This window comes from Balaenoptera borealis, assembly GCF_965194805.1.
Source record: "Balaenoptera borealis genome assembly, chromosome: X".
Lineage (NCBI taxonomy): Eukaryota > Metazoa > Chordata > Mammalia > Artiodactyla > Balaenopteridae > Balaenoptera > Balaenoptera borealis.
In genome coordinates, this window is record NC_138881.1 from 108,615,068 (window position 1) to 108,872,321 (window position 257,254).

At 48.5% G+C, this 257,254-nt stretch overlaps 5 protein-coding genes and 2 long non-coding RNA genes across 27 annotated transcripts; 5 read left to right on the top strand and 2 right to left on the bottom strand.

Moving 5' to 3' along the window:
• Nucleotides 1–19,953: 19,953 nt before the first annotated feature.
• On the top strand, nucleotides 19,954–38,110 carry UTP14A (UTP14A small subunit processome component). Of its 2 annotated transcripts, none has more exons than XM_082377158.1 (15): nucleotides 19,954–20,100; nucleotides 21,150–21,228; nucleotides 22,390–22,460; nucleotides 22,952–23,016; nucleotides 24,908–25,050; nucleotides 25,354–25,509; nucleotides 30,248–30,367; nucleotides 30,466–30,560; nucleotides 31,163–31,286; nucleotides 31,369–31,446; nucleotides 31,930–32,320; nucleotides 34,108–34,511; nucleotides 35,265–35,458; nucleotides 35,588–35,687; nucleotides 37,676–38,110. In XM_082377158.1, the coding sequence occupies exons 1-15, from the start codon at nucleotides 20,075–20,077 to the stop codon at nucleotides 37,946–37,948; spliced, it is 2,319 nt and encodes a 772-aa protein (XP_082233284.1). In that variant the 5' UTR covers nucleotides 19,954–20,074; the 3' UTR covers nucleotides 37,949–38,110. The 2 variants fall into 2 exon arrangements, with proteins under 2 accessions (XP_082233284.1, XP_082233285.1); XM_082377159.1 differs by having other exon boundaries at nucleotides 20,023–20,100; nucleotides 21,153–21,228.
• A 37,334-nt stretch (nucleotides 38,111–75,444) lies between these two features.
• On the top strand, nucleotides 75,445–136,328 carry BCORL1 (BCL6 corepressor like 1). Of its 11 annotated transcripts, none has more exons than XM_082377737.1 (16): nucleotides 76,149–76,322; nucleotides 76,892–77,003; nucleotides 95,625–95,754; nucleotides 98,809–98,965; nucleotides 100,400–100,487; nucleotides 100,766–104,038; nucleotides 108,976–109,141; nucleotides 110,411–110,491; nucleotides 112,597–112,986; nucleotides 116,344–116,567; nucleotides 120,689–120,910; nucleotides 123,022–123,188; nucleotides 123,998–124,143; nucleotides 130,971–131,048; nucleotides 132,123–132,276; nucleotides 135,591–136,328. In XM_082377737.1, the coding sequence occupies exons 6-16, from the start codon at nucleotides 100,883–100,885 to the stop codon at nucleotides 135,871–135,873; spliced, it is 5,067 nt and encodes a 1,688-aa protein (XP_082233863.1). In that variant the 5' UTR covers nucleotides 76,149–76,322; nucleotides 76,892–77,003; nucleotides 95,625–95,754; nucleotides 98,809–98,965; nucleotides 100,400–100,487; nucleotides 100,766–100,882; the 3' UTR covers nucleotides 135,874–136,328. The 11 variants fall into 11 exon arrangements, with proteins under 11 accessions (XP_082233857.1, XP_082233856.1, XP_082233863.1 ...); XM_082377729.1 differs by having other exon boundaries at nucleotides 98,809–98,885; XM_082377738.1 differs by having other exon boundaries at nucleotides 98,812–98,965.
• A 5,093-nt stretch (nucleotides 136,329–141,421) lies between these two features.
• ELF4 (E74 like ETS transcription factor 4) lies at nucleotides 141,422–189,275 on the bottom strand. Of its 8 annotated transcripts, none has more exons than XM_082377778.1 (11): nucleotides 181,658–181,796; nucleotides 155,854–155,975; nucleotides 155,701–155,754; nucleotides 151,266–151,437; nucleotides 150,759–150,851; nucleotides 149,171–149,362; nucleotides 148,216–148,299; nucleotides 147,947–148,139; nucleotides 146,882–147,259; nucleotides 145,463–146,021; nucleotides 141,422–144,845 (listed from the first exon to the last, which is right to left on the bottom strand). In XM_082377778.1, exons 3-11 carry the CDS (start codon nucleotides 155,716–155,718, stop codon nucleotides 144,351–144,353), a joined length of 2,184 nt encoding a protein of 727 aa, XP_082233904.1. In that variant the 5' UTR covers nucleotides 155,719–155,754; nucleotides 155,854–155,975; nucleotides 181,658–181,796; the 3' UTR covers nucleotides 141,422–144,350. The 8 variants fall into 8 exon arrangements, with proteins under 8 accessions (XP_082233904.1, XP_082233901.1, XP_082233903.1 ...); XM_082377775.1 differs by adding an exon at nucleotides 176,195–176,260 and having other exon boundaries at nucleotides 155,701–155,975; nucleotides 181,658–181,742; XM_082377777.1 differs by lacking the exon at nucleotides 181,658–181,796 and adding an exon at nucleotides 181,370–181,507.
• LOC309620919 lies at nucleotides 181,618–218,574 on the top strand. Its single transcript, XR_014239733.1, has 4 exons — nucleotides 181,618–181,756; nucleotides 190,920–191,085; nucleotides 191,254–191,769; nucleotides 218,218–218,574. It is a non-coding gene; the product is annotated as an uncharacterized lncRNA (long non-coding RNA).
• Nucleotides 195,625–224,251, bottom strand: AIFM1 (apoptosis inducing factor mitochondria associated 1). The gene is made up of 16 exons (XM_082377781.1): nucleotides 223,999–224,251; nucleotides 216,173–216,318; nucleotides 211,868–211,967; nucleotides 210,753–210,877; nucleotides 210,498–210,628; nucleotides 209,155–209,245; nucleotides 204,947–205,031; nucleotides 204,205–204,281; nucleotides 203,179–203,287; nucleotides 202,318–202,425; nucleotides 201,905–201,993; nucleotides 201,296–201,436; nucleotides 199,528–199,670; nucleotides 197,945–198,069; nucleotides 196,207–196,403; nucleotides 195,625–195,890 (listed from the first exon to the last, which is right to left on the bottom strand). The coding sequence occupies exons 1-16, from the start codon at nucleotides 224,102–224,104 to the stop codon at nucleotides 195,819–195,821; spliced, it is 1,845 nt and encodes a 614-aa protein (XP_082233907.1). The 5' UTR covers nucleotides 224,105–224,251; the 3' UTR covers nucleotides 195,625–195,818.
• Nucleotides 224,252–224,376: 125 nt separating this feature from the next.
• LOC309620920 lies at nucleotides 224,377–225,064 on the top strand. The gene is made up of 2 exons (XR_014239734.1): nucleotides 224,377–224,623; nucleotides 224,833–225,064. It is a non-coding gene; the product is annotated as an uncharacterized lncRNA (long non-coding RNA).
• Nucleotides 225,065–229,025: 3,961 nt separating this feature from the next.
• On the top strand, nucleotides 229,026–239,888 carry RAB33A (RAB33A, member RAS oncogene family). Of its 3 annotated transcripts, none has more exons than XM_082377784.1 (2): nucleotides 229,026–230,149; nucleotides 239,301–239,533. In XM_082377784.1, exons 1-2 carry the CDS (start codon nucleotides 229,875–229,877, stop codon nucleotides 239,407–239,409), a joined length of 384 nt encoding a protein of 127 aa, XP_082233910.1. In that variant the 5' UTR covers nucleotides 229,026–229,874; the 3' UTR covers nucleotides 239,410–239,533. The 3 variants fall into 3 exon arrangements, with proteins under 3 accessions (XP_082233910.1, XP_082233908.1, XP_082233909.1); XM_082377782.1 differs by having other exon boundaries at nucleotides 229,032–230,144; nucleotides 239,301–239,888; XM_082377783.1 differs by having other exon boundaries at nucleotides 229,037–230,132; nucleotides 239,301–239,888.
• The last annotated feature ends 17,366 nt before the right edge of the window (nucleotides 239,889–257,254 follow it).

The window sequence follows — 257,254 nt, forward strand, 5'->3', positions numbered from 1 at the left end:
CAAATAAGTTGAAAGGATAAAAAATGATATACTATGCAATCAGCAACCATAAGAGAGCTGGAGTGGCTGTACCAATGCATTAGTTTTCTACTGCTTTGTAACAAATGACCACAAATTTAGCACCTTAAAACAGTACGATGCAAGAGGGAAGAGATATGGGGATATATGTATATGTATAGCTGATTCACTTTGTTATAAAGCAGAAACTAACACACCATTGTAAAGCAATTATACTCCAATAAAGATGTTAAAAAAAAGGAAAAAATAAATAAATAAGTAAAATTATATTAAAAAAAATTAAATGCAAATACTTTTGAAGTTTACTGTATAAGTATCTTAAAGTCCCTGAGATCAGGTTATGTTGTGGGTGGATCAATATAATACATTTTGTTTTTAGTCATCTCTAGTTGTTCCAATTTATTTATTATGTATCTTGAGTTTTAAAAACTTTTATTTTTGTCTTCCTCAAATTTTACAACCTTTCATTAAACACATGAAGTAACAGAGAGATGTTAACATCTGGGAATATGTAACCCATTGTGGATTATTTTATCTACTTGTTATTAAGGAAATTTATACTATCTAATAAAAATGTAGATTCTTTGTTATTTTTCTTTAACAAAAAAAAAAACAGACAAAAAAAATACCAATTTATTAGCCCACAGTTCAGTAGGTCATAAGACAAGGCACGTTCTCTGCTTTGTCTCAAGAAGCCAAAATCAAGGTGTGGACAGGCTGGCCTCTTATATGGAAGCTCTAGGAAAAAGTCTGCTTCCAACAAAAAAAGCATCTGCTTCCAACAAAAAAAGCATCTGCTTCCAAGTTTGGGTCGTTGGCAGCAATTCAACAGCTGTTCCTTGTAGCTGTGAAACTGAGTTCCCCATTTCCTTGATACATGGTCCCAACTACCTTCAAGCAAACAATAGAGCATCAAATGCTTCTTGTGCTTTGAATTTCTGATCACCTCTTCTAGCACCAGCTGATGAAAACTCTCTGTATTTAAAGGACTCACCTGATTGGGTCAGGCCCACCAGATAATCTTTGTATAGTAAGGTTAACTGTCTTGGGACTTTATATCTGGAATATTAATCACTTTGTGTTAATCACATAGTATTTGATTGAATAAGAAGGAAACAGGAATCTTGTGGAGCCATCTTTAGAATTCTGCCTACCACAACTAATATCAGATAAAACACACTTTAACACAAAAAAAGTGTTATTAGAGGGAAAAAAGACATTTTATAGTGATAAAGGTTCAATTCATCAGGAAGACATAACAACTATAAAAACACACCTAACAAAGGGGCCCCAAAAAAGCGATACAAAACCTGACAGAAGTGAAGGGAAAATAGTCTCCAATATCTTACTCTCAACAATTAATAGAACAACTAGAGAAGAAAATCAGCAAGGATAAAGAAGACCTGGACAACACTATCATACAATTTGACCTAAATTATTTCTATAGGACATTCCATCCAACAACAGCAGAATACACAGTCTTTTCAAGTGCACATGGAACATTCTATATTGTTCATGGTTATGGTTTATGCTAGGCCATAAAACAAGCCACAATAAATTTAAAAGGATAGAAATTATACAATGTATATATCTGACCACAATGGTATTAAATTAGAAATCAGCAACAGGAAGAAATTTAGAAAATCCAGAAATATTTGCAAATTAAACAATCTATTTCTAATAACCTATAGGTAAAAGAAATCACAAGGGGAGTTGGAAAGAAATTTGAACTGGATGAAAACTAAAACACAACATGTTAAAATGTATAGGATTCAACTAAAGCAGTGCTTAAAGGAAAAAATTATAGCTTGAAATGACTATGTGAGAAAAGAAGAAAGATCACAAATAAATAATCTAATTTTTCACATTAAGAATCTAGAGAAAGTAGAGCAAACTAAACACAAGGCAAGCATAAGATAGAAATAATAAAATTACAGCAGAAATTAATAAAATAGAAAACAGAAAAACAATAGAGAAAAATTAATGAAAACAAAAGTTAGTTCTTTGAAAAGATCAACAAAATTGACAAACCTTTAGCTAGACTGACAATGAAATAAAAAGACTTAAATTACTAAAATCAAGAGTACAAAAGGGGGGCTTCCCTGGTGGCGCAGTGGTTAAGAATCCGCCTGCCAATGCAGGGGACACGGGTTCGATCCCGGGTCCGGGAAGATTCCACATGCCACGGAGCAACTAAGCCCGTGCGCCACAGCTACTGAGTCTGCACTCTAGAGCCCGTGGGCCACAACTACTGAGCCCACACGCCTAGAGCCTGTGCTCCACAACAAGAGAAGCCACCGCAATGAGAAGCCCACACACCGCAATGAAGAGTAACCCCCACTCGCCGCAACTAGAGAAAGCCCGTGTGCAGCAACGAAGACCCAACACAGCCAAAAATAAATAAATAAATAAATAAATTTATAAAGAAAAAAGAATGAAAAAGGGGACAACACAACTGACTCTACAGTAATTAAACTGTTTATAAGAGAATGTTATTAACTACTTTATACCAGCAAATTAGATAACTTAGATGAAATGGACAAATTTCTGGAAAGATATAATTGACCAAAACTGACTCAAGAAGAAATAGACAATCTGAAAGATTATAACAGGTAAAGGAATTCAATTCATAATTTAAATTCTTTCCACACACAAAAAAACCCAGACCCAGATGAGTTCACTAGTGAATTCTATCAAACATTTAAAGAATAAATGATAACAATGTTCCAGAAAGTAAAGAAGGAAAGAACACTTCCCAACTCTCTCTACAAGGTCAATATTACGTGACACCAAAGCCAGACAAAGGCATCATCAGAAAAGAAAACTACACATCAATATCACTCATGAATGGAGATGAAAACTCCTTTTAAAATTAATCAAACCAAATCTAGCAACATATAAGGACTATTTTACACCATGACTAAATGGGATTTTTTCCCAGGAATGCCCAGTTGGTTTAACATTCAAATATCTTAAGGGTGGTCTTTAGTTGCCTGGTATGTGGCCCAGGGATGACTAAGGCAGAGAAATATTGCCTCTTGGGGTACTGGCCAGATGGAGGAGGTATGGCTCTGGATTGGTTAGTTTGCATATCAAAGGCTGAGTCCTTTGCTACTCTAAGAATTGGTTAGCTCTGGGAGGGGTAGTCTCTCCCCAGCCAGGAAGATTTTTTTCGAATGTCGAAGCATCATAATATACAAAAAATAATTGAAAACATGATTAATACAATTAGTCCTTTGATTTTTTGACATCTTATTAGGAAACTTCGGGGTGGTGATAATAAAGACCTTCAGTAGTAGGGCTTAAGTTAATCCAAACAGCATAGAAACCTTTTATTATGAGAATATGAAAGGTTTTAGCGTCTGGGAGAAAGTTGTCTCCAGCACAGGGAATGAAGTCATCTCCAATGGTGAGGTCTTGGGCTGGGGTGATGTCATCTGAGGTGATGCCATCTCCAGCGGTAAGCTTCTGAGTCAAGATGATGTAATCTAGGATGTGGGACTAGGAGTATCATTTCTAAGGGGATACCCACTCGAGTTGATGTGGGTCTTAGCATTTGCCATGTTTGGTTGAAACAGTGGCTTACTTGAAGGGTTGGGCCTCCAGATTGTAAACAATGAAAGCATCCAGACCAGTGGTAGTAAGACCATGGTCACCAGAATAGTGTGCAGTTGCACTTGACAGGTTTTTGGTGGAAGTTTAGTTTCACATGGGTCCTGTATCAGATGAGCAGCTGCCTGGCCTATGGGACAATCTATGGTTAAGAGGTCCCAGGAGAATATGCACCATCGATCTGGCCTCCAGCCTTATGGAATGGGACAAGATCGAAAATGTATAAAGATAGGTTAAGACCTGGGGCAAGATAGAGAGTCATTTAGGGATTTGTTTAGACTGGAACTTGAAAAGGAATTGTTTAAGGAGATCATTGTGTCTCTTAGTTAAAAGGGCTATTTGAGACCTATTAGCGACATGAAAGTTCTATTGAGTGTTTTTTCCAAGAGCCCAGCATTGTGTATTTTGAGTAATGAAATGTGTGCCTTGGTTACTATTAATAATGTTTACAATGAGTAATGAGCTCTTGGCAAGGCCTTATATTGTGACCTTAATGTATAGAAAGACGTGTAATTTTATATTTTGGGTATCTGTGAGGCAAGAGTTTCCAGAGTTCTCTAACCTGGCAGAGATGATTTTTAGGCAATGCCCACCAGTTTATAATAAACGTGAAGATGTGACCATTTGTTGGCCAGGGCATCCAGTGTTAAGATAACTGCCTGAAGTTTGGCCAAGTGTGTGGTTTTTGGTGTCCTGTCGTTCATTAGGGACATCCTAGCTAAGGGATGCAAAACAGCAACATTCCACTGAGCTCCATCATGTATGATATTTAGCAGGGCCATTTGCATAATCTATTGCTGTTAGCACAGTTAATCCCAGGGGGTTTCCCAGGTACCAAGGGTCTGGGGGAGCGGTAACTTCCTCCAGCACCCTGGAATCTGGCAAGGGACTAAGGACAGGGGAAGCCATCCCCTCCTGCAAGTAGAACATGTCAGAGGGCCCAGGTTTGGTTGCGTGCTGATTAAGAAGGCCTCAGTAGCTGTGCTAAGTTGGTGGGGTGCTGTTTCCATGACTCAAAGCATAATGGGCAGCTGGCTATGAAGGGTCACAGGCTCAAGATCTGTGAGAACCTCTATCTTTAGGAAGGTCAAGTAGGTAGCCAGGCATTTTTTGTAGGGGCAGTTTATTGCACCAGAAACCCTTGGGCAACCTACGGCCATCAGGAGTGGTCCAGAGACGCTGGGAGGTATGAGAAGAGGTTGCCAAAGTCTCTTTAGTGAAGGAGTTTGGAGCGGGTATTAACAAGAGTGCCTGTTGATTTTCATTTGGGAGTAAAATTGGTAAATGAGAAATATGTTGTCATTAGAACCCAAGAAGAGCTAAATTTGTGTTTGGATTTGTATGTCCTTAATGAGTGTGTCTAATGAATTTCCTTGGAGGAGGATGTTATCAATGGAATGTCATACCTGTGCTCCTGGAGGAAGGTGGATGTAGTTAAGATCTTGTCTGTAAGGACTGAGTGCGATGGCAAAGCTGCTGAGGTGCCCCATGGGTAGGCTGGAGAAGATGTATTGTGTCCCTTCAGGGGTAAAGGCAAATTGCAGCTGAGAGGCTGTTGAAATGGGCACTGGACAGAAAATGGTAGCCAGATCTATAAAAGAAAAATACTTCCCAGTTGTTGACTGAATAGAATCATTGATTTTGATAATATTGGATATCTGGTATGGGGGCCTTGGTGGATGGGACCACAGCATAAAGGTAGTAATAATCCATCATGAGGAGTACCCTCACACACACCATTTTTCTTTTCATTCTTTTTTTTTTTTTTTTTAGATTTAAGAACAGGCAAAATTGGGCTATCAATGGAGAAGAAATGCAGATAATCACTCCTTTATTAATTAGGTTTTCTGTAATAAGTTTTAATCCTTGAGCTCCATGTTTTAACTTATACTGAACCAGGTTATTTTAACTGCAGGTCCATGGGGTTCCATTTTATTAAGCCAATTTGTAAGTCTCAAAGACTTACTTTAGTCTTAATTTATTATATTGTGTCAGAGCACCGATGCCCAATATAGAATATTTTAGGGCAATAGGTATTGTGCCTTTGGATATTTAGGCAAGGCTACAATTAGAGTGAGGCATACCCATTTTTTCTTCATTTTATATTTAGTTACCTTCTTTAGATTTTAGGGGACACGATGTTTAAATTTACTGGGATCACCAGGCACAACTGCAATTTAAGCCCCATCTTGATTAAGTCCATAAAGTTCTTGTCAACTGATGTATTTTAGCAAGTATTAAAGTTAATTTAGAACCAAGCCTGTAGAGGCACAAAAGCCAATCAGCATTTTTTTTATCATTTTGTTATATAAATTCTTTAATATATAAAATCCAAATTTCCAATTGGATCAAATTGGGGGATTTTGTTTTAATTTAGCTATATATTTTATATATACTCACAATTCACCTATTATATATTTATATGAAAATAATATACATGTTTACATAATTTAATTACCTTCTATTTTCTCCTCTTGTATCTAGCTAGGAGTTTGTTTCAAAATCAATAAGTAGGGCTTCCCTGGTGGCGCAGTGGTTGAGAATCTGCCTGCCAATGCAGGGGACACGGGTTCGAGCCCTGGTCTGGGAAGATCCCACATGCCGCGGAGCAATTAGGCCCGTGAGCCACAACTACTGAGCCTGCGCGTCTGGAGCCTGTGCTCCGCAACAAGAGAGGTCGTGATAGTGAGAGGCCCGCGCACCGCGATGAAGAGTGGCCCCCGCTTGCCGCAACTAGAGAAAGCCCTCGCACAGAAGCGAAGACCCAACACAGCCATAAATAAATAAATAAATAAATAAATAAAATAAAATATGTATGTTATCTCTTTAAAAAAATCAATAAGTAATCTAGGGCTAGCATTATGCTTGTTAGAACTGGCATTTGCTCAGTACATATGGTTTAAAGTTCCTCTTTATTTTCCCTTGGGCTTGTAGCCACCAAAAGTGGCAGTCTTTTATCTTTATCTTTTTTTCCTTTTTCTTCTGTTTTTGGCTTGTAGCTACCCAACCAAAGCCACAGTCTAGTTTTTGTCTCCAGCTGAGAAGAGGGAAAAAGGGGAGAAAAAAGAGACCTCTTGCCTCTAAGCAACCTCTCCCTGGGACCAACACCGTCCCTATTAAACATGTTTCTAGAATGGTCTGTAGTATTTATAGGCGGCTAAACTTCTCCCCCTCATTTTTTTTTCTTTTGGGTGTTTACCTGATAAGCTCCTGGTGATCCCCAGTAGCCTCTGCTCTGAGCAGTGGCCTCTATTTCTAGGGTACCCCAATCAACCTCAGAGGGGTAACATCTAGGAGAGCAATGGTGGCCTCAGCTTCATCTTTTACATTTTTTGTTTTGTGATAATTTTGTTTTAAACATGAGACCTTAGCATATGCATAGGCAGCAGCATTTGAGAGTGCTCAAGCACAGGGACCTGGAGATTTATAATCTCAAGTGAGCTGAGAGACCTACTCAGGTGTTTTAGGGGGAGTGAGATTAAAGTTCCCCTTCCTCTCCACATCCTCTTTTTTATTTAAACATTGAGCCACGGGTCTCCAAGGATGGATTCCTTACATCCCGCTTGGTCAAAGGACAAATGTGACAGCAGTAAAGCAAGCAACAAAAGGATTTGCCTTTGAAACAAACTTTAGTGTTTGGGTGCCATGGTTTGCTGTGAAAAGGCACCCTGAGCTGCATCACCAGCAGATCTATAGAGCTCACCAGGGACCAACGCCAAGACTCTTCCCCAGGGACTCCTTCTAGAAGAGCAGGCCATGCCTTAATTGCTTATTGGGAGGGGAGACTCCAGCGGGAGCCCGAGTGTCCACTGCTAACTTCAGCCCTGTTGGGTCGATGGATCAGACTCACACTCAACATGGTCTCATCAGAGGAAGCCTCTCTTCACTCCTTTGGGCAGGGAGCTTGATCTTGTAAATTAGCCAGTGATCCTAATCACCCCCAGTGTCACTGCCCAGGATCTAGAGGTCACTACCCAGAACCTAGGTGCATCAAACCAGGAAAATCAGGTTTGGCCCAGTTGACCCAGCTGTCCAAGGTAAGATGCCAACTATGGAATTATGGCAACCATGAATGGAGACTTTAGCACCTGAAACTAAATGAGGAGTACCATAGATGCGAGTATCTTTGAGGTCCTCTTAGATTTAATTGGAGGACCATGGCAGTGTATAGCAGTTACAGCATGAAGCAGTTCAGGCAGAGTGCCAGTGTGCCAACAGTCAGCCATGTCTTCCTGGGCAGTACTCGCTGTTTGGTAAGTCCAGTTAGTAGGCCAAGAGCAGTCTAGAGGCAAGCTCCCTCCATCAAAAGCTGGGTCACCTTGCACACTGCACCTATTGTTCTATGCCCAGGTCTTAATTTATAAAGGTGACTGAGTGATGAGTGAGGGATAGACTCAGGCCAGAGACTTTAGTGGGATTTCCAATGGAAAGGCAAGACAGGGCAGGGTAAACATTTTCTGATTGGTTAGTTTGAATAATTTCGGCAGGTTCTAAACTATAGGGGTGGTCTCTAGTTGCCTGGTACCTGTCCCTGACATGATTAAGGCAGAGGAATATTGCCTCTTGTTTCTAGGGGAACTGTAAGTAATATTAAACTTTTCCTTCAATGGCATTGTTCTCTCTGTGTTGCCATTCAGTCACCTTTATAAATTAAGACCCAGGCACAGAACAATGTGATACTGATTGGGATGGCAAAAGGAAAGAAAGAAAGAAAGAAAAGAAAGAAAGAAAGAAAGAAAGAAAGGAGGGAAGGAAGGAAGGAAGGAAGGAAGGAAGGAAGGAAGGAAGGAAGGAAGGAAGAAAGAGAAAGAAAGGAAGAAAGAGAAAGGAAGGAAGGAAGGAGAGAAGAAGGAGGAGGAGAAGGAGGAGGAGGAGAAGAAGGGGAAGAAGGGGAGGAAGAAGAAGAGGAGGAAGAAGAAGAAGAAAAAGGAGAAGAAGAAGAAGAAGGAGAAGGAGAAGAAGGAGGAGGAGGAGGAGGAGAAGAAGAAGAAGAGGAAGAAGAAGGAGAAGAAGGGGAGGGAGAAGAAGGGAAGAAAGGAAAGAAGGAAGGAAGGGAGGGAGGGAGGAAAAGAAAATAGAGTGTTGGCAAGGATGTGGAGAAATTGGAACCTGTGTGCATTGCTGCTGGGAATGTAAACTGGTGCAGCTGCTGTGGAAAATGATGGCAGTTCCTCAAAAAATTAGACATAGAATTACCATATAATCCAGCAATTCCACCTCTGTGTATATACCCAAATGAACTGAAAGCAAGGACTCCAGCAGATATTTGTACACCCATGTTCATAGCTGCATTATTCACAATAGCCAAAAGGTGGTGCTATGGTCTGAATGTCTGTGTTGTTCCCCCCCAGCCCCCACCAATCACATTCATATGTTGAAATCCTAATTCCCAAAGGTGATGGGTCCCACCAATTTATTAGTAGGTGGGTCTTTGGGAGATGATTAGTCCATGAGGGTGGAGCCCTCATAAATGGCATCAGTGCTTTTATAAAAGAGATCCAACAGTGCTCCTTAGCCCCTTCCACCATGTGAGGACCCAGAGAAAAGGTGTCGGCTATCAACCAGGAAGAGGGCCTTCACCTGAACATACTGGTCCCTTGATCTTGGCCCTCTAGCCAGAAATAATTTTAGAGAATTTATGAGAAATAAATTTCTGTCGTTTATAAGCTACCTAGTCTGTGGTATATTCTTATAGCAGCCTGAACGGACTGGCAGGGGGCAAGCAAACCAAGTGTACATCAACAGATGAATGGATAAACAAAATGTGGTATATACACACAATGGAATATGATTCAACCTTATAAAGGAAGGAAATCCTGACACATGCTACAATACGGAGTAACCTTGAAGACATTATGCTAAGTGAAATAAGCCAGTCACAAAAGGACAAATATATGATTCCACTTATATGAGGGACCTAGAGTAGTCAAAGTCATAGAGACAGAAACTAGAAGGGTGGTTGTCAGGGGCTGGGGGAGGGGAAGTGGGGAGTTATTGTTTAAGGGGTACAGAGTTTCAGTTTGGGGAGAGGAAAAAGTCCTAGAGATAGGTGGTGGTGATGATTGTACAACAATGCGAAGGTACTTAATGCCAGTGAACTATACACTTAAAAATGGTTAAAATGGTAAATTCTATCTTATGTATATTTTACCACAATTCTTTAAAATTCTCAAAAAGTCAGAATAGAAGGTAAATTTCTCAAACTGATAAAAGGCATAAGAAAAGTCTATAGCTCACATCATGACATCATCACAGCATCAATGGTGAAAGAGTGAATGGTCTCCCCCTAAGATTAGAAACAAGTCAAGGAATCCACTCTTGTCACTTGTATTAAACACTGTACTGGAGATTCTAAGCCAGTGCAATCAATAAAGGAAAAAGAAATAAAAAGCATTTAGATTGGGAAGGAGGAAGTAAAAGTGGTTTTTTTGGCAGATGACAATCATTAATATAAAAAGTCAAATGAAACCCACAAAAAACCTACTAGACTAATAAGTGAGTTTAGTAAGAATGTGAGATAAAAGATGAATATAAAAATAAATTTTATTTCTATATACAAGCAATGAAAAATGTGAAAATAAAATTAGAAAGACAATTCTATTCACAACAGCATCAAAAAGAATAAAATACTTACAAATAAATTCAGCCAGAAAGTGTAAGACATACATAAAAAACTATAAAAATATTGCTGAGGGAAATTAAAGATGTACATAAATGAAGATGTACATATCATGAATTGAAAGATTCGATATTGTTTAGATGGCAATTCTTACCGAGTTGATCTATAAATGAAAGAAAATCCCTGTAAAATTTCCAGCAGTATTTTTTTTTGCAGAAATTAACAAGCTAATCCTGAAATGTATATGGAAATGCAAAGGATCTAGAATAGCCAAAACAACTTTGAAAAAGAGTCAATGGGAGAGTTTTCACTTCTATATTTCAAAACTTACTATAAAGTCACAGTTATCAAGACAGTGTGATAGGGGACTTCCCTGGTGGTGCAGTGGTTAAGAATCCGCCTGCCAATGCAGGGGACACGGGTTAGAGCCCTGGTCCAGGAAGATCCCACATGCTGTGGAGCAACTAAGCCCGTGTGCCACAACTACTGAGCCCACGTGCCACAACTGCTGAAGCCCGTGCGCCTAGAGCCTGTGCTCCTCAACAAGAGAAGCCACCACAATGAGAAGCCCGCGCACCACAGGGAAGAGTAACCCCCACTCGCCACAACCAGAGAAAGCCAGCGTGCAGCAACGAAGACCCAACACAGCCAGAAATTAATTAATTAATTTATTTATTTATTTTTTAAAAGTGTGATAATACTACAAAGATAGAACTATAGATCAATAGAATAGAAGGAAGAGTCCATAAACGACCCCTTATATAATGGTCAATTTATTTCTGAGAAAGGTGCCAAGGCAATTCAATGTGGAAATAACAGTCTTTTCAACAAATGGTGCTAGGACTATTAGATATCCACAAGCAAAAAGATAAATATAGACCCTTATCTCACACCATACATTTAAAAAAATGAAGTCAAAATGGATCAGAGCTAAAGTAAAAGCTAAAACTATAAAACTTTTATCATTTTTATTGAGGTATAATTGATGTGCAAGATGATATGTTTCAGGTGTACAACATACTGTTTCACAATTTTTAAAAGTTATATTCCAACTATAGTTATTATAAAATATTGGCTATATTCCCTGTGTTGTACAATATATCCTTGTAGCTTATTTATTTTATACATAGTAGTTTGTACCTCTTAATCCCCTCTCTATCTTGCCCCTCCCCCCTTCCCTCTCCCCACTGGTAACCACTAGTTTGATTTCTATATCTGTGAGTTTATTTCTTTTTTGTTATATTCACTCATTTCTTTTATTTTTTAGATTCCACATATAAGTGATATCATACAGTATTTGTCTTTCTGAATTATTTCGCTTAGCATAATGCCCTCCAAGTCCATCCATGTTGTTGTAAATGGCAAAATTTCATTCTCTTTAACGGCTGAGTAGTATTCCATTGTCTATATATACCACATCTTCTTTATCCATCCTTCTTCTGATGGACACTTAGGTTGCTTCCATATCTTTGCAATTGTAAATAATGCTGCTATGAACATTGGGGTGCATATATCTTTTTGAATTAGTGTTTTCATTTTTTTTCTGATAAATACCCAGGAATGGAATTGCTGGGTCATATGGTAGTTCTATTTTTAGTTTTTTGAGAAACCTCCATACTGTTTCCACGGTGGCTACACCAATTGACATTCATGCCGACAGTGTACTAGGGTTCCCTTTTCTCTGCATCCTAGCCAACATTTGTTATTTGTGGTCTTTCTGATGAGAGCCATTCTGACAGGTATGAGATGATATCTCATTGTGGTTTTAATTTGCATTTCTCTGATGATTAACGATATTGAACATCTTTTCATGTGCCTGTTGGTCATCTGTATGTCTTCTTTGGAAAAATATCTATTCAGGTCTTCTGCCCATTTTTAAGTCAGGTTGTTTGGTTTTTTGCTGTTGAGTTCTATGAGCTGTAAAACTATAAAACTTTTAGAAGTAAACATAGAAAAAAGTCTTTATGATCTTGGGATTTATTTCCTGTGGCTGTATGACTGAGGGCCATACCGATTTGACCTATTGACCAACTTAACCAAACTGACATTTATATTGTAGAACACTCCAACCAACACAGCAGAATACACATATATTTAAAATGCACATAGAACATTTACTAACATATACCATATTTGGGGCCATAAAACAAGTCTCAACGTATTTTAAAGGATTCAAGTCATAACAAGTATGTTCTCTGATTACAATTGAATTAAATTAGAAGTCAATAAAAGAAATATTTCTAGGGGCTTCCCTGGTGGCGCAGCGGTTGAGAATCTGCCTGCCAATGCAGGGGACACGGGTTCGAGCCCTGGTCTGGGAAGATCCCACATGCCGCGGAGCAACTAGGCCCGTGAGCCACAATTACTGAGCCTGTGCGTCTGGAGCCTGTGCTCCGCAACAAGAGAGGCCGTGATAGTGAGAGGCCCATGCACCGCGATGAAGAATGGCCCCCGCCTGCCACAACTAGAGAAAGCCCTCGCACAGAAACGAAGACCCAACACAGCCATAAATAAATAAATTAATTAATTTTTTAAAAAAAGAAATATTTCTAGAAAATCCCAAAATATTTGGAAACCAAATGACACATTGCTAGATAATCCATGAAATCAAAAAAGAAGTCAAATGGAAAATTACAAAGAATTTTGAACTGAAAAAATTTAAAGCAGTATATGAAAATTTGTGAAAGGTCGAGAAAGCAATACTTGAAGGGGGATATATAGTACTGAAAATTACAAAGAATTTTGAACTGAAAAGATTTAAAGCAGTATATGAAAATTTGTGAAAGGTCGAGAAAGCAATACTTGAAGGGGGATATATAGTACTAAATGCCTATATTAGAAAAGAAGAAAATTTGCCAATCAATGACCTTAGCTTCAACTTAAAGAAACTAGAAAAGTAAGAGAAAATTAAACCCAAAATAAGCACAAGAAATGAAATAAATCAGAAATCAACAAAATTGATAAAACTCTAACCAGTCTTATTAGGAAAAAAAGGAGAGAAGACACAAATAACAATATTACCAATGAGATAGTTTACATCATTTCAGATTTTACAGATATTAAAAGAATAATAAGTAACTTTTATGAATAACATCATGCCAATAAAAATGAAATTTTATATTAAATGGACAAATCCCTTAAAAGACACAAACTACCAAAGCTCACTCAAGAAAAAAAAATAACCTGAATAGCCCTGTATCTATTAAAGAAAATTGAATTTGTAGTTAAAAATCATCCCACAAAGAAAACTCAGATGGCTTCACTGATAAATTCTACTAAATATTTAATGAAGAACTAATTCCAATTCTGCACAATCTCTTCCAGAAAAACTGAAGAGGAAGGAATCCTTCCCAACTCATTCTATGAGGCATTATCCTGATATCAAAACCAGACAAAGAAATTACAAGATAAGGAAACCACAGACCAATATCCCTCATGATTAGATGCAAAAAGATAAACAATCGACAAATGGTGCTGAGACAACTGGATATTCACATGCAGAATGTATTTGGACCCCTTCTCATGCCCTATGCAAATTAAACTCAGAATGGATCATAGAACTAAACGCAAGCACTGTAAAACTCCTAGAATAAAACAGAGAGGTAATTTGTGGCCTTGGTTAAGCAAGGTTTCTTAAATACAACACCAAAAACACAAGTGACAAAAAAAAAGATAAATTAGATTACATTAAAGTTTAAAACTTTTGTGCTTCAAAGGACACCACCAAAAAAAATGAAAAGAGAACCCACAGAATGGGAGAAAATATTTGCAAATCATGTATCTGATAAGGGATTTGTATCCAGAATATATAAAGAAATTTACAACTTAATAATAAAAAGACAATTAACCCAACTGAAAATTAGACAAAGGATCTGAATAGACATTTCTCCAAAGAAGATAGGCAAGTGACCAATAAGCATGTGAAAAGATGCTCAACATCATTATTCATTTGGGAAATGCAAATCAAAACTACATTGAGATACTACTACCCCACACTCACCAGAATAGCTATAATCAAAAAGACAAACAACAACAAAGTTTTGACAAGGATGTGGAAAATCTGGAAGCCTCATACATTGCTGGTGGGAATGTAGAATTGTGCAGTCACATTGTAAAACAAGTTGGCAGTTCATTACTGCATGACCTAGGAATCTTACTCCTAGGTATATACCCAAGAGAAACGAAAATACCACACAAAAACCTGTACACAAATGTTCACCATGTATATAATATAAAAAATAATACCATCATGATACATCATAATAGTCAAAAGTGGAAACAATCCAAATATCCATCAACTGATTGATAATAGATAAGTAAAAAATAAACAAATAAAAAGAAACAAAAAAAGAAGAAAGTAAAAAACAAAGAAAAAGAAAAAAATAATAGATAAGTAAAATGTGGTATATCTATACAATGGAACATTATTCTAAAATTAAAAAGGAAAGAGGTACTGAGACATGTTGTACCAGGGATGAGCATTGAAAAATTATTCGAAGAAGCCAGTCACAAAATACCACATGTTGTATGGTTCCATTCATATGAAATGTCCAGAATAGACAAATCTATAGAGACAGAAAATAGATTAAGTGGATGCCTACTGTTGGGAGGGATTGGGATGGGGCTCCAAAATGTGTGTTCTTTTCCACACCACCAAGCAATTTTCCACTTCTCAGTGGATACTGACAGGGTGTCCCACAAATTTAACTCAATTCTGACACTATCTACATGGAGAGAGCGTCAGATCCCACAGGTTAAGGGCTCAGTCCCATAGGACTGTTCCCACCCCACTTCAGATGCCAATCCCAAGTCCAGATTGTTACCTGTGCTTCTGACAACTGACTATAAAGCGAAGGTTCCCACAACCCCCTCCTCAGGTTCGAATCATTTGCTAGAGTGACTCACAGAACTAAGAAAACCGGCTTACTTACTAGATTACTGGTTTATTATAAAAGGATGTAACTCAGGAATAGCCAGATTGGAAGAGATGCAAAGGGCCAGGTATGTGAGAAGATGCACAGAGCTTCCATGCTCTCTGGGTGTGCCCCTCTACCCACATCTCCATGTGTTCACCAACCCAGGAACTCTCTGAAACCCGACCTTTTGGGGTTTTATGGAGACTTCATTACATAGGTATAATTGATTAAATCATTGGCAAAAGGCACTCAGAAAATTCCAAGGAGTTTGGGAGCTTTGTGCCAGGATCCAGGGACAAAGATCAAATATAGTTCCTATTATACAACCAGGGGATGATGGCTAAAGGGTACAAGGTTTGTTTTGGGGGTGATGAACATGTTCTAAAATGTATTGTCGTGGTGGCTGCACAACTGTGTAAATATACTAAAAACCATTGAATTATACACTTTAAAAACAACAACAACAAAAAGAAGAAATGAATTACTGATATACAGAATAATCTGAGTGAATCTGCAGTGAAAAAATATAATCCCAAGAAGTTGCATCCTGTATGATTCTATTTATATAACATCCTTGAAATGACAAAAGGATACCAATGGGGAGCAGATTAGTGATTGACAGGAGTTAAGGAGGAGGCAGGGGTGGGAGGAAGGTGGGTATGCTGTAAAAGGGCAACATGACTGATCCTTGTGGTGATGAAATTTTTCTGTACCTTGACTATATCAATATCAATATCCTGGCTGTAATATTGTATTAGAGTTTTGCAAGATGTTACCATTAGGGTAAACTGGGTAAAGGATACACAGGATCTCTGTATTATTTCTTACAATTGTATGTGAATCTATAGTTATCTCAAAATTAAAAGCTTAATAAAAAAAGGACAAAATGGCATAATGGATATAAAAGCACCGTCTTAGTTTGTTCAGGCTGCTATAACAAAAGATCACAGACTAGGTGGCTTATTAACAACTGAAATCTTTTTCTGGCAGTTCTGGAAGCTGGTAGTCCAAGATCAAGGTACCATTATGGTTAGGTGAGAGCCCTCTTCCTGGTTCATGGCCAGCACTTTATTGCTATGTCTTCACATTGTGAAAGGGGGCAAGGGATCTCTCTGGGGTGTCTTTTATAAGGGCACTAATCCCATTCATGAGGGCTCCACCCTCATGACCTAATCACCTCCCAAAGGTCCCATCTCCAAATACCATCATATCGGGGATTAGGATTTCAACATGTGAATTTGGGGGGACACAAGCATTCAGACCATAGCAAGCACTCTGTAAATTCTAAAGTTATGTAAAATAATTATAATTATGCAGTTTTATGAGAATGAATAGCATGGACTATCATGACTTCATTCACTAATTCAAAAAACACTTATTGAGCCCCTATTATATTCAAGGAGTAGGTTAGATGCTGCAGGGCATACATCATGAATTTATCATAAAATCACAATTGTTGCCATGTTGCAAGTTTTGGCTGAGCCCAGGTCCTTTTTGTGAAATGTAAGTCAGTTGAAATATAAACATACTTGTGTGGGGGGAGGATATATTTTTATTTTACTGATAATCACTAATAGCTCTAATCAAGATCAAGGGTTCTTATGGGAGCTCCCTGGTGGTCTAGTGGTTGGGGTTCAGCATTTTCACTGCCATGGCCTAGGTTAAATCCCTGGTTGGGGAACTGAGATCCCACAAGCTGCATGGTGGTCCTTTGCCCAGAACACTCATCCCCAGTTCCCCCCAGTGCTGGCTACTTCTCCTCCTTTAGGTCTCAGCTGTTCCATAATTCTGCATAAGAGGGAAATGGGGCAGCAATCTGGTTAGAGCTAGGAAGGGGGAGTACCTAGGGGACTTGTCTTAAAGCTGCATTTGCATAGCATACACACTGTCTTTACTTAGATTAAGTATAAATCAATAAAACATGTCAATGTTTTCTTAAAATGCTTTTATTCATACTTTATATAAGATTAAGAGAGCATCATCTGCCCATAAAAATATACTTAGAATTGCCGTGGGGGAAGAGGCAAGCAATTCCAACAGGTTGAAAAAGTAGACAGGACAAAAGAGTTTTTTCATTTTTTCGTGAAAGTGATTAGGGTCTATTTGCTTCATTTAAGTAGGGGAATGACATGGTCCAACTTATGTGATTGGATGAAGAGAGACTAAAGACTGAAAAGCCCTAAAAAATAATTAGTAGACCTAATATCTATTGAGCATTTTAATGTGACAGGTATTATACTAAGGGCTTGCCCTTTATTCTAGTGCTTTATGTATAGTAATTCATTTAGCCCTCACAACTATCCAGTGTATTATTATAATTCCATTTTCAAGATGAGGAAACAAAGGCATAGAGAGGTTAAGTAAAGAATTACAAAGCTAGGGACTTTCCTGGTGGCACAGTGGTTAAGAATCCGCCTGCCAGTGCAGGGGACACGGGCTTGAGCCCTGGTCCAGGCAGATCCCACATGCCGCGGAGGAACTAAGTGTATGCACCACAACTACTGAGCCTACGCTCTGGAGCCCGTGAGCCACAACTACTGAAGCCCGCGTGCCTAGAGCCCGTGCTCTGCAGCAAGAGAAGCCACCCGATGAGAAGCTCGGGAACTGCAACGAAGAGTAGACCCCGCTCGCCGCAATTAGTGAAAAGCCCGCGGGCAGCAATAAAGACCCAAGGCAGCCAAAAATAAAAATAAATAAATAAAAAATAAAAATAAAAAAAAAGAATTACAAAGCTAGTAAGCAGCAGAGATAAGATTCAAACCCAGAGAGTCCAGTTCAAAACCCATGCTCTTCATCAATATGCTTTTTTTAAAAAAAAATGTATTTTATTTATGGCTGCATTGGGTCTTCATTGCTGCACGCGGGCTTTCTCTAGTTGCTACTCTTCATTGCAGTGCGTTGGCTTCTCATTGCGGTGGCTTCTCTTTGTTGCAGAGCACAGGCTCTAGGCGCCTGGGCTTCAGTAGTTGTGGCACGAGGGCTCAGTAGTTGTGGCTCGTGGGCTCTAGAGCGCAGGCTCAGTAGTTGTGGCACACGGGCTTTGTTGCTCTGCGGCATGTGGGATCTTCCTGGACCAGGGCTCGAACCCATGTCCCCTGCATTGGCAGGCAGATTCTTAACCACTGCACCACCAGGGAAGCCCCATCAATATGCTTTAATGCTCCCCTTTTCTATAATAGATTACAGCAATGCCACGGGCTTGAAATTGTTAAGGGTCTGATACCACAGCAATAATGACAGAAAGGTAGGGAGATACGTGAGAGAGATTTAGGAAGTAGAACCGACAATGTGAGGGAATCACTGTAAAGCATAAAGGAGAGAGGAATCTAAGATGACTCAGACTTCTGACTTGACTAACTGGGTAGTCGATGGTGCCAGTCACAGAAATGGGAAATACAGAATTCTGACAGAAAAGATAGAAATCACTGACCACTTCACAGTTGACGTGCCAGTGGGATAAAAAGGAACACCGGAAGGCAACCTGAGATACTAGTCCGGAGTTCAAGAAAGAGATCTGGGCTAGAGATATAGATTTTTGGAATCCTGATACAAGTGTTAAAGGCTTAGGAAGAGCACATGGGATAAACAAAGAGCACTGAGCACAGAACCTAGAGAACATCATCATTTAGGGAGTAAGCACAGAAGTCTCCAGCAGTGAAGACGTTGGAAGATGGTCATAAAGCTAAGATACCAGGAGAGTGGTGTCATGGAAGCCCAGGATGGAGTTTCAACCACGACAAAATTGTCTTTAATCGCACTAGAAAGTAGACTCTATAAAGCCATGGAACATGTTTGTTTCATTCACCAATGTATCCCCGCTGCCGAGAGGCCTGGCACATAATAGATGGTCAAAGACATTCCCTGAATATGACTAAGAAGACAAACCAACAGTACCGAATACCACAGAGTTCTGAGAAGACAAAGACTGAGAAGTGTCCGTTTTATTTAGCAACCTTGGGTGTCACTGATGATCTTGTCCAGAGTAGTCTCAGTGGAATGGTGGGGTGAAAGCAAAATGGGAGTGGCTTCGAAGAATAAATGCCAAGAATGTTTTCGTGTATTACTTTTCTACATTTTTTTTAATTAAAGAAAAATTCTATTTTTTAAGCAGGAAAATAAAACATGGTTTATTGTTGCAGAATTTGAAAAATCAATGCTATGACTTTTAAATTGTCCAGTAATTTCCTTTGCAACTAGTAATTTTTCAAATATAGCTATAAAATAGTTTTGCTATTACCACCAAATGTTTAAATGGAGGCTGGCAAATCATTTTCTTACCTCAACAGTTAAAGGGCATTTGTGTAAAAAATTCTTAAAAGTTGATGGGAGATGAGGAAGTTGCAGCCACTGCCACAGCCCATTCTTGGATGAAACTTTGTTACGTAGGGAAGTAGGAACCCAGAGCTGCAATTACAAAGGGGCGCGGGGTGTAAGGGGATTTTGTCCATGGGCGGATCGCAAGGGCCTAGCACGATGCTGGCCACTTCCCAGGCGGCCAATAAAGCCTCGAGCTGGCTGGCAGCAGGCTCGCAGGACGCTGTCGATCACGGACAGACACAGGAAGCTCTGCCCGGTTCCCAACAGCGCAGCACCCTCCCGCTAAGCTCACCCACCTGGGCCGCGAGGGAACCCGGGGGGCCGGGAGGACGGACGCTGGCGCGCCAGAGAGCTGAGGGGTGGGTGGGGTAAGCAAAGCGCCGTCCGCTGACAAGCTTTTATCTCCAGTCTCCCGGTTCCCAGCGGAACCCTCCCGAAGCTGCTCCAGTTTCTCGCACGCCTCAGGGCGAGCCGGAAGTGACGCACCTTGTCGCGCGTGATTGGCGGAAGCAGAAATTGCTTTGCGGCCGGCACGGAAATTGCTTTCCTTTCGGCTTCCGCTCCTGGCCCATGTGAGATACAGGCTGGTGAGATGAGCTCGAGTCGGGCTGCGGAGAGGTGAGGGGTAGCGGCCGGGAAGAGGGGTCTGGGTTTCATTGCGGGTCGGGTTCCCGGGCTTTTGAGAAATGGAGGCCGCCTTTTAGCTGGCGTCGGTTGTTCCCCTCCCACGACTTCGCCATTCGTTACTATTTCCTTGATCCATTCTTTAAAGCCCTTTTAATTTAATTCGCTCCCTCCACTCCCCGGCTTTTTAGTCTCATCCCTGTTGGTCCTGATGCGGCCTGTCCCTCTCCAGCTAAGTTAACGTGTTGCACTTTTCTCATCACGTGACTCCTTTTTCTGCCGCTGCTGGGGAGCATTTCGACCCTCCGCGCAGACAGTGGCTGCGTTATAAACTCCTCTTATCTTGGAAACCTTTGCTCATTGGAGTCATCCACGACATTTTCTGTGACGTTTCATGCCTCCCGCCGGGGGAACTAAATATAATCTGTTTAGTAATGGGTACCTAGCAGAGTTTGACATATACCGTTAGATAATGGTAGACTCTATAATTTGTTTCTGGGTACCAGTCTCCTAAGTTAAGCACCTACTTTGCCGATCAAGCTCCAGCTGCTTTCTTCCAATTCCCCATTTCCCTATTCCTGAGAACAAATGATCAAGATGTCACTTTTAAGTAAGCTTGCACTTATACAGGTATCTTCCATGTGGCGGATTTAGAAATGTTAATTGCGATATTGCCTTGCCTCAAGGGCTAGCAACAGCGTCTTCTGCCACCTTACCTAGGGTCTGACATTTTTACAGCCTACCAGAGGTCAGTGGGAAATGGAGTGCCAATCAGTCAGTGAAGAGTGTTAGATCTTTTTCATTTTCATGCAGTTCTGTATGGGTATTACTAACCAGTGCTCACCTCTTGCAGGTGATGCCTGCCTTATGCAGTCTAAATTTTATGTCTTGACAAATTTCCAAAGATGCTCACACTGCTTGGTTTGCAGCTCTCCCAGGGGATAGGACTATTCTGTACTAAGAACTGAAGTTATGTTTTAGAGATCATTTCAATATAAGAAAAATTGTTTCAAGTGATAATATTTCTCTTTTATCTCCTTTAGCAGCCTTCTGGCTTTAAACCAACAGGAAGAACTAGAGGATTTGCCAAGAGAGTACCCCTTGAGCACCAGTGAAGATGAGGTGGGTGACACCCACTAAACCGCCTTCTCCAGTTTCCCTTCTGCCTCAAAATTAGGGTAGATGCCACATTTCCTGGAAAGAAAAGGGGTGATAACATTGTTTATACTTGCTCAGGTCTCACAAATAAATTAGTTACAGGTTTCCACCACTACCCAAATTAGAGTGTTCCTACGAAACCTTTCATAAGCTAAAATGGCATAAAGCAAAGAAGCTATTACCTTAGGACACATCTTGCTAATGGAAACACAAAATAAATCAAGATAAAGCATAGATGCTCATAGACAGTTCAAAGCTATGGCAGCTTGATGCTGAGTTGCTAAGTGTAGTTTCCAGGGAAGGGGCTTGGTGGTGCCACTCTGAGTATGTGCTGCCTCTATAACAACTCACTGCAAAACAAATGCTAGACGCTATTTTCATTTTAAGGCTTTTTGTTTGTTTTTGTAAAAGCAAAAATCCTCTTCGGATTTTGTTCAGTTAGCAAAAGCAGGTACTAATGTAGGTCTTTTGTGAAAACGAAGCGGCATAAAGCAAAGCAAACTTTCAAAAAGCAGAGGATACCTGTATTTAGTGTTTCATGTATATGATATTGTATTAAGTGCTATGGGAATTCCAAGATCGTATATAAGATACACTGTCCTCAGGTTGCTTAAGTTGAGTATATAAGACCAAAACACATGGTATTATATGATTTCCCTATTTCCCAAGTTTGGATTTCCATAGAGGGTTATTTGATTATCCGACTGAAATATACATATGCATAATTAAGCTGGGTCTCCAACAGCTGCTATAGGAATTCCAGCTCTTTATTCTCTTGACAAAACTACTTAAATTGGTTTTTTTATGTCAGTTTCTGTGTCAGATCACACTACATATTCTATACAGAAACATTATTCTCATGGCACTTTTCTTCTCAAAACAAGTTAAGACAGAGGCATGGCATTAGCTCCTGGTTACTAAGGCTCTATGTTCCTTACAACGAGGGAGTTTGGCTTATTGAAGCATTTCTTTCCATTTGAGCTGGAATGCCTGCACGCCAGACCTCATCTGATTCACCAGTTCTCCACTGACCAAAAGAATGAGAGATTTTACATGGGCCTCAGTTGCCATACTGTCTTTTCCCTCCCCTCATCATTCTGATGGTTTTTCCTTTTCTGTTTCCAGGGGGACAGTGATGGAGAAAGAAAGCATCAAAAGCTTCTGGAAGCAATCAGTTCACTTGATGGAAAGAATAGGTAACATTCCCTTCAATTTGGACAGGTTATAACTAGCTGATTCCATGAGACTTATCTGCAGCTAACATTTATTGAGTGCCTAAGACAATGAAGATACAATTGTCAGGGCATGTACTTTGGAGACTGTAGGCAAGTTTTTTATCATCTCTGCATGTCAGTTTCTTCAACTAGAAAATAAGATTGACATGTCCCAAAGTCACTCAGCTCATAAGTGACAGATCTAGTATTCAAATCCAGATATGTTTGAATTCAAGTCCAATACCTTTTTCACTATGCCTACCTTGCATTGCCTTGTGTTTTTGAGGGGCTGAGCCTACATTAAGAGATGGTTAGACTACCATGTCCAGCTTAGGAACAGATTTCCTGGTTGCTTTGTGACAAAACCTGATTCTAGAATAGAAATGAAACCGAAGCATTGTTTGAAGAGAGAAGTGGTTGTTCCCCAGCAAAATGTATCCATTCTTTCTGTATTCTGTTTTGCTTAATTTCAGGCGGAAATTGGCTGAGAGATCTGAGGCTAGTCTGAAGGTGTCAGAGTTCAATGTCAGTTCTGAAGGTAAGTTAACCAAAGGAAACTATCTGCATCGAACTTTTGGAGTTCCAAAAGCATAATGGTCACTTCCCAGCTGTTTTTGATGTGGTTAATGAATCATACCATAAATACTACCGTGCGAGGGGGTGAAGAAGGGTAGTCAGATGCTCTTGAATTTCTTCCATTTCTAGAAGAAAGCCAAAAGGCCACAGTCAAGGTCTCCCACTGAGCTTGATGAGCTACTTCTAGGATAGAGGGACGTGAATGAAGACAGCTGCCTCTCACTAGCTTAGTCATGTCCCTGGTTTCATTTTTATTTCAGTTCTCACAGTGCATTGAGTTCGGACAGGCAGATAATCTCTCCTCTCCTGCTGGAGCTCAGAGAAGTCAAGTTACCTACTCAAGGACCTTCACCTAGTACAGTGTTTCTCAAACTTTTTTCTTTATTGCTCCCCTGAGGAGCCTTTTTAGACATTTCTTTTCCTCACTTCCTCCCTCCCTCCTCGCCTACTCTGCCACCAGGAATAAGATTTTCTTAGATAAGGCTGAGGTTTGGAGGGACACAAAACTAATACAGTCAGCCCTCTGTAACTGTGGGTTCTACATCTGTGGGTTCAACCAATGTGGATTGAAATTTTAAATTTCAAAATATTCCAAAACGCAAAACTTGAGTTTATCCCGCATACCAGCAACTATTTATATCGAATTTACTTTGTATTAGGTATTATAAGTAATCTAGAGATGATTTAAAATATATGGGAAGATGTGTATGGGTTATGTGCAAATATCAATGCTGTGCCATTTTATACAAAGGACTTGAGCATCCTTGGATTTCTGTATTCTTGGTGGGTCCTGGAACCAGTCCCCTGTGCATGGATGCCAAGGGATGGCTGTATCTAAGTGTTTTGTTTTGTTTTTTTTACCCCTGCCCACCGAAGAACCAGTTTTTACCCCTGGGTGGGGGAATGATATCACCCCGATTGAGAATATATGATCTAGTAAATGGCAGTGTTTTAACTTGATTTTAACTTGATAACAAGTCTAGATGCCAAATCTTTTCCACCATATTCACAACTTACGCAGCTTGAATGAGTTATGTGCTTCTAGTAACCATTGACATAACCTCCCAGAACTGGTAACAATATATTCTTGCAAGCTTATCCATTCAGCAAATACTTACTGTGCCTCTACCATATATCAGTTTCTGGGACTACAATTAGGAATAAGTCGCAACTTCATGGAGCTTACATTCTAGTGCAGGGAGACAATAAGCGAATTACAACAGGATGATGCAGTCAAGTGACTAAGTGGCTGCTTTCGGTTGGCTGGGCATGAAAAGCCTCTGAAGAGGCGAAATTTAAGCTGAGATCTGAATAACAAGAAAAGTCACCCATGCAAAGATAGGGAGCAGTATTCCAGGCGAGGGAGCAGCTAGTGCAAAGGCGCTAAGGAAGATACACGCTCAGCATGTTTGAAGAAGAGGAAGAAGGCCAGTGCGGCTGGTGCGTCCTCCATCTGTGGATGACACGAGGTTGCAGAGACAGACAGGGACCAGAGTATAATGGGGAGCCATTGGAGGCTTTTCAGCAGGATCATGACATGCTATGATTTACATTTTCAAAACACTCTGGCTGCTGTGTGAAGAATGAATTGAAGTGGGGCAAGACTGGAAGCAGAAAGACCAGGAGAAAAGCAAATGACTGTTTTAAATAGTTTTCTGTCTTCCACCTTCCAACACATTTGGGAATGTAGGAAGGCAGTGGCGTCACTGGCTAGTGACTGAAGTAAGAGGACTACTCCTGCTTCCCTGCACACCTGCCTGTCTGCCAGCATTTCCTACTGAGGTCTCTCCCTATGTGATGTTGAGGTTTTGCCTCACTTCTCAGTCTGACCAGAAAGTTTGTCCTTTCTACAGGATCAGGAGAAAAGCTGGTCCTTTCAGATCTGCTTGAGCCTGTTAAAACTTCATCCTCATTGGCTGCTGTGAAAAAGCAGCTGAATAGAGTCAAATCGAAGAAGACTGTGGAGTTACCCCTTCACAGAGAAGAGATTGAGCGGGTGAGTCAAAGAAAATGTGGTCCATTAAGGGGGAGAAATTGAACTGACAAGGAAAAATAGCATAAGAAGAGAAGGGGGATGGCCTGAAAAATGGGAGGAAGGAAAGTTGTGGTTGCCTCACCCTGGAAAAGATTAAAACTGATCTCAGGGGAAGCGTAGTCCTGAGAAGTAAGCAAGAGCTAATCTCTAGCATCCTGATTCTTTCTTGAACTAAGAAACATGGCCTCTTAGTTTCCTGCTGGTCCTTTGAGTTTGATGCTTAATTTCGTGGCTCTTTCTTTCTGTGTGCTTTGCCTGTTTCAGATCCACAGAGAAGTGGCATTCAATAAAACCTCACAAGTCCTCTCCAAATGGGATCCCGTCGTTCAGAAGAACCGGCAAGCAGAGCAGCTGGTTTTTCCCCTGAGCAAGCAGCAGTCCGTCTTTGCTCCCATCGAACATGTGGTCAGTGGCTGGAAGGTAAGTGCAACATGAGGATAGCGCACCTTGGAAGGTGAGATTGCGCCGCGTGGACATTGCAGAGCCTGCAGTTGGTCTTGTTGGACACGTTAAGCCAAAATGGCAGCTGCAGTCATTTTAGTTGAGCGGTCAGAAAGGGAGGGGCCGGGGGAGCAAGATTCGTAGCCAGTTGCCATAGCTCTGTCATCGCCCTTCCTCAGCTTGGATTGTCCACTACATGGTTATTTGCATGTTTTTGTGTGACCACATCTGATTGCCAATAGAGAAGGAACATAATGATGTTTTCTTTTTCACACAGTGGATTTTTTAAAAAAGCTTTTAAAGCCAACATTCTGACCTTGGGACAATCAGGAACCTGGCAGCATTAATGATGCCTTAGGAGGGATATATGAGCAGCAGAACCAAAGTTTGCCTGAAAAGGAATACCATAGTAAAATATAGCAGATTGCTGATAATGACTAGAAGTTTAGCAGGTAACTCATTATGACTGAGCTGCAGAAAATAAAAAAGATACTTTAGAGCTGGGTTTCCCAAACAGTGATCTCTGGCAGATGTTTCATCCGTCTGAAGTAAAAGGACAATTGTGAGTATGGTGGTGTAAGGTTGCCAGCTCTTTTTTATTATGAGGTTATTCTTTCCACTTTAATGGTGTTGAAATAGCTTTTCTTTTACGAAATGATGGTGGTAGTAAATGATGGGGTTGGGAGTGGAACGGTAGTTATGCCACTGGCAGAATTAAAAGTTAGTAATCCTGTGTCGGTCCCTAAAGTTTCAATTTTTAGTCTGAACAACTTCAGAACAGCTAGCCTTTCTTTTCCAATACACCATTGGTTAGGCAGTCTATAATGTGGTGTTCTGTTTTTAGTAGAAAAATAGTCCAAAACAGCAGTGCCCAAACCATGGATAGATGGCTTCTCCTCTGCTTTCTATAAATCCAAAAATGGTGTCCTATGTGTCAGGAAGTTGAGATAATTAAAGATCATCAAAGTAGACATGGCTTGCCGCCCTAGCTAGAAATTGAGCAAGTCATTGCTTATTACGGGGATAAGCTCTGTTTCGGATACTGTTGTTGAAGTCACCACCATTCTCTTTCTAGGATGCTTCCTTTTCCACATGAAAAAGAGATCAGGTTTAAAGTGTGGCTGCAGGATGGAAGGGAGACTTTAGGGGGAAAAATTTAAGAGGTAATACAATTTGCAGGATTCAAAAATAAGTATAGAAAATACATAGAGAAAAGTCTGACCCCACCCTTGTCCCCCATCTGCTCATTTTTACCTCCATGCTCACCCAGAGGTCACCACTTTTTTATACGTTTTTTGTTGTCATTAACTTAAGAGTTTTATGGATATATTTATGTTTACCTCATTTTTTTAATCAAAAAAGTAGTAGTACTACTACACACTGTTCTGCACCTTGCTTTTTCCAAATGCTGGTATGATCTTAGAGATGGCAGGTCAGTGCGGAGTTGGTCATTAAAGATGAGATGGGGTGGGGTGGGGGGCGGGTTGCACTGAGAACGGCGCAGCCTCTGATCTCCAGGAACTCCCTGTGCGAGACAGAGTGGGGCCCAGATGCTGTGCACAAACCTGCCGTACCATTCATTCTAAGGTTCATCTTTGAGAAATTATACCAACATGGCACAGAGAAGTCAGGGGGTCCTTTGTGGCTGGCAGTGCCTTAGAGGGCAAAGCCCAAGGACTAGCAATATACTAGTATTTCTGGAGATTAAGAATTCAAAATGTCTGCACTTGTAGTTTTGGTCCAGCTTCCTAAAATTCCGTTTGACTCTAGCTGAGAAGAATTAAAGGGGATAATGTGTGAGAAAGCATTTGTGAACTGTAAAGTGCTAGAAATGATGTAAGGTAACTTCCCACCACTCCCTCCTTCCCTCCACTGGCAGCCGACACTAGCATTTCCCAAAGTGTTCTCCTCAAAACCTTCCTTTCTCAGTATGCCCTGGGAATGGGACTGGGTGGGGGGTTTGGTAGGGTTTCATTGCTAGAAAATGCCACATGCCCCTGCTGGAGATTGGCGGTCCACAGTGTATGCTAGACTTTTTTTTTTTTAATAAATTTATTTATTTTTATTTTTGGCTGTGTTGTGTCTTCGTTGCTGCGCACGAGCTTTCTCTAGTTGTGGCAGGCGGGGGCTACTCTTCGTTGCAGTGCACGGGCTTCTCATTGTGGTGACCTCTCATGGAGCACGGGCTCTAGGCACACAGGCTTCAGTAGTTGTGGCATGCAGGCTCGGTAGTTGTGGTTCGCGGACTCTAGAGCACGTGCTCAGTAGTTGTGGTGAGCAGGCTTAGTTGCTCTGCGGCATGTGGGATCTTCCTGGGCCAGGGCTCGAAACCGTGTCCCCTGCACGGGCAGGCAGATTCTTAACCACTGCGCCACCAGGGAAGCCCCTACGCTAGCCTTTTAAAGGCTATGAAAAGATAGTAAAGAAACCCCTATGACTTACTCTAACCCAGGTAGGACAGACTGATTTTATTAAAAATCGAACGCATTGAATTTTAAACTTTTAAAAAATGAAGTAAATCTTGTCAGCTGCTGAGGAACATGCTTTGGGAAGAGCTGGTCTCCATTCTCTCGCCTTCTTCCCCTACTGCCTTCCTGAAACTTCTCTCAGAAGGTGTTAGCAAGGGGCCTCCCAATAGCCAGATCCCAAGTCCTCTGCGTCTTCAGCCTATTTGACACTGTTAACACATCTTGTGGTTAAAACTTCTCCCTTGGCTTCTATGACGTAGTCCTGCTGTTGTTTTCTTGTCTGTTTGTTTTGGTTTTTATCTGACTCTTCTTAGTCCTTTTTATTCTTGCTCTGTAAACATGGTACAGATCACTCTCAACTCCTTCTGAGTTCCAGGCCCATGTTCCATATGACTAGCAGGCCTCACCTGGCTCTCCCCTGTGCACCTAAACTTCTCAACAACAAAGAAAGCCTGGCATTTTCCTTCCCCAGACCCTGAAACTCTGTACCACGACCTTCATGCTATAACTCAGTCAATGGCATAACTCCTCCCTTCAACTACCAGCATCCCCAGCCCATGCAGGGGGTCTAGTCCTGTAATTCTGTCTCTGTAATAACTCTCACATCCCTGGTTCCTCTCCTCATTTTCATTTGACACCTTCCATAGAAGCCCTTACACAATCACCAGGATTCTCTCTCCAAAACACAAAACCGATTATCACTTTCCTGCTTAAAATCCTTCAAAAGGCTCTCCACTTACAGAATAAGACAGAAGCGCCTGGCATCTTAGCTACACTGGACAGTGCATTGTTCCCTGACATACCTTTGCTTGCCCTAGGTCTTGTGTTTTTGCTTATACTCATCTCTCCATTTGGCTTTTTCCCCCTCCTTGTAGAATTGTGCTTATGCCTCAAAGCCTAATTCAAAAAATCTCTTCCTTCCCCAAGCCCACCCCACCTCCTAATCAGAATTAATTGTTCCTTCCTCTGTGATTACTCCTATGGACTAATATTTAACCCATTATGTTGTTAGTGGTGCATATGTCTCTTTCCTCTGAAAGGCTATGAGCTCTATGAGGACAGGAACTATCTTAATTGTGTATTCCTAGCACCCTGCACAAGTGCCTGGAATGTAGCTGCAGCCAATAAGTGTTTGTAAATTGAATTGAATCGGAGGGAGATTACAACATTGTAATATAAATCACTTTGTAGCCTGTGATTGATTACTACTGCAAATACTAAAAATGGAAGAACATGCACCTTTACTATTCAGTAGAATAGGTTTATGGTTAGATCAATAGTGCCGTGTAACGTGTGATGATGTGTGTTTATGCATTTGTCCAGATACTTGTAAGTTTTAACACTGACCGTGATGTATATGGCCGTTGAAGAAAACCACATAAAATACGTGCATGAGGTTTGAAACTGGCTCTTGCCCCGGGCTGTCTTTGTGCCTTGCCAAAGTGGACCATGACATGAACAGCCTGATTATTTTAGCCATCCTCACAATATCAGTCAAGCAGCAAATGGGGTCTTTTGTTGACATGTAAAGTCACTGGTTCACAGTCCATTCGTTTCATCCGCATAGGCACCACCTAGTATGCAAAGTTAACTGGCAACTGAGGAGTTGGAGCCAAAGTTAGAAACTGATGAGAGTTAAATTTGAACTGTCAGGAAGCAGGCTAATTACCTGAAGGTCTTATTGTTAAAGGCAGTTTATTTTTTTGTGCTCATCTTAAGACTTAACCTCCCCTTTTCTCTAGAAATATTCTTAAAAGGAGGCTGATATGGATCTGAGGTCCCTAACTTTATGTTAAGAGTATTGTGCTTCAAGTATACATAACAATACAGGGACCGTTTTGTTTTGCAACTCTTAAGACTGACAATTTGGTACTGCTGTTCCTCTGTCCTGCCAGCATTGACCTTAAGGGCATCCTGCTTTGATTCTTAAGAGAATGGTATTGTTTTACATATATTGGTAATCTGAACACAGAGTGATCCCCCCCCCCCCCCCCCCCCGCCCACCGGTAATATTAGAGAGTAGCCTCAGAGTCCCCTTGCTGAAGTTGTCTTAAATCAGAATAAAAGTTAAGGCTTTATCTACACAGCTGAACAGCGAGCCTGGAACCCCCTTCTCTTGCTGTAACAGTCAATCCTATCCAGTTCGTGATTCCAATTATAGTGTCATAGAGTAGATGGCCATAGGATTGTAAAGAGGGAGACTCTAGGAGCATGATTTAAGACTTAGAGTGTTCTGTTACCTCCTTAAGGCAAGAACTCCCCTGGAGCAGGAGATTTTTAATCTCCTCCATAAGAACAAGCAGCCAGTGACAGACCCTTTACTGACTCCCATGGAAAAGGCCTCTCTCAAAGCCATGAGCCTGGAAGAGGTAAGTGTGCTAGGCCCTTTGATCCACCCAGGCATGCTCTGTTTCTCCCAGCATTTGCCATCAAGCCCAGGGGTCACTGTAAATGTCATTCGTTATAGGTGAAGATGCGCCGAGCAGAGCTTCAAAGGGCCCGGGCCCTGCAGTCCTACTATGAGGCCAGGGCTCGAAGAGAGAAGAAAATCAAAAGCAAAAAGTAAGGAGGCCCCTGTGTACCGGCCTTGGGTTCCATGGAAGAAAGTGACGAAGAATCGCAAGTCCTTAGGAGAGAACCTTGCCCATGGCGGCTGGGGTCATGTAGGAGAGGTCCCAAAGAGTAGTGACTAGCCTCTTTCTCTCTCAAACCAACCTCAGAGAGTTTTGCCTCCTTCAGTAGTACCTGCTCCTGTGGCTTTGGCTTTCCATCTTGGTTTTGCTAAAAAGAGGACTGTTCAATTACTTTCTCTCCCTTCCAGGGCATCAGAGTGGTTCTGCCGAATGAGCTCTTGAGTTCTACAGCTGTGGAGGCCAGTAAGGGCTTCCTTCCTGCCTTTTTGCCTCTTTAGATCCTATTCTGCTCTTCCCTTGCATTCTAGAAGCAGAGGGGACTCTTTGCTCTGCAGAGGTCTGCCCCTGGGGTCTGCAGGGACTGAGTCCCGCAGGGCCTCGCAGGTCTCGAGCCAGCTCCGTGCAGTCAGCTAGCTCTGTGATGTCTGTTCCATTCCCCCACATAGGGAAACCCCTTGTGTGGCGGGGCACTCGTGTGCGGCACCAGTGGTTCAGCTAAATCTCTTCCCCCGCACCTCTCTCATCCTATAGGTATCACAAACTTCTGAAGAAAGGAAAGGCCAAGCAAGCCCTAAAAGAGTTCGAGAAGCTGCGGAAGGTCAATCCTGCTGCAGCATTGGAAGAACTGGAAAAACTCGAAAAGGCCAGAATGATGGTGAGGCTGCCTCTGGCCCCCAACCCTTGAACCAGCTTTCCCCGGAAAGCAATAAGGATCTCACTCTGCCCTTTCTTTCCAGGAGCGAATGAGCCTTAAGCACCAGAACAGTGGGAAATGGGCAAAGTCAAAGGCAATTATGGCCAAATATGACCTGGAGGTAAGAGACCATCAGGGTGAGAGAAGAGATGGAATTGGAGGAAAGAAAGGAAAATCCATAAGGATGCTAGCAGAAGCAGAGTTGGGAAAGAGCCATGAGGATGCTTGGAAAACCAGGAATCTAAAAAGGCATCAGAAAATCTCTAAGGCAGAGAGGAAAATGACCAGGAACAAGGTGGAAAGGGAGAGATGAAAGGGAAACAGCATTGAAGGCAAGTCCAGTTAAAGGGGAGAGGAGTTGTGGGGGTTTTTTTGTTTTTTTTTTTAAACCTTGTTTCACATGTTGGTTTCTTGAGGACAAAGAATTTGTCTTCGTTTTATTCCATAACTGTTAACACAGTGGTGTATGTGCAGTTTGAACAGTAGGTGCCAGTAAGAAATACTTAAGTCAAATTGAGAGGAGGCAGCTCTAAGAAATGGACCGGGAAAGGTGTGACTGTGGTCACTAATGACAAGGTGCTCGTGCCGTGACCCTCTCCTCCAGGCTCGCCAGGCTATGCAGGAACAATTGGCCAGGAACAAAGAGCTGATGCAGAAGATCCAGGTGGCCTCCGAGAGTGCGGAAGAGGAGGGAGTTGCAGAGGAAGAGGGTGAACCCTTTGTCCCTGACGTGGTGAATGAGGTGCAGGTGAAGGCAAGCGGACCGAACCCCTGGATGTTCAGGAATCACTCCAGTGACACAAAAGAGGCTGAGGTCCAGGGGGACCCTGAAGAACTTGCCGAGCCTGCAGCCCAGGAGGCTCCTGAAAGTGAGGAAGAAGGACCAGTGGTGGCGGAAGAAATTCTTTTGAAAGAATTTGAGGAAAGGCGATCACTTAGACAAAAGTCTGGGCTCAAGCAGATCGCCAAGCCGGTGGGCAGTCAAGAAACAAAAGGTGAGCAGTGCCTAGTGCTGGTGCTCTTGACCGACTGAGAGGAAAACTGGGTCCACCCACCTGTGTCACACAGTGATTAGGCTCCAGGTACTTTCAAGAGAGCGCCCTGGGTCCCTGAAGAGAAAATAGGTTTGTAATGACCATTTTCCTTCAAAGGCATTTAATAAGCAGGCATCTGCATGGCTCCAGAGTGTGTGTCCAGTGTTCAGAAAGACAGAAGTACACCATCCTTGAAGGAAGGGCAGGAGTTAACGTCACTGGTGCCCACAAGCCAGCGAGAAATGCATGTGGTGGGCTGGCAAATCTGAAAGTCGTTCACACCCACAGACACAGAGGTGTATTTTGAGACATTATGAAATGTCTTCAAATCATCACTGCAGTTTTCTGTCCGTAATGCTGGTTGATATGTTGATATGGGGTGTGATTTTCTTGATAGGAATGAATGACTCCACAAGGTACCGGGTAAATTAGAATTGTTACGCCATGCTCAGACTCGATTTGCATGTTATATATTAATTAGCAGCCTTAGCACCCTTGAGGCAGGTCAGAGTTCCCATTCTGGGGACAAAGCAGGGCGTTATAAAGCCTGCTTAGGAAACTAACTGCCTTCAGAAATCACCTGAATCTGGACAGATTCTTGGGTCCGATTATATTTCCTAGAGGAATAATGAATGCATTTACACGACAGCAAGAATCTTTTTCAGTGGCCAAAAAAAAAGTTTTTTTTTAGAGCTGTCATTTAGAATGTATTGGAGGACCTTTACTTAGGGTTTTCAGCTAAAGACTTCTGGGATTAATAATTGCAAGCATTTGCTTCCGAGAGGATTGTAGAAAGCAGCGCCTCAGGCCGAGATGGTTCCTCCCAAGCCCCCTCAAAAGCTGCCCATCTAGTGAAATGTGTAGAACAGTTGGTTGTGGAATGAAAGGTGGATTTGGATTTCCTTGGATGATAAATAGAATGATCCCAAACCTTTGGGGAAATAGTATCCTAAAATAGTGGGAAGGCATGGACCGCAAACAAAATGAGCAAGGAAAGTTGGTCCTTGAAAATAAACATGCATGTCCTCAGGCCAGATCTAAGTAGCTTCTTCCAGTGGCTTCAAGCCAGAGCTAGAGAGCAGGATGAACTTGGGAATGGAGGCAACTTGAGTCAATGCAAAGGACAGTTTAGAAGCATGTCACGGCTGTGTTTCCCTCGGGGCTCTCAGAGACTAGCAGTATTTGCTCAGATGATGCTCGTGGCGGGAAAGTGCGAGCTACTTGACTCTGCCACAGAAGACTGTGAAATGCTGCTTTAAGATAAAACAATGCTGGCTACAGATTTTACAAGTAGGAAATTACAGTGTAAATTACAAATTGGAAATCACAATTTTTTAGCAATTACAAATAATAAATGACAGTGAAGTTGAATTTAGAGGCCACTTGCTAAAACAGCTCTTTTAATACAAATTTGGAATTTGGGGCGATCTTCCCAAGCAGAGTTTACTCTATGGGAAATTAAGCCACAGCTCCAGTTATACAGTGAGTCATTGGCAAAGCTGGGAATAGGACCCGGACATCTGCTTCCCAACATGCTGCTTTTAACTCCTAAACTCCATTGTCCGCGACTTGACAGGTAATGATTAGTGAACTCGCCGGGAGATCCAGCGAATGGCATCTTCTCTTACCCATTTGTCCTCGTTAGCATGTCTCCTATGGTGCCCAGCGCCCAGCGAGAGGTCAGTAGACGCTTGTTGACAAGGCAGCTCCCACCCTACTTTTCTGACAGCTTTCATTTCTTCCCCCAGATCCTAGCAGCCAGGGGGTGCTGTCTGAATTGAGGGCACTGTCTCAGAAACTCAACAGGGAGAACCATCAGTCCAGGAAGCAAGAACTGAGTTCAACGAGGACAGTCCTGGCGGTCCAGAGAGAGGAACCTGCCGGGGAGGAAGAGGAGCCTCTGTTGCTGCAGAGGCCGGAGAGAGCACGGACTCTGGACGAACTGGAGGAGCTGGGCAAAGAAGGATGTTTTCAAAACAAGGAGCTTCCCAGAGCTGCGGTAGAAGGGCAGCAGTGGGAGAGGAACCCAAGTAATCATCTTGGTGTCCCCAAGGAGAAGAAAAGGAAGGAGCAAATGATTGATCTCCAGAACCTCCTGACCACAAAATCTCCTTCCATGAAGTCCTTGGCAGTTCCCACGACAGAGGAGTTGGTGAGCAGAGCCAGGGTCGTGGGCCATTGCGGGAGATCAGAGCTGGTGTGGAAAGTGTCCTTCCTGCGCGAGGAATAGAATCAGTGAAGTTTTGTGCTGGGGGCACATGGCGGCAGTTAAGAGGTCTGGAATAGTATGGGCCCAGCTGGTCCCAGTGACAGTTTAGTAGATGGAAATTTGTGAGTGCCGCTGAGACTCCCTCACCTTAAATTCTGAGCCACCGAATCCTTCCTGGGGTGACTCTAAAGCCCTCAGAGGAAAGAGGGAGTCACTCAAAGCTCTGACCAGATGCCAGGCAGGACAACTCAAAGGTGAGTCAGTGAGCTGTTGACAATGTTTTGCTCTACTCAGTGGGATCTCGAATGATCCGGGGGGCTCCCCGATTAAGTCACTGAAACTGCTCAAGTGAGGAGCCCTGGTGCCTGTCTTTTCAGAGATATAAGCTGGAGGACTCCCACATTCTGGCCAGGCCCACTTGGAGCTCCTCCTCCTAACACAGGCCGTTCCTTCCTCTACCCTGCAGTTTCTTTATTGAAAGTTTAAAATTGTGTCATATGATAATGAGCTAGGGATATTTACCCTAGAGAGAAGATTGGAGCTTGCTTGGCTGCCGATGGGTTTGTAGTGCAAGACCATCATTGTTCTGCACTTCCCCCTAGGGGGCGCTAAAATGTCACGACCCAGCAGTCGAGCGGTCTTGCCACGAACCTCGGCTCAGGAGGCAAGCTGTAGCTGTTGTTCGTTTCTTCCCAGGAAGATGAAGAAGAGAGAGATCAAAGGCAGATGATAAAGGAAGCTTTTGCTGGGGATGATGTCATCAGAGACTTCTTGAAAGAGAAGAGGGAAGCTGTGGAGGCCAGTAAGCCGAAGGACGTGGACCTGACTCTGCCTGGCTGGGGCGAGTGGGGTGGTGTGGGCCTGAAGCCCAGTGCCAAGAAGAGACGCCGGTAAGAACAGGGGAGAAAGCCTGTCAGAAGGGCACCAGGTTCTCCCACTTCACCCTCATGCGTCCTCTCTGCCCTTTTGACTAAGTCCTTAATGCTCTTAGTCAGACATCCTGCTGTTCTGCTTTCCAGGTTTCTCATTAAAGCCCCTGAGGGTCCTCCAAGGAAAGATGAGAATTTGCCAAATGTGATTCTCAGTGAGAAGCGGAACATCCATGCAGCGGCTCATCAGGTGAGGGATAGAGAGCTCTTTAGCAGCGTCCTGCTTGGGAGGCGTGTTCTGGTGCCCTGTGCTCAAGAGGGATGTGTGATCTTGGCCACAGAATCGGATCTATTTTTGTTTTCACTGGCTCTGAGATGAATAATTCCAAATTGACTCTGCTGTTTTAATTACTGGCTGGGAAAGTTAAAACTTAAAGGATAATCTTTGCAGCAATGGTGAGGCCCCCAAATCTGCATTTTCAGCTAGTACCCCCAGATAATGCTGATGCAAATGGGCCTCACCAAACTAAGAATTGCTGTTCTGCAGGCTTGTGTCTATAGTACAGGTAATGTTCAGAGGCTATAGGTTTAAGCTGCATCTTAAGAAAAATGAGGACCAACCGGTACTTGTTCAGGACAGTGAAAAGGTTTAAAATTGTGTCATGTGATAATGAGCTAGGGATGTTTACCCAAGAGAGGAGCAGATTTGAGCATGATCATGGTCTTCAAGTATATTGAAGGCTGTCGTGTGGAAGTCACATAAAGTAGAAGTTAGAGGAAAGGCAGAGTTCAAGGAAAAACTTTCTGCCAGTCAAAAGAGAGAAGGGGTTGCTCTGGGGTTGTGAGCATGTGTAAAAGGGACTTGGGAATGAGATTGGACTCGGTGACTTTTATGTTCCCTTCAGTTCTGAAAGTCTGTGGCCCTGTGATCTGTCCCCAGCCGGTTTAATATTGAAATGAGTTGTATTTTTCCTTCTGAAGTGGGGGAGGGCTATTTAATAGGTACAGAAGAGAGGAGAAAATATCGTTTCAGTAATACTCTGTTGATCTTATTTTGCTGCATAAATTGAATTGTAATCCCAATTGAGGATATATAACCAGAAAAATAGGCAATGAACAAGCAGTTATGGGATAAGAGGGAGAGAAAAGGGGTGCTTCACCGGGCCCGGATTCTAGGTGAAGGGCAGAGTACAGACCTCAGTAAAGATCACCCTTCCCTTCCAGGAATCTTAACTATTTGTTTTTTAATACAGTCACAGTAAATTGACAAATAACTTTCCAAGAAGCTCCCTTGATTTTCCTCATCTTTTTAATAAGCTATATACACTTCAGGTCCCAGCATGCAATAGAATAAAGCACTTTGAGCCAAAGGGGGAAAAACCTCCCAAGATTGAATATTTTGTGCAGGTGTTTTTTTCTGTTCTTTTGCTCTGGGTGACATGCACAGATCTAGCTATCAACCCCACTAAGACCCTCCCTTAACCTAAAGAATCTGTGTCCTTCACCACCACCAGGACTGCCCGGCGGTACTCAGCTTCTCTTGAGTGTTCCATTGAGTATCTCTAGAGACTACTGATTGTAACTTACCTGTTTTTCTGCTTACATCTTTTTGCTCCTCTTTGGCCGTCGGGGAGGTGTTTAAAGATTATTTATATGTCTGAAGGTAGCGCTTTGGTGGAGTGGAGAAGAATCCTGGGCAAGGAAATGAGACTTGGGAAGAGCATGAAGCTAAGTGTAATAGCCTGGTAGAGTTCAGGATTCAGGAGTAAATCTTTGGGTTCCGTAAAACATCAATCCTGTGAATCAGGGGGAGGAAAGGAAGGGATTAAGAGCATGAAGAAGGTAGGAGAGTCACAGAGATACACCAATACTCAGATGTGTCTTGCAGTCACAATGTTGTATAGGGAGACCCACTGGGGGCCAGCAACCCGCAGCTCCTGTAGTGTTCCTATAGCTGCAGGGGCCTTGTTGGGATGGTTTTTCAATCCCTAGATTGTTGTGTAAGCCTGGGGGAAGGGAGGTTCTAATCCAAATTAGGCCCCTCTACTCCCATATGCCATCAAGCAGATTGGCACTCCTAAGGTTGGATGGGGGCATGGGGATACCTTAGCCTCTCAGAAGCTTCACTCACTGCAGCCATTGTGTAGAACTGTGGCCTATGTGCTAAAACTACCTGACCAGGTGCCATTAGAGTTTACAGGCCTGGCTCACACCACGTCTCTCTGCCTTCCTTTCTAGGTGCGGATGCTTCCATATCCATTCACACACCATCAGCAATTTGAAAGGACCATTCAGACCCCTATAGGATCTACATGGAACACCCAGAGGGCCTTCCAAAAGCTGACTATGCCCAAGGTTGTCACCAAGCCAGGCCATATCATTAAGCCTATAAAAGCAGAGGATGTGGGCTACCGGTCTTCCTCAAGGTCGGACCTCTCTGTCGTACAGAGAAATCCAAAACGACTCTCCATACGTCACAAAAAACAGCTGAAGAAAAACTCTGTAGACTGAGTTGCTGGAGTAGTGACACCTTGGTGCCCGGAACTGGGAGCCCTGACTGCTCCTCCATTGGCCCGGTTTTACTCCGAGCTGCAGGATCAGTTCCAAAACTGGCTTAGCACACCGCGGGTGTAGTTAAGCCACATTTTAGAAATAAAGGCGTTTTTTAAATCTGTTTAACTGGAGTGTGTTCTGTGTTGTTTCCCATTTCCTTCAAGTCAGACAAGACACCTTTGGATGCTCCCCATTGCATTTCTCCAGTCGCACTTGTCAGGGGACCGTATTTTCTTACCAAGGACTATGTTGTCCTAAATTGGACTGGAGGGAAGTTACCCTAGCCTATGACCTTAAATCCATCACATCGGATATAACCATAAACAACCAGTTTAAAGAGTCAGGGATAGTAATTAAATACTGTATATTCTTAACCTCTGAACCTAGCAGCAATATGCACAAATCATTCAATTGGATTCTGCTCGGGGCTGGTCCTAGGATGGTGCTGAAGCTGGGTTCAGCTTTAAGTCTAACCACTATGGTTTTCTTTTCATGTGTGAGCCTCCCGGCTTACACAGGTTGCTGTCTAGAGTAGTTAGCACTTTTACCCTTACTTTACAGATGAGGTAGATGAGCTTTCAGAAGTAAAGCTCTATTCCCTTTACTTCCTAATGCAGGGCCAACTCCTCACCATTGTTTATAGTTTATTCAAGCATTACTTTGCTATATGGCAGTTTACGTCAGCTTCTCGGCTCTGAGGAACCTGCCTTTCTCTGGATGACAATATGTATCGAAAGGGGCCCTGCAGCCAAGATTCCTCACAAGGAATTGGAGAAACCCCTCCATTGATTCCGAAAGGACATAGCCACTACTGCACTTCACCTCCTGCCTTGGAGATGGGTCCCCCCATCCTTTTTAGACCAAGATGGGGGTTAATTTTTGTGTGTCACAGAACCCTCTGAGAATTTGAAGTTATGAACCCTCCCCAGAAAAATGCACAAACGCCTACACCATTTTACATACAGTTTCAGGAGCTTTGCAGACATTTGGAATCCCTGGGCCAAAAGTTCTGCCACTCCACGAATATTCTTTTGCAATGCCCCCCACCAATATGGCCCTCTTTTCTGAGCCCATCACTCTCCAGATCGGTTCCCAAGTGTTTCCACCTCAAAGGTAACTAGTCCCAATGCCTTTATTTTAGAGGCTTAAGATTTCAGTTAGTGACTATGCAGTGGGACCCCAGACTAACTCCGAAGCCAAAAGCCACGCCATAAATGTCTATAAAATTCCCAGTGGCAGCTGTGGGCCCAGACTACCATTGCTCATCCTCTCAAGAACCTGCCCTGTGCTGGGAAGGGAACTGAATATGTTGATAGTGTTCAGAGCTCAAGGGGTATTTTTAAGTTATCCATTGGTTTGAGATTATCCGCGATCCACTTGCTGGTTGTCACTTTAAGTCAGTAGCCAGTGAGGGGGAATGGTGGACCTCTGCCCACTCCTGCCTCCCTTGAAGAGACCATAACCTTCTCTTTCACTCTTTTGAGCACAAAGCTGCCACCTCCGTCCCACCCCCCCCCCCAAATCGAAGCACCCAATCAAGTGCCCCCTGTAAACGGCCAATCCCCGTCTACTTTCTCGGGACCCTCTTCAGCTCCGTGTGCTCCCCGCGGCCCAGGAGTGATGCAAACGACCCCATCCTTCAAAGGGGAGGGCAGGCGCTGGAACGTTCTATAAACGGCGCCCACTCCCAGCCTTTCAAGCCCCCAAACGGATTCGATTGTTGTTTCGTGGGGCTTTTTTTTTTTCTTTTCTTCCTCCGAACCTCCGAAGTGTTCTCCCTTCCCATTGGCCGGAGCTGCCCCTTGACGCCACCCTGGCCTTGCTCGCTGATTGGTCCATTCTGGATGTGCCCAAGCCTTTTTCCCAGGGTGTGGCCCCCCCCGCCCCCATCAGGGTTCTGACCCCTGGCTCCTCCCTTCCCCCCCAGCCCCCCTCTCTGTTCCGAATGGTACCGCCCTGGCTCGGCTCCCCCTCGGCCCAGGCCCCTGCCCTTAGGGCCCCCGGACGGGGCGGGGCACGCTGGGGACGGGCAGAGGGCGGTGGTGGCGCCTTCCTGCCGAGCCCGAGGCCGCCCCCGCCACCCTTCTGCAGCCCTCGTAGGTCCCACTTTCCCCTGGGCAGTCTTCGTCCTGCCTTGGTAGCCCCGTCCCGTCTGTGCGGCCCCCACCGTGGTCTTTCGGTCATCCCGAACGGCAGCGTTAAATCCCTGCCCTCAGCGCTCCACACACGCCCATCCGCCTCCACCCTCGGGTTCTTGCAGTACTCCCTCTCCCCGCGTCTGCTCACCCTTCCCCTCCCGAGCCCGCCGAAGCCCCGGCCCGCCTTCCTCGCGGACTGTCCATCCCCAGGATCCCCCTCCCTGTGTGTGGCCCTTCCTCCCAGCGGCCTCCCCTTCGCGGCTTCCCCTCCCCTTCGTGGCCAGCGTGGTGGAGCACTCCCGGCCCACCCCCCCCCCTTTCTCCGTACCCCCCGCGCTCCCTTCTTATGTTGTCCCTTCACGTCCCTCTCTAAGTCCCTCCCACACCAGCCCCCCCACGCCGTACACACATACCCCTCCCTCCGAGGCGTCCCCCGGCGCCCCTCCCCTACCCCCGCTTGTCTACGCCCCTCCCACCCACCCCGTCCTTTTGTCTCCTCTTTGGTCTCTAAGTCCCCCGCCCCTCCCTCACTCCCGCCCTCGCTCCCCGCGAGCACGCTCTTATCTTCCCCAGGTCCTGGCGCCCCGCCCCCTGGCCGCGCCCCGCTGGCCCCCTCCCTCCCGCGGCCCCATCTCCGCCCTCGGCGCTCCGCCCTCCCCCCCCGCGGCTCCGGGCCCGCCAGCCCGGCCGACCTCCCTGGTTCCCGGCTCGCTCCTCCCGCCGCCGCCGCCGCCGCCGCCGCCGCCGCCGCCGCCGCCGCCGCCGCCGCCGCCGCCGCCGCCGCCGCCGCCGCTGCTCCCCGACCCACCCTTCCCGGGTCGGCGGCTCGCTCTCCCGCGCAGTACCCCCGCACAGACACACACGCACTCCCACCCGCCTCGCCCGCTCGCCCGCTCAGGCCCTGCGGCGGCCCGGCCCCGCGAGGCGCGCAGCCTGCCCTCGGGGGAGCCTCGGCGTCCCCCGGCCACCGGCACCTCGTGGGCGGGCGCACGGCCCGGGAGCGCGAACCCGGGCCGGGTCGCCCCCTCCCCCAGCCTGGCCCTCGGCGGCCGCCCGGGACTCAGGCGCCCGTCGGAAGTGATTGGGGGACGAGCGGGCCACGGCGCCTCCCGCAACCCGGGCCTGGCCGGCGCGTCCTGGGGACATGCTGCGACCCTACCGTACGGGATGACTTTACCCAGAGCTTCCTCCCGGCTCCCGCCCCAAACCTGTGCCACCAGCGCGCAGTGCGCAGCAGGGACTAGCGGCTAGCGGGATGGGGTGGGAGGGGGACTGTCCCGAAAATACCCTGAGGGACCTTAGCTGCGGACCGTGAGGCCCAGAAAGGTGAGGGCCAGTGACACGCCCCGGCCACCCAAGGAGAAAGGGCGATCCCACGCGGATCGCCTCGGCCCCCGCCTCCCAGTCCCGGGCTGCCCACCTCCAGGGCGCAGAGCTACGTTGCCTCTAGCCCTTTGTATCCACCCCACGCCCGTGGAGGACTGGAATTAAACCTCAATCCGGGGTGGCAGGCGCGGCTCAGGTGAACAGAAAACCCAGCCACAGGTCAATGGGCACTTTTTTTTAAAACAAAGTCTGTTCGGTGATGCCCAAATTGACCGCGTTTCCTCGCCTGAACCTCTTCCCCCAAGCCCTCACTCAGTCTTACCTATTTACCCACCAGACTGGAAGCTCTTTGAAGGGGGCCCTGTTTGTCTCTGTGGCTCCCTCAATGGATCCCTTGTGATTGGCGGACAAGTGGATTTATTTGTTAACTGCCCGCCTTTGGGATCTGTGTCATTATTGTGTGACTTAAGGTTGTAAACTCGGGAGGGCCAGGACCGGGTCGGGATTACTAGCTCGTGCCAGGCACAGCATGATGCCCAAAGGGATGGGCCGTCAATGTTTTTTGAGTCTGATGTAGCTAATTATGCAGGAGGCAGATGCCTACCTCCTCCTGGTCCTCAGAACTCCCAGTTCCAGAGCTGGATGTCCTGAGTAAGGAAGAAAATAAGGAGCTGCCTTAGTTCATTCCCAGTCCCAGGCCGACTTCATAGGGCCAGATCCGGCTGCACTCATCAGAACACACTGGGTGATGTGACTTTCCAGTACTGGGAATGGGTTTGCAGGGAGCCATAAACTCCCCACTTTAACTCCCATCAGTTTGCAACTGGAGCTGGGAGGAAGGAAGTAGCCAGTTATTTTCTCCCTGTAAAGCAAACTGTCCCATATAAGGATCAAACCTGAAGCTCCTCATCCATTTACCCCAAGGTCAAGCTGAACCCCACTGTGTCAGAGTAAGGAGGCTACAAACAAACTGGACCCGATCAACAGCAATCAACCCCAGGGAAAGAGGGACAGTGGAAGTGCTCCTTCCTCCCATTTATGGATGCAAGATTGATACTGTACTTTGCAGCGGTTTATTTGTAACCTGGTCACTTTAGAGTCAGTCCAGCTCCCTGCCCAACTCACACCCCCACCCCCAGTCGGACAGGTCCTCTCTGTCCTTCCTCAGCCCTACACTGTCTTTACCCAAGCCAGCCTGCTCTAAATGGACACGGTCAGTGATCCAAGCAGAAACTGAAACAGTAACAATCGGACAGTGTCAAGAGACTCGGGCAGAGATGCCTCGGAGCGCCCGGCCTCCTCCTCTGCCTTGGCACAGATGTTCTTATTGTCCTGGAAAGAAATACGAAATTCCCTCCCCAAGTGTGGAGGGGGGATGCTCCAGGGCTTAGCCTCCAAGGACAGAGTTGCTAGCCCAGCCCCAGTCTCTCTGCCCCCTAATTATTCAGAATGGGACAGTCACCATCCCTCTTCCCCAACCTAGCCAAGGCTGGTCCCCGAGCCATTTGTCCCCCTCACTAAGGAGATTAAGGCGAGTGGGGCTGGAGCTGCATTAGGAGATTACTAAACTGTTACGACGTTCTCTTTAGGGACCGTTAGCACATCAAAATACATATTTGGAAAATACAATTAACACTGGGAGAAAAACAGTAAACACAGTGTCACTATGCCAGGCTCAACAGTTTTGTTTTGTTTTGTTTAAATGCTAATGGCCTCAAATGGGGAGCAGCATCCATCAGTTAAATAAACAAGCCATTAGACTGAGACTAGAAGTGTCAACACATGACTAATCTACTAATAGGGAGAAGGCATCGCTAGTTAGGAGCAAGGCAGCAAAGCATGCTGGAGATTGTGGAGCGGGCTGCTGAAGCACATAGTATGTGGGTTTTGGAGCCGATGAGACCTGAGTTTGAATCCTACCTCTACCAGTTGTTCGCTATGTGGCCTTCAATGAGTCAAGTTGTTTCATTTCTCTGAACTTCTGTTTTCCATTCTGTAAAATGGGGACCAGCACAGTACCTCCATCACAGGGCTGTTGTGGGGATGAACTGAGATAATACAAGTCAAGTTCTGAGCCTGCCACGCTGTAAGTGTTCCACGCCTTTTAGCTATTACTGATAATAATAAAGTACCTAGCACATGGTATACACTCCCAAAATGGCAGCAATGAAGATGAAAAATAAATGACTTTTGGTTGCTAGATATTAGCCACAAAAGGTGAACATGGACCCCTGGTGTCCCCAGAGCCTCCCAAATATAGCTGGCAAAGGGATGCTGTTGGTTGCTTAATTCCAACTTCTTAAGGCCATACCTTTAACCCGGGATTAGCTCTAGCCCATAAGGATCACTGTCCTGTTCCAGGGTTGCTGGATTCTAGGGCCTTCTGTCCTGGCACCTGCCTAAGAAGCCTGAGTTAAGCTGACTCTCCCAGGTGGAGACCAGCCTGGTAGTGGCCTGGGCGTCCTTCCCCAGCTAACCAGACCCATCCTATAGAGAGTATGCTGGGCTGTTCTCAGTTGCCTTCTTCCTGTTGTGTGTGAAGACAGGTGGGGACCACAGTACTGAGAGGGGCCAAAGTGAGGAGGAAGGGGGCAGGGAGGGGCCCACAGGACGCTCAGGAGAAATAACTGTGACCTAGACAAAGTTGTTGGCCTTTCTTCTTGACCCACCCTCTCCTTTTGAAGCCCGCTCTCCTCCCTGTCACCTGCCAAGGAGGTCTGTCCTCAGCCAAATGGAGTGTCCCTCTTCACTTGCCAGCTCCACTGATACCCCCTCTCCCTTTGTCCCTTCCTGTTTCAAGAGAGTCTTGCTCTCAGTCTGGAAGGTTGGTAAGTACTGGTTTAGAAAATTCTCTCTGCACAGGTAAGGAGTTAAGCTAGTACTGGCTTAACATGCCACCCCCTCCCCAGGTCTTGTGGTTGCATAGGAGCCTCTTTAACTTGGGAAAAAAAATCCTCAAGGTGCCTAGAAAAGAATGCAAACAGATGGCAGGGGATTTCTGGGCCTTCAACAGGCTGAGGTGGCATGGGCAGGAGAGAACTTTTACCCTTCGTTGTCCGTGACGCTGCTCTGTTTTGCCTCCTTGAAAATTCTGCCTTGTATTCTGGGCCCTGAGCAGACCCAGCCAACACCCCCCCCCCCAGGCACTCACCCTCTCCTCTCCAGTTCTACACCCGGAGTAACCCCACACCCCAGGAACCAGTTCAGTCCTCAAGCTCCATGCTCCTTCATCCACATCTCCCAGCTGAGCCCTGAAATAGGCCCCCTCCTGGCTCTGCCCTTCACTAGCAAAGAACAGATTAACCTGATCAATTCAGCCTTCTCCACAACTGTTTATTGAGCACTCAAGGGTTAATGTGTTCTCCCTCCTGCCACACCCAACTGGACTGCAGTTCTCAAAGCACACCAGTCAGGTCTGTGCTAGAGTCTATGCAGTTGGCAACTGTTCTCTGAGCCTGGACCACTGTAACCAGGCCCCCAACCCTGTTCTCTGCAAATCAAAGTCTCTTGTTCAAAGGACCAGCTGAACTGCCCCTGCCTCTGGGAAGCTGCCCACAGTGCCCCAGGTGAAGTCATCTTCCCGCCCACCCGCCTGGGTTTACAGCACTCAGTAGTCCCTCTTTGAGGGCCTCCTTGCACATTCTGCCTGGCATAAAAATTAGTTGCTGGCTTGCTGCTCTCCTATGGGATAGATGTAACCTTTTTGTAGCTGAGGAGGGCTTCTGCTTCACTTTATGCTTTGGGTTTCAAACCCACACAAAGGACTAGATAGTACAATGCACCCCCATCACCTAGATTCCACAATTATCAAGATTTTGCCACATTTGTTTCTGCTTCATGTTTGTATCCGGCATCCCACACAAACAGTGCCTAGCACTGCCTTGAACAGCTCTTTCAACAAAGGAGCTGAGGCTTGGTGGGAAACGGTGGGAATTCAGGCTTGCAGAGCAGGTTCCTGGGGGTGATGTGGGCTGGGGGAGTGGGTAATTAATATAAAAAGTTGCCCATGCTTGAGTATCTATTATGAGCCAGGTGTTTTCCAGTTGATCTCATTTCACCTTCACCTTATTGGGGTAGGTTCTGTTATCCTGATTTTGCAGATGAGGAAACAAGACTCAGAGAGGTGAAGGGACTTACCTAGGTCCCCCAGATGGACAGTGGCAGAGCTGAGATTCAAATCCAAGTCCTCTGCCCTTCTGCTGTGCTGCGCAGCCTGCCTCGAAGAGTGCCAAGCAGGCTGCCACCTGCTCTGCTTCAGTTTGACAAAATGCAAGACACGCTTTGTGTGTGTCCTTGCACTGTAGCATGCATACACACGTGCACACACAGATGCATGCACACCCACACAGCAACCTGCATGTTCACAGTAGGATTGTAAAATAATTACACTGATCTTTGTCTGTGGGGTCAGTATTCTCATCTTATAAATCACCCCTTAGCCCTGTAAGCATGGAAGGAAGAGGGGGTACGAGGGGGCAGAGGGCTGAGCAGTGTGTGTGTGTGTGTGTGTGTGTGTGTGTGTCCCACGGGTTGAGGGAATTGTGGAAGCCTCTCCCAGATCGCCTGGGGCCAGTGTTCTCAAAAGGGAAACAAAGTCTCTTTCCCTGATCCCAGTGTTCTCAAAAGGGAAACAATGTCTCTTTCCTTGGTCCCCCCAGTACAGTACATTCTCTTCAGATCTGCACAGTGACCTTGCAACACGCACCCTCCTCTTCAGCCATGCTGCCTCCCTGAACAAACCTTGCTCTCTGCAGCCTTTGTTCTTTTGCACCACCCCCCACCGCACGGGGATTCAGATTCGTGGTGTCCCTCTAGTCTGATACCCTCCCCACCTCTTTCCATACCTGAATTTTCCAAGTCAAGGTTCAAGACTCACCTCCTCCCAGAAGCCTTCCCTGATTCTGACCACCTCTCAACTTTTTCATCCTGTCTGATTTTTTTTTTTAACCTGAATCTTGATGCTCTGCTCTCTTGCCTTGTTCTCTAGTTTCTTATAATCTGTTTCCTTGCCCACACTGTAAGCCCCTTGAGCTCACAGTTTTGGCTATAGAGAAATAAAGGAAAGTTTTTCAAGAAAGACACGTGGTCAGCTTCCTTTTTCTTCCCATGGTCCTTGCTTCCTCCATGTTGTCACCTGGGTTTGTAGCTTTGCTGCCACTGACATCTTTTCTATGAAGATCATGAGGTAAAAAGGAGATTCACATGTTTACCTTGATCTCTTCTTTTTACTTTTTCATCCTTGTCTTTCATTTGCTCAGGTGGGCAGAGGGCTAACTGGGGTCTGAAAAGCCTTAAACCACAGAAGATTCACCCTGAAGCTACTCTCTGGCTTTGCGGGTCTTTTTTTTTTTTTTTCTAAGCATTTGTGGGAGGGGAAACAAAATCTATTGGGCAGGTTAATACCTGCAATACTACTTCCCATTTCCCTCCCCTTTACCTACTTCACCTCCCTCTCCCCCCTCTCTCCCCCACAAACCGCCCCAACACACACACACACACACACACACACACACACACACACACACACAATTACAGCTAGAAAAAGACAGCTCATTTTCCAGATTTCAGGAACTCCAAACAGCAAAGTTTTGGACGACAGTGTTCCACAGACTCAGAGATGGGGCCACCTTATGCCACCAAAGGAATTCTTTCCACTTGGCAAGATGCTGAACATTGAGGGGTCGCCTTAATCTTTGAGCAGTGATGTTGGAATAGGTTTCCCCTGCCGGGCCAGGGAGGATGGAGAGGCGAGGGTTGAGCCCCCTCCCTTCCTCCCAATACCACCCCTGGAAATTTAAGGGGGGGCGAGGAGCAGTGTCGTAGCCCTTAAAAAGGCCTATGCTAAATGCCCAGTCTTCCAGTGCCTGTCAGTAAAGGCACCAAAATGAATTATAACTCTCTTAGTGTGACGTGTACCTCCCTCCCAGCTGAGCCTGAAACTAGAGATGCTTCAACAACGTGTACCCGATTCTTATGCATTTTCACTTATCTCCCCAAGGAGGCGGGGCCAGGAAGGCTATTGCTGCCCCATTGTACAGGTAGGGGGAACTGAGGCACTGGTCCAATTATCTCGCAGGAAGAGAAATTCCTTTTCAACTTTGGGGAACTCCTTATCCCTCAGGGAGTCCCAGTCCCCTCCGCTGGAGTTCCCAGCACGGCGGAGTTCTGACAGAGCTTCCGGGAATGAAGGTGAAGAGAGGATGGTCCATTCCTTCCTGTAACTCCAATTCCTTTAACCAGGCGTCACGGGTCGCATCTTTTCCCTCGATCTTTTCTGGCGCCCCTCCAGCAGCTCTCAACACTCCCCGCCCCTGCGCCCCGCCCCTGTTTCCCAAAGGCCTTTCAAGAACCGCCCTACGCTGGGCTGCTCCCTTCCCTCAGCTAACTCGGGGACCCCGGGAAAGGCCTCCGGGCCTGACCCTTCTGATCCAGCAGGCTGAGGGCCCCAGAGAGCCACATGGACGGATAGGAGAGATGTTCTCAAGAGGAGCCAGACTCTCCCCAAGTTAGAACGCTGGCTCTGAGTATCCTCCGTTGGAGCCCTGGACTTGCCTTTGTCTTTCTAGTTAAAAGGTGCCTGCCTGCCTGCCTGCCTGCCTATAGGAAAGTGCTGCCCTTGACCCTTGAAGGGAGGAGGTTGTATCGATTCACCCATATTCTGCCCCTGTCAGCCTTTCCATCATACGGATTTGTATGATGGAGGGTGAGGGTGGAGAAAAGGCTCCCTGTGCAACACAGATCTGAATTCAGCCTCTGGCCAGGGCTGGGGAGATTGGTCTGTGTGTGGAGTTGAGGGGTCCATTGAGGCCTGGATTAATGGGGTTGGGTTCAGTCTGCAGCCAGGGTTAGGGCCAGGATTAGAAGTCAGGGCAGGTGTCTTATCTTTGGGGCCTCCTATTCAAGAATGTCTAATCATGCTCCCTGTCAGGAGCTGGGTTTAACTGGGATCCCTTCCAGAAGGCAGTGAAAAGTCCCTAGAGTTGGCCTCAGGGGGCTTGACTTCTAGTCTTGGCTCTGACACCCATTTTCTGTGTGGCTGGCCTTAAACAAGTCACTTCCCTTCTTTGATCTTCAGTTTCTTCATCTGAAAAATGGGATCAGTCTTAGTCTCTAAGGTTCCATCTAGTTCTGAGAATGTATTACTTTGGGTCTGTGGGAATGTAGAAAAAGCTGTTCTACTGATCTTGTAGAGTTAAAAATAAGACAACGTAAGGGAAAAGAGTTCAAAAGAATGCAAAAGACCAGAGGAAAATGAAATGCTATTTTTCTTTCATTAGAAACATTATAAAAGTATCACATGCTCATTGTAGAAATTTTAAAAATACAGGAAACTGTGAAGATCATAAAAAACATTTGTAATCCTACCACATAGCTTACCATCGTTAACATTCCAGTCTTTGTATTTTACTATATATTTTAAATAAAGTGGAATCATGCTGTATATAATTGGTCTGTAACCTACATTTTTTATATAAAATGTATATTGTAATTTTCAATGTCATTAAATATTTTTTGAAAACATGATTTTTAAAGACTTCATACTATTCCATTCAATGAATGTGCCATAATTTATTTACCCACTCTTTTGTTGGGTATTTAGATTGTTTAGCTTTTTCCATTATTATAAATATAGTTTATTATGAACATCTTTTGTGCATATGTGATTTTACGAAAAACTGGATCAAGAGGTATGAGTATTAAAATGTTATGATTGGAACATACGCAAAGGTAAAATAGTTTAACAGACTCCCATGTACCCATCTCCTAGTTTCAATAATAATCAACTGATGGCCGATCTTTTTTCGCCTACACCTTCACCTATTTCTTCCTGCCAATGGATTATTTTGAAGCAAACCTTGTACATCATGTAATTTTGATAGGTGTATATCATGTAATTTTGATAGGTGTATTTTTAATATTTTGACACACAGAACTAAATTGACCTATTAAAATATTTTACTAGTTTACACTCCTACCAGAATGTTCATACCAGCTTTATTCACAATAACCCAGTCAGTGCAACCTGGAAACAACCCAAATAACTATCACCGGGTAAATAATTTTTTAATGGTATATTTATTACAGTGAAATACCACTCAGAAATGCAAAGGAATAAACTCCAATACAGGTAACAACGTGGATGAACCTCAAAAACATTTATGCTGAGTGAGAGAAACTAGACCAAAATACTATATACTGTATAATCTCATTATATGAAATTCTAGAAAATACAAACAAAACTATAGTGACAGAAAGCAGGTCCATGGTTACCTGGGGAGAGAGGTGGGGGAAGATATGGACTATTAAAAGCAAAGTTTTGGGGAAGATGGATATGTTCTGTATCTTGATTGTGGCCGTGGTTTTATGGGTAGATATATATACCAAAACTCATTAAATTGCACAATTTCAATGGACATTAATTGTAGCTAAAGTATCCCTCAATCAAGCTGATTTTTTAAACATGCTTCCCTAAACTCTTACCAACAGAGTATTATTTAAATAACTACTATTAAAATAAATTTAAATGTATACATATATATTTGTGAACTTGATGGGTAAAAAATTCTATGTCAATATCTCAGTATTTGACTTTGCACTTCTTGAGCAATATTGAATATTTTTCCTACTTTATTGGCCATTAGTATTTCTTGTTTTGCAAATTGCCAATTCATGTCCTTTGCCTAGTTTTCTAATGAGATGTTTGTCTTTTTCATGTGGATTTGTAAGACTTCTTTATATATCAGAGATACTTAAACTTTGTCATATATTGTAAATACTCCTTGCCGTCTAATTTTGCTTGTGGTGTTATTATTTTTTAAATATAGAAGTTTTACATTTTTACATAGCCAAATCTATATTTTCATGTCCTTTATTGTTTCTTCGTTTACCTTTACGTCTAGAAAGACTTTCCCTATTCTCAGGACCAGAGGAATATTCCCCTATTTTCTTCTAGGTTGCTTATGGTCTTATTGTTCGCTGTTCTTTTCCACTCTGGAGCAGAGTGTATAAGTGCAAGCATTAGCTCTGGAGTCAGATGGAGCTGGGACCAAAATCAGCTCCACCCCTTACTTACTAGCCCTGTGACCAAGGGCATATTCATCTTCCTCCACTATAAAGTGGGGATAATAATAGTTTCCAACTTACAGGGTGGTTTTCAGGATTAAATGAAATAATATATGTAAAGAATTTGTAGAGCAATGAGGGTGCCATCTCTGGCTGGAAGGGTGGAAACGAGACTGGCATGCAGAGAGTCCTTAAGGAACCCCCATCCCAGGCTTAGGGGGCAGGGTAGGGAGTGGGGAGAGACAAAGATGGCAAGGGGAACATGTATAGCAAATTGATAGTGCTCAGGAAACATCAGCAACTGTATTTGGACATTTTTTATTTTGAGTTGCTCAGTATTCAAGCACTCTGATGATTTGAAGCAAATCCCAAGACACACGAAGGCAGATATTCCCTTTCTCTATCCACCAGCAGCTTGGTAGCAGAGATGTGGCCCAGGGTCTGCCAGTCAGATGTTCTCTCTCCCTCTGGACTTTGGAACTTGAGTGGTACAGCACTGCAGGGGAGAAAAGCAATTATTCCTGGAGATCTCAGCAGCCAGACATCCAGAAGAGCAGCAGTTAAGTCTCTGGAGGGGACCATGCAGTCACAGCGTCCTGAGCAAGCCCGTCCTGTGGCATGATCCTGACTGTGCCTGCCTCCCCTGCTTCCTACCGTTTTCCTGAGGCTGGTTCTTTAACATAGTCACGGTCACAGTGAGATCCCCAATAGCCTTCCAACAAACTCCTTTCCTGCTTCAGTTAGTTCGAATTAGATTCTGTGGTTTGCAACCAAGAACCTGACTCATCAGGCTACTATGATTTAACTATGGAATTTACATTGGCAGATGGCATGAGGTGCTAACTTTTTCCCCCAAATAATCAGATATCCACAAACCATTTGTTAAATAATCCATTCTCTTCCAACCTATTTGAAATGCGTGACATTTTCCACCGAATGAGCTCTTGCTCTTGGGACTGTCCCATTGACTAGAATTCCTTGTCTCTCCTAGAACACCAAAGGGTTTTTCATTCTCTTCTCCACAAGGGAAGTCTCCTGTTCTAGAACCCCAGACTGCCTGCTTCATAATGAGCACTCTGGATATCTAAGGGCTTCTCTCTCTTTAAGCTGGAGGACTGCATTAAGAAACATGTCTGCTGACTTTAGGTCTCCCCATAGCAAGACATCTATTTGACGATTCCAGTCCCCATTTGGAGAAACTCAGAGGGGTTAGAAGTGCTTACCTAATGAAAAAAGAAATGCCCCAAGATAAGCACCCACTCCCACTCCACCCACCTCACTGGTTCCTTATTCTGTATAATTCTCATTGTCATCTGTGGCAACACCCAGGAGAGAAGAGGACCTACTAAGCTTCCTCCAGACACAGGAGCTTGATCTATAGCCCCCCTGAGACCTGCCAGTGGCTACAGTGCTTGCCTCCTGGTCTATTTTCTTGTTGACATCAAAACTGAGGTTGTTGGGAGTTCCCTGGTTGCCTAGTGGTTGGGACTCTGGGCTTTCACTGCTGTGGCTCAGGTTCGATCCCTGGTCAGGGAACTGAGGTCCCGCAAGCCGTGAGGTGTGGCCACAAAAAACATAAACAAAAACAAAAAAACTGAAACGGAGGTTGTAGAGCAGTGGAGGTGCCATCTCTGGCTGGAAGGGTGGAAATGGAGTTGGCATTCAGAGAGTTCTTAAGGAACTCACAGCCCAAGCTTAAGGGGCAGGCTAGGGAGTGGGGAGAGGCAAAGGTGGTGAGGGGGAGGAGGAGAGGGTCCTCTGAGGCAGGGACTGTGTTGAGTTACAACATGGTACCACAAGGCCTGAGAATGTCTGGCTGCCAATGAGTGTATGGAAGGGCAGACACTTGTGGAAATGCCCAAGTGAAAGGACCAATGCATGTCGCAGAAGATAACTAGATCTGAACGTGGGGGGTGGGAAACAGGTGGTTCTATAATTGTCTTCAGCAAAGATATGGTATTGCTGGGCTGGTCATGGGTAAAGGATAAAGGAGACGGTAGAACTGGGAGCTTTCATTTATTTTATTTGTTTATTTTCTATTTCCCAGCTTTATTGAGAAATAATTGACATATAACCTGGGAGCTTTTAAAAAGCAACAGGAATCGACACAATGGGCTATTACATGGCCACTAAAATGATGTTTACAAGGACCTTTTTAATAACATGAGGAAATTCTTTTTATAATTTTAAGTAAAAATAAAAAAGGCAAGCTATAAAACGGTATATTGAGTTGAATCACAAACTGTATGGAAAAACTATGCCCTTTTAAAAAGACTGGAAGGAAACGCACTAAAATATTAACCGCAGTTGATTGTCTTTGGATGGTAGTTATTTAACAATACTAGGTACAGGCAAACTATCAAAGACCTATTAAGTATCAGGTCTGTGCTTGGCATTTTACTTAGATAAATTATCACATGTCTTTGTACAACAACCCTGTGAGGCAATTACTCCCACTTTACAGGTGAGAAAATTGAGTCTCCCAGAGGCTAACTAGCTGAAATCCACACAGCTCACAAGTGGCATAATTAAAAATTATTGATTAAAAATTATGTTTCTGCTTTTTTCTATTTTCCAAATTTTTGACAATGAACATGTGCTTTCTACCTTTTCCCAACTGTCCCTTTCTTCAACTAATTAATCCTTCTTGGATTAGGAACAAAGGGAAGCATTCTCTCCCATTCCTCAGAATTTGTGATCTCTTTCTCAGTAGAGCAGTAGTTCCTGGTGGGGAGGGACTCAGTCCCCAGTCCTGAACACAGAGGGGCACACAGTGATGCTGAATAGATGTTTGTGGAATAAAGGACTGAATGAAGGAATAAATGAGTAACAGTCATAAAAAGTTCATTGTGGTGATGTTAATACTGTGTGTTACAAGGTGTTTGGGGAAGAGACAGCCCTTTCACCAGAATGTTGAGAAGGGTACCTTTAGGACTATACACCTTCCTATGAGACTTGGGTCCCCTTGCCCCGAGCAACCCAGCCAGTCATATCTCAAGTGATATCCCTAATCTTGGGGACTCCATGTACTGGGCCTGCCACCCAAGGCTTGTAGCTACCATGTCCTTCCTTCCACTAAAATACCCTTGTGTTTGTCAGGCCCCAGCTCCTGGCGGGCTGGAGCTGGGAGGGGGTCTAACTAAGGTCAGGGAGATGCTGGAATTTCAGAGCATCCTGGAAGGCCCTGAGGATAACAGGGAGTTGACTGTATTTTGCAAACTAAAAAAGATGAAAGATAAAGGAATTCACACGATTAATATGCCAATATGAAAGGCCTGGGATAGCCAAGGAACACCTGACCTGCTCACAGGGACCTGGAATCTGGATTTGGAATCCCTGCCCAGTGACCCCAATGGTGAGGCCAAGCAGGCAGTGAGAGGGGAGGGCAGGACCAAGGCAAACCTCTCTGTGCCCCTGGCCCAGACTCATCAGTGGGTGGTCACCTCCTAGCCCTGTGGGGCAGGGGGACAGGGGACAGGATACTGACTTCATTTCCTCCTATCCCGTGCTTCCCCAATGGAAAAAGTGGAAAAAGCGGGCTGAGGAAAGTTTTCACTGAACTGGTAGCACTTTGTAAAATTATAGCCAATTCCCAGTAATCAGCATGAACAAGGGGCCAGCAGTAGGGCCTGCAATTAGATCAAGAAAAATAGCAATGTTTACAATCCAATTTGTTTTAAAACAGCAGATTTACCTTTATAATTATGAACCAGTGCAGGTTCCTGCTAGAAGGAGCTAGCCTGTGCTCCAGCCCTTCTAATGCTCAGATTAATCCCTCCACCTGCACCTACATCCCCCAGACTCCAGAGCTCTCCTCAGCCTTCAGGGCCATGTTCCTCCAAGAAGCCTTGCAGCTCCTCGGTTATTTCTCCTTCTTCCATACTCCCTCTAGCTCTTTCCTAGTGCTGGGTAGAGTCCTTTCACAGTCAACTCTGACTGTCCGACTGTTACCGCCTCTCTTAGAGCGGAAGCTCCCAGAAGGGAGGTCACAGCCTTTCAGCTGTGCTGTCCGTCTCAGCAGCCCCCGGACCCAGCACAGTGCCTGGCACAGTGGACTCCTCACCCAAACCTCGTTTCTTGTTGCCCAATGGGCAACAGTGTCTACTCCGCGGGGTCCCAATTCCCAGTGGACTTGCGGGGACGGGGGTAGCTCTAAGGTCTGGAAGATTCCGGATTCCCAGGGCCCTGGGGAAGCCCCCATGCGGATAACAGGGAGTTGCCCTTATTCTGCAAGCTAGAAAGGAGTATTTACCAGGCCCAATTACAGCTGATTTTGTCGTTCCAGGAATGGGGAAGCGTCAAGCCTAGCTGCATGGGCAGAGTGAGACAGCGAGGGGAATAAAGGGCTCCTTCCGCGGGAGGACCGGGTCTCCGGCCCTCATTGGATCACTGGTCTCCCCAAGTGGGGGACCTGAGAGTTGAGGCTGGGGAGGAGAGGGAAAGGGAGGGGGAGACCCGGGGCCGCGCTGCCCTCCCTCCGGCTCCTCCTTCTCTCGCGGTCCCCGCCGGCCTCCCTCTTGGGCTCTTTGTCTGTCGGTCGGTCTGTCTGTCGGCTCTCTCGCGCACTGGCTCTCCTGCTCTCGCTCTCGCTCTCCCCCCCAACCCTCGGTTCACGTGACCGACTGCTCTCAACGGCTCCGATCACCTCTTCCTGAGGCAGCACCTTTCGGTTGGTAACAGGAGACACTCGGGTGTTGGGGGCAGGATGGGTTTCCTTCCTCCGTTTTTTCCTCCTCGCCTTCTCGGGCAGCTCCGGCCGCTCCTCTCGGCTCGGCCTCCGGCCCCTCCACCCCTCCAGCCTCTCCCAGCCCCCATAGTGCTCGCTCCCTCTCCTCTCCCCTCCCCTCTCCCCCTCACCCCTCGCCCGGGCCTCCCTCCTTCCCTGATGCCAGCCCTCTTTGGGGAGGGGGCTTCTGCGCGGGGGACAGACAAAAGGGCTCGGACGGACTCCGGGGGCACCCCTCTGCAGCTCCCCACCACGTGGCCCCTCCCTCCGCGGGCGGCGTGCAGCTCCCCCGTCCCCTCCCCAGCCAGAGGTCTGGGGAGTTAGGGCCCCCGAGGCACCATCCTTTCCCCGTTCGCGCCAATCGCTCTGCCGCGGGTGCTGAGCCTCCGGGCGCCTCGAACATCAAGGAATGCACCGGGCGCCGGTGGGGGGAGACGCTCCGAGGACCGAGGCAACGCTCTCGGTTCCCAGGCTGGGGAACCGCCAGCCTCACTGGGGAGACTAGGACCCCGCCGTCGGAAGGCTCCTGGTCCTGTGGGGGTGGATGACAAGGTCTCCAACCTCAGGGAGCCAGAGTCTGACGAGAGAGACTCAGTCTCCCTCTCTTTTGCAGTACAAACTCAATGAAAAAAAGGATGAATCCGAAAGTGCCCTGCAAAAGCAGAGCTGGACCTACATATTCGTGAACTTCTGGCAGAACCAGATTGTGTTTGCCTGCCCATCTTGGCCAGCACTTAGCGAACTGCCGCTCCCTGGCCTACCAACCCCCGCCTCCAAAATTTGGAATTAAAAGTGAACTCTCTCTCATTCCATACCAGGGTAAATTTTTAAACAAAGGCCATTTAGAGATGGAAGTTATCAAGTAAATCAGGCAAACCATTTTCAAAGCTGCCTCACTGTAAATGCACACTTAGCTGGTGCCTAGAGCCATGGTACTAGCCTGGCCCTAGATACCATGGGCATGTGTTTTAGAGCTTACGGAGGGACAGTTTCCCTGAGCCCCGCCCCCCCCTACTGACCACAACTTAAAACCATTTTAGTCAATAAAGCTAAATTCCCTCAAGGGATACTGCCTGTGGCCAAAGTCACCCTTGCCGCACCTTAGGCATATCCCGAGCCAATCCTGATAACAATTACCCAAATGCTGGGAGGGGAGGGGTGCCGGAAGGAATTCCATCTCTCCAGGATCTTAGGGAGGGACTTGAGCTGAGAAATGCCCCAGGTTTGATAGGTAACAGGTAACACAATACTTAACTTGCAATTGTGAAGCAATTATACTCCAATAAAGATGTATAAAACTTATTAAGAATGGTCACCACAGCTACAACGTATTGAGCACGTAAGAAAGTGCCAAGTACACAGTACACATCATATTTAATCCAATAACAGTCTCATGTGGTAGGTACTATTATTATCCCGGTTTAACAGATAAGGAAACTATGGCTCAGAGAAGGTAACTTGAAGAGGTCACACAGCTGGTTAGTGGCAGAGCTGGGTTTGGAATCCAGGTCTGGCCAACGCCCAAGTCCAGGCCCTCAACCACTCACTATACTATCTCGCCTCTTTCCCACAGCGAGTGATTCTAAAACTCTCCCAGAAGGAACAGGGACAATCATGGGCCAGGGCACAATCTTGCTGGAAATTGGCTGGCTACCAAAACCTGGGGGGTCAACAGCGGCCCTGGGTTACCCCACTGGCATTGTAAATGCCACAGACTCCCAAATGAAAGTCCAGACTCCTAGATTCCGAACCTAGAATCCAAAGAACACGTCCTGTCTGCCCATCCCCACAGAAATCATCCCACTTCCGGTTTCTGCTTTTCTGGTAGTGGGGAGATTTGCAGGCTACCAGGCCTTCAGTGAGCTTCTTGGAGGCAGTGTTATGGGGGGTGGGGGTGGGCATGATAATGGACCCCCACTGCCCTACCCCCAGTCCTCCCTGGAGGGAGGACAAATAGGCCCATTGATTTGAAACTCTCCCAGAGGGCATTAGAGTAATGACTCTGGACTGTGTGATGCCTACACCCCCTTTGACCTCCCTACTGACCCCTGCCCTGGGAGGTTCCAAAGGCCACAAATCTCGGTTGCTTGTGGGCCATGTGGTTTGTGGCTGTTTGTAGTTTTGGAAGGGAGGGGGAAACTATGGGGGTAGGGGACACTGCTTCTCACTGTGCCTGGCTTCCCGAGAGAACTAGCAAGGGGCGGGCAGGGCCCCTTCCAAACCCTGCCAAGACACACTGCAACTACTGATACGGGCTCCATCATTTATTTTTGAAAGCAGCAGGGCTCTTGGCTCATTTGCATAAATGTTTGCACTGCCTGCTATATTTTGGTTCGGGAGAAGGGCACCAGAGTACAGAACATACATAACAGATTTGTAACTGGGCAGCTTGAGCCTGCCCCTGGCTAGGTGAGCTAGCCAGCCAGCCCAAGACGGCCCCCCCCCCGTGTCTACTTTTGAAAGCCCCTCTAACTGCAGAGTCCAGCACCAGGGATATGTGGCAACAGAAAGATCTTGCTCCTAAAGGGGTACTTCTAAGCCGGGTGTGTAGGTAGATGGGTAGATAAGAGAGCATTTAAAAGAAAAATATTTATTTATTTATTTATTTGGTTGCGTCGGGTCTTAGTTATGGGATAAGAGAGCATTTTGACTTGAAAAGGGTTGGGAGTCTGGACTCCTGATTTCCATTGTTCAAAAAAGAAACATTTATTGAGTGACTCCTATGTGCCAAGCATTTTATTAGGCACTGAGATCACATAATAAATATCAAGACCCTGTCTCCATCATTGAGGCACTCACAGTCCAGCAGTGCATGGGTGACAGAAACGCGATTTAAAAAAAAACCAGAAAACAAAAACCCTAAGTGCGTTGTGCCATCAGAGAGAGGATAAGAGAGGATTGCTAAGGTAGCACCCAGCTAGTGGGAGGCATGGAGTCTGGAGAGACTTGATGGGGGATGTGATTGCTTAATCTGAGTCTTAAACATCAACCCCTGCCCCCCATCTCCAAGGTGTGTTTTAACCTCTATTACTAATTCCCTGTGTGAGCTCAGCAAACGTCCAAGCTCTCTGGGCTGCCTCGGTTTCTTCATCTTCAAAATGGGAGCAATAATCTGTGAAGTGGGCCCCTGTGTGCCCTACCTCCCACCCTGCTTGGTCCTATATCCAACCTCGACCCCAGGTCGAGAGCATAACTACCAGTTTCATCGAGATGCCACGCAAACATGTGGCGAAGCCGGAGAGTGGGGACTATTGAGAGGTGATGGGAGTGGGTGATGCGGTGGCGTTCAGGGGGTGTGGCCCCAAAGGAAGGTGCAGGGGGGGGGGTAATCTCCTCGTTTCGCAGTTAACTATCTTTCCCCGGCGACTTCTCTCCCCCGGCATCTTGAAGCGGGAACTAAGTAGCAGCATCGGGGAGGAGAGTGGGGCTGCTGGGGAGAAGGCACCTCAGGATAGCAGTCGAGCGTCGTCTGCTTCAGGCCCCCCACTCCATGCCGTCTATCTTGAGGACGGAAGCAGAGGGAAGGGTTGTCCTTTCCTACCTTCACCCCTCCGCGATTGGGATCACCTTAGTTTCTCTCTGGAGTCGGGTATTTGCCCACACTTTTTTTTTTTAATCCTAAATCTGGCCCACCTTTGGGGAGGGGGGGTCACTCGTTCCGTTAAGTTTCCTCCTCGCAGAGTAAAGAAGGACTTCCTTTTACCCGTCCTAAACGACCCCCCTAGGGCTTCGGGGAGGCGCGAGAGCCGTGGGCCGGGCCGGGGCCGAGCCGGCTGCGCTGCCCCTCCAGGATTTCCTGCACTCGGCGCGGCGAGGTCGGCTCGAACTTCGGCCTCCGAAGCAGGCGACTCGGCTTCCCTTTAAAATGCAGAAACTCCCGGCCCACACCCCCGCCCCTCCGGCCACCTCCTCCCCTTCCCCCTCCGCCCCCGCCCCGGCTTAAGCTCCTCCCAGAGCCCTGGGCGCGGGGGCCTCCCTGCCACCTGCCCGCTGCCCATCCCACATGCAAAGCGTGACCGCCGGGGAAGGAAGGCGAGCGCGCGCCCACACCGGCCCTGCGCCGCGGCGACAGCGACAGCGAGCAGCTCGCCTACTCCGTCCGTCTGCGCTTACCCAGCATGCACTTCCAGGCCCCGAGCTATCTCGGAGCTGCAGCCCCAGGGTCAGAGCGGCCGGAAGAAACAGGAAGTTTGGGACGGTCCTAGTCGTGGGGCCGGGAGTCCTAAACGGCAGGCCCTTCGCTCGGCTCTGCCGCTCCCTTCCCCCGCCCCCTCCCTCTGGCGGACTTCCCTGGGGTCCGTTTCGGGGGCTGGCCCGAACTCCAAAAATCCAGATGTGTTTGGGGGTCATTCAAGGCGCACTCCCAGGGTTCCCTTCGCCGTAGCATCTCCGGGCTTTAGGGATCGAGGGGTGGGAGGGGGAGGGAGTGCTCCCGCCCTGCGGGTGGGTGGGTGGTGGTAGGCCCCGAGGGTGGTTTGTCTTCTGCCCGCGGAGAGGGAGAAGGACGCTAGGTGGGGTGGAGGTTGAGGGTTGCAGGTTAGCCTCCCACAGCTACCTCTTGGGCAGGTAGGGCAGAGGTTGGAACCTGGTGTCGAGTCCAGAGTTACTGTCTTCCCTCCCCTCCGCCAGTTAGCATCGCTCTAATCTGCCCTCCGCGCCGACTACGGCTACCCCATCAGCAACCATCTCACTAACGTGCATTGCTGTTAACCAGGGCCGCCGGGGCAAGGGAGACAGGATGCCTAACGCAGCCACGTTCCTCGGGCAGAAAACTCAAAGGGCACGCCCTGTTGAAGGCGCTCTCCATCCACACACCCCTTTGGCCAGGCAAGAAGGACTGGAGTCTCAGTTCCCTTGGCCTCCCTCTCAGTCTCCATCCCTCCAACACCAGGCAACCTCACTCAACTATCTGCAACTATGGCTCTCCCTGGCCTAGAGCTGAGAGGGGTAGGGGTCACGGTGGATCCCAGTGGGTGGTGCTGATCCTAGCATGCCACTTGGCCAATCCTTTTACGGTTGTGCAGACAGGCCCTTTGTGTGGAGGCGCTGGTTCTCTTCTCATAGCCTTATACTCCCAGCTGGGAACTTCTCACTCCCAGCTCGCTAGGAGTTTCTAGGTTCTCCTGGTTACCTAGACCTAGTGTGCATCTTCCTAGATTTCCTGAGAAGAAGGCTGGCTAGGAGAACAAGGATGAATATTTTGGAAGTAGGAAAGTGAAGGTGAAAGCTCATTGGCTGTAGAATGATTGTGAGACTGTCACTGTAGTTTCTGTCCCAGACACCTCCAGGCGGAATTAATTGGCCTTTCCTCTGGGCTCCCATAGCATAGGATTTATACCTCTATTATCACATTGTATTGTAATTATTTGTTTACATGTTTCTCCCCCCTGCTAGAGGTGAGTTCCTGGAGGGCAGAAACTAAGTCTTATTTATCTCTGCAGCTCCCCCGCACAGATCCCGGCTCACAAAAGGGCTGTTGAATAAATGAATCAGAAATGGAAGGGATTCAATTAGATGACCTCCAGGATCTCGTCCAGCTCTAATATTCTGTGATGCAATTTAAACACGCACCCATAGTTGCACTCACACACATGTAAACACACAACAAATAGACAAACACCATCATGCCACAGTCCGGGTGGAAAGCGAACAGACGTTACATGATGCCAAGTAACTGGCCTTTTGAAAGTTGAATCTTCAAACCTAAACATCTGAAGTGTCGACAACCAACGTCACAACTGGTTTGGCTGATTTTGTTTTAAATAAATTTATTTATTTTATTTATTTATTTTTGGCTGCGTTGGGTCTTCGTTGCTGCACGTGGGCTTTCTCTAGTTGCGGTGAGCGGGGGCTACTCTTCGTTGCGGCGCGTGGGCTTCTCATTGCGGTGGCTTCTCTTGTTGCGGAGCACGGGCTCTAGGCATGCAGGCTTCAGTAGTTGTGGCACCTGGGCTCAGTAGTTGTGGCTCACAGGCTCTAGAGCGCAGGCTCAGTGGTTGTGGCGCACGGGCTTAGTTGCTCCGCGGCATGTGGGATCTTCCTGGACCAGGGCTCAAACCGGTGTCCCCTGCATTGGCAGGCGGATTCTTAACCACTGTGCCACCAGGGAAGCCCTGGCTGATTTTTTTTTTTTTCCGCTGCTCTGACTTTTTAAGTAGCCATAGCCTTACATGTGGAAACAGTGAACATTTGAGCTGAAAGGGCCCTCTGAGATGCTCTGGTACAAGTCTCTTCATTTTACAGAGGAGAAGGTCCAAAGTCAGACAGGAGCAGAAACGTCAATCCCGCATTCGTGCCACTTGGAGCGTGCACATGTATGACACGTTTGTATGCAGACACGGCTGCTGACATGCACAGACGTGGGTGCATCCCTGAAACATGTGCCACCACTACACCTGGGTACACCCTCCCCCCAACACCCACCTAGCAAACAAGGACGCCCCCGCCCCCGTGTGGCTGCTGAGCAAGGAAGGGAGGGCAGGGGTCAGCCGGGCCTAGGCAGCCCTTGCCAGAGTTCGAAGGGGACCTAGAAGCCTACAGGTTTGCAGCTGCCATTAACGTGCTTGGCTCGCCCAGCTCCCCTCGGCTCTCCTCGGTCTGCAGAGGGCGAGGAGAGGAGACATTCCGGGCTCATTCCAGCGAGCCGTGTGCACGCTGCAGGCGTGGTATGTGAGCAAGCGGCGGGCTTCCAGCTGCTGCCTTCGAGGGCTGACAGGCAACCCCCTCCCCCCAGACAAAACTCCTCACCCACCGCTGGCCTCTCTTCACATGGGCATGATTAAGGCAACCAGGACCACTGCAAGCCCTTCTCAAAAGGAGAGAAATTACGGCTTTTTCTCCACCTCGCCTGCTCACCTTTTCCTAGGGGAATCTCCTCTCTCAGACCCACCTCCAAGTGGGAGTCCAGGCGGACTTAAGCCCCCCGACCCCCGCCTGCCCCACTAGCCCTCTTACAACATGCTCCTTTAACACTCCCGTGGATAGCTTGCACCCTAATCATTGGTGCCCACTCATTTCCCGCCATCAGGGTCCTCTCTCCCACCTTTACCCCACTTATCGTGAGCATCCCTTCCCCGCCTTTGAAGGGTGCTTTATAGCTTTCAAAGCGTGTTTTATTTTACCTTTGCCACAACCCTGTAAGGCAAGTATTAGTAGCTTCATCCGACACACCAGGAGACTGAAGCTGAGAAGATAAGCAAGCTGCCCAAAGTCACACAGCTAATACGTGAGGATGGGGCAGGGCCACAACCTCCATTTTTGACTATCAAGGGCATGTTTTGCCCACTCTGCCACCCTAATGCCCAGTTGATGTCCAGCTCCCCAAAGTGAGGGAGGCGCCTTTCTGCTTCTTTTGTACCTCCAGGGTACCTGATGTAGCACGGGCTCTGCACACAATGGGCATTCCGAGGCCTGGGTAGACAACAGACCGATGATGCCACCAGCCAGAGAATCCTGGAAGCTCCAGGAAGGGAGAGGCACTTGCAGACCAAGGGTGTTGTGTACCACCAGAGTCTTTTCAGCAGCCCCCCGCCTTGTCTCTTCTCAGTTCTAACTTGCTCAGGGAGAGCAGTGCCAAGGCCAGAGAGGAGAGCATCTCTAGGGTCTCCCCTCCCCCTCTCTACTGGGGCTTCGGAGTGTTCAGAGCTCATGAATAAAGCTAATATTGGAACTAGTCGTCTACTAGTTCGAGAGGGACCGTTGTCTGGATCCTTCTTTGCAGGGACAGATTGTGCCAATAGAATGCCCCAGGCCCCAGCCCTTTCTTGCGGCTGGCTCAAACCGAGGGCGTCCCCCCTCCTCGCCCCACACCGCCTTTTTATGAGTCTCAGCTGATTTCCCTTGAGGGCCGCCCTCCTCGGCAGCCCCGCCCCTCACCAATCGGACTCCCTCACTGTACCTGGGCCCCGCCCCGACTGTCCTCAGGGGTGGGGCCAGCCCTAGGGCAAGCTGGGGCAGGAAGTGGTTGCAATTACACACTCCCGCCCCGCACTGGCTGCCACTGCTGGAGCGACAGTGCTAACTCGGCCGGCCCCAAACGTCAGGGTAGGAGCTGGAAGAGGGCTCGGCCGGGGGCTCCTGCGCTGGAACGAAGCTCCTTTCCTGAAGGAAGGGAGTTTCCAAGGCTGGGCAACGCTGGAAGCCTCAGTTGGCTGCTGGTCACATCCAGGGATGAAGGGAGGAGATCGTGGGTCTCCGTCCCCATCCCAGCATGGCAGCCACTAGGCACAATCGTCCCTTTTAAACCTGGCCACTAGCTAAAAGCAGCTTTTCCCTGCTGTTTGGGCCCCCTGCTTGCGACTGCCAGGACTGCCGGCCCTGACCCCTCCTACCAGGGGAGGACAAGCTTTGATCCTCTACTGCTGCAAATCACCAGAGCACAGTGGCTTTATACCCCCTATTCCTCCTTAGTTCCTTGGGCATTCCCATCTGGGGCCAGCTCTGGGCCAGGTGGAGGGTGTGGCTGGTGTGGCCCGAGCCATGTGCTAAATACCACGTAGAGAGAGGGATGGGGGAGTTTGAGAATGTTTGGCTGGGATGGCTTCAGAACGATCTGGGGTGGACTTTCACTGAGAGCATTTTTAGCTCAGCAAATTGGGGCTGTATTAGAGGAATGGCGGGAGAAGAGGGCTCAGTGAAGAGACTGGAGAAATGAAGGGGATATGGGAGTACGGGAGGGAATGGGGATGAGTGAACTAGTCAGGGTTAAAAACAAAAAAGCCTAAAAACCCAGTGGATGCAATGGGGGCTCCTCTTTGCCCTTCACTAACATCTTCTCCTGCAAGACCCAGGCTCCTTCAGTATGTCTGCATCCTGCAAAGCCCGCACTCAGCGGTTGCCTCCTCAGCTTCAAAGCCCCATTTCACATCCTACTAAAAGCTTCATCACACCCTCCTTTCCTTGTTCAATTGAAAGTGCTCCTCTTCTCCCAGCCCAGGCCTGCCCAATCCGCTGAGGTGGTTTAGGGCTCATTTGGGGGCTACCCAAAGAGGAGGGTCTCCCCTGCCCACCCCACCCATCCTGGCAGGAGCCAAAGGCTTTGTGGCCCAGTTTGAGGGGCTACTGATCAGCAGCCTTTTCCCATGGGCTTCCAGGCTCCCAAGAGACTGGGAAGCTGAGTCATAGGCAACTCCAGGCTCCACAGACAGCACAGCAAGAGAAAGAGGGAAGAAAAAAAAGAAAAAGGTGCAAAAACAAACGGGGGGGGCAGGTTCATTACCTGGGGAGCGGAGTGGTGGAGCAGGAGGGACTCTTAGCCCTGCCTTAGTCTTGCTTCACTCATAGATGGAGATCACAATCAGAAGATTGTCTCTGAATATGAAAGATGACGACAGGACACAGGATCAAATAAAGAAATAAGGATGGAGGTGTTTTGTAAACTAGTAAGTTCTATACAGATGTGAGGGATTACTATTATTATTGCTATGCATTATGAATTTTCATTTTGCTCCCATGGATCTGGTTTATTCAATACTCTCCTTAATAGAGGAGCATGACATAGCCAGGTTAGCCTTGAGGCTTTTGAGGCCCTGAGTGAAGCAGTGTGTGTGTGTGTGTGTGTGTGTGTGTGTGTGTGTGTGAGTGTGTGAGAGAGAAAGAGATCCAGAGACACAGAGGGAGGGAAATGGGAGGGAGCCACTGGGTGGAACCCCTTCCCTCAACATTTGTCCCTGGAAAGATAGGGTTATAATGAACAAGGAGCCATTTGAAGGGGAGAAGACCTCACAGATTACATGGCCAGGGAGAACTAGGAGACAAGTCTTGTTCGTCTCTGCACCCTCAACACCCAGAACAAGCTCCTTCTGAGCTCAAGTGCTCAATGTCTGCCCATTGAATGACTGATGGAAAGGCTGCTGGAAGGAAAGAGCGATGGGTGTGCCCACCCTTCTGTCTCCTCTGCTGCCCTAGTGCTGACTGTGTGCAGATGAGTCTCAGCTCCTTTCAGCTGTAGGAGTCACGTCCACCAGCCCAGTCCCCCGAGAGCTGATATGTCCCTGCAAGTCTGTGACAGTCACTGTACCCCTGATGTCTCTGCCACAACTAGGTGCCTGGTGTTCGGAGGCCCTGCACACAGCCAAGGCCACTTGCGCCACACGTCATTGCTCTTTGAAGCTTCACAAGACCCTCCAGGCTCTTGCAAAGCCTCGGGACCATTCTGAACATCAATCAAAAAACAAATGGGGTCATGGATGGGGAAGCACTTTGTGACCAGCAAAGCCCCATACAAATGTAAGGGATTATTGCATTGTATCTCAAAAAGAGCATTCCGACTCTTTGAGGGTTGTAGTTATTTGGATTTTGGCAAACAGGAGTTTACCACATTATAAAATGTGTGTGTGTGTGTGTGTGTGTGTGTGTGTGTGTCGGGGGGGTGTCTGCACAAGTGCATGTTCAGTGATAAGACCCACAGATAGAAACCTACTTGGCCAAGTAACACAAAGAGTCGTTTAGACCATGCAGAGCCATACTGGTAAGTTAACAAGAATTCGAATTCCCTGGCCTTCTGTCTTTTTCAATATGCTTCTATATAGGTGCTCTCATCAGATTCTCCCACAACACTGTGCCACTGTTAAGTCTCTGTGACTTGAGTTCAGTAGAATAAAGCACACAGTGAGCTCCGAGGAATCTACTTTTGAGACTTGCAGGCTCTGAGAACTTTGCCTGGGAGAAATTTTCAGGCAGAGAAAAACATGGTCTGTGTAGGTCCTGGCAGGGCACTCCAGACCCATGCCAACTTCCCTCCATTCTCTGTCCCCACAGAGCAGCTCTACAATGCCTCCATAACGACCTCCAGACCAAGAAGAAGGCTCTCTTTCAGTCAGTCATTCAATCAACAAACCTGTTTTGAGTGCTTTCCCATCAGTTCCAGGCCTTCTGCTAGACCCTGGGGCTACAAAAATGAAGAAGCTTTCATTGCTCACTATTCACCTCTCGCCTCTCAAGCGACATGTTTTGTAGCATCTTTTCCCCTTCAAGGCTCTCCTTGATGTTCATTTTATTCTGCTGAGTGAAGCCAGGGCTAATGATTTTGAATCCAGCCCTGGTTGTTCGGTCTCTGATTGGGCAACAAGGGGCCCCTTTGGAGAGGGCAGTGCGCAGAACATCAAATGGGGCTCTCAGACATGGGGCGCAAGTATCACAAACCTCCAGAGGAGATGCAAGCCTGACTCTTTTTTTTTTTTTTTTTTTTTTTTGTCCACACCCTTGAAGAATCAGGAGAAAAATCATGCGATTAGCATTGTGTTGGAATAGCATTCTCACCTTAGGTTTTGTCAGAGCAGATGCTCTGGGTCTGGAAAGCCTCTCTGGTAAGTCCAGCTTAGGCTGTCACCTTTTGGTGGGGGCGGTTAAAGGGCTGTCTTATTGGTCCCCAGTACATGGCCATGTGCATCCTTGGTGGGGAAACTCTAATTAGTTAACTAGAACATTCAAACAGAATGCCTTCCTGGATTTTGGAATTTTCCAATTTAGTAAAGGTTAACTTCCACCTCCTTTCTTGTTTAGCTTCTTGGTGTGGAAAACCTTTCTCACGTGCATGAGACCACTTTCTAGATTGCCAGTAGACTTTAATGAGCAACTCAACAGAACCTCTCTGTTGACTGGGTGTCTTGCAGGGATTTGCAACCAGTGGATCCCAAACTGGGGTCCCTGAACCCATGAAAGCCTGGGAGAGAATCAATGAATTGCACTGGTATTTCATAAAGTCTAGTGAAACGTACCAGCATGAGGTTGCAGAGGTTAACTACAAGGGCAAGTGTTTTTGGCTTTGGCTGGAATTAAATGACCTCAGTGTGACTATCTTGGGCTGATCTGAAGTTCTGGCCCAATTTTGTATGTATCTGATACGTTATTCAATGGAAAATTATTACTTTAAAATATATCCTGTTTAAGTAGATAAATATTTTGAATACAGAGGGTTAAGAACACAGACTCTGGAACCAGACTGCCTGGATTCAGATCCCGACTTCAAAACTTAGTAGTTGGGGGACTTCCTTGGTGGTGGAGTGGTTGGGAATCCACCTGCCAATGCAGGGGACACGGGTTCGAGCCCTGGTCCGGGAAGATCCCACATGCCGCGGAGCAACTAAGCCCGTGAGCCACAACTACTGAGCCTGCGCTCTAGAGCCCGCGTGCTGCAACTACTGAAGCCCATGCGCCTAGAGCCTGTGCTCTGCAACAAGAGAAGCCACTGCAATGAGAAGCCCGCGCACCGCAAAGAAGAGTAGCCCCTGCTCGCCACAACTAGAGAAAGCTCGCGCGCAGCAACGAAGACCCAGTGCAGACCCCCCCCCCAAAAAAAAACAAAACAAAAACAAAACTTAGTAGCTGGGAATGGATAAACAAATTACTGCACATCCATACAACGGAATATTATTCGGCCATAAAAAGGAATGAAGATACATGCTACAATGCAGAGGAACCTTGAAAACTTGATACTGACCAGAAACGAAAAGCCACATATTATATGGTTTCACTTAAATGAAATATTCAGAATAGTTAAATCTGTAGAAACAGAAAGCAGACAGGAGGTTGCCAGAGTCTGGAGAGTGAAAGGGGAGCAACTGTTTAACAGGTACGGAGTTTCATTTTGGGGTGATGAAAACATTTTGGAACTAGTTAGAGGTGGTGGTTGCACAATGTTGTGAATGTACTAAATGCCAGTGAATTGCACACTTTATTTTTTTTTCAGTGTTGAATTTATTTTTAATGAAAACATTGATAAATATTTTCTGGATTTCTAATTTTTGAAATGGAATGTTTTTATAGAACATTTTGTTAGCTCAAAACACTTTAAAAATTTTTTAATTGAAGTATAGTTGATGTAGCATATTATATAAGTTACAGGTGTACAATATAGTGATTCACCATTTTTAAAGGTTATACTACATTTATAGTTATAATAAAATATTGGCTATTTTCTCTGTATTGTACAATATATCCTTGTAGCTTATTTTATACATAATAGTTTGTACATAGTAGTTTTATAGAACATTTGTTTATTCTTTTTTACTGAAGTATAGTTAACTTACAATGTTTTGACAGTTTCAAGTGTACAGCAAGTGTATCCGCTATACACACACATATATATTCTTTTTCAGATTCTTTTCCATTATAGGTTATTACAAGATAGTGAGTATATAGTTCCCTGTGCTATACAGTAGGTCCTTGCCGTTTACCTATTTTACATATAGTAGTGTGTATGTGTTAATCCCAAACTCTTAATTTATCTCTCCCCCCACCCCAAATTGTGCACTTTAAAATTGTTAATTTAGGGACTTCCCTAGTGGTCCAGTGGTTAAGACTCCGTGCTTCCACTGCAGGGGGCGCGGGTTCCATCCCTGGTTGGGGAACTAAGATCCCGCATGCTGTGTGGTGCGGACAAAAAGTAAAATAAAATAAAATTATTACTTTATTTTATGTGAATTTGACCTCAGTTAAAAAAACCTACTAGCTGGGCAACTTTGGGCAAGTCACCGAACCTTTGTGGGCTTCAATTTCTTCATCTGTAAAAGGGGAAAATAATAGTATTTACCTTATGGAGTTGTTAGGAGTATTTAAAGAGAAACTATTTGTAAAATCCTTTTAAAAAATATTTATTTATTTATTTTTATTTATTTGGCTGCATTTGGTCTTGGTTGCGGCACACAGGATCTTCCGTTGCAGCACGTGGGCTTCTTTCTAGCTGTGGCACACAGGCTCAGTAGTTGTGGCACGCAGGCTTAGCTGTCCCACGGCATGTGGGATCTTAATTCCCCAACCAGGGATCAAACCCGCATCCCCTGCATTGGAAGGCGGATTCTTAACCACTGGACCACCAGGGAAGTCCCTGTAAAATCCTAAAACAGTGTTTAGCACACACTAAGTGACATATAACTGTGTGTTTAAAATGGGGTCTATGAGGGGCAAAATAATAAAACCTTTGGTAGTGAAAAGTTTGGGGGTCCCTGGTGAAGATGAAAATAGAAAAAGTGCTCAATGTCTTTCAGAGGGTCATCTAAAAATCCTCTGGTTCCAACTTCCCTGTAGCGCTTGTTAGAAATTCAGAGTATGAGGCACCACCCCAGACCTATTCAATAAGACCCTGGGTGGGAGGGTGCCTTGGAATCTGAATTCTGACAAGCTCCCCACTCCCCCCAAGTGATTATTGTGTATATTAAATTTGAGAAATTTTGGTGTGAGCATTTAAAGTGAGTATGTACTGAAGGCAGAATGCTGGCTTCCTGGATTTTTAAAAAATCTAAATCCCAGGTCTCAACTTGTTTTTTTAATCATCTTGTGACGACTGTCTTCCCAAAATGGACAGTTCTTCCTCTGGAGCCCCTTGAAGTTTAATGAGCAAGAACAGACACACAAGAACACATATAAACACACAGGCCCGAAATAAGCATGGTATCTTTACCAAGTTATCTACAGCAGCAAAACCATGTGCTTACTCTAGTCTGTAATGTTGGAAGTACTATGCTGGGCTGTGTGGAGGACACAGTAAAACATGGCCCTTGCCCTCCGGATACTTGCAAATTCTAAGAGAGAAGATGGCTACTGAAAAGGCTGGGTGGGGTGTCCTGGGAGTGGTTGATTTGAGGAGTGTGGTACGTGGGGGGGGGTCGGGGGGTTGGGAGACAATAGTGTGGCCCCGACTTGAAGGGTCCCATGCCCCCACTGAACACCTACTGTCAAACAATCCCAAAGTATTCCTGGAGCTCTGCCTCCTTGAATGCTCCCAGAAACTGTGGGCGATGCACCTTCTATGACTATGACAAGTCCCTCAGATGGGGAGGTAGAACTAAGGCACAGAGCACAGAAAAGAACCAAGTGCTAAGTAGTACTTGCCATGGGGCCAAGAGTTCAGAGGCAGAAGCATTCAGAGAAAGCTTCATGGCAGCGGGGCTTGAAGGATTTGGCCAGGTGAAGGGGCGCTCAAGTGTAGGCACACAGATAGGGGTGAGAATAGTATGTGTAGCTTCAGCAGGGCACGTCAATCCTGTGCCGGCATCCTGAAGCCGACACAGAATCACCACCACAGCCAGAGGAATGCACCGCTCCAGGAACAGGAATTTGGTGAGCTCCCACTGAATGTGGGCCACTGGACTGAGTGCTATTCTCAATCTTCTTTAGCCTCTTTGGAGGAAGAGGTAATAGTTCGACTGACTCAAAGGTCTTGCTAAATTTTATTCCATTCTCCTCTTCAAAAATACACCTCTCTTTTTCTTTATGTTCAGGTTGTAGCTTTTATTCCCAGGCTTGAATTAAGCAGGTGCTCCCAAGTTCTGAACTCTTTAAAAACTCCTCACATTAAAAAAAACAAAAAAAACAAACTACTATGGGGTGTCTACTAGGGGCCAGGCCCTTTTCTAAGTGCTTAACATACAAGAACTCATCTGATCCTTGGAACATTTTCAGGAGGTATTTATTAGGCCTCATTTTATAAATGAGGAAACTGAGGCTCAGGAGGAAGTCGAGTGTCCAAGGTAATATTGCTAGGAAGTGGCGGAGCCAGGATTCAATCATGTCTGTCTAACTTCAGAGACTGTGTGAATTAAATGGGAAGAGAAAGACTAAAAAGGACCAAGATTTAAAACTGAGTCTTTGGGAATTCCCTGGTGGCACAGCAGTTAAGAATCTGCCTGCCAATGCAGGGGACACAGGTTCGGGCCCTGGTCCAGGAAGATCCCACATGCCACGGAGCAACTAAGCCCGTGCACCACAACTACTGAGCCTGCGCTCTAGAGCCCACGAGCCACAACTACTGAGCCCACATGCCACAACTACTGAAGCCCGCGTGCCTAGAGCCCGTGCTCCGCAACAAGAGAAGCCACCGCAATGAGAAGCCCGCGCACCGCAACGAAGAGTAGCCCCTGCTCGCCGCAAGCCACAACTAGAGAAAGCGCGCACACAGCAACGAAGGCCCAACGCAGCCAAAAATAAATTTAAAATAATAATAATAATAAATTTAAAAAAAACCCCGAGTCTTTAATAACTGGCTAGAAGGGAAGCCAGGTCTGGGCCTCAGTTTCTTCACTATAAAATAAGAGGGTTGGATTAGATGATCCATTCATTCATTCACTTAACAAACACTCATAGAGGGCCTACTCCATGCCAGGGTGGGGGATGTTTGGAGGAGAGGACGGAGGCTGTGACACACGGATGAGAAATACTGGGTTCCTTCATCCAACAAAGGGAAAATCTGGTTGGAGAGCTAACTAGGCAGAGCATAGAAGTGCTAACTAAAGGGACAAGCTCAGTACTGTGGGGTACCACTAAGGAGGGAGTGAGGAGGTCTTGGGGGTCAGGGAGTGGGGAATCAGGGAAGGTGGCAGGAAAGAGCTGGCTTAAGTAATGGTTGAGTGGCATTTCAACATGCTGAGAAGGGCATAGAAAAAGCTGAGGGAGCAGTCAAGGAAGCGCTCCTCTTGTCCAAGGAATGGCAAGAGGGCCAGTTTGGTGAGAACAGAGGCCCTGTGAGCGACATGGGAGGAAAGGAGGCTGGAATCGGATCGGGGAAGGCCCTGAAAGCTAGGTGAAGGCTCATGGACTTGATTTTGTTGGCAGCTTGCAGCCACAGCCAGTTTTTCAGGAGGGCAGATGATTTCTTAGAGTTCCTTCCACCTCTAACACTGTCTGTTTGATTAAGAACCTTGTTAAGTGCCTAGGAGTCTTAGGGAAGGGGGGAGGCTTGACCCAGAGAGACCTCTGGGGTGATTTTAGTCCCCTTCCTCATTTCCCCCCCTTTGGCTATAAAATCCAGAAAGGTTGTTGGTTGTTTACAGAGTTAAGTTTAACCAGACATACTGTCTCCCCATCTAGACCCGGGGCTCTGAGAGGGCAGAGACCAGGCCTTCCTTAGCTGCAGTGAGCCACTGGAATGCTTCTCCAGCAGCAACCTGCTGCAATAGGGTTTGTGCATTTGAGATTTACGTGAATAGGGGGCAATGAATTTTCCCCTGTGGCCCCTCCTAGAGCATAAAGTGAAACACTTGAGAGCACATAGTGTTTGTAACTCATGGTCAGTCTTACTGACCTAGTACCAGCCCCACTCTTTTCCCACATTTGCAAGGTTCTTTCTGTACCCCAATCTCCCCTGGTCTGCTTTCAACTGGGGTGACTTAGAATGAGCCCTTCAGCAGTCTTGAGACCCTGGGTTCCAAACGTGACTTCACCTTCAACTGACTGGGGTGCAGGGGATGAAGGGATGACCAGAAGCTGCAAATGTGCTTCATTCTGACACTCTAAAGATCTAAACCACTGGGATTTTATTGTTGTTATTGTTGTCATAGGGCTGGGCTGTTTTACCAGAGAGACAAGGCCTGTGATTGCAGAATAAAGCAGAGAATTGAAGCAATTATCCTATGAATTTAGCCAGAGGTTGGTTTGGAGCTTAAATTACCCTGGGACCCCCCCCACCCCCAAGTGCCCTGTTTTGTCTGGTAAGCTTCAGGAAGGTAGGGCCCAGGCCAGTGTCACCCCTAGGTCTCTGAGCTACACCTAGGGAGGCTGGTGGTGCCAATGCTGATAATAATAACTCTTGCATGAGCCCAGTGGTTTACAGTGTACAAAATTCTTTCCCATCCATTATCTCATCTGATGCTCAGGGGTGTCCCTGTAAGGGAGGTATGACAGGTGCATTGATTTCCATATTTTAGAGCAGGGGGAAGACCCAAAATACAGTACCGGGCATCAGGCTGGCACTACTTAAATGTTAGGGCTTGCTTGAGGTCACACTGCTAGCTATCGACAAGACAGGACTGGGATCTGATTCTTAGAACTCTCCAAACAATCCTCTTTCCATTACACCAAGCTGCCTCTCTGAGTCCAGCTGTTATCGATGGGAGAAACAATTAGAAAAACAATCCTGCCTGAAAAGGAACATTTTGACATGAAATGGAGGCGCTATTCCATATTAAAAAGAGCTCCGGATGTGGAAACAGGACTACTGGGGTTGAATCCTGGCTCAGGCACTCACTAGCCATATGACCTTGAGCAAGCCACTCACAGCTGCTCATGGACTCAGTTTCCTCAATTACAACATCAAGAGTTGTAGTGAGAAACAAATGAAATAACACAAGTGAAAGGGCTTTGTAAACACTCTGATGTTGTACAAAGGTAAGGTATTATTATGATGATGTTGTGGTTCTAGCCTCAAATAAAAGAATCATTAAACTCTACATTCTTTACAAGGTTTCCCACAGCTCTCCCCACCCTGCTCCTTGGTTTCCCATCATCTCCTGTAGGGCAGGAAGTGTGGCCCCCCAACAGGAAAAGGCTCAGAAATGCTAGGGCTTCAGCCAGGAAATAACCATCTTGCCCCAACCTATATTTCGCCAGATAAATGATGCAGCCAAATGGTGAGACACAGACGAGTGGGAACGGAGGTGTCCAGAATCTGTTTCAGCCTCAAACCAAGGAGCAAAGTAGCCCTAAGGCCCTAAAGGCCTTAAGAGACGTGGAGATTTAGTAATTACCAGATTAATTAAAATCAGTGAAGACAGCCAATTTAAATCAAAGCAGAAGTGGTGGGGCCTGCATTATCAGGCCCGATAGAGGCAATTTCCCCCCTTAATAATGCATTTCGAGTTCATATGTTGATTAGCTTAAACAAATCATTTCCCAATCTTCACTTTCCCTTGGTGCAACTTAGGCCACTTTTTAAGGTGTGTGTGGGGTGCATGGCAGGGCAGGAGTGGTCAAGTAAAACAGCTAGTGAAGAGGTTCCCAAAGCAAAGCAAAATGGCAAGCGGTATGTCCACACTGCTGGCAACAGATTTTGACGTTGGTGAGGACAAGCAAGAGGGGTCATAGAACACCAGGCCTCATCCAGCAGCAAAGCCACTGCAGCCTTAGTGGCTTGCCCTCCTCCGCAATACTCACACACATCCTTCAAACCAGGTGGGGGAGACATACCAGGCAAGTCTCAACTGCCATCTCTAAAGTCCTTCCAAAGGAGAGAAGGAGAGAAGACACCCCACAGCTTAGAGATGGAACCTCTGGGCCTAGGACAAAGGAGGGGGGCGGGGAGGAGGGGAGGAGGAAGACATTAATCCTGCAGGGCTTCCTTCCAGTCCACATCACCCTCTGGCTTCCTTAGTATAGATAAATATATAATAAATAATATCAATATATCTGCACATTAAAGATTGTTTTTTCAAATTCCTGCTATTCATTTCACATTCCGTTTACAAAGCCCTGAACCCTCCAGGAACTGCAGGGCACCTCCCCTAATACCCTCTAGGTTGAGGCGATGCCTTTGAAGTCCCCACCACCGACTCAAGGTTGGAGCTGCTAAGATAAGAAACACCCTAAGACTGAAAGTAAGTCCGCCCGGCAGCTTCAGCTCCATCGCAAGCTGCTCTCCTCAGAGTTAATGTAAAGTCATCAGAGTTCCAATGTGGACCGCAGGCTTCTCAGCCCTTCAGTGCCGGGGATAGCCTGGGATGTAAACACATACGAGGATTTATTCCTTTGGCCAGGAGAGGAGTCGTTAGGGTAAAGGGTAAGGGTCAAGGGGTTCAGTTTGGTGACTGAGGAGCCCGGGGAAAGAGAGCCAGGTTTTCGGCCCGAGTCGTGCAGGCTCCCCCCTTTACAGACCTTTCGTCCCCCTCCTCCTTCCTCCCTCGGGCCTCTCACTCCTACCCGCCCCCCCACCCAGATGCCTCCACGCCCAGGCCGGGGGCTGCCCTTTGAGTTCTGCCCAGGGGGGCTGCAGCCCCGGCCGTTGCCACGAAGGGTGGGCCGCCCCGGAGACGCGAGGCGAGGCAGCGAGCCCCGGCATTTTCCCTTCCCCAGCACCTGTCCCACTTCGGCGCCGGGGCTGGGGCTGCACCCGCGGGCGGCCTCGGTGCCCGTGCCGGAGCCACGCACCGAGGTCGCCCGGGTTAGGGAAGTGGGGGGCCGGGAGAGGGGCGGGGCGTCCGGCGGGGCGTCCGTCCCCCCCGCAGGCAAGACCCTAACCCCCCCCATACACAGAGGCTGAACGGAGAAAGAGAGAGCCACACATAAAGCTCGAGCGAAAACGCTTGCTCTCCGACCCCGAGCGGCGTTGCTCGCCCCCCCTCCTTCCTGGAGCCAGGGGCTGGCCGGGGAAGGTGGCTCCGTTCTTCCCCCGTGGCCAGTGCGGGGTCTGCGGCTGCCCGGCGAGGTTCCGGCTTCCCCGGGGCTGGCAGGGGGAGCCCCGAGAACTGCAGGCCCGCCCCCCCTTCCTCCTCCTCCTTCCCCTCCTCCCCCACGTGTCCTCCCGGAGCCCAGCGGCCTGATCCCAGCACCCCCCTCCACCTCCCTCCTCCTCCCGCTTCGCCCGCTTCCCCGGCAGCGTGGAGAAGAGCAAAGTTGCGACAGCGGCCGAGGGGCTCTGCCCAGGTGAAGGGGGCTCCGTGGGAGCGGGGAAGGGGGGGGACGGCGCGGCCCTGCGGCGGGGGCGGAGAGAAGATAAAGAAACTTGCTTTCCTCGGCCCCCACCCCGCGCGGGTTCGGATCTTGCGTGGACCCAGCCCTCGTGGCGAGACGCGGCAACGCCGCCGGGACCGAGGCCGGCACCGGGACCGGGACCAGGACCGCGCGCCTGAGTCGGCTCGGCGGGCGCAGGCAGCGGGCCAGGCCGGCACCCAGGCAAGGGCGGGGTGGGTGGCCGTACACCGGACCGAACCGGGGACTCCGGTGGCCTGGGCGCGGGCCGAACCCGGATCGGGCCGAGTTGGGTGGCGAAGTAGGACGTGGATTCGGGGGCGGGGCGCGGCGGGAGGGGGAAACCAGGCCCGGCCGGACTGGCCTGGGCGTGGGGGCGGGGGGCGAGTTCGGGGCACTTGCTGGGCTCGGGACCGAGCAGTAGGGCGGGGCGGCGCTAGGGGCTGGGCCGGACCAGCGGGGAGAGGGCGAGGGGAGGGGGAGCCGGGGGTGGAGTAGGGGCGTGGAGTTGCGAGCGGGGTCTGGCCTCGGCCGGGGGCGAAGGTAGATCGGCGGGGCCGCCAGCGGAGGGAGGGAGGCCCGCGGCAGCGCGGCGGCGGCGAAGGCCAGCTTCCGCGGAGTTTGTGCCCGGGCTTCCCGGGCTCCGGCAGCCTCAAGCGCACAAATGGGGCTAGGGGATTGACTGGTAAGCAACTACGAGTGTTAGACGGTGTTCGGTGGCGATTCCGGGAAAAGCTAGGAGAGACACTGTCTGCAATTATGCCGCACCCCCCCCCACCCACCTCTTTAGCATCTGGATTCTGCTCTCAGGGGGCCGCGGACCCTCCCCGCCGCAACCCTTTCACTCTCCAGCACTCCCACCGCCTCCCCCCGCCCCTTACTCGGCCATCTGACTCTCCTAGGGTTGTGTGTTTGGGGGTGGACGACGGCGGGGGGGGGGTGTAATACTTTTCCTCTCGCGGCGGCAGCCTAGTTCCTATCTTATTCCTACATGTAGCGTCGCTTCGAGTAGCATGGACATTGGGGTTTAGATAATCTACCCCCAACTAACGCCCCCCCGCAAGCGATTTGATGGCTTTTAAGGAAGGGGACGAATCCCTGGATTTCCACGCCTGGGATGAGGTTTGAGGATTGGGATTCACCCCCAGCTCACTTCCACTACCAACCCCTCTTTCCTTGTGAGCCATTTCCACGGGGATCCGAACTTGAGGGGGGGGAACGGGAGAATTAATGTGCTTCTCTGTCTCTACACAGGGTCGGCGTGGCCAAGGACGGCTAGTCTCGGAGGGAAAGTAGCCACCAGTCCAACTCGGGTCGCCCCCACTATTACTTCGGTGAGGGGGGCAACGCTAAGAAGGGGATACTGGTGGGTAAGGGCCCAGTATAAGGGAGGGGGCTGGGTAGTCGCCCCCGAGGGACTCCCTTTCTTGGCTGGGAGGGAGACGCGAGCCCCGGCTTCAAGGGAGGGGTTCCGGGGAGGGAGATGGGGGGTGGCGATGAGGGGGGGCGGGAAGAAGGGGGGAGTCACGCCCTGCCAGCAAGGGGAGCCTCCCTCAGGCCCCTGGGAGAAGGGGACTGAATGTGTCTGCTCTGTGCTGCCGGGCAGGGGAGATCTGGGGTCTCCGGATTTGCACACTGGATCCAGCACCAGTGGCCTGAGAAAGTCAGGTCGGGGCATAAGGTGGAGAGCGTTGGAAGAAAGAGAGAAACCCCTGGCCGTGGTGCACTGATCATTTCCCTTCCTCAACCTCCCCCTTCGTGGGGCGTACGGGGGGGGGGCGTGGAGCTCCTGCAGCCTCTCGAATTGAGCGCCTCCGCCTCTCCTGGGAGTCTAGCTTTTTGCCCGGCTTGCTGCAGCCACCGCTGCCTCCCTCTCCGGAATCCGCTCGGTCCTCGCAGCGATCCCCTCCTCCTCCCCTCCCCTCCCAGTGTCACCGGGGCTGCTTGGCTCTGCCCCCTTCGCCGCCGCTTGCTCCCTGCTTTCGTCCCTCCCTCTCTTGCTCTCTCCCTCCCTTCGCCTCCTCCTCCCCATTCCTCCCCCCGGACAGGCGGCATTCTGGGAGTTGTAGTCCCGCGGAGCGGTGGCTGGCGCCGCCCGCGAACCCGACCGGACTCCACTTCCCGTCGAGCCTTGCGACCGGCACCCACTCCACCAGGCTTCGCTCGCACACACAGACACACACACACACACACCGCTCTCCCCCTCACTCTTTCGCTCGCCGCGGCTGCTGCCAGTGTGTGGCTCTGTCTCTCCTCCGCTTTGCTGAGCCCTCCCTTCTTCCTCTCAGTTCCTAGAGTCCGACCGCCGCCGCCGCCGAGAGAGAGGAGAAGGAGGTCGGTGGCAATAAGGGGCGGAGGGCGCATCAGATCGGGGCAGTATTAGGCGGGTGGTGGCTCAGAGGGGGTAAGAGGGAGTCCGGGTGGCGGCCTGAGCCTCCCCGCGGAGCCGACTCGGGAACAGGTGCGTCTTTTTTTTCTCTCCTCCAACCCCTCCACCCCTTTTGACTCCCCGGCTTTCTCGTATCCTCCACCCGCTCCTTTCTACCTCAAGCCTTTCCCCAACCCTGTCCCTTCTTCGCCCCGCGGCCGCTCTGCTTGCCCCCCGGGGGCGCCGTCCTCTTCGTGTCCCCGGACGTAGCGCTCCCTGGAGCTCGCTCTGTCCTCGCCCCTCCCTTCGGGACAGCTCCCCTCCACTTCCCACCTTCGTACCCCATTCTTGCCCTACCCTACCCCCTCCTCACCCCTTCTCCCTTAGCCAGGTGAGACTTGTTCGCCACGATCTGAGAGTCTTCATCCCGGCTGGGCGGGGGTCTCCATGGAAACGGGGGTCGGGTTGATCCTGGGGGGGGGAACCACTGGAATTACCCCACTCCTCGGAAAGGGAGGTGAAGGCTACGGTCTTGTTAACTACCTGGCCCCAACCCCCTGATACAAGGATCCGACGATCCGAAGGGAGGCTGGCCAGCAGGGCAGGGCGAGAAAGGGCTTGTTTTTTTTGGGGGGGGGGCTGTCCGTGATGAAGTCTTGAAGAGACCAGGAGAAAATACCCTCCAACCTCAGAGGGGAGGTGCGACGGGTGCTCTTAAGGGCTGCTTTCTCCCTGGTGTCGGGGTGCAGGAACCGTAGGGTAAGGGGTACCCCTAGGTGGCGGCGGGGCCTGGGTTCGGGAGTGGGAGTGCTGTGATGGGGGCAGGGGCAATTATCCGAGTCCCTGGAAAAAAGGCGGGGGATGACTTCGGAGCGCCCTGGCTCCGCTGCCCTCGCTCTAGGGGCGGGGGCCGCCGGGCCGGGCGCGGCGGGGAGGGGGCTTAAATTGAAGGAGGATGAGATCGGGGGCAATTCATACTAGCCCCGGCAAGCCAGGGGGGAGATCCGGCGTGCAAGCTCTCCACCCGCTTCGCGCCAGGCCTGGAAGCAAGGGGTCTGAGAGCGAAGCTGAGGGCTGCAAGGAGGGAGGCTCCGGTTACTGGGCCGGGTTTCGGGATCGGGGGCAATCCCCCAGCCCTTGGAGAAGGAGGGAGAGGGATGGCCGCGAACCCCAGGGCTCCCCCACCCCGGGTCCTAAGGGGCGTGAGGAACGGACAGCAGGCCTGGCGGAGCTGGATTCGAACGGATCGCGGCTGGGGACTGGGGTGGGGGGGTGCTTAGTGGTGGGCTTTGGGGGGAGCAGTCCCGCGGCGGGGCGGGCGGGCGGGGCGTGGGGCTCCGGCGGGCGGCGGGGCGGGGCCGGGGCGGCGCTGCTGCCGCCGCCGCCGCTGCCGCCGCCGCCGCTGCTGCTCCTGCTGGGGCCGCCGCAGCCGTTGCCGTCGCCGCCGCCGCCGCTTCTGGGCGGGGAACGGAGGCCAAAGGGAGTCCCGTGCCGGGGCAGAGGGCGCAGGCGGCGCGCGGTGGGGAGGGGACCGTCCTGGGGGCGGGTGCAGGCGGGGGGTGGAGCCCCCGACGGGGGGCGGTACGAGCCGGGACGACGACGACGAAGAGCCCCGGGGGCCGGGTGCATGGAGGACGAGGTGCTGGGAGAAGGAAGCGGGGGGTGGGTCCCGCGACGGGCCTCGTGGGCTTGGCTTCTCGAGGTTCTGCTTCGGGACAGAGCCCTGCGGGGGTGCCCAGAGGCCCGGGAAGGGACCGGGAGGTGAGCTGGGCGATGGAGGGGGCCCTTCTTGCTGGGGTCCCGCCGAGAGGAAGGCTGGGCCAGAGGGACGTCCGGGGCAAGGCTGGGAGGAGCCGGCCGCACCTCAGCTGGGGATTTCGAGTTATGGAGGTGTGAGAGATTGTTGTAGGGAAAGACGTGGTCGAGGGGAAAGGCGGGAGGGAACCACACTGCAAACCTGGGAGACCGGTGGGGGTGCCCTTCTATTCCGCCCGCCCCCCCCCCCCCCAGTGGAAGCACTCTGGTTTTGTTTTATTGTTTTGAAAAATTTAAGTGTTGGCTGTACGAAGCTGTCGATGCGGTGATACTTATTTATTCTTGGTGTCTCCTAGAGTAGACAGTAAGGACAGGCGTACCTTGGTGAGGACGCATCTAGCCCAGGGTTTAGGGGCTCTTTATGCGAGTGTGGGAAGGGGGCCCTGTAACTTCTGCGGCAGCGGAATACTCTCAAGGCAGTTTGGAGGCAGTCCCCGTGGCACAGAGGTGGAGTACAATTGCAGAAATGTTTGGTGAGACTTCTGGGGGTGCAACTGTAGGTTTGCATTACCCTGGTTAGCCCGTGGTTCTTTCAACTTAGAAGGCTATTTCTCAAAGTCACACTGCTGAAACGTTTTTCGGGGGAAATGAATGGGGTATGTATTCGGGGTTGGGAGTAGATTAGGTTGATAATAAAATTACAAGGTTGGAAGGGACTTTAAAGGTCATCTAATTTTCTGTTTACCTGTCCTGTCCTTGAATGTTGGGAGAGAGGAAGCTTTATTTGGGGAGAGATGGTAGGCAGCACAATGGAGCAGAGTTTAGGGGTACTTAAATTGGATGGTGATGTCACCATGTAGTACTGAAGAGGACAGTATGTAGGAAAGAAATTTGGAGGATTCCACTGGAGGATTAAATGGGGTAACCTAATCCCAAGAATCATCCAGAGGCTCCAAATAGAAGCAAAATGCAGGGGGAGGAACCTGTAAATTTTTGATGGAGAAGCGAAGTTAGTAGGAAAGACTGGGGGAGCTAGGAGGAGCAGGAGGCTTGGTGATGCAAGTTAAGAGAATCTGAAGGCTGATGGAGTTGAGGAGGGACGTGGCCATCTGACTAAGCTACGTGGACATTGCTAGGCAGTCTCATCTTTTGATACGGCAACTGAGGCAGCTGCCCTTGGGGTGGATATAGGGGACAAGAGTCACAGGCCATGGGGCACAGAGACTTACTCAAATTGATGTTAAGAGGGTTGACGCCGTTGCTAGCTTTACAGCAAAGGTAGGTAGGTTTCTTTTTGTTTTGGCCCTGAGAAGTTGCTGATGAAGGAAGGGGAGAGGACTCTGATGTCTCGGTTAAGGAGGACTAGTTCTTGAGGCCACAAGGAAGAGATGGCAAATTGTTGGGACAGGGCAGAGGAAAGCTAAGTCCCTGGGAAGTTCTGCAGTTGGAGTCTGGATTGGGCAGAGTGGAGGGGATTTCCACAAGAAATGGTGGCTGTACCAAGGGCACTTGCAGAGCTGATTGTTTTGATTTGCCAGGAGAGGATAGGGAGGGAAGGAGGATCCCTTTCTTTCTCAGTGATGTAAACTTTCTTGGGAAGCAAAGGGGGTTCCTCCAGAGGTCTCTTTGCTTCACTCATGCTACAGTTCACTACATAGGAAAAAAAAGGTTAGTACAGGGGGCAGAGGATCTCAACATGATGAGTCTGGATTATGGGTTTTAGAGAGGGTATTCTTTTAGGGGAACAGAATTATGGGAGAAAAGGACTTGAATACTAGAAAGAAGGAAGGCGGAAAGAGAAGTCAGAAGTGGGTTGGTTGGACAGTGAAGAGGGAAGAAAGGTGATGACACTGGTTCCATGTTAGGGCTAAGTAGGAAAAAGTGGAACCTTGAAATCTCCAGGATAATGTTTTCCGAAGTAAAGTTTGAAGAATCTTTAAGGCTCTTTACACTTCCATGCTAGAATCAGTAAGGTTTGGGCAAGAGAGAAGGATGATCTTTTTTTTTTTTAATTTTATTTATTTATTTTTATTTTTGGCTGCGTTGGGTCTTCGTTGCTGCGCGCGGGCTTTCTCTAGTTGCGGCGAGCGGGGGCTACTCTTTGTTGCAGTGGGTGCTCATTGTGGTGGCTTCTCTTATTGCGGAGCAAAGGATCTAGGTGCGCAGGCTTCAGTAGTTGCAGCACGCGGGCTCAGTAGTTGTGGCTCACGGGCTTAGTTACTCTGCGGCATGTGGGATCTTCCCGGACCAGGGCACGAACCTGTGTACCCTGCATTGGCAGACGGATTCTTAACCACTGTGCCACCAGGGAAGCCCGAGAAGGATGATCTTGGGTAAAAATAGGGCTACAGAGAAACTGATATGTAGGAAGAAATAGAAATATATTTACACATAAGGAAATAGGGAGTTTAGAGATACTATACAGGCTGAAAAATGCAGAATAGAGAAAGAGGGTGGGATAACAAGCCAAAGGAGGAAGGTGTTTATTCAGATGTCATTGGGAGCTGGTGTGGGGAAGGTAAAAACTTGCCTTTGATAGCCGCTGCCCTGGGAGGGCCCAGGAAGCAGAGGTTAGCTGGGATCCAGGGCTTATAAGTCTAAGCATGAATTAGAAAATCTAGACTAAAGTAAGGATATTGAATGGGGGAAGGAGTTAACCGTCATAAATAGAATGGCCTTGAAAGAATGAGAAAGTGGGAATACACCAGTTTTTCCAGTCTGCAAGTGGGAGGAATCCTAGATATATGGAGATGGATGATGGAAATTCCAGAATGAAACAGGATAAAGAACAGTGGCCTGAGAGCCTTGGGCCAGAATTGGAGGGTGGAGTGGGGGCATGGAGGAGAGGCGCTAATCAGGGGTTGGACAGCTGGAGTGGTTCATTGCTTCTAGGCTGAGCTAAGTTTGAGATGGACTAGAATGGCCTCAGAGGGTAGAGAGCTGTTTTCCAGTGTCAACCAGCATCTGGGATTGAGAGAGGAGGAGTTCATGGTTGAGTTGGGTGGGAAAGTGAACACTAGAGTGGAACGGAGAGAGTGCTGGGGAAAGTGGAAATTGTTGGGATAAAATAGACAGGGAAAAGGAGAAGCCACTGATGATTACATGAGGGGGGAAGGAAGGCCCTAGACCTTTGAGTTTTCCAAAAGAAAGGAAATTTCTTAATGTTGGAGTTCCAGTTGGGTGTGAGTCTCTGCTTGCCAGAAGATTTAGCGTCTGACCGGCCAAAGAGGGAGGTAATAAGAAGTAATCTACCTTTCGGCCACTAGGATGCTATACAGTATTTTATATAATCTCACATACAAACTAGGCTTTATTAACGCCAGTTTTTGAATGGTCATCCTTAAAATAACGTAGAAACTGTTCTCCTTCTAAATCATACGCTTTCCTACTGTTCATAACTTAAAAGCACTCTTTTATGATGAAAACTTTCTTTGGTGAACTAAAGTTGAATTCTAGTCAAGAGTAAAATTTAACTCTGTTTCTATCCCCATCATTCCAATATGCTGTTCTGGTTCCCTCTTTTTTTTTTTTTTTTTTAAAGCAGAAGCCACCCTTTCCCCATGAAACATTAAAAAGTGAATCATTGTTTAAAAAGTGGCTGCAGGCTGCATGTCAAGGTCATATTCTCCCTGCCCAATGGATTGTGATGAATTTGAAGAGAGATGATTTATTATTTGTAAAATGGGGTAATTTTTAGCTTATTCATGAGAGTATGTGACGCAGGATACATCTTCATTTGGATTTTAAGAAGACCTTAAGCTAAGTATCCATGAAGAATTGAGAGTACTGAGGGGCAGGCAAAGTTTTGTGTTATAGGCTTCTTTGACCGTCTGCTAAGAAACAAAATTTGGTTACCTCATTGCTAAGGTATGCCTAGAAATCTTAGTGTTAGTGCCATTTAAGGGTACAGTCGAGTTTTGTTATAATGCTGGTGTCCGGGGACAAGGAGAGCAAGCAGGTTTTCATTTTTCCAAGTTCTATAGAGAAGTGCACTACATGTGGCTCTGAGCCCAGGAGTGAGTGGATGCACTCTATACCTGGACCTGAGAGGTGATTAGGTGTCTTACTATGATGAGGCTTTACTCAGCGTGACTTGGTGGTACCACGCACGGGTTAGTGTGGTCCAGTGGTTCTCAGACTTTAGCCCGCATCAGAATTACCTGGAGGCCTTTGGAGACATACAGCCCTCAGTTACAGTCCACATTCTTCTACTTCCTAGTCGTGTGGAACTTTCTTGGGCCTCAGTTTTCTCATCTATAAAATGGAGATGATAATCCTAGTCTCACAGGGCTGTGAGGATTACACAAGATGATGCATCTATAGTGCCAGGTCCATAGCAGGTGCCCAATAAATGGCATCTATTATTATAGTATAATCTAGTTTTTCTTATTCAATTGTGTCCTATGACATTACCTTTTTATATCACACGATGGTAAACATGGTGGCAGAAAGAAAACTATCAATAGCTCCTGAGTGCTCCCCTTATATCTTGATTCTCTGTGCTCTTTCTCCATATTCCTGTTGTATTAGTACACATTTAGCATTTACGACGTGGTAGGAGGAAAGAGCTTGGCTCATCACTGCATTATTGCATCCACCTTTGAGGTGGAAGTGGCAGCTTCTTTAACAGCTCTGCTGTAACCCTGCTTAGTATTTCAGAGCAGGAACTGAAGGGTGTATATCCAGTCGAAACTTCAGGGCACATTTTGGTCCGTGCTTTAGAAATGACCCAAACGTAGTTTACCAGGGTGACATTTTAAAAAGCCATTGCTTTCTGAAAAGGGCTGCTGTGTTTAATTATGACTGGTTGGGCTTTCCAGCTGTCTCTGACATCTGGAAGTTCTACAAGAGCTGGTAGATAGAGCCCAGGTCTGGTATGGCTCTATGGCAAGGATGTTCATCAGTGATTGGATGGGAGAGATTAACATCTCAAATAGCTCAGGTATCCCCAAACCAAACTTTTGGGCAGAGAAAAATGATGGGCTGTAAAATATAGTCCCTCTCTGCAGCCAGAGTGAAGTTTGATGCCAACAATCAGCTATGCCAGTATAGGGAGAGTGTGATACCAGGCCAATTTAAAACTAGATCAGTAAACAGATTAATAATTTCTGTTTGACTTCAGAAATGCATTATTATTCTCTACCTGTCCCCCTCCCCAGCAGATCTACCTTCCTATTTATATTATGCTTAGGCAAATATTAAAATGAGTTGTTCCCTGAGCACACATCTACTGTAAGTGGCAGAAGGCAGTCCATAAGTCGGCTGGGTTTAAAAATTAGCTGTGGCTAAGCTACAGATAATTGGAAGTTGACTTTATTGTTTTGCCCCAGCCCAATTTTATTTTATTTCTGTGGTTTCTTTATCATGGAAGTAAGGAGAAGAAAGAAGAGAAAGTTTATGAGAGAGCACGGGAAGTAAAAGGAATTAAAAAACCCAATGCTTTTTTAAAAAAATTAACTAATTAATTAATTAATTAATTTTTGGTTGCGTTGGGTCTTCGTTGCTGCACATGGGCTTTCTCTAGTTGGGGCGAGCGGGGGCTACTCTTCGTTGTGGTGCGTAGGCTTCTCATTGTGGTGGCTTCTCTTGTTGCGGAGCACGGGCCCTAGGTGCGGGTGCTCAGTAGTTGTGGCTCGCGGGCTCTAGAACACAGGCTCAGTAGTTGTGGCGCACGGGCTTAGTTGCTCTGTGGCATGTGGGATCTTCCCAGACCAGGGCTCGAACCTGTGTCCCCTGCATTGGCAGGTGGATTCTTAACCACTGCGCCACCAGGGAAGCCTGACCCAATGCTTTTTACATGGGGTTGTTCTTGGTTTCTGTATGGGGTAGAGGGAATTTTAGTTTTTCCCCGTAGTTTAGCAAGTAATTATCGAGCGCATATTGTGTGCTTTGTGTCATGCTAGACACTATTGGGAAGAACTATTAAAAGAAGTAGAAAATATTTTTTCTAGCCTTGAGAAACCTATAGACTGGTAGCAGGTTGAGCCAATATTGAGAGTTTGAAATTCTGTGAGCTAATTGTGTGTGTGTGTGTGTGTGTGTGTGTGTGTGTGTGTACCTTTGAATGAGTAAATATATAAAATGAGTTAAGCCCATATTCTGGGGTGAGAGAATAGAAAAAAAAAAATAGGCTGATATGGCCTCTCCAAATATTTGTGTAAGAGGTCCAGGAGAGCTTTTTTAAAAAAGGCCAAAGTTTGGTGAGGAGGAATCCTCTTTAGGTGAAAAATTCCATATCATGAATGCTGTATACTGAAATGGAGGACCTGAGAGCCACTGTCACAGTTTATGGCAGGGAGGACACAGAAGCATCACAAAAGGGACTGAAGTCTCAGATTACAATGATTCAACTTTGGAGTGTGAAAGATACACCAAATATTCACATGGTCCTGCTGAAGACCAAATTGAGGAAAGCCAACTCATTTTTTTGATCTAGTAGAAATGAGAAGTGCTCAAAGGATGACCCTACTTACCTAGGGTGACATTTTGAGGTGGCTTTGGAAAAGGACTGATTAATTTCATGATGTTTAGGTTTTCTAGATATCTATGACATCTAGAAGTTGTACAAAATCTTGTTCCTAGAGCCTAGGTCCAGTTTAAAGCTATGATGAGGTATTTTCCTTAAATGGAGTAAAATAATTTCCTTGCAGCAGGAAATGGAAGTGAGTACTATTTGAATAATAGGAAAAAAGTATCTTGGCAGTGGGTGGAAAAGCTAAAATGATCTGGTGGTATGAAAATATACGTGAGAGATTAAAACTTTTGTTTTTGCCTACTTCACTGCTGAAATCGATTACCTTTGGTCCGTTCAAGTGCTTTTGTGTTATTCTCAGTTTTTGCAGATGACATAGTAACTGCACATAGTGAGATGTCTCAGATGGTTGAGAAGTGGGGGCTGAAAATACCCTCCAAGTTTTGCCCCCCCACAGTTTAGGCTTTGGGTACTAGCGTACAGCCGTCCCTTGGTATCTGCGGGGTATTGGTTACACGAACCCCCGTGGATATCAAAATGGAGACGAAAATCCGTGGACACTCAAGTCCCTGACGAAAAATGGCGGAGTAGAAAGAACACAGTCGGCCTTCCGCATCCTCGCGGGAGGTTCGCATCCTTGCGCGAGGTTCGCATCCTCGCGCGAGGTTCGCATCCTCGCGCGAGGTTCGCATCCGCGCGCTAGGTTCGCATCCGCGCACGAGGTTCGCATCCGCGCACGAGGTTCGAATCCTCGCGCGAGCTTCACATCCTCGCGCTAGGTTCGCATCCTCGCGCTAGGTTCGCATCCGCGCACGAGGTTCGCATCCGCGCACGAGGTTCGAATCCTCGCGTGAGCTTCACATCCTCGCGCTAGGTTCGCATCCTCGCGCTAGGTTCGCATCCGCGCACGAGGTTCGCATCCGCGCACGAGGTTCGCATCCGCGCACGAGGTTCGCATCTGCGCACGAGGTTCACATCCGCGCACGAGGTTTGCGTCCCCGGATTCAGCCGACTGCGGATGTGAAACCCACGGTTACCGCCGGTAAACTGTATATCATTCTTCAAGGGTATTGCCGCTGTGTGATTAGATGATTCTGAATGGGTTTTGGCAGTTTTAAAACATCAAAATGACTCTGAATGGATGGATTCAGCGCTCGTGAGGAGACTGAAAAGGCTGTGAGTTGGATTGAGAAAGGTTTGGATGGTAATGCGCACCGGGAGAGCTCCAAAGAGATCGCAAGCCTTGGTCACTGCTTCGAGATGAATGTCTAGCTTTCCAAAGTGACTACTTTGTCGGTAACGACATTTATTCATTTGAATGAGTAAGCTCTCATGCGTTTAGCAGGTAGTTAACATTCCTTTGTATCTAAGTCTCATAAATGTTTATAACTCAGGGTTTTCAAACATGGAGGTACCCAAGGAGTCTGTGAAGGTGTCTGTGCTAGAGCCGTGTGCAGACAACTCCTTAGCCTTCTCGGTAAATACAGGAATGAATGCATCTGGGAACAGGGTGCAGTGTCCCTTATAAGACTTATCCCTTGGAGTAGAACTCGTGGAACTATTTGGATAGAAAAAAAAACCTCAGGGTAACCAGGAAGTGCTAGAATAGAAGGTGGGGATGAACAGTGCAAAGGGCCCCTTCTTCTTTCAATTGCCCAGCAGATTATTTTCAGTTGATTTTGTGTGTGTGTATGTTTGTGTGTGGTGGTGTATAGTGGTAGAGGAACCTGTTTTGCATAAAGGGAAGCAAAGTGATTGGGGCATGTATACGGGACTCTTCAGTTTCAAGGAATGGTATTTGGTTAATGGTAGGGAAAGAAGAGGGGATAGTGATACTGAGTGGAAAGCTGGAGGAGAATATTAGAATATCATATGGGAAATCATTAAATTAGAACAATTTAAGTTGGAAGAACTTCCTCATTGGGGGGTGAGGTTTAGGATACGTAATTAAGTAGGAGAAATAGGAATGTTAGTCCTACACGTGGAAGAAGGCAGAGGGACAAGGAGGGTAAGACCTGTGGTGAGGGTTCTATATCTAAAGTCAGGTAAAGTTATCCTTGTTGGGTATGTGTAAACTTTCCTGTTGAAAACAATGATTTTGAGACATTTTGACGTCCCTCTAAAGGTACTCCAGTGACTGGGTGGAAGCCGAGGCCTTTTCATGTTCCCTAGGATCTCAATGCCAGTGATCACTTGGATCTCCTTGGGGGTGTCTTAGATGCTGCTTTTCCCAAAGTGGGGTAGTAGGGTGGCCTTTCCTTTGCTTCTGTGAAATCAGAATGTGAATACCTCTGTCTTACGGGAGCTTTCCCCAGGGCTCTGGATTTCTATTGGAGCAGTAGGTCCCAAAGTTGGTTTTCTTTACTTATTAGTCATCACTGACCCAGCCCTCCTTCTTTAACTATCTACTGGCCACGCCTATCCTCTTGAGGACAGATTCAGGGCCAGGCTTCAAGAGGAATATTTTCCGGCTCTTTCATTTTTTTAAAGTCATAATTGCTTCCAGGTCACAAGACAGTGTGAACCAAAAGAGTCCTGGGGGAGTACTACCAGATTTAGTTTAACTGAGGCCTTCTTAATCGAGTTTCTAATTTACTGTCTGGATGGTAGAGTCCAAGCAGGAGTAAATGGGCAGGCTTCATGCTATGTGTAGGGGTCCTAGTTGTATGCCATGCGTTGCCAGCACCAGTTGTTCTGCATGTAAGGGGTCTTTGGCCACAAAAGGAGCTATGTGATTCTGGGGAACTGGTCCACTAGACTAACAAACACCCTGTTTGGTCATTTTCTTTTCTTTCCTTTTATTTTTTAATATATTTATTTATTTATTTTTGGCTGCATTGGGTCTTCGTTCTTGCGTGTGGGCTTTCTCTAGCCCCGCGGTGAGCGGGGGCTACTCTCCGTTGCAGTGCACGGGCTTCTCATTGAGGTGGCTTCTCTTGTTGCGGAGCTCAGGCTCTAGGCACGCAGGCTTTGTAGTTGTGGCTCACAGACTCTAGAGCACAGGCTCAGTAGTTGTGGCGCATGGGCTTAGTTGATCCGCGGCATGTGGGATCTTCCCGGGCCAGGGATCGAACCTGTGTCCCCTGCATTGGCAGGCGGATTCTTTTTTTTTTTTTTATAAATTTATTTTATTATTTTATTTTATTTATTTATTGTTTCTGGCTGCATTGGGTCTTCGTTGCTGCGCGTGGTCTTTTCTCTGGTTGTGGCAAGTGGGAGCTACTCTTTGTTGCGGTTCACGGGCTTCTCATTGCGGTGGCTTCTCTTGTTGCGGAGCACGGGCTCTAGGTGCATGGGCTTCAGTAGTTGCAGCACGTGGGCTCAGTAGTTGTGGCTCATGGGCTCTAGAGCGGAGGCTCAGTAGTTGTGGCCCATGGGCTTAGCTGCTCCGCGGCATGCGGGATCTTCCCAGACCAAGGATCGAACCCATGTCCCCTGCACTGGCAGGTGGATTCTCAACCACTGCATGGCAGGCGGATTCTTAACCACCGTGCCACCAGGGAAGTCCCCTGTCTGGTCATTTTCGGGGGTAAAAACTAAAAGTTTTCAATAATGTCTACTTTCGTAAAAAAAAAAAAAAAAAGTCAGATAGATGCTCTGTTACCTCCTGTCATGTCCTCCTCTTCCTCACATGCAGGATGAGCATGCTTTTGCTTGTCCTTGTTGTGAAATCTGCTTGTTTTGGCATCTTCCTTTCAAAACAGAACCAAAGAAGTCTACCCAATCTGTACAATCTCCTTTGAGATTTTAGTGCTGACTGTCCCTTATTACCAACTCCCCCAACCCTAACTTGGGCTACAATTCGATGTTCTTCCCCTTTTGAGAACATATTCTCTCTAAACTTTTCTAAAATGTCTGCCTTCAGTGCTTCCCCCCAGTGTTTCAGTTTGGCCCACTATGGTGAAATATTTCAGGTTCCCCTATTTCATTTTTTTCCTTTTTGGTTGTTATATGCTATGGGCTTCTCTTTTATGCCTTTCACACCTGCACTTGTCTTCGAGCATTTTTTTTTTTCCGTTTGGATTTTTGGGGGAAAGAGTTCTGCCTCATCATGGCTTTTCTCCTACTACCTGCTCGCCCTCAGCTTAGCTGCTCTTTTCACCATTTTAAGGTTATTGCTCTCCTGTTAGTCCATTTCTCTTTGGTTTCCCCTGTTTCATAGTGCGGTGATTGTGCCTGGCTACCTGCTTTTTGCCGCCCGCTTCTTGGATTCATTCCCTTGTATCTTAGTCAGTCCTTTTACTTATGTGTACATGTGCCTTCTAAATCAAAAAGTTTTCTTTATTTATATTTTCAGCCACACTTATCACTTTGGATTGGTGGAGCATGTGTTCTCCTTTGTTCTCACCACAAGTTGGATGTGTCTTTTGAGTTTTTCCCCCCAAAGTGGGGACAGCTCACAGTGGTCCTGCTGCCTTCCAGGCAGTGACCAGCATTTGATTCTGGGGCCGTGCAGCTGTTCATTTCTTAGCAATTACATGGTTGTGACATCTGGGAAAATCCTTTGCGGTATTTCGTATCCCTGTGCCTGTGCTTCCTGGGTCACTTGAGATTACCAGGTTTCTTCCAAGTTCCTTTTAGGAACTTCGCCTTTTGCCTTTGATGTGATGGTTCCCATCAGAGAGGGAGTGAGAGAGAGATTGAGAATTGTACACCACACATGAGTGCAGGCACTACGAGCAAAAGCAAGCTGGGCCCCAAGTGTGTACACCAGTGAAACCTACCAAGTGTGGCGCGTCTGTAGGATTTTTCCTTTCTGCTCACCTCTCCTGAGGCGTAGTGTATAGCTGAGTGGCTATTAATTTGATCGGATATGATAATAACAAAACAAAACCCTGGGCCTACTGGATCAGAAATTCCAGGGCTGGGACCTATGAATCTGTATTTTGAACCAGCACCTCGGTGATTCTGACTTGGGAAATATTGGTGTGCATTGTCCATCTTGACTCCTCCTGTCCTATGTGGGCATTGACGCCACTGGTGCCTCTTTAGAAGTTCCCTTTGCCTACTCTCTGGCTCAGGAGAACCGATCTTTGCTTCTTGTGTAGACCACTTAGCTCTGTGCTCTCCTGACTGCGCTTTCTACCCCTCCCCTCCCCTCCGTGACTCCGCAAAGGCTACTATTAATTAGCAGCAGAGGACTTCACGTAAGAAGAGGTGTTGGTCTGACAAAATCATAGTGGAAGAGTGGGAGGCTGAGATTTAAGCAGATGCTCTATCTTCAGGATTTTGTGAAAGTGGGGCTGCCTAGGATCAGGTTTGCTCTCTAGGTAGTCATAAAATGCACATTGTATGGTAATTATTTTGGTTTTTACTTGCTTTTCTTGTTGTTGTTATTGTTATTTGGGGATTTGGGGGGTCTAAAAACTCCCTTATCTAGGTAATGATATTTTATACGTTATTCTGTTTCCAAATGCCAGGATACCCCCTCTGATTTCTGTCCCAGGCTGGTCAGCCAACAGGCTGAGCTATTGTTTCCTAAACTGGGATATTCCAAGATACTCTAAGAAACAGTCAAAACTTGATCAATCGGGATGTTTAGGGAGTGGGATCCCGGTGACCTGATGTGACGCAGACAGTCAACCCATTTGTCTTACCCCTTGTGGAAATCTCTAAAATTATGTGTGAGCCCACATAACTGTTTTAGGAATGTTAAAGATAACTTTCAGAAAAAGATAAAATCATCAGTCTCTTACAGATGTAAAAATGAACACGTATTAAAGATTTTATTTTACTCGTTAATCAGCAAGAGAACCAGACAGATGTTATAGCCGGTTCAAAGAAAAAGTCCAAAAAGCACAAATTTATATGGAGTAAAGGAATTGAATTGCAAATGGAGGCAAAACTGGTTTTTCCACAGTGGGGAGGAAAGTCAATCCAAACTGCATGGGACAAGACAGAGTTTGCATATCCATCAGTTACCTGCAATTTACAAAGGTGCAAAATAACTCAAAGACAATGAACTGGGCTAGAATCAGGCAGCTTGGAAGGGTGTGCTATAGATAATGCATAGCGTTTTCATTGAAATACGTTTTTTTAAAATAGTAAGCATGGTGAATACTTTTTAGGGAGGTTTCTTTTGCTTCATGTAATTTCTCAGGGTCACCACCTCAATTCTCATCCAGGTTTCACTTCCATATAGCACGTATATACTGAGTACTTACTATACGTAAGATATTGCAGAAGAACCAGAGACAGAAAAGACAGTATTTCTTACCGTAAGTAAGATTGTCTGGGGGTGGGGGCAAGACAGACGTGCCACATCCCCAACTAACCACACAGCAGAGGGACTAATACTGTGCTGTGGTAGGGGTGGGAATGAAATGTTTGAGGAGAACCAGAGAGGGAGGAGTTAACTGACCAGGGGCTGGGGCTGGGGAGATGACATGATGACATTTAAGCTAGGCTTTGAGAGAGGACAGAAAGGAAGAGGGGACACAGGAGAGGCCACTTCAGGGAAGGGCCAGGAGTCGGGGTGGCAAGGGCGCAGGGAAATAGCAGGATGTGGCTGAAGAGGAGGCTAGAGGGGAGGTTTGAGAGCAGGTTGTGGAAGGCCCTGAATGCTGTGCTAAGAAATGTGGGCTTGATTCTGAAGACAGAGGAAAGCTATTGAAAGCTTTGGAGGAGGGAGGGGGTGATGTGATCGAACTGGTCCTTTAGAAGATGAATTGATTGTAGAATCAAGAGATTGGAGGCAGAGGGACTAGTTAAGAGGCTAGTGTAATATTCTGGTCGAGAAATGATGAGGGTCTGCATCAGGGCAGTGGCGAGAGGGGTAGAAGGAGAGGATGGAGATGGCATTATTAAGGCTTGACTCCTGATAGCCTGTGGGTGGTGGGGGAGAGAAGGAGTTGAATGCTGAAATTTCCAGGCTAGGGGATAGTGGTGCTATTAACTAAGATAGGAAACACGCTGGGCGTGGGGGTGGGGAGCAGGTTTATGGTAACATAATGAGTTCGGTTTGAGACACATTGAGTTTGAGGGGCTCGGTGGACAGCCAATTAACAGCAAGTTGCTGGCAGCTGGAAATTCTGGTCTGGGTCTAAGGAGAGAGGTCAGGGCTAGAGATACAGATTTGGGAGTCATCAGCGCACGAAGGGGTGAGTTGAAACTGAGAGCTCTTGAGCTAAGCGAAAAGGAGGGGCAGGACACACACACACACACACACACACACACACACACACACACACACACACAAGGGGAGGGGGTTTAGGGCAGAGGGAGGGGGGCGGAGGGGTTGGGGAGAGCCAGTGAGAGCCAGACTTGAGCTAGAGAGACAGGAAGAGGAGAGACAGAGGAAGACAGAAGGACAAGAGAGGGAGACTGAAGGCTGAGGCCCGAGGACTAAGAGTAGAGGGGGGGGGCAGCGGGGAGGGAGGAGAGAGTGGAGCCTGAGGGGAAATAAGAAAAGTGAGATAAAGGAGGGAAAGGACAGGGGCAGGAGGGTGGGAAAGGGGAGAACGTTGGAGGAGAGGGGACCGTGGCAGGGGAGGAGAGAGAAGGAGAAGAGAAGCAGAGGAGAGGGGAAGAGAGAGAGAGCTGGGAGAATAATAGGGGGAAGGGGAATGATGAGGAGGAATAGAGAGAAATGGGAGAGAGAGATTGAGAGAGGAGGGGGAAGGGAAAGAGAGAGATGAGTGGGGTAGGAAGAGAAAGAAGGAGGGAAGGGGAAGGGGGGATAGGAGAGGGTGGCAGAGGTGAGGAGAGATGGAGGGCCAGGTTTCTGGGGTGGCAGGAGAGAAGGGCCCCAGATAGGCCAGCAGGCACTGGGTCTGCAAAGCCAGGAAAGGGGCAAGTACAAAGGAAGGGGCGAAGGCAACGGTATCCTATGCGACAGGGACAGGAGTAGGATGAGGACTGAGGAGAGAATGGGGGATGTGGCCCTGCTCTCCTCTCACTGACTCTCTCCCTTGTCTGCTCCCTCTGTGCCAGCCACACTGGCCTCCTGGCTCTTTTCTGATCTTAGCAGGCACCTCGTGCCTTAAGGACCTTTGCAAGGTTGTTCCTTCTGCCTGGAATGCTCTTCCCCAGATATCCACATGGCTCACCTCTTTGCTTCCTTCAGGATGTTTAAATGTCTCCTTCTCAGCAAAGCCTACTCTGATCACCCACTTACACATTGTAGCCCATTCCACTCCCCGCCCCCCACCATCGCCCTTGCCCCTTAGCCTGTGTTATACCACCTTCTAACATACTGTAACACAGACTCATTTAACGTGTTTATTGTCCATCTCATCCCACTAGAATATAAACTCCATGAAGGCAGAGATTTCTGGTCTTTTTTGTTAATTGTTGAATCCCCAGTACCTAGGACAGTGCCAGCACATAGTAGGTGCTCAATACATATTTGTTGAATGAGTAAGTGATGTTGTGTTGAATATGAATGATCTCTGAAAATTGTATAAAGGATAAATGAAACAAATTCCTGAGGTGACTGTATTTTACTGTGGTTTACTTCTTTGGAAAGTGGAGAACAGCATAAAATTCTGATCACTGTAGGGTTTTTGTTCAGTTGAGCTTTGATGAATAAGGCTTTTAGCTAATGAGTTAATTTGAGTTTGAGGGTCTCAAGACAAGCTCATTGGATAAACCTCTTTCTCTTGATGCCTCATTTTCTCTGGAAGGTGAATTGGCTGTGCAGTGGTTGTCAACAGCGAGAACCCGACATTGGCTGGTGAAGGGGGCGGTAGGTCATGGGGATGACAGACCGATAGGAAGGGACAAGGGCAGACATGTGCGGTTCTTGCTGGAGCATTGTTTTCTGTTTGTGGTCAGAGCGCAAGGAGTATGGCATCTGATCTGAAGGGCAATTTAAACCAGGTTAGGTATATGCATTATATCTGTATAACTCCTAACTTGAAATTAGAATGAGTATTTTTGAAGGGCTTATAAAGAAAGCATGTGCTTCCTCTGGAGAGCTTAAATTGGTTATGTCACTCAAATACTTCAGTACTCATGGATTGGAGAGTTGACAAGAAAAAGATTCCCCAGTAGTCTTTCGATGCCCTGTTCATATATGGGAATGACCCCCTAATTGTAGTTGGTTAGACTAAATGTGTGTAGAACAATATACTGGCATCTCACTTGTCTGAAATAGATTGAATTTCCTCGAACACTCATGCATATCTCTCTTTCAGATAATTTAAAAATCACTCTAGGTGATTAACAGCATCCTCGTCTCCATCCTGAAACCTATGGATTCCTGGAAAGCTGGTGCTCCCTCATCCCCATTTGGACCTTAATTTTCCATAGCAGGCTGGCTTGTGAGAGAGACTGCTTTAACATTTTGGTGCTCTAATTACCTTTATTTATTTAAATGTTTCCGCATAAAAGGTGGTTAAAGCAGCTGTCCATGTTACAAGTTTTGATTTTTGGGAGTTCTTTTTCCCCAGGGGGAGTGGCCACAGCAGGTCCTAGCTGGTGGTGAGTGGCTGTCATGATCTCTACAGCACCGCTCTACAGCAGCGTGCACAACTGGACCAGTTCTGACCGGATTCGCATGTGTGGCATCAACGAGGAGAGGTGAGGAGGCTGGGAAGGTGGCCGTCGCCGGCTTCCAGTGAGCGGTGCCTGCTCCCTGGCGAGGTAGCTGCAGCAGCGCCTGAGGGGGGACCTTGGGGAGGGGGCTGCTGGTTGTTTCTAATTTTCCTGAGATGGGCTGGGGCTGGGGCTGTGTGAGTGGCCTGCTCTGCCATGCCGTCCCTGTTCAGATGAAAGTGAGGAGGCCAACAGATGACCTTTTGCCAACTAGTATTTGTCTACTCATTAAGAACTGTCAGACTGTGGATTAAAGGGAAGCTCAGGCAATTGCAAGTTTTATTTGCTGCATCCATGTTCTGTGCTCAAGGATACGTGTAAGATATTTTTGGTCCTCGATCTAAGCCTGGAAGAAAGGCGATTTTGTTATTCAGCTTTATACTGGAAACTGTTAGTGGGTATTCTGGTGATCAGCACTTTCCTGCCTCACGAGCTAATGATGATTCGCAGTGAGATCCTTATGAAGTATCAAAGGAGGATCAAACTGCTTAACGTAGTTTTTGTATGAAATTGAGAGTTGGTGATGCTTGCCTGATCTGCGTGTGTTTTCAGTTTTCTGTTCACCAAAATACTGGGTTGACCAGGCTGTTCCATTTCCTGATCATGCCCCGTATGAAGAGCACTCAAAATGGCCTTCAGATTCTACATTTGATTTTCATAACCCTTGGCCAAAGAGCTGTGTGTGATGGTTGCAATGCCTCTCCCATTTTTAGAGAAGGTATGGCTCCCCCATGCTTGCTGGTTTCAATATATCGACTGTTGAAATCCAAATACATCAAATCAGTCACCTAGAACACAGAACGGTATGGCTTTCCCTGGGATTCAAGATCTGGCATTTCCTTGGGGAAATCTTGGAAGTGTGTGCATGGGTGTGTGTGCATGTGGGGGAGTGTTGGTAATATTGAAGGGAAAAGGAATGGACGTCTTTGTGTGTATCTATTTTCTTCTTCTGTTCTTAACTGGAGAAGTATGTACTTGTGTGAGGTTCAGGTTAGGAGAATAGACCTTTTTATTATTTTTTTAAAGCCATTAGCTCCTGATGGTTTAATGCTGTCTATACTAAGGAACAAGTTAGAGATGGACTTAAAAGGAATTTAATTTTAGAATATAAAAATCAAGATCAAGGAAAATAAGACAAAATTCTTCGCAGATCTGCACGAGAAAGGTATTTTCCTTTGCATATGAGGTATGTCCTTAGATAATAACTAAGAGATGATCTGGGGAAGGCAGAGCGCTGGTATTGATTTGCGTGAGTATTCATTGGCAACTAGTTATAAGTAGTTGAGGCTTTGATGTAGAGATCTGGACTAGAGCCTTCAAAAAATCAATGAACAAGTTACCTTAGTTTACTGTCTATTCTAAATCCCCTCTGAAAAAGGACCAGGAAGTGGGCCCGAACCTGATTTTCCCTCCTTATGGACTTTTCTTGGGATGTTAGACTACCAAATATGCCAAGTGGTTAAGATGACCTTTTTTAAGTGTTGTCACTTCTGATCTCATCTACCCATTGCTGTCACCTTCCCACTACAGCCCAGGCCATGCTATAGCTGATTTCCAAAATGTGATCTCACCTTATTTAAAAACCATCTTCCTTAGCCCTTGACCACCTGTAGAACTTCGACATTTCGGGTGTAAAGCTGCATCTGGGGGTTAACTCTTGAAGTTATGTTTGAGAAGCCTGCCCAGTGCCATCAGATGTAGCTGAGGACTGTAGAAACTGGGGACAGGGGCTTTATGCTGGCCTCAGGTGGCCGACTCTAGACAAGCCTCCAGCTAAATCCCTCTGTTTGCTTGCTTGCTGCTTCCTTTCTTGTACCCATTCATGCCATCATTCACCAAACATTTATTAAACTCAATCAGAGCAAACCAGTAGTCATGGGATATTGGTGGTAAGTGCTGTCGAGTGGCATGTACAGGTCCCGTGGGAGTCTACAGGCCAGAATGAAAAACTTCCTGGGGGAATAAGGGAAGGCTTCCCAGAGGCAGTGACCTTTGTGCCGGGGCTTGGGGGATGAGTAGGAGTTTCAGGTGAGGGCTGGTATTTCTCACATGGTGTGTTTGCGGGAGACCTTGGCTGGAATGAAGGCAGTCTTGGGGTGCTATGGGAAGTCTGCCGGGGCTGGGATCTAAGCGAGATGTGTGCCATGTAGTTAGGGCCCAACAGGAACTGAAAAAGGTCTGGTTTGACAGTGGTGCTAGCCCTTAATAATTAGGGAAACAGCCCTGAAAGGTTATGGCTGTTTCTGGTTTAGGTTCAACAAAGCCTTGAGTATAATGGCCCAGGGTCATCTCTGTTGGGAAGAAAAGGTGGGATTGATTTTCAGGCCTGACTGAAGCCTGCTTTGACCCCTGCTCCCTTCTCCCTGCCACCCACACCCTCCTAATCTTGCCCATTTGACCCTCCTCTCCCCATGCACCCCTGCCCTGCAAGCTGTCTTTGTCCCAGGTTCTTCTCTCAATGGAGCAATTTAACGTTTGCTTGGCTTTACACACCTCTCTCCTCAGAGGGTTTGAAACGTGGCCGCAGGACATTTTCCCAGAGCCTTGGGGGCTGGCACTCAGGTGTGGGTATGGCTGGAGTAGCCAGGACTGCTGTTGGCCGCTGCCACCTCCAGAGTCTCTGGGCCGGTGGCTCTGCCGTTCTCTGGTGGCTGCCTTCGAAGGCAGGGTTTCTACTTTCAAGGTGACTTTATGCAGGGTGGGAGCTGAGCAAGGAGGACCAAATATGCAGCTGAACTCCCCCTGTGTATGGTGAGGACGGGGGAAATGGAAATAGTGTCTCCCCTCTGCGGTCCCTCATGTGGGGTTGGTGAAGGGGGGGTTCCCTGCCGCTCCTTTTTCCTCGTCACCATCCTCCCCACAAAACCATCCCTGGCCTGGCCTAAGGCTGGGTATTGGTCTTGCTTTTCTGGGCTCTCAGGGGTTGATGTCGAAGTATGTTTTCCCTTTCCCTCAGGCTCCCCTTCCTCCCCTTCCTTGAGACCCCGACTGCATCTCCAGCCCGCCTCTCTCCTTACGATCATTTCTGTTTGTCACCAGCAGTCATTGCCAGCAGTGGAACCCTCCCACTTCTGCCAGCCTAGATGCCTTTTAAAGGGAACAAGCCTTTCCCCCCGGTTAGTCCCTTCTGGAGCCCTGAAAAGATGGGGAGAGGCCCGCGGTGATCCCCTTGCCTTTTTTGCTTCTCTTGCCCCAGGTACAATTTTGGGGTCCGTCAATGGTGCCCTGTTCCAGTGGGAGGGAAGGAGTTAGTTCTTGTGGGGGTTGGTTGTGGGCGCCCTGACTGCCCTTTGGTTGGGATGGCTGGTGAGGCAGGTGCTGGCTTCTTCCCTGGCTGTTGCAGAGCTCAGGGCGAGGCTCTGAAGAAGGGGGGCAAACCCCAAGGCAGTCTAGCTCCCCAGAGGTGCACAGAGCATTCCTGTGCTTTGCACCCTAGGAACCACATCTCAGGGCTTCTTCTGGAGCTTTATTCTTGCACCTCAGCTTTCCACTTGGCCACTCACACCATGGCTCCTGCCCCACTGGTGTCTTCCCTAGGGCAGCAGTGGCACGTTCTTGCTATAACTCAAAATACCAAACTTCCAGTGGGTGTTTGTTTTCTCTTCAACTTCACCCTCCCAGTCTGACCTTTTTTTTTTTTTTTTTTTTGGTCAGGATATACCATTTCCTAAGATTCTTGCCCAAATTTTAGAGAAGACATTTTGAGGAGGTGAGGGTACAGTTGAGTTTTCCTCCTTTGGGAACCAACTCTCTGGCCTTGAGCATTTCCCTCTGCAATATACCAACTTGAATTCGGGGTCTGTAGCTTTGAAGGCTTCCTTCCCTTTGCGATGGGAGAAAATGCAGTGGTGCTGGGAGGCCAAGCGGAGAGTAGGGGAGCTGGCAGGGGATAGGATGCAAGCAAGAGCAGAAAGGTAGGAGGGAGGGTGCTGGCTTGAGCTCTCTGGTACCCTAGAAAAGGGGAAGAGATACCCTAGAGGGAAAGAAGTCGTGCCCTTGAAATGCCCCTTGATGCTCAGTGACCTGCCTCAAATCAGTATCATTATGTGCGCTAATAAACGTGTATCTGCTCTAGCCAAGCTCATCAGGTGACTAGGTGATGATTTGGATTTAGAACATGAACCACAATGGAGGTGGTTATTTGTTTTAGGAAAGGGTTACCCTTATGGTACCTGTAGCCAGCTTTCCTTGTAGACTTAAAATAAGATCATATTTACGAGGAAAGCAGTTTTCATGCTTTTGGGATCTTCTGTGAATTACCTCTCCCCTTCTGGCCATGCCCAGTACCTCCTGGACGGTCACCTTGATGGATAAGCTCTAGGGACAAGGCAAAGGTGCTGGGGTCCTCCACACTCCTGGTGAGAGCCCTAGAATACACAGCCCAAAGAGGGGAGTCTAGTCAGATCAGGCTCCTTTGCAGGAACTTGAAAAGCTGGGCACGGAGGCTCCGGTTTGCAGCCTGGACCTCCCCTACCCCTAGTTCCTTGTGATTTCCCCCAAGCCACCAAAGGAAGCGAGACAGGAGGGTTTTATGGGAACCCAGGCAGGCAGGGGGGGCGTTCTGGGGAAGGTGGTGGTGGCCTGAAGACTAGGCCTCATGTCCCTTTTCTGGTTGTGTCTCCCATGCTAGAAGAGCACCTCTTTCTGATGAGGAGTCCACGACAGGTGACTGCCAGCGCTTTGGATCTCAGGAGTTTTGTGTCAGCAGTTTTTCCAAGGTAAGGGGCCATGCAGAACCACATGCCACCTGCCAACGGGTAGAGCTGAACTGCTCAGGCAACGTGCCCAGCCTGCCATCCCAAGAAGGGGGCCAGGAAAGGACAGGGTGTTTCCCAGGAGTTGCTGTATGTGAGACAGAAATTGGCCAGCTTCTCTTTGCTTCTGCCTGGTTGGTCGAGTTGCAAAGAGGACCAGCAGTCACCTCTCCTGGGCCTCGGGACACTTGCACGATCTACAGAGAGCTCGCTAAGATGGGCACGCTGCTCTGTCGTTGCAGGTGGAGCTCACGGCAGTTGGAAGTGGCAGCAATGCCCGGGGGGCAGACCCAGATGGCAGTGCAACAGAAAAACTTGGGCACAAGTCAGAAGACAGGCCTGACGACGCCCAGCCGAAAATGGACTATGCTGGGAATGTGGCAGAGGCAGGGGGCCCCTTGGTGTCACTGAGCAGCCCGGGAGAGGGGCTCAAGCTTCCCACTTCCGACGGCCTGGAGGCCAGCAACGGCACGGCAGACTGCTCCTGGACGCCCCTCAGCACCCAAATGAGCAAACAGGTGGACTGCTCGCCAGCTGGGGCGAAGGCTTTGGACTCTCGGCAGGGTGTCGGGGAGAAGAATACTTTCATTTTGGCAACTCTAGGAACTGGCGTCCCCGTGGAGGGCACCTTGCCTCTGGTTACCACTAACTTCAGTCCGCTGCCAGCCCCCATCTGCCCCCCGGCTCCCAGTTCAGCCTCTGTCCCCCCATCTGTTCCAGATCCATTCCAGGTCCCCCTCTCCATCCCCGCCCCAGTGCCCCATTCCGGGCTCGTTCCCGTCCAGGTTGCCACTTCAGTTCCGGCCCCTTCCCCTCCCTTAGCACCAGTCCCGGCTCTGGCTCCAGCGCCACCATCAGTGCCCACACTCATCTCCGATTCGAGCCCTCTTTCGGTTTCGGCCTCAGTCTTGGTGCCCGTGCCAGCTTCTGCTCCCCCGTCGGGCCCCGTCCCCCTGTCGGCTCCGGCCCCTACCCCCATCTCAGTCCCAGTTTCAGCTCCTCCCTTGGCTCTGATCCAGGCTCCCGTGCCCCCTTCGGCTCCGACCCTGGTCCTCGCACCTGTCCCCACTCCAGTTCTGGCTCCGATGCCGGCGTCCACGCCTCCGGCAGCTCCCGCCCCTCCGTCGGTGCCGATGCCCACCCCGACCCCGTCCTCTGGCCCGCCTTCTACCCCCACCCTCATCCCTGCCTTTGCTCCCACGCCGGTGCCTGCACCCACCCCAGCCCCAATCTTCACTCCAGCCCCCACGCCCATGCCGGCTGCCACGCCCACTGCCATTCCCACCTCTGCACCCATCCCGGCGTCCTTTAGTTTGAGTCGAGTGTGTTTTCCTGCAGCTCAGGCACCAGCTATGCAAAAAGTCCCCCTGTCCTTTCAGCCAGGGACAGTGCTGACCCCGAGCCAGCCACTGGTCTATATCCCGCCTCCAAGCTGTGGGCAGCCACTCAGCGTGGCCACACTGCCAACCACCCTGGGAGTCTCCTCCACCCTTACACTCCCTGTCCTGCCATCCTACCTGCAGGACAGGTGTCTCCCTGGGGTGCTGGCCTCCCCAGAGCTGCGGTCTTACCCATACGCATTTTCTGTGGCCCGGCCTCTGACTTCGGAGTCCAAGCTGGTGTCTCTGGAGGTGAACAGGCTCCCCTGCGCTTCCCCGTCCAGCAGCACCAGCACCCAGCCGGCACCCGATGGGGTCCCCGGGCCTTTGGCAGATACTTCCCTCTCCACTGCTTCTGCCAAGGTGCTTCCACCACCACAGCCTCTGCTGCCAGCCCCCAGCGTGAGCTCAGCCCCACCGCATCCTGCCAAGATGCCAGGTGGCAACGAGCAACAAACAGAAGGGACTTCCGTCACTTTCTCTCCCCTCAAGTCACCTCCACAGCTGGAGCGAGAGATGGCCTCTCCGTCCGAGTGCAGCGAGATGCCCCTGGACCTCTCCTCCAAGTCCAACCGGCAGAAGCTCCCGTTGCCGAACCAACGCAAGACGCCTCCCATGCCCGTGTTGACCCCCGTGCACACCAGCAGCAAGGCCCTCCTCTCCACGGTCCTGTCTAGGTCCCAGCGCACAACCCAGGCTGCCGGCAGCAATGTCACCTCATGCCTGGGCTCCACTTCCTCGCCCTTCGTCATCTTTCCTGAGATCGTGAGGAACGGGGACCCAAGCACCTGGGTGAAGAACTCCACTGCGCTGATCAGCACCATTCCCGGCACCTACGTGGGAGTGGCCAACCCAGTGCCTGCATCCCTCCTGCTGAACAAAGACCCCAACCTGGGCCTCAGCCGAGACCCCCGCCATCTCCCCAAGCAGGAGCCCATCTCCATCATCGATCAAGGAGAGCCCAAGAGCACTGGTGCCCCCTGTGGCAAGAAGGGCAGCCAGGCTGGGACTGAGGGACAGCCAAGCACAGTCAAGCGTTACACCCCAGCCCGCATCGCCCCTGGGCTGCCGGGCTGCCAAACCAAGGAGCTCTCCCTCTGGAAGCCCACGGGGCCAGCAAATATTTACCCACGGTGTTCAGTCAACGGGAAACCCACCAGCACCCAGGTCCTGCCTGTTGGCTGGTCACCATACCACCAGGCGTCTCTGCTTTCCATCGGCATTTCTAGTGCCGGGCAGCTGACCCCCAGCCAGGGGGTGCCCATCAGGCCCACCAGCGTCGTTTCTGAGTTTTCTGGTGTGCCGTCCCTTGGCCCTGGTGAGGCTGTGCATGGACTTCCCGAGGGGCAGCCACGGCCCGGGGGCCCCTTTGCTCCAGAGCAGGACACGGGCACAAAGAACAAAACTTGCCGGATTGCTGCCAAGCCTTACGAGGAACAAGTGAACCCTGTCCTCCTGACGCTCAGCCCTCAGACAGGGACCCTGGCACTGTCTGTGCAGCCTAGCAGTGGGGACCTGAGAGTGAATCAGGGGCCTGAGGAATCAGAGAGCCACCTCTGCCCCGACAGCACTCCTAAGCTGGAAGGCCCCCAGGGGGCTTGCGGCCTGAAGCTGGCAGGAGACACGAAGCCTAAGAACCAAGTGCTGGCCACCTATATGTCCCATGAGCTGGTCCTGGCCACCCCCCAGAACCTGCACAAGATGCCCGAGCTGCCTTTGCTACCTCATGACAGCCACCCCAAGGAACTCATCTTGGACGTGGTACCGAGCGGCAAGAGGGCCTCCAGCACAGACCTTTCACAGCTCGGAAGCCAGGTGGACCTGGGGCGGGTGAAAATGGAGAAGGTGGATGGTGATGTGGTCTTCAATTTAGCCACCTGCTTCCGGGCCGATGGCCTCCCAGCAGCTACCCAGAGGGGCCAAGCTGAAGTGCGGAGTAAGGCCGGGCAGGCTCGAGTGAAACAGGAAAGTGTAGGTGTCTTTCCTTGCAAGAACAAGTGGCAGCCAGACTCGGTGGTGACCGATGGGGTGACCGAATCTCTGCCGCCCAAGAAAATGAAGTGTGGCAAAGAGAAGGATGGTGAGGAGCAGCAGCCACAAGCCAAGGTTATGGTCCGGAGTTCCCATGGACCCAAGGTGAGTGCTGGGCTGAGGTTGAGGGCCGGGCCGAGACACCAGGGGTCTGCTTTGTCCTGCAGACGTCAACCTCGTGCAGCGTTCTTTAATTTTATTTATTTATTTATCTATCTATCTATTTATTTATTTAGTTATGGCTCCATTGGGTCTTCGTTGCTGTGCGTGGGCTTTCTCTAGTTGCAGCAAGCGGGGGCTACTCTTCGTCGCAGTGCGCAGGCTTCTCATTGCGGGGGCTTCTCTTGTTGTGAAGCACAGGCTCTAGGTGCGTGGGCTTCAGTAGTTGTGGCACGTGGGCTTCAGTAGTTGTGGCTCGCGAGCTCTAGAGCGCAGGCTCAGTAGTTGTGGCGCACGGGCTTAGTTGCTCCGCGGCATGTGGGATCTTCCCGGACCAGGGCTCGAACCCGTGTGCCCTGCATTGGCAGGCAGATTCTTAACCACTGTGCCATCAGGGAAGCCCTCGTGCAGTGTTCTTGAGTAGCTCTGTGAACTGAGCTGATTGGAAGGCTTGTGTAAAGTGAATCATGACCCTTACCAAGTAACATTCTCCATATATGGTGTTTTAGCGTGGGGAGGGGTGGGCTTCTATTTTGTAGATGTGGGAAATGATTCGGTCCCTGAGGCTAGGAAAGCCATTGTCCCAGATGAGGTTGGAAAGTGGAAGAATACCGTACGATACGGGGAGGGAAATCAATTAATAACAGGCCCTTCCTTGCATGGCCATTCTTCCTTTTCCTTTTCTAAGATGACTGCTGGCCTTGAGAGCTTAGGGTCCAGGGAGGCAAGGGGCCTTTGACAAGGTTGTTCTCTGCACCACCGGGGTAAGCCTGCTCAGGATTTGCTTGGAGTTTTGTGGGGCTTGAGCCAATTCAGCTTCTGGGCAAATCCACCAGTTTCCTATCCCCCTAATGCTTGGGGTCGCAGCTGTGGGTTTCAGCCCATTGGGAATTTGGTGTCCAAGGCAGATGGGCATCTGGGTCTGGGTTCTTAATAGGCTAAGGATGATGGCAGGGTTCTAGGCCAAAAGGCGGGCTAAGAGGACTTGGCCTGAATCCAGTGTTCCTCCAAAGAGGATCTGAAGGCCACTAGTGATCAAGGAGATTCTTGAAGCAGTTGAGGATAGGGCTTATTCAAAATATGGAGCAATTTGAGGTTATGTTAACAAGCCTTCAAATTGGATGTTGAATAGATCTCTAGCCAGAGCACTGTGAATTTGTTTGTGGCAGAAGCTCTTAGTCTTTTTTGGACCATAGAGCACTTTGGGGAGCTGATGAGAGCTGTGAACCCTGCTCCCTGAAACATGGCCTCAGAATTTTGCCCATAATTTCAAGGGGCTCATGGACCCAACCCGCTCCCCAAAGCCCACCCATGGACTCCAGGTTAAGAACCCTGGGAGTAGAGTTTGGGTGGGTTTTTCTCAGTGACCCCATGACCACCTCAGTACGGCAGAGACATGCCAAGTAGGAACATAGGTCATTACACAGTAGAGCATATGTCTAGCATTTGCTCAGGTAACTGCAATCTGCTCTTGGTGGTAATAATAATAGCTCATGTCGTTAGAGTTGTTACCGTTTGTTGAATTCCTACTATATACCAAGTGCTTTCTACATATGTTATCTAACTTAATCCTTCAAATAACCCTATGAGGTGAACACTACACCCAATTCACAGATAAGAAAATGAGTAAGTTGTTACCCAAAGTTACACAGCTACTAAATGACAGAAGTGGAACTCAAGCTCCAGTCTCATTGGTTCTGAAGTTCACATTCTAAAACAACTATACCCCAATTTAAAAAAATTAAAAGAAAAAAAGAAAGATAAAGTTCATGTTCATCTTGAGCTATGCCACACTGTCTTCCACTCTGCTTATGTATAGCTGTTTCACTGACCATTTAGCAAGTGTTTGTTGAGCGTCTACTATGTGCCAGGCCTTGCCAGGCAGTGGGAATACATCTTCAGGAGGGCAGTACAGCATTTTGGTGAGGAGTATGCTCTCTGGAGCCAGGCACAGCGCCTGAGTGTGAGTCCTGGTTCTGCTTCTTCCTAGCTGTGTGATATCAGTCAAGTTACTTCATCTCTCTCGCCCTCGGTTTCCTCATCTATACAATGAGACAGTGATAGTACCTACTCATAGGGCTGTGTAAAGATTAAATGAAATGATGATGTGAAATGTCCAGAATGGGCAAATTGATAGAGACAGAAAGTAGATTAGTAGTTGCCTAAGGCTGGCGGGGATGAGGAATTGGAGAGTGACGGCTTAATGGGTACAGGGTTTCTATTTGGGGTGATGAAAAAGTTCTAGAACTAGATAGTGATGATCCTTGCACATTTCCGTGGTTGTATTAAAAACAGTTGAATAATAAACATAAATCAGTGTATGATATATCTCAGTAAATTATATGTCAACAAAGCTATTGTTAAAAAAAGATAAAATGAAGTGATATGTGTAAATGCTTAGAACAGTGCCTGCCACATAGTAAGTGCTCAGAAAGTGTTAGTGGCTGCTGTTGATATCATTAGTATTACAAATAGGATAGACCCTCATGGAGCTTATGTCTTGCAGGTGACTCGCTGACAGGCAGGCACTGCCCCTTCCTATATTAGATGAACAGTTCACTGGGCCCACTGACAGATGCAGAGGGCAGAGAATAAAGTCACAGCATCAGGAGCCTTGAAGCAGCCCTTGGCAACTGCCTGTAATGATTTAGTAAATGTCCGTTTTTCCGGAAAGCAAATAACTTAGATCTTTCTTTTCTTATGTTCCATTTTCCTGAGAAAGAAACCATTGATAAGCAAAACTAAGATCAGGGGTCGATTCAAAGCAGCCCCTTTCAGGGTATGGCCAAGAATCAGAATACTCTCTGTAGTGTATACAGCAGTAGGAATATAATGTTATGTACATGAAACTTATATAATGTTATAAACCAATGTTACCTCAATAAAAAAATTAAATAAAAAAATTTTTTAAAAAAGAATCAGTCTCCTGTCTCCTACACCACCTGCCCCAAGGCTGCACGGAATCCTGAAGGACCTTCTGAATCATCAGCAAAGAAAGTTCTGCTTCATCTGGTGCTGGTTGTCTTCTCATCTTTTGGAAAATTCTTTGGAAAACCCTTCAAAACTCTGTTAACCAGAACATTCATCTTACATGGTCTGTTCATCATCGCAACTTTTTGCCTAAGTTGGAGTGTGCGATATATTTTTACTCTGAGTGTTGCCCTTGCAGAACATACAGACACAGATCCCTTCTAGATGTTCTGTTTTCCTTGTTTTTGTCTCTCTTAGGAAGTAAAAGTTAATGATCTGTACTTGAAAGAGCCAGCTAAAAATGATATTCAGAAATAAATACGACATGTTCAAATTGACATGCACTGAACTTTATTCCGCCTGACTTGAGGTAGTTGTTCTGTGGCCATACCTGAAGGTCACACTTCAAGCAGCAGTTGCCCATATTCCTCTTTCCTTCCCATTTCTTTCTTTCTCCTAACACTTTGGTTTGTAGGAACTGGCAGCAAGTAAAGGGAGAAACTGAATTTTCAACTCAGCCCTCTGCTGAATAAGGAGCAGGAGGAGTTCGTGGGATAGCAGGAGTCCCTGGAATTTGATGGGGAATGGTGACTCTATGGAGACATGTTCCCCCCACCCCCCCGCCGGAAAAATGTTCCATCAGTACGACATCTGCCATCCCCTTAGCTGGAGCTGGACCATGATAACTTTTTAGAATGTGGCGTGCGGGTCTGCTTAGGGGGAAAACAACTCTTCCTTTCTTCCTAGGGCCCGCTGTCATTGTTAAAATGTTTTGCTTACTCTGCACTCCCTGGATCCTACAATACTAGAAATCCCTACCTTGCCCTATTTCTTGTTGGGTGGCATGGAGAGATCTCAAAGCTTGTGAGAATCTGTGACTGCTAGGCTCAGAGTGTCCTTGCAATGTGTAAGCACAACCATTGTGCCTACCCCATGCGCCGGGCAGTAGGTATGAGTGCGGATGACCAAAACCAGTGGAGGACACAAGTAAGGAAGAAGAGGAGTGAGAGCTGAGGCGAAGAGGCCCGGGCTGGGTGCCAGGAGCCCTGGGTCTTAGTCCTAGCTCAGCCGTTTTCTCACTGCAGGCACAGAGCAGCTAACTTGCAGGTTTGCCTAGTCCCTGACGGCCCCTGAGCAAGTGGACGCCTTGGGCTGTGTTGCCCTGGACAAGTCATTTAACCTCTTATCTTGGAGGCTCAGTTTCCTCGTCTGTTCAAGGGTGTGATACTAGCTTTTTCTCTCTGGGTTGTTGGGAAGAACAAATCGAATATTAGAGAGACTCTTTGGAAAAGGTGAAAGGGCCTCAGAATGTAAAGGGTCGTTATTGAAAATGCCTGGGCCTTTTCGGTGTCTTTCCTAAGTACGGGGAGATTGGAATTGCTGCCGTGCTAGACTTTTCTTCTTGCCTTAGTTGAATCTTTTTTCTGGTATTAATCTACACGTGAAAATAGATAATTTTTCTTGAGTTGGCCCATATGAGAATTAGTTTCAGTTGTTGGTGTCAATACTATTCACAGTGAAGTTATTTGAACAATGTAGTCATCCAACTTGCAGAAGAGGCATTTTTGTTTTCTGTCCATCTCTCTATTGCTGTTCGGATATAGAGAGTATGGGGCCTGACTTTGCACCTTTTCAAATGACTTTGGGTGTTTATTCGGCTTGTGAATGCAGACTCTGTGGACGTGTTTCAAATGATGGGGTATGGATGTCTATGGGGATTAGCTAGGGCACTGGATTCAGTCCAAAAAGCCTCTGTAGCCCACTGTGGAAGGCAGCGGGCGGCCCCTTTCCCCAGCCTCCACCTGGGCAGCTCGTGTCCGTGTGTCAGTATCAGGGCACAGGGCTCAACATTAAGAGGGCTTTCTTAAGAAGTGAAACTGACCTCAGGCCTGACTCTCTCCACCTCTCCACAGTGCCGGAAGCCACCTAGTGACCCCCAGGAACCCACCAAGAAAAGCCCCAGGGGGGCTTCAGATTCAGGAAAAGAGCACAATGGAGTCAGGGTAAAGCACAAGCACCGGAAGCCAACAAAGCCAGAGTCCCAGTCTCCAGGAAAACGAGCCGATGGCCACGAGGAAGGTAGGCCCCGTGGGTCCTGGCCCTCTTGATGGGCTGCAGAGGGATCCCTATGGCGGGTGGGGGGGGGAGGGGCTCTGAAACTGACCAGGAAAGTGAGACTTCCTCACTGTGGGAGAAAGATATAATTTGAAAAAAGTATTTATTTATTTATTTGTTTGTTTGGCTGTGCCGGGTCTTAGTTGCGGCACACGGGATCTTCGTTGCAGCATGCGGGATCTAGTTCCCTGACCAGGGATTGAACCCGGGCCCCCTGCATTGGGAGCACAGAGTCTTAGCCACTGCACCAGCAGGGAAGTCCCAGGAGGAGGATATAATTGACACCTCTGAAATCTAAGCGGAGGGAGAAGGGAGCCGGGAGTGGGGGCTTACGCTGCTCACCCTGGTTGCTAGAATAAGGCACACTCTGAAGTGGTGCTTTTCAGACAGACAAGAGTCAGTCCTACAGCAGAGTAGCCAACCTGTTACCCTGCAGTGGGTCTAGGCTCAGAGAAGAAATGGGTTTAATGAGGATTAAGACCAAATGGGGGTTATTTACACTGTTTTCTCTACCTTTGGTATATTTGGAAGCTCCCATTATAAAAGTTAAAAATTAATAGCTAGCTAGCTAGAAGGGTTAGAGGAATCCTAAACCCTTATTATTTAGGGACACACAGGATGTTTGGGTTGGGGAGGTGTGTATGTAACCCGTATGCTCTGCCACTAATAGTGCCTTGGCGCCCTCAGCAGAGAGAAGCCCGCGTATTCCTGCCCATAGTAGCCAGTGTTCATAGCCTTGCCTGTCTGAAGTGACCTGCCTCTTTCTAGTCTGTTCTTATATAGCAGTTTTCCGCTGTCCGCCGCTCCCTGCTCCCATCCTCCTGCCTTGCTCCATCCTCTGCGGTTCATGGAGGTTGCCCTTCTCTGGGACCTGCTCCAGCTCAGTTATAACGCTGTGGAGGCGCAGCAGCCTCACAGTCGTCCAGGCAACCGGGCCTTCCACTTTGTGGCGTGCCGGCGAATCGATGCCGTGCACTGCCTTTTTTGGTGTCAGCAAAAATGACCCAACTCCCAGTTTTCAAAAACCACCGGGAAAAGCTCCTTCTCTAAAAGAGATACGTAGGTGATAGCAGCATAAGGGGAATTAATAAATGTAATGCAGGGAGAACACAAACCCTCCCTTGAGTTTTCCATTTGAGCCTCTTGGGTTGGGAGGGTGGGGGAGGCTTTCCTGTCCTGAGACTCTGATTGTGATATTCCTGCCTTCTGCCCTGAAACCACACACCACTCCAGGTTCCTTGGAGAAGAAGGCAAAGAGCAGTTTCCGTGACTTCATCCCCGTGGTCCTGAGCACCCGGACGCGCAGTCAGTCTGGTGAGTGACCCTGAGGCTGAGGCCCATCTTGGCACTTCTCTGCAGAGAGGTAGAAGTCTGGTCGAGCGATTTTGCCATTGGCCCAGGTGGAGAGTTGGAAATTTGATTCACCGTGCCAAGATGCCCAGCTCATTGAAGAGACGAGAGAGCCCAGGGTAGGAGCTGGGTCGTTGCCCACGATTTTAGGATGATTTACTTAGCTTTTCATAACAGAGATTTGACATCTCTTGTTGGCAGCCAGTGGTGGAAAGAGGAAAGGCCTGTGCCACTCAGGAAAACTGGTTCTACTCCAGGCTTTGGCATCTCGTGATTTTTGGGGCCAGTCTCTGGCACAGACGTTTAACCTTTGGGCCTCTGTCCTCTTGCCCCGTGTGCCAGGCATCATCCAAATTGGAAATGGTCACTGAGTCGTCAGGGCCAGCAGAATCACCTCTGGTCCCCTGCACTTGTATTGGTCAACCCCCAGTGTCCAGAAAGAGATAGCCCTTTATAGCTACTACTGTTGTCTGCTAGCCTCCAAGTTGGTATTTAGTGCTAGAAATGGTTGCCCCAGTTCACCCAGATTTCCATGCAAAGTGGATGGAATGGGGAAGCAGGGCACAGTGTAAACTCAGTTATCTGACATTCTATTAATGGGCACCTCAGCACATGGAGAGCGCGGTGGTAATTGGGGCTCGTAATGACAGCCTGGAGGCCTCGAAAAATCCTGAAGTGTCCTCTGAATCATCAAAGAACGATTACATTACGGCCGTTCCCATTTTAGTGTTAAACACATTGTAGTGTATTTGATTCTTTGGAAATTGGTGATCCCTGTGTGATCTCTATGGTGATTCGTGTTAACCAGAATATTAGATTAACTAGAACACTTCATTCCCTGCCTAGTCTGTATAATGGAAAGTTTGCTGGATATTTGCTGTCTTTAAGCGGTCTGACTGACTTGAAGCTTTGGTCAAGAGCCACTGCCACTCTGTTGGCCTCGAACCTTTTCTTTGTTTTTTTGGCTGCACCGCGCGGCTTGTGGAATCTTAGTTCCCCAACCAGGGGTTGAACCTGGGCCCTTGGCGGTGAAAGCACGGAGTCCTAACCGCTGGACCACTAGGGAATTCCCTCGAACCATTTCTTTCTTCTGCTGACCTCACTTGGGTTTGGGGATTGTCGAGTTAATAGCCGGGCCTCGAGAGAAAGATGGTGGTATCTCAGAGCTGCTTCTGAGAAAGATGTCAGATCTCCTGGATCACTAAACCGGGCCAATTTAGGACTGTGCTTGTTGTTAGCAGAATTGAAGGCAGGCGTGGGGAGGAAAATGGCCTCTTGGCCGGGTGGCAGAGGAGGGTAGTAAAGGTCCCATCATCCTGGGCTGGTGGGGAGAGGAGGGGGAAGTGCCTGCCTAACGGTGAGGAACAGCTGCAGCGGGGCGGGGGGGTGGAGCTGGGGAGAAAGCTCCACCCCTGGACTCTTGGCTGCTCAATAGGAGGTGGGGTCAAGGAAGGGAAGAGGGCCTGGCTGAGGAGCATTTGGGCGGGACTAACGCAGGCTATGTCACAGGAAAGGGGCTCCTTCTTGCTTCACTTTTCCTGAGACTCTTTGGTGACAACTCTGCTTGCCCAGGGTGGCTCTGTCAGCAAGATTGGGGGGGTCACATAGTGAGCATGGGCGGGGGTGCCATGTCAGTCTGCCCTCCCTCACCCTCTACTAAACCCTGTGGCCCTTTCCTGCCCCTCAGACAAGTCTCGGCACCTTATAAGCACAAAGTAAGAGTTTGTGGAATGAATGAAAGTGGCAGGGCAGCGTGGATGAGGAAGGGTGTGAGGTTTGGATACTTGATAGCTGTGTAACATATTGGACTCTGTAAAGCGCTTAAGGGTGAATTATCTCATTTGAGCCTCAGAACAGTCCTGTGAAGTCAGTAAGGCAGAGAACAGTATTCTCATTTTATAGACGAGGAGACAGAAGTGAAGGAACTTTCTGAGAGCATACAGCCAATAACTGGCAGAGCCTGAACTCGAACCCACCTTCAAACTCCTAATCCAGGGCACTTGCTTCGACACCATACTCTTGGTCCTTTGAAGAGGTACCTGACCGTCCTCTGTACATCCCGTCCACAGGAAGCATCTGTAGCTCCTTTGCTGGTATGGCAGACAGTGACATGGGAAGCCAGGAAGTCTTCCCCACCGAGGAGGAAGAGGAGGTGACCCCCACCCCGGCCAAGCGTCGCAAGGTGAGAAAGACCCAACGGGACACCCAGTATCGCAGCCACCATGCCCAGGACAAGACCCTGCTGAGCCAGGGCCGCAGGCACCTGTGGCGAGCCCGAGAGATGCCCTGGAGGACAGAGGCTGCCCGGCAAATGTGGGACACCAACGAGGAGGAGGAGGAAGACGAGGAGGAGGGCCTGGTGAAGAGGAAGAAACGGAGACGGCAGAAGAGCCGAAAATATCAGACTGGGGAGTACCTGACTGAACAAGAAGAAGAGCAGCGGCGGAAAGGGAGAGCAGGTAAGGCCGGCCAGGGGCTGCTGCCCCAGGGAGCTGCTGTCCCCCGTCCCCAAACCACAGTGACTCTGGCTTCTGGGGACCCTCGGGCATCTTGGGTGTTCCCACCTCTGCCTCCTCTACGCCAGCCAAAGGCCTCTGCACCCAGAGAAACATGGTGCTATGAGCTCCAGCTGCCAGAGGGGGTCACTCAACTCCATTCCCGAGGTCTTGGCTTGGGGTTGAGATTGAATGACATTGGACTGACCTACAGGTGAGCTGAGGACATGCAGCCCCGAGCTCTCCAATTTTTTATAAAAGTCTGAACCTGTGGGCAAGGCCACAGTGACGTCCTTGGTGTAGGACAACTCAGTACCAGGGAGTTCTCTGGTTGGCTTGAGGGAGTTGGGTCTTTTGGGAGGTTGGGTTTTCTCTCCTAGAATCCTGGCTTCAAGAAGAAAGAGGGTATTGGCTGCCTTTCGTGGGATGCCTCCAGCCCCTAAACTAAAAAGAAGCACAATGGTTTCCTCAACCCAACAGAAGAACTTCAAGTAGAAGCGGGCACAACTTGGCTTTCTTGGTTAAAGCCACAAAGGTTATTAAGAGGCAGAGTGAAGCTTTCAGATGACATCATTTTTGTTGGACCTGCAGGCATCATTTTTGTTGGAAAATCAGGCAGCCCAAGGAGAGAACACCAGGCTTTGTTTGGCCACGTTAGACGCTATAATATGTAATCATGGAGGCACAGACTGTCACCAAGGCTAATATATCAGTTTGTTCTGCTAAGTGCTCTTCGGGCCCATTCCTATAGTGGATTTCTAGATGAGCAAAAAGCACATCTCTGGGCTCAATGAGAACACCTCTGTCTCTCACTCTCTTTCTCTGACCTCTGCCCTTGAAACAACAATTGATTGGCTCCTATAATGTATTCATCCTGAGCTGCTGGTAAATATCTGCAGTCTCCATATTAGTGAAAACTGAATAACCACATCTGAGTGGGTAGTAGATTCTGGGTTTGCTATAATGCAAAGAAGGCTAAACCTCATTTCCAGCGCTGTTTAAGTAGAGATATATACAATACCTATTCCTACACTTAAGAGAGTGATCGAGCCAATTTTCATCAAACGTGTGAGAGAGTGGGGATGATTTTCCCAGTTTTCTGCCATAGCCATATGGATTGGTCAGGAATGAGTTGTCAAGCAGTTGGCCTCAGCCACTTGTGTTAGGATGAAGAGGAGCTTTTGTATCACCCAGTCTTCTCTAATGAGATCTGGTTTCCTAGAAGCTTGGAAGCTTCTTATGGAACTTACCGGCTTTTGGAACCAGAAGGACCTTCGAGATTACCTGGCCCAGTTTTCCACCCAATGCGGAGATCTCCACAGCACTCTTGACAGGTAGCCTCAACTTAACCACCTCCAGGAGCATGGGAACGCCATTCAGCAAGGCATCCTGCTTGTTGTGGAGGCAGCTCCAGCTGTTGGAAAGTAGATCATTCTCCCTTTGAGTTGAGTTTGTTGGCTTTGGCCTGTGGTCTGGTCACCTTCCTCTAGATCTGATGGTGACTCTTCATGAAGGAATTGCCTGGCAAACATCTCTTTTCTCCGAAAGCTCTGATCCCTCCTATTGCTACCCTCTTTCAGGTTGACATCAGAGAGTCAGGCAGAGACCAAACTAGACAGGTCACTTTACTCCTGTCTGGGCCTCATGATCTTTCCTTTCGTCCTTGGCTTGGGTCTCTCTTTTCTTGATTTGCAGAAGGGGATAGGAAGAGCCATTGCCACTCATACACCTGCTACCTTCACTCTCTGTTCCTTTCTGTGCTACTGTGAGGCTGCTCCACTACAGTTGAATAAACTCCACAGCCTGCCCTGCCCTGAGTACATAGGGAAGGGGCTGCTGCTTTTTCTGTGGCATTGAACGCTGTAATATGGCTTCCCTGTGTTTCCTGAGGTCCTCACAAGGCATGGTTCTGTTCCTTCCTCTTTTGCCTCAGCCCAAACTTGTTGCATCAAAAGGCCTGGTTGAGAACGTGCTGGCTGGAAGTGCCATTAGAAGCCATCCAGCACAGCAGTTCTTAGACAGATGTGGGGACCCACTAGTGGGTTGGAGCTAGTTGGGAGGAAGGGGTGGTATGGCAGCTGGCCTTCTAAGAGCTGTGCATAACCTGCAGACAATTCCTCATGCTGTAATGATGGTTCCTACATCCGGATCTGCCCTTGGCGATTTCACACGTAAGAGCGCGTGCAAAGGTCAGGGGAGGCGAGTTGAGAACTCTTGGATCTTGCTCAACCCCCTCGTTTCACAACCTGGAGAAACTGAGGCTGCAGTCACTCACTTCACAGACATACTGATCTTTTGCCGTGTACTGGGCACGGTGGCCAGTCCTGTGGGGGAGATACAGAACACATGGGCATGGCCCTACCTAAAGAGCTTACGCTTAAATAATACGATAATGATACCTTATTCTTTATAACACTTTATAAAGGGGTGATGTGGGTTATATGCTCCCATTTTACAGACATGGAAACTGAGGCTCAGGGAGATTATGACCTGCCCTCAGCAGTCACACAGCTAGTGGCCAAGTCATGTAACACTAATGCTAAGAGATAAGGATAAACTCAATCTGTCCCCCTACCTCTGGAGTTTAGGACTGACCCTGTGGGATGAGGCTCTTGGTAATGGAGTTCCCAGCAGGCCTGTTTGAAACTGGAATGTGCTCTGTTCAGTGAGCTATGGCTAGAATTAGAGATGTTGCCCAGTGTGTCCCAGTGACTTGATTTCCAGCCACGGAGGGCAGCAGGTTTCTGTGATTGCCCACCAGTTAAGTCGGCCCATGGCAGCTTCTGGTTTCAGGGAGTTTCTGTGGCTTTGATCTTTGTGTGCTTGGAGAGAGACCAACAGGGCAGTCAGGCGGGTAGAGCTGAGGCTATGAAGGAAGCCTTCTACCATTTACTCCCCACCCCAGTATACTTCATATTATTTCACTTCAGCAGAGCTGCTAAATTTGTTTTCATATTAGAGTGGAAAAAAAGACAAAGTGGGGAAAAGCTGAAAAGAAAGTTCTCATTTGCTCTGGGCTATGGGGAAATCCTTTTAAAATTACCCTCATCTTGGGGACAGCCAGATGGGCCACCCCCTGCTAGCAGGGCTGGGAGTTGTCTCCTGCGTGTAGAAGAGGGACTTTGACGCGGAAGCACAGTGTCCATTCGAGAAGCATTTAGTGGAATAGTCAGCACCGTGCCAGATATGGGTAGCGAATAGTTACACAACTTTGTACTGAGGTTCTAATCCCCAAAGTCCTCTGATTCAGCTTAGAGGAAGGCGTTGCTTTTCTGTGTTCCATTTCCCTGACATCCATTCTTTCCTGTTTCTTGCCTTCAGATTTAAAGGCCCGTAAGCAGAAGACTTCCTCCCAAAGTTCGGAGCACCACCTCAGGAACAGGAACCTTCTCTTGCCCAACAAAGCCCAGGGGATTTCAGATTCACCAAATGGTTTCCTCCCAAATAACCTAGAGGAGCCAGCCTGCCTTGAAAATTCAGAAAAGCCATCAGGAAAACGAAAGTGCAAGACCAAGCACATGACGACGGTCTCAGAAGAGGCAAAGGTACATTACCAGCCAGGGGAGCTGTAGAGGAGGGGCATTGTGGCGGCCGGGGCCAGGCTAGGTTGGCACATTTTCCAGGCAGGCTCCTCAGTCAACAGTCTTCTGAGTGAGTGAGTACACGGGGTTGGGGGGGGGGTGGAGATCAAATTAACCCATATTTATTAAAATATTTTAAACTAGTTCTAGAAGGGTTGGGGTGTGGATTTGAAGAATGGGAACTAAAGTTAGAGCTAACAAGAAGCATCTGCAAACTCTGGGGTTTGGCCCATGATGGGTTTTCCTTGACAATCCTTGAATCTCCTTTGAGTTAGGGAAGAGCTAAAGAATATGGCAGGATGTTACCCTGAATAGCTTGTTAACATCCAATCAAGAAGCTTTTGTATGGGCTTAACTCACTGGAAACCAATCAGGGAGCTTTCTGAGTCAATCAAGGTAGAAAACAACTTACAGAAGCAAGGATGTTGATGTCCAGGCCAAGGTTGCCTAAGGGTGGGGCTGAAGGAATTCTTCCACTTGGGCCGGTCATAGCTGTACTTCCCCAACCCCACTCCTCAGTTCCTTTGCTTCTCATGGAAGCAGAGGAGCAGGTAAGTGGGCACTCACCAATCAATAGCCAGGCAAGCGTTCTAGAACCCCTGTTCAAAATTGACGTCTCTTTTGGGTCTGATGTTCATGGCACTGGTGTTGAGTTCCGCATTGCACAATTCAAAAAAAATTACACCATCCTTATCCTGGGTGAGCTGTACATTTGAGAGAAGTGAGGTTCAGGTTCAAATGTTTACCTGTAATACGTGTTTGTCTTGACAACCAAAAAAAAGGTCATATTGGGCTTGTTTTGGTGGTTGTGATCCTTACGGTTCTTTCCAGCTCCAGAGCAGGGATCCCTGTGTGGCACTGGCAAAAGGTAGGAGACCCAAGTGCTTGAGTCCCCCCTCCTTTCCCCTTCCTCGTTCTGGAATCTGGTTCCAGCTCAAACAAAGTACTCAAGCCTATTTCTTCTTCTTTAAAAATGGAGATGATACTTCATGTCCTTTCCATCTCAAGAGGGTGCTTGGGGGAAGAAAGGAGGCAACGGATGTGAAGGGCTTTGAGAACAGTAAAGTGCTCTCTCTGAGGCTGGTGTACATCCTTGAGTTTCAGGCCGAGGTAAGAATGAGGAGACAGAGGCTCGGAGAGGCAAGGTAGCAGTGCCAGTTCCCTGCGACCCCCAGAGGAGGCCTAGGCAGGAGAGGGGAAGTCTGGTCTGTGCCAGGTGCTCTGCTTGCGTGATCGCTCTTAATTCCCACAGTAGCCGTCCTCATTCTGTGGTGAGGAAACTGAGGCTTGGGGAGGTTAGTGGACTTGTTCGAGGTTACTCGGTGACCCGAGTGAGAGACTTGGGGTGTGAGGCCGGCCTGGCTGCCCTTGGCGCACGCCCCCCACTCTTTGCCTATGTCTCCACCCTGTGAATGGGTGGCTTCTGTCTATCCGGGAGACACTGGGGGAGGGGGCAGCTGGGCAGGGAGACACTGCAACCCTGAGCAGCTCTGGGGAAAGGTGGGCGTCCCCCTCCCCTGCTCTTCCCCACACACTCAGATGGCCCCGTCCCACACAAAGGTGGCCAGCCGCCTGACGTTCAGCAGCACACGCTGATGCTTCTGTCTGGTTATTCTGCCTGGCGGTGTGTCCACTGACATGTTCTCCCAGAGAGGTTTTCTCCCTTCACAGGGCCTCCCTTTCTCCCTCCCGCCTTTCTTTCTCTCCTAGTCACCACCACCTGCTCCAGTTGCCCCCATGGCACGGTGCTTTGTAGTGGGAAGCAAGGTGGTGGGAGGGCGGGGGACGCACGTGCAACACTAAAGCTGGGGCATCGGCCAAAGGCTTCTTCCCACAGGGGTTCCGAGCCAGGGAGGAAGGGGGGAGGGGGAGGTGGTCCCCATTTGCTCTTGCTCCTCCCTCAGGCAGCCTCCCTTGTCTCTGGCAGCTCTGGCCCCTAGAAAGAGAGTCACCCTTTGGCTCCCGGCTTGGCTTAGCAAAAACCTGGGTACTTTACCCAGCGTCCTCCAGTATCACCGTAATACACCTCTATCCTCCCGGCAATAAAGCAGCATTCTACACTCGTAGCCGGTGCCTTCCTGCTAGCTATCGTACCTCTCTGCCCTTTTGGGATGTGGACATGTAGCAGCTCTTGTCTTGGGATTTACCAGAGGAAACAAATGCCCTGGGACCTTGTCTTTTCCCTGCTGCCATTCCTTTCCTGGCTTCGTGTCTTTCTAGGCAACTCTTCTGGCTGCCCAGGGCTCTCCCTATAGCTGCCTTGGATCAAGTCAACAAATGCTTGTTGCAGTGATGTGCCCAACCCCGAGTTAAGTGTTGTAAGGAACAAAAGAGAAGATGACAATGTGAACCCTGACCCCGGGGAGCTTCAAACGTAGCAGGAGAGGCCAGACTTGTCCGTGAAACAACGGGAGGAAATTGACAGTCAGACATAAGGCATTGGATTATGTGATTCAGACTAGGTGTTCTGGGTGTTGCAGAGAAAGAGGGCAGTGGGGACCAGAGTGTTGTAGAATGTTGTAGAAGACACAGGATTTAAGTGAGACCTTGATGCTCTAAGGGACTTGGGTAAGTGGGATGTATTAGTTATCTATTGCAGTGCAACAAACTACCAAGAGTTAGCAGCTTAACCCAACAATAAACATGTATTATCTCGTACACTTTCTGGGGGTCGGGAATTCAGGAGCAGCTTCGCTGTGTCTGGCTTGGGGTCTCCCGTGCGTGAAGTTGCAGTCATGGTGTCAGCCAGGGCTCCATTCATCGGAAGGCTTGACTGGGGCTGGAGGATCTGCTTCTAGAGTGGCTCCCTCACATGGTGGCAAGTTGATGCTTGTTGTTGGCAGGAGGCCTCCTTTACTTGCCCTGTGGGCCTCTCTAAAGGGATGCTTGAGTGTCCTCATGACCTGGCAGCAGGCTTCCTCCAGAACGAGTGATCCAAAAGAGAGCAAAGCAGAAGCAACATTGTCTTTTAGGACCTAGCCTTGGAAGTCACACACCGTCATCTCTGCCTTCTCCTGTTGGCTACACAGATCAGTCCTCTCCAGTGCAGAAGGGGGCTACACAAGAGCATGAATATCAGGAGGTGGGGATCATCAGGGGCCATCTTAAAGTCTGATGAGGGCACATTCTTGTCCTCGGGCCCCCCAGTGATTCATACCCTTCCACATGCAAGTCATACCCTCCTCTCCCAAGGCCCCCCCAAAGTCTTGTCCACTTACGGTATCAACTCCAGGTTTCGAATCTCATCATCTAACTTAGGTCCAGGTGCAGATGAAGCGCCTTGGGTCTGGTTCCTCGAGTACAGCTCCTCGAACACAGTTCCTCCCCATCTGAAGTCCCCTCCCTTCATCTGAAAGAGACAAGTTACCTGCCCCTATAGACTCACTAAACCGTGCTGGGCCAGGCATGGGAACTTGCTCTAGACATTCCAGTTCAAGATGGGAGGATAAAGGAGACATGCAGGGGTCATTTCATGAGGAAAGGACACTAACGTTTTGTGAGCACCCACCTTGTGCATTGTTCTGGAGCTGCTCTAGTTCATTATCTCAAAGACCCCGCAAGGGAAAAAGCGAGGCTCCTAGAGGTTGGGTCTTGCCCCAGGTCTTATAGCTAGCGGCTGGCAGAGGCAGGATTCAAAACCCGGTCTGTCTGCTTCGTGAGCTTGATCGCTTTCCACCAGCCCAGGTGGGCATGAGTGTGATCGGGGACACAGTGTGGTGAGAGGTGGGAAAAACCTGGTGAGGGTTGGATGTGGGGGGAAGGTTTTTGCAACAAGAGTGAAGGCTTCCACAGCCGTGCCTCTTTAGTCAAAGCTAGCTGTCTCCACTGCTCTTTACTCTGAGAGTTTGCTCCCGCTTATTTATCGAGATGACTTGTAAAAACCACAATAAACGGGGACTGAGGCAGGTAAAGAAGGCATGCAGAGTGCTTGAGAGAGGCTGGGATGTCTCCTCAACCTGCGCTTTCCAATCCTGTCGTTATTCCTTGGTTTCTGGGGTTGAGGACTTGAGCCCCTTAGCGTCTGCTCACCAGGTAGAAATGAGCGGGGACCTGTGCTGATCTAGGACTGCGTCTCTGCTTTCCAGGGTAAAGGGCGTTGGAGCCAGCAGAAGACACGCTCTCCCAAATCTCCCACCCCAGCGAGACCCACAGAACCATGCACGCCCTCAAAGTCCCGAAGTGCTGGCCTAGAGGAGGCCTCCGAGTCACCTGCAGCCCGGCAGATCCCCCCAGAGGCTCGTCGGCTCATAGTGAACAAAAATGCTGGCGAGACCCTCCTGCAGCGGGCGGCCCGTCTTGGCTATAAGGTAAGGAGCCGCCCCAGCCACAGGATGCCATTGCCCGAGCATCTGTGGAGAAGCTTCTCGCCACTGGCTCTTCTGTGGCCTGGGCAGGGCTTGGTTTGGGGCTTGAGCCCAGGCTGGCCTCCTCCTACTGCGCAGACGGCCTCTGAGGCCGCCTTGACCCTGGCGTGGTGTGTGGGAATGCAAACCCTTTTGAAAGGCAATTTAGGATGAACAGAATTGAAATGGTAACACAATATCATCCAGTACATTCCTAGGCCAGAAATGGGATTTGGGGGTTTTTATGTCGTCTTGAATTTCCCTGTGCCGTGGCTCCCCCACTCAGGGACGGGGGTGATCATTGCTCACTCTTTACATCCCTCTCCAGCTTCCCCTCGTTTCGGCTTCTGGTAGTGAGGGGGTCAGGAGTACATTGGAGGGGCAGAGATGAGCTCACCCGACCTTATGCTACTTCCCTATGGATCGAAAAGAAATTAGGAAAGGAAGCTGGTGTTTATTTTGTCGTGTTGAGTTCTCATTACGTCGTGTCCTTTCATCTTCACTGTAAGCCTATGGCAGTAGGTTTTATTAACCCCATTTTATAGGTGAGAAAATCAGGGGTTAGCAATGTTAAGTGATACATCCACAATCACTCAGCTACTACGTACATGTGAGTCTGAATTCACACCAAAGTCTTTTTGATTCCCAAATGCCAAGGTAGGGGCAGAAGCCTGACTCATTTGCCATCATTCAGTTACCTTGTTGGACATTTTTGTTGATATGAGCTCCTTGACCATGCGCCTTTGCCCGCCACACCACTTATTTCCCCAGGATTTGCTCTGAAGGGTGGAGCTGCTGGGCTTTAGAGTAGGCCCTCTTTTTTTTTAAGGCTTCCGACACCCATAACTGACTCATTTAAAGACAGCTGCACTCCCAGCCAGCCTGGTTGGCACGGGAGAGCCGCTTTGACAGTGTCTTACTGGCAAGCCACGTATCTGTCTCGAGCACCTTGTGTGGGGGCCTGGGTAGCTGCCAAGGGAGATCGAAAGAAAAAATGATGACCAACACTTGCCCTTTAAGTGAACTTCTTTTACCTGGGGCCAAAGCAGCCAACAGGAAACCACAGGCCAACCAATCAGGACAGGGCAAGAGCAGGTTGGACAGCCTGTCATGGGAGGGAGGGAGGGAGGGAGGGAGGAGTAGTCTGAGGCCTGGAGGAAGAGGCAACATCTGCACTGATGAGGAGGGTAGGGGGCCTTGTGGTCCCCTGGGTAGAGGCAGTGGGCACACACAGGCTCGTGCGCTCGCTAGCTCTAGCCAGCCAGCCAGTGAGCTAGCTGTCAGTCAGGACGACTGAGTCCCATCTCACCAGGGCCTGGGGGAGTTGATGAGAGGCCCCTGGTAGCTGCTGTCAGCCTCTTTCCCTCAGAAGAGGGGCTGCCTCTCCCCTCCCCGTCAGCGTATTCACCAGCTTCATCCTAGACTAGCTAGGCTGCTTCTCGGCCTGGAGTCCCACTTCTGGTCCTGTCGTCTCAGCCCAGGGAAGCTAATCATTACTATGGATGAGTGACCATACTGGCTTATCCTTGGAACAGTCTTGATTTGAGGGGAGGGCTGGAATTGACTGCCCAGGGATAAACATCCAGCGATAGTACTTAAAACAATTAAAACCAGCATCCAGGGATAGTACTTAAACCAATTCTTTCTTCCTTGTTCTCGAATTACTGCCAGGGGCTGTGCTTGCCAGCACATGTCTCATTTCTCTGGTCTGGGGCTGTCTCGAAAAGCCCCAGACTACAGAAAGGGTGCTCAGACACTTGAGGCCTGAGGGTGTAAGCTCTGGGTGGGCAGGTGAGCCTCTCTGAGGGCCTCACGCCAGCAAACCACACCCAGATGAGTATTCTCGGTCACTGGAATTGCCTCCCCACGGCTGAGGACACGGCCCAAAGTTGAGCCCCTGGCGATGGCACCTCAGGACTGATTTTGTTGGCAAAAGATTTTGAGATTTGCCTGTCAGTCTCTGGACTAAAGAGCAGGTTCTGAGACTCTGGACATTTGGAGAGCTTCACACCTAACTCGGGTGATTTCCGGAGTTCGGCCTCTGTTTGCTCACGGTGCTCTCCCTGTTCCCACAGGACGTTGTTCTCTACTGCCTCCAGAAAGACAGTGAAGATGTGAATCACCGTGACAACGCTGGCTACACGGCCCTGCACGAGGCCTGCTCCCGGGGCTGGACTGACATCCTGAACATCCTGCTGGAGCACGGTGCCAACGTAAACTGCAGCGCGCAGGACGGCACGAGGCAAGAAGGCTGCTCCCCTTACCCCCCGCCAGCCCCCCCCCCCCGCGCAGCCCCTCCCTCAAGAGAACCTGCCCCGGTTCGGACAGGTTGAGGGCAAGGCTGGATGAGTTCCTGCTGGCCAGTGCACACTGCTCACTGAGGGGAGGCTGGTGTTGTCTAGCGATCATCCTGTGCACCTGTCTCAGGCAGAATCTCGGGCTTTACGAATTGGGAGGTTGACCTTAGGGTAACATCCCAGATGTGATTCTTGAATTGATGTCTATATACTTAAGAAAAAAAAAAAAAGACACCTGCCATTGTCTTAAAGAAATTACACCCGTTCTCCTGTGCTCTATTCGAGGGACTACTTCCTGGGTGAAACTGACACAAGTTGCATACCGCGTGGGGGGACTTGGGTCAAAGGATGTAGGCTCTGCTTGGCCACCGGCCTGGTGTGTGGAGCAGCTCTGCTCATCCCTGCTCTGGGGCAGTCGTCTGGGTTTTTCCGTTCCTATCCCCCAGCATCTGCTCTAAGTTTATCCTCAGTCAGGGGCCCGTTCTCTCCTGAGCTCCAGAGCTAACAGCGGAGCTCCATTGTGCCACAGGGACTGTCCCGTCATGGTGGGGGAAAGATAAGAGAGAGAAATGGGAGGGAGGAGAAAGGTAGGGCTAGAGGGCAGTGCAGGCCAGCAAGTGGTTCCCCTGCCCTAAGTCTTACCCACGTTACACTGGGGTCATCTCAGTTTGCTTTCCCTGATGAGGTGGCGTGAGGCCTAGACACCCAGCTTCCCACTTGGGCCCTGCTGTTCTCACCCTGTATCACCTCGCAGGCCAGTTCACGATGCGGTGGTCAACGACAACCTGGAAACCATCTGGCTCTTGCTGTCCTACGGGGCTGACCCCACGCTGGCCACCTACTCGGGACAGACGGCCATGAAGCTGGCCAGCAGCGACACCATGAAGCGCTTTCTGAGCGGTGAGTACGGCCCAGACTCAAAACCTCGTCCCTAGGTCTGGCCTCTGATCCCTGAGCTCCCGAGATGCCCTTCATCTCCCTCTATCTCAAGCACCTCCCGTGAGGGGCGTCAGCCCTCTGCACGGGCTTTCCTTCTGGCGGCTCAGAAATCTCTGTGAACTTTAAAAAGTCAGAAGGTCGCTTCCTCTTGTCCCTGTGCTTTGAGTGTCCACATCACACGCATCCTCTTCAGGGCCCTGGTAGCCCGCGGGGACCCATTTCCCCGCTCGGTATGTGGGGAGGCCTCCCTGTGGGACAGCAGCCCCACTAGTAGATTTAGTTGGGGGCAAAATGTGTGGACTTGTGCTTTGAATGGTATGTCGGTTGCAAAGAAGTGACACTTAACATTTTGCTTTTGTTTTTGCACTTTGTACTTTCTCCCTGTCGGTGATCAAAGTCCAACCCTTGGGACCCCTCCAATGCTTTCTTCCTCACACTCTGTGGCGACTGTGATGTTCCCTCTGCATCCTCCTGCTTCTTTTTCCTCCTCCCTCACCTGCCCCCTCTGGAAAAGTAGTGTTAAGGCCCATGGCAAGGGCCACAAGCCAACTTGCATTTATTTTCTTATTAGCGGATGACAGCTGTTTGTCTGCAGTTAGATAGCTCTGCCGAGTTGGGCAGCGGGGAGGAGGGAAGGAGGGAAGTCTAGCTTGGGCATGCTCAGTGGGAATCTCCTCAGACTTGACCTCCGAATGAAGGAACCCCGCCTCCTTCGTGACATCACAGCTTGGCCCTTGCACTAGCGGTGACTTCTTCAGGCTGCCTGAGCGGCAGTTGGTCAGATGGAGCAGCTGGGAGTTGTGTCGCTGATCCTCCGCGGAGGCTTCAGTGTTTGTGGTACAGCCCCTCTCGCCTGGAAGCCCACAGGGCCAAGGATTCGCCCTAGGCCGCTCCCTCTCTCCCAGGCTGTGGCCTCAGTCCCCAACTCTCCCCACCCCCTGCCTCCCCCAATACAGTCCTGGGCTCCCAATCAGGGGCTTACTTGTTTATTGAACAAAGGTTAACTAGGTAGCTGATGATGGAGGAAGAAACAAAGGAACCTGAGCTAAAGGTCCCCATGGAAGGAGGACTAGGTGGGAATTGCCTTCTAGGTACTAATAAAAGCTGGAGGGGGAGTGACAGGAGGCCGCTGAGGGAGCCCTTGACTCCTGCTCGGCCAGCCCCCATCCAGTCCGCAGCCAAACCAACACATCCCTGCTGGCCACCCGCTGTGTGCAGGCCTCCCGCCCCCGGCAGGACCCAGCCTCTCTGGCTGCAGCAGGAGGACCGCCTCTTCCCTCTGCCAGCTCGGGGGTCCCAGGCCCCTGTCTGTGAGGGGTGGAGCCGCTTGGGGATGCTCCTTCAGGCCTTTGTTCTGGGGCAGTGAGGACTCTTGTTCACTTTAGCTGGACCATCACCGGGGCGCGGGGCTCGGGGCAAGCCACCCTCTGTGGCCTCTTCGTGCATGCCGTGCACCGCACGCACTCTCCTCCACGCGCACACATGTTGTCTGCACTCCACACAATTCCCAGGAAAAGCTGGCACACAGGGACATCTCAACATGATAATAGCACTGCACGAAGCTCTCCTTTGATCAGCAGGTCTCATCTAGGGGTCTCTTTGGGCTAGAGACTGCCCTCCTGAGGGCTTGGGGCCCTCTGGGTCCAAATAAAGCTGTCTCTGACCACCATTGCACGCAAAGTCTTTTCTTCCCCGACCCCTTCTCCAAAATCCCCAAGGAGTTTGAATGGTGAAACCATTTTAAGTAGTTAAAGAATTAGAAATAAACATGTTTTTCTCTCTTCTTCTCATGTCTGTTAACTAATCCCAACTACTAGAAAGCCTTTTGATGCCTCCTTAAACTAACTTGAATGCTAGTCTGTGTTGCAGACGCAGGAGAAGACTTTTCTTAATTCTGGCACTTCCTAGCCTGTCCAGGCTGAACACCCTCATTCAAATCTTGACATTGTTTCTCAACTTTATGGGCATGGAGCTATAACTTCATAGTGGGAGCCGGGAGCTGAAAGGAGTGTTAAAACTGGGCCACCTCTTTTCCATGCAAATACTGAGTGCCGATTGAAGACAGAGCTCTGACTGGCTGTTAGGGAAAGTGCTCAGTCTGGCTAGGACCTTGGCAGCTGGGAGATGCAGGCACTGGGAGGAGGGACTTGAGCCCAAAGGCTGTTTTGGGGGGATGAGAAGTATTACTCAGGGCCTTTTTTAAAAAAATAAATGTATTTAGTATTTATTTATTTATTTATTTCTGGCCGCATTGGGTCTTTGTTGTTGTGTGCGGGCTTTCTCTAGTTGCGGCGAGCGGGGGCTACTCTTGCTGTGGTGCGCGGGATTCTCATTGCGGTGGCTTCTCTTGTTGCAGAGCACAGGCTCTAGGCTGCACGGGCTTAGCCCGCTCTGCAGCAGGTGGGATCTTCCCGGACCAGAGCTCAAACTCGTGTCCCCTGCATTGGCAGGTGGATTCTTAACCACTGCGCCACCAGGGAAGTCCCCCCCCCCCCCACCACCTTTTTTTTTTAATTGAGGAGAAGCTCACCCAACAGGACCATTTTGAAGTGAACAATTCAGTGGCATTTTGTACATTCACGATGTTGTACAACCATCACCAGGAGCTTTTTCGATTCCTTGAACCGGGTATTTCTCTTTTTTCATCTCCATAGCGCTCCCCTGCCCCAAATCTCAAGGAACCACTGGGTAGAGTGGCTGCAGGAAGCACCATGAGGTTGAGGGTTGGGGAGGCCCCTACACCTAGATGCGTCCGTGTGGACTTCCGGATTTCTTTTTACCTTGCCTGTCTGGCCGAGGTAGTTAAAAAGCTTTTTGCTTTTCATCCCCAAGCATTTGCCTGACCAAATTCTCCATAGATTAATTGTCTTCTTCCTCCCCTAGTGGAGATCCCACTGGGCAGCAAATGAAGGCGAGTCCCTGTAGGGTGTAAAGGGCAGAAATGGCGAGCCAGAGAGATTATCAGGGTTGTGCCTCATGTAGAGCATCCCTCGTTTTGTGCAAGTCCCCTGCTCTGGAAAAGTCTGGGAATCAAATCCTCTTTTAAATACAAGGGGATGGTATCCGGTAGTGAATTCTTCTGTAAAGCAGAAGATGCTGGTAATTTGTGTGGGTTGAAAATGTGGATTTTCCTACATTGGCTTGGCTTAACACGAGGCCCATTTCTCCTGAGATCCTGAAGGGTATAGCGGTGCTCCTTCATGCGTTTGTTCATTCGTGAGTTTATAGAGCACCTGTTAGGTTTCAGGTACAGTTCTGGGTACTGGAGGTCAGACAGTGAACCTTTTCTCTCTCGTCCTTGGGCTCGGAACACCAAGCCATCCAAACCCTCCGAGAGGCCTTTGGAAGACCTCCTCCTTGGGCCAGATTACAGGCAGGCATGTGACCGATTTCCCTTTGACCCTTTGAAGAAAAGAATAATATCCAACCTACCCAAGGGAAAACAGATTCGTTTTTCGTCCTCTGTCAGAAAGAATGTGGGAGCTGGGGGGAATTGTTGCAGTTTGGGTTGGGGCATTGGAGGAAGTATCAGGACTGCTTTTCCTTCCACTGATGAAAGGGCTAGCAATTTACCACTTGAGGTCACTGAATCACAGGTTTTTGTTTTTCCTGCCAGAGACCTCAGCCATATGACCCCATGTCGAAGACCGCTTGTTTTTTGTTTTTCTCTCCTTTCATGTCCCTCAGCTGGTGACTTGGTTGGAGGAGATGGGGAGGGGTACGACGGGACCCTGGGACATAGAGAAACTCTGATTGCCAGGGTCACGGCTCACATTGAGTACTTTAAAAAAATGTTTTTTTATCAAGGCAAAATTCACATAACATAAAATTAACTATTTAAAAGTGAACAATTCAGTGGCGTTTAGTGTGTTCACAGTGTTGTACAACCACTACCTCTATCAAGCTCCAAAATATTTTCATCCCCCCAAAATGAAACCCCATACGCATTAAGCAGTTGCTCTCTACCACCATGCCCCGCCCCCTCAGCCCCCTGGCAACCACCTGTCTACTTTATCTCTATGGATTTGCCCATTCTGGACATTTCATATAAATGGGATCATACAATATGGGGTCTTTTGAGTCTCACTTCTTTCACGTAGCATCATGTTTTCAAGGTCTGTCCACGTAGTGGCATGTTTTTAAGGCTGAATAATATCCACTCGTATGGATAGATCACATTGTCTCTTATCCATTCATCAGCTGATGGACATTTAGGTTGTGTCCACCTTTTGGCAGTTGTGCCTAGTGCTGCTGTGAACACGCGTGAACAAATATTTGTTTGATTCAATATTTGTTTTCAATTATTTGGGGTATATACCTAGGAGCAGGATTGCTGGGCTGAGGGTTCTTTTTGAAGGCAAGGTAAGAGAAAAGAACTGAAAGTTAAGGGGACGGCAAGGGAGAATCAAGGAAAAGGAGTCACTCCTCATCCTGATTGTACGAGAAGACGTGAGGAAACGTGCCTCAAAGCTGCCCCGTCAAGCAGACCTTGATGGTTCCTCTTGTAAGCCACTCGTGGGCCTGTTCCGACTTTGGCATCTTTGCCTGTGCCAGTTAACTTTGGGCTGTCTCAAAAAGGCAAATTCACCTGCAAATGACAAAGATCTGTTGCCAGCGAGGAAAATTAGAGGAATGTGCTGGGGGCTCTGAAGGCAGCTCCAAGAGAAGCTTGGAGCCCCAGGAATGTGGTGAGCAAGGGCTGCTCTGATGGAGTCCTCGTGTGACCTGTGCGGGGGACAGCAGTCACTTGAATGCATATGTTCCGGACCCAGGCTGAGTAAGCACATGACTTTATAGTCTCGCCTTACAGTAATTTCTGCCCCGCCGCCCACTTTTTTCCCCATGTGTTTATTATGCTCTTACTGTGTGCCAGGCACCTGGGCTTCGGTACCAGGGAGGCAGTGATGAACAGGACAGACGTGGGCGCTGCCTTTAGGGAACTTACGATCTCATTCCTTTATCTTCCGGGACACCTAGCACAGGGCTAGGCACAGAATAGACACCTACCTGACAGATGCCTTTGGAAGGAATTACTTCCAACTCCCAAATGGCACAGGGTACAGAAGAGGAAATAAGCTGGCAGCCGTGACCTCAGAGTTTTTTCACGTAGAATGCACAAAAGATCTAATGTACATGATGAAAGGTTTTCCGCTCTGGCTGCTCGGCCATTACTTGAATGCTTCTCTCTGACTGCCTTTTCCTCTCGGAAGAAACCCTTCATCTCCTAGAAGGTTGCTAAAAAACGACTGCTTTCAGTAGCTCACAACAGCTGATGGGCATTTTTGCTGATAGAATGTGTGACCCAAAGGGAAGGTATATTGGACCATGGCGGTGCCTTCCATCCAGGAAGCTTAGCTCTGCTCCTTTAAGAGTAGCTGCCAACTTCCTCCTGGGATTTGGTTTTCAGGGGGCACCCTCACCTCACCTGTGCCCTTTGGACTCTCTCCTGTCCTGTTGCCCAGGTGTCACAGCTAAATCAGCTTGCCAACTGTACTACGTGGCATATTGGCAACCACTGGGCCATGTGCCCACAGATGACACAGTTGAATTTGTCATGGAAACCTGCCTTTTGTCCACGTGGGGCTGAGAGGTGAAACAATTCACCTAGATGATGCTTAGCTAGGGAACAAGGAGGCTAAGGGGTGACCTGATGTCTGTTCTCAGATCAAGTAAGCAAAAGGTTTAAAATGGGGTTTTTTTGGAGAATTTGGTGGTCCAGTGGTTAGGACTTGGTGCTTTCACTGCCAGGACCTGAGTTCAATCCCTGGTAGGGAACTAAGATCCCACAAGCCATGTGGTGCAGCCAAAAAAAAAAAAAAAAAAAAAAAAAAACAAACCACTGAGTCCTAACCCCTTAGCCTCCTTTTTTCCTAGTTTCATCCATGTTATATAGTGTGTAACAGTACTTCATTCCTCCTAATGGAGGATTGGATAATATTCCATTGTGTTTATCCACATTTTTTTTAATCCCTTCATCAGCTGAATGACATTTGGGTTGTTTCCACTTTTTGGAGATTGTGAATAGAGCTGTTGTGGAACATTCATGTATGAGTTTTTATTTGAATACCTGTTTTTAATTCTTTTGGGTATATACCTAGGAGTGGAAGCAATAGGTTTTCATGAGGATAAACTTGGCCATTCCCCTCCCCACCATGTTTTCAAAGATGAAACAGAAGGAATTATGCTTCCTTATCTTACTTTGAATTGGCAAGATCGCGATTGGATATATGAACATTGTGACCAACAGGGAATTGAAATCCTGGGATAGGTCTAGGATTCTGCTTGCAGAGTAATTCCCTACATCATTTGAAGCAGGGGTCGCAGGCCTAAATGCCTTCAGGCTGATTGTGTTAGAGAGCAGAGCAGGCTGGGTGGGGCCTGCTGAATTGGAGAACGCACATGTCGCCTCTCCCTCCAGCCAACTGTTGACATGTAGGAATGTGGATGCAGTGTTGCCAGATCTCCTGATTTTTTTTCAAGAAAAGTTGGAAATCCGAATTTTTAAGTGAAATTTCCCGATTTTAAAATGTTAGAAGTTAATTAAATTATAGGGGTTTAAAACACTGGACCAAAACCTAGACAGTAAGCGGGCTAGATTTGGCTGTTGGCTGCTGGTTTGTAACCTCTGATGGATAGCAGGAAGCGGATTTCTCTTGGGTCGCTCCCAGCCCCTCTTATGGTCCTTCCTTTCCATCTTCCATTCTCCTAACCCCATATGGATATACTTTGCTTCTAGATTCCTTCTCTAACCTACCTCCTTTTCTCACTTCCCTCTCTTCTTTCATCAGATCACCTCTTGGATCTTCAGGGCCGGGAAGAGGGTGATCCTGGCGTTTCCTGGGACTTTTACAGCAGTTCTGTGTTGGGTAAGCTTTAAGTGGGATTCTTCCCACCCTTGTCTATGGCTCAGAGGTTTGGGATCTGCTTTGGGTTTCACTGATTCTTCTCAAAGCTAGGAGTGACCTAATGGAGGTAGCCCTTCTTCACCCATTAGTAGCTTACAGACCCTTTCAGCCCACACTCTAGCCCATGCCTCCCCCAGACTCAGAACTTGTTGGCCAAAACCAGGAGATGCCATTGATTTGGAGAAAGCCATCCGTCATTAGCCCTCTACCACTCCCCACCCTGGGTACTTTAAAAATTCTCTCTTTTCCAAGTCCCTTTCTCCTCCGTGGCTTTGTCCTAACCCTGCCAGAAGCGCCTGTGTGCGTTGTCACCTCTTCTGGTATTGCTCACACTCCAGAGGGACCCAGCCCCTCATCTGGCAGCTACCATTCCCTCCCTGCCCTGCCCCCAAGATGCACACAGAGTTTCTGAGATAGCTGCTGTCTCCCGAGCCCTTAGCCTTCTTGCCCGAGCTTTCCTTTGTTGGAAGAGCAGTGAGCCTTTATCTGTGGCCGTCATCCGGCATTCACGCATTGGACCAGGGGCTGCAGATCGAGGGAGGCACCCACTACTAAGCTTGGGGGGAAGCTGGAGCAGGAGAAACAGGCCACACTCGAACACACGGCTGGGGAAGGGAACAGGCTGAGCCCCCTCCGGGCTTCTGGGGACGCCAGCAGGCAGTCTGGTGGCTTGGGAAAGCTGCGGTTTGAAGGGCAAGTGTTTTCCCTTGCCTTCGACTGCTGATGACATCTTCAGGCTTCTGTCTCCAACAGTTGGGCAGCGTATCCTTCACACCACCTTGCTTTTTTCCGGTTGAAAGGTGGAGGAGTATAAGGAATCTCTGGCCACAAAGTACTACCTCCCAGGGCTAGAACTTTCACGTGCCCTCCCAAGGATGTGAGCCACGAGATGAGAGACATTTGGCCCTGACCGGGGATCTGGTTGTTGGTCTCCTGATCACCCACCGCCGCACCTCTTTGTCTTGTTGGAACATTTCTTTTCTTTGGTTTTATGCATGTAGCTAAGTCCTAATTCCCTGTATGATGTCTTTACAGAGGAAAAAGAAGGGTTTGCCTGTGACCTCCTACATAATCCTCCTGGGAGCTCCGATCAAGAAGGAGATGATGTGGAAGAGGATGATTTTATGTTCGAGCTCTCAGACAAGCCTCTTCTCCCTTGCTACAACCTCCAGGTGTCAGTGTCCCGCGGGTGAGTGTTTGAGAGATCTATGAGGACCAAGCACTAGCAGCCTGGCAACCCTGGCCCGCCTCCCTGCGAATGCTGGAGTTCTCCAGAAGGAAGCTGAGACCTGGAGAACAAGTGCTAGAGCATAGGAAAGATAATATATGACCAAGTCCAGCCTGACTTTCCAGCCCAGATTAGATATGTTCAGAATAGCTCTAGGTACATTGACTATGTGTGTTTTCCAAAACCAAAATCTAGATTCACTCTCTGAAGGATTTTTGCCCTGTTCCTGGGTGTAAGAGATGATCTGGGAGATATTTGGGCTGGTGAACTATTAGAATCTCTGGAACATTTTTGTGGTTTCTGGGGACAGCCAGACAGAATATTTGAAATTGAGATTCTTGGAAAAGCCGGGACATATGGTTGCCATAGCTATGGGGCCACCGGGGTCCTTAAGTAATCCACAGGCTGGTTTCTCATTGCCTTAATGTTGGCGAGATGATGGCGTGGCCGCTGTCCTCTCAGATTACCGTGCACATTATAACGAGGATCACCCGTTTGCGGAGGCTAGGATATACTTGATGCTTAGCATTAGACTGAACCCAATTTAACCTTTATTTGATGATTCAGAAGGGAGTTCAGCAGCCTGCAGGGCCGTGGCTGTACTGGTTAGGAGGATGCAGGATACACTGTCCTTTTGTTCTTGGCCTCCATCATTAAGTGTCCTCTTCTTGGTATCTTCACATATTTCAAATACCTTTGCAGACACTTTTAAGGATACTTTTTCTTTGATATCTATTTTTAAAATATCAGACCCTATTTTTTTTAAACGAAAGCACATGAAGTGCACTTGATAGAGAGACGGGGAGGAGGGGGCAATGGATTAGGAACCCTGTGAGGGAGCCCCTCAGTTGACGACTCTAACCACTAGACCACAGTTTCTTTGCATCCCTTCCCCCCTGGCCTGATAAGAATAAAAATAGCCTCTATGATGACACTAGTAGGGATCAAGTTTCACGGGGTTTTGGTCCTTATTCTTCTGGGCATAAGCTGATCCCTGAGGGCGGGGCTGGGCCTCTGGGATATAGTATTGCACAGTTAATTAATTCCTCCAAAGTATTCAGCACCTCCTTCTCTGAAACAGGATCTTGGGCCCCAGGCAGTAAAAGGACCGGGGTAGTGTGCTTTAGGTGCAGACAGAACACGGGGCAACCGAGGGCCGCGCACCACTCAGCAAGCTGGGCGGCAGGCAGGTTTTCCGTTGAGAGCTTGGTACCAGCAGAGCTGGTTTTCCTGATGTTACATCCTCCAGCGCCACTTCTGAATCTGCCCTTCCACACGGCTACAGCACGATGTGAACGTTTATGTTCTTAAAGAAGTGTGTGTGTGTGTGTGTGTGTGTGTGTGTGTGTGTGTGTGTGTGTGTAGAATGATGACTCCGAGGCCCTGTGGCTTTCAGAAGTGGCTTCTGACTCATCAAAGCAAGACTGAATTGTGATCACCAGTGTTAATGTTCTGAGGGGGTTTTTCCTCCATTCTTTGAAAGCGATGTCCAAGTGTCTGGCATCTGTAGTCCCTTTCCCTTAACCCAGAACACCCCATTCCCTGATTGTGTGAGATGACAGAGGTTATTGTCATTTGGAAGAAATGCTGCATTTTAGGGATGAGGACTGTGGGTCTGGGTAGAAGTTTTAGGTGCTGTACAGAACATTCAATTCCAGAAACATGTCTTAAGCAGTTGTACCAGGTCAAACCCTGAGGGCTAGAATATAGCTCTGGCCTTCAAAGAATCTCCAGTCTGATAGAAGACACAGACAAGTATACCATTAACTCTAATAAAAGACCAAGTTCCTAAGCAGATTTATTATTGTAAAACACTCAAACAGTTCAGAAGGATGTCAAGTGAGAAGTAAAAGTTCCGGTCCACCCCAAGTCCCCATTCCTGTGCCACAGAGAGAACCACAGTTTACATTTCTTTTATATTCTTTCTGAAATGGGCTCTGTTACAGGTATTATAATAGGGGTACAAGCCAAGTGCCATGAGACTGTGGAAGATGGGATGAGCAACCGGTTACATCGGGGGAAGGCTTCACTGGTGACAGGGAGTCTGCACTGCGCCAGTGAGGAGAGGAGGATGGAGGGTGTGGCACGAGCAAAGGCACTGAGACATTCAAGTTCAGAAAACAGGGCTAGTCCTTCATCAAATGGCTGGCACTTGGTGGGATGGGGATACAGTGCGTGTGTGTGTGTGTGTGTGTGTGTGTGTGTGTGTGTGTGTGTGTGTGTGAAAGAGAGAGAGAGGGAGATTGGGTGGAGACAGGGCTGAAGGGGTTGAATGGGGTTGTGTTTGGGGTCTTGCATGATAATCATGCTAAAGAGTTTGAAGGGTTTTTTGCTGGAGATACTGGGGATCCATTGAAAGTGGTTTAGGGAGCGAGTGAAAAGGTCCGATATTCTTTTTAGAAAACGAAGAATAACAGAGGACCCAGTGAGGGTGGGTGGGGGGTGGCTCTTGGCAGAGGGAAACCAGTTAGGAGGCTGATGCAATATAGTCCAGGCTAAAAGTGGTAAAGGCTGGAAGTGGGACAGTGGAATGGCGAATGGCGAGGAGGGACAGCCCTGGAAACAGGGACCACTGACATGGGGATGCAGCATTTCCTCGTGGTTTAGTCAAAGCAAGCGTTTGGCCCGGGCCAGGCTAGCAGCCCCCCTCCCAGCTGCCCCCAGGCTGTCGCCCAGTCGGGTGTGCTCAGCAAAGTCAGACTGGCTGTAGCTGTAACGTGAGCTCTGGCCCTGCAGAAATGATGGTGCTCCGCTGGAGAAAAAACTTGTCTAATGCATTCCAGAGCCAAAGAGAAATGCCTTTTGGATTACCCGCAGTTTAGGCCTTTCTCCACGGCTCCCCCTCTGCCGGGGAAGGTCTTGGAGAACAAGGAGGCAGGGGAAGCAGGAGTGAGAACAGGAAAGGGAAGCCAGACAGGCTGGCAGGGATCGCTCGGGGCAGAACTGGTCCCAGCAGATGGTAAATTCCAGGTCACGGGTGCGGGTAAGGCCTGGGGAAGCCTGCTCAGAGTTTTAGGTTCTGGAAGGCCCATTTCCCTCCTGCTCCCAGTTTTTGGAAGAGGTCACTCATGGGTTGAGTGCTCGCCATTTAGCTGAAAGCTGGGCCTGCCAATGTGGGGGACAGGAGAAAATATGCACCTCCGCTACACCCATGGGGTCTGTGGCTTAGTGGAGGGTGGCCAGACCGGCAGCCCTCCCACCTGCTCCCAGCACCCCACCCCCGCCGCCCCGTCCCCTTGGCCCCCTCCCCTAACTCCCATTCTTGCCTTTTCTAGGCCCTGCAACTGGTTTCTCTTTACCGACGTCCTGAAGAGGCTGAAGCTTTCCTCGAGGATCTTTCAGGCTCGGTTCCCGCACTTTGAAATCGCCACCTTGCCCAAGGCCGAGTTCTACCGGCAGGTGGCCTCCAGTCAGCTGCTGACCCCCGCCGAGTGGCCTGGAGGCATGGACGCCACCTCCGCCCCGGGCTCCTCTGAGACTGTGGAGCTGGTGCGGTACGAGGCGGAGCTGCTTCGGCTCCTAGGGTCTGAGGTGGAGTTCCAGCCTTGGAACAGTTGACCGGGAAAACAGCCCCTCCCTTTTCTTCTTTCTCCTCCCAAGTTCACCCTTCCCCCACCTCCCATGTCTTTCCCCCACCGAGCACCAGACTGCAGAAAGAGGCAATAATACGGACCAACAAGAAGCCGCCTTATCAATGCCAGCATTAGTGACTGGATTGTTTTTTGTTTTTTGTTTGGTTACAGTTAGTTCTCATCTCCCTGTCATCATTGTTGTCGTGGTTGGTGACGGGGGTGGAAAGTTGAACTCCACGTCTGAGGACAAGAGGTCCCAGGGGTGGTGGGAGGTGGCGCCAGGGTCCCTTGGACTGGCCTCCTTGTGTGTGACCAAGACCAAACCTGGGCCCTGGGTGGCCACGGCCTGTCCGGAGGAGAAATGAGAAAAGCCCAAATCTCTGAGCGCCCCCTCTGTTCCCCTGTGTTCTTTTGTCTTCCATAGTATTTATTTTATTAGTATTTAATTTGTATTGTTTCATTGGTTTCTGATAAGTCTGTATCACTGTGACGATTTGAGACAACTTGTTGTATTGAGGGACTTTCTTCACCTCCTTTCTTTGTCTTTCTCGATTAAGCTCTGAAGCTGTTCCCTCCCTCTGAAAAAGTTACTCCCAGGTTTTTTTCCACCACTAGGGAGGGGGTGGGGAGGGGTGGGGGGCCATTGGCTTGTGACTAATGATGGTGGCTGGTGCTGGCCCAGGTCTGGGGGGTGGGGGGTGAATCCTGAGTCTTTGGTGCTCACCCCTCCCCCAGTTTTTCCCCGTTTCACCCTCCTGCCCTTTGCAGCAGCCCTGCTGTCTCGAGATTAGTGTTTACTGGGGAGGGGAGGATTATGGGAGTAAGGGGTTAATGAGTTACTCTTACGGAGGAGAGTTGAGAATGGGTCTGAAGGATAAGGTAGCCCCCTCCTTGCTGTCCTCACTGCCCTCCTCAGAGTGCACAATATGGGTTTGTTCCTGCAGCTTTTCCCCCTGAGCCCCCGGCCGCCCTGGATACTGAGCCTCTCAGCTCCCCACCCTTGTCCCCATCTCTCCCCCTTGCCTGACTCAGGGCACCCCTTTCCTCTCTCTTCTCTCTCTCCTCCCTTCCTTCTCCCTCTGCCCCCCACCCCTGTTCTCCTTTGGAATCTGCAGAGGGCTCTGGGATTGCCTGCCAGATGTTGAACCCAGGCCTCAGCTATTTCCTAGGTTGAGGGCAGGAGTCTGGTCTCTGGCCAGCCTCCACTCCTGCCTGGGGACCTGGGGCTGAGTGTGCGGCCCTACCAGGCTTCCCTTCCAGCGCTGGGTTTGTTCATGGAGAGAGAGGGAGGGGCTTGGGCTGCTTCCCTGTCCTGGCTCCCTCTGTGGCGTTGTCTTTCCCACTCTTGTTCTTATTTTTCTACCAATTGCTATTTTTCCGAACAATCCTTGTAGAGAGTATGTGCCATCCAAAGGCGGGAGGGCCTCCCTATGGCCAGCTCTGGTTGGAGATGGTACAGTTTTATTGTACAGGTGCTAAAACAACAACAACAAAAGAAGAAAATGGAAAAAAAAAGGACAAAAAAAAAGGCAAAAAAAAAAAGAGCCAGTTTGAGGATGGGACAATCTGTTCTCTGGAGACTCCTGACCCTTGCAGGAGCATTGGTGGTTATTTTCTTTGTATTGTGTTTGTTCTTTGTTCCCAGGGGGAAGTTCTAGGCCCCCTTCTGTAGGACTGCTCCCCACCCCCACCATACTGCCCAGTTGGTTTTGAACAGTTGTTCTCCCTTTCTAAAAAAAAAAATATATATATATATATATATATATATATGTATGTATGTATATATATATATATATATATATATATGAAATTGAGGGGTTTTGGGGGTTTTAATTTTTTGGTTTTGTTGGGGTTCATGGTATTGTGTGGTTTATTTTATGTTTGCCTTTACTTTTTTGCATTTGGGTGTGTATTCTGGCTGCCCTTTATGTTTAATTTTAAGCAACTGGCTGTGGAGTCAAAAACACTTGCATACTGAAAAACCTGTGTCAGGGCTTCTGTCTCCTGTCTTCTCTCCTCCCCGTATTGGCTCTTCCGTGGTTACAGAAGGTGGGCATCCCCATGAAGTCAGTGGGGAAAGCCCTGATCCTGCTTTGCAGTTTTGGGTCCTGATGGGCACAGCAAATGAGGACAAGGTGGAGTGGCCAGTGAGCATTTGGGTCACTGGGGCAAGATCTGGAAAGGAAAGGAAAGGCAGGGGCAAATCCTGGGGGTGGGCCAGTGGGGAGAGTTGAGCACCTGCGTTGATTGGGCGCGGGGGGGCGGGGGTTGGTGGGGTCCCCCCGCACGTGTGCACACGTTCCTCGTTCTGCACAGGAGGAGCATGATCGGAGGGAGGGACCCTCTTTAGGTGGCTGTGAGGGATGATCCTCTTTAACTCAAGGAAATCACCTGCCTGCCAGCTCTCTTTCCTGCCCTGGGCCACCTGTGTCAGCAGCTGACTTCATGGTCTTGTCACTGCCCTCACTGTCATGCCGGTGTCCCCCCTGCCCCCCTACCCAGTGCAGTCATTCTGTGGTTCTGCTTTCCCAAGACCCAGCTACTATGGAGGCAAGATGCCCATCCTGGATTTTACAACTTTTCTCCCTACTTCTGAAAACCAGTGGTAGAAGCTATGATTCCTTCTGACTGCTGGCTCCAGAATGAGCCCGTTATTGTTTGAGGGGAACGGGATGCCTTCAGGCCTGGGATGAGGCCCTTTTAAGCTATGTTCTTAGGACCTCTCACTGTGGCTGCAGTCTCTGGAGAGCCGTATCAGCGTACAGGCCAAGGGTCTGTGTGTCTGGCCGACGGGAGTCCAGCCAGCTCCCCAGTGATCTGTGAGCTGCCCAGATGGAGGAGCAGCAGCAGTCCTCCCCATTGGCCTCCACTTACCCACTTTCTGATCCTGAGGCCTCGGGTTCCCAAACAACACCTGAGGCCATGTGGCGAGTGCAAGGATCCAGCTAGGCCAAGGATGCTATGGGAGCTCAGAGGGATGGGCAGGGGCACAGGGTTGTTCAGAAGTGATGCCTAGTTGACAAGTAGGAAAACGGGAATTAGAGGTGGCAGGGAAGAATCTTTGAACTAAGGAGACATCTGAGCACAGGCTTGGAGACAGACAAGGGTAGTATGTGCAGGAAACTACAACCCACTTCAGTGTCACTGGAGCTAGAAGGTACAGGTGGGGGAGGAGGGTGTAGGAGCCCTGCCAGCCATGCCAGGGAGTATGGCTTTGACTTTTGCCTGAGGTGATGGGGAACCATGGGAACTCTTTAAACCAGGTATGACAGAGTATTTTTTTTGTTTTTCTTTTAATACATTGGTAAAAATGTGCTGGAGGTAGGACAGGCAGAGGGAGGGGAAAAGGTGATTCCTTGAGATTCAGAAGAAAGGATGAAGGGAGAGTCGTGGGGATGCTACAAGGATTTCCATTTAGGGCAGGAGGGAGATGCTGTGGGCAAAGTCCGAATGACCCCAAAGGAATAGGTGATGGTCCTTTGGGGACCCGTGGACAGCCATGGGCGTTTGGGGTGTGTGGGTGTGCACACCCCTTTATTTCTCTGGAGAAAGGGGATGAGTTAAAAGCGGGACCAAACAGCAGTTTCTTTTCTTGCTTTTGGGTTCCCTTCCCCACACCTTTTCTGGAGTCCTCTCACTGCCCTTCTGCCAGAGTGGGAAGATCAAAGCAGGAGGTACAGATTGTGAATCCCATAAAGCAGGAGGTAAATCTGCATCCCTGGTCCGGACTAGGGTGAGGACGATGGCCTCTTATTAAATGATCTAATCCTTTCAGTGCGGCCTAGGGGAAAGAGCCAGCCCACCACTTAGCATCTAGGCTGACTTCGGGTGAGAGAGAACCTAATCTTTCGAGCCTTCATTGCTCCATCTGCCAAATGGGGCTCAATTTACTGCCGAGGGAAGAAAATCATACTGAGTAAACATGGCTGTTTAGCTGAAGTTAGTTCCTCCTACATGCTGAGGTCGCGAGCTTACAGTTAATGATGGTCTTACCAGAATGTTCATTTTGGGGGTGCAGTGTTGAGAGGGAGGCCCTGTTCAACTCTCCGTGCTCCGAGGAAGGATGACCCGCGATCCGTTTGGGTTGGGGGGGGCGGAATTGGGCGGTAAGCTCCTGCCCCTTCCATATTTTACCCTATGACGGGGAAGCTTCTTGGGCGCTTTACTGTGTCCCGTCCCTGCTAAGACAAGTGCGTGTGTGGTTCGCGGAGGATGAGGTCCGCCCCAAGGGCGGCCTGCTTAGCTCCCAGGGGGAGGGGCCAAGTGCTGGAGCCTTCTGGACCCCGCAACGGGGCGGGCCAGGCTCCACGTGTTCCCCGAAACCACGGGTTTCCATGGCGAGGCGGGCTGCTAAGCTGCAGCGTTGGGCAAACGGACTCGGACGCCTCCCAGGAGCCCGGGCTCACGCCGCGGGCGGTCGGGGCCCTCCGCGCGCAGACGGCTGTCGCGGGTGCCTCGATCACTCTCCGATTTCAAGGTTGAAAGCGGCGGTGCGTGCAAATGTAGCTAAAGGCAGGCCGCGGTGGGGAGGTGGCCAGGCCGGGCGCCCCGCGGCTGGGGGCGGCGGCCCGGTCTCACTCCCGCCGCCCGTGCGAGAGTGGCGGCCGGCGCAGGAGGCCAGGCCCGCCGCGTGCTCACCTGCTAGTCCCGGAGGCTGGGGGTGGGGGGCGACGGGGCGGGGCCAGGGCGCGACCGGCCAATGGGGAGAGGGCATTCATTCGACTGCTGAATTCCCTCTGGAAAGGGGAAGGGGAGGGGGAGGGGGAGGGGGCCGGGGGGAAAGTTCCAAGCTACGGAGCGATGGAAGGCCTTGGTGGGGGCCGGAGCCGCCCAGGGACAGTTTGGGGCGCAGGGGCAGGACTGAGGGAGAGGAAGATGCCGGCCGCGGCCGCCTCCGCCAAGAGCGGCGCGCCCCGCCCTGGCCGCCTCTCCCTTCCCGGGCTCCGCTGGGTCACCCGCCCGCCTGCGCCGGCTCCATAGCGCCACCTGCTGGACGCCGGCCGCACGCCTGGAGTGCCAAGGCGGAGGCTCTCACAGGCTGCGACCGCCTTGGCCTCCCAGGCCTGGGAGCGGCCGGAGGGCAATGAGCTCACCTCGGATCCAGCGGCTTTGGAGCCGGAGGCAACCGCCTCTTTAAAAATACATGATGGGGTCAGAAAGACTGCGACCGTGAGAATAACTTCTTGTTCCGCCCCTCCCACAGGGCCTGACACTTCTACCACTCAGTCCCACCCAGGGATGAGGAAATAGTGGTGAGTCTGTCCCAGGAAGGGGGCAGCAGAAAAGGGCAGGAGTTCAGAGTCTTCGGGGCACCCGGTGGCAGCAAGGCACTGCTGGAAGCAGCCTTGGTCTCCTTGTGGACCCTGCTGTCCTGGGGTGGCCGCAGACGTGGGCAAGGGAGGCAGCTGCCTGCAGTGCTGTATGAGGGGAAAAAAGCCGTGGTAGCCCCCAAGTATGGGTTGTCCTTTTCTCGCCCCTCTTGCCTGCCTTAGTATAGGGCTGAAATCCCCATGATTAGAAACAGGACTCATTCATTCTTTCAATAAACATTTATTGAGCACCTACTGTGTGCCAGGCACTGTGCTAGGCGCTGGGGATACATCAGTGACTAACACACAGTCCCTGTCCTTGAGGAGCTCACAGTCTATCGGAGGGGAAACATACATAAACACATAGCTAAGGAGCTACCATGTGCTAAGTGCTACAATAAGAGGTATATACAAAGTGCTGTGGGAGCTCAGAGGAGGGAGTAATGCATCAGCTGCTGGGGGTGAGGAGCAAGTCTCTTGACTCTATTAAACCATTGCAAAGGCAGGGATGTTGTTGCCACGTGACCCTGGTTGAAATGAACCTGTCTCCTGAGGCTCTCCTCTAGCCCTCTCCCATAACTATATCAGCACAGGTTAGTTTATCAGATTAGCTAATTTAACACTTCGAGTAGGAAAGAAACTGGACAGGGAAGTTTCTTTAGGGGCAGGAGATGTTCAAAGTAGTAACAACTCTTGGGTGCTAAGGCTGGGGGGTGGGGTGGGGGTACCATGAGGGCACTGAGCCAGGGAGGGCAGGCCCTGGGCAGTGGAGCACCTGGGGTGAGTGCCTGTGCAGAGGGGAGGTCGGAGGTCACCTACCTCAAACTTTGGTCCCCCATCTCTCACCAGCTCAATCAGTAACCGTCCGCTGATGCTCACTAGTTGCTTCGTAGTGTGCCCTGCTCCTTGGGTGATACAGTCCCCTGCCCCTCAGAAGGTAACACACTAATTGGGGAGACTAAATAGGTTCAGGTCACTGAAGATCTGAGTAACAGTTTGTGATTATTATAGAGGAGATGTCACAGGCTGCTCACAATCAGTTGCCAAAAGAGTGGCAACTGCAGCAAGTTTAAATGAACTCACTTAAGGATAGGCTGGTCTGGGGAGGCAGCTTCCATGAACCAAGACTTGAAGGATGGATACAACTTAATTGGTACTAGCGGGGTGGGAAGACCATTCCGGTTGAGCAGAAGCAAGTAAAGCAAAAGCACAGAGGTGGGAAACTCCAACAGAGGCACATTCAAAGTCCAGCCAATCCATCCCTTTGACTGGAGCAGTACACAGGTCAGGGGAGCAACGTTGAGCCGATTGGGGAAGTCAGGCCCTGATGGTGAAGGGCCTTGCCAGAAGGTCAAAGACTTGGGAACCTGTCTGAAGACAGAGCTGATGCTAAGCGCAAAGTACTTCTGGAACGGCTGCCCTGAGCCCTCAAGTGCTCCCCCACACCTCCTCCAGGACCCCTGGACTGCCTCACGATTCAGAAAATAAAGGGTTAATGCCCAGCTGCTCAGAACAGGTTGGAGGTGAAGTATTTTGAGTGTCACCCCGACCTGGAGGCATCCTGGCAGAGGAATAACAGAGGTGGTGCCCTGGCAGATTGGACGGGCTGAGTCGGATCACCCCGGGGGGCTGCCAATATGTCTGGGGAGGGGGTTAAGCTCTGAGTGAGTTTCAGCTAGGCTGGGACTGTGGAAGAACGGCCAGATTTGAGACACAGTGGGGAACTGCGCTGGAGTTCAGGAAATGGGGAGGGGACAGGGTCAAGTGAACGCAGCCATCAGCTGGCTCTGAAATGTCAAGCTTAGAAGGTCAGGAAAATGGTGGCACCATTAACAGAAACAGGCAAGTCATGACGGCCGTTTTGTTTCGAAAGGTTTTGTGTGTGTGGAGGACTTTCAAAAATCCATTGTTGACAGAGGGGCACTCTTTGAGGGACTGACAGGCATCCAGGTAGAACTATCCAGCAGACCGCTAGAAATGTGAGCCAGAAGCTGAGGAGAAGAGTGAGGGCTGGAGCTCTAGATTTCAGACCCAACCCAAAGAGCCCTCCTGGAGCCAGGAGGATGGATGAGGCCCTTGGGGGCACCCACATGTAAAGTGGTAGATGTGGAGCCAGCACGGGCACAGAGGGAGAGGGTGACGGAGGGCTCGGATGAGCCCAGCTGGTGCCGAAGGGGATGGGAAGTAGTGTCATGTGCCGTGAGGGCTCACAGGGGCCAAGAACTGTGAAGAAGACCTTCGTATGATGAGTTCTATGGGGTTGGGGTGAGGGGGGCAGGGCCACTCTTAACCCATGTGGCACCTTTGTGCCAAAATTACTTTTAAAGGTGACCCTTTTCAAGATGCTTTACTTTCCGCCACCAGGAAATGGTCATAATAAACTGATTTTATTAGAAAAAGTCACGTTAACGCCAAGCGCTGGAGACGTGTAAGAAATACACCTGCACAACCATATATGCTTCCCTCCTGGGGGGAGAAGAGGGAGAACAAGAGGACGGGCTTGGCAGTGACCAGGAGAGAAGGGCAACCAGGGGAGGTAGTTAGGTCACGTGGCTGGTTTTGTGCCAAGGACATAGCAAAGGTCCTGAGGCACTGATTCACATTAACCAAATTCATCAGATAATATCACTGTTTCCAAGGCTGACACATTAGAGCTCTTAGCCTGGCTCTGAAACTTGGCGGAGAGAGGAAAGCGAATTCACAGAAGAGAAAGGGGACGGGATGGAGGCCCCAGGTCGAGGGGTTGACTTCACGAGAAAATTGGCTGAGCCCTTCTCAGAAAGAGGAAAGACGGAAGGAAGGCACGTGGAGAGACAGGAGGGACGGGAAGCTCACAGCTGCTGGCTCCCATCTTCGTGGAGGAGGAATCAGGGTGAGGTGAGAAAGCTGGAGATCAGGGGCCGAGGCCCACTGGAGGTGGTCTGCTGCAGCCGTCGCGGGAGTGGCTGGGTGGACCGACCTGTGAGGGGAGTAGAAAGTAGGCTGAGCAGCAAGTAGGCACGAGCGGGGACGGAGGCGGGCCCAAAGCACATGGCTACTGGATTATCCGACTGTCCCCGGCACCACCTGCCAGCAGGGAAGCGGCAGGGGCAAAATTAATCAGGAGGGAAGCCAGGATCCGGGGTGTAGGGCAGGGCGCCCGTGAAGGCTGGTGTTACAGCCCGAGCCCTTGGCGCAAATATCCAGCTAATTTAGCCCCCCTCCCCCTGGGGACTTTGTGGCTGGGTCTGCCCCCGGAGGGGCGCTTCAGCAAAGCACTCCGGGGAGCTGACGTTTCCGGCCTGCTGGCTGATGACTGGTGGGCAAAGAGGCTGAGCCCAGGAAGAAAGCGTCTTCCCCAACACACATGCCCATTGAAGGTCTCCTCCCCTGGACCTGCTCCAGCTCTGTGACATCTCTCCAGATTTGGGGGCTCCAACCTGTACCCCATAGGCTCAGAACAACCGAATCTTGGTTTGTACAAAGGGAACCGGAGAAGGCTTTCCCTTAAAACAGAAAATTCCCCATCTCTGTGGCTGACCCACAGAGAGACACACACCCTTGAAGACCTCACAGCTACACCCCCGTCCTCACCAAAGAAATGGAGATACAGACCCACGAGTACACACAAATACGTACAGAGATATTCACATACGGGATAGTAAATACTCTGTGGAGGGAAAGAAGATGGTGAAATACAGCCAGGTGAAAAGACTCTTTTCACGAAGCCCCTACCCCAGCCCTGGCTACAAACGTCTCAGGAGGTCTGCCCTCCATCACCAAGTCAGCCTATTACCCCGACAAGAACATATCCCCTAGTGCTCTTGAAAGCCGTGGTCTGACACCAGGGATGCTCCGACTGGGCCTGTCTTGGCCATGGTGACGCCAGGCAGGGGTGGGGCACGGGGGTGTGGTGTACTGACACCCCACTGAAATATAAGGGCAGGTGCACTACTTAAGTCAGTCTCTCTTAGAGGAAGTCCGTATACAAATGCTGCTCAACTTTGCCTGGTGGGTCACACTTCCCCCCAAGCCCTCCGTTTATATGTCATGGGGCTCCATCTTAATGAGGGAAGTGGGGTTGAATGGGGAGAAGGGGGCTGGGGTTGGGGATCTGGTCAGCAGGCTCCCAGATGTGGTCACACTAGGCTCAGCCGTAAACAGGGACCCTGAGCCCGAGGAGAGCTCAAGTTCAGCCACCGGGGTCAGCCCAACAGTGGGGCGGCTGGGAGGAGAGAAAGTCTGGTTTCCCAGAAGGCTCGGATTGTGGGAACCCCTTGAAACTACCTGGGTTGGAAGTGGCTGAAGGTGAGCCTGATCCCTCAGGAGCTCCCTCAGGGTCTCTTCAGGAACCAGCAGCCCCTCCATGGGGGCCCCAGTCATCATGCCCTGTACATAGGAGGAGGGCCTCAGCGGCCCCTCCTTGACCCCAGGGGCTGCTGTGGCACCGGAAGTCCTGATGAAGGCCGCAATCACAGTCCCGGGGGGCTGAGAGCTGGGCCCGGCTGGGCCAGCCCCTGTGACCGAGGGTGGTGCTGGATTGGTCGCACAGTTGCCCCCAGCCAGAATTTGGGGGAGGCTACTGAGAATCAGCGGAGCCCCTGGTGCGGCCACCTGGTTCTCTTGGAAACTGGTGTTCAGGGGGAAGGAGGCCTGCAAAGTGAAGGTGTCCTTGAAGGTCGAAGCAGGCGGAACACTCTGGAGAACGAGCTGGGTTGAAGCAGTAGTACTGGCAGGAGGCCCGTTGGTCAGCACGGTGGTCAGCGGGATGGTCTGCAGGGTCAAGGCCGAGCCTGACCCGACAGGGGCCACTCCTAGGTGGATGTTGCTGGGCACTGAAGACGTACTGAGGAGAAACAGAAAACAGATTTGGTTCAGGTAGGAGGCTCAGAAGGAGGGCACAGGAGGAACGGAGCCGAAGGCGTTTTCTTTCTTTGTCGTCACTTTGGCTACCGTTTGTTGAGCACTTAGTAAAGGTCAGGGATCATTCTAACTGGCTGGCATGCAGGATTTCACTCAATCTTCCGATCAGCCCATGAGTTGAATAAGATTAACAATCTGATTTTACTGTGTGAGGAAGCAGGAACAGAGAGGTTATGTAACTTGCCCTAGACCACACAGCCAGTAGCAGGGACACATCAAGGCTTTCTGACTCCAGAGCTCGTGTTTGTCACCGCTCCACTCTACTGCCGGCCCTCTTCAGAAGAGCATCCCTGTGGCCCACACCAGCATAGTAACAGGTACATACATATAAGCCAGGCAAGGCCCAAAGTTTTCATGGAAAATTGGAGGCACCTTAGTGTGGACAAGAAGTAGCAAGAGCTTTCCTGGTGGGCTTGGAGGGCCTGAGGAAGGCAGGATGTAACATTCTCTGTTGCCTCTTTTCTGGAGTGGAGGAGGCTTGGGGGGATGGGCCCAGGAGTGGAGGCTCCCGGTGGCTGCTTGGGGAGCACTCTGGGGTAACAGAAACAGCCCCAGCTGGCAAGAGAAGCCCCCCAGGTCAACAGCTGGCTCGGCCGTTACATTGGCGTGTGACCTCAGGCAAGTCACTTTTCCTCTTTTAACCAACAAGTGTCCCACTGGCTTCCCAGGGATGCCACAAGGGTCCCAGGAGACCCGAGAGAGTGCGGAGCTTTGCAAGAAGCTGAAAACGCCCCCCATCACGAGGTACTATGGGAAGACTTGGAACGACCTGGGTGCACTTACCTCACAGCTTTGGTGCGTTTGGCCTGGCTCTCTGGTGGAGAGACAAGCACCGTGGAGGTAGTGGGGATCTCCTCGTCTAGAGACAGTCCCGATTCCAGACTCGCAGATGGCTGTAGACCAACGCGCTGAACCTTTGGCTTTTCGCAGGAAGTGGCGCCCCTGCCATGCGGGGCAGCTCTGGATGGTACCCTGGAGCTGGCTCGCCGGGTAGTGCTGCTGGACGAGGTGGAGGGAGCGGAGGCCTGAGGGGGTGTGGCTGTGACCTCACTTCTCTCATCCTCGTCTTCAATCACCACCAGGTCCTTGGGCATCTCCTTAAACTGGTACACCAGCCTCTGTCCTTCCACTTTGGCAAGGATGCCTCTTTGGTAGTAATATCTGTGGGACACGGGGCAGAAAGTGGGGGGTGAGCCAGGGACACACCACCCTCCCGGGCAGGGCGCGCACGAGGTGGAGGCTGGTCGGGGAGCCAGACGGGAGCCCAGGGGCAAGGGAAGGGGTAGGGCCAACTCTCGGACTTGGAAGGCTTTTATGAAATTTCTGATCTCTCCCCCTGATGACTCAAAGGGTCCACAAGAAGGGATTGCAAACGCTGATCCCCATCCTGCTTTGGGGCAGAGGACGGGGGTGAGTGAAGGATGGGAGGGGGTGGACGATGGGGATTCAGCGGTCCCCCAACCTGAGAGACCGACCGTGGGTAAGTCAGGCCCATCTTCCTGGGCCCCTAGCTTGCAGAATGTGAAGGAAGCCCTTCTTGGGGATGGGGGGCCCTAAAGTTCTCTTTCTGCTCTAAAAAGAAAAAAGGCTAGGACAGAAATGCAAGAGGAAGGGGACTGTCCCTCCCAGGCGGGACCTGGGAAATGGGCTGGGGGGCAAGCAAACGGGAGGGTCACAGGAATTCCCTCCTCCGAAGAGTGTCCCGGTGACCCAGGCCACAGGAGCGAGGCACTTACACATCACCCAGACAGAGCCCAGTCTCTTCAGGGAAAATTGGAGACCCCTTAGCGACGGGACTCCTCGGACAGAAGGAAGAGCTTGGTGGCCCCTCAGGGCAGGGGCTCCTACCTTAGTGCCCGCCCCATCGTCTCATAGTTCATGTCAGGCTTGTTCTTCTGCTTCCCCCACAGCTTGGACACCGCTTTGGAATCCACCAGCTTGAAGATGCCTTTCTCTCGCTGGGTCCACTTGATGTACTTGGGGCAGGTGTTCCGGTCTTGCAGAAGTGCGAGGAGGAACTCCCACAGGTAGATGGTGCTGCCTGCAGAGCGGCGGGCGGTGAGGGGGCACCCAGGCCCCCCGGCTCCCTACCCGCCTCACCTGCCTCCCCGCCGTACCTTTGCCATCCTTCGATTTCTTCCGAATGGGTATGCTGGGGTCAGTGACGGGTGAGGTACTGCGGTTGCCCTTGGTCTTCCGGACTGTGGGGGGATGGTGGGAGCAGGATGAGGCTGAGCCCAGCCAGCGTGAGCGCTGAAGGGCAGGCTCCTGAGAGGGAGGGCCCAAGTGCTCGCCGAGTTAGGGGTGGTGAGGCAGACAAGGAAGAGGCAGGTTGGGAGGCCCAGGGTCACTCTCCACAGGCATAGCCTTCAGGTGCCCGCACCTGCCCAATGGCCCGCCCTCGTTTTCAGGCCCCAAAGGTAGAGCAGAACACCGCTCCTGTGTGGGGCAATGCAGTGCTTGCCGATGAGCCACCTTTAGAAGATCAGAATCTGCCTCGCCTCATTTTTGAAACAAAAAGGCAGCCTAAAGGCGTGACTGTGGTGCGGATAAGTGTGGCACCAGGGTTTGCTTGCCGCACGGACACGGCAGTATCGACCAGCCATCGCCTGAGTAAATCAATAACACTGGCGCTTGGGAAAGCCCAAAGTCCTCTCCCATACGTGGTCTCGGCTCCGTAAGCTCCGAGAGGGAAGATAAGAGCACGGGTTGAGGCAGAGGCCCCCAGAGGGCCAGGGACTGGCCAGGGGGCCAAGCCCGGTGTCTGAACACTCAGTACAGGATGCAACCCATGGGGATCACTGGGTTTTTAAAAGTTTACATATCTGCTGGGCAGATGGGGGTGGCCTGGGCAATGTCAGGCTTTGGGCAGGCCACCTGATGAGGCCCGTCTTTCCAGAATGGAGGACTTTCTGTCCACCCCGCCACACCAGAGAGCTGTTCTCTTAATGTGTCTGTGAGCCTCACCCCGACACTCACCCCTACTTATGGTCTCCCTGAGCCCCTCCTACTGCCCACCACCCTGAAGGAACACTCTCCCTCCCCCCCCCCCTCCCCCTTTCTCTCTCTTACTTCTCTTCTTCGATTTTCCAGTCTTCTTGGCACTTTCTTCTCTGGGGACCTTCTCCTCCAGACAGTGTTCCTCCTGGTCACCAGTGTCACCAGCCCTGTTCAGGGCGTCGGGCTCAGAGACAGGAAACAGGTAGTTGGGCAGAGTGACGGCTGGAGCAGGGTCCGGGTCTGGAAGCATTTCGGAGGTGCTGACTGCAAGAAGAAAGGCCTGAGGTGGCTGGGGCCCAGGGCACGGCCTCCCAGTGCCAGTGCGCAAGAGAGCGGCGGGCTCCTGGGGGGGCGGGGCGAGGCGCCATTCCCCACGGTCCCAGACACAGGATACACCTGAAAACGCCTCCCGTGTCTCACAACACTAGGAGAGGAAACATCTGCAGAGCTGTGGGCACGAGCTGGCCCCAATCACGGCGGCCACGTTTATAGCCCACTGCTGGTGGTGGGGAAGTTCCAGGTGACACCCAAGGAAAAGGGCCACCTTGATTTAGTCATCTACTCATTTCACAACCGGAAGGGGCCTTAGACATCATTTAGCCCAATTCCTCTGCTTTTCTGGTGAGGAAACTGAGACCCAGAGATGGCAGAGCATGTGCCCAAGGTCACACAGCAAGCTGGTCACACATGCCTGGTACATGCAGGCACTCAGAAAATATTTGTTGAATCCTGAATGAATATTAGTGACAGAGTCGGGGTTAGGAACGCTAGGATTCAGAATTTGCAGCTTCAGGGCTTTCTTTCCCCCACTGTATCCCAGCGCCTCCTTGGGAAGGGGCAGTTGGGGCCAGGAATCCTCCTGTGGCGTCACGGCAAGTGCCTGGGGGGTGCCGAGGGAGAAGCCTGCCTCGGGGGCCATCGGAGGAGGTAGGGGCCAACCTCCCAGAACAGTGAAGGGATGAGAAAGCTCCCAGCCTGGTCCATTTCTAAATAAGCCACACCCTGCACGCTCTTCCTGGGAGCTCAGCAAGACAGCAGAGGGGCCTGAAGTTACCCTGGCCAATAGTATTCAGCCTTAAAAAGGAAGGAAATTCTGACACATGCTATACATGGACGGACCTTGAGGACATTACATAAGTGAAATAAGCCAGTCCCTCCAAAACAAGTACTGTAAGCTTCTACTTATCTGAGGTCCCTAGAGGAGTCGAATTCATTGACACAGAAAGTAGAATGGTGGTGGCCAGGGGCTGAGGGGAAGGGGAAATGGGGAGTTAGTGTTTCATGGGGACAGACTTTCAGTTTTACAAGATGGCAAGAGTTCTGGAGAGGATGGTGGTGGCCGCACAACATAACAAATGTACTTAATACCACGGACCTGCACACTGAAAAATGGTTCAGGTGGTCCATTTTATGTTATGTGTATTTTACCATAATTGAAAAACTAGGAAAAAAAACCCCCAAAGAGTCACCCTGGCCATCTTTGCTTGTCTCCAGTGCCGTCCTGCCCTTCCCATTCCAGCCAGAGCCAAACAGCACGTACACGTGTATATGGGTGGGTGTGGGTGCGCACACATGTCCCTGAGAATCTAATACACGGATGTGATATTTTTAAATGGAATTTTGTATTGCTTCAACTTAAGGCGCCAGGGTTCAAACTTACAGATCTGCTTCTCATCCAGGATGTCATTGGGAGACTCGACGTTGAGCAAGACTTCAGTGGTTGACATGGTTTGCGAGGTTGCTTCATTGTCATCTGGTGCCGGGTTCCATGATGTGGGGGAGAAGAAAAGTTCCCTCAGGGCATAAGGCAGTGGATGCAGCTACAACCAGGGCCAGCTCAGAGAATGGAGCTAAGGAGCCCAGGGGCAGCCGGGAGGGGACCAGAGCGCCTCCCACCCTGATTCTCCACCTTTCTCTACACCCATCCCAGCTGGTCTCCCCTCACTGTCCCGCTCCATCTCAGGAGATCATGAATCCATTTAGGTGGTTTCCTCCTCTCTGAAGTGGTACTACCTCCTGCTTATCCTAATCACCCCATCTAATTTCCACCTGTTGGGGGCCTTGACCTTGGCTGCGTGGGGTCACTAGAAGCCATTGTGGACTACTGTTCCCTGAAGACAGAACCCCTTTCTCCTCCACACCTTCTCTGCCCAGGAAGGAAACAGACCTGCCAGCAAAAAACTGCCCTCCAGGATCTGATCCTGAGTCATGCACAAGGTCCCGTCTGTTATGATGCCATTGTGAACGTCGTCCAGCTCCAGGCCTGAGTACAGATGCAGTAATTCGGGGTAGGGGACCTGCTCCACGATCACAGCTGGGAACACTGAGGGGTCTTCCAGCTACGGAGAAGAGAGGGATCTGGTTCAGGGCTCACCCGCCTCTCCCAGGAAGCCCTCCGTACCAGAATCTGGCCCTTCTTGCAATTCCTAATTCTTGGATCCCTCAGGGGCTGTCCTTTGTAGGGCATGACATTGCTCTGGGTCCAACCTCACTAGGTGATGCTTTGAGTGGGTTCTTAATTAATAGAGATGGGTTAACTCTGTACCAGCTGCACTCAACCAAGGGCAGACAGTTCTAACTGGTCGTAGTTATGGGTTAATCAGTGACCAGGGTTAGTGCTCAGTCTATGAGGATAAGGCTCATTCTGAAGCCAGTAGGAAAGGATTCGTCAATGGCAAGGGCGAGGGACTCAGCCTACCCTCAGGGTTGGGTACCAGGGTTAGGGGCTCAGATTGTGAACATCTTAGGGCTCAGTCTGTGGTGATGAGAGTAGGAATGAAGACAGAAGAACAGAGGCATTATAGAGGTAGGAAGGTGAGGGCCTAGTCCCTGCCTGGATGGGGGGAGGGTTCTGATTTCCAGCTTGGTTCAGTGGGTGCATGGGGATACTCTTCTTGTTAAGGGGGACCCCAGAAGGACGTGGAGCAGGTTTTTGGAGAAAGATAGGGAGAAAGTGTCTGAATATGGTGAGTTGGAGGTACCACTGAGGTATTTAAAATGGAGATACCTCAGGGAGACAAAAATATGTATCCAAGAGCTCATCCCTGGGAGTGGATAAAATTATTGGCATGAGAATTTGACCCCCAGAGGACATAGTTGTTCTAAAATCAAACAAAGCTAAACTTAAAAAATGAGTGCAATCACCACTGTTTTTTAAAAATGACGAATAGGGGCTTCCCTGGCGCAGTGGTTAAGAATCTGCCTGCCAATGCAGGGGACACGGGTTCGAGCCCTGATCCGGGAAGATCCCACATGCTGCAGAGCAACTAAACCCATGAGCCACAACTACTGAGCCTGCGCTCTAGAGCCCACAAGCCACAACTACTGAAGCCCATGCGCCTAGAGCCCGTGCTGCGCAACAGAAGCTACCACACCACAACAAAGAGTAGCCCCCACTCGCTGCAACTAGAGAAAGCCCGGGCACAGCAACGAAGACCCAATGCAGCCAAAAATAAATAAATTAAACAAATTTTAAAAAAAATGACGTATAGAAGGAAATATACCAGGATGTTCATAATAATTATATTTTGGTTGTGGGACTTTGGGTGATTTTTTTTCTTGTCTACTTGTCTGTATTTTCCAAATTTTCTTTCATGAGTCTGTTAATTCTTTCTTCATGAAAAAAAGAATGAGAATGCTCAGTTCTGCCTAATGTTCCTGAAGGATCCAGAAGAATAAAATCGATGAAACTGGCTTTGGGTTTGGCCGCTGGGCAGTCACCCGGCTAGAGCAGTTTCAGGGGAGTGCTGGGGTCCCAAAACACATTACAACAGATCTCAGAGAGGACGGACAGAGGGAGGCAGGCAGGTGGGCGTAGTGATTAAGGCCACAGAGTCTAGAGCTACCTGTCCAGTACGATAGCCACTAGCCACCGGTGACTGTGTAAATTTTTTCAAGATTAAAATTTCAGTTCTTCAGTTGCACCAGCCATAGTTCAAGTGCTCCATAGCCACACGGCCCCACATTGGACAGCGCAAATCTAGAGCATTTCTAGCATCTCAGATAATTCTATTGCACTGTGCTGATCTAGAGCCAGACTACCTGGGTTTGAAACCAAACTCTGCTATTTACGAGCAGTGTGATCTTGGGCAAGTTACCTAACCTTTCTGTGCATCGGTTTCCTCCTTTATAAAACTGGGGCGATCATATTATTGACCCCATAGGGTTTTTTAAACAGATCAATGTAGATAAAGCACTTAGAACAGGGTCTGGCATAGAGTAGGTTCTCATTAGGTGCTTTAGGCATCAGGGGCTTCTAGGAGACTAGTAACGTTTTATTTCTTAACCTGGGTGGTGAGTTAATGCGTATTCACTTTATAGTTATTCTTTAAATATATATATATATATATATATATATATATATAATTTATGCACTCTTTTGTATTCATTTTTTAAATTGAAGTATAGTTAATTTACAATGTTGTGTTAGTTTCAAGTGTACAGGAAAGTGATGCAGTTATACATACATACACACACATATACACACACATATATATGTTCTTTTACAGATTCTTTTCCATTATACGTTACCTCTTTTGTATTCACAGTATATTTTGCAACAAAAATTGTTTCCTAAAAAGAGTGAGAGAAGGGAGGTGAAAAAGTAAACCCGGAGGGTGGAGGCTACACTGGGGAGAAGAACAGAGCTAAGAAGGTGGTATGTTGGAGGAGGCGGGCAGAAGGGAGGAAAGGGTTTCTTTTAGGGTTGGGGAGACATGAAAATGTTCTAGGTTGAGGAGAAAGGTGTGGGAGGTCTGAAAGGTACAGGAGAGAGAGGAGGTGATGGATGGTGTGAGGTCTTGAAGGCGGCAGGAGAGAAGAGATTAAGCACTGGGGTATGTGTTACCCTTGGAAGGAAGAGGGACACTTCTTTGTCCCAGGCCGGCGGAAAGGAAATAGGAACAGGTGATGTTATTGCTAAGAGGGAGAAGGGAGGGAAAGTGAGGGCGTCCTTGGGTTTGAGCTTCTCTGTGGATTGGAGGAGCGGCTGTCTGCTGAGGGTGGAGGGGCAGGCGTGGGGTCGGGAGGGAAGAACAGCTTCGGTGAAGAGCAGCCTTTATGAAGAACAGAAATAATTGCTGAGTGGACTAGAAACAAGTCAAAAAGTGACTAGCGGAGTTGAGAACCCAGGTAAAGTTAGATTGTTCTTCCCTTCGTCCAGGAGGCTAGGCACGCCAGAGATGCTGGATAAAACTGAGCAACTTTAGGTTAAGACCTAGCTGGACAGAAAGTACCATGTACTCCAAGCCCACTAGGGGGCAGCCTTTGGTAGGTCACTAGAGATTGGACAAAGTTTCCCATCCTCACAGGGATCTGGGATAGACAGCATCAGAATTAGGCTGGGGTGCCCTTGGAGATAATCCAGCTGGACCTCCTCTTGGTGAAGATGGGGAGATGGCAGCCAGATAGGGTCGGGGACAGGACTTGCCCAGGTGACACTGTGGCCACACTGGGATCAGAGCCCAGGACTTTGGACTTCTAATCTTCCATTCCTTCTACCGGACCTGGCTGCCTCTTCTTCTCCAGTGTGTGGAAGGAGGGTAGTGGAGGGTAGGGATGAGTGTGCCAGGACACCATCCAATGGGTACATATAAGTACCCTAGTGCCAGGCAAGGTATGGAGCAGTGGGGGCCTGAGTGCCAGAATTCTGTCCTATTTTCCAATTTCCTCCCACTAGAGGAACCTATCTCCAGTTTATCCTGAATCCTTAGATCGAGGCTGAAAAGACGGTTATGGAAGGGCTCATCCACCGGGCTAGAGACATGAGTCTGAAGGTGCTGGGGGTTGGACTGTACCCTGCGGTGCCAGCTGGCAGTTCTCAGTCCCGCTATGTGGTTGTCCCAGCACCTTACTCACTGTGACACTGGAGGTGAAGCAAAGTGGCCAAAAATGCACATGGAGGTCAGTGTACACCTGTGCATTCAGCCCCTGTTGCTGACTGACAGCTCAGCTAGTGTACTTAGCAGCTGCTTGGCTGGCTTGGGAACTATACGTGCCCTGTAGTTGCACGTGGGCAAAACCAGCTCACTAAATGACCACCCGATGACTACTGCCTGGCCGCATGGGACTCGTTGGTGCACAGTCTGGCTGGCAAGCAGCCCCTATGTCCTGAACCTAGTAGGTGCTTGATCAATATTTGCTGACTGGGACTTCCCTGGTGGTCCAGTTGTAAAGAATCTGCCTTCCAATGCAGGGGATGCGGGTTCGATCCCTGGTCGGGGAACTAAGATCCCACATGCTGCGGGGCAACTAAGACCGCGTGCCACAACAACTGAGCCCGCATGCCTCATCTAGAGAGAGAAAACCCGCATGCCACAACTAGAGAGAAGTCCAAGTGCTGCCACGAAGAACCCGCGCACCACAACAAAAGATCCTGCATGCCGCAACGAATATCCCGTGTGCCGCAACTAAGACCCGACGCAGCCAAAAATACACATACATAAATAAATAAATAAAATATACATTAAAACAACAACAACAACAACAATATTTGCTTTCTGGCTAGCTGGCTGGTCGGCCGGCTCACTGGCTGTCCGCCTGCCTGTCTGTGTCTATCTGATCGTCTGTGCCGGCTGACCAGGCTCTGTTCTCTGGGGCCATACCTGGTGGATGTCATCCATTCCGTTGCTTGCAAACTCAAAGATCAGGTCACTGGGCTGCAGAGTAATAGCCATGCTGTCTTCTCAGAGGGCCGACTGCGGGATCCGCAGGGCCCTCTGGAGGCGTGGGGTTTCCTAAATGAAGAGATGCTGTACCTTGGAGCCTAGAGCCTACACCACGAGCCACGGTAAAATAGGGGTTGTAGAGAGCTGGAGTAGGTGGTGGCCTAAGCCAGGTTCAAGGCTGCATGCTGGGCTGGGCCAAGCGCAGGAGCGACCTACAGAGAAGGGAGAGATGGGGGCAGTGAGTAAGTCCCCTTCCTTGAGGTCTGTTCCTAGGACAGACTGCCAGAAGAGGGATAGCCAAAAGTGGAGGACAGTGGGAGCAGAAGGGGGAGGGAAAAGAAAAGGAGGCAGGTAAGGAAAGAAGGAAGAAGAGAAAGTTAATTGAGTCACCTTGAGGGGGAAGAGGCTGAGCCTCGATGCCAGTCTGGGTCACCAGCATCTGCACCTGAGCTGGCCTCCCTCCCTTCCCACGCCCTCTGGAGAAGGTGAGAGATAGCGGGAATTTGGGCTCTCCCCACTCTGAAGATTAATCCCCAGGGTGTGCCACAGGGGAAGCCAGGGGCAGCCCATCTGGCCTCATGGATGGAGCATGAAGAATCCCTACAGAACCCTTGGCTGGGGAAAGAATCTGTGTGCGAGACTTGGGGTGGGGACATTTGGGTGCACGGGATGGTCTTCTAGGCTCTGCCTGGCTCAGTTTGCCTTGGGAGTAGGGGCCACTTAGTTCTGAAGGGCAGAGTCCACAGTGGAAGTAATGTCTCACTGTAGGGGTTGAGCTGTCAGGGCCAGTGACAGCCTGACCCTGCTTGAGGGGATGGGACTCTCAGACTCAGCCACGCCTCCAGAGAGCCTGGAGACAGAGGGACAGGTGGGCCGCATGTCCTGCGCTCTCGTCAGCACCCAGCCAACGCCGCCGCCCGCCAGAGACGATGGCCTCTGTGCCGTATGTGGCTTGTGCTCTTGGTTTAGCTTTGCTTTCAGTTTCAAGACTGAACTGTCACCCTGGGAACCGGCGAGGAGAGCCGCAGCTGGGGGAGGGGCGCAGGGAACCTTCCCCATCGTCCAGGGCCAGCTCAGGGCCCCCCTCTTCCAGGAGATCTGTCTGCTGCAGTCCACACGTCTGTCCTCTGTGGCACTCACAGTCTGTACCTCAGGTGCTCACGTGGCACCCGGGCCTCTGATTGTTTCCTGTGCTCGCTGCCCTTCTCGAGTCATCTGCGCAGCACCCAGGCCTGCCTCCCAAAGCCCTGGCTCCCCTCCCACGCCCCTCCCTCCACCGCGGTCAGCATCTCCAGCCCGAACACTCAGGTAGCACAGCTTTGGCCCCGAGGGTTCTGCTCTGCGTGGTACCCGCGTGTGTGTAGGTGTGGCAGGTCTACGAACAGCCTGGTTCAACCATAAGCGTCTGAAGAACTGGCTCCACGCACCATAGGAGGAGCGACACACTTGACCCCCAGCTCCTCGACACTCCTTTGGCTGTGTCAGGGTGGCAAAACCTTCTCCTGGCCCGTAAAGAAAGGAGGAACTTAAGAGAGGGACAAAGGGGAGGAAAGGGAGGGGGATCACGGGTGACCTCCCTGATGACCGCTCTCCCCCACAGGAGACACCCAGGCCTCTCCCACTTCCTTTCCGTTAGCCCACAGGGCTGGCTCCGCCCTCCCCCCCCCCACACCTTTCCACCCACCCCCAAGCAAAAACTTTGAGAAGTCGCTCAAGTCAACGTGGCAGGTCTTAGTTTCCCTTTGGGTGAATGAGAGGCTGAGCCCCGCTAGCACGGCTTTCCACCACAAACCCCCCCCACCCCCCCCACCTGCACGTGACCCGGGCGCCTGTGGCCTCCTGGAGAAGCCTCCCAGGGCCATTTATGCTTGGAAGGTCTGTCTCCCCCAGCCAAAGTGCCCCAAGGCCCGCATTCCGCAGCTCCCGCCCTCCCACAGGCCGCCGTCTGCCCCCAGGAAGCATTCTCATACTAATCAAATGAAAGGCGATCACTTTCACCTAATCCCACTTTGTCTAAACATGAAACTCCTGTGTCTGCCCCCCTCTCCTCCGAGGTCATTCCGCCATGGCCTTTCCCTCCAGGTTTGCTCATCAATTTGGCTTCTCTTCACAGTTCTGTGCACCTCCCTTACCTCCCCCATTGGAACGTGGCTTCACTGAGGGCATGGATGAAACTTTAGCACCTTGCACCGTGCTGGGCATGTAGCAGGCGCTCAGTGTATGTTTGTGGAACGAACACATGAATGAATGGTACTGGTCAGCTAGTACCAGTGAGGTGTGTTTCCTGGGCAATAAGTATACCCATGCGTACACTGGGTGTGGGGTGGGTGTTACATGCTCTAGCTTACAGGAGAGAGAGAAACGTGTGCACTCTGTGTGTGTTACATCTGTGTATTTCTGCACTGTAATTTACAACGAGGGGAGCTCGGGAGGGAGTTTGCTGTGGGTGTGCAAACACACTGTAGATATACATATGTGCAGGGTGTGGGGATATGTGCGTGAGAGCCTCTGTGTGTCAAAGGGCTCTGGTCCTGGCTGGGCCAGCACAACCACAAGCTCAGTCGTCGGTTCCTCCTCCGCCAGGCCTGCCTTTGTGAGAATGACAAGCCCGAGCTAATACTGGCTACACACCAAGCTGATGCCGGCTGGCAGAAGCTGGCTGTGGTGAAGTAGGCCGGGGCGGGGCCCAGGGTTCTGCTGGCGAGAGGGCAGCCACGGCCACCCAGCCCCCCCCCCCCCCACGGAAAACTCAAAGTCCTCTTGCTTCCCAGGAGGAGAATGCCAGTAGCAGAATGTGTACGTGGCCCACGGGTCCTTGGTGTGAGCCCCCGCCAGGCCCGCTCTCCTAGGGGGGTGGTGGGAGAGGGAAGGCAGCTCCGCACTGGATTGGATGGAACCCTTGGCCATCAAGGCAAAAAGGAGAGGTTTGAAATACAATATAGAGACGAATCCAATTGCCTTCTTTAGGTATCAGCATGTCTAAATATCCAAATTCAGGACTTGGTTGGTGCAGGTCCCGACGGCCCAGAATTGTGACTACTGTGAGGCTGCACCCAGCACCCAAGGCTGATCCTGGTTTCTCGCTCTGCCCGAGCTCGAGCCTGAAGCTAAGGTGAAGAGGTGTGTGCGGTGGGGGTGGGGAGCTAAGAAAAGTCTCCCCTCACCCCCATGGAACCTTCCAGTCCAGAAGGTTTCACCCTTCCCCCTTCAGATGTTTGAGGATTTGAAAGTGAGAGGTGGGGAGAGGCTCATTTGCATGTTCACTCACTCTCCCCCAAGTCCCTCAAAATAACCTCCCTCTCCCAGGAACCTGAAACCAAAGAAGCCACCAGCACAAGAAGGCCCGCCCTGCTGGAGGCCGGGGAGGCCCGCACAGGGGCTCCCCTCCCTGGCGTCCTTACAGACGCCCTGGGACACACATTCACTGGCCTAGAGCCCTGGACACCGCCTCATGGGTGAGTGGGGGGCTAGGAAGGTCCACAAGGACACTCGGCTCAAGGAATCGGGCACCTGGTTACCCTTAGTAACCGGTGCTGAGTTCCTCCCACCCCGCCCCATCATTGCAAAGCTCACAGCTGGCTCCAGTCAAAGTCCACTCCCAGGGTGGCAAGAGCTCCACTCCCTTTGAGGCCACTGCAGTATCCCTGGCTCCCAGGGCCTGTCCTACTTGGGCTGAAAGCAAAGCCTTTGTGAGAGCATATGGCCCCGGCCTGTGCGTGTGCGCGCACATGTGCGCATGCGCCACAGGAGGGAGCAAGAAAGCGAGGGCGCCCACACCCCCGGCCTGCAAACGCACACCTCTGGTTCTCTGTGGTTGTGATTGCATTTCAAAACCAAAATAGCAAAATAGAAGTGGTTTGGGCTGTTCCTGCGTCATCACAGCTGGGCCCCCTTCAGACGTACAGACCCTTTCTGGGGCTGTCACTGGAACACGTCAAGCGGTGTCCAGCACCCACCCATCTGGGCCTCCCCTACAGGAAACAGCCCCTATGTGAAAGCCACGTCCACAGTCTCCGTGGAGCAAGTTTAAATCTACACCCGTTCGGCTGAGCCAATGGCTCTCACAGAATCACTAATAACACCCGTGGCATTTTCACACACGCCGGCAAACATGGGGGCCAGATGGTCAGCTCGGCCCACAGAGCAGAGCTCTCCAGTTCCTCGCCCTCTCGCAGCCAGCTCTCACTCCTGAAATACCCCGTCCTCCCTGAAACCTTTCTGGAATTCTCTGGAAAGGAAGTGACAATTTCCTTCATGCCATTTCCCACTCCCTCAACACCCCTCCCCCACAACCACAAACAAAATGGAAACTACCCCAGGAACAGCTGTACCCTCTACTTAAAAACAGCCCCTCCTCCGACTAATAGTCATCAAGCAGCACATTTGCACACTGCACCACATGACCAGTGGCGTGTATTTAAGAGGCAGAGGGCCAGACTCGGGGGTCCAGTCTGTAGCCGTGGACATAGCAGAAGTAAGCCAAGTGTGGGACTCCTGCACAACCTTGGTCCAACTAGAGCTGGACTCCAAGCAGCCAGCTAAACCCCCCTCCTTGAACAGATGCCCAGCGAAGGGGCCCTGGCCACAGCTATTTTGTCAGCTTCTTCTCCTCTATTCCTGCCTTCTTACCACTCCCTCCATTTGAGATGAAATCAGGAAGAGGGAGGGAAAAAAATAAAGGTTTTGCAAGCTCTGTTGGTTGGGGTTTCTCTGTGCTTATTTACAAGAAACCCAGTTTCCTTCCTTGGCCCTCGGTCACTGCCTGATTCTCGTGTAGGGTTTGTCACAGCTCTGATGGTAAGGCAGGCCCAGAGCTCTTCTCCAACTGCCCCTGCCCTTTCTCAGCTCCAGGCCTGCCCCTACTTTCCCGGGCCGGAGCTGGCGCAGTGGAGGGGGGGTTAGGGCTGCAGGTCGCAGGCACAGGGATGTCTGCTCCTCTTTCTCCAGGAGACCCAACAGCCCTCTCCTGGCTGCATCCCAACAAGAGGTGTGACCCCGGAAAAGTCAGCCATCTTTCTGGGCTGTGGTTTCTGTCATCCTTAAGATGGGTGAGGGCTGAGGGGAATCCAGGCCTAGCAGCTGCTCACCAGGGAGTCTCGGGTGAATGAAGATGGTGGTGGGAAAGTGCTTTGAAAATTAAAACACACTCATTCAGATGATGAGTTCCAGGTGACCTCCCAGAGAGCAAGGGCGGCTGGGGACCCCATTAAGCTCCTGGATGCCCCCCCCCATGGCTCTAGAACATAGACAGGGTGGGCTGCAGGCTTCCAGTTGTCAGCTTGGAAGGGGCTGGCTCCTCTCCTGGGATGGGGGCCCTGTAGGGAGGGACAGGCTGCTGTGGTTGAAGGAGTGCTCCCAGTCCCGTCCTCACCACCTCCACCCAGCCCCAGCCCTCTGGGTTGTGGTTATGTGGCAAGAAGAGCACTACAGAAGCCCCAGTGGGGGTGGGGGGTGGGGGGGGGAGGGCTATGACAAAGGGAACCTATTTCCCCAGCTGCCCTGACTCCCAGGGGCTTGGCCTGAGAAAGCCAAAAGAGCGCCCCCTGGAGGTGCCTGCAGCCACCACACCCTCATCTCCAGAGCTCCAGGGACCAGGAGGAGGCAGAGGGGCACCAAGCGCTCCTGGGAAGCTAAGAACAAGTCAGTGATGGGGAGAACATGCTGCGGGAAGGCGGGCAAAGCCAAATCCAGGGCAGCTACTGAACCCCAGCGGGGTGCGCTACCAGCCACAGCCTAGAAGACCCCAGAAGTCCCTGCAGACTGTAAGGGCATGGGCTTCCCAGCGAGAGGACCCAGCTTTGCCTTGGGGCTTAGGCAGGTCACCCTCTTCCTCTGGGGAACGAGGCCATCCTCCCTAGCTCACGGGATTGTTGTGGAAGGCCAGCAGGTCAATGTAGGTGAGAGCCCTCTGTTACTCCCTAAGTGTGTTTTTAGATTTCCTGGTCAGATCCGTGTCTCTCTGGCTGAGGTCATGCATTAAGCATTCAGGATATCTTTACCTGGATGGACAGGAAGAAAGAAAGGGAAATGGAGTGGTGGGATGAAATGGAGGCTGAGGGGGGACATAACCAACAATTATCAAACATGGTAGAGAGCGGAAACCAGTTTGACTATGGGGAGGAGGTGGGGCTGGCTGGGGGTGGGCAGGGAAATCAGGGGGATAAGTGCATAGGCCTCGATTCACCAGGTGGTGGAATTTGAACTTGATATGGAAAGCAACTGGGAGTTACTGTTGATTCTTGAGCAAGGGAGGGGCATAAGGCAAGCAGTTCTCAAGGAAGATCAGTTTGGTCTGAGTGCATGAGTGGAGGAGATGGAAGGGGACCAGGTGGGGCACCTGGAGCCAAGGAGGTGAATCCCAGGGCCACCCTGAAGGAATAAAATGACAGAGTACAGGGCCATACAGTAATTGCAGAGACCCCAAGATTGCAGCCTGTTCTTGCTGTGAGAATTGTAAAAGATAGAGAGTGACTGGGGCAGGAAATATGGCAAGAACATGAGCTCAGTTTGGACATTTTGAAGTTGGGATTATCTTGAAAAATCCAGGATTAATGGTGGAAAAAAGAGGGCCCAGACAGTCATTTTGCTAAACACACACACACACGCGCGCGCGCACACACACCCGGGCAGGGGGGCCTCGACAGGCCTTCAGTGGCCAGAGGAGCAGGCCTGGCCTGGCGAGGCTGGCATTCTGGACACTGTAGCAGAAAGCTGCATGTGCTGAATGAAAATGCTTCGAACGGCACACGCTCCACCCCCACCCCTGCCCCCAGTAAGGCCTGCCTGCTTCCACGGGGGGGGGGGGGGGTGGATGGGCGGGGGACAGACACACTGACCAGAGACTAATTAAATTTATTAGTGGGTTTTTTAGAAGCTGGGGCAATCTCTGGCTGGGCACCAACAGGATATTAAGTCAGATAACTTTTATTGAAGGGACAGTGTTCTTTGTCGAGGCCCCTATCAGCACGTGTCCTAGAAACGAATGCAGAGGCTCCCTGCTGGGATCTGGGGCTCCCCCAGGTGGGAGGGGCGGCGCGGGGTTTGAGACCTGCTTGGCTCTTGGTGCCCCTTCCAAACACCCCCTTCCCCTACTGGCTACTTTCCAGGCAAGGAAAAGCAAGGGGCAGTCCAGCGTCCCCTGTACAGAGGGGCGGGCTCGAGAAAGGATGAGGTGGAAAGAGCCAATGGGCTGGGGTGGGCAGACAGGGAGGGCACCTTCAGCCCTGAAGTCACCGTGAGCTCGCGGGGGCTCCTCCCTCCCCCTCCCCCACATGGCTGAACGCCTCTCCTTGACGCAGTCTCAGGATGCCAAAGTTAAAAGAAGGGACCTGAAAGATCATGGCATCCATCCTTCCTGTCATCCAGCTGCAGACACCGAGTTCTCGAGGAAGGAGAAGTGACTTGCTCAAGGTCACACAGCTAGTTGCCGTGACTCCCAGGTGACCTTTCTTTCTCCCCTCCTCTTTGTCTCTCTGGCATCCTCAAAAAAGCCAACCCTTTCCTTTGGTGAGAACAGACAGCAGCCAAAGACCCAGGGCTGGCAAACAACAATGAAGCCACACATGTGCAGAACACATTTAACTTTCGCAATGACTTCCCCACCTCCGTGCCTTTGTTCACACTGTCCCCTAGGCCTGATATGCCCTTCCCCAATTTCTGTGGCTCCAATTCCCACACGGTGTTCAAGATCTGAAGCAAATGTCACCTCCTTTACAAAGCCTTACCTGCTTCCTCCTCACCTGATATATCTCCTCCTCCTCCTCTTCTTAACACCTTAGCTTGACTTACATTAAAGCAGGAGGTCTTCAAACTATGGCCCATGTGCCAAATCCAGCCCACCGTCTTTTTGTGTGGCCAGTGAGCTAAGGACGGTTTTTGTATTTTTTTAAGGATTGGGGGAAAAAATCAAAAGAAGAACAATATTTCATGCCACAGGAGAATTATACAAAGTCCAAATTTCAGTGTCCACAAAGAAAGTTTTATTGGAATGCAGCTACGTGCATTCGTTTACATATTGTCTGTGGTGGTTGTGCATCATAAGTTGAGTTGCTGTGACAACAGTTCACATGGGCCGCAAAGGCTAAACTATTTACTATGTGGTCCTTTGCAGGAAAAGTTTGCTGACTCCTGGACCAAAGGCTTCACTCCCCTTCAGAGTGAATAAATTCATCAAGTTCCTTTCGTAGAAGAATGTCACAGAGACTCAGAGGTGCCTGGAGGGAGGCGTGGAACATCAAGTACAAACTCCTAATTTTCATCAGAAAGTTCTGGCCCTAGCTCTGCCCATACTGTGACCTTGAGGAAGTCACTTTTGCTTTGTGGGCCTCAGTTTCCTCAGCTGCACAGCGAGGGGGGTTGGCCTGGATGGCCTCAGGCCCTTTCCAGCCCTACAATTTAGAGACTCAGCAATCTGCTGCATTTCCAACTCACACAGTTTTGAGCAGGCACCATTCTGATCATTTTCTCTCCGAACAAGACCTTACAGAAGGTTCCCCTGCCCAGCTGTGGCTTTCCCTACCATTGTGGGCCCCCTCACTTATACTCACCTGCCCCGCCCAACCCTTCTCTTCTGCTGACCTGTCTGCCCTTCTCTCCGAACTCCTCTTCCGGCAAAATGAACATGGCCTCCTCTGAGGAAGCACCGCCCCCCCTCACCCGGTGGTCCAGGAGCCTCCATTTTGCAGGGTGGGGCGGAGGCAGGGAAAGAAGGGCTCTCGGCCCTCCTCGGCCTCCCAGGGCCCACAGCAGACAGGCAGTGGAGCAGGAGATAGGGCCAGCCCTCCCCGCACCCCTGCTCTGCCAGAGGAAACAGCCCCTCTCTGCCACTTCCTGTCCCAGGGGTTTCAGCAGTTTCCCCTTCAGGGCCTGCGGGCCCTCCCAGCCCCGCCCCTGCCCCACACAGGTCAGAGAGTGCAGAGAGGGGAGGGGCCCTGTGGGTGAGTGGGGAGGATCCCTCACAGGAAGGCTGAGGAGACAGCTGTCTACACAAGGGGACGCCCCAGCAGCTCCTCTGCCGGCCTGCTCGGGCCGGGGGAGCCGGGACCTGGGAGGGAGGTGGGACTGCCTCCACAACCCGCTCCTGTTAGCAGATGGGCACACGTGAGCTCATCACCTCACCTAGCGATCACCTTGGAGAGCACAGGGAGCCTGCTGGGTGAAAGAGTGGGCTGTAAGTGCTGAGGTCAATTCCGCCTGGGCTGAGGACCAGCCCTGGGTGGCTTCAGATGGAGAGGCGGGTTGAAGCGAGAGAGCCTGGGGAAACCAGGCCAACCATGGTGGTTAATTCGGAGTAGCAGGTGACACTGAAATCAATGGCACGTCAAAACTTTGCATGATTTTGTCCGTAGCGCCGATGGACAGAGGCAACCATGGAGAGCAAAGTATTCTATTACATGCGGGTCAAGGGTAGTGGCGTTTTCTGGGTGATGGAACAGGAAGCTGTCACGTTCCACAGCCGCTGCTGATTTGGTGTGGTGACTTCTACTTGTAAATACCTCCCAGTTGCCTTTGCAAGGTAGGTGGGGCTCCTAGCAGTGGGGCTGTGTGCCCGTGAGGGATCCGGGCAGGTGACCAGCTCTGCCAGGCCTTCCCAAGGCAATGGGTCAGAGGCGCAGTAGCAGCCTGAGGCTCTGCACCCCTGCCCAGTTGTCAGTCCCCCTGAAGACATGTTAGAAGTACATGATGATGGTTCTAGAAGCCTTGGTGCCTGGGATGGGGGCCTAATAGTGGATAGACACAACCACCTTGGCCCCCTGTGGTAATATTGTTCCATGAGGTTCAAGTAGCAGTGAGCGAAGCTAAGGGTAAGGGGACCCCTCGAAATGATGGTTCTGAATGGGCCAACGAAAATGGATGGGAAGATGGTCTTGATACCTCTCCCGGCTCTGAGAGGTCATCTTCTTGGGCTTTTGGCCAAGAGCCCTGACCAGCCAGGCCTCCTGTCAAGAGAACAGTCCGGCTTCGCCCTCTCCCCTCTCCCTCCATGCCTCCAGAGCCAAAAAGACCCAGTGTCCCTGCGATAGAGCCCCATCGCCCCTGAGGGGAGTGCCCGCTCCACCCCGCAAGTTGGAGTAAATACTGCTTCACAGCTGGTATGGAGGATGCCACGGAAGCCTCAGAGACAACATCTGGATGTGCACCTGGGCTGCTGCCAGCCCCTCCCTACATCTGCAGTGCAAACCCAGGGCCAGGGTTTGGTTACAAGCCCAACTCAAAGCTGGTGGCACGTGTTTGGAAAGCACACCTGACTGGGCGGAGCGGGTGGAAGCACTTGAGACCGGTGCCAGCTCAGGGCAAGCGCTTGCGGGGTTGGCACCGATCTGAGCTAGTGCTGGACCCGGGATGGCGGGTGTAGCCACTGTGGCCTCAGCCGTGGGCCTGTTGCAGGATGGGCAGAGTGGCGTGGGTACTCGTTTAAAGTGGGCAAGATTTTCTTTTGTGCCCTCTGATATCACGCCAGGCTGTTCCCTCTGCTTCTGGGGAAGGGGACCGAACAGTAAGCATTACAGGGTGACAGGGCGGAGCATAGGGAAGATGGCACGGATTTACATTTATTGGGTTACAAGCTGCGGGGGTGGTGTCGCGCCAGTCACTTGCCGTAGGGCTATCTCCTTTCATTCTTACAGCATCCCAAACAAAGTAGCTCGTCAGTGGCAGAGCCCGGGTTTGAACCCAGGTTTATTTCCAACTAGTACGCTCTCTGAACTTTGTTTTCAGTTACATCTCTTTTGGTAATAATCCTGTTTTAATAGTTCCATTTTACAAACAGGAGAAGTGAGGCTTAGAAAAGATTAGGTAACAGGACCAAGGTCACACTGCCTGTCAAGAATGGAGGCAGAACTCAAACCCAGGCCTGTGTGACCTCAAAGTCTGTGCTTTTTCCCACTGCTCCATGCTGCCGACCATCTGCTCAGAGTCCTAGCTCAGAGCTTGCTCGCAACAACCAACGTTGAAGGCTCGGAGCCCCTATGATGTCCTTCAACGAAAGCTGCCCAAGCCTGTGTCCCAGACGCCTCCAAGCTCCATCTGATAGGTGAAACCTAACTTTCTGGGCAAAGATGCACCAAAATGGTGATGAGTTGAGCCCCCGTGGCCAGCTGTGGAGGAAAGGTATTGTAGAGCACAAGGCTTCCGGCTCTGTTGATGAAGGAGGCTGACTCTATTCCTGTACCTCAGGAGACTACTGTCTCCAGAGTGTTGCTGGCTCCAGACCTGGAGTGGCTTAGGCATGGTCCCTGCCCCATAAATATACACTTGCTCTCGGCTTACACATAATTTAAGTCTGGGTTCTTATCTCAGGGTGTTGGTTCACATGTTTTTTCAAATATTTATGGGAAGTCAGCCCTGAACACCTCATAGGTGCCAGGTCTGTGGCCAGGGGCCTATCGCTGGGCCCACCCCATTCTTCTCTGTGGTAGCGTCTATTCGTATCTAAGTTCCCGGTAAGCTGGGTTAGCCCATCTGCCTAAACAACATTGCTGGGGTTTTTTCCCCTCAAAACACTCCCATAGCAAGTGTCTCTTCAAAATTGAGGCTCGGAGGTTGGGGGAAAACGGGGAGTGACTGCTAATGGGTATAGAGTTTCTTTATGGGGCGATAAAAATATTCTAAAATGGGTTGTGGTGAAGTACATACAACTCTGTGAGTATACAAAAAGGCATTGAATTGTATACTTTAATTGGGTGAATTGTAGCTAATAAAGCTGCTATTAAAAAAAAAAAAAAAAGTGGCCCAGAGAGGGCTCACTCAAGGCCACACGAAAGTTCATAGAACAGCTCAGGCCAGACTCCAGGTCTTCGGATTTCTGATTCTGAAGCTCCCTCCTCCCATCAGCCTCCCCATAACCCTGAACAAGCATAACTGCTGAGGTTCAGTGAGTGTGCAAGGCAGCCCTATGCATGAGGGTTGGCGGCTGGATCTAGAGCAACAGGGTAGGAGTAGAAAATGCTCTAGAGCTGGGGCTTCAACTTAGGTCTCCATGAGCGTGGCCAAGTCCCTGCCCATCTCTGAGACCCAGTGGCCCCATCTGTTAAGTGAAGTGGATGAGTCTGGTGATCCTTTGCAAAAGGCTCCACCAGCTCTGACCATCTGCAGTTCTAATTATAAAGCCCTGCAGGATGGAAGAGACTGGCATGTCGGATATGGGGTTCTTCTTGGAGTGCTGCAGGGGGCCTGGACACGATTAGGTGTTCCAACTGATGCTCCTCACGCAGAGTGACGAACAGGACTTTCCCGTGAGAGTCAGATGCTCTCAGAGGATTCCACTGCTGAGTTTCTCTATGGGGGGATAGCTGGTCCTGATTTCGCTCCCCCCCCCCACCGCCCCTGCCCACCAGCAGTGCTAGGTGGTAGAATAACCCATAATAGAGACCCGTTGATCATGTCCTTTGGAGATGTCAGGAACCAGGTTCTTGGCCTGGCCCCTAGGCAGCCCCACCGCGTGCTGAGCTTGCCTCTGTGGTGGAGGGAATGATTGCTGATGGCCACGAGTCTAGTCCCCACTGGACAGGATGTTTCCACATCAAGCCCCACTTCCTGCAGCTAGGCCTGGGCTCCGGTTTCCCCCTTCTCCTGCCATCTGGTTGCCTGCCCTCTGCCCCCTCCCCTTGCTGGGTGTTTACAGGCTGCCTTATCAGCCTGGGGAATCTGGGCCTCACCCAGTCGGCTGCCCTGCCCCGCCCGGCGCAGCCAGCCTGCCCAGGGCCCTACCTGCTGTGGTTTCGTCACTCCAGGCAGGCACCCCTACACCCCCGGCAGGCAGGGGGTGTGGATGAGGGCTTGCTGCCTGCCGGAGTGAGAGCTGAATATTCATAGCGCGTCGTCCACCTTGTCCAAGCTGGGGGAGGGTATGCCCTCTTTCTACATTGTCATTGTCTCTACCTGCAGGCTCTGGGGACAGAAATGAGGCGCTCGGGTTGCTGAGGAGGCTAACTCCGGCCTGGAGAGCCTCGACGGCTCTTCTGTTCTCAGCCACCAAGAGGTGAGCGGGGGGCTGGGGGCGCAGCCGTAGGCTGGAAGGCTCTGAGTGTATAGACAGTTGGTTGTTTTTTTTTTTTAACTGCAGAGTATTGTAAACACTTCACACTACAGGTGGGGCAGAATGAGGGGCTGCAGACTGAGTGTGGTGGAGTAGGGAAGGCTGGGGAATCCGTGGGCACAGCCTTCAGAGCCCAGACCTCAGAGCTTCCTGGGTCCCACGCTGTCTCCATCTCACCTTGGGATCTGGTCACCCATCCAAAGGCTAGGATGAGGCCAGAGCCAACCACTGAGCAAGTCCGATGACTTCCCCTCAGAGCACAACAGCTTAGATTTTTCCATCAAATGAGTTTGAACTAAGGAAGGGGACAGGAATGGGGACAGTGGGCAAATAAACATGCAGGAGGTGATGGATTTCCCTTCCAGCACTTTGGGCTAAAACCTTGAAAGTTCACGTCCTGACCTGTTCCTAGGCGGGTCCCACAGGGACAGGGCTTGCTTGCTAAAGCTGACCAGTCCCCAGAGCAGGGATCAAAGCCACAGTCCGAAACTGCTCCTCTTCCAGGGGCTTCCATTTTGTTCACTGAGAAATCAATTAAAATATGCTCAGGCAGTACATTGCGGCATTCACACTACAGATAAAATGCCACACTTCAAAGAAATTTTATGCAGCTGTGTCTTTCTAGGTCTCTAAGATACAATTCAGTAGTTTGGGGCGCTTGGGTGGGAAAGTTTGGAAAAACTCTGCTCAGGCAATTTTGCCATTAATGGGCTATGTAACCACAGGCATGCCATGTCACATGGCTCTCACAGCCTCGGGCTTCCCCCGCCCCCCTCCACCAGAGATTTCATGCTACTCAGAGCTTCTCACAAGCTTACTGACCCTAGTAGCAGTCAGGGCTCCGCAGGCCACCCCACCTCCCCAGGAATAACTTCCCACCACTCAGAAAAATCATAAACCATTTAGTGTTAATGTGTTAATGGGTGATACTGGGTTAATGTGTCACCTCTCTCCTCAGCACATTTTCATTTTAAAAGGCCATGCGGAGCTACCCTGCTTTAACCTAAGGAGTGGCTCCGGGGTTAATAGGGGTGCCAGTGAGCCAGGGAGTGTTTCTTGCTGACACCATTAGCCCTGGAGCGAGCCGAGCCGGCCTTCCCCATCTACTCCCCATGCCTGTGGTCTCTGTTGGGAAGCTGTATAGAGGGGATGTGAAAGTCTTTGAAAAGCTAACCAGGCCTGGTGCAGCAGAAAGCCCACTTGACTGGGCATGAGGAAGAGTGAGTTCCAGTCATGGCCCTGCCCTTGCCTAGCTCCTCCCCAGCCTCCGGGCTGGCGCCTGCTGCTACTCCAGGGCACACATGTACATCTACGGCTGTGGCCGCACCAGCCGTACTCGGCAGAGCTTTACAGTCCAAACTCATCTGCTTGCTTTCCAAAGGTCTTTCACAGTCTGACCCCACCCTACCTACTCAGCCTTGTTTCCCATGATTTCCCAACTCAAGCCTGGGCTTCAAGCCCAGTGGTCTCCTCATGGTCCCCTGAGGGAACATTCCAGGCTCATTCACGGAGTTTCTCAGGCCTGCCAGGCCCTTGCTGCTCTGTTTTGGTTAATCAAATAGTGCCCATCCAGCAAGGTCCCAACCAAGTCCCCCAGATCCACGGAGCTGGTTGTGCCCTGATAACGAGAGTCCACACCAATGGAGCCCCCTTCGAAACTCCCATAGCCCTTAAATTTGACCACAAGATCTCTTAATCCCATGCAATCTTGAATTGCTCTTTATTTCATGTGTATGTCTTATTTCCCCAACAGGTGGTAAAATCCATGGGATCAAGGTCTATTTAATCTTCTCCTGACTCTAACACAGGTCTGGGCATTCATGAACTAAGTCCATGTAAATTCTCAGCCCAAGTGAGATCTCTAGAAAAGAGACCCCGAAACCTGATAGATCTGAGGGCTACAGTCTACGGGTGGGGATAGGGATAGAATTAGGGGGCAAAGGTCTCCAGGCTCAAACATTACTCGTCTTCTCTTGCTCCAGGCCTCTACTAAGGGAAACACATACCAGCTAGAGTCATTTATTCCAAACGGCATCAAGAAGGCGGTTGATGATCAATCAGGTCATCATCAGAGCATTCTCTCTTCGTACAAAACCACAGTGTTTCTACCTGGTGAATATTGGGTGCTGGTCGGATCACTGGACCCTTGGGAAAGACTTCATGATGCTGGATCAGTTCTAAGAGCTAAAGTGGTTCAAGAGAATGCGGTGTGAGGATAACTTTTTTTTTTTAAAGAGGTCTTTTGTTGGCTAGATAGACAAGGTTGAAAAGGGATATGACTGTCATCTAGAAAATGATGTATGGAGCAGATAATCATAGAACCCTGCACCAAAAATAGGTTATAAACGAAGGGCAAATAATAAATAGTTCTCTTTTGCAAACGCATAGTAAAGTTAAGAAACTCTTTACTGAAGAATATCAATGAGGGACTTCCCTGGTGGTCCAGTGGTTAAGAATCCGCCTTCCAATGCAGGGGACATGGGTTTGATTCCTGGTCAGGGAACTAAGATCCCACATGTCGCAGGGCAACTAAGCCCACTTGCCGAAACTATTGAGCCCACGTGCCTCAACTAGAGAGCCGGTGTGCCACAAACTACAGAGCCCACGTGCTCTGGAGCCCGTGAGCCACAGCTAGAGAGAAGCCAGCATGCCACAACGAAGATCCCGTATGCTGCAACTAAGACCCGACACGGCCAAAAATAAATAAATAAATAAATAAATAATTTTAAAAAAAGAATGAGTTAAAAAAAAAGAATATCGGACTTCCCTGGTGGCACAGTGGTTAAGAATCCATCTGCCAATGCAGGGAACAGGGGTTCAACCCTTGGTCCGGGAAGATCCCACATGCCGCGGAGCAGCTAAGCCCATGGGCCACAACTACTGGGCCTGCGCTCTAGAGCCCATGCACCACAACTACTGAGCCCATGCGCCTAGAGCCTGTGCTCCACAACAAGAGAAGCCACTGCAATGAGGAGCCTGCATACTGCAATGAAGAGTAGCCCCCGCTCGCCACAACTAGAGAAAGCCCCTGAGCAGAAACGAAGACCCAACACGGCCAAAAATAAATAAAAATTAAAAAAAAAAGAATATCAATGAAGAAATTAAGCATCTTCTAAAATGACAGTAACATTAGGGTCATCCATGATTATAAAATAAGATCACAAAAGCGCAGCCAAACATATCTGCTATAACAGTTAACGTAAATAGAATAAATTCAAGTATTAAAAAAAGATGATATTATAAATAAGCCATAAGGATATATTGTACAGCACAGGGAATATAGCCAACATTTTATAATAACTCTAAATAGAGTATAACCTTTAAAAATTGTGAATCACTGTGTTGTACACCTGAAACTTATGATATTGTAAATCAACTATATGTCAATTAAAAACTGATACTGACAATCTGATTCTAAAATTTACATGGAATTGCAAACGACTTAAAATAGGCAAGAACAACTTTGATAAAGAACAAAGTTGGAGGGCTAATACTACCTGATTTTAAGAATGATTATAAAGCTGCAGTAATCAAAACAATTGGCATTAGCATAAAGATAAACAAATAGATCAATCAACAGAGCAGAATATAGAGTCCAGAAATAAACCTATATATAAGGACAACTGTAACAGACTAACGATAACTTTTTCAACAAGTGGTGCTGGAATAACTGGATATCCATATGTAAAAAGAAAAAAATGAATTTGGATTTGTACCACTCATCATAGAGAAAAATTAACTCGAAATTGATCGAAGACCAAAATGTAAAACCTGAAACTACAAAACTTCTAAAAGAAACCCTAAGACAAAATATCTGTGACCTGAGGCTAGGTGAAGCATTCTAAGATACAACACCAAAAGCATGATCCATAAAAGTAAAAACCGATTGGTTAGAATTCAACAAAATTGAAAACTTCTGCTCTTCAAAAGACACTATGGGACTTCCCTGGTGGCGCAGTGGTTAAGAATCCACCTGCCAATGCAGGGGACACGGGTTTGAGCCCTGGTCTGGGAAGATCCCACATGCCGCGGAGCAACTAAGCCCGTGCGCCACAACTACTGAGCCTGTGCTCTAGAGCCCATGTGCCACAACTACTGAGCCCACGTGCCACAACTACTGAAGCCTGTGCGCCTAGAGCCCATGCTCCGCAACAAGGGAAGCTACCACAATGAGAAGCCCGTGCACCGCAACGGAGGGTAGCCCCCGCTCATTGCAACTAGAGAAAGCCCGCAGCAACGAACACCCAATGCAGCCAAAAACAAACAAACAAACAAACAAACAAACAAATAAATAAATGTAGTAGTCATATTCTGAAAAAAAAAAGACACTATGACTCTGAAGGCATGTCTACATTAATAAAATAATAACTTAAAAATAATTCTTCTAGCTCATTGTAATCACTAAATGGCAAGGATTTTATGTGGCTATATTTTGTCTTCAATAAAAAATTTAAACCCCTCCCCCCAAAAAAAAGACACTATGAAGAGAATGAAAAGACAAGGCACATACTCAGACAAAATCTTTGCAAAGCATGTATCTGATAAAGGTCTTATATCTAGAATATATAAAGAATTCTCAAAACTCAACTACAAGAAAACAAACAAGTCAATTTAAAAATGGGCCAAAGATTTGAACAGACACCCTCACCAAAGTAGATGTATGAGTGACAAATAAGTACATGAAAAGATGTTCAACTCCTCAGTCATTAGAGCAATACAAATTAAAACTACAGTGAGATACCACTGCACACCTATTAGAATGGCTAAAATTTTAAGACTACCCACACCAAGTGTTGACAAGGATGTGGAGCAACTGAAACTCTAATACACAGCTGGTGGGAATGTAAAATGGTACAATGACTTTGGAAAACAGATTGATAGTTTCTTAAAAAGTTGAACCTACAACTACTGAATGATCCAGCCATTCCACTCCTAGGTATTTGACCAATAGAAAAAGACACATATAGCTATAGAAAGATTTGTACAAAGATGCTCACTGCAGCCTTTTTGGTAACAGGCAAAAAGTAGAAAAAATCAAAACCACCAAATGTCCACCAAGTGATGAACAGATCAACAATATATGGTATATCCATTCAACGGAATTCTACTTAGCAATAAAAAGGAATGAAATACTGATATAGAAAACAACATGGATGGATCTTAAAATAAATATGCTGAATGAAAGAAGCCATACAAGGAGAGAGTACATCCTATATGATTCCACGTATATAAAACTCTAGAAAATGCAAACTATTACAATGAGTAGTGAATAAGCCCTAGAACTCTACTGCACAGTGTAGGGAATGTAGACAGCAATATTGTATTAACAACCATCAAACTTGCTAAGAGCCTAGAACTTAATTATTCCAATCACTAAATAGAAAGGATAATTATGCAACATGATAGAGGTGCTAATTATCACTACAATGGCAACCACATTACAATATATAAACATATCAAATTACCATGGTGTACACCTTAACTTTACACAATGTTATATGTCAAATACAGACGGTCCCCAACTTAATGATGGTTCAACTTATGATTTTTCAACTTTACGACGGTGCGAAAACGATACACATTCAGTAGAAATTGTACTTCAAATTTTGAACTTTGATCTTTTCCCGGGCTAGCGATATGTGATGCTGGGCAGCGGCAGCCACCACATCGCCCAGTCAGCCACGCGATCACGAGGGTAAACAACCGATAGACTTACAACCATTCTGTATGCAGACAACCATTCTGTTTTTCACTTTCAGTACATTATTCAATAAATTACATGAGATATTCAACACTGTATCATAAAATAGGCTTTGTGTTTGTTAGATGATTTTGCCCAACTGTATGCTAATGTAAGTGTTCTGAGCATGTTTAAGGTAGGCTAGGCTAAGCTATGGTGCTCAGTAGGTTAGGTGTAATTGATGTATTTTCAACTTAGGATGGTTTCAACTTCCGATGGGTTTATCAGGATGTAACCTCATCATAAGTCAAAGGAGATTTGTATATTTCAATTAAAAAATGAATACTAACTGATAGTCACAGAAAGCAGATAAGTGGTTGCTCGGGATGAGAAGGAGGGATTGCCAAGGGGCACAAGGAAACTTTCGGGGGTGACTAGTTTCGCGAGTATATACATATGTCAAATATTATCAAATTGTATACTTTAAATATGTGCAGTTTATTGTATGTCAATATTGCCTCAATAAAACTGTTAAATAAAAAGAAAGAAAAAGGTCCCCAGATTGGGTAAAATAACAACAGCAGCATTTACTATGTAATTTTAGCAAGTAATATTACTGCATAATTTAACTATGCAATAGTATCACTATATGAGAGCAGTGAAGACAAAAGAGGCAAGAACACGCACGCTCTCCTAGAAAACACATTCCTTGATGCCACCAGTGGAGACAAATTCTGAACCCTGGAACTTACTGAGTGTGCTGATTCGAATGTGTTTTGTTGTTTTATCTTTTGCTCACGCTCCTGCCGATGTTATTGTCCCACCGAGCCTGGAAGGCCCCTAGAGCACAGCCAATGCGCTCTCTTTCCTCTTTTGAAAGGCCATCTGCCCTCTCACTTCCAGGAGACCTTCCCCAATTAAGTTAAGGAGGGAGAAGAATGATCTTCCTCTAGGTAAGCCCTCCTCGAACCCACCATCACCTAATCTACAAACCTTAAGTGCCACAGGCTGGTTGGCACTTCAGCTCCCGCCCGCTGTGAGGCTAAGTGCATGTGTATTACTAGAGCTCCAGAATTGGGTTTAGATTCTTCAGAGCAGCGGCCTGGGCCTGCTGTGTTTTTTTTTTTAGGATCAGGGTGGCGCCAAGAAAGTGGTCACCTAATGAGACAGGTGTTTTCTGTGCATGGATTCCCACAGAAGCAGCAGAGCTGAACTAGCCTCTCTTATCCTCTGGGGGAATTATGGGAAAAAGACAGATTATCTCCTAAATCTATGTCTTAAGTACCTCCTTGTTATCAGGTCATCAGGAATTTGGGGAGGTTAAGACTAATTGCCCACTCTCCCATCCCCCATCCCATCCCATCCCCCAAGGCCTACGGGTGGGGACCAAGGGACTGAGTGAAGTGGCTCAGGGGTGGTCCAAGGGTGGTCCAGGGCCTCCTGCCCTTGTGTGTGGTCACAGGCTTCTCAAGCAAACAAAATCCATTTGCTAGCAGATGGAACCTCCAAGTTACTTTCTGGGAGGCCTTTGGAATGGGAGTGGCCCCCAGCCCCCCAGGAACTCTTCTGGGCAAAGGTAGTGTCCCAGCCCCAACCCAAGGCCTCTGGGCATGAGCGAAAGGAGGCAGAAAGTGAGCAGTGGTTGGCCAGTCGGCTCCCAGAATTCTACACTCAGTAGGGTAATAACAACAAACTGATGATTGCTAAATACTTGCCAGGGATGGAACATGAGGCCTTCTCTCAAAGGAACGAACTCACTCGTATTCCTGCAGAGAACGAACCTTGAGATGAAGTGGTGAAGAGATAAAGATGGCAATGTTAATAAAAATGTTAAAGACTTGATTTTTACTCTTCACTACAGCACTGCCTGCCACTCAGAAAGATTTTAACACACACACACACACACACACACACACACACACACACACACAATCTTCTTCCACATCCCTTCCTTATCCTGTGTGACAGCAGAGTTAACAAAAAGTTAGCAGAAAGATGTGGAAAATCTCCCTGTTGGTTTTATGAATGGGCATCGCGTGCCCTGCCAGCACTGCCAGAGAAGCAGTTGATCCCTGGAGCCTGGCAAAGTCAAGGGTGTGGGAGGAGGAAATGATAAGAACAACAACAACAATAATAATAAGAGCCACAGAATAATAGCAGCTAACACTTACTGGGTGGTTACCATGTGCCAGGCACCATGCTGAGTGCTTTACAGGCATTATCTCATTTAATCCTCACTCAAACCCTGGGAAGTGGGCTCTGAGACTCAGAGTGGTTATGTGACTAGTCCATAGTCACACAGCCAGTAAGTGATAGGTCTGGGATATGAACACAGAGAGCCTGTGCTCTTCCTCCTCCGGACAATATCGGTCTCGAGAAGAATATTGGGTTAGATTGGAAGAGGAAGGGAGCTTCGGGAAGGGCAGGTGGAGTGAGAAGTGGGAAGTGCCAGCACTGGGACAAGAAAATGGTCCCTCGAGAAGATGGGAACCTAGGGCAAAGCTTCCTCAATCTGGGCAAGTTGTTTAACCTCTTGCTTCTTGTTGGTCTGGCTGAGAAATGTTCTGGCACTTTCCCTCGCAGATCCTCCTGCATGAAACACCCCTCCCTGCTCTGCCTGACCCTCGTCATCACCCTGGGAGAAGGCTGGGTGGGGTCTCTTTGCCAAGAAACTCACGTTAGGACACAATTTCCCAGGCCGAGAAGTCAGGGCACTCTGGTGTGCCTCTGTAGTTTTGCAATGTGCTGGGGAGGGTGCAGGGCAAGAGGGCAGTGAGAGAGGAAAACTGATGCATGGCGGGGGCGGTATGTGTGTGTCCAGGTGTTTTTATCCAATTAAATCCAACAAGGACCAAGTCCCCCTCCACATCCAGGCATGGGAGATGCAAAAGTCGCAGAACAAATACATGGCTAGTCCTCGCCCTTCCCCAGGGGGTCTGGACAGAAACATGTGGGACATTTTAGTTCTCGGCTGGCTGAGAAAATGAAACTCTCTATCCTCTACCCGAACCTCTGGGCTTCCAGAGCAATCCGAGGACCCTGGGGAAAGATGGGACTCAACCAGCCCGTGCCTGCAGTGAACACCTGTGGCGGGGCAGTTTTCCTGTCCCTTTGGTGCCCTCTGCCTCTCTTTTTCCCCTCTCTCCCCTCCAGGGCCTGTGCATGGGCGGTGGAGGGGACAGAGGAGGCAGGAGATCAACATGAAATCCCCTCAGCTTGTGGGGCGGGAAAGCCTGGCCAACCTTTGTGTCTTATCAATCCGTCCTGGGGGCGCTGGGTTCCCCACCTGGGCCATCCACTTTGCATCTCCCGGGATGGAGACTGGGGCTTGCACCGAGCCACCCACACTGGCTGACCTAGTCTTTTATGTGACATGCATTCGCCAAACAATTATCGAGGCTTTGAAGGTCAGCCTGTGGCCAGGGAAGAGAGAGAAAGGCGTCTTCTCGCCCTTTTCTGCCTAGCCCAATCTCCCCCGCGCCACCCTGCCCCCTTCAAGGTCTAGCTCAGAGCCGAGGCCCTCACAAAGCCTTCCCTCCCTCCCCCAACTGCTGCTGACCTCAGAGCCCCGGCCGCCTCTGGCCCCTGCTCCAAGGAGCACAATTAGCACCTGACCAGCCGCTGGCCTGGCTGCTTGTCCTCGCCTCTGATTGTCTCAGTGTCTTAGTCATCTCTCCCACCCCGCCCCCTTCGCTCGTCTCCCCTACAGCACCTAGCACAGGTTGGGCACACAGTAGGTGTTAATAAATGTCCGTTGAATTGAAACTCAGCGGCCCCTATGAGGTCAGAACCGTCATAAGCACCCCGACCAGCAGTTCCTTGGCAACCAGCGCTGGGGTCCGAGCTATAGGGCATTAGCGGTGCGGCCGCTATTACAGGCCACGCAAGACTCAGCGGCCAGAGATTTGCAGGCAGGTTGGTGTTGATGAGAAAAGCCCCTGACCCCTAGGAAAGCGCCCATGGGATTCTGGGTACCTCGGATGAGTTTCCTCTCTCCCCTGCAGAACTAGTTTTCAGTCTGAGAACCACAAAGGGAATATATTGGCGGTGAAGCCAGAAACCTCTTTGCAGCTTAGAAATCCTGGAGAGAGAACCAAGCCTGCGCTGGGGTCAGGCCCAAGCCTGAGGGGAGAAGGCTGCCCAAGGCCCTTCCAAGGTTGGTGGGGGACCTCCGGGAGGTGCTGGGGGCGTGGCAGGCAGAGGGGCTAGAGGGGCGTCTGGGGGTGGCCCTAAGTAACGCCGTCCTGTCCTGCAAACCAACAAATCACACCACTGAATGCTTGCCACCTGCAGCCCACACAGGAATTGGGTCTCCCCCTCCCTCTCATTCACCCAAATCCCAGGGCAGGCCTCTGTCCAGGGGTGGCGTCCTGACCAGAGCCCAGCCAGTGTCCCCAGACAAGGAGAAGCCTCCAAGTCTGGGGTACCTGGCTCCCCACACTGGCTTTGAATTAGGCATTCGAGCCCGGCTTCGAATTATGGTTATTTATATAGATGACTTAGCCACCCTCTCTGGCCCCCTCCCACATTCCCCACCCTGACTCTGGCCCATGCCAGAAGGTACACACAGCCCCGGAAGACAGGCGGTGTCTTCTTCACCTCTGTATTTCCCTCACTGCCCCTTCGCTGATGCCTAGTACGGGGACTGGTTCTCAGCAAATGTTCGCTGAGTTCAATCTGAGTTTCAGGCACCGTGTAAGACAATACCGTAAGGCTCGCTTGTGCTTACCATGTGCCGTGCACTGTTCTAAGAAGCAGCTTATGTGTATTGATGTATTTGATCCTTGGCAAAACTTTATGAGGTGGGTCTGATTTGACAAATGAGGAAACTGAGGCATACAATTGACTGGAATCACACAGTTAGTAAATAACAGAGCTGGGATATAGACCCAGACAGTCTGGCTCTAGGGATGGGAGGGAAAATGAAAAAGCTGAGGGGTGAGGGGTGAGGCTCGCAAGAACCAAGGCCAAACTTCGGCGCAGGGCTTTCCCTGGGAAAGCAATCCCCTCAGCCTGCGTCTGGCTGGGCCTCTCAGGGAGGCCCTGAATTTTGCAGGCTAGGGATATTTTGGACATCCTATTAATCAGGCCCCTGAATGACAGACCACAGCACCCTCATTTTTAGATTCCCATATAGGACAGAGGAGACAGAAGCTGCTGTCCCATCACTTAGCTCAAGGCAGGGGGAGGGCTGCTTTCAGGCCTCCAGTTTGTCCAGGGGTGGGCGCCAGTTCCTGAGCAACCACCGAGCAAACAGTGCAGCAGTGGGAGGAATGCCAGACATAGTTGCAAACAAGCCACTCCTTCGGCTCACAGCTAGAGGCTGGGTGAGGGTGGCAACGTGGAGCCTGCTCCACGACCCCCACCCCTGCAACTCACACCACCCGGGCTTTGAACCCAGAGACAACCACTTGCAAGGCAGCCTCTTCCCCACACTGGCCAGGATAGGAAGTCCTCCAGGATAGTTAATTCCTGCACTTAACTCAAGATAGCTCCCCGTTATCTGTTACTGCTGTGGGTCTACTGAATTAATGGTTGAGAAAGTGCCTTATAACCGGTAAAACCCTACATAACTAACTGCGAGGAGGAATTTGCATTCTTGCCGTGCAAACGTGACCCTGAGCATTTTCAGTGCCAAAGTGTCCTGTCTCCCCAGAGGAGAGAGTTAGATCTGATCCCTTCACCTCCCCCCTCCAACCTGGCACTCAGGCCAGGGGTCAGCTCGCAGTGGGTGAGTCCCTGATGGGTGTGCCCACCAGCTGTTGGGGCCAAGCAGTGGTGGCTCTGGCCCTGGGGTGGTGACCTCACTTCCGCTCCTACCTCCCCAGCACTCCTCCCATATGAGGCCCCACCAGGCCAAAATCGAGAAGTTCAAGGTTAACTGATCCTCCCCACTTTAAGAGCTAATTAAAATGATTAGCCACAATGAACCGCCAAACATTAACCAGAAGAAGCTGCAGGACCAGACAGGCCTCTATCTCGGGCAGAAGGATGAGGGGCAGGAATCCAACGGCCATCAAATCCCATTGCTGGCGTGTGGGGGGTGGGCAGCCGGGGAGAACCTGGCCGAGGCGCGGAGCCAATGGGGTCAGGAGGTGACTCTGGTCAGGAAGGCCGTGTAGTGAGGGAAGGGCGGCAGACCTCGGGTGCGACGGAGGGGCCGGGAATCCATAAAGCCGCCGCCTCAGCAGTCTCCAAAAGCAAGGCGCTGTCGGCAGGGGACCCCGCGCTGCGCGGCCGCTGAGTCCCCGTGCCGGCAGCAGAGGAGGGAACAGAGAGGCGGGAGAGCCCGGGAGAGCGGGAACGCGGGAGCGGGAAGGCTGGCGGCCGGCTCACACGGAAACTCCGGCCCCTCACGACAGAGGTCTCTATTTTGGCGACCCAATTATCCAAGTCATAGGTTCATAGGTGTGTGTGTGCGCGCGCGCGTGTGCGTGTGCGTGTGTGTGGAGAGAGGGAGAGAAAGAGAGAGTGTGTGTGTGAGTGTGTGTTACCCTAAGGCGCCTGGTCCCAGAAGCCCTAGAGGCCGCCAGATCAATCTAGCAGCCCCGCCAGTGAGGCCCAACCTCCTGCCCTCGGGCACCGAGCTTTTGGGGCGGGCTGTCACGATAGGCCCAGTCACGGACCCCGGGCTGCCTGGGGAGAGGGCAAACCGGCCTCCACCCCGACTCGGGAAATCGACTCAGCTTCTAACCCAGGATCCGTAGTCCGGGTTCCACAACGCACACGCGGTGGGGCGAGGCAAGGGCGGGACGCAACACGCCGCCGCTCTCCCACCCTGCCCTGGGCCCCCAGCCCCTACGCTCCGGGGCCCAGGCGTCCCCTATCCCGCCCTCCGGCAAACTTTCCGAGGTCCCCGAAGGCTCCGAAAACCGGCGCCATCGACGTACCTGCCGCCGAAGGGGCTCGGTAGCGGGGCCGGGGTCGATCGCCGCGGTCCCCTCCCCGCTCCGAGGGCCGAGACGCGGGTCCCCAGCCCGGCCAGCCCGCTTTCTCCCCTCGGAAGCCGGGCCGGGCGAGTGGCGCCGATACCTCGGCGCCGGCGAAAGGAGAAGTGGAAGTTGAGCGCGGCGCCCGGTCGGTCCCCGCGCCCGCCGGGGCCACCGTCCCCCTCCCTCCTTCCCTCCCTCCTCTCCTCCCTGCCCGCCTGCCCCCGCGGCCCCGCGCCCGTGACTCACCTCGGCGCCGGGGCAGGCTGGTCCGGGCGGGCGAGGCGCAGGGCTCTCCCACACGTCGCGCCGCCAATGGCAAGTTGGAGGGCGAGATGCAAATACCAGGTGAGACGGCGGCGCCCCTGATAAAGCGACTCCGGGGGGTGGGGTGGAGTGCGGGGGGAGCCGGGTGGACGCCGGGGAGGGTCAGGCCGAGGGAGGGGGCGGCGGGGGCGCCCGGGGGGGGGGCGCGAGCCAGCGGAGACCTGCACTCAGACAACCGAGCGAAAGGGGAAATTGCACTAGAGACACACACGTCCCCGCAGGCGGCGGCTGGGGCGGGCGCGAAGGAGGCAGGGCGGGAGGGAGGGAAGAGCCGGAGGGAGGGACCGACGGGAGGGACCACGGGCGGGCGGGGTGGGGGAGGGCGCGAGGGAGGGACGAGGCGTCTTGGTGGAAACAGCGCCCCTCCACCCCCGGCCCGCCGCGGTCGCCAGCACGGCAGGGGGAGCCGTGCCAGGGGCCCGCGCGGCCTCTCCTTCCCCTCCCGGCTCGCTCGCCCCCGGGGAACCGCGAGAGCAGGACTCCCGCGGAGCCCACTTCGCGCTCCCAGCGCCCCAGCCCCCACCTGGCGCGTTCCGGGGCCCGCAGCTCCGGCCGGGAAGCCCCTACACAATGCCTCGCAGAGAAAGCCGCTCCATTCCCGGGGGACTCTGGATGGCTATGTCCGGCCCCCTTGGCCTGCGCGCTCCACTCGCTTGACGCCTTTGGCTCCAGCCCTGCGCTCCAGATTATTACTGAGCGCCTGCTGTGTGGAGGACCTGGCGTGAGGGCGGGCCGAGCGGGTGGGTGAGGCCAGGAGATGCCCAGAGGATACAATTCGGGAACGATATGCCAGATGCCGCGGAATCCCTGGCCAAATGCTCGTGCACTTGGCGCGACTGGAGAGTTTTGGGGATTTCTTAGGGAAGTCGAGCTTAGGGCTCCGGGTGGGGGAGGCCGGGAGGATATGAATCCGGGGAAGGATTGGGGGGAGAGGGGCTGGTGCAGCAGGTGCAAAGGTAGCCAGAGTTGGGGTGCTGGGAAAAAGCTCATGCCCCTTTCTGTCCAGAGCCAGGCTGCTCTGCTTGAGGCATCTACTTGAACCCCAGTCTCCCATTCTGCCTCCCCTTTACCCTCTACTCTGACCTGCCCCAGCATCCATACCAGCCCGCACCCTCCTCCGTCCCACAGCTAGGAGGTTCTAGGAGGGAGTTGGCTGGGAATTCTCACTTCTTATGGCTCTGTATGGTCTGGAGGAGGCATCTACCTCCCGGGCAGAAAGCAGCAAAGCGGAAAGGGCCCCGGGGAGGAGGGCTCTCTGGGGGGTGGGGGTGGACCAAGGGCCTGAGGTTCAGGGACCTGCTCAGCCACCAGCATCTGTCTGCTTCCCCAGCCTTGGGAAAGGAGAGGCCCTGGCACAGGACTGGGGAGCAGGAGTGGTGGTGGATGATGGTGGCGAAGGCAGCTGCAGATTACAGGTTTCCGGGGGAAGACCTAGGGGCTGGACTGGGGCACCGGGGCACCTTGAGACCTCTTGGCCACCTAAAGTTAAGTCCCTGAAATAAGTGCCGAGAGCAAATTTCCAGTTTTTTTCTCTTGTAAATGGGCACACTTTCCCCAGGGGATTCTGGATCAGGAGACACAACAATTTTCTGTTGTTCTCTTGCCAGGGAGGCTCCCCTCTCAAAATTGTGGTAGGTCCCAGTCATCCTTAAACCCCCTTTACTTGACCTTCACACACACACACACACACACACACACACACACACACACACACACACTTTCCCATTTTGCTGAGAGTTCAGTGGTCTCTAACATCAGACAGACCTGGGTTCCTATTCCAGCTGCACCATTTAGCGGCTGTGTATCTTTGGGCAAGTCGCTTAAACTCTCGGAGCCTTACTGTCCTTATTTTTAAATTGAAGATAATAAGAATCTACCTCCCAAGGCTGTGGTGAGGCTTGAATGAGATAGCCTGTGTCTGTGGCAGTGCCTGGTGCTTAGTAAGCCCTCAATAAACGTTAGCTGCCTTCAGCACCATCTCTGTCTCATCTCGTTTTTCCTCAACCCAGCTATCGGGAGAAAGTCTGCCAGGGCCGGAAGCTGCTGAGGACGAATGGTGGATGCCTCCTATGAATGTTTGTGGTTTAAACCAAGGTTGAAGCCTCAAGGCATGGAAGTGCCAGAGGAGAGGCCTTCCTCTTGGGATGGGCAGGGAGAGAGGACAGCATCGGGCCCACCAGCTTATGGTGACAGGCCCTGATGCCTGCCAGTGACCTGGAGCCTATGGCTTGTGGGAATCCCATAAGTTCCCACCTTCCGCAGCCACTCGGAACTAACCGCAGCCCCATGATCTGGGAGTTGCAGCCAAAGCAAACCCCACCCCCTTGATGAAAACCTGGTGCTGCCCTCGCCTTAGGGAGCCCTAGGCCACCGGAATGACCTTCCTGACTCCACGGCTCCAGGTCAGCCAGGCTGCCCTTCCCGATGACCTTGCTGCTGCCCAGCCCTTCCCCACCTGGCTCCCCGCTCTTCCACTTACCCGTTGGGTGAGCCCCAGCCAGGTGGGGCCAGCCGGCTGAGATCACCACTCCTGACGACAGGCATGATGTCTCTGCCAATGGCTCATTCCCTGACTTGGCAGGAATTCCCCTTCTCGAGTTGCCCGTGAATGCCCAGGCTGCGCCATCCAGCTCTCAGCCTCTCTCCTTCCAGCCCTGTTTCCCCCCCACTCTCCAACCCCAACTCTGTCCTCTCGACCCTCAGAACTGGGGTCCTCCTGGAAGAGGAGGGGCCTCCTGGCTGCCCAGAGCCTGTGTAGGGCCACCTCCCCGCTTCTGCACTCAACTTGCCTTTCCACCTTGGCCACTTTCTCAGCCCCTCTTTTCAGCGGTGCCTGCTAGCCTATGTTCTCCTGCAAATCACCCCAGGTTCTCTGGAAACAAGGTGGCTGGTTGCTTCCTCCCTCCCTTAACCCCTTAGCCTCAACAAATTCTATTCAAACCTGTGGCCAGAACAAAATACCACAGTGCCACAGCCTCTGTGGCCATGGCCCTTACTTTCCACCACAGACACATGCTAGAAAGGTCGCCTATCAATCAGACTTTCAGAATGAGAAGCATATTCAAAAGTCAGGAGAGAAGTTATGGTTTAAAAGGAATCCTCCCACCTGTAAAGCTGAGATGTCCCCTCTAATCCTTTCTATACAGCCCGCAATCATTCCTCTGTTGATATGTTCAGTAACTCCAGATTTGCCTCTGTTGGGTTGACACGACGAGGCCCTAGATAGATGCAAATGATGGACAGAAATCTCTAAGTCCCAGGCTGTGGCTGGGCATCATAAGGAGTTTTTGTCCTAAAAAGATTGTTGAGTAGCTGCAAGAGAGAAGAATTCCTTTGGATAGGTTATAGCAGAGTGCTCCTTCCCGGGAGACGAGCTGATCTACTGTCTGGCACATACTGGGGGGTGACGGAGGTGGGGTGCCCAGGTCAAAGCACAGGCATGCCGGTGGGAGAATGTAGTTGGGAGCAACTTCCCAGATTATGACTTTCATCTGGCCAGCCACCTTCCTTGGCTGGGGCTCTTGGAAAGCCGCTTGGTCCCCACCCCTCACCCACCCCTTCTCTCATTAAAATGGAGAGCTTTCCATTTCCCCTCCAGGCCTTTACTGGGACAGGACCTGGCATCCTCAGAGCCCCTACAAAATTTCAGAGGAGCGCTGGGTTTCACTTTTTGGAGGGGCCAGACAGCAGCTCAGGGGCCTGCCTGGAGGGAGATGACAGCCAGATATAGGAGGTGCCACGGGCCCTGAGTGAGTGCTCTGCGTGTCCACCCTGGGCTCAGCGGCTGCGGGGAGGCGCTGTCCCCACTGCACGCACTGCCAGGGGAGCCGGCCTAATACTGTATTTGGGAAACAGATTCAGTGCCTCTGGGCTGGCGGGAGATTTGGAGGGTGGGTGTAGGGGGAGGGACCCGACCCTGTGGTTCATTTGCAAAAAATAAGGAAGAATTGGCTCAGGCAGAGTTCAGTAAATGAGGGCAAGCCCTCTGGAGTCTCTAATCCCACTGGTCCCTAGCCCCGATCTTGGGGCCTAGGCTCAGCCTGGAAAAGTCCCTTGGAGAAGAGCCGAGAGCAGGCGCCTGCTCTGGGGCACCTATCAGAGGCAGCACAGCATCCAGAGTTTTTGGGCCACTGTCCAGTGGAACTAGAGTTAACCCCTCAACCCCCGACATCTGCTGGCTCAGCACCCATCTTGTGTGGTGGGCAGCCTCGCTGTGCCCCTCAGCCCTGCGGGGATTCCAAATGACACTCCAGAGGTGCCTCTCCTCAAGGCTGCAGGAAACACGAGTGGACCTAGGGAGGCCTTGGCCCAAGGAGCTTCTGCTAGGGGGCAGGGCTCGAGACGGGGGTGCAGAGGGATGCCAGCACATGGAGGCCCTGCCAGAGGAAGGAGAGCAGCGAGTGATTTCCCTGGCGCTTGAGTGTGCTGGGGGACAGGGACACAAGTAGCCATTGGGCTGGGCGGTACCTCCTCAGATGGAGAAGAGGCTCAGGAGAGAGGAGGGGGCTGCAGTCACGTTATATGGGGCGCTCATGTTCTATACGGCGAGTGGCGCCTCCTGGAGTTGTGCGGGAGAGGGCAGTAAGGACAAACCCAGGAGAGCTGGGGAGGGGCGCTTGAATGGATGGAGAGAAGACGAAGGGCTCATTTTGGAACACCAAGTGGGGGCACTGGGCCTGACTGCAGGTCCTCGGGACTGGGGATGTGGTGGGATAATGGGGAGGGGCTGTGAGGGGGACTTGGTTCCCGACTTCACCCACTTCACCTCCTGCCAAGGGGCGGTTCCAGGCTGCGCTTTGTACCAGGAGGTAAAGGACTCTGCCCTTTCAGGATTGCCCCATCCCACAGGGAGGCGAGGACAAGCCTGAGGCAGGCGCTAGACAGAGGCCCGAGAGGAGTGCAGGCACGCCTCACTTCCCCTACCGTGCCCCCATGACGGGGCATGTTGTTGTTGTTGTTGTCGAATCCAGAAAAATACAACATTTAATGTCTATAAAGGTGCAGTATGAGTCATTTCACGGAATGTCTAGGCCCCTTCACTGGCAGCAAACAAACTTTCCAGCCCTCTTTTGAGGAAGCCATCCAACTGGGCTGCCGCTGCTGGTGTGTGTGTGACAGTGTGTGAGTGTGTGTGTGGGTCTGTGTGTGGGATGGGTCTCTGGAGGGCCTAGCCTGCCTATGTGTGACTCCGTGTGTGTCCCTCAGATGTGAGCGAGGGCGTAACCGTGGCCAGTGTGTGCATACACACACACACACACACACACACACGGGCTCGACTCTTGGATGTGAGTGTCAAGTCCCCTCGTGCATGCGTGTGTGTTTGTGGAGGGCGTGTGCATGTGTGTGTCTGCAAGGCAGTGTGGTATGTGAGCCTGTGCGTCTGAGGGTGTCTACGTGTACATTTTTTCCTCATCGCTGCCAAATTATCTTCCCATCTCTCCCCTCACGAAGTGAAGGGCTGGCTGAGGGAAGCTAGCAGTCTAAAGGGGGGGGGGGCAGCCGCGGAGGGGAGAGGGGTTGGAGGAAAACCAAAGCAATTCCACTCGTCAGAGGAAAGTGTCAGCCAAGGATGAAACTGAAACCGAGGCAGCAGCTCGAAGGCACCAGCACCCTGGGATTGTCCCGAGGCTTGGGTTCCTCCCACTCCCCGCCCCCCCCCCCCAGCCGGCTGTGGAGATTAGTCAGCCTGCAACCTCCGACTTGGGGTTGAGGCAGTGAGGCAGTGGTTAGCACGTGACCCCATTAGTGCCCATTATCACATTAACACAAATTAGTATATCAGATCCTCTCCCAGTCACCTAGTGGGGCGCAGGGCCAGGCTGGAGGGAGAGGCCACAGCTCAGGCCCTGCTCCGGGAGGAGAAACCAGCACGTGGGCATCAAGGGAGGGGGCAGGCTGAGGACTGCGGCAGGTCAGGTTGGGGACAGAAAGTGGGGACGGGGGACATCAAACTCTGACAATACGATCCTTTTCCTAGGTCGTGCTCTGGGAGGAGACACTTTGGGGAAGGGGTTGGTAGAAAGGAGGGGGTTTCCAGGAATAGCTGGGCACCGCCCTGTAGGAAGGAGGCCCGGGCTCTGAGGTCTGGGCGGGAGACAGACGGTATTTCTCCTGGCACACAGTGAAACCTGGGAACGTTTAGGATCCTTTGGGTTTTTTTTTCCCCCTTTCCTCTCCTTTATGGAAAATCCTTAGATAACTTTCTCAGATGGCTTTGGACATCCTGAAAGCAGAGGAGCTGGACTGATTGACGGAGGAGAAGAGGCACCCAGAACCCTAGTACAGGGCATAGCTTTTATATCTTGGCACCGATAAGGGAGACACACTCTATCCATATATTTATACGTAAAGTTCTATCATGGAAAGAGCCAGCCACTGGAGCTTCTGGAAAGGGTGAGGCTGGAGCCCCTAACAACTTTTTTCTTTCAGCTTAAAGGTGTCTGGCCACAGGTTATTTTTGTGCCCTGATACTCTCAATATGTTAACTAACCAGCCACCACATAACCATGAACCAACATGGGAAGGTCAGCTGCATCATGACTACTAGAGCTCAGGGCCTGCACGGAGGTAGGGCACAAAGCTCTATCAACCGAGGCCAAGGTTGCAAGTTTGAGCCCCAGATGGGCCTCTTCGCTTTTTTTTTTTTACATAGTTGCTGAAGACCGGGTTGACAAGCATGGAATCCCTAACCATCGCCCTACATCTAGCCCAAAGCTGAGCCCCTACCCCTCACCTAGCACGAGCCCTGGTCCCAGACTGCACCCCAACGCCGGCCACAACCTGTCCCTTTGCAAAAGATGCACCCTTGGTCTCAAGGGAGCCAGGCTGGAGAGTGGCTGCTCAGGGAAACCCACCCCTAACGCTGGAGAAGCGATTCAAAATTTCCATTCTACTGCCCGCGGGTCAAGAGCGCCATCCCTGGAGAGGAAACGCTGTCCCTAAACCGCGGTCCCTTAGCTGGAGGCGAGCTTCCCCGAGCTCTGCGGGACCCGGTAGGTGCCCCGAGGGACCCTGAAGAAGCGCGCACCAGGCGGCCCCACGCCTGGACGCTAACGTAGCAGGTCGGCTCTCCGAACTCTGCCGCCACTCGGGTGGGAGCGCCGGGCCCGAAGGACAGTGGGGGTTATGGCGGCCCCTTGCGCCTTCCCCTCGCCATCCCTTTGCATGCGCCGCCCACCCTGCACCCCCGGGATTCCCCGCGGGGGCAGAGCTCCCCACCCAGACCCCCAGCAGCGCGCCCACGGCGCCTCAGCAGCGCCACCTACAGGCGGAACGCGCGCCACGTCTCGGGCCGAGGCGGGAACTGGCCGCGGCGGAGGAGGAGAGGGGGAGAGGTCGGCGCCGCTGCCCCGAGCGGTCCCCGCTCGCCAGCGGCCTCCTAGCGCCGCCCCGGCCCCGAGCGACCTGGCCAGCCCCGAACCCCGTCCCGCAGCCCCGCCCAGCGCTCCGACCTTCCACTCCAGCGGCTGCACTCCGAGCGGCCTCTTGCCCCGGGCGCCTCTTCTCGGGAAGCAGTGAAGTCACACTGAGCCCGATCCGCTGACTCATGAGAATCCTGCCCCCTCCCCGGCACACCCCTTGAAACTTCCCCTCAATCCCTTCTTTCCTGCCCACCCCCCTTCCTCGCTCCCCGTCGGGCGCGAAGGGGCGGGTCCGGACTCCTGGAGAAGGACTCGGTGGGGCAGCTGGGAGAGGAGCGGCGGGAGGGCGGGAGTCCTCGTGGAGACCACCAAGCTCGGTCTCCGCCCCATCCACGCCGCTCTATTCTGGGGAACAACAGGTGATGCCTGGGAGGGCAGTGTACGTTTGCAACTTTGGGCAAAACTCCCATCAAGGTATTCTTTTGCAATTATCCATCTCACGCAGTGAGCCTCGCTGCTTCAGGACTGGCTGGGGAGTTCACTTGGAAGCTGAGGTCTCTTTGGAACCTCCTGTTCTAGTGAAGAGGCCAGCACAAGGGCTGGCGCCACCAAGGGGACAAAGGCGGAGTGCTCTGAGCTTTGAGCTGCCCTCCACCCCCTGCATTAAGTCAAGCTGATCAATTGCCTGAGAGGTCGATGTGGCCTTTCTCCCTTTGGAGAGAATACCTCCCAACTTGGTATTGGCCCAGGCCAGGTTGAGGTGGGGGTGACTTTGAGGCCAAGGATTCCCTGTTTTCACCACCAGTCTCTGCCCCCCCCCCACCCCGCACTGTGCCACTAGTTTGAGGACTCCCACTGTAGTGGGAGACCCGAATCTCACTCAGGCTGCTTGGGATATTAGTCTCAATAAAGGTGGCCGAGGACCTCAGGCCTGGGCCAAGGAAGGCTTCACGCTGGCGGGGCTCTGCAGGCCTGCTCTGAAACACCTAAAGCTCCCCTTTCCCTCTGGAGGCACAGAGATCCTTAAGCATCCTTTTCCACCTAGCAAATCACAGTGCTGGATTTTCGTTCTTTCCCTGTATGCAGTTTCCTTTTGTCTCTATGGTAAGAATCGGGTGGTGAAGCTTGCCAGCTTCCTGGCTCACTTGTCCCTGCACTTCAGGGCAGGGCTCTGCCAGGACCATGGCCAACGTGGAAATGGCCATGGACTTAAGAGCAAAGGGGGTGTACAAGCTAGTCTCAGGACTTGGGGCTTATGTGGTATGAGGGGGGTTTTCTGAGCTAATTATCTCAGCATCAAGTTGAAAGCTGCTTGGGTTAAGGTGGCTGTTCACCGGCCAGCTCTGCAGGGTGTGTTTGTTGGGGATTGGGAGCCACTGAATGCTTGTGTAGGAATATATGTGCTAGGATCATGGCTGAGCATTGTCTCACCATAAAGCCTTCCTGGGGAAATTCTGGGCTTTCATGGAGCGTAGTTTTAAGGCTGTCAAACTCTCCATGGAGAGCAAATCTGGCAAGCAGCGATTTCTAGGGGCCTAGGTCTAAATGTTGCTTGCTGAGTCAAAGAAGAATCATAAGCCTCAAACTAAAACAAACAAACAAAAAATCTGTTGAGCCAAAGGGACAGCAGAGGCAATGTGGGGAGACATCTGCCAAAGGCTTTGGGTCCCATTAGCATCTGCTCTAGACTTAGAGATGAAAGGCAACTGAGTCCATGGAGAGATGAAGAAAGTCCTGGGCAAGCACCTGAGAGACTTTTCCATACACAGGATGTTAGAGCTGAGGGTGGAGGGATGATCTAGTCTGTTCTCTTCATTTTACAGATGAGGCTGCCGAGACCTAGGAAATTAGCTGCTCTGGGTCATCCAGGAGTGAGTGGCAAAGCTGAGACGCAAATCCCAAAGAGCGCTTTTTCCGCTGTGCTCCCCAGCTTCGGGAGGAAGAAACACGGGCAGGGAGCACTTACTGGAACCTGAAGAAGAAACACAGGTAGAAGGAAAACAAGTGGGCGAGGAAGGAGGGAAAATGAAGGGGCTGAGGAAAAGTGAAGAGGAAGAGGGGTGATCTCTTTGGGCAAGGAGGCTGGCAGCTCCATCCTCTGTATTCAGGATATTATACATATTTATTTAAGAAAACATATTCATGTTCTGCTCCTAGAGATGAGAGAAGTTACAAGCAGAGAATGGAGGAAGAAACACGATTTGGTCAGTGGAAGAAAAGCCTGGAGTAGATGGAAGCAGAACAGTAAAGCCATCTGAGGAGTGACGAAGTTCCGATGTGAACTCACACATCATACTCCCAGCACTTCTGTTGCACTGATGGGTCCTGTTGACCCGTCTGTGTCCGCCACTAGGTTCTAAAGCCATTGAGGGCAGGGACTGTATGTTACTCATCTTCTTATCTCTGGGGCCTATTGGCCCACGGCATGCAGCAAGTTCCGCAGTATGTTTGCTAGCTGACCAATAAATCCATTTACGAACGTATGTATGTATTCATAAATTCAACACCCATGTTGGGTGTTCCTCCAGAAGCATCTCTGTGTTGTGCTGCAAATGCCAAGAGAGCACAGGCGGGAACCTGCTTGGGAAGCCAGACACCTCTGTCCAGGCACCAGATGCGACTCCTGGCCTTCTCCAACTGAGACACAGACCTTGGAGGCTCCACTGGGACCAGGTAAGGTCTTCAAGAAGGTACGAGACTAGGCAAAACTCACAGGTGGGCCTCCCGAAGGTATTTTGGCTCTTTGTCTCCAAATTGTCAATGCCCACCAGCCAAAGACCACCAGGGCACTCTTGCAGTCGAACCAGTTGAGTTCATTGCTCACTGCAGCGAGGGAGGATGCATGCCCTGGGGAACCATGGGGTGTCTCAGGAAGAGGGTGCTGGGAAGGACTTATTATAGGATTCAGGCCAGGCTGGGTGATTTGGGGGAGGGTTTAAGGAAGCTGGGCTTTGCTCTGGATTGGATGCTGTCAGGGAGTGTCTTACTGAATCAATCATATCCAATAGGAGGGCAGACTGGAGCGAGGCTCAATATGTAATTGGTAAGGAAGCAGCAGTCACTTAGATTAGCCAGGACGGAGGGCGGTATTTGGTCATTTCTGTGGCTTGGGCAGTGTTCATATTTTTGCCTGTGTTCACACGTGATTCTGGAGTAGTCTTGCTTTTGTCTCCATCCACCATGATCAGGGTGGCCTTGTACGGTTCTAATGTCCCGTGAACCTGTTTACGTTCAACAGAACACCCAGGCCTAGTGGGGCGTGTTAAGCCAGTCTTTAGTGACACCAAGGCCTTGCTGACAGTCCCAGACCAGCTTCCAGATGTCAGGGGCTGCGTTTCTCTTTCCCAAAATGTTCATTTTGAGACGATCCCTGTCTTCCAACCAGGGCTTAGCAGTCCAGAATTTAAATATTCAGACCCTCCCTATACTCTGACCCAGTTCACACCCATCTGTAGAACCAGCCAGGCGGGGGACGTCATCACTGGCCTGAGCTGTGTGTCTCTGTGTGTGGTTCTGTGTACATTTGTCTGTGCCCGCCAGAAATTCCCTGATAAGATGGGAAAGAGGCCAGAGGCGGTCTTACTTCACCTCTGCGCCCGGCAGGACTTTCCCTCTGCCCAGAGAGCAAGGCACTGGAATTGAGTCCCAATGGCCTCTAGGGCAGCAAGGGTGCCCAGCTTTAGGTGGAGTCAGGGAAGGACAGAAGGGATATTGCAGCAGCCAAACTTGAGAGGAGCGGGAAAGGGAAGGGGTAGTGGTGGAAGGGAGGGGAGAGTTCCTTTGTATAAATGGGTCTCTAGAGGGGCTGCTGATTTTCCTTCAAGGAAGCAGCCTGCAGTAGGTCACTGTGGATTCCCCACCCCGCCTCCCTTTCACTTTAAGCCTCTTGTCTCCAAAACAGGCCCTGTTGATTAGAACAACAAAAAAGTCACACATGTTGACCTCATCCTCCACTAAGAGGCTTACTCTGACCCCTTTCCAATCAAACACACTTCCTTCCCTCAGGTCCATTTCTCCAGCTAAAGTACGAGGACATCCCTCGCCGTGCCTTACAGGTGGCCAGGCAAATGTTAGTACCATCGTGAAGCGGTGCCAAGGTACCACCAGATGTCAGTTGTAAAATGGCAAAGAAAAGCGAGGTTGAAGTCAAGTGGGTGAGCCCTGAAAGCTGGATACTTTGGCAGAGCCCCAACTCTGCAGGGTGTGGCTAGCCCTGTACTGCGCTGTGCTGTGGCCCGGCTAATCACAGGCCAGCTCTCAAGGGCCAAACCTCAGCTGGCATTGGTCGTCTGTACGGTCAGAAATTGGTCCTTGCGATCCTTGGGGGCCTCAACAGGTTAAATGCATCCTGGGTAAAGTGGCAAGTCGTGGCAGTGGGTGAAGTAATGGGGGTCTGATAACCTGGATTAGAGAGAACTGAGGCTACAAGGCAGAGGCTCACTCTTACAATAAGCCCTGTTATCTAGCATCATCCAACCAAGCAACCAAGGACTTGGTCAGCACTTTGCCAGGGTTTTGGGGGATGGCGCATGTTGTCCCCATCCTGAGAAAAAAGTCTCTGCTCTGGGGTAGCTTGCAATCAATTTAGGGAGTGAACACTAATAATGCAGAGAACGACTTAAAGAACAAAATCAAGTTCAAAGGCAGTAGGTGCAATCGAAGTTCAGAGATGAAATCATGCGCGGTCACTAGTCCAACTGGTACTACATCACCACGGTGGGACTTCATCTGGGCCTTGAAAGATGAGCGGGATTTGGATACGTAGAAGGGAATAGGGACGGCGTTCCAGATGTGAAGAGCACAAACGGAAGTTTAAAGGTGGCAATAAACCAGATGTATATGTGCGTGTGCACATGCACGTGAAGTTGTGGCAGAGGAGGCCCGCAGGGCAGAGTGGGCTGAGGTCAAGAGCGCCATGGAAGGCTTCAGACTTGATGTGATTGGTGACAGGGAGTCAATGTCACCAGGAGGTAGGGTGGGGGGATATGGACCAAGTGATGCTTTAGGAAGTGATCTAGCAGCAGTAGTTGACAAAGGACAGATGCTCTGGCTGATGTCCATTCTTGGTGTGTATCTTCCTGTGGACACAACTGACTATATTATACTTCTGCGTTCACATGTCTGCTTTCCTCACTGACACCAGGAGCTCCTTAAGAGAAGTGGCCATGTTTTCTCCATCTTCCTCTTCTGCCATCTACCTGGCTCATGGTAGGCACTCAATGAACACTGAATAGAAGAATACATCCTTTCATTTTAATTAACTGAATTATTATGACATTCCATACAAGGATGACAACTGTCAAAGAATTAGACTAAATTGTACCTGATACTAAAACAAGGCAAATCACAATTCGATCCGTTTAAAAAATGATTTGTGAAACACTTCAGGATCTTACAGTTGTAAGATCTTTGTAAGCAGCAATTACTGTATAATAAGTCCCGTTTCACAGGATACTAGATGAGTTTTCTACCTACATTATGGACTTAGATATGTCATGCCTCAGATCATATTTCACTAAACCTGTATACATATAGTAAGAACCTGTTCTAGTACAGCTAATTCTTAAAGTGGACATTTGTCCTGTTCTAGTGTTCAGAAGGGATTTCATTGTAGCTGCAACTCCCTTTAAACAAACCCAATATCGAAAAAATCCAGCCTGGTAATAATTTTCTCTTTAGAAGAAGATTCACAATAGGACTCTTGAAAGTAGTAAAAATTTCCTCTTAATTGAAATAAGATTTGATTTTTAAAAGTTAAGTAATTTGAAATGCAAAAAATGAGTTGATTTATGAAACTTTGACTTCTCTTCCCAGGAAATCATTTGTAAAGTGAGGCATGCCTATAAGCCTATTTGAGATAAAAGGGGTTAGGAGAGGGCAGATTTCTAGTTTGGGGGACAGTGGGCGGAGGAGTTGAGAGGCCACAATCCCTCAGAGTCAGGCTCCAGGCTTAGCCATGAGGCGGCAGGTCTCCGAACCTTCGTTTCTGTCTGCAGTAAATGTCTTTTCTGCCCTCCCCTCCCAAGACCAGTTCAGTTCTGGGCTGGGGGGGTACACAGGGGAGCTGTCCCAGGTAGAGCAGAGTCTAGTCCACATGTTTATGTGTACACTCATTCAACGATTCACTAAGCACCCACTGTGAGCCAGACCCTGTGCTCAGCTCTGGAGAGAGAACCATGAGCAAGACAGGAGAGCCATGGTTCTGGCTTCCAGGAAGCTGCAGAGCAGCAGGGAGACATGTAAACAAGGAACAGGCTTGGAAGGATCAGGAAAGTCTTCAGAGACCGGGATGTTCCCCAGAGGAGGGGAGAGGGGTCAAGTGCTGCGGGCAGAGGTCACAGCAGGTCCGTACAGGATGTCTGGAGGGGCGAGGGAGAAGTTCAGTGAATGAGAGAAGCTGAGAGTGTGTAGCAGGGATTACAAGGCTGAGGAAGGTGATGCACTTGGGAGTGGCTCCAATTGACTTGCTCTCTAATATGCACAGCTTTCCTCCCTTCACACACTTGCTCCCTTTCAAAGAGAAGAGAATTTAATTTAGAAGAATCGGGTTTTATTTAGTGATGTGAACATTAAGAATTTGCCTACATGGTTGAAATATTCACAAAGGACTTGATTATTCACACTCATACATACAGAGGAAGTCTGCTGAATAAAAAACGCTCCTTTACCCATCCAAGCTGCTGTCGGGGACAGCAAAGGGCCTGCCTGTTCCACAGCAGTCTTCAGTCTTCATGAATGTTGAAAAGCTTCGCTACTTCGTTGAGATCTTCATGTTCCTCACCGTCCTTAATGATCTGAGGGACAGAGGAACAAGGAGTGTGTGCGCTGGGCCGCACACCAGGGCAGCCTGGGCCAGTCGCCACTTCACACTGGGAGGGAGTTGTGGGAATGGCTTTCTACGAAGCCCGAGTGAGCATGTGCCAACGCCCGTGCTACCCAGCCATGTCCCGAGTGAAAAAGAAACATACCCGAGCCAAGGCGATACCTTTGTTCTGCTCAGGCACAGTCTGACCCGGGTGGACAGTGCGTGGCAGGACATCCGACGAAGTCACAGAGACGGCTTCCGCCCACACCTCCCATCTTCCTCTCAGAGCCCTGACGGGCACCTACCTTCCTTGCTATTGGCATTCGGTTGAAGATGTTCCACAGCACGATTCCCACCACCACTTTGTCCCTGAGGTAGAAGATGATGCCTTTGCCGTAGTCCTCCCCTTGGGCGGGGGCCTGGGGGACTACAGGGTTGCTGGGAGGAAGAGTGATTTCTGAGGCCTCAGACTCTGTCTCACTCTCTGATCGGATACCAGTCCCTGTAGCCAATCCCCAAAACAAACAAGCAAAGTCAAAACAAAACAAAGTCAGTTCTTACGAGCTTGGAAATTTTAGAAGGCAAGTATCTTTCAACACCTGCTTCAAGCTGCTTCTAAATGATTTGTTTTTCTATGCCGCCTCAGTAAACACTGGCCTATTCTAGCCCCTCTCCATTGACAAAGCCAACAAAAGCTCTTCCTTGCCAGCTCCTGGGCACTGGGTCAGTCTGACCCCAAACTATCTCATTTTAAATTTACACTATGGATATTCCCTGGTATCTTTTTTCAAACTACAGAAGACTTGCTCTTGTCCCCTGAGAAACATTCTAGTGCTACATGGTCAGTACAATAGCCACTAGTCACATATAGCTTTTCTAATTAAAATTAATTCAGAATTGAAGTTTATTTCAGTTAAAATTAAATAAAATGTAAAATTCAGTTCCTCATTTGCACTAGCCACATTTCAAATACTAAAGAGCCACATGTGGCTAGTGGCCAATGTATTGGGCAGAGTAGAGATAGAACACCGCCATGATAGCAGAAAGTTCACTTGGATGGCACTGCTAGAGACACTCTGGCCAAAGCAGAAGGCACTTCCATATGGAAAAACCATAGTGCAAGTGCTTCCTCCTGTGCAGGGTGGTGGCAACAGCCTGGGGAGAGGGCATTTTGTCTTCTGGGAACAACCAGGCTTCAAGTAATACTGCCCAGTGGACAGAGTAGTGACCTGGAGTTTATAAACACCTACTGTATAAGTCCCTGGGTCCCCCTCCTGGATCCACTTCCCAGGAGAGGTCCGAATTAAGGAGTGGGTATATGTAATCCACTTAGATTACACAGGAAAAGGACCTCATATCCATATAATGTCTTGCTTCCTCCTTCCTAAAGAGCAACTTGTCCTTGAAACGCCTCTAACAAGAGGACACAGAGGTTAAATAACTTCAGCCAAGGTCACGAAGGGAGAGAGAAGAGACCTGGGAGTTAATGAAAGAGATGTGTGTCGGAGAGAAGTTCATTCCGAGAGGTGCCTCCCGTCTAAAGAAAACCCGCTATTAAGATCTGACAAATGGAATTAGAGGCAGCTCAAGAACTACTCAGCCCAGTTCTTCACTGTTCAGGGCCCAAGGAGGGGAGCAGGTCCCAAACTAAGGTTCTCAGGCCTAGCTCTTGGGATCAGCAGGAAGCAAAAAAAAAAAAAAGCCATTGAAAAAGTTCAGGTTTTCTTAATCACGCAGGTCTTCCTAGTCCCTTGGGACAAACTAGACTTACAGAGTCGTCGAGTTAGCCACCGTCCAAGAGTCCAAGAGTCTGGGACGACACCCACAATCCACAATATCTATGCTTTGACCAGGATACCTGATTTCGCCAGCTCTCAGACCACTAAAGAGCGAGGACTTCGGGTTTGGTTTATTTTAAAGCACAACATGAAGAGAGGCTTTCACTGACAGTTCCCTCTGGCCAATACAGATACCCCTTGTTCAGGAGGATTTGGACCATGGTTTCTCAACACTCTTCCAAGAGAAGTGGTTGGGCTTCCTTACCTGACTGCTCTGTGGCAGATTTGGGGTTGTCTTGTGCGGTTGCTTTTGCAAAAACGCCGACTGTGGGCAAACTACTGTCCACAAGACCAATAGCTTCATAGCCAACATCGGGGCCCAAGTCACTCCTAAGGAAGGAGAGAGAAGAGGGTGTTCTGTCAAAGGACTGTAAAGGATGGTGCGGTAGAACGCTTCCTCTAAGGCACCACACTTTTATGCCAACCAAAGAAACTGGTATGTGCCACAGCAAGAGAAACGCCAAACTGATCTGTCGCCTGCTAGGACATCTGGGGACGATTGTGAGAAAGCACGATTATTCCAAACAGGTTTTATTTTCCTAACAAGCCACTATGCATATCACAGATCCATACAATGATCTATACTTTCTTAAATTTAATCATTTAATTTTTACCATATCACATTTGGTGGGGGTGGGTTCCCCACATTTACTATTCACTACCTTCCTTTACTCTTTTTAAAACTGCCTTTTTGAAACTTTAAAGAGTGCTCCATATTTATGGAATCCAGAATCTGGGATATTTTGTGGTTCTATTAACTGACAGTACTCCCTCTTAGCTTTCAATTTTCAAGGCTGAAGTGCTTTCTATAAAGTGGCACCTTCACTCACTTGGTCATTTTATTTTCATTGTTCTTCTTGGAAACTTTTCCTATCATCATCATGCTGTTTTTAATATGCTAGGAACTTCACAGAATACTTGTGGCACAGACACACTATGGTTTTGTAATCATCCAAGCTACTTGAGCTGTTTTGTTTCTGGTGCTCTACATTTTGTTATCTTCTTGGCCACAGAAGCTCACTGGACTGGTGTCTTCAGGGAACAGTCTACAATGACTTCTTGGATTCTGTTCCTGGAACCTAACTGATAATTGTATAGCTACAAACTACTTTTTTTCCTAACTGCATTATCTTACACGTGTTGACCCTGAAACCCATCTGTTACATGTTTTTTGCTGCCCACTCATGAAACTGTGTGTGATCGTCTTAAAATGTACTCCCATCAGCTGAGAATTTCCCCAACAGAAACTGCTTAGAGGCTTCTGAAACCTTGAAGTTTTATGTACCCCATCTTTCAAATCAACAAGATGACAGTGGGCCAAACAGGGGCAGCTCCAGTATTCAAGAATGTCCATTGTTAACTTTCTACTATCCAGAGAGCCGCCTATATACGTCTGACTCTGAGTTGCTGATCTTAAGGGTTACATATGAGTGAGCTGCCTTTTCTGTCAGTAGGTTGGGCTCAGTAGAATTAGCAGCAAAGAGCAAATAAAATATACTGCTGCCTGTATCTAAGAGCACACTTCTGTACTACCTATTGTAGCTCGAACTCTGAGGTATTTTAGCAGAAGTGCTGATGCCATTTCCATTCATTCACCTAGTCTAACTTATGTCAGATGGAACCCTTTTACCAGAAGATGGCTCGGGGGTAGGCTGCGTGGACACGAGACGGAATTTTTTCACCCTCTGTATGAAGCTAACTGGCCCACCAGGAAACCAAAGCATATAACTCTGGTTCCATTAATTCTGTGTTCTAACCAATTGAGTCCTCAAGGCACAAAACTATTACCAGAACATTGACTGATGCCAGTACGGCTTAGCAGCTCCAGTCATATTTTCTCCAGCCAATCTTCCGCTCACAACAGCGTGATCATGGTGCTCCACCCGCCTCCTACCCAACTTTATATCGTAGAAACATGCAGCATCTCCTGCCTTTGGAGACAAATACATTACATGAGCACATGATAAAAAAGCAAGTTAAGGACAGAACATACACTTTTGGGGCTCAAAAAATGCTTGTGATGTTAACTAATGATTTCCAACCACAGGCCAGAATCATACCTACACTATCAAAAACAGTTGAGCTTCCATTTTCACAAAAACCATTCTATGCTTCCACAAAGCTAACCTTAATCTTCCATGCTCCAGCTTACACCTATTTCTTCTCATTCTGCCCTCAGCAGAAACAGGATATTTAATAACCATGATTTGCAGAATATTCTTTCCTGTGTGGAATCCAGTTTTTAGATGTGACTGCCTCTTACCTAGACACCTTTTCCAAGATAAAAGTTTTTTGGTCATTCACTATTCATTCATTCATTCAGCAAGTATTTACAGAATACTTACTCTGTACAAAGCATTATACTGTCTGCGCTGCAGAGACACGCCTGACACAGACCTCGCCCACGAGGAGTGTATAAGTGAGTTGAGGAAGGCGCGGCACTCTTCCTCACTATGGTGTACCATGCCAGAGGTGTGCAGTGAGCGAGCTCAGTGTTTCAAGCAGAGAGAGAACCCCCGGCTGGAGGTGAACAAGGCCAGCTTCACAAAGGATGTGGTATGGGAGCTCTCTCACCCTTTGTTCATCTTTGTGGCTATTCAGACACCCCCAAAGCAACCTAAAAATCCAACATGTGAGCAATGGCGAGATAAACTCTGAAATCCACCTAATGGAATATTATACAGTCGTTACACTGTTTATGGAATCTGAAGCAATGTGGAAAAAACTTACATTCGAATGTTAAGTGAAAAAGAAAATACAAATGTTTATACGTAGTATGCTCGCCATGACTGTCTACAACAAAGAAAAAAACTATGCGCGAGAAAATGAAGGGAAGAAACTACACCTAAACATCAGTGGTTGCTGCAGGGGAATGTCCCTTTCTCCTTTTTGCCTGTGTTTTTCATACTGAGCGTGTATTGCTTTTATAACAATTTTTTAAAATCCAGTACACTGTAACTTTAAAAAAAAAAATCTTTACGGGAAAAACACCCTGCAAAGTTCCTATGTCCTCAGTTGCAGAGTCCATAATCAAACACAATACACTTGTAATGATCTAACAATAGGGAAATTACCTCATGGTTCCTACATACTATAGTCTTGTTTGTGTCATAACAGATTTTTAAAAACAGCTAAAAATAGTACTCAAGGAAAATGAAAATGGAGTAATTTTCCTTTCCAGAGAATGTTATAAAACTGCCTCATCCTCCATTCCCTGGACTCGTGTTCAGGCAAGGGAATAGCAGATCAGTGTGAAAGCTGCGCACACGCCCGCCAGGGTCATGCTGATGGCTGCTGCCAACAGTGGAACCAGGAGAGACCTACTCCTGTGGGCACGCACACTGTTCATTTCCTTTTCCATGAGCCTGCAGCGTGAGGCCAGACCTGATCTCGTAAACCAAGCAGTTCACAAGTTTCTGCTCTCCACCCTCAGCTCCCAAACACGCTGACCCTATTTGGGTGGGCTGCTGCTGAGCCTTCGCACACCACCGGGCAGACCTGCTCCCAGGCCGGGACCAAGGCACCGTGCCTGGTCAGGCTGTCATCGCATACTTACCACCCAGATGTTAGAGCGGGCCTGGAGCTCTGCATTTACCCGGAAGCCACCAAAATCAGAGTCTATCTCCAGTCCGCCAGTCTTGGCCAACTCAACATTGGGCTCCAGGCCCACGGCTGCCACTATGTGGTCAGTTTCTACCTGAGGACAAAAAGAATTCAGTCAATTATTACAGTTTCCTCGTATGCCTATGAACCCAGCGACTATAAATCACAGTCACAAAAAATCACAAAAAATCACAAAAAATCGGGGCTTTACAAAAAAAATCATCCGGTAACTCTGGTCAAAAGACTTTAAGTTCCATTTCATAAAGTGCCACCCCTCCACATATACATACCCCCTACCATCTGAACAGAAATCTGCCACCCTAGGAAGGTCTCAAAAATCTGTGATACACATAGGAAGAGGCTATGGGAAATGGTTCCCAGGCGGCTACTCCGGCTCTCATCATTCTTCTTTTAGCAAAAGACAGTTCATTAAGAAAATTATGACAGGTTAATGGTGACTGCCAAGACAACTAATCTACTGGTATCAAATGAAGGAGTAAGAATGAGGAAAGGGCAGAGCAGGCTTGGAAGGTGTTCTGGCAGCCTGTCTTCCCCTCCTTACCTTCCGGCCATCTTTCAGCTTGATGAGTAACCTGCCACCGCTGACTCCAACTGATTGCACAATAGCACTGGGCAGCACCTTAACCCCCTCTGTAAAGGCAAACGAGACCTGAGGCTGAGCCTGTGAGCCTACCACCTTCATGACAACCAGAGAAGCTGACGAGAGTAATCATTAGTACGTAGGCAGCCTTGGAGAGCCACAGGCACCCACGCCCACAGTTCACTTCCAGCACTTCCAGGAATCTGGTGTGTCAGATTCAGAACACCTACATGAAGCTGGCTGACAGGAGGATGGTGGAAACTTTTCATAGGGCAGCTGGTAAGGCTTATGGACAGGGGGTTCCCAAAGAAGCAAATTTTGCCTTAGTCCTCACTCAAGGCAAGAGTGGGAGCATATGGAAAGAGTGTCTCTACCTTGCCTGACTTTTTCCATGGTCCAGTTGCTGAGGTATTCGGGGAGGATCTTTCCCATATTTCCTTTCTCAGGGAAGAGCTGAATCACTTCTGTGCCCGAGGCTCGAGCTGGGAAGAAGAAACAGAGCAGGTATAGTGGAGGCAAAAGTCAATCCGAGAAGACAGGAAGAGAAGTAAAGGAGCCACAGGCAGCCATCTACTGCACACAGGGCAATGCCGCGGCCCAGGCCAGAGCGCCCGTTTGTGGGGCACTAGGGCACAAGGGCATCCACAAGGCAAATACAACAGATGCCAGAACTTGTCCCTGGATTCAGCTACATACTGTGAACTCAGTGCACTTATACTTAGGCTTACACAAGTGCCTTGCAAGCTCTGAATAGTAAGCACCCTCCCGAGAAGATGCCCTGATTTCACACAGCTGAAAAATAACATTAAGAAAAAAATGGTTGCCATGAAACATTCAAACTGGAACTCACAGATCTGTCAAGCTGGGAACCATCATGTATCTGAAAGAAGCCTTTGACTTTTACAGGGAGCAGCAGTTCAAAGATACATACAGTTCTGTAGTCTACATTGCCCCTACCATCTTAATAACTCACTTTCCTTAATATTTTATTTCTAAGGAGTCCTGGCCTAGAGGCGAGAGGAAAGGAAAAAGGAAAGAAAGCAGCACTGCTCAGCTGCTCAGATGACAGCTTTTCGATCACTAAGGCATCCCTCATCAGAGCTAAGCTCAGTGATTAGTTTTTCACCATGTAAACCTTAATCAAACTCTCTCTACTGATCCTGGTAAATGCATCTCTGAAAAGCATGTGATATAAGACCAGAGAAAGAAAATCGAGGTCACTCCCCAATACTCACCCTTTCTGCCAAGAGCACAGGCCAGTTCGCTACCAAGGAAGCCCCCACCGATAATTGTAATCGACTTGACTTCCCGGGAAATCTTCTCTAAGGTTCTAAAGTCTCCAATCTGCAGGATCACACAAGTTTAGTCCACTGATTTCCCAAAGGGGCATAGGATGATAATACCAGGAAATATTTTCGCTAAATCTTTGACAACAGTAATTTGCACATAAAATCTTCTCCTTGTATAAAGTGGCTCAATTATAGCCTCTATTTTATTGATGTAAATTTCTTTCTCCAATGTAACATTCTTTCTAATAACAGTGGTTCTCAACGGGGGGCAGATATACTCCCCCTCCCCCAGGGGACATCTGGCAATGTCTGGAGACATTTTTGGCTGTCACGACTAGAGTGGGGAGATACTAGTTGAAGCTAGCGGGTAGAGTCCAGGGACGCCGCTGAACACCCTACAATGCACAGGACAGCCCCTCACAACAAATGGTTATACGGCCCAAAATGCCCATAGTGCCAAGGTTGACAAACCTTGTTGTATCAAGAACTTAAAGGACAGTACAAACCTTTTCCGGTACCCATAGCGGTGGCTGAAAATTTTCAGCAGTTTTCATAAGTAAAGCATGGTGTTAAGAAGCAAACCCCCGCTTCCTTTTTCACTTAGGTACTCTTAACTTTTCTCCCTAAAGTCTCCACAATAGCACTTGCAGTGAAAAATGCCAAGAGGCTATAAGGAGTTCCAATGACTCAAATGCATCAGGAAAAAACAACTATGGAAGGGCAATCGAAGGAACTATATAGCAAGCAATAAAAAACGCTAAATCTGTTTTTCTCCTAGGAGCTCAAAACCCTTGAGTGAGGTATCTGAGGTGCAGAGAGAGGAAGTGACTTGCTCAAGGCCAGATAACAAGTCTGTAGAAGAGCCATAGTTAGAACTTCAATCTCCCAATTCCCGGGTGGGTACTTGGGGACCACAAGATTGTGCTACCTCTTCAAAACCGCCACAACGAAAGCACTAAAGCTGACAATTACCTTTCTGAAAAGTGTTGTTCTACTCTTCACCTCTGCTCCAGCCCTATCAATGGCAGACAGACTTCTTGGAGTGCCTCCTGGAAATAAGAGGAGAAAAATCCTTTAGCCCAACGAGCAGGAGCTAGCCCAAACAATCCCCCCACAAAGGTGGTGCTGTGGTGTGTGCTGCTGGCGTCACAGCGGCATCAACAGGACACAAGGCTTTGTTTTCCCTCCCCTCGCCCCACAGTGGGCTTTAATCAATTTCCTTTGAAAAGCAGATTTGAGAGTCTCTCTTCAAAGGGCCCACCATTCCCGTAGATGGCCAGAAGCCCTCACTTCTTGCTCCCGTTCTCTTCTACTTTTTCATGAGGATTCACCAGAAAGCACGGCTACGTTTGTTTAAGCAACTGCATCCTTCTCCTCTCTTGATTTCTGATTGGAACTGGCAATGAAGCCATGAGGTTAGGTTATATCACTTTCAGGACACAGGGCAGAGGGCAGAAGGCAAAGGCTAAGCAGGGAGAGAAAAAAGAAAGGCAGTCCTCTTCAATACCCATCCATCATGCCTTTACCAGAAGGAACAATACGGATAATCCAGAGGGGCAACTGATCAGATGCTTGTAGTTAGCCAAGCTTTGCACCAAGAGAAGACACCCACTTCAGAGTCTGGGTTTCAGTTTTCTTAAGATTAAGTAATGCCTTTATACTAAAACTTGAATGAGCTGTATCAGGGAATAAAGCCATCTCCAGAAATACTCACCTGTTGCAATCAAGCACTTTTCATAGGTTATTTGAGAGCCATCATTAAGTTTCGCCACATTGCCTCTCACATCCAGCTGTACTACCTGGTCCAGTCAAACACATACACAAACAGAAAGATATAAATTGGCTTTAAAATTTTTTACTGAGATATACAACATAAAATTCACCATTTTAAAGTGTACAATTCAGTGGGTTTTAGTATATTCACAAGGTTGTGCAACCATCACCACTATATAATTCTGGAACATTTCCATCACCCCCAAAAGGAACCCTGTACCCATCAGCCCAATGAGAAGAGTTAGTTCTTGACCTAAGGTGATCCTTAAGAAACCATTTCTAGGTAATCACTGGCACTACAGTTTCTGGTACCCAGTTTCTTCAAGTAGTCATAATTTCCTAAGCAGCCAACATTAGAGTTAAGTCCCTACTGTCCCAAAGTTCCTGCCCAATTTGTGGAAATGGAGAACAGGGACAGACTTTTCTGCCTGGCTCTTTGGGACCCTTACTTCCTTGTTAACAACTCTCCTACATCCTCAACAGCTTTGCAGGATGCTTTCTCCAACTTCTAGCTTTCACTAAAACTGAGCCCGCTCCCCCCGCCCCCAGGAAAGCTCATACATAGAGACTGCTCACTCACCCACACTCCTCCCCATCACAAGGAGAGGGTGTTGGCTGCTGGTGGTTCCAAGTTATTCTTGTACTATCATCCCCTCTGAAGGACACTGACATATATCCCTACAAATCAGTGTTATCCAGCCTCCTCCTGGTCACTCCTCATTCACTGAAGTCCTTGGCAGCTGGCTTATACTTCTCCTCTGAGCCACATCTACAATCCTATCTCTTAAACTTATACTTCAAACATCTCACTCTTTGGTCACAATTTTCCATCCTTCCAGCTTTCTCTCGGTTCCACCGTCACCTATCCTTGCTTTTGATTTTCTCCATTTACCCAGTGGGCTGTTCCATTCCAACTAATCTGGGCCCATAGTAGATCATCCAAACTGTGCTCTTGCCAACATCCCTAATTTCCTTGCACCCTGCTCCTTAGGGTGAAAAGCTTGAGCTTTGCAGTCAGAGAGACTGGGGTTCCTGGCTCTGCTCTACTCCTTATGAGCAGTGAGACCATTCATTCAAGACATATTTATTAAGCACCTAGTATGTGTCAGGCACTGTGGTAAGTGCTGGAGACACAATGTTGAGAAAAACAGATACCTTCCTGCCTTCAGAGTGTTGTAGCCAAGACAGACAATTTAACAAGTACTACAATCAAGAGTGAAAAATCGAGTGAGAAATGCTCTAAGAAGGACAGCACAGGTAGCGCTAGAAACATATGACAGGTGCACTCAATCGAGTTTTCCGGGGTGGGGGGGTGGGGGTGGGCAACGACATAAACTGAGATTGGATGGGTGCGCAGCCTCCTTAGCCGCCTTTGATTTGTCCTGGGTAAGATCCCTCTTCAATCCAACCCCTGTACTCAAACCTCAAACTGCTCACTCTCAGATAACCACCTGGTGTCCTAGTTTATTGCAAAAACAAGTAAAGCCATCAGATGTGATCTTCCTCAGCTTCCCGTACGGATTCCCACCTCCCAACGCCCAAATAAAAACTTTACTTCCTTTCTTCCAGCTTCTGGGATGAGGTGGCCTTTCTGTTCTGTTTCTATGCCTGACCCCCATCCCTTTCTTTCTCTCCCAGAACATTCCCCTATTAGTCACCTGCTCATTCCCCCATCTCTCTCCTGACATCTTACCCCTCAGCCCATTGACATGTTTAAGTCTGTCCCATCCTAAATGTCCCACCTTTGATTCTATGTCCTCCTCAAGCTTTTGTCCAATGTCATCTCCGTTTTGTCATTTAAACTTTCTGAAAGAGAAGTTTATCCTCTTTTCTAACTTCACAATGATATCTGAACACCTAAATGTAATGGGTCATTTTATGATTCTTTTTTTAGCAGATTCCTTTGCTGCGGTAATACTGTGGATCACATCCTGCTTCTTGAAACTCCAACCTTGGCCCCTGCCCTGGGTTCTCCTCATCCTATGCTTTTAGTACTTCTTTCCTAGTCTCCTTTTTGGACACTTTTTCTTAAACCTGTTTCCTGAAATTTGGGTTCCTCAGGGTTCCATCTTTGCCTCACTCCTTTTCTGACTACCTCAGTTCTCCACGGGAGGCCTCACCTACTCTCATGGTTTCAAATCCTACTCACATGTGGATGATTCCCAAATCTGTATCTGAGCCCAGAACCCTCCTCTGAACATTATAGTCATGTGTCCAACTGCCCTTAGGACATATCCACACAGATATTCCATTTAATACTTAACAGTCCAAAACGAAATTTTATGTCCCCCTTAAACTAGGTCTTCCTCTTGCAATGTCTCTCTCAGCTGGGGGTGTACCACCATCTACCACACAAGCTGGAAATCAGAAAGTCATCTTTGCCTCCCCCTCTCCCTCATGTTCTGCCTCCAATCAGTTGCCACCACGCCCTACCAAGTTTGCCTTTACGCCGTCAGTCTGTTCCCTGCTCTTCACCACCTTTCTGCTAGGAAGCTATACAATGATGTAATTAAGAGCTTGGGCTCTGGAATCAGAATTCTCCATTCAGAGAGATCTGGGCTCAAATTCTGTCTCCACCACTTATTAACTATGTGATCTTGAGCAAGTTACTTAACCTCTTTTTCATCTCAATTTCTTTCTCTATAAAATGAAAATAATAATAGTACCTACTTCATAAGATTATTGTGAGGGTAAAATTATGTAATACACGTAAAGCACTTAAAAAAAACTATACTTACTTCATCTTCATCATCATCACCACCACCACCACCACTACTGCCCTAATTTTGGCTCCCATCATCTCTCACCTGGATTATTATAATCGTCTTCGAAATGGTTTATCTCTAATCTTGTTCCCCTGAAGACCATCTTCCTCACAGCCAACCGAGTGATTACTTAAAATTCAATCCAACTGTTTTATATCCTTGTTTAAAACTCAACAGCTCCTCAGTGCCAGTGGCATAAAACTCAAGCTCTTTCACACGACAGAGCTCTCGACGACCAGAGCCTGCACAACTTCTCAGTTTCATCTCCTGCCACTCCTTAACTTTCTGCTCTATTGGTACCTAGCTGCTTGTGTTCCCCTGCACCAAACATGCTTTTTCATACCCTTGTGCCTCTGCTTATGCTATTCTTTTTTACTTGAATGTTTTTCACTTTTCTCTAATCTGGTGAATGCCTCTTCATTCCCTAAGACTTCTCATTCTGTAAGACTGCCTTCTCCAGCAAGCCTTTCCTGAAACCATCATTATACTGGGCACACTTCCCAATAATTCCCACAGTATACTGAATTTCTTTCTTACTCCAAATCTGTGTTATGATTATCTGTTCATGTTTCTGCCTAATACTGTTAGCCCCTGGAGGGCAGGGCCTGTGTGCTATTTACCCATAGGTGATACTTAATACATAAGGTCTTCTTACCAGCTTATCCACAAACCCATATCCACCTTCTCTGCCTAACATCCCCTTATAGGAGAAGTGGGCCTATCCCTATCAAAGGTCAATGCCTCCACTTGTGCTCTGGATCCCATCTACTCTGGGCTTTGCTCCTTCTGATAACCCTTCCCTCTCTACTGGAACATCGCCATTAGTTTACAAACACACTCTAGACCTCCCTCTTGTTAACAGAAACAAAACATAACACAACAAAACAAAACCCTCCCTGGACCCTAAATGCCCTCCAGTAACTGCCCCCAGTATTCAGGCACTCAACTTTGTAAAGTCTAACAATATTTTCCACGCTGATGTCATGCCTGAATCATTTTACTATCCTGAATAATATACATTTGTCAATGTCTTGCCATCAATAATCCCAAAGAAATGTTAGTGTGGAAAGACAGGAAGAAGAAGGAAAGGCAGAGGAGCAAATTAGAAAAAGGAACAGCTTCAGAGTCACGGTCCCCAGTGATTTGACTTCCCCGGGAAAGTTTAGCTAGCCTGCTATTCTAGGCTTGAGACTAGTGCTTTCCCCAGGAAGACACACTAATTAGTGTAGACTGGCAATATTAAACCTAAAATGACTTGATCTTTCTTTGATGAACCACAATGGCAGGACAGACGTAAATGGTAGTGGGAATACAAGTCACCATGTTCGCTGCCCACATGGGCAGATAGGTGGAGCCTGACAAAGGAAGCAGCCTACTAGCTCACCTTCTTCCCAGTGAGGACGGCCACACCACCATTCTCAATGTGAGGCAGCTCCTGAGCAGAGACATAGAAAGAAGGTGGCTGGAAATATATGCTGTATGGAGAAAAGGGAAAAAATGTTATAAGTACCTGGAACTGCTATCAACTTCCCCCAGAGCTTTAGTAAAATTGCTTCCACCATGGAAAACTTTTAGGAACATTTTCTAAAGTAAGTCTCCAAGGCCACTAAATCTTGGTCGCGACTTACTTATACAGAGGTGTTTTACACTAGCGAGTCTCAACTGGGAGCAGTTTTGCCTACCAGGGACATTTGACAATGTCTGGATACACTTTTCGCTATAATAGCTTTGGGGGAGGATGCTTCTGGTATCTAGTGGGTAGAGGCCAGGGATGCTGTTAAACATCCTACGATGCACAGACAAGGCCTCCAAAACAAAGAATTATCCAACCCTAAAGGTCAATAGTGCCGAGGTCGAGAAACCCTGCTCTGGATTTAGGTTCCTTTCAAAGTTAGAACACGAGGAGTGTCCAAGGAGCTGGTATGCACATCCACGCAAACGAGCTGTCCAGAATGGCACTGGTCAATGGACAACTAGGTCTAGCTCCTGAGATGATTTTGCCTCAAACAGTAGACAGTAACCATGAAATATTAATTAAGGGATGGATAACATAACTGGAAGTATGCATCCTGCCTGAGAAAAGGACATGATAATACGAGTGAGGGAGGCAGGTAGATTTATAAAATTTAGTCCAGTGTCAAAGGGATCCACTAATGAGAAAAAAAATTGATACCCAAAGAACACGGTACTGGACTCAGGAGATCCAAGGAGTCTTTTAAAAGGAAAGGGCTTCTTGACTTGTATTTCCAAGTCTCTCATGCAAACATTTTAATAGAGGTTCTTCCTTACAGTGTTCCCACTATATACCCCCAATTCTGAGTGCCTCCTAGGGCATCCAAGGAAGTGCCACTGAACAGTTTCTTTTTTTTTTTTTTTTTTTGCTTTTATGGGACATGCCTAGGCAGGTGTGAAGAAGTGACAACACAGGCTGAGCTGCTCTTCACTAGAGACGTCTAACACAAAGGTCCTGGAAACAGGAGCATTAGTGCTTCAGAGGCCAACATTACATCTTCAGTTGTTGGTAGATCTGGTTAACAGAATCCAGGACTCTTGCCACTATAGCCTGTTGTTGCCTATAAGCTATACCAAGTGTGTACCACAGCGGACTCCAGTGTGCGGCCAAGTCATCTGTCCTACTCACTACATGCGGTTCATGCAAAATCCTGACCTACTCTTTGTGCTTAGCTGAAGTTGCTGGTCGGACCCATTTTACATAAGTCAACAGACCTCCTCTCTTTCCCATTCCATTGTTTGAATCGCAGTGTCTTTGTGACATTTGGATCATCTGAAAACCACAGTTCTTTTGAAAGAGGAGGTCTCATGTATGGCAGCTCAGGATCTTCAGATACGATTAGTACCTTTAGACACAAAACAATGATACTTATCAGAGCCAAGTCATTTAAGAGGCAAATAAAGCGTTCACATTGGCTAAGTGCTTGCAGACCGCACCCTCCATGCCAAGCAAGACAGTATGTGCCTTACCCTGGCCCCAGGATCCCGAGCCCGGATGGATCTGGCTGCAGCAAAAGCAGCAGTGCCTCCACCGATGAGCAGGAATGGAATGTGACTTGGTACCCTGACTTCAGGAACTGGCTCTCCTTCTGGAGCTGTAAGCAAAAGACCAGACAGGGTGAATTTTTTTTTAAGTCTCAGACAACTCCTTGCCACTATTTAAAAACAAAAACAAAAACACCTTGCACTTGACTCAATCCTTTACATAAAAAGCTAGCAAAACACTGCAGCTACATTAATCTTATCAAATTTCATTGCATTCTGATAGTATAGGAGAAGGAAGCATTCCTTGCATTTCATAAGTGAAAAATACCCAAAAAAGAGGTGAATAATTTGGCCAATGTCATTCACTCACTAAGTCTCTCAGAACTAGAACCTAGCTTAGTGTTTAGCTATTTCTAAAATATATTAGAAAGTATATATTAGAAAGCTTCTGCCCTTCCCATTAATTTCTTAATGACCAACAGGAACATATCAAGTTCAGTTTCACCTTTTGTTAGCAATAAAGGGGGAAAACCCAGCAGATCAACTGTGGATTATTAAACAATGTTCAAAACTAAGGAGGTGGTATGAAGGAAAGCAATGGAAATTGCCTACCCAGAGTCGTGGGGCTTATTAAAGGATTAAAACACTCCTCTCTGAAAAATCAAGCCAGATGTGTGGGATGGAAGTGATGGCTAGAGCTATATGCTTTAGGGAAACAAATATATCTTTAACAAATTGAAACTCCAAAGACTCAAAAGGGGAACAAAACAGACCAAAAGAATGTCCTCATGGAAAAAAAAGGCCTTCATCTCTTTTCCAATAATTTTCCTTGCCAAGCTTGCATTTTTTAATTTAAAGCTTGCCCTTAAGGGTCTAATATAAAGAAAAACAACCAATCATAATTATCACTAATTTTATTCTCAAACCCAAATTACAGTCAAACACTGTAACAAATTGCTCCCCGGTCTGGGGTAATACCACAGTTTCTGGAAGCTTACAATCTCACAGCATCATCGTGTCTAAACAATATACCCGCAAAGCATAGCACCCAAATTGTTTATAACTTTCCCTTTATATATTGAGTCTCAAATCATACTCACCAGATGATGTGGCCCTTTTCTGTTTCTCTTCTGGTGTCAGCCCTAACCCTGAAATTCTTTCATTGTATCTTTTTTGGTCATCTTTTATTGTCTTGTAGGCCTGAAGACCCAAACATGGAGAAAATTTATTTCATCATACAGCTAGCTAGCTCATACCATAAGTAACATTCATTATCTTTCAATTAAATGAGAAGCTTTTGTCTACATGAGGTAAGTTCTTCTATGTTAGAATCACTAAGGCAAAAATTATTTTCTTAAGAAATAAAAAATACCGAGTGTGTACACACTTGGTGTGGAAAGAATACAGGTAAGCAGATGGAAATGTTGCAGTTTCAGATTTCCTTAGGCTCTATGTGAAGAATTTTCCTCATATTTAATTCTGAAGGTACAGCTAAAGAAAAAAGAAAAACATTTTATACTGGAAGAAAAAAGTGCTAGGAAGAGCTAAACTTTATAAAAGGGGTTTTGGACTATGCTGGATACTACCTGTGAAACCAATCTATATGGTCCTGAGTAGGAAGCTGGGACATAGGTTTTCTTGGTAGATGTCCCAAGTTTCGCTAAGTACTTAGATAATGCCCTGAAGCATGTCCGCCAGTATGCCTAGTCTTATAGAGTAACCCATCTTTCCCTCAATGGCCTATCCTTTTATGACACTCAGATACTTAATGGGCAAACGTCTCGCTTAAACACCTACTATATTTCAAATATACTATCTTCTCTATCCTTTCAAATTGAAGAAGGGTACCTTAGCACTGACTAGTTTTTTTTTTTTTAAATACAGCATCAGAATTTATTGAAGATTTTTTAAAAAGCAGTAGGCAAGAATGACTTGTTTTAATTACAACACTTTTGCTCTTTTGTACCCCACAGGGTCAATAAGATAGGAATTTAAGTGACCATATGTCAGTTGAAATCCCAGATTGTTAATTAATTGGAGGAGAAAGTAAGGACAATCAGAGGAAGTATCATAAAACATGTTCTAAGAATACTTCTATGAGCCCCTTACAAAGCAGCCCACTAGGCAATGTGCTGCAGTAAGGAACCTGGACTCTCAGACCTGGACTTGACATTTATGAGCTTGGAAACATCTAACATATGATATGAATGGACTAGAAAATTAAGTACTGTATGTTAAAAGATAATGGTTATTCCTTGAATTTACCACTAAATTCATCAAATTCATAAATTGAATTCAACTAACATTAACTTCAGGAAGAAAGTTTTTTTATCTTGGCATCAGATATCATACACAAGTCCAGCATTTACTCATTCCTTAAAAAAATATTTATTTTAAGAAAGGGACATTTACCTAAAAAGACGGCTTAAGCTGGTCAGTGTGAGTGAACAGAGAAATAAACTGGGGTCATGTTCACATTAAGAGGGATATCCAAAAATAGCCTAGGGCCTCTCATACCTCCTAATGGCTTCACACACGAGGGGAAGAGCAGACCAAGAAATATCTTGAGGTTTAGTGGGGAAAGGACAAGAAAGAGGTTTGTCACATATTTATATACATATATATTTATATATTTAGCTTTTAAGTAAATGTTCCGATATAAAAATAAGTTTACAGACATACTAAATAAAAATTTATCTTTTTCCCCCGTGTGTTTCTGTCTCCCCAGTTTGCACAGATTTTCAGTTAGTGACATGAATACATGTCAGGTTAAGAAAAACTACAAACTTATGAAATATGTTAGCAGACAACTTTTCTAAACAGATGAATATAACGCCATATATTCATCTTAAAGGAATATGAAAGGAAACAGTTCATTTTCTGAGTCAGGCAATGTGGTCCTATCAGTTGAACAACGGCAAAGGGCCCAAATACTAAATCTCACTAAATATTCTAAAGGCCACCTTGACTCTGCTCACTGACAAATCTAAGCCACCTCATTATTTAAAATGTAATATAAAACTATACAAAATAGTTTGGTAGACAAAAGCTTATCATTTAACCTGAAATCACTATAATATAGCAGCTTTATTATTACCAGTGTTGGATAAACTCAGAGGGCAATGAGGCATTTAACTGAATGGCTTGAGAGGAACTTGTGCTTCACAGGCATTTCTAGGCAGGAGAAAGCAACAGTGAGTGGCCCTATCTTGTGGCCTGGCATTAAGAGATTCGCCTGGCCAGCTCTGTGGAGGCCATCCAACTCTGGTACAGCAACATAAACCAGAGGTTTAATAGGTTTCAACTGTTACAAACATATCAGGTGCAAACAATTTAAATCTATTTCTGAATGAATGGGGTGGAACTGATGGGAAAAGTTGAGAGAGCTATAAAATGGAAAAGTTAAGGTTTAGAGGGTAGTATCTGAATTATGAAAGAGAGGCATTTAAGAAAGCTATCCACACGAATGCATTAGCTTGTACCACTTCAGCCACTAGTTTGACCAAATTACAGATTACAAAAGGGACACTGCCAAATGAATTTACTTGAAATAGAGGCTGGGGGTGAGCGGGAAGAACACTGCAATTTCTATGGCTTTTTGGACCTCCTCCGAAGCATTCAATAAAATGCCTTTTCACAATAAAAGTAGGGTTAATTTACTGTTTCCCACAAAACACAAAAATTACATTTTACCTAAAATGATTCAAAATGGATGGTGTTCAAGTTACCTTTACTTGCATTCAATGTTTACTCTTTGAGACTGTCTTGTTAGGTATGCAGCACTAAAGCACAATATAATTTAGCATCATAAAAAAAAAGAATTATGAAATTGGCAAAAGTTTCAAAGAAAGGGTTGATGATGAGGATTTATAATAATCATTAAATGTATGGCTTTAGATATATCTGGTAAGACTTCCACAGTCTGAAGAATGAGACTGGAGGACTCCCTAGTGACTGACAATGTCCTTTTAATAAATACCTAGAAAGCACATGCTGTGAATATTTCATCGTATTCTAATGGATCAAGTTTTCATTAGTGCCATGGTCTCACCCACCCTACCCCAAAATATATTTTACTGTAAGTATCTTACATAATAAACTCCTGCCCCAGTGACTGTTGCTCCTACAATTAAGAAGTATACTAGGCTGCTGCCATCTTTCCCAGAAGCACCTGTAGACGCTAGTGATCTAGAAGGGGATCCTAGGTGATGACACTGCACAACTGTAGGTAAAGATAAGGCCAAGAAAGAAACAAAAGGAAATAGAAAAAGCACTAAGTATTAATGAAGAAACATTCAACACAAAGGCAGGGAAGCATTTTTGGTTACCCTGTGCTAAAAAAGAAAAAAATGCTGCTCCAGGAATGGAGGAGAATGTATATTTCCTCAAAGTCTGTTATCAGACAGAGCTCACCTATTTCTTACTCTGATTTGACCCACAACTGGCAAGAGCTGTCTACTTTTCTTGTGCACTTGGGAGTTAGGTCAGGGAATGATAATCTAAGTAGCTGCAAATAACTTTCATGTCCCCCCTTTTTTTTAACCTAGATCAAGTAACAAAGATAAGTTCACCGTCTTACCAGGGTAGAAAGAACTAAAACTGTAATGTCATCCAACCATTTGCTCTCAATAAGTAAAACAAACAGCTTCCTTCAATCAAGGGTGTTACTAGGTGTTATCTAAGTTGGTTCACTCAGCCTTACATGATCCAACTTTAGACTGATCTGCTTAGTCACAGTAAACCCTGCCAAGTTAAAGAAAAATGCCCACAGAATAACTCCTCTGTGACCAGCTAAGCTGATCAGAGTTCATTTAAGGAGATATTATTGTGGTACTACCACATAGCAGTTAAAACCATACTTCCCACCTCACACAAACTCCATCCTAAAACTGGAGATACTAGGCCTACCTCTATAATTTAGTATTTGGGTGAGATTCAGGGATAGTTTTCCTTTCAGGAATGCCAGATTGAAGGTTGTTGTTTTTAAATGTTTATTATCCCAAACTAAGGAAAAATAAAATATTTGACAAATGGGTCAAAATCAAATATTGTGCTAAGGAGCTGCAATAAATTTTGACCATATTCACAGGTTAGTGTGTCACATCCAAGAGAAAAGGTACAATTTTGTGGATTAGTCAAACCTAAGAAAACGCAGAGGCTTTCAAGTAAAGTGTAAAAAGACAAGTGAAAAAAGCAAAGATAATCAACGTGAGATTAAATTTCAGTCATTCCCAAATTGGCTCTCATAGGAAATTAGACAACAGGCACTTTAAAGAAGGTTTTTTGGAAATTTTTCCAAAAGGAGAAAGGAGAATTAGTTGTAAAAGTCTTAAAGCAGAGAAGTATTGAGTCTATTAGTGGGAGCTGTTTGGCAGCTTCTTTACACAAGCTGCTTTTCTACTTACATATGCACCAGCTCCTATTGTTGATAAGCCCACAATAAGGACTAATACAGAATTATCGATTTTGCCCCCTGATGCACCAGAGCTAGTCATTTGTCTTGTCATCTGGAGTTCTAGAGGAACATGCCATCGCTGGAACAAGTTGTTGCCTAAGGAACACAATTTATTAAGACACACACACATACAAAAATAAAATAGTTAATACATGTTTATGACTAAACATCAATGCACTGTACAAGTAAAGACTTAACTGCCCATTGGGCTGTGTGATATTCACTGTCAAATGACCAAGGGAAAAAAATCTTCAAAGCTGTACACACAAATACAACAGATATCAGAATGCACACTCTTAAGTTGTTGGAGTTTTAACAGTACAATTTAATGCTGTCCAGGGAGGAATTTATAGCTTCCAGAAAAGGTAATGAAAAACACACGGGCAGTTCATCAAATACCTCTCTCTTCACATCTTCACCGTAAATGAAGTAAACATGGAGAGATGACTGAATAGATAGATATAACAAGTTAACTACAGGCTACCTGGGACACGCTAACAACTACTTAAGGAGTAGTCTAAATGGCTGGTTCAAACCTTGAACAAAATAATAAACTCCTGCAACACAATCTAACCAGAATACAGTTTAGTCTTGTGTGAAAGGCAATGTGTCCTGGAAGACAGAAATGGTAAAGCTTAGAAGAAAACCAGAAAAAAAAATTAGGTGAATTTATCTCCCCCAAAGAACTGAAGAATTTTGGACTACGAAATATTTTTTACAATGACAAAATTTAAAATATCTACCAACTATCAATACTTGGCTCTCAGTCCTCCAAAATAATACAAAGATTATGTTGATGCAAAAACTCGGTACAGCTATGTAAGAATCTGAGGATCATAACAACGCTCACACATGGAAATGTAAGAGTTTCATAGACTTCTTTCTCCAGGAGGATGCTGGCATTTTCAGATGAAGGAAGAAGGTCTCAACACCTTCTCTGCTTGTGATATTCCTCGTGTTGACTACTGACCTAGAACAGGGGTTTGCAAAACTTTTTCTGTAAAGAACCAGATAGAAAATATTTTCAGGTTTGCGGGCCACATGGTGTCTGCTGCAACTACTCAATTCTGCTGATGTTGCACAAAAGCCATAACATATAAATGAATGGGTGTGACTGTGTCCCAATAAAACTTTGTTAATGGACACTGAAATGTGAATTTTAAATAATTTTCAAAAAATAGTCTATTAACAATTTTTTTCAGCCATCTGAAAAATGTAAAAACCAATTTTAGCTCAAGGGGCATACAAAAGCATGTGGCTTTGGCCTGTGGGCTGTAGTTTGCCAATCCTGATCTAGAACAGTGGTTCTAAAACCTGAGTGCGCATCAGAATCCCCTGGAGGGTTTGCTAAAACATGGATGGCCAGACCTACCCCCAGAGTTTCTGAGTTGGAGGATCTGGGATAGGGCTCAAGAATGTGCATGTCTAACAAGTTCCCAGGTGATGCTGATGCCGCCAGTCTACACTTTGAGAATCACTGGTCTAGAGGCAAGTAGATATGTTCTGCTCTGACCAAGCTTTAAAAGACAAACAGAATGGCGCTGGTAGCTATTCCATATGTACTTGCAGAGATGTGAAATAGGGAGCTTTCCCCCTTGCTTTCACAATAACAGGGCTCAGAGGGGTAAAAACACGTCCAAAACGGGGCTGCAGTCTCTTACCTGAAATCCTTGGGAACATGTGCATTCCAGAACTTGGAATTGTTAGGTTTTAAGTATATAACGCATACACCGTATAGTAACACCCAGCACAGTAAGGGGCAGCAACCCAGTCACACACGTTAATGTTTCTATGACCAAGCACACTGAGTGCAATAAACAAGACTCTAAGTAGCTTCTCTCCAGTTCAGGTCAGGTTTTACTGACAAATGACTTACAAAAACTGGATTTTTAGTCCTATTTTGATTTCTAGATTATAGATAAGAGACTATGGACCGATATTCTTAGAACTGGAAATGTATTTTTCTCTACTGTTTTTATTTCTTTCCTGTTTTAGAATCCTTCATCACCACATGAAATAAAACGGCTTATATTTGGAAATAACAACAAATCACGAAAATAAAAACATGTGCAAGAGTGGAGAAGCATGGGCTTCCCTGGTGGCGCAGCGGTTGAGAATCTGCCTGCCAATGCAGGGGACACGGGTTCGAGCCCTGGTCTGGGAAGATCCCACATGCCGCGGAGCGACTAGGCCCGTGAGCCACAACTACTGAGCCTGCGCGTCTGGAGCCTGTGCTCCGCAACAAGAGAGGCCGTGATAGTGAGAGGCCCGCGCACCGCGATGAAGAGTGGCCCCCGCTTACCGCAACTAGAGAAAGCCCTCGCACAGAAACGAAGACCCAACACAGCCAAATAAATAAATAAATAAATAAATAAATAAATAATCCTTCCCTCTAAAAAAAAAAAAAAAAAAGAGTGGAGAAGCTTATCTCGATCTGGGCAAGCTTTTGATTTTCAGAAGTCCATAAAAACGATGAAGCATCGGAAATAGAAACTGACAACTCTCAGAGCTTAGAAAATGAAACTGGGTAGAAAAAGTTCCACATGGCTTAGTACAAATAATTTAGTTTTGTCCCTTACCTTCACTCCAAGTTTTTTTTTTACTGAAAATAAATGCTTTTAAAATTCCGTTTATCCCTCTAGAAGATCCTAAATATAGAAATAATAATAACTTTGCTTTAATATAATAATTTAATATAATATTCTGATTTTGCTTGCTTTTCACAAACATAAAACTAAATGTGTAGATTTGGGTTAGTTCAGCAGTTCTTGCCTCAATTTGCACACAAAAAAAGACATTTAAAAGTAAATTGGTTTTCTCAGGGTATATGCCCAGCAGTGAGATTGCTGGGTCATATGGTAGTTCTATTTTTAGTTTTTTAAGGAACCTCCATACTGTTCTCCATAGTGGCTGTATCAATTCACATTCCCACCAACAGTGCAAGAGGGTTCCCTTTTCTCCACACCCTCTCCAGCATTGATTGTAGATTTTTTGATGATGGCCATTCTGACCGTCATACCTCATTGTAGTTTTGACTTGCATTTCTCTAAAAAAAAAAAAAAAGGTTCTAAAGAACCTAGGGGCAGGACAGGAATAAAGACACAGACGTAGAGAATGGATTTGAGGACACAGGGAAGGGGAAGGGTAAGCTGGGACGAAGTGAGAGAGTGGCATGGACATATATACACTACCAAATGTAAACTAGATAGCTAGTGGGAAGCAGCCGCATAGCACAGGGAGATCAGCTCCGTGCTTTGTGACCACCTAGCGGGGTGGGATAGGGAGGGTGGGAGGGAGACGCAAAAGGGAGGGGATATGGAGATATATGTATACACATAGCTGATTCACTTTGTTATATGGCAGAAACTAACACACCATTGTAAAGCAATTATACTCCAATAAAGATGTTTTAAAAAAAGTAAATTGAGGGCTTCCCTGGTGGCGCAGTGGTTGAGAATCTGCCTGCCAATGCAGGAGACACGGGTTCGGGCCCCGGTCTGGGAAGATCCCACATGCCGTGGAGCAACTAGGCCCGTGAGCCACAACTGCTGAGCCTGCGCGTCTGGAGCCTGTGCTCCGCAACAAGAGAGGCCGCGATAGTGACAGGCCCGCGCACCGCGATGAAGAGTGGCCCCCGCTTGCCGCAACTGGAGAAAGCCCTCGCACAGAAACGAAGACCCAACACAGCCATAAATAAATAAATAAATAAAGGAGTTCCTTTAAAAAAAAAAAAGTAAATTGATTTTTTACAAAGTAAATGGGTTTACATTTAAACTATTGCTTGAAAAGAAATATAATACAATACTGTCATTAACAAACCAACTTTTTACATACCTAGTGACTTTAATTTTGTAAAAGGTGATAATATTGTATGGATGTTCATATTTTCCCTCCAATTTTCTTTTACCTATAAAATTATTCCCACTCCTTTCCCCCATAGCCTCAAAGTTTTAGGAGATTTTACATTATGACTGAAACATGCCTTTTCACTTGTCTTATTAATGTGGGAAAGCCACCTTACTCCTTGACTTCTTATTGCCCCAATCTACTTGTTTTAGATCTTCTGCAGTCAGACCACATGTACAGAGGTAGAGCTTCCTTCCTCACACTTAGGATTCAATTCTTTTTTTTTAAAATTTGATCATTTATACATAATAATATGATTGCCATTTTAGCGATAATTAGAACCTCTACTGTGTCATATAATTATCATTTCTTTTTAGTGATTGGAATAATTAAGATCTAGTCTCTTAGCAAGTCTGATAATACAACATTATTGCCTATATTCATTATATCGTGCAAAGATTCAATTCCTGTAGGTGTTTGCTCAACAAATATTTCTTGAATTAATGAATAAAATAAGGAAGTAGAAATTCTTCCCAGTTCTACTGATAAGGACTGAACATTTTGAAGAATTCTTTGCAAAGAAGTTTTGGCCATATCCCATTGTACAGGCTGCTTAATAATAAATTAGTAACTTCAAATACCACAGGCTAGCATTAGAATAGTACCTAAATTAGCAAATTCATTTCTGTAGATTTCATAATCTCCTGTTTTTCCATACTCCCAGAAGGCCTTTTCCAGAAATACATCCACACAATTGAGGCACCTAGGAATCTCAAGTGGTTAAGAGGTCTATATGCTCTTGAATCTTGTTTTCTGAATGTCAAACTTATTTTTCTGACATGGATAAAACACAGGATAGGACAAGCCTAGATGATCTGTCCATTGTAGTTAGATGCCTCTTGTGTGAAACACTCTGAAGGCACCAGAAGAAAAATGATTTAGATGACAGAAAAAAAAAATCTAACTCTATTCTGCAAAGTTAAGTCCTTCACAGTACTAGGGTTCAGTCACTGAGAATTCACCACGTGCCAGAGACTGTACAAAATGCTGAGGACACAAAGATAAATATGACATAACTCCTGTCTCAGACAGTGTATAGTTTAGGAGGGGAGAACGGCTGCTACTATTCTGAATATCAGAAAATGAACCTGACACAAATCACAAGAGACTCAAGGCTGCTCAGTTTGGTTTTTAATCCTTAGGTCAGAGGAACGGAAGGGAAAGAGTCATTATTCATCAGAACAGTAGTTTCCAAACTTGCCTGATCATATGAATTACATCAAGAGGCTTGTTAAATATAAATTCCCAAGGCTCTCTCCTAGAGATTCTCATTCAGTACTTTTAGGGTTGGCCCTCCACTCAATTTATATGACCAGGCAAGTTTTGGAAACATAAAACTTACAATATGCAACAACTCCCTTAAAATATTAGAAAATGTCTAGAAAATACAACATATTAATTGGTTGCAGAAAATGCTGACTTGCTAAAATTTTCTTCTGGAAAGTTTTGCCTCAGCAGAAAGAGTGGGTAAAGGCTCATCTTCTAGGCTTCAAAGAAAGTGTCATTTGGCAGTGTCCAGGAAGCCTGGATCCTTGCCCACAAGATGTCCAGTTTCCTTTTTAAAGAGGTGAGAAGGATTCTGAACAGAGAAAAATGTTCAAACATTTGACCCTCACCTCAGGGGTCGGTGATCAGTCTGATCACATCGGTGGCACAATGTTTGATAACCAAATAAAATACTACAGAACAGAAAATATCTACTACCTAACCAATCTGCTCAGTGCTGAATGCAGATATAAAGTGGTGACTATTAATTACCTTTAATCATTTCTGGAAAGAGGCAGAGCATCCAAATAAAGTAAATAAACAAATAATAGCAATTATGGTTTTAAGGTAAAAGGCAACATATAATGGAAATGAACCTGACAATGGTGACAGATGTGGATGAGATGTTTCAAGGGAGGTTTCAAGTTTGCTGTAATCCTGGCAAAGAACTAGTGGGGAGGAAGGGAAAAACGGAGGGGAAATGGCATATCAACAAACAATGCCTCTTTCTGATCTATGCAAAAACATATGGTAAATGCTGCTATGCGCAAAAGAAACCAGATTAAAAGCAATCAGTAATCAAGCCAGAAAACAAGGTTGATTCCTTAAATGACAGAAGCATTGCTTTTTGAAATTGTAACCACCCCCACCCACTGCTAAAGGTAATGATGTTATACTCTGGTGCTTGGCCAAAGGACAAAGAGTAAGTGTATACAAAGAAATGATGGCTATGTCGAGAAGTCAGAATATATTCTACAGCAGACTGCCTTAAAATAAAGTCATGCAATGGAAAAGAACATTTTCAGTGAGTATTTTTCAGTAGTTCTAATATCACCAACCACCTCAGATGTCTCATAAATCAATTTACCTTTGCAAATCCATACTTAATTGATGAGAACTTTTGGTCAGACTTCAGAATGCTGGCAAAAGTTGTGAGTTTTAAGCAAAATAAGTACACAAAGTTTGAAAGCCCAGTGTGAATGAAAATCTTCAGCTTACCTAAATTTCTGTCCAACTTACATAGAGCATCCTCATTTCAATGCACAAAACCCATACAGATGACATCATAGACAGGAGGTTAGTTTTTAAAATCTAATCTGGTTTTTAAGTTCCCAAAGCAACATGTCTTAGAACATACGTCAGGTATACCCATCAGGAAACATTTTCTTGAGGCATAGCAACTGGAAAAACTATTCAAATGCACATTTCCGTAGACTCTCACAATCTAAGGGAAATATTTTCCACTTTTTTTTTTTAAAGCACCCAGAAGGCAGTTCCAAATTGAAAAGGCCTCAAGGCAGTTCCACACTGACATAGCAAATGTGAATATCCTCGGGTGGCCAAAGATGATTGATAAAAAAAACAAGAACAACAAAACAGCACCTCCTACAGGTGGATAATTCTTTACCCCCCTGAAATTGTGCAGGTTGGAAATCAGCAGGCTCAAGACATGCTTAGATAAATTCAAGGAATCTGATGCCCAATGGGCTAAAGGGGAACCGGATTCATCCTTAACCTTTTGAGGTCAAACTTTAGGAAGCAGTGTGGAGTTGAGGCAAGAGGATTAGGGACCTAGAGACTGGCAAACTAACCTTTGCTCTGCCTGTTACTTAGGTATGTGACCTTGAGCAAGCAATTTCACCTCTCTGTGCCTTGGTTTATTATCTATAAAATGAGTGGGTTGAACTTTACTACGAAATCCCTTCTAGCTCTAAAATTTGCTGAAACAACTTCAGGGAGGGCAAATACAATGCGTTCTGCAAACTGTTTCTTCGAAGCGTTGAGACTACCAAGAATTACACTGAGCAGGCATCTCAGACTAGTTCTGGGCCAACTCTTCCCCGTGGCTGGCGCACGGCGTACTGCCTCCTTACTTGCACTGATTGCACTGTTTCTGTTTCACAGGGCACTCAAATCTATGAATCTGATCTGGGGTTTGGAAGGTAGGCAGGTAATATGCTCATTTACAGAAGGAACTGAGGCGTAGGGCTTAAGTGTCCTGCTTAAAGTCTCTCAATCGATAAATGACAAAGTCTACTTCACCTCATTGCTCTAAAAAGGCGAACTGGGGGTGGCCGGGAGGTGGCATTGGACAATACGAGACAGCCAGCTGTTCTGTTATACCTGAACAGCAAACCCTCCCAGGAAAAGGCCTCAAGCCGACTGACTACTGGGCTCAAATCCCTTGAAGGTCAGGCCGGCACGGCTTGCGAAACTCACGGTTTGGATCCCGCCAATTCGGAATTCACGCGACTGTAAGTGTGTTTATAGTTTTTCCCCAGGGGTGGGGGTGGGGTGGGGGGGAAGGCCTGAGGGGCATAGGGAGCCTGTAGAACCCAGGCCCTTGGTCTTCAAGGTGGGGTTTGCCCGGGATGGGTCAGTCACCTGGGAGCCGGTTCCTCTGCCTCGGGCCTCGGACGCACACCGTCCGCACCAAGGGCGCCAGCTTCTGCTTCAAAGCACCCGCCGCCAGGCCTCCACACCGGTACATTTCGGCAACCGCTACTCTGGACCTCCTCTTCCTTTCCTTTCTTCTTAAGCACGTACCGACAGGTCAAACACCGTGGGCCTTGGCCCGTTCCTCCGGCTCCCTTCACACGCACTCTACGTAGGCTCCTCCTCCCGGCCCCGGGTGGGCATTGGACAGCTAAGCCGGCCTTCTAGAGCAGGGGAAGGGGAAGCGCGACTGGAGACCTACTGCGCAGGCGTAACGCTCAGCGCCGCATTGCGATTGGTCCGCACGGGGAGAAGCTGGGCGCATGCGCCTAGCTGTCCGAACACTTGGAAAGACCCCAGGCTGAGTTGCTTGCAAGCTTCTGCGGGTTTGATGGCAACGCGTTCCGCTAAGCGAGCTCAAAAGCTGTCCAAGGAGGGACCGGCGGGGCCGCCTTGCCTGGCGGTTGTGGCCGGTGCTGCCGCTGTGTCGATGGCGGGAACCTGTAACGGCACCTCACAAAGCGTGGCCCCAGCACCGCAGTTTGTTCTTCTGCTTTAGGCCACTAATTACTAGGTACTAAGCTTTCCGGGTTCTCTGGCTGTAGTCCACTTCCAGTCTTTCCGTAGGTCCAGCCGGGGGACCTGGCTTCCCAGATTCGGAGTGGACTTCCGTCTTTTACAAATTGCTGGCGCTTTCCCACCCAGCCCCTGTTTGCAGGACAAGTAATCATTCCGCGCTCTCTTTCCCAAATCGCTTTTATATTGTGCAGTTCTGTGTCCTAGATGCTGTACGAGGTGCTGCGGACAGTCTCCTGCTATTATGGCTTCCGTGCTTGAGAGCAAGATGCTGGCAAAAAGAGTTCGTGCTTCACAGACTTTCTGTGAGAGTATTCCTAAGCAGGATTTTAAGAGTTGTGGGAGGAGTAGGGTGAGGGGCTGAGTGTAAATAGGTGTTTTGACTCTACCAAATGTAAGCTAAATTGGAAATAAATTATTGGCTGTATGCAAAACATAACATATGCCTATTTCAAAGTTTTGAGTTACATGTTCATTTAACAGGTATTTATTGAGCACTTGCCACTTGGACTGTGCTATTAAAGGAGCTCTGGGATATGAAAAGTATAGGAAGTGGTCACTGTCTAGTTGGGGAGATGACATATACTGGTCATTTAAATAATAAATAATATCTGATGTAGTGCAAGAGCAAGAGAAAATATGGGATGGAATAGCTAAGGAAGGACTTCATGTAAGAAGTGTTACTTGAGCTGTGTCTTGAAGGATGAGTAGTAAAATTCAAATAGTGGAGGAGAAGGAATGATATTTCAGATGGTGAATACTCTGGGACCAAAGGTAATATTTTCAGTGGTTAAGCACCATTGACTTTGCATCCGGTCTGCCCCAGGTTGAATCCTGGCTCTGCCACTTGGGCAAGTCACTTAACTTGTGCCTCACTTTCCTCTTCTACCAATCTCATAGGGTTGTTATGAAGATTAAATGAGCTAATATTTGTAAAGTATCTTAGAGGAAGCACCATGCTGCTTGGAGGTATAAAACAAAACCCAGCACGTTTTCAGGGGACAATGGTAGAGAGTACATACTAGGAAGTAAGTAAGGACAGGTGAATATGGTGGGGCCAGATTTGAACAGGCAAAAGAGTTTGGCCCTAATATTGTAGGTGACGAAGTTATTATCTTTAGTGGAATAGGGATAGAGAATGAAATTACAAAGTTGTTTTAGGAAGTTTAACCCAGGAAGCAGTATTTATTGGGTGAAAATGATCCAGGGTTCCCTTACTCATTAAGAATAGGTTAATGTTCAGAAGTGCAGGTAGTAGGTGCCTTTTTTTTAAAAATAAACTTATTTATTTTTATTTTTGGCTGCATTGGGTCTTCGTTGTTGCGCGCGGGCTTTCTCTAGCTGTGGCTAGCAGGGGCTACTCTTTGTTGCAGTGTGCGGGCTTCTCATTGCGGTGGCCTCTCTTGTTGCAGAGCATGGGCTCTAGGTGTGTGGGCTTCAGTAGTTGTGGCACGTGGGCTCAGTAGTTGTGGCTTGCAGGCTCTAGAGCGCAGGCTCAGTAGCTGTGGCGCACGGGCTTAGTTGCTCCGCGGCATGTGGGATCTTCCTGGACCAGGGCTCACATCCGTGTCCCTTGCATTGGCAGGTGGATTCTTAACCACTGCGCCACCAGGGAAGTCCCAGTAGTTGCCTTTTAACCTAGCGCTGTTTGGGGGGATAAATATTGAAAATATCAATTCCACAATAAGGTAAAAAATTATTTCTACTTATTTCATATTTTAAAGGTCTTGCAGACATTGAAATTTATTGCTATTTCTAAAAGCCAATAATAAACATGGATTGATTAAATACAAAGTTAATCATATCTGTTGGTGAAAGAAGCTTTGGAAAACACTATCAAAATCATGACGATCAGGGGGCTTCCCTGGTGGCGCAGTGGTTGAGAGTCCGCCTGCCAATGCAGGGGACACGGGTTCGAGCCCTGGTCTGGGAGGATCCCACATGCCGCGGAGCAACTGGGCCCGTGAGCCACAGCTACTGAGCCTGCGCGTCTGGAGCCTGTGCTCTGCAACAAGAGAGGCCGCGATAGTGAGAGGCCCGCGCACCGCGATGAGGAGTGGCCCCTGCTCGCCGCAGCTAGAGAGAGCCCTCGCACAGAAACGAAGACCCAACACAGCCAAAACATAAATAAATAAATAAATAAATAAATAAATAAATTTAAAAACAAAAACAAAAAAAATTAAGAATTCAGAGATTGTAAATATGACAAAATTAAACTTATAAAAAAAAATCATGACGATCAGATACCTATGAAAACAACTGGGTGTATTTGAAAGACAGTCATTTAATGATGCACAATTAACATACAAAAAAGACATTGTACAGCACATTTATTTTTGCAATAGGTACCATGAGGTTTTCTTGTCCTCTTAATAAAAAATTATATTTTATGATTTTGGGTGGCAAAAGCAACTTACACATATTGAATAACTCCAAAAATATAAGTGAAATTTCCCCAAAATCTCACTCCACAGAGTATTTTATTAGGGCATGGGGCCCATTTTGATATACCACATTTCCAGAAATCAGTGTTTCTACCTTACAAATATAATGTGAACTCTCAGGCTCAGTGACAAGTTTTTGCTGGGAGCATATGTCTAAATAATCTTATGTGGATGTAATATTTTTTTATATCTCCCAGAAAGTTAGCATTGATTATGGCTATGAATTAGCAAAGCTTCTTTTCACTCTTTTTTTTTTTTTTTGGCTGTGTTGGGTCTTCGTTGCTGCACGCGGGCTTTCTCTAGTTGCAGCGAGCAGGGGCTATTCTTCATTGCCGTGCGTGGGCTTCTCATTGCGGTGGCTTCTCTTGTTGTGGAGCACGGGCTCTAGGCGCGCGGGCTTCAGTAGTTGTACCACGCGGGCTCAGTGGTTGTGGCTTGTGGGCTCTAGAGCGCAGGCTCAGTAGTTGTGGCGCACAGGCTTAGTTGCTCCGCGGCATGTGGGATCTTCCCGGCCCAGGGCTCGAACCCGTGTCCCCTGCATTGGCAGGCGGTTTCTTAACCACTGCACCACCAGGGAAGCCCTTCTTTTCACTCTTACCTACTGGATATGCCTAATTAATAGTTACCTTTTTTTAAAAATAGCTACTCTTCTGTAGATAATGATCACCAGGAGCATTAGCTTCAAGTTCAGAGGAGAATGATTCGGCCAACTATTATCTAGACGTCAACCAATCAAAAACAAAATACTGTACAATGAGGATTACTGTTCACACTGGACAATGATAATTGGTATTCATAATGATGACCTTCGATTAGCCAACTAAGATTAAATCCTTCTCGAGGTTTAATATTGAATAGTATAATCTAGGGTTTTAGAAATGGGTGACCCACGTATATGCTAAAAGAGTTAGCTATAAATATATCTGCTAACTCAGCTTAAAAAGATTCTTAACTAGAAGACCCCATTTTCCCAGCCATTTTGAGTAACTTGCACTTGGCTGAGCAGTCACATTCCAGTTTGCTTACAGATCTATCGCTGATGCACTGAATTGTTTTCCTCATAGTGGGAATGGATTTAGTCATATTTGTCTCTTCTGCAGCTCAGCCTCACACACAAATAAGATGGTAACTCACGTGTGCTGCTGGAATCCCTGACCTTGATGGCGTTAGCAAATAACTCATACATCGGTGCTATTGGTATGTGTCAATATTACCTTAGCTTATGAAGTATGTGGGAGGAGGGATAGAGTCTTAAAAGCAAACATAAACGGGCACATTTTATTGTATGTAAATTGTACCTCAGCAGAGTTGATTTCAAACAAATTCTGAACCTGCAAATCACTTTCGGCAGAGGGAATACTGGTCTTGACCAAGATGTGTGATGCTTATTAAGCCTTGGGAAGCTGCCCCCTAACACCGTAAGAAAGTTCTGTTCATTTATCATCTTCCAAGCATAACCTAGGCTTCTGGGAAATTAGATCCAACCACTTTGTTCTACATTCAGTTGCAGAGGGGTGAACGCTCCTAGGGGTTTCTAATTCCTTTTGAAACTCCACCATCCTGGAAGGATTTATGATTATATGGAGGGCTCGGGAATGCAACACACTGTGAGGTTTATGCCATGTCCCAAGATCCCTCCACCTGGACCTGTAATGGTTAGCCCTGGAAACAAAGTCCCCTTTTGCTGAAGCTGCCACCACCAGCTTCCCCCTTCTTCTACCCCATGTTCGGCCCTCTCCCGTGGCGGGCCTTCCCCATTGGCCAGACAAACACAACCGACTGCGGCAGCCAATGGGAGCCACTCTCCTGAACATTCAGAGGATGGGTGCTCGTGGTGTGATGAGGGGAGGTTGGCGCCTGGCACGCGCCCCCCTACATCTGACAAGTCTGTGACAGAAACACTAACTCCCCCTACACACGCACACCCGTGCCCCTGCCTACCTCTCGCAGCTGCGCGGACCCCCATAACCCACAGCGTGTCTTGGCAGCGCCCTCCCCGGCTCCTTGGAGCGCGCGAGCGCACCTGCTTTCTCAATAAGACAGAGCATCGTTTTATCCTAAGGCTTGGGAGGGGGCTGCGGAGGCGCGGCGCAGCTGCCAGCCGCTTGGTGAAGGCGGTGAAGGAGGTATCTCCGCCCCGCACCCCACCCCCGCCGAGTAGTGTCGCTCCGAGCCGAGGTGCTCCAGAGATGCCTGAGGGTGCAGCTCTCTTTGTCCTCCCCAGCTGTGCCCGCTGACCCCGTGCGCTCCAAGAAAGTGGGGGTGGGGAGCCCGAAACCTATAAACCTATAAAATAAATGGGGGCAAGGAGAAAAGAAGACCATCCTGGGGTGGTGTGTGCGGCTCTCCCCACCCACCCTTTCCTCCTTAGGCTTCCTCCCTCCGGTGTGTCCCTGGAGTCCAGGCAGGGGAGGGTCTAGGCGAAGGTGCGGTGGCGGCAGCGGCGGCCTGGGGAGCGCGGTGGGATCGCACGCCCGAGCGTCCCGTCCCAGCGCACAGGCGCAAGGAGAACGCTTGCCCACTCTCCTCCATCTCTCCTCCCCTCCCTGGCTTTTGTGTCGCTGTCTCAGAGCTGCTAGGAGGGTGCGCTGGAGGAGGGGGGGGCTGGGGTGAGAGGCACCCCCTTCACGCGCGCGCGCGCACACGTTGCTGGCGCACGCACACACGCGCGGATACAGACACGCACGCACACACACACATATACACACACGCACAAAGCTCGCTCGCCTCGAGCGCACTAACGTGGCCGTTTTCTTTGTGTGGAGCCCTCGAGGGGGGTTGGGGCCCGGGTCCGGTCCGGGGGAGATGGCGCAGCCCATCCTGGGCCATGGGAACTTGCAGCCCGCCTCGGCCGCTGGCCTGGCGTCCCTGGAGCTGGACTCGTCGCTGGACCAGTACGTGCAGATTCGCATCTTCAAAATCATCGTGATTGGGGACTCCAACGTGGGCAAGACCTGCCTGACCTTCCGCTTCTGCGGGGGGACCTTCCCGGACAAGACTGAGGCCACCATCGGCGTGGACTTCAGGGAGAAGACCGTGGAAATCGAGGGCGAGAAGATCAAGGTGATCCAGACGGTCAGGTCCGGGAAGGGAGGGATCTGGGAGGGGGCCTTGCCAGAGGCGTTGCTCTAGTGGTTGTAAATGTCCAGCGCGTGGCTGTGTCGCCGCTTGCTGAGCCCAAGACCCTCGGCACGTCCTCATCCCCTTCGCCTCTCTCAGTGGCCCAGTACCCACCTCACCCGTTTTTTGAGGGCAGGCGGGAGTGGTTGCATTCATGCCCTTTGCCCCTGCCTGACAGCTCCCGGTAGGAAAAGCCTGTTTGATCCTATCCTTGACCCTGAGCTGGGAGCAGCGGCACCTGTGGGCAGAGGGCGGTATGAGGGATCTCCGTCCTGGTCTGTGGGATGGATCCCAAAGCGCTTTACACATCTTGAGGTCCCTTCTACCTCGTGGGTGCCAATAGGTTGCAAAAACCTGCTTTGGCTAAGCCCCCAGGCCTTGCGGGGGTGGGGGGAGATGGAAATCCATAGAGAATGAAAGCTGCTTTATTTTAAATTACAAGTTATAATTAAGTTTAAGGCTGATTTGGAATAGGAGTGGTGTGGGGTGCTTCTGGCACAAAGCCATGAGCCCTTTTAACGAAATTGAGACAGGGTTACCTGCCAACACTTCATAATAGATAAAACTAGTTCTTTTGGAAAATACCCCTTAAATGATATCTTCTTTATTTGTCTGGGTACCTAATGCCCGTTACTCATTCTGTTGGTATTGTCTTCAGCAGGCCTTTGTAAAAATGCAGAGCAACTTATCTGAGGGCTAAGGGAAGTGTCTTGGTGCCCCCCTCTCTTTAGTTTGTCAAGTAGGCTAAGTACAGATATTCTTGTCTGACCATTTGTGCTCACTTTTGGTTCAGAAAAGGTAGAAACTCGATAGGACAGTAATATTTCAATGTGCAGAGGACGGAGGGAGGGAGGACATGGCAAGGGCAGCTTCATGTGTCAGAGGAGCAGAGGAGGCAGGGTTATGGGCAGGAAAGCCACCTCAGAAGGCACTGGGCACTAAAGACCAACTTCTTTAGACCCACAGCTGGCCTTTTCTTAATTCTTTTTGTCTTTTAATTAATTAATTAATTAATTAATTAATTAATTTTTGGCTGAGTTGAGGCTTTGTTGCTGTGCGCGGGCTTTCTCTAGTTGCGGCGAGCGGGAGCTACTCTTCCTGCAGTGCACGGACTTCTCATTGCGGTGGCCTCTCTTGTGGAGCACCAGCTCTAGGCGTGTGGGCTTCAGTAGTTGTGGCATGCAGGCTCAGTAGTTGTGGCTCACGGGCTCTAGAGCACAGGCTCAGCAGTTGTGGCGCATTTGGCTTAGTTGCTCTGTGGCATGTGGGATCCTCCCGGACCAGGGCTCGAACTCATGTACCCTGCATTGGCAGTTGGACTCTTAACCACTGTGCCACCAGGGAAGTCCCACAGCTGGCCTCTTCTTGAGCCTATGGTCGGACACTTTCGGGTGAAGGTAACCCTCCCTCCTGCTGGGTAAACAGCCCCAATGACCACAGGGCCTCTCTTCTGAGTGATGTGGAGAGAAGGACTGAGTAACTGAGGAGAATGATGCAATGCTCTAAACTGTACAAGATTCCTGACTCCTTCATTATTAAAATGAATGTGTTTTAAAATGGCTTCAGAGACCAGGCCAAGGCAATAGATGTCAGGAAGATGGGCAGCTCAGTATTGGTAAGGGAGTGCTCTTGAAAACAACTGAGACCCAGGATCAGGAAGATAGGGCACTGTTTGGAAACAGTGATATTTTTTGCCCCTCGCATTTTGGAGGGAATTGCTACATTTCCTTTTAAAAGTCAAAGTAGGTATCTGTCTCCATCCTTTCCTAGGGCTCTTATGTCAATATCTGCTTGGCTAGGACTTCTTTAATGTAACATTGTAAGACTCTGGCATTTCTAAAACATGCCTTCTAAAATCCAAAATAGAAATGTACTTATGGATGTGCTCTTAAACCCTCAAAACCTTTTGAATTTAATGCTATCGCTTGTTTAAAATTGTGTCACATTGAGCCAACGAATCCTCTGGATTTAAGAGAGGGGGAAATAAGTCCCCTTGAAATTTAGATGGAGGAAAAAGGAAGCGTTTGGGAGTCTAGGGAAGGAGAACAGGGGGAGAGGAGAGGAGGAAGCCAGAAAGTGGGAGGTGAAAACGAGTGGAAGAGGGTCACTACCCAATGGCCTTGGGGAAATTTTGCAAAGATTCCTTCCCTTCTAACACCCAGTACTTGATCAAACTGGATTTTACAGTCTCTGCCAAAGATTCCGGACTTTTTCCCAGAGGGCAGAGCCTGTGACAATGTGACTCACTAGAAACAGAGCCCAGCACAGCACCACGTGCAGATAAGTGCTTAACACAGGCTTTTTTGGGAAGATGATATTTTCAAGAGGGCAAAACCTTGTGACACTGCTCATGGAGGAGCCCTCTGAGTGCAGATTCTGAAGGAGCTCAGGGTGGGGTGTGGGCGCAGCGGGATGGGGACCCTGCCTCTGGCAAAGCTGCTGCAAGCTCAGGGCCCCAGCCAGCAGGCAAGACCAGCATGTCCTTGGGGAGATGGCAGAGAATGGCAGCTAGCAAATGAGCTCCATAGGAGATGATTTTGCCCCATACTCCGGCTGGCCTGAAGTTTCTCAAGGAACAGGTACCAAAATCACGCTAGGAGGTGACTGCTTTTGGGGAAGAGAGAAAAGTCCCCAGGCTGAGGTGGCCCTAGACCACAGCCAGCGAGAGAAGGCTGTCAGGCTCTAAAATGCCAGTGCTCACAGGAGAGTGGCAGAGAGGTCTCAGCAAGCTCTTCTCTCAGTTCAAGAGTAGGGTGTGGCCTCTCCTGGGCTGCCCCCCTGTGTCCCAGGGTGGCACATACTGTCAACCCCTGCAGGGGGACGACTAATTTAGCATATTTGGAGCTACTGTCTTAATTACCAGGGCCATCCCTAGGGCCTTGAAGCCCCATTTGGTGTCTCCAATCAATGTGTCCCCCATGCCCTCACAAGATTTATAATCCAGTATTTCCTGGTTCACAAGAACATCAAGAAAAGCCTACAACGAGTAGGCAATAATCATAATAACAACAACAAGTTCTATTTATTGAAGAAGCAAAGAGCACAGGCTAGGCACTTCCCATGCACTATCTTATTTGATCTTCTCAGCAACCCTATGAAATTAGGACTATTATTACCATTCTTGTTTTAGAGATAAGGAGACCAAAGTTAGATTAAATAATTTGCCCCAAGGTACGTGGATCTGAGCTTCAGTCTTTGACTCTTGTGCCCAAGCACTTCGCCATCTCACTATCCTGCCTTCCCCGTGACAGGGCCAGGATTTCAACCTAGATGCCGAGCTCATGCTCTTTCCTACTGCTCTCTCCTCTAGCGGGGCAGTATCTGGCTGGGGGGCATTGTGCTCAGGGCGAGGTGGCATGCCGGCCAACCAGCCTTATGGTCTCTTCTAGGCCAGGGGCCCAGGGTTTCAGCCCCAGAACCCAGGAGCCTTCAAGATGTCACCTTCAGCTGCACCCCAGACATTGAGCCGGGTTTTACTTTTTGCGCCTTGACTGTCTCACCTTGGGTATGAGAATCAGAGGATGTTCAGAGATGGAAGAGACCTTAGAGCATCTCTAATCTGACTTCCTTATTTTACAGAGAGGAAACTGAGGCTCAGAGAGGGAGCGTGACTTGCTCAAGATCACCCAGGGCCCGGCCTACAACTCAGGTCTCCTATTCCCTTTTCGGTGCTCTTTCCACACACCATGCTGCCTGGCTTAGAAGAGCATGTAAATCCCCACTCTGGGCCAGCCCCATTGTCCATCCAACCCACAAAGTTACCTGTGACAGGGACATGGTGAGACATCATATGGGAAAGCTGACAGTCCTTCCTGACATCAGCCTAGGAAGGATGGAGGCCTCCCCCAATCCCCAAAGGCAGGGTGGAGCTTCCCTTAATGACCATTAAGTGTCTGTCACCTTACAGGTTTAGCTAAATATTGCGCCTGTCTCAGTCTAAAACATTGGAAAATGCCGACTGGGGCGTGTGTTTGGGGGTGGGCAGGTAGTAGAGGGGAGGCTCAGTTCTAATTTTTGAGCCATTCCTTGTAAATTTTCATGCAAGCACCCCCTGCTGTCCAGTTGGGTTCCTCCTATAGCCTGGGCACCCCCTCTGCCCCAGCACTCCAGACCAGGCACGCTGCAGGACAGCCAAGGCTGTGGGCAGGTGCCGCTCAGGATTGTGGATTTCTCTTCCTCCGCTGATCACTTGGAAAAACACCTTCGTGTGTTACATTACCGAGTGGCTGAGCTAAGCGTTCCCTCGGAAGCTGCCCGCAGTCAGAATGACATCATGTCTTCCTTAGGGCTTCTGAGCTTCCATCTCCTGCCAGTTAGCTGAATGGTTAATTATCCAGCAGTTTTGTTGTTTCTCTGTCTCCCTTGCTGCCTCTCTTGCTGTGGGTGAGTTTCTCTTTGTCGTCCTCCTTTGCCATTCTCTGTGTCAGCCTGGTGTGTGAACGTGGTGTATCTTAGATGCAGATGGGACAGCCAGCTAGCTGAAGAAAGATTTATCTTAAACTTTTCCCGTCATCCACTCGGGCATCCTCCAAAGGTTACAGATGTATTTTCTCTCTTTTTCCACTTCTACCCCCCGCTCCACCAGCCTCCAACAAAAGGACATTCATGCCTTATCTGTAGAAAGACGCCAGATGTCTTCCCTAGGGATAAGAAATACCCATGTCAGCTAAGAGCACGTGCAGGGGGGAGGGACTTGCCGAAGCCTGCTCAGGCAGCGGTAGCCCCAGGAAAATGGTTTACAAGGCTAGATTTATCTTTGGCAGCTCCCCACCCTGTGCCCCTTGACTCTCCAGAGTCCCTGTCACTTTGGGCCTGCCCCCAGCCACCCATGGCATGTTGCTGGCCTTCCTCTCTCTTCCCCCTCCCCACTGACTGTGTTTGCCTTGGCTCTATCTCATCATCAAGAAGCCAAGCTTGGACTTCCCTGGCGAGCCAGTGGTTAAGACTCCACGCTTCCAATGCAGGGGACACAGGTTCAATCCCTGGTCGGGGCAGAAGGATCCCATATGCTGTGTGGTGCAGCCAAAAAAAGAAGCCAAGCTTTCTGCGCTTTCCAGGATGAGAACCAGCGGATCCAAGGAGCAGTGCTACCAGGACAGGGCTCATGGGCCCTCTGAGACAATGGCAACAGCTAATATTTGCAGAGCACTTTATATTGTGCAAAAGCTCTTCCTCGCATGTTATTTCATTTGGCTGGTCATTGACTCAGCTAGAAAGCTGAGGGGCTAGAACCCGGCTTTCCCAATTCCACATCTACTGCTGCGTTTCCAACAGCACCAGCCCGATTAGCTGTCTGGCCAGACTTGATTGTGGCGGTTTCAGGCCAGGGACGAAGCGGGAGTGTATTAGGCACTGTGTCCTGTACTTACGAGGAATGCTACCAGATTGCTGTGTTTATCCTTAGTTTCCAGAGGAGGACGCTGAAGATAAAGTAACCTGACTGAGGACACCTAACTAGTAGGATGTGATTGGGTTGAGATTTGCACCCTAGTTGGTTTGACTCCACTATACCCCACTCGCCCTTCGGGAGAAAAGAGGGTCCTGGGGGCATGTGTGTGGCTAAGGGGCAGGCGTCAGATGCAGTGCCCACAGGAAGGGAGGACTGGGTGAGGGAGCGCCAGCTGCCAAAGGGAGAGGAGATGCTTTCATTGTCCGACAGAGGCCAGGGGTTTATGAGGATGCTGAGAAGGACAGGGACACTAAAGCCAGAAACAAAATGAGGTCGGTCGTGTTCCAGCGAGCCTGACTGCCGTGCTCTCCCTTCGTGATAGCTCTTGAGGCCACAGCATTGGCTCTTCTGATTCTCTGCTGTGAGCAGCCTGCTTCCTGGCTCCCCTCTCACCACAGACAGGGGTGCAAAGGACTTGGGGTGGGGTTTCTAAAGAGCTGGAATGAGAGCAGTCGTTGAAATTCTGAGCCTCCGAATAAAAGCTTCAAGGCTCCCCAGGCACTGGAAAGGCAAAGGAGGTCTCCAGCAGAGAGGGCCCTCCCTGCAGTTCTGGCAGCTTGGGTAGCGTGCATAATTCTGAAGCCATAGAAAAGCCAAACAGCCAAACTACTCAGCACCAAACACCTCATACACTCCCACCCACGTTCCTGCTAGTGGCAGGTATTTTTAGAGTCCTGAGCTCATGGTGTTAAAGCATCTGCCACATGCCTGAGGGCTGGTAGGCATTCAGCCTTACTCAGAGGCAAGAGTTACGACTACCGGAGGGTGGGGGTGGGAGCCAAGTGGTAATGATATTCTCGCAGGATACCTGCCCTCTCCCCACTGACCTCCATTCCTTTCCTGGCCTTCTGTCCTCTTTCTTCCTGCTCAGAGCACCAGAGAGGTGGAAGAAATGAAAATCTCTTCTGTCTCTGCTTGCCGAAGCAAATCAGCCTTTGAGGACTTATGTTTTTCTGGGTAACCAAAGTCGAATGTTGTCTCTGAAATCACCTTGGCAGGTACCTAGGATGCCAGACAGTAGTTTTGCTGGCTCAGGCCAATACTGCTTTTTGATCATGATGACGATATTGATGACAAGCATGATGACGAGTGACCTGATGCAGAAAAAGACTGCTTACAGTCTAGCTGGAGGGATGCCAAGAACACTGATGAAACGACTAGAGAACAAATAAATATATTCTAAATGGTGTGGTGCAGACTCAAAGTGCGATAGGAATGCCTAAGGAAAGAGAATTGAAGAAAAGTTGGAGAAGGTTTTAGGAAGAAGGTGCAGTGTGAGCCGAGCCTGGAAGAATGGGTGAGCTTTGGATAGAGCAATGAGGGGGCAACCACCAAAGGTACAGAGGAGAGAATGAAGCAGGTGCAGCTGAGTAGTTGGAAACCAGGTTGGGTGGGGTCCGATTATGGCAGACAGAAATGTTTCCATTTTGATGCCACATGCAGTAGAGGGCTATCGGAATTGGCGGAAGAGGAGGGTGACATGCTGATGCAAGCAGGGATTTAGGAAGGCTAGTTTGAAAGCAGTGTGCAAGAGGCACTGGAGTGGAGACGTCTAGAATCCGAAAGACTTTGCTGTAGTCCAGGGGTGAGGAGAGGAGAGTCTGACCAAGAGACATGGAAATCTAAATAGAAGAAGGAGATGAATTCGAATGTCGTGCCAAAGGAACATGGCGGCCATCTCCATTGAGGAGATGAAGGGAAGCCTGGACAATGAAAACTGATGTTCACAATGATGACTCTGGGGCCCTGTAAGATCTTCATTCAGCAAAGAGATTTAATTACTAGATTATACTTACTGACTGCTAACTCCAAATAAAGGCTATACTTCGTTTTAAGAACCATAGTAGTCAATTAGTGACCATAATCACATTTTCTTTCATAACTGAGAATTGTGTAAGGCGTTGGGACCATCGTTCTCAGCATGATTTCTCTTGTCCAAGACTTTGGATGTATAACGGGAAATAGATTGGGCTGAATGTGTTTAGACTCCAGAGTATCCCCTGGGAGTTGTATCTTTACATATGTTACTGATTGGCCTTATCCCAAAAGCTGAGATGCAGAAGAAAAATCCAGTGAGCTAAATTACCTTTTACATAACAAAGAAATGAACTTAAAATAAATTGAGCCACACGGTGAGATTTTAACACCAACTTTGTTTTCTTTAAAAAGTCATAAAAAAAAAACCCAAACCAAACCAAACCAAACAAAAAAACCCAAAGTGATGTATGCATGCAGTAGAAAATTTGGAAGATCCAAAAAAAAAGGGCTTCCCTGGTGGCACAGTGATTGAGAATCTGCCTGCCGATGCAGGGGACACGGGTTCGAGCCCTGGTCTGGGAAGATCCCACATGCCGCGGAGCAACTAGGCCTGTGAGCCACAATTGCTGAGCCTGCGCATCTGGAGCCTGTGCTCCGCAACAAGAGAGGCCGCGATAGTGAGAGGCCCGCGCACCGCGATGAAGAGTGGCCCCCGCTTGCCGCAACTAGAGAAGGCCCTCGCGCAGAAACGAAGACCCAACACAGCCATAAATAAATAAATAAATAAATAAATAAATAATTTAAAAAAAATACAAAAAAAGAGAAGAAAGTAAATATCACCTAAGTTCCACTGTTCATAAATAACCATTAATGTCCTGGCATATACACTTCCAGTCCTATGCATTTGTCTATGTTTAACTTTTTTTAAAAAAATTGGGACCATAGCATATGAAAAATTTTGTTTCCTACTTTTTTCACTTACTTATATTTTATGAGCATTTTCTACACCATTTATTCTATGAAAAGGTTATTTTAATGGCTGCATAATAGCCCATTGTATAGATATATATTGGGTTGGCCAAAAAGTTCATTCAGGTTTTTCATAACATTATATGGAAAACCCCAAACGAAATTTTTGGCCAACCCAATACATACATTTTAGCTGCTCCTCTCCTAGTGAACATTTAGGTTGTTTCCTGTTTTTTTTTTTTTTTTAAGTGATTAAGATCTTTGTGCAGAATTTTGACCACATATCTCTTTTTTTCTTTTTTTGCTCCCCCCCGTTTTATTGAGACATAATTGACGTACATCACTGTATAAGGTTAAGGTGTGCAGCATAATGGTTTGAGTTACATATATTGTGAAATAATTACCACAGTAAATTTAGTGAGCACCCATCATCTCATACAGATACAATAAAAAGAAAAAGCCAAAAAAAGAAACAGTTTTTCCTTGTGATGAGAATTCTTACGATTTATTCTCTTAACAACTTTCATATATATTATACAGCAGTGGTAACTATGGTCATCATGCTGTATATTATACCCCAAGTACTTATTTACGTTATCTGCTATTTCTTTTGTATAGATTTCTGGAAGTGGGATTCTAGGCTCTAAGAGTTTTGTACATTTTTAAGGTTTTTGATAATATTGCCAAATTGCCCTCCAGGAAAGTTGACCGATTTACATTCCAGTTTTTCAACTAACAACCTTAAGAAAGACTTAATAAACCTTGAAAGAAACTTCTCTCTATATGTTGATAAGTCCATTCTGCCAATTTGTCGAAGAACCACTTCCTGTGTCAGGGCTTGTCACCTCATTTTTATAATGCCACAGAACCATGTTTTCTCCTATCTGTTCATGTTTCGTTTTCTGACTCCAAATACGGGTCTTTGTATCTTCCAGGTTCAGGTGTGGGACACCGCCGGTCAGGAACGCTTCCGAAAAAGCATGGTCGAGCATTACTACCGCAATGTGCATGCCGTGGTCTTTGTCTATGACGTCACCAAGATGACATCCTTCACCAACCTCAAAATGTGGATCCAAGAATGCAATGGGCATGCCGTGCCTCCACTAGTCCCGAAGGTGCTTGTGGGCAACAAGTGTGACTTGAGGGAACAGATCCAGGTGCCCTCCAACTTAGCCCTGAAATTTGCCGATGCCCACAACATGCTCTTATTTGAGACATCGGCCAAGGACCCCAAAGAGAGCCAGAACGTGGAGTCAATTTTCATGTGCCTGGCTTGCCGATTGAAGGCTCAGAAATCCCTGCTCTATCGTGATGCTGAGAGGCAGCAGGGGAAGGTGCAGAAACTGGAGTTCCCACAGGAAGCTAACAGTAAAACTTCCTGTCCCTGCTGAAACCAAACGGTGTAAATACAAGAGCAATTATCACTGGAGGTTTTTTTCTTTCCCTTTTTTCCGTGCCTGTGTAACACTGACACCTGCTTGTTTCCATACAAATTGATATTAAAATAAAATTTGTATAGATTATCATATGCCTTCATGTCTTGCTTTCCTCCAAGAAGACATTTCTGATTGTGATGAGTGGAAGAGGCAGCTCGCCCTACTAGAAAGGCACACTCCCTACCAGCCTTCTACGCTGCCTGAAATGCTCATCCTTTGAGTCACTTCTTCAGGACTAATTCATTCTCTCACATGATGTCATCAGTGGGCAGAAACACCCGGAGGGGGTGGAATACAGGACAGGTATGTGGTTCTAGAGAGCCAGTGCAGGCGGAGGGATAGAGAAGTTTTGAGAGCAGACATTGACTCATCATTATTTCCTAGGTTCCTAGGATGTCGAGAGTAGGCTGCTCTCTTCTTATTTCCCAAAATTTAAAAATAAAAATACAGGTTGCCCAGGCTTCCCTGGTGGCACAGTGGTTGAGAATCTGCCTGCTAATGCACGGGACACGGGTTCGAGCCCCGGTCTGGGAAGATCCCACATGCCGCGGAGCAACTAGGCCCGTGAGCCACAACTACTGAGCCTGCGCGTCTGGAGCCTGTGCTCCACAACAAGAGAGGCCGCGATAGTGAGAGGCCCGCGCACCGCGATGAAGAGTGGCCCCCGCTTGCCACAACTAGAGAAAGCCCTCGCACAGAAACGAAGACCCAACACAGCCAAAAATAAATAAATTTATATATACAAAAAATATATATATAGGTTGCCCAACAGGCCCAGTTCCTTCCAACGCCGTTAGCTCCTGCTTCCCCATTTTTCACCAAGCAGCCCCTGATACCAAAAGTATTTCTTTCCCCCTGCCCTTTCTTGAAGAGGGCAGGGTTCAAGCTAACATAGGTCTATGATGCCCCCAGATCTTTGCTGGAAGAAACGTAACAGGAGGATTCAGCCCCTACGTTCCAAGACCCTCTGATTTAGTTGTGAGAACAACGTACACACTGAAACTACTTGGGAACAAAAATTAGACAAGAATATTACCAAGGGCAAGACTGTGCTATGGAAATTGAAAGCATCATATACTCAGCGTCAGGGAGGAGTCACCAAAAAAATCACTGAACTTATTCTGGTTGTTGAATAAAGTGTAATATTTGGATTGGTAAAGAGGAGGGGAGTGGGCAAAAGTAGGGAGGCAGGAATGACCCTGGGACTTGAGCAGAAGGACAACTAGGAGTCTGGCCCACTGACAGCTGAGAGCCCTGGTGCGGAGCCAAGGCTGGGGAGGCCCACGCCTCAGGCAGGACAGTTTATTGCTTTTTGAGCCAATGGGAACTTCTGGTGGCTCTCCAGCAGAAGTTCTGTAGGTATTTCTTGTACATCTGGTCCTATGGATGTGAAAGCTCCTTATCCGATGGTTAAAGAAACTAAAAGTGGCTCTGAAGGCGTATCTACTGTACAACAGCCCCAGGTAGATTTCTTTGCTTGGGGGTGCTTCTAAAGGCAGCCCTCCTGTTGGAAGCCCAAGAGGAGGGGAGGGGGTCCCAGACAGATAGCCCCTGAGCACTGTCCTCTGATAGGCGAACGCAGCTCTGGCCCTGCCCCTAACAGCAAAGGGTAACAGACGTGCTTCCCACCCAAACAGCCTGTCTGCTCCTGCGTCCCTCACTGACTACTTCCCCGCCCAACCCCACTCCCGCCTGCTGTCAGCCTCAGCCCAGCTGCCAGTCTGGTTCTCATCACTTTGTTTCTGCCTGGATCCTGGTTTTTGGAGTCTTCTTAGTACCCCCAGTTAAGGCTGTGTTTTCTGACCAGTTGTCCCCACCCAACGTCCTGCCCCTGACTCTCACCCGAGGGGCTGGGGTCCTGTTGTCTATTGGTGAACTGCCCGCTGAAGCCCCTGTTGCTGTGCTTCTCCCCGATGGAATACCCCAGGACCTTGTCTCAGGCTTCAGATGCCGACTTCTTGCCCAGGATATGGACTACTGTTGTGGCATCTTTTGGCTCTTGTGACCTGGCTGCAGGGCCGGGCCACCTCTCAGTGGCTGCGGGGACACTTGTCCATCCTAATGGATGCATTTTAGTCCGGGTCCCGGCCCGCCTTGGTCACGCCCCTTTCTGCTTTAACAGGGTCAAGATGACAACATTCCAAGTCCTCTGACCAGGCTTGCCTCTGACACCTTTCAGGCATTCAACAAACGTTTACTGAGCGCCTACTGTGTGCCACTGTTCTAGGCCCCAGGGATACATAGGTGAACAAAATTAAATCCTACTCTCATAAAGGAGACAGACACTAAACAAGAAATGAGATATATAAATGAGATCGTTTGAGAGAGTGATAAGGACTCTAAGGGTCGTAAAACGGGGTAAATGGACAGAAAGTGCGGGAGGTGGGGGGAGGGCAACATATTAGATAGAGTGGTCACAAGAGGCGTCTTTTTTTTTTTTAATTATTTTGCTTTTTAAAAAAATTTTTTTAATGCTATTCTTGTCTGCTTACATTCTTTTTATTTATGTATGTATGTATGTATGTATGGCTTTGTTGGGTCTTCGTTTCTGTGCGAGGGCTTTCTCTAGTTGTGGCGGGGGCCACTCTTCATTGCGGTGCGCGGGCCTCTCACTATCGCGGCCTCTCTTGTTGCGGAGCACAGGCTCCAGACGCGCAGGCTCAGTAGCTGTGGCTCACGGGCCCAGTTGCTCCGCGGCATGTGGGATCTTCCCAGACCAGGGCCCGAACCCGCGTCCCCTGCATTGGCAGGCAGATTCTCAACCACTGCGCCACCAGGGAAGCCCCAAGAGGCGTCTTTGAAGAGAGAACATCTGAGCTGAAACCTAAGTGAAAGAAAGCAACCAGCTGTGAGGGAAAAGAACCCCAAGCAGAGGAAACAACAGATACCAGGGCCCTGAGGCAGGGGTAAGGTTGGTGCATTTGAGGAACAGAAAGGGGGCTGGTGTGGCTGAGCAAGCAGGGAGGAGAATGTCGGTTTATTTAAGTGCAGTGGGAAGCCAGTGGAAGGTCTTAGCATCATCTAGATTTAGTAACCTTTGGGAAGATTCAGCAGGTTTACTGACCGGCAAGAGGGAAAAGCCTCCACTTTTCTTAGCTCCTCTGAGAGGAACGGGCAGCCTTCCTGGGTGCCTCCTGAGTGTGGGCCTCAGGGCTGTCCCTTCCACGCTGGCTGGTCCCCACCTTAAAATCCAGACTCTGAAAACTGCCCCCAGACAATTACCTTTTGGTAATTGGTACCGCCAAGGCTCTGGTAGTTTTGCTGCCAAAAGCAGGCACTCACCAATCCTACCTGCCTGTATCTTCTGCAGCTCACCTGCCCAATCCCGTCCCTTCCTGTAGGATGACATTGCTCTTGCTCAGGCACCTGGGGACAGCCAAGAAGTCAGGGGGTTCCCCACTGTGGCCCCAGGAATCCTGAGAAGCTCTGGGCTCCATCCAGTCTCCCAGCCCCAGAACTTCCTGCTGGCAGCAGCAGGGTGGCATGGTGGCCCCCAGGCCGCCCACAGACCGAGCAAGAGGACCTGGGAATGGGCTGTTCCCAGAGTGCACCCAGAGGAAGGGGACTCAGGAGGCCAGAGAACGGTGACACCCTTGTTGCTGTGAGGGTGGTGAGGAGCGGGGGGCTTCAAGAGATGCGGGCTCCTCATTCAGCCTCAGTAAAGCTCTGGAACGATCCATGATGGCCAGTATCTCCCCTCTATAGCCCCCCTTCACTTTCCAGACCTGTACCCTTGAGTCTTTAACTGTGCTACAGAGACAGGACCTGGAGAAATAACTACGAACATTTCAATGCCTATTGGATACCAGACCCTGTGCTAAAACATTTTATATTCTTTCACTAGCTCATTTAATCTTCCTTCAACCCTGTGAGGTAGGGATAATGCCTTCCATTTTACAGATAATAATATGGGTGCTGACCTGTCCAAGGTAGTAAGTGGTGAAGGGAAATTTGTCTTACTTCAAGTCGAGGCTCTTTCTATGATATTATACTGTCTTTCCAGCTGGTTCCAAGCTCCAGGATTTCTCCCCTTGCAGGGATTGTGAGTTTGCTCCAGCCAGTGCCCCTGACCCATGGAGGCTTGACCAGGAGGCCACTCAATATCCGGGAGGCCAGACAGGGACATTCCTCCCTGAATGGGACACCCCTGACCACATCCTCCAGGAAACCCAAGTGGCTGACAGAAGAAGTGTCAGCTCTAGGCCAAAGGAGTCCCTGAGATGTCCTTGGCTTGGACAATAGCTAGGAACCACACAGCCAGTCGGACTCCGCAGCTCAGCCTTTGGGGGCTGTAGGATCCTGTCACTGGGACCCCCAGCACCACCCTTCCCCCTGTATCGGAGCATTTGCTCAGGCCCCCGATTCAGCCTGAGGACTGGCTCTGGCTGAGTTCAGTGTGGCTGAGAACTGTCTCAGCAGGGCCCTTCAGTCACGGAGACCAAGACCAAATGCTTCTCTGAGCACCGCCACCTGGAGCGGTGCTGGGGAGGGAGGCCCAGCCCGGAATAGCTGGAGAAGCCCACCCCCCAAGTGTAGCTGACTGCCGCCCACCCTGTGTACATGCGGGGCCGGGATGGAGGGCTTGGAGACGTGCTGAGAGCTCCCTGGAAAGCAAGGCTTAGCTTCTCCTGCAACTTTGAGCGGCAGATGCAGAGAGGGGTCAGTGATTATTCTGTTATAACATCTGAGGGGACGGAGTTGCTGCCTTAACTTACAGAGACCTCCCTCCACCCACCATCCCTCATCCCCTCACTGGGAGGGGCCTTGCTCCCTCTGGAAGGGCTGGCCTAGGCCCCACTGGTTTCACACCTAGTTCTGACTCCATGACTGTCCATGTCCCTAAGGGCTGGAGCTGCAGCAGCAGAACTGAGATGTGAACACCAGAGATTGCCCTAGATTAGCAGTTCCCAAATGCCGGTTCACATCTGACTGAATGAAATCCGTTGGCACCGTGTTAAAGTATAGATTCCTGGGGCACCAGCCTGGACATTCTGATCTACTAGATCTGGGGGCAAGGCCCAGGAATTTATTTTTTTTAAAATATCCATAGTTGATTCTGATGTGCCTCCAGGTCTTTCTCTCTCCCCCCCCCCCACCCCCAGGCTTCCTGATAAACCCTAAGATCTGCAACTACCTTTCCTGAGCCACGCCTTCAAAATTAGTGGTCTAGTTAACCATGGAATCCAGCCTGGTGAGGTGGATCCTTTCCTAGGATAAATGAAGCTGTTCCAGTCATAGCAAACGTCCTTGGGCTGTGCGTCTGAAACTAGTAGGCAAGAGCCTCTTAACCATGAGAGGCAAATGAAGAACTAATTCGGAGCATAAACAGCTCTGCTCTATGAGGACCACTCTGGACGCAAGGTTGATAATTCAATAGAAATTGCATGTCTGTTGTGCGCCCTCTGCTGGTAAAATTAGTGAAGGCTGGAAAGTGTTAACCGGTAGTTTTTTCTTTTTCTTTTCTTTTTTTTAAAAACATCTTTATTGGAGTATAATTGCTTTACAATGGTGTGTTAGTTTCTGCTTTATAACAAAGTGAATCAGGGAAGCAGCTGCATAGCACAGGGAGATCAGCTCAGTGCTTTGTGACCACCTGGCGGGGGGCATAGGGAGGGTGGGAGGGAGGGAGACGCAAGAGGGAAGAGATATGGGGATATATGTATATGTATACCGGTAGTTTTTCTAATGGGTGCTGACCATGTCCTGGCAAGCAAGCCCATACAGAAGGAGCTAATCCTGGTCCCAGTTTGGGCACTTAAGACACTGGGAACTAGAAAGGTTACTAATTAAAAAATATTGAAGTGGACTTCCCTGGTGGCGCAGTGGTTAAGAATCCGCCTGCCAATGCAGGGGACACGGGTTCGAGCCCTGGTCTGGGATGATCCCACATGCCGCGGAGCAACTAAGCCTGTGCGCCACAACTACTGAGCCTGCGGACCACAACTACTGAAGCCCACGTGCCACAACTACTGAAGCCCGTGCGCCTAGAGCCCATGCTCTGCAACAAGAGAAGCCACCGCAATGAGAAGCCCGCACACCACAACAAAGAGTAGCCCCTGCTTGCCGCAACTAGAGAAAGCCCGCATGTGGCAACAAAGACCCAACGCAGCCAAATAAATAAATAATTTAAAAAAAAAATATTGAAGTGTAATTGATATATAAAAACAACATATTGACTTTATACAATTTGATGAGTTTGGACATATGCACACACGCTGTGAAGTCATCATCACAGTCAAGGTAATAAACATATCCATCACCTCCAAAAGTTTCTTTGTGCTCCACGCTTTTGTGTCAAGAACACTTAAAATTTGTTAAGAGGGTGGATCTCATGTTAATGGTTACTCTTATAAGTAAGCTACCTTCACTAAATCACTGGGGCTTAACTCTCCTAAGGGAAATCTGTGACCCCTGGTGAGAACTACGAGCCTGGCAGCAGAGAGGGAGGGGAGACATTGAGAAGCACCTCACCTGTCCAGGAAGATAGATTTTGAATCTATCCCAGGTAAGTAACCCTGGGAGCCTTGAGAGAGGCCCCTGGGGTCACAGGGAGAGTCCCCTAAGCCATGACACAGTTGAAATAGACAGAAATGGACTTCATGACCTGAGCTGACTGTGGTTGGTCCTTAGTCTCTTCTCCAGTAATAAAGTAAGTATTGTGACCGGCCGCGTTTAACCTTTTTTTTTTTTTTAAACATCTTTATTGGAGTATAATTGCTTTACAATGGTGTGTTAGTTTCTGCTTTATCCCGTTTAATCTTAAAGTATTGGAGGAAGCGTCAGGTAAAAGCACGGATAGGAAACCTGGCTTATCTGATTCTTACTCACCGATTCCAGGTGGAAACCCCGATGCTTCAGATAAAGGGGAAGTACACAGGTATAGTGGTCCTGCCTATCCTTCCAGGGGATCATTCCATGGGAAGGATGATATCAGATCTAGCCTAATTTTCAATCTCTATACCTCCAACTCAAATAATGACAATTATTAATGGCAGCTAATCTTTATTGTTTACTCTGCACTGCTAAGTACTCGGTTATGTGCTTAACATGGACTATTATGCTTGATCCTCACAGTAAACTCTGAGGCACAGAATGATCAAAGCAACTTGCCCAGACTCACACTGCTGCCCAGGGTCAGAGCAGGGGCTAACCCAGGTCTGTCTAACTGCAGAGCCAGAACCACAACGCTAACTTCTCTTATCTCTATTTCTTTCAAGCCTGGAAGGAAGCTGTGCTCCTGGGCCTGAGACTAATGGCTCTGCTCCTGCTGCATTCAGGACTAAGTAGCAGATTAGTTGGGAGTTGATCCTAGATGCCAGGGCTTGATCTGGTGAAATCACTCTTAGCCCAGGGGTAGGTCCAGAACCTGGGAGTAGGGGCTGAGTAGGTACCTGAGGATCGAACTGTCCTCCTAGGAAGAGAGGGCAGGGCAGGGGGATGGAAAGGCTAGGAATGGGCTGGCTCTAACAGTTGGAACTTTAAAAAGAGATACTTTAGAAGAGCTTCTTGCACCATTTGAGAGATGGGAAGAAATGACCTTTATGAACCTTTCCAGTTCTCCATTCATATGGACAACACCGAGAATAGCGTGATTGTGCGCTAGCTTTTTTCTATGGCCGTACGCATTTTAAGCCAGCTATGAAGATAATGACGTTTTAGGCCTTTGGATAAGGGTTGCTTCCTTGTCTGCAGATCAGAAGTCAGCTTTGAAATTGTGCAGATCTTCCATTAGAGAAAATGCTCAGATTTGACCAAAGCTGGGGCAGGGAGGATGGTGCTTCCGAGTCAGTACTTCCTGATACCATTTTATTTTCAGAATAAGTAACCTGTTTGTTCCTCTGTAAAATGGGATTGAAAATCATCTTTACAGGACTTTTTGAAGATTTAAATAAGATAGCATGTGAAATGTAGTGTATGAGTAAACATTTGTATATTATACTTTATTCAATTCCCCTAATATAAAGGGCATTAGGAAGAAACAAAAATGGAAGACTATTCAGGTTTTTCCAGATCATTCAGTTTTAAAAATAAAGCAGTATTGAATAAATTCTTCTCTTAAATTATTCAGAACTGAGGTAATTTGACCACAAAGCCACTTGAAAGTCACTGAGATAACTAAATCAAGTTTTTAAAATAAATAATTCATTAATTAATTTTTGGCTGCATTGGGTCTTCGTTGCTGCACGTGGGCTTTCTCTAGTTGTGGTGAGCGGGGGCTACTCTTCATTACAGTGCGTGGGCTTCTCACTGCGGTGGCTTCTCTTGTTGTGGAGCACAGGCTCTAGGCACGCGGGCTTCACTAGTTATGGCACCCGGGCTCAGTGTTGTGGCTCATGGGCTCTAGAGCGCAGGTGCAGTAGCTGCGGTGCACGGGCTTCGTTGCTCCGCGGCAATGTGGGATCTTCCCAGACCACAGCTCGAACCCGTGTCTCCTGCACTGGCAGGCAGATTCTTAACCACTGTGTCACCAGGGAAGTCCCTTAATCAACTTTTAAAATCACTTCAAACTGTGGTCTTTAGGACGAGTCAATCAATAAATAGACAACTGGTTAAATAGCCTAATTTTCTAAGCTTGAGATATTTATTGATTTACCCAAGGATTCTTATGCTTTGAGGCTCTGAAGATTTGCTAGATAGAAATACCCCATTCTGTTCTCAACATTTTATCAAGAAAGTGAAACTTGTACAACTTCAAACGTTCCTTCTGTTCTATGTTATAATTATTCAGGTAGATATACTGGAGAAAATGGAGGACAGGAAAGGAGATAAGGGGCAAACAGATGGAGCAATTCCCAGGTTGAATGAAAATATCCCTAACTTCTGAGAAAAGCAGGTACTTTTTAATCATTTCAAAGTCCTATTAAAGGAAAGGCCACTTTACTGCTGGTACTTACAATTACACTTTTTCATAAAATTACTGGTATTAGATAAGAAGCCGGGATTCCTGGAAATGAATTCCTGGTAATAATCATTAAAAAATTTCCTGTAAAGATGGGATTCTCTCAGCACAAAAGGAATGTTTTCCCCCAAAGCAAATTGGATTCTGTACTCATTTTTAACAAGGCGGTGTCTTTTCATTGTCTTGACAGGAAAAGCCAGAACTACCCTCATTTCCGACATTAGACAATTATACCACGTGTAATTCAAGCATTGTGGTAAGATGTCATCCACACTGCAGTCTGGAGGAATGTACTGCAGGACATCTGAACTACAAGCCAAAGTTACGGATAACCACAGCACTGACGGATTGCCTCTAAAGCTGTCAATGAGAAGATTCCACTTATGTGTAGTTCCCAGGGTTTCCTTCCAGCGGTAGCAATAGTAGTAACAGCAATGAAAGCAATCACAGCAGGAGCAGCGGCAGGAATAGCACTAATGTTAGCAGTACTAGGGTAAGCAATAGCATTTATCGAGCGCCTACTTTTTGTCAGGCCAGTGCCAAATTATTTATATATATATATATATATATATATATATATATATATATATATATATATATATATATATACACATACACTTTTCACTGATGAGGAACCTGAGGCGTGACAAGTTTAGGTAATTCACCCGAGGCTACACAGCTGGCTAGGTTCAAATCCAGGATTTAAACCTAGGACTGTCTTATTTCAAGCCTGAATTCCCTTCATACCACCATATAACCCAGTGGTATTGATACATAGATATTTTTCAGTATGAAGGATTAAAAACAGTAGAAGAGGGGCACAGTAGCCTCTCCAAGTTGCTTGACGACAGCAAGATTTTCCACGTGGTCGAATACCAAAGTGACAGGAGTGAGGCCATGGAAGGATCTCAAAATCAGAGAATCGAGGTGTGTGAATATGAGTATGAGGTGAACCATGGTGTGATCAAGTACAAGGCAGTGTAATTTAGGAGAAATACCCTAATACTATTTATAAAAGACAGTTATGACTCAAAGGAACCTAGGAGCGTTCATACACGTTCCCTAAAAATAGAAGTCTGGTGAGCTTGAGACACCAAAAGCTAATGGTATGCCTACCTTTAGTACTCTGTGCTTCAACCATGATTCTCAAGAAAGACATACTGGGTTAGGAAAAGAAAGTTAACAGAAATGATTGTGAAAGTGGTGTTGGAAGGTGGGAATGAAAAATAGGGAGGAGGTTGGTGGGAAGGTAAATTGATACAGCCACTATGGAGAACAGTATGGAGGTTCCTTGAAAAACTAAAAATAGAACTACCATACGACCCAGGAATCACTGGGCATATACCCTGAGAAAACATAATTCAAAAAGAGTCATGTATCACAATGTTCATTGCAGCTCTATTTACCATAGCCAGGACATGGAAGCAACGTAAATGCGCATCGACAGACGACTGGATAAAGAAGATGTGGTACATATATACAATGGAATATTACTCAGCCATAAAAAGGAATGAAATTGAGTTATTTGTAGTGAGGTGGATGGACCTAGAGTCTGTCATACAGAGTGAAGTAAGTCAGAAAGAGAAAAACAAATACTGTATGCTAACACATATATATGGAATCTAAAAAAAAAAATGGTTCTGATGAACCTAAGGGCAGGACAGGAATAAAGACACAGACGTAGATAATGGACTTGAGGACATGGGGAGGGGGAAAGGTAAGCTGGGAGGAAGTGAGAGAGTAGCACGGACATATATACACTACCAAATGTAAAATAGCTAGCTAGTGGGAAGCAGCCGCATAGCACAGGGAGATCAGCTCGGTGCTTTGTGACCACCTAGAGGGGTGGGATGGGGAGGGTGGGAGGGAGGGAGATGCAAGAGGGAAGAGATATGGGGATATACGTATACGTATAGCTGATTCACTTTGTTATACAGCAGAAACTAACACAACATTGTAAAGCAATTATACTCCAATAAAGATGTTAAAAAAAAAAAAGAAAAATAGGGGGGAGATTAGGGTCATTCTATCTGAATAAAATGAAGGTAGAAATAAAATCAGGAAGTTTAGTAATAGACTAACAATAATAGTAACAAAGATGACTTACACTCCTGGGTGCCAGTCACTGTTCTAAGTGCTATATACATGTATTAACTCGTTTAATTCCCTCAACCCTATGAGTAGGTGCTGTTATTTGCATTTTACAAATGAGGAAACTGAAGCACAGAGCCCAGAGTAAAATATCTAGCTGCTGGCGGGGCAGGAACTCCGACCTAGGTAGTCTGCTGCAGGCCCTGGGCTCTCAGCCACCCCACCAAACTGCCCCTTTAAGGTACAGGGAGGCTTCACTGTGGAGTTTGGGATCGAAGCTCGTAATCTTAGTATCAAGGAAAATCTCTTGAAGCTGTTTAAGCAGGAAGTAAACTTTACAGAGTAAGAAACTCCTTAATAGATAAAAATTGGCTGAAAATAGTAATAGTTTCAAGAAAAGTAGGCAAATGTGTAGATTTGATAAGCATGAGTTACAGAGAGAAGTTAGACATAATTTCAATAAGAGTCTGAAGCCTCTTGAGTTTGAAACAATGTAAAGTGACCATATACTCCAACACAAATTACTGGTCTCTTCCAGTTATGTATTTCTTATACTTTACGACCACAATCATGAGCACGCAAGTTTCTCCTGATATAATTTCCAAAACTATGAAAGTGGATATTGCTAGCCTCCAGTTTTCATACTCCATCTTACAAATGATTCATGAACGTGAATGAAATGTCTAGAAATTCATCTTAGTCAACACTCTCACCCAACTATTTTTTATTTCCTAGTTCAGAAAATCTGACTAATGATTATTCTAGGTCAGCATTCTCCACACTGTATCTTATGGAGATTAATGTTTAGAAGTTATTACGTATTGGGGGTGAAATTCCAGAGTCAAATAAATGTCTGCTGATTTTTTTCTTAGAGAACCATAAACCACATGTAGCATGAAAAATCCCACAATAATCGATTTAACTGTAACCCAGCATTTCCTGAATTTATTTTGAAAAATCCCACAATAAAGAATCTATTTAACTGTAACCCAGCATTTCCTAAATTTATTTGACCATGGCACTTTTATTATGCAGATCATTTACAAATTATGGACAACAGCTCTAGACCTAGATCCCTTCTTTTGCAGAAATGGGAAGAGTATTACTTTTACAAGAGTACATGTAGAGAGTTAACCATGACTAGGAATAATTGGGGTATTTCATTCTCTCAATGTATAAAAAAATCTGTTTCTGCTATTGGGGAGAGTGGATGTGACATTCTGAATTCACTTTCCTCTAAGAACAAATTATAAGTGATGTTTAGGTATAACAAAAATACAATAATAAAATCCAAGAACTCCAGAACAAGTTAGTACCCACATTTTACAAATAGGGTATCTGAGGTCAAGGATACTGCCACTTCCCTGGTGTTCTTCTCCCATCACTAGCCACGCCTCAGTCTCCTCTGCTGATTCCTTCTCATCTCTCTAACCACTTATTGTTGGAATGCCCCAGGGCTTTATCTGTGGACCTTGTCCGTTCTCTACCTCTCCTCTATCCCTCGGAGATCTCATATCGTCTTGTGACTTAAAAAAAATATTAAATGTTATTGACAGCCTGGACCTCTCCCCTAAACTCCAAGCTCACACATGAGAATGTCCTTGACATCCCCACTTGGATATCTAATAGGCATCTCAAATTCAAACATGTCCCAAATCAAAGTCCTCATCTTCCCTCCCAAATCTGCTCCTCTTTTAGTCTTCTCCACCTCAGTTAATATCAACATTATCTTCCCAGGTAATTAGGCTAATGACTGTGGTGTCCCCTACAACACTTTTTCTCTCACACCTCACATCCAAACCATCAACAAATTCTGTTGGCTCAACTTTCACGATATAGCCGCAGTTGAACCACTTATGAACGTACACTCTTACCATCCTACTCCAAAGCCCTGTTATCTCCCACCTGGATTATTACAATAGCTTCCTAGCTGATCTCCCTGATTCTGCCCTTGGTCCCCTGCGTCTTATTCTCAAGTCAGCAGCTAGAGTGATCCTGTTCACTGTACTTAAGAATTTTTGTTTTTCACTGAGGTATAAAACACTCCTGTATTCATCTGGAGAGGGTGTGGAGAAAAGGGAACCCTCCTACACTGTTGGTGCGAATGTAAATTGGTGCAGCCAGTATGGAGATTCCTTAAAAAACTAAAAATAGAGTTACGATATGATCCAGCAATCCCACTCCTGGGCATGTATCTGGAGAAAACTCTAACTCAAAAAGATACATGCACCCCAATGTTCATTGCAGCACTATTTACAATAGCCAAGACATGGAAGCAACCTAAATGTTTACTGACAGATGAATGGATAAAGAAGATGTGGGATACACACACACACACACACACACACACACACACACACACACACACACACACAATGGGATACTACTCAGCCATAAAAAAAGAATGAAATAATGCCATCTGCAGCAACATGGATGGACCTAGAGATTATCATACTAACGGAAGTAAGTCAGAGAAAGACAAATATCATACTGTATCACTTATATGTGGAATCTAAAAAAATGATACAAATGAACTTATTTACAAAACAGAAATAGGACTTCCCTGGTGGTGCAGTGGTTAAGAATCTGCCTGCCAATGCAGGGGACACGGGTTTGAGCCCTGGACCGGGAAGATCCCACATGCCGCGGAGCAACTAAGCCCCGTGCATCACAACTACTGAGCCTGCGCTCTAGAGCCCGTGTGCCACAACTACTGAAGCCCACATGCCTAGAGCCCACGCTCCGCAACAAGAGAAGCCACCGCAATGAGAAGCCCGCACGCCGCAATGAAGAGTAGCCCCTGCTCGCCGCAACTAGAAAAAGCCTGCGTGAAGCATGAAGACCCAACACAGCCAAAAATAAAATAAATTAAAATTTAAAAAATTAAATTAAAAAACAAAACAAAACAGACTCACAGACATAGAAAACAAACTTCTGGTTACCAAAAGGGAAAGGGGGGAGGGGTGAATTTGGAATCTGAGATTAACAGATACACACTACTGTATATAAAATAGACAAACAACAAGGATTTACTGTATAGCACAAGGAACTATATTCAATACCTTGTAATAACTTAGAAAAGAATAAGTATATATGTATGTATAACTGAATCACTTTGCTGTACACCTGAAACATTGTAAATCAACTACACTTCAATAAAGAATAAAAATTAAAAAATAAAAAACACAACACTCCTTTGTTCAAAATCCACTAATGGCTTCCTCTCCCAGAATAAAAGCCAAATCTTCACAATTGCCTGTAAGGCTCTATACTACATGGTCCACATTACCTCTCAGGCTCCATCTCCTACTACTGTCCCCCCTCTCCCCAACTCTACTGCAGCCCCATCAGTCTTGTTGCTGTTCCTTGAGCCAGGCATGATCCTACTTCAGGGCCCTTCTTTTTCTTCCTCTCATTATGCTAGCTGTAGATTTTTATTAGGTTTAGGTTAGGTTAAGGAGGTTTCCTTCATATTCCCAGTTTGCTAAGGTTTTTTTTTGTTTGTCTGTTTTTGGTTTTTTTTGTAGAAGATTCACATGCCATAGAATTAACCATTCTGAAGTGAACAATTCAGTTGCATTCAGTACATTCACAATGTTGTGCAACCATCTTCTCTGTCTAGTTCCTCCACACTGTCATCACCCTGAAAAGAAAACCCTGTACCCATTAAGCAGTCGCTCCCCATTCCCTCCTCCCCATAGCCCCTGGCAAACACCAATCTGCTTTTTCTGTCTCTATAGATTTGCCTATTCTGTATATTCCATATAAATGTAATTATACAATATGTGACCTGTGATTTTTTTTCACTTAGCATCGTGTTTTTGAGGTCCATCCACATTGTAGCATGTATCATTACTTCATTCCTTTTCATGGCTAGATAATAGTCCATTTTATGAATATACTACAATTTATTTATCCCTTCATCTGTTTATGATATTTAGCCTGTTTCCCTCTTTTGGCTATTGTGAATAGTGCTATGAACATGCATGTACAAGTATCTGAGTCCCTGCTTTCGAGGCTTTTGGATACATACCTTGGAGTGGAATTGCTGGGTCATGTGGTAATTCTGTTTAACTTTTTGAGCAACCACCAAACTGTTTTTCACAGTGGCTGAACCACTTTGCATTACCATCAGCAACGAATGAGGGTTCCAACTCCCCCTTCAAGGCTTTTGCCTTTGCTGTTCTCTCTTTGGAATGCTCTTCTGATAGATACCCAAGTGGCTCACTTCCTTATCTCCAGGTCTTTAACTCAGTTGTCATCCTGTCATGGAGGCCTATTCGGATCACCAAATTTAAAACTGCAACCTCCCAACTACCAATCCGTACTATCTTCCTTCCATACTTAATTTTTCTCAAGAGTATTGATCATCATCTAACATACTATACACTTTTCTTATTTTCTATTGTTTATCTTCCGACACTGAAAAATAAGCTCCACAGGGGCAGAGATTTCAGTCTGTTTTGCCAGCACCTAGAATAGTGTCAGGCACATAGTTAAGTGCTCGATAAATATTTACTAGACAAATAAATGAGGTCCAAAGAGGTGTTTTGGCAAAGTTTGACAAAACAGGGTAAGAAACAGTCTTTGTAGTTCAGAGGTTATTTTTCTAATAATGGTGATGGATTGAAACTGAGCCAATCACACTTTTTATTCAGCTGTAACCAAGACGCATGCGTGCGTAAGATGGCTATTTCTAAATCAGGTGAAAGGACTATTTAGAATAGCCTGAAAGTAAAGAGATCAGACTGTCAAGCTAAAACTCATTAGCACCAATTAAAACTCAACTAACTGCCTATAATAAGCAAGCTTAGTATTGACTGAGATGTTTTATTTAAATGAAGTAAAAAAATGATGCTACGGGACACAGAATTTTAAGAGCATTATACTTTAAGAAAATGAACCTAATATATACTGTAAGAAATAGAATCCTATGGAAGAACACAAAGGTTCACCCCTGCCTAAAATATTCCTATAGCAAGAATGTGGTTTATCGTATTTGTGAACTATGACAGAGGCAGAGAAAATATCGGTATATAAAAAGAGAACCTATGTTAAAATCACAAAGAAGTTATTTCTGGGCAAAAGCTTAAAGCTTGGTGCAATTAATACTGATGAATTATTCACCTGAAAATGGTTAAAATGGTACATTTTATGTTATATATTTTTACCACAATTTTTGAAAAGTAAAAAAAAATGGATAGAAAGATGGTGAATGAAAAAACATCTTAGAGACAGATATGGAAATAAAGACTAGAAATATCGCCAAGTCCACTACTAAGAAACAAGCAACTTTTGGAAATTTTGTAAAATCATTTACAGCAGAAATCAGTCTGGAAAATTAAAACTAATAAATTCAACTCTTTTGACTATGAGTTACAAGTAGACTACATAACAAGTGGTCCTTGAAATTGGCTTTCAATATGTTTCTGCTATAGGCTGAATATTTGTTTCCCCCTCCCCCTAGCCAAATTCAAATGCTGAAACCTAATCCCCAATGTGATGGTATTTGGAGGTGAGGCATCATTAGGTGATTAGGTCATGAGGGTGGAGCCCTCATGAATGAGATTAATGCCCTTGTAAAAGAGACCACAGAGAACTCTCTTGCCCTTTCCACCATGTGAGGACACAGAGAGAAGACGACTGTCTAAGAACCAGGAAGCAGGTCCTCAACAGACAATGAATCTGCCAGCACCTTGGTCATGGACTTCCAGCCTCCAGAACAAGGAGGAATAAATTTCTATTGTTTATAAGCCATCCAATTCTGTTATAGCAGCCCAAACGGACTAAGTTTCAAAGTACAATTCAAGAAGTTCTAATGTTAAGAGGAAAAAAACCACTCATGATTGAGCCAAACAACTTCTGAGCCTGCCCACCTTTATGGTTATTAGGATTACAAAGGGACTCTTGCCACCCTTTAAAGTTCTAAAAATCAGTAAACTATACATAGTGAGCTTTTAACTGTGCTGAAGGAAAAACCAGAAGATGGATTCAACAGATAAAGCTCTCAGTCTGTAGGCCAAGTAATCAGGCTTCCATGTAAGAAGCAAAGCAATGCTCCTAGTTGTATGACAAAATCTACAGCTTTTATTCGAAGTTATTTATTAGAAAATAATTCCGGAGGCATTTTAACAATACAACTTTTATTAAAAAAATAAGTAATAACATCAAAACTGTTCAGCAAATCTATATTCAATGTAACCAAAATAAACAAACACCAAATAAAAAAAAAATATACATCTATATATATATGGGCAAGAAACAAGTGCAGTTTTTGGTCCCAATATTTTCTGGATATATTATCTTTATCCAAAGGAATTACATTAATGGCTAAGAAGACATTATGTGTTAGATGTACAGAAAATGTAACTCTAAAATTTGTTTTAAGGTCTATAGGAAGTGTTTTTTGCCAATTCTTTATGTCTTTGACCTTTGACAATCACTAAGATAATGTTAATGATAG

What these genes read in the sequence shown, in the direction of transcription:
- UTP14A (XM_082377158.1), top strand. Translation starts at nt 20,075, where the DNA reads ATGAGCTCGAGTCGGGCTGCGGAGAG. An exon ending in ACAGAGAAGAGATTGAGCGG is followed by an intron (nt 25,051 to 25,353) that starts GTGAGTCAAAGA and finishes TGCCTGTTTCAG; the next exon opens with ATCCACAGAGAAGTGGCATT. An exon ending in AAGCCATGAGCCTGGAAGAG is followed by an intron (nt 30,368 to 30,465) that starts GTAAGTGTGCTA and finishes CATTCGTTATAG; the next exon opens with GTGAAGATGCGCCGAGCAGA.
- ELF4 (XM_082377776.1), bottom strand. Translation starts at nt 155,772, where the DNA reads ATGGCTATTACTCTGCAGCCCAGTGACCTGATCTTTGAGTTTGCAAGC. An exon ending in GAATGGATGACATCCACCAG is followed by an intron (nt 151,438 to 155,700) that starts GTATGGCCCCAG and finishes TCTTCTCCGTAG; the next exon opens with CTGGAAGACCCCTCAGTGTT. An exon ending in TGGAAAATCGAAGAAGAGAA is followed by an intron (nt 148,300 to 149,170) that starts GTAAGAGAGAGA and finishes ATCCCCCCACAG; the next exon opens with TCCGGAAGACCAAGGGCAAC.
- BCORL1 (XM_082377731.1), top strand. Translation starts at nt 95,669, where the DNA reads ATGATCTCTACAGCACCGCTCTACAGCAGCGTGCACAACTGGACCAGT. An exon ending in GGAGTTCCCATGGACCCAAG is followed by an intron (nt 104,039 to 108,975) that starts GTGAGTGCTGGG and finishes ACCTCTCCACAG; the next exon opens with TGCCGGAAGCCACCTAGTGA. An exon ending in CAGGTGTCAGTGTCCCGCGG is followed by an intron (nt 132,277 to 135,590) that starts GTGAGTGTTTGA and finishes TGCCTTTTCTAG; the next exon opens with GCCCTGCAACTGGTTTCTCT.
- AIFM1 (XM_082377781.1), bottom strand. Translation starts at nt 224,104, where the DNA reads ATGTACCGGTGTGGAGGCCTGGCGGCGGGTGCTTTGAAGCAGAAGCTG. An exon ending in GAAAAGGGCCACATCATCTG is followed by an intron (nt 210,878 to 211,867) that starts GTGAGTATGATT and finishes TTTTGCTTACAG; the next exon opens with CTCCAGAAGGAGAGCCAGTT. An exon ending in AAAGTGCTTGATTGCAACAG is followed by an intron (nt 204,282 to 204,946) that starts GTGAGTATTTCT and finishes TCTTATTTCCAG; the next exon opens with GAGGCACTCCAAGAAGTCTG.
- RAB33A (XM_082377782.1), top strand. Translation starts at nt 229,875, where the DNA reads ATGGCGCAGCCCATCCTGGGCCATGGGAACTTGCAGCCCGCCTCGGCC. An exon ending in AGATCAAGGTGATCCAGACG is followed by an intron (nt 230,145 to 239,300) that starts GTCAGGTCCGGG and finishes TGTATCTTCCAG; the next exon opens with GTTCAGGTGTGGGACACCGC.